This window comes from Silurus aristotelis (genome assembly GCF_946808225.1).
Source record: "Silurus aristotelis genome assembly, chromosome: 14".
Classification (NCBI taxonomy): domain Eukaryota; kingdom Metazoa; phylum Chordata; class Actinopteri; order Siluriformes; family Siluridae; genus Silurus; species Silurus aristotelis.
This window is the reverse complement of record NC_139587.1, coordinates 20,527,668-20,816,025: the sequence shown is the minus strand read 5'-3', so window position 1 is coordinate 20,816,025 and position 288,358 is coordinate 20,527,668. Positions and strand designations below refer to the sequence as shown.

Genomic DNA, 288,358 nt, shown 5'->3' with positions numbered 1-288,358 from the left:
TCAACCAGTGTTGATGCATAGAGGACTACAACTAGCTTACCACTACTTTGAACTGTGGAGTATTTATATTTTTTAAGCAAAAGATTATTGTGACAAAACACTACACTTCACTGCCTACCTCTCTCTATCTCTCTATTTTTCATTATTTAAAATCATTTTTAATTAAACAACCTGCAATATTTTCTTGAGGAAACCGGATCCACCCAGAACTACTAGGTCAACACTATAGTGTTTGATTTGCTCATTTACACATCAAATGCACATTTATTTGTCACTTTGTCAAACCAGGAATCAATATACTGTCCACATGCAAACTTGATACACCGAGGTAAAGCACACATTTAGATGGCTTGTTATCTTGTTAACTTTTTTTGTTCCGGTTGTTGAATACCTAACCTTAAAAAAGTCTTTTCTACCTACCAAATTGTTTTGATGAAGCATGACAACTGACATTATATATTTCACTTATCACCAACTAAAAAAGTTTACAATTTTTCTACAACAAGCATCCAAAACCAGCAGTTATTTTAGATTGCTGTATGCACATTAGTTTTAGCCAGATCTATATTTCTAAAATCAAATCAAACCAAGACTAGTGTGAGTCCTGTCTTTATTTCTTATATATTTTACACATAATATTTCACAGTCAACTCTTTCTTACTTAAAATATTTACATTTTTCCTAAAAGCTTCCAGAGTCATTTTTGCTTTCTTTTAATAACATCTATATTAACTTGTATTCTAGCTGCTTTATTAAAATGGTAGTTTTCTGTAATTTAGCTATTTTAAATTATGAGGTGCTTATAGATTGGAAAGCTACAACTACAAAGCTCTTGCCAAACGACCATTCTGAAATATTTGCTAGCTATACCATAAGCTACATTTTCTCAAAACTTAATTAAGAAAGGTATTGTTGCTGTAGTGTATCTATTTCATAAAACATTAGTAGTAGTAGTTTATAGTTTGACTTATAAAAAAAGAAAAAAGTATTCAAAAGGATTTAATTGCAATAGTTTGCCCAACGCTATGCCGTATCCTTCAGACAATGCCTTAAGTTTAGCACTTAGCAGTTGTCAGATTCTGATGTATGGACTCTTCAATTTTACTTTAATGATCTAGGATGGTCTGTTACAAGCACAGTTCAAGTCAAATCCTTTCACACTATAAGGTCTTGCACTAGTACCAGATCCTAATCTAGGTGTTTCTAGCGGTCTTCTGCTGAATTGGTGTCACAGGAATGAGAAAATTATTTTAAGAGCACCAAAGCAAGCTATTACCTGTCCACCAGCAGGAGCGGGGTAAGTTGTCTGAGGATGTTGTATTGACAGAATTTTTTTGGCTAACACTCATTTACTATAAATACATACCTTTAAAAAGTGTTCTTATTCAGTGTTTTAAATAATGTTGGATGTTGTGGGACAAATTCAATTCCACTGCAGTTTCTCCCTACTGAAGCTTCATTTGGCATACAGTAATTATCAATGATTTGACTGTTAACCATAGCTGAACATGTCAGGTTCTCTAGAAGTTATTTATGTGACTTTGCACAGTGCAATTAATGAAATTGTGCGGGTATTGTATTTCAGTATGCCTTTTAAAGTCTGCTGGTCATGTGTGAAATTTCACTTTATTAACAGAAGTACTCAACACTCTTTGTCTGCCTTGTGTTGGTGGGTTACAATACATTTATTAATAATAACCTCATAGCCTGTAGCATCTGCAGAAACAATTGTAAATGCTTGGCCCAGGAGTCACACAGAATTAGTGGATGCATGTAGGCCATCGATTAATACTACATTTGACATTTTAAGAATATTTTAATAATAAATGAATAAGCACATTTTTACATTTTGAATAAGGATACACATGATTGCAAACTACCCACTTTCAACAACTGTCCTGACTGTCTGCACTGTGTACATAAAAAAAATTAAATAAATGGCTAAGCAACAGACTTTTTAAGTGACTTTTATTGTGAAAGCCTAACTTGGTGTGTGTATATAGAATACAGTATACAGAATAAAGACATTATTTTATGTAACCAATGTAAATCAATCACTGTCAATGTCAAAAATGTATCAAAATTAAATAAAATTACATTTTAAAAAATTTAATTGGATTAAAAACCACTGTTGTAGTAGTCAAATGTGGTTTCTGAAGGTCTTCTTGCTTTTTTCTGACATGTCATTCATGTGGGTTCAGTGAACACAACAACTAATTGTGGATTATAGGAATAAAGGCCATCATTCATCTGACATCCACAAACAAAATAGAGTGATTGTAGAGCAAACAGACTTGCAGAAGCTTTGCTTCCTCTGATGTGGACATTGCAGATATCTTCATGAATGAATATGCGAAATTGCAAAACCTGTATTTCAAGTATTCATATGTGAACAAGAACCGCAGACCTACAGGGTTTCTCACAAGTTCAGACCTTGTAAATGTCATGTGCTGGTATTCAGCAAGGGTGTTTACCGTATGTGTAAACTGGTTGCATTTAGTTTTTCACGAAAAAGAAGTCTTGTAATTTGCTTTCAAAACAGTGTAAACCTCAAGCAAACGGTTGCAACAAAACATGCAAGTACACACATCCCTTTACTTCAGTGACTGATAAAGTATAATTTAATCAGCTGTTAGCTTCAGTAGTGATATACATTTGCTGCCCAACAGTAAATTAGAAGCTAACCAGGCATGTGATCTGGGCTATAGTAGGTACCAGTCAATCGAAAGTGGCTATAAAAGAGACTATTACTTGTTATTACTATTACATAGATCTGTACAGAATCTGGAACCATAGTTGACTGAAAGAAAACTTTGCATGATTTGGGTAATATTTTGGTGATCTGGTTTTGTTTTGCAGTCTACCTGCTCTGAACTTCATCTTCAAAATCTGTTGCGATATTTAATACATTTTTATCTACCAAAAATTATGTGCCTTATAGTTTTTTTTTCTATGCTGCTCTAATAATTGGCCACCTATCCTGCATATCATTATGACCACCTGCCTAATATTGTGTTGGTCCCCCTTTTCCTGACCTGTTGAACATTAACAGCCTTTATTTCCTCAAGAATTTGAGCTACAGGAGTTCGACCACATGGACCAGCCTCCGCTCCCTGCATGCATCATTGAGCCTTGGCCACCCATGAATCTGTTGCTGGTTCACCACTGTTCCTTCTTTGGACCACTTTTGATAGATATTGAACACCGCAGACTGGGAACATCACACAAGAATGCAGTTTTGGGGATGCTCTAACCCAGTTCTCTAGCCATCACAATTTGGCCCTCGTCAAACTCACTCAAATTGCCAATTTTTTTTTTTTTGCTTCTATCACAAACTTTGAGGACGAAATGTTCACTTGCCGACTAATCAAAACCCACCCACTAACAGGTGCCACGATGAAGAGATAATTAGTGTTATTCACTTCACCTGTCATAATGTTGGAATGTCATAATGTTATGCCTGGTCAGTGTCAGTACAATGCAATATAAATTCAGAGTTTGTGAAACTGACATTTGATCATATGGCAATAGATTGTGTCTGCTAAGTGTTTTTGTACAGGAGGAAAAAAAAGAACAACTTTCTCATGGATATGCTGAAAGACTAATTTGGCTTAGCTCTTAGCATTTATTTGCCAACCTTAACTTTTGCAACTCTGTGTTAATTGGCTGTATTTGGACATTATGTGTCTGGATGAAGCTAAAATAAAAAGTAAGCACTAATTAATGTCTTTATTTTATATAGACTCGTTAAGGCAGGTCAGCGGACACTTGAGGGAGAAGTCACTCTCCGTTAGTCCCATTATCTCCTATCTCTAATCTCTTCTTCTTCTTCTACTGTTCCATCAGGAAGTAAATGAATTTCAGTATGTCTCAACATCATTACTATAAGATGTACTATAGCTTTAGGGGGCCAGTACAACAATATCTTTAATAGTCTACAAATATCCACTTTACCAAGGGGGGGATACTATAAAAGATCTTTCTGTAGTTTGTAGATAGAACTTGGATGTACATGGAAATGAACAGATGTAGTTAGTCCATATATGGAATTGAGAGCATGGATTTTTTAATTCTGTTAGCCAGCTAGCTGATTTCAGCCTTCAGACAGTATTTCTGCAATTAACATTTAAGTGGTAGCAGTTATAAATTAAAAGTTAAAGATGTTTCAAAATGTTATGACATATTATGTCTAATCTTGTCAGGTAAGATAGCAAACAAAAACATTCTATGTAGCTCTGAAGAATCTGTGCCACATGCAGCATTTGAGTGTCTATTACTACCATGTTTTCTTTTATTGTCTGGGTACGTATCAATCTTGGCTGCACATGGGAAGGCATCTCCTCCTGAAAGGTCCCTAGATTGGTTGGACTTTGAAAGTGATCTACACCAAATTGCTGTATCCTCTGCAGTCAGCATCTCTGAAAAGCAACAGGGTTAGAAAGAAAATGTATATTTTTTCCTCATGAAATATCCTCCCTTGACACATTTTGTAATGCATTCCATTGACTTTTGATCCCTGCAGGTCCTCTCTAGCATGAGCAGTAAGTCTCTAAAGGATTGTACAGCAAAAATGTCCACCTATTTTTTTTTCAAGATATCTCAGATCTAATCCCATGCAAACTTGTGTTAAAAAAGATTAGCTGTTAGCTGTTTGCCCAGATTTAAATCTTATCCAAAAAAATTTTAATCAAATTTGAGACTGCTGTGCAAAAGAGATCTTGTAAGATTTAGGGTATTTTTGTGAAATATTAAAGTAAAATAAAATTTTTGAATAAAATAAAAATCCATCAGGATGTTTATGGGTCTTCAGGATGTTCCATCATTCTTTATTACAAGCAAACATCACTATTATTTCTTCCCCTAAAACAATTCAATTTGTTTTCCACTTGAATGTTATTGGTTGATTTGTTTCCCCACATTAAATATGGGAAAAGAAATCAGATTTGTTTAAACACATTTGTTTTACTTCACAAAAACCTTGAAATAAAGGTGTGTACACCTTTCTTTTTTTATCATTTCCCATTGATTACTTTGTTGCATTGAAGAGTGGTGACTGAATGGTCAGCCATTCTTGTGTGACCTTCTGCAGTTTACCATCCCCTTGAGTATGCCTATTACAAGAGGGAATGACAAGATTCTCTGAGGACTCAAGAATAATTTAGGAACAACAAGTTCTTTTTTAGGCGCCGATTATAAAGAGAAAGGATGACATTCAGGCAAATCTCTTGTGAACAGGTTGTACTCTACAGTAATGTTAGCTTTAATTTGACTGAAGCTTGCACAGAACTAGGTATTACTGCTTATCAAAAGTACCAATAGCAAACTGCAACTTCCTGTCTGCCCTTGAAAATGTTTCTCATATGCAATAATAATGACGGCTTGAAGTTCCTGAGAGGCGCCTCTTCTCCTTGAAGCTTTACTAGTGACAGCTTGGAATTAATGGGCTAAGCAAGTCAGACATTATTTTGTTCTCCTTGTGAGTACTTCAAACCAACTCCACTGGCACCGCCCTGTGCTTGTGTTCTGCATCATTCTGATGTTTTATCACTTTGAATTTTGGTGTCTGTCATTTAAACATACAGTATGTGCTACTGCTGTCACAGCACTTTTTTATTGTTTCTTGACTTCATTAACAAGCCAGGGATTATAGTTTTAAATTATTGCTCTTGCCAAGGCAGTGTAATGCTCATGTATAACTTTTCAAATGTCTCCAAACTCTTTTAACAGTGACAGTGCAAGACTGCAACTAGTCATCACATAGAAAATGATTGCATTCTTGATAGCATTTAGTGCCATTGATGGACTCTAATAAAGTTTGAATTATGGCTTGACATACTATTTAAGGATTGATCGATATGAGAGGACACAGTGATATTAAAAAGGTTGATAATAAAACAAGTAAGAGGCTTCATGTTGACTTGCACAAACTGGTCGAAACATGTAAACGCAGAGCAATTTTGAAATTTCATATACATTCATATAACAATTCATATACATTTCATATAAATTAAATCATATACAAATTTTCATAAAAATTAAACCATAGTTTTATCTCATAACTATATACACTATTTGGACAAAGTTTTGTGAAAACCTGGCATAAGACTGGTATGTGCATTTTGAGCATGTCATTCCACATTTTGTCCCCATTTGCTTTTATAATAACCTCCACTCTCCTGGGAAGATGTTCCACTAGATCTTGGATTGTAGGGTGTGGAAAATTATTCAGCCACAAGGATGTTAGTAAAGTCAGGTACTGACCCAAAGGTGTTCAGTAGGGTTGAGGTCAGAGCTCTGTAGCAGGGCATTCAAGATCTTTCACTCCAAAACATTTAAACCATATTTTTATGGAGCTCACTTTGTTATACAGGTTTGGGTCTCTGACTACAAAGAAAAGGAAAATAAAATGAAACTATAAAAGTGTGTGCCTCTAGCTTTCTGGAAACAGTTTGGGGAAGAACCACATATGCTGGAAAAGTTAGGTGACCCAATATCTTTGTCCATATAGTGCAGCTTCAGCATTGCAATACATAGAAAAAAAGAAACAGCTTTTTATTTTAATGGGAATACGGTGAAAGAAAAATGTATTTAGAATGAGACTCAGATGTCTGTTGTGCAGACACTTATCTTTGATTTTGTCTTTGCAGGTGGTTTGGCTCTTAAAGGAGTGACTCATGCTTCACCAACACACAAACAAAAACACACACACATACTCACAGATCATGGCATTTATTCACCAACGACATGTGCAATAAAAATAGCATACAAGGTGGGCACAAAAAGAAAATATGAAATCAAGCGTGTTCTAGTCAACACCATTGCAACTGATGTTTTAATGTCTTTAGCAATACTGACTGCAATTAATATAAGAATATTAAGACTATATTAGGCATGCAGAATTATAGTATTCAAATATGGATAATGTGATTGCATGATTTGTTTGATTTATTTATGTTTCATAAATCAGATGTATAAAATATATTGTACAACATATTGTAGAGTTTGTTCTTTTTACTGTAAGTAAATACTTGTGTACAAATACAACCCATATAATACCTGGATACAGGCTCTAATATATCAGCAAGCAGGGATAATTAAAGTAACAGAAAAACTGACTTCCAAAGTTGAGATGATTTAACTTTGTATCTTTTGTATCTTTGTATCATTGTGTAAAGTGAATTAATAGTTTGTTTAAAGGTATGCGTATCACTTGAGACCACTGCTGTAATTTAACAAACATTACCCTGGAATTCTGATGTGGAAATGTGTTGACTAGTGAGGAGAGTGTGTTGAGAAGATGGAGGCAATATTTTGAGCAGCTGATGAATGAGGAAAATAGAAGCATGGAGATGTTAAGGAGAGATGGCAGTGGGGTTTTTAGCCAGGTTGTTCACAACAAACATTTTGGAAGTTAAGAGGATGTCTGAGGAATGGAGAAGGAGTGTGCTGATACCGATATTTAAGAATAAGGGAGATGTGCAGACCTGCAGTAACTACAACGAAATAAAGATGGGAAAGAGTAGTGGAAGCCAGGCTGAGCGAAGAGGTAACTCTTTGTGAGCAACAGTATGGTTTCATGCTGAGAAAGAGCACTACAGATGCATTATTTGCTTTGAGAATGTTGATGAAGAAGTATAGAGAAGGTCAGAAGCAGTTGCATTGTGTGTTTGTGGATTTAGAAAACGTGCACGACAGGGTGTCGAGAGAGGAGTTGTGGTATTGTATGAGGAAGTCAGGTGTGGCAGAGAAGTATGTGAGGGTGGTGAAGTGTGCAGTAGGAACGAAAGACTGGTTTAAGGTGAAGGTTGGACTGCATTAACGATCGGCTCTGAGCCCTTTCTTGTTTACAGTGGTGATGGACATGTTGATGGATGAGGCCAGACAGGAGTCTCCGTGGACTTATTTGTTTGCTGATGATATTGTGATTGGTGGTGAGAGTAGGGAGCAGGTTGAGAAGAGCCTGGAGAGGTGGAGCTACCGGCTGGAGAGAAGGGGAATGAAAGTCAGTAGGAGTAAGACAGAGTACATGTGTGTGAATGAGAGGGAGGGAGGCCCGATTGAGATGGTTTGGACATGAGCAGAGGAGGGACATGGGGTAGGAGAATGCTGAGGATGGAGCCACCAGGAAGAAGGAAAAGTGGAAGACCAAGAAGGAAGTTTATGGATGTGGTGAGAGAAGACATGCAGGTAATTGGTTTAAAAGAGGCAGATAGAGAGGGCAGAGTAGTATGGAGATGGATGATCTGTGGATAATCTAAACTGTGGTGACCTCTAATTGGAGCACCCGAAAGAAGAAGAAAAATAAGAAGATTTTAACTCTTGAAATTCCTGGTCATTTTATTAACATATTTACTATATAATAAAAGTGTTATTTATTAATGTTCAAACTTCTTATAAAACAGTCCTGATAAAGGAATATCTAAAGATTCATGAATTAGTACATTACCAAGGTCCATTGAAAATTGGATACATTTTAGTTTACTTGACATTTAATGGTCAAGACAAAAATAAAATCTTTAAAAAATGAGTCTAGTTTCGATTAAGACCAGGTGATGGTTTTTGACTGATTATTTTTAGACTATATTGAACCCAGACTGATAATGTGATGTGTTTGGGGCAGGAATGTGTGATTTCCTGTCACTACAGCATGGTGTCAGTTACTGTGTTTGTCTATGCATGCATGTTCGGTTAAAACAGAATCTTTTCTATGAGATGGACAAGCTAAAAAAGAGCAGAAAAAAGAAAGCAGAAGAGCAGAAGAAACCAATGACATGCTTTTACTTAAACATCCTTATCTGTATCGGCCTGAGATTTTATGTGTGCTGTGTCTACAATTTAGGAGTGCATCACTTTTTGTTTCAAGCGGTTGTGAGCTATCACTTCAATGTGTCACTTTGTCATTGGCTCTGCGTCATGCCATTTTGGGCAATGATAGGTTGGCATGGTTTCCGTGACAACCAGGACTTCAGACAGTATAATAGGAACAAAAAAGCCTTTGCTGTGAGAGAAGTGGTGGTAAAAAAATAAACGAGATAAGATTGGTTCACAGGTGCTCAGCAGGCATGATGAAGCATTCTTCTTCCTGATGGCCTTTAATGTATCTGGGGGTATTTTGAAATTCCCCACCACTCAATCACAAATCCCAAGCCATTCATGGCTAAAGATATTATCCTTAATATGAGCACGGTAACTATGTACTTCGCAGGTGGTGATTAGTCTTGGCATTTAATTGGATGAATCATTGCCGAGGCTAATAACTGTTGATATTTGTCTCCTCCAGAAATGTAGTATTGACATGCAATCAGAGCTCTATTGTGGTGTTTGCAAAGCATTCAGGCCAGAAAATAGATTAATTCAGTTTAAAAAATAAAAAGCCCACAGGGTTTGTGACTCGAGAAGAGCAGGCGTGCATCCTGACTCCCACGCACTGATAAAGGGGCTGCATTGCTGCTAAATTTATCAGTTTTCTCTTGTCATGAATGGTAGGCGGAAGCAGATGTGAATGCAGTGTAGAATTATATTAGAAGAACTGTTAAACAGATCTAAAACGTGAGGCAAAGAGGTAAACAGGAAAAAGGCAAAAAGTCAGGCGATCAGCAAACCACAATATAAGTGCAAATCCCAAATTCATGTAGAGAAACAAACAAAAAAAAAACACTGAATAGATGCCTCAGTGAGATCAGGTAATGAAGTGTTTTTTTTATTTATTTTTTTTTTATCGAGTGAGTGTTTGTGAGTCCTTTTTATATTGCTTAGAATGATTGGCACAATGAGAAGTTCAGGGACAGCGTAAGCATGACTAAGCGTGGACATCTCAGTCAGCTCCCTTTTAGAATAGTCAGGGCACTGATCAACGACTCAGCTGGCTCAATATCAAAATCTTTCCAACGCACTGGAATATTTGCTTTCTAAACTATCCCACAATGCACCACAAAAAGCTAGGGCACACTGAAGCTTACTGTGTTTACTTACTGGAAATGAAATCATATTTAATGCAGTTAAATTCAAAATTCAAGAATTTATTGTCATATGCACAGGAAGCAGTCTTTTAAACCATACAATGACATTCATACTATGTGAATCCTCCCAACAGACTATGACAAAAGATAAAAGGACACAGCGGATGTGCAAATGTCTCACAGAAGTTCTCAAGTAGCCAAGTAGTTTCTTATTGTTGTTGTCGTTTTGAAACGATTACTTATATTAGTAATTCATTTGACATTACATATATTATTTGCTAATTAATTGGTTATGAGTTAACAAAAAATCTTCTAGATAGCCTACAATACTACATGTCTGAATAAATTTACAAATGTAGATTATATATCAATAGAGAGTGGTTCAGCTGTCGTAGATCTAAAATGGGATGCAGCCCCCCCATCCTTCTTGGGAATTATGAAATACCGGCTGTAGAACCCGGACTCTCTGTCAAACAAAGGGTCCACCTTGATGGCCTACTTGCTCAAGAGAGTTTCTACTTCTTGTTCCATAACCAGAGCCTGCTCAGGCCCCACCAGTGTGGGACACACCCCATGGAAACGGGGTGAACGATTCCTTGACTGAATCCTATAGTCTCTCTCTACAGTGCGCAAGACCCATTAAGACACATCCGGCAGGTGTTTCCAGGCTGCCAGATAGTCTCTTAGGGGAATCAGTCTCTCGAAACCTTGGCTCCAGGGGCCTCCTGAGAGGCGGCAAGCCGCCCCATCCGCTAAATTCTTGGGGGGAACAAGCTCCGTTAACAAGCCCATTCCCTCAGGGTGCAGTGGAGGGGTGGGTACCGTATGCTGAGGTGCACGTCGCTCCCCCTGGCTGTGAGCCCAAAAAACTGCTGGCCTCCTGGAATTTGTCGACAACCTTATTCACGGCATCGCTGAACAGGACAGTTGGCCCCACGGGGACGTCCAAAATGGCTCTATCCCTGGCAGACAGGGTTAGCCAGAGGTGTCTCCATGTAGATCTCTTTCGTGGTAGCCCTCAGAGGCTTGGTGGGCAGTACCGAGGCCTTAAGGGACGATGCAGCATGCAGGGAGAGATAGCTAACGTCTCGTCAACCCGGAGCATCAGTCCACAACCGCACTCCGTCAGCACAATTACATTAGCGTATAGTGAAACATTGGGGTTAAAGAGGCAAGCCGAATAAGAGTTATTTCATGACCTGGTGTGCAGGTCTGGGGAAAAAGGCAGTAACGTCGTTTGCAGGAAAACTTTGTCCAGCTTGTTAGGGGAAGACTACCTCCAACAGCTCCTCGAACTGAACTGGTTGTGGGAGCGTATCCTCTACAGGATCTCTGTTGTCCATACCCTCCCCCTGCTCGGAGGAACAAAGGTGTAGTGCAACACTTTTTGCACAGGTGAAAGAAACCGCTGAAAGGTGTACTTCTGAAACAGGGGATAAAGCGCTGAATCTTTGCTTGCCCAAAGACATGAATTGTCGCTTTGCCTCCTCAGAAGAGTGCTCTCCTGGAGTGGAACATCCACATGGACATATGCTCGCAAAGTGGAAAGCTGGCTCCCTCGAGAGCCGACCGAGCATGCTCTGCCCCTAAACACCCTGTAATGAGGCTGGGGCAAGAAGGAACACACAGCCTAAAACCCTGCTTGTTCTACCGACTTATCAATACTTACCTGCGGCAAAAACAGACACACACAGAGTGCTTCCTGAACAAACAGAAGCTAGCGCCGTCTCCACGGCATGTTCTTTTATGGCTTCATGGTCATGATGTCACCCCCCTGGTGATGCCATGCTTTTCAGTTGGAACGATTGCACACGTGATTCAGAGTGCGGAAACACGGAAGCGTTCCCAAAGCATTGTTGACGCAGCTCGAGTTCCTGAAAGGGAACAGGGTTGACCTCTAAATTATCCAGTGCTTTCAGGGGAGCAAGCAACAGGTTTTAGTACTTACAGCACAAAGGAAATTATGGACATCTATGTTAAAGCCTAAGAAGAATGTGGATTAAAATAATACTGTATTAAATAATAACCTTTAAATGAATGACTATGTAATCAAAAAATCTTTTTCCATGGTAACTAGTTGTTATCACATGTGGCATGTGCTCAGGCATAATCAATTTAGTCTTAAAAAAAAAGGGTAGCTGATGTAATAATTTATTAAAGAAGGAAGTAAAAGTGATAAGGCAAAAAAAAATAAACAAAGGAGGCATTGTTTCTGTTTCTGGATCTTTTTAAACTCCCACAGACAAGCAGAGCAAATCATGACTTTTGGATGACAGTGTAATTTAGGATGACTGTGTTGTAAGTATTTTTTATAATTAGAAAGGTAAGATTTTTTTTTTTTTTTTGTATTCATATCTTTGTGTTATGTCATTCAAAGAACAAAATGTATGCACTTTTCTGTGACTCATGCTCTTTTTGTTAGTCCTACAGTCTAGAGACAACGAGAAAATGCTCTGAGCTGTTAAGTTTACTTATTCATGAAGTTAGGATCAGCATGAAATCATCAAGTTCTTTTTAGGCGGTGGCACATCTAGTCCCTGTTCTTAGGTGTTCAACATTTTTTTTTTAAGTGCAGAGAAGACAAAGAACATTTTACATAATAAGAAGTCCCAAACACTCATATATCACAGTCAAGAGTAAGCAAAAGGCAATTTTTCTTTATATGCAGTAGGTGCACATGAATGAGCATGCCTCCCAACTTTCATGCTTTTTGCATCCAGTATTAAAGTTTTCAATATTTCTGAATATGTTTAAAACAGTAAGTGTAAAAAAAAAAAAAAAAAAAAGGTTGTCATTAAATAATTACCTACTTTACTCACAATCTGCTGAATGAAGCTAATAACTTATAGGTTATTAGCTTCATTCAGCAGATTGTGACACTTGAATCATGGATTACAATTACAAAATTACAGAAGTTCAGTAAAGAAGCTAATTGTAATCCATGATTCAAATGTATTAATTGTGGTCATTTGTGTCGAATGAATAGGAATTATACTGATCATCAGGTAGTACACAGCTGTGTGTCAGGAGATGTTAATAAGAGGCAATGGTGATAAAAGTGAACATCTGGGAAAAGGCACATTTACTTTGTCCTGTTTGGTCAAGGTGAAGTCTATTTTACCGAATGCGTAAAAATCTTTATGTGGCTCTATTTTCAGACCTCATCTCCATTTTCAGACAGCGAGGGCTCATTGAATGGTTTGATGAGTTGCAGAATGATATAAATCATATGCTTTGGCCTTCTCTGTCATCACATCTCACATAATTTAAAACCAATGAACAGTTTTAGACTGATATGTCGCAATGTTTGTCTTCCTCATCAAGCCACCAGCTGATTGGAAGATTTTTTGAAAAATCTTTGTTCATCTCTAAATACTTCCAGATACTTTGGCAAGAAACACTTAAGGTGTTGTGGTGGATCAGATCCTTAATTTGTTGCCTATGAGCTCTAGAAGCTCTATACGTTTTGCATTAACCAAGAAGAGCAGCTTTAATTTATAATCTCTAGGATCTAATGTTCCAGCTCTTTTCTATCTAATATATGCATAATGTATAATCTTCTAGTCAATATGCCTGTATTTGTAGTTGTTAAAAAATCCAGCATTCACTTTTCCTTATTTGTCACAGTCTCCAGATGCTAGCACAGATTTCCATCTACAGTATGATATATAAAGTAACCATCTGTTTTTGACTTTACCACAAAATTATAATTGAAATAAATCTTGATTTAATTGATTTACCTGCAAATCAGGCATTTTTATAGATGTGTGTTAGTAACATATCAGGGTCAAATGATGAAATCCGTCAATAAGGAAACTAGTAATAAAATATGCATGCACTTGTTGGTCACATTTGACAAATTACAGCTTCATTGACTAAAGGCCAAATGTTTTGTTGACATGACTGTAAATGTTCTGCTCTTAACATTTATTAATAAAGCTTTTTAAATGTGTCTGTCATTTAAGTCAATAAGCATCATCAGAATAATTAATATACCAGTTTGTTTTGTCAGATATCAGACTATATTGCTACAAGCTTTTTGTTCATTACACATATACAATATTGTTGTACAATTTATTTTTGTTTTAGTATTATGGCAGTAAATGTCATGTAAAAGTAACCCAAAGCATAATCAATCCACTAATCAATACTTCATTTCTCTTGCACTTGTTCATTGCATATGTTTTTTTAACTGATACACAATGACCAAATGTGCATTTGATCCTATTTAATCCATTAATCAGATACATACGAACGACAACTGGAAATCGACATTAATCTCTCTGCTAACAACCTATTGACTCAATTTGGCAACTCCAGCGATTGTGTTAGAACAAATAAGAGCATTTGTCTTTTACACTGATTGAAACTTTACCATTGTTCAAACTCAAGCACATCAATTCATTAAAAAATTTCAGCCAGTGAAACATATCCCACTTTCCCTTATTTTATATTGCACTAGAATTCTACTTCTTTAAATGAACTAACTACGTGGCATAAACCATCCTGTACATATCCTGTAACTAAGCTTACTAATTACCCATATTATTAACCGGATAAAATATTGATTCCCTCTGAGGCACTTATTGGATTTAATTCACTGGTTAAAAAAGCCCCAGAGTCTCAAGAGCCAAAAATAAAAGGATGTTACTTTGACCAGGTAGTTAATCCCATGAAGTGAAAGACATTCATCTGAGATATGAAGAGGACTTTGTACCATGGCAAACAGCCGTTTAATAAAACGATGAAAATGAAGTCAAAAATGGCTCCCAAAAATACTCATACATTATTTAAAGGGAAAAAAGTATTTATTTTTATTTATTATAAAGCAGCATTTTACCTTACAATTCCCTTAACTGATATTTAACAAATTAATTAACCATGTACTTTGATAACATAGTAATTAATTGATGTTGGCATACAGTTGATAAAGATAATAAGACAAATAACGCCTGCATTAAACAATGTTCATATATATATATATATATATATATATATATATATATATATATATATATATATATTAATATTAATCAGAGCTACTTAACATATAAAATATGGACAGTTGTTTATGGACACATGAGCAAAAGATTTTTATGTGCTTTGTAACAACAAGTAACCAACAAGTCCCCTATTTGCTGTTATATTAACCTCCAGTCTTCTGGGAAAATGTTCCACTAGATTTTGGAGTGTGCTTGTGCAGATTTGTGCTCATTCAGTCACAAGGGTGTTAGTAATGTCAGGTAATAATGTAGAGAAGAGGCCAGGAATGTACTCAGCGCTTCAATTCATCCCAAAGATGTTTGATAAGGTTAAGGTCAGAAGTGTATAGCAGGCCACTCAAGATCTCCTTGGAGCTGGCTTTGTGCAAGGGGCATTGTCATGCTGGAACAGGTTTGGGTCTCCTACTTTAAATGAAGGGAATATTTAATGCATCCACATCTGAAGACATTCTATACAATTGTGTGCCTCCAACTTTGTGGTACAGTTGTGAAAAGAACCATATACGGCTGGAAAAGACAGGAGTCCCATATAGGTGTCTATATGATATTTTTAAAGTTGTTTGCTGCCCAAATTCTAAATTCAGACTAAGAAATAATTACCATTGACACATGAACTCATCCACATTGAGAGACATTTGGCACTCGGAAAATGAGCTTGTTATTTTGATGTAAATGAATTTGCTAAAGTAGTCAATAAAATGTATTTTATTTTTTTTTTATATAATTTTTTTTGTTTGCAATTTGAGCATTTTTAATTTTTTTTTGCATTGCCAGTGACAATATTAACCTCATTTCAAATGTGTGGACTGAACAAGAGAACCTTAATTAATTGTGTTTGTTTAACTTAGATAAAAAAGATTTAATTCAATATATTTCAGTGCCATTACGCGATAAAGAAAATAACTCGTTAGCTGAAACGAAAGTGTTTTCATGCAAATAAACCGCTCCCGTTTTAAATTGATTCAGTTTTGTTGATCAATTTTAATTTAGTAATATTTACTAGACTTCATTTTCATTGACGGCATTTTCATTAACTTAATTGAAATTGGTTCGCTGAGCATAGACATGGCAGTGTTGGTATATTTCACATATACTATATGAATAAAAGTATTGGGACACTGGACTTTTCCAACAATACTGTATGCGATTCTTCTCCAAACTGTCAATGCAAAGCTGGAAGTACCCAAATTTATAGGATGTTCCAGGATATGGAAGCATTAAATTTTACCCTCGAATTACTTGAATTAGGACACCCAAACCTACATCAGTACCTGACTTTCCTAATGCCCTTGTGACTGAATGAGCATATATCTCCAAAACCACACAAAATCTAGTGGAACATCTTCCCAAAAGAGTGAAGTATAACAAAACAGCAAATATCTTATGTTTAGGTGTACTGATTAATTTATAAATTATCTACGATCTAAGATGCCAGCATTACAATTAAATTATGTAATACATTTACCGTATTTTTCCGACTATAAGCCGCTCCTTTTTTCCAACGTTTTGAACCCCGTGGCTTAAACAACGGAGCAGCTCATTTATGGATTTTTCCTGGGTTTTTCCTGGTTTCACAAACTTCAAGCCAAAAAACTGTGCGACATAACATAAGACCAATGAAATTTCCGAACAGAAACGAAAAAAACGCACCTCACCTGTGTTCTGAGCTCCACGGCATCTGGAGAAAAGCTTTACCGATGGAGATTTTTAAATGCACAACGATGTCAAAAGATAAACTCCCGAGAGAAATAGTTGTGAAAGGAAGGAGGAAGACAGTGAACAATGACTTTCTTGGTAGGCTACTGTTTAGATACAAGCCGAAGTAAGGCGTTGAGTCTGGGTCAAGGGGATAGCTTGCTAACTCCAGTTGCAACAGAAATCATATAAGCACAGACAGGTTTCCAAAACTCGTGCTTTTTTATTTTTCTTGGCAACAGCGTTACGGGTTAGTCAAAGAAACTTAGAAATGAGCATCAGAAAATAATGAGGACATATTCCTCGGCCTTCCACACCTGCAGTAATACCGGAAATTTATATGCTGGTTATGATAATAATTCCATTTAAAATTTCACAAACATTTATACACTTTTATGCCAGTGAGCATCAAAAACATATGCAGAAAGAGAAACAACCTGAAATCATCCAAAAATTCCAAACTAAATTTCCTTGTTTTACAGTGCAAATGCCAGGCACAAACAGCTCAATGACCCCAAATTCCAGATTTCACAACTTTCATTTGTGATTTCTTTCCATCTAGACTATTTTCTATCCTATTTACTATTTTCAAGCACTTCTAAAGATCATCATGGAGATCTTCTGGGGCGCTTCTAAATAGTTATGTTCCAGTGAATAGCTAAGGCTGAAGCATATATCAATCCGAGCAACATTCACACTGCAAATGCCACACTATCGAGTGCTCTTATCACTTAAAACCCCTCGAGGATTATTCTCATGTGTTCTGTGTCATCTCTGGTCAGTGAACCATCATGTTTTATAGCACAGGTGGCAATCACCATCTATAGCGTCTCTTTATTGAAATGTTCCATTTCCTGCAACAAAACAAAAACGAACTTCATCTCACCTCAGTGTTGAAAAATAGGGCTGCATTTCAAGTGCATATTAGGTGAGAAAGTGATCGTTTTAAAAGCTTTAAAAAATGGTTTGAGATTGACTGAGAAAATAATAACATCCATAAAGAAAGAAGAGAATGAGAAGCATGATGGCTACATGGTATGAGCGCAGAGAGGGATGTTTATTTGGATAAAGGGAAAGATGGATGTACATGTTTTTGAGCGAGTTGAAGAAAGGAGGAAGAGAGGATAAAATAAAAGGGGAAGAGTGAAAAGGGGTATGTTGAAATCAAGAATGGAATAGACAGGCATAGAGAAGGGAATAAATTATTAAGGAACGAACTAACACAGGCAAAGAGTGCATGAATATGTAGGCATGAGTGTGTGGTGTGTGTGGTGTGTGTGTGTGTGTGTGTGTGTGTGTGTGTGTGTGGTGTGTGTGAGTAAAAAAAAAAAGAAACTGAATAGTATTTGGGGATACAGACCATTTCTTCACCACTTTGCTTGGATGTTCTTTTAGGTACACACAAAAGCTTCATACTGTCATTCTTGTAAAGAGCATGTTGAACAATGGATATGGATTTTTTTGTTTCTAACTACACCCAAGTTGAAATCGTGAGGGATGTGTTTCCGGCTCCTGTAAGTGCAAAATAAACGATATATACACTATTTCTTTAAAAAACGACCGGTGGTGGATGAAGTACACAAAGCATGTTCTAAAAAAAAGTAAAAGTAGAGATACAGTAGGTGAAATATTTCTCCAGTAAAAGTAAAAGTAGTTCCTTTAAACTTTCAGTCGAGTAAAAGTAAAAAAACTTTTGCTTTTAAATGTACATAAGTATCCAAGTACTATGATTTATTATGGCTATAATGTTCCTGTTATCATTTTCTATCATAAAACGTTTGCTTAATCAACTTAGTTTATGTGAAAAGACTCTAATGTTACTCTTAGCATCTATTATTCACTCATTCACTAAGAAAGAGGAGCGGGGTATAAGTAAGAAGAGCTGAATTAAAATAAAAATTATGGATGATTTAAAAGGTCTAAACCCTCAGGAGCCCAATTCAGAAAAAAGAGGAAAGAAGTTAGGGGGGGAACGTCAAGTCAAGTCAAGTCAAGTTTATTTGTATAGCGCTTTTCACAACAGACATTGTCTCAAAGCAGCTTTACAGAAAACAACAGTGAAGGTGAATGGTGTGCGTTTGTCCCTGATGAGCAGCCGTGGCGACAGTGGCAAGGAAAAACTCCCTTAGATGATATGAGGAAGAAACCTTGAGAGGAACCAGACTCAAAGGGGAACCCATCCTCATATGGGTGACATCAAAAGTTTGGTCATAACGATTACGAACGTAGTAACGATTAAGGTGTGTATGCAGCTCTATCACTCATCTCGTTATGAGGATAGTAAAGACTAATGCATTTAATGAAATAGGCTAATAATTACATCTACTTCGTTACTGTCCACCACTGGACAGCCCTCAAACCTATAATTTACAGATTCTCTTTCTAATTTAAAAGGTGCATAAAAATCATCCCTTCACTTGAACTAAGCGACCAAAATCTGTTCCAGCATGACAATGCCCCTGTGCACAAAGTGAGCTCTGTGAACATATAGTTTACATGGGTCGGAGTGAAAGATATTGAGTGGCCTGCTAAAGACCTCTGACCTCAACCCAATTAAACACATTCGGGATGAATTGAAATGCTGACTGCATCCCATGTCTTAAAATCCTACATCAGTGACCGATTTTACTAACATCTTTGTGTCTGAAAAAGCACAAACCTACACAACCACACTTCAAAATCTAAGTGGAACATCTTCTCAGAAGAGTGGAGCTTATTATACCAGCAAATAAGGACCTAATGTGAAAGGGAATGTTTAAAAAGCACACACAAATCTTATAGTCAGATGTCCACAAACCTTTTTCAATATAGTATAGCCTAATAATAATGCCCTTGTTCTAATTTATTATTGTTTCTATAGCAACAGCTCAGACACAGGAACATGTATGGCAGGAGCTCCTATGTTTCTTGCAAGTAGACATTTCTTTAGCATTTATAATTTCTCATTAAAGTAGCAGACTGTGAAAAAAAAAATCTAAAAGTTCTTTCTTTAAATCTGAAACACATGTTTTCTAAATGTTACATTATAGTTATCGGTAGATTGATGTATTATTAATGGAATAACTCTGTGGAATGTCCCTATATAAGAATGATTTATTTTCATACAATGACATTCTGTTGTGTGGTGTTGTTGTTGTTGTTGTTGTAACCTTTACTTACTGTTGCTAGGCAACAAACATCAGACTTCAGCTTAGCTGAAATAACTAAAAGCGGTAAAGTCATGACTTTGACATAGTCATTTTGCTTACTCCTATGAGCACGATTGCAAAACCTGGATAACACACTCACAAATAGACACACAATTGATGCCTGGTCCACACAAACACTTGTAAATCTAAAGACATGCTAAGTCTTTTTTTTAAATGTACACAAGGGCTAACGCTCATCTTTGTAGTCTACAATTATATAAAAAAAAATGTAAACACCTGAAAAGGTAAGAAAAAAGTAGGAATTTGTTGAAAGCTGTGATTTAAAGACAAATACTTTTTTTTTTACCAATACATTTGTTCAAGGAAGCAGGCAAATCTTTTTAAAAACATCTGTCCACGACGTCTGGAGTGTGAAATTCCTCTGAGACGTTAGCACAACCCAGCCATGTTTATGTAGCCAAAGTGGTTTTGAAGTTAACGATTAGTTTGATTATGTTCTCTTGAATCATGTGTAAAAATTAATTCAACTGTTGATTATTTAGTTTTCTTATCATGAAGAAGGTGCTAATACTTCATGTCTGTAAAGTAATTTCTGCTCATTTATGTACGTGTGCAGTGGGAAGTGTTGCTGCCTCACAGCACCAGAGTGCATGGTGTGAATATAATTTCTATGCATTGTTGTTCGCATATCCGGGTTTTCCAGATTCCTCATACATTTCAAGACCTTGCTGGTTGGTGGATTGGCTATGCAAAAATGCCTTGGGGTGTAAATATTTGTGCATGGTGTGGTGTGATGGGATCTCAACTTTACACCCAGTGTTCCTGTAATAGACTCTGGATTCATTGTATGTTGAGAAATGTTGCTAGTTCGGTTTATAATATCATGATAATAAATATAATATACAATTTAAAGTTTAATAGTAAGGTTGGTTTATTGGTGAGTGGCAGGTGCATTGTGCATAGTGTTCAAAAAATCAGCCAGAGAATAGGCATGTGCATGTGCATCATGACATCTTGCATAATAGGGTGCATAAAGTTCACCCATGTAATTAAGCTTCAGTCAGCTTCAGCTATCAGTAGTAGAATATAGTAATAAATAATATTATTTATTACTATATTCTACTACTGATAGCTGAATATAGTAATAAATAATATTATTTATTACTATATTCTACTACTGATATAGTAATAAATAATATTATTTAGCAATACGCTTCAGGTAACATATAATGTTGCTTATATTAGTTTTAATCCAGAATTAATACATGTAACCATTATTCAGCATTAATATGGTATAGTACTCAGTTTAGCAGAGAACTCGGTGTATGAAGAGAGTTCCGAAAAATTCAATAGTCATGCTTCAGAGTACAGTTGAGCAAATATAAAATTAGCAAACATTATATGATCAAAATGCTTGTAAATGTAATACATTATAAAGGCCAGTGAGCAGATAAGGCTAATGGATTAGGTTAGGGATTAGAAAAACAACCAGTTGTAGAAAATAAGGGGAAAGTTCATAGTAAAAGAACAAAAGTGTTTCGTCCTGAGGTTTGACCAGAATGGTCTCCAGTTGCCATGGGAGAGGTTGGGGTATAGTCAGGAGGGATGGAGCGTGGAAAAAAGGCTTGATCAGTAGCTCGAGATCAGTAGAGGCGTCACAAATATAAAATCGGAAGAGTTATTCGCAGTGGAAACAGATATGAGCCATGGCCAGTAGAAAGTGGTGACCACGCACACCAGGCAAATTATGGAGACTGAGGAGACACAGATAGGAAACTCTATTGGGAAATGAAAATAAAATAAACAAGCAGCACGCAGGCAACATGCATTAACTATTCTTAAACAACACATATGCATAAATATTAAAAGCACAAGTAGAAACTTAAGTAAAAAATCATATAAAACAATTTATAAAGGTGTATATACAAGGATACTTATGACAGTATACAGTAAAACAGTAAAACTTGTGGTGGTTGATTGATGTGATAGTGAAGTGTTATTGATTCGTGTAAGTCCCACACTTTAAAACTAAAGCCCCGATTTGGTAACACTAGAAAAAAGAACATGTTTCTAGACAAGGTGCATACAAATCAAAGGATGATTTGCAGACAGAGAAAAAACCCAGATGAGATTTTTAAAAGGTGTGAAAATTGCAGCGGATGATCTGTTGCATTGCTATTTGCGAAAGTGCACGATCAGGGGATTTTTTTAAGAAAAGGTCACTATCAAGAGATATTGAGATATTTTTGGTACATGTAAATTAGAATTTTATAGAGGTAAACAAGACTTCTAAGAAAGAGGATCACATTACCAGAATGTGCGTTAGCCAATGGGTGGAGTATGCAAGCCCTCGTAAAATATTGGTGTATATAAATTGGAGGAGATATTTGAAAAATATGTACATTTCACTAGGTATGAGATATAAAAAGTGAGGATTTTTTTATATGGATTTCGCACTTACATGAATAAGCTGACAGGTGCCATTGCTGTCAAGATGGTTTTCTCCTGAGAGGTCTATGAGACAGGGATGAATTGAGTGCAATAAAGCTCCTTTTGCTCCTTTTCATTCATTACAAGAAGATGTCTTCATTTGGTTGGTTTAAGTATTATTTGAAGTTTTGAAACGTATTGATAATTGATAAGTGAATAGCTAAAACTAATTAATTAAAGCATTTCCTGAAGATGAATGAGCGAATTATTAATAAGTGTCACTTATTGTTCGTTAATGCATTAATGATGTACTTATTCATTATTTTAGCTTTCATTCACGTCCTTTTATTATTCACAAACTATTTCAAAAGTTAAATGAAGCATGTAAGCAGTCCACCGAGATCGATTGCTGGTATGCAATGTTCTGCCTGTTCATGCAATAATTTCTGGGAAAGTGTGAAATATCACTTCCCCTCATAAAAATTATCCCAAAAGGAATGTACACATAGATAAATTCACTTGATGAATGCAGATTTGGAAAGCAAGGCTATTTGTTGAGTGTTGTCTTGTATCTGTCAACACTAGATACAAGAACATGTTTCCAGGTTTGCCCATTAAAGAAAGGAAATTGTAGGCTATTCCCAAAACAAAATGTTTAGCAGTGATAAATGCTTGAAATATGTGCTTAGTGTATTTTGGTCATATGACTGATGGGGCCCCACTTGTGGGGCACTAAAATAGCAGGGTCAGTATTCTCAAGCATGGCTAATGCGTTCATTAACTCTAGCCATGGAACAACTCTGTAGGAAAAAAATCACATCCTTTCAAAGAGACGTCAAAGAATCACAGCATTCTGATTTCATTGCACTTCCTAGCAGGATATCATGTGCTGTTGTGGAAAGTGCAAAGTTTAATCATGCAGAGCAGAGCAAGAGAATGATCAGAAAAATGGAGGGTCATAGGTCTTATAATGGCATGATCCCACAAGCATCAAGGAGCGTAATGCGCATTATGATGTGAGCCTCTGTGGCGTAAATCAAAACCCACAGGCAGGTCAGAGTTCTCTTCCCTGTGGAGCTCAGAAACCTTTTAATAGGACACTGACCACTGTTCAGGCATCAGCAGACATCATGCCTACAGTAGAGTCTCATGCTTTTTTAAACTTAAGTAGCAGCACTAAGCTTTTGTGAATAAAAATTTTCTCCCTCAACTCACTGAGATTCCTGGTTGGCTGATATAAATGTACTGTCCCACTTTTCTTTCAGATCACTATCCCAATCCATCCTTTCTCAAAAAAGAGAAAAAGTCAGAAAGCAGATTTTTTTTTTCTTCTACATTTGTGAAACAGTGCACATTACTGGCAATTGAAGCAAAAATGGTGCAAAGGTGCAACCTATCGCTGATTTCTTTTCCAGTCAAGTTTGCACATTCATAAAGCCTATCCGTGACAGTCATGTCGAAATTTCATCTCTATTTTGCTGCTATTTTTTAGCCCATGTTCCTGACACTGTATTAACGTCATCAGCAGTGATTGAAAAGGCATGTGAGCAATACAGTTGCAGACATAACAAACATAAACAAGGCAGATTATTTACTCTATTGAGATTTTTTCTGCCCAAAAAAATGCTTTTGGAGGATAAACTACAATTTTATAAACACACATTGTCTGATCAAAGTAGAAATTAAACAAAGGGACAGAACACAGAACTATAAACATGACATGTGGAGCTGTGTGTATGATCGGTTGCTGCACAAAATTCTAACAATGCCATTGGTGAAGCCTTGCGATATCATGCATTGATCGAGTTTCATTGACTCATTGTCAAGAGACAGTATTAATAGATATCAGATTTTCAATTACTATTGTTTACCTATATGTCTCCGTGTCATTGCTATATTCCTCTGTACACTTTGTCTATATCATTTCCCTGCACACCTGCTTCACCCGGATGCCTTTGAGCCTCGTTCATTATACCCCTATCTCTCACTCTATTTAACTTCTGTCATTTGCATCTGATTATAATGCTCCTGCTTGTGCTTCTGATACTAATGTCTCGTTTCTGATTTCCTCCTATCCTAACCCCGAAGCCTGCCCCCGATGTCCAGACACGGAGAAGGGAAACACAACCTTCACTTTGCTATAATCTTGTGGGTCCTGAATTGAGTATATCCTGTCTGTCTGCCATCTGCCCATGTCTGACACTCACCTCTTGACCTCACATCTTCAATTAAACAAACTTACTCTGCATAAATGAAACATAATTAGTTGTTTCAAGTACAGATTTATTACCATTTAAAACCACATTCTGTTGTCTCATCAGCTCTGTTTACTTTATTAATAGTAATCATTATTAACAATCCCATCATCCTATGGATGCTGAACCACATCTTTTGAAAGATTTTGTTTTGTTGTTGAGGTTTAGCTTTTTAAAATGCTTTTATTCTGCCTATTTCATAGTACTGCAATAGGAAACACCCTGATTAGCTACAGTACAATGTTGCATGCCATTTGGACACAGGATTCAAAATCCGTGTGGCATTTTACTTGAGCTAATACATTTCTGATTGCAATTTCACAGGCATTGATTGAGTCTCCCGTATCCTGAACCAGATATATGGCTCTTTTTTCAGCTTGTTGGATTGTCTATTTAAATTCATTATAAACTTGTGCATTGATTTGGACTGTTTTTTATCAAAGCATCAGTATCTCCTGTACCTTCTGAATTTTGACATTGTATTACACTCACACACCTGATAAGTGACTTTAATTGCCGAATTGATGTTAATTGCTGATTAATAGGACTAATCATGTCCTGTTTACTAACCATAGAGTGTTTGTGATTAGGCAAGGTAAACAGACATCAGTGTTGGTACATTTGGGTTGTGGGATTTTGAAAAAAACACTGTATGTTTTAAATCTGTTAAACATGATAAACTGACCTTCTTGTAACGTGGTTGCCCAAGTGAGCACAACACTTTAATGTTTTTGCTTGTAATACAGCATTATTTTGGTTAATAATATACGCACTTACACATCATGTCTTGATTATGAACAAACATATCTTTAATTATGCCCAAAATACAATACCTTAGTCTCTGCAGACCATAACATACAGTATTTGCCTTACGTTTTGTGGTGATTTTTATATTTTATTTATTTATTTATTTATTTATTTATTTATTGTGCAGGTATACTTGTATGTATGTATGTATGTATGTATGTATGTATGTATGTATGTATGTATGTATGTAATGAATGATATTAAAATCACTATGGCAACGGAATGGCAACCAGTGCAATAACTGTGAAATAAGGGTGATGTGATCATGTTTGCAGCCACCCGTGAGCAGACAGGAAATCACATTTTGAACCACCTGTAGATGAGAGAATGTATAGATATTACTTAAGATATTACTTAAACTCCTGCAGATAAATGCTCAAGTTCAACAAAGCACAACCAATTGTTCCTTAGTAAGAGCGATCCTCAAGTGGTACATGTCGAAGGTCTAGGAAGCTTTCATATCTATTCATCTTTTTAGGTATCCCACAATAATACTTTTCTTTTGTTTGCTACTTTTGTGCTGACACTTTCTATCCTTCACTCATCAGAAATTCATTGACAGTAAAATCATGAGTACGTAGTTAAAAGCTTCTGTTTATTGCATCAACTGCTTAGTCTCCTTTTTTACATTCCAAATTTCCAGAGCGCCTTTTATTTCTGTATCACTAACTTGAACTTTCTGCAACCCCAAATATACAGCATTCTTGCTTTATTTCCTGCATTTGGGTCAATTCAGGGTCAAATCTTTCTCATTGTAATCAAAACAGTACTACAGTGAAATTGTTTCAGGATTCAATTCAAACTAAACACTGCATATATGAAAACATCCTTAAGTTTAATGGTGATTCAGGCCCAACTGCTAGGCTAAGCTTATATTTACTCCTTTGAAACACAAAGTCTAAGTACACACCCTTATTAAATACCATAGGTTTAATGATTGACAACAAGTTTCAGTGAAATAGACTTGATAATTTCTTATATATTCTCTTTCATAATTGGCTATTCAACATAAGCCTCAATTTTCACTTTCATTAAGATTCTTTGGATGCTGTTATATGTCACATATAGCCTGAGAGGAAACTCTGTGTGACCTGTATTTGACAATAAGTGAAAAAACAGGTATTACTGCCTGAGTACTTTCTGCTTGTATCATAAACCCTAAAATTATAACAGAGCATGTTAGGTTATGTAACATTTGAGCCACGTACACTGCCTTAGAAGCCTCCAATACTGCCTCCAGGAAAAAACAGGGAATTAGTCTACTAAAAGTGTCTGTTTTACTGTAATAAAAACAACACTCTGTACAAACTTTCTTTATTTTCCTTTCTAAAGTAATCTACTAACTAAAAGAACTTTCAAATGTTGACTCCAGATGGTCCTTAGGACTCCCCCATTTCCCAGGGTCAAAGTTCAAGGGTGAGTGGATTCTAAAAGTGAACTTGAATCGGAAGAAAATGCTGTGTCTCTTTCCTGTGCTTTCTTTTCCAAAACCATGATGGCTGTCTGGTCGGGCCAGTCTGATTGGAGTGTAATGTTGAGAGGCATGCTGCTGGCTGATGGTGACTGGTGGATGAGAGACCTAACACGTTGCTCTTTGTTCCAGCATGCATTTCAGGAGTCTCTCATCATATCCAATCAACACAAATGGGACTTGCTATGACTCCTGCTATCAGCAGAAATCAGCAGCTCAGCAATAATAATGCAATCAGAGATTGTCAATAACTTGGCACAGTGGGAAGACTTCAAGAGTCGACTGACAGAACATTTGCATATTGATAAGTGAGTGTGCAACTTTATCATTTCGCTTTACATACTGCTGCTTGTGCTAGGTATAGAAAAGGTATAGGAAGCACAATATGGCTTACATCTATGCTAAAGCAACATACAGTCCCATGTACTTGCTTCATCATGTATCGGATTCAGCTCTTTAGAAAATAAGGCTTACCCCTGTGCTGCTCTATGCCCTTTCTCTGTGTTTGAAAGATAGCATGAGTGAATGAGCTTGGATTTGCAGCATGGGTAAAAGTCTATGGGACCTTAAAATTTGGAGACATTCTTGGTTGCACTAATCCTTGTATTGAATTTTGGGGAAAAAAGTATTTGAGTAGGCCATAGGGTTGTAAAAGGTGCTCAGATTTATGGAGGCAGACAAGATACTTTGTGTTGCCACGTTGTTAAGAAAGGGTATGAAGAAATGCTGATGGCTGCCAGTAATCCACTATTTTATATGGTTATGACCGAGTTTGGCTAGCACCCAAACAGCTGCGTAAATTCCCGTTGAACGGAAAACAATGTTGGACTGTAGGACAAAATTAAATGAACCCCATAAATTTATCGTAATTCTGTCCTTTGCTTTCCTGTAGACTAGTATGTATCCGTCATTCAGAGATCGGGTTTGGAGCAGAGGTGCATCACGAGATACAAAAAAGTTTAATCTCCATTATACATGGGAAATATAGTAAATATCAGATTTAATGAACTGTGAAGCATGACCATGTTTAGTCCCTATGCACCATTCTATCCTGCTCACCAGTGTTTCTCACCAGTGTTCATGGAGTCCCCTGTGATGCCTGTGCATAAGCATTCCCACCCAGATGCTTTTTTTAATCTTGGATTTTTTTTTTGCTTAGGGTTTGCCTTTCCGTTGCTTTGCTGAAATAAAAAAAAAAATGTTTGTTTGCAGAAAAAGCTAAAAGGGTGGTTAAATACCAAGTGAGCTTTGTGATGTACAGTTCTGCGGTTCAGTAAATACTTGAACAAATAGCCTTGTTTGCGAAAATAAAGGTCAAGAAGGTCAAGATCAAGAAGCTTGCGTAAAAAGCGGAGCTGGTATTACTGGAAGAGCATGACGTGATCCATGAACTTGTTTGCTTCCTGATTTGAGTCATTAGCTTCCAAATATGCAGTGAAGTATCACTAAATGCTTTGAGTTCACCCAAAAAAAAAAAGGTCGCTGCTCCAGCAAGCGGTTGGATTTTACAGCCCGGTTGTTGAATAACTATTACACAGCATTACACTGCAACCGGAGTGTCAAAACTCATCCCCTCTTTATAATGCATGGAATTTGGCATTGTAAATATCTCTGTAATTATCTGGGGGTATCCTAAATGCATTCAAAACACAGCGAGATTTCTGTTCTCTGTGGATAGAAGTCTAACACCCTCACATCACACTATGTTGTTTAGCAGGTGTAGGAAGTGTACAAATTCCATGTTGTAAGGGAGATAACAGTGCAATAAATTATAGCCTTTCCATGCTGTTTAAAAGTATCCTGTGTTTTTTAACTAACACATTGTCAGGCTTCAACAGTGTTGCCCCTGATTTACTATTGCAAGGAAGTTGTTGTGCACACAACGTCAGTAACTAGTGAATGCCAAAACCAAAACATAACGCTGTACGTCATGCACAATCATAAACAAGTTATAGTGCCTAGAGCTAATGTGAGTGGTTTGCAGTAATGGCAAGTAAGATTCTTATTGCCCCATGTTGTCTACAGTACATGCAGTCAAATTGTCTAACTCAAAAAACCTGTACAACTGTGAAAAAAAAAAGTCCTACTTAGATTTTTTTTTATTTTGCGTATATAATATTAGGCAAACTAGAACAGTGGAAGTCTATTTACACAAATGTTCATGCTCCCAAGACTGCCTTGAATCCTGGTTGAATAAAATGATTTTCTGCCAGTTGGACTCAGTTTTGTGGTGTGATTGATCTGCTGCTTTTTATCTTACAAAGCAAGCAACATTTGCATTTAGATTTGCTTTAAAGTCCCGTTTGATCCAGTTGAGTTTTCTGATATTTAGGCGATGATATTACCTCTTCATAAGCTGCAGTAGTGATGTAAGTGAATATGAATACATTATCCGGATTGAACCGATAATGTTTTCTAAACCGATTTAGGCACAGATACTAATACAGTAGATGGGGCTTTATTGTATTCTTAGCCACAATGGTTCAACAGGGTATCTGGTTTCTGAGAGACTAGAAATGTGCAGGAGTTTGTGTTAGTGTGTGCTTGGTTACTTCCATAGGGCCATGAATAAGCATGCAGAATGAAGAAAGTCCACCTTTATGAACATGTGACTTTGTGCAATGCATTTGCAGTATCATTAGCAGTGGAGAATAAAGTACACTAATCCTGTACTTGAGTAAAAGTACACATACCCTGCTTTAGGATTATTTCAAAGTCCATAAGTACAGATGGTACCATAAGTAGATGGCCCCCGAGATACGATGGTTCGACTTAACAATTTTCCACCTCCCTTGGATACTGCCTGGTCAGGATCATGATGCCTTAAATTAAGTTAGCTATTTGTTTATATTTTAGGCAATAGAGCTAAATCTGTTTTAAAGAAAATATCGTTGGCAGATACATTTATAATGCACAAAAAGAATTTCACAAAACACTCATGACTTGTGCGCATCTCTAGTTAAGACCGATATGAAGAGAAATGTAGCTGAGGAAGTGTCAATACAATAAAATTCAAATTTAGGACACGTCTGCTTCAGTTTTATCTCTGAATACAGATAGTGTATTTGAAAAACTAAACAGATACCAATATAGACAAATTTGCATTACAATAAATACTTCATGAAAGATATAATTCATCTTTCCTCATCAGATCTTCAAGGTGACTCCAAGCTCATCTTCATTTCTTCTACTAAGCTAATTTATTCTCATAACTACACTGGAGCAGTAAATAAAAAAAATAAAATCCTGTACACATCCTGAAAGAATTTCCCTGAGATATGACTCATTTACTGCACTCGATCCACACTGGTTCAAAACCTATTTTTTAGCTTTAGCTTCAAAACTGCTGTTATAATATACATTCAGGGATGATCACTAAAGCAATGCATCTAATGGAATAATTGTAGTGAGATTATTATGATTTATTGATTGATCAATGTCTCCTTGGATGTATGTGAGAATTAGCCTTTATGTGATATTTTTTCCTACTTCATTGCCACTTTTTGGTGCTCATAAACCTTATAAAAAATATCCACGTTTCACAGATATTATAGCTATTGTGAAATTGCATTTTATACTTTTATGATCTCAAATTACACATGCTTTCGCATATAGTACATATGCGTCTATAAAATGGGAGTACATGTTGGAGGGAAATGGTGCTTTAAACTTGTCAAATATACATTACAGAACAATTTTTTCTTCGCATAGCCCAGCAATGTTAGAAGAGGGGTCAGAGCGCAGGGTCAGTAATGATACAGGGCCCTGGAGCTTGAGGGTTAAGGGCCTTTCTCAGGTGTCCCAAGAGTTGCAGTTTGGTGATACCAGGGATTGAACATCACCCTTCTTTTCAGTAACCCAGAGCCTTAACTATTGAGCTACCAAAGCTTCTAAAAAACCCTCAATCTTGGAAACCACTTGCCCAAAGAAATCATTAAATTATTATAAATGTACCCTATATGGACAACAATTTGAGGACACCTGACCATTAGATTGTGCTTTTTGAACATCGTATTACACATTTTGTCCCAATTTGCTCTTTTAATTACCTCCACTCTTTTGGGAATAAGTTTAAATAGATTTTGTAGTGTTTGGGTTTCCTAGTTCAAGTGAATGGAAATTTATTTCTACCACAACAAGACATCCTATACCATTGCGTACCTTCAAGTTTGTGGTAACAATTAATGGAAGAACCAGATGTGACTAAGAAAAAGTTAGGAATCCCAATACTTTTGTCCATATGGTGAAATCAAGTCATATAAAAATGACATGTGAAAGTAATCGATCACAAAGTCAGCCGAAGCGTGCATACATTTGCCTGTGCAAGGGAATAAGTACTGTGTGATTGAAAATCTGACTGATTCTTTGGTAAATCAGGCCCACTGATCAGCAGCTTCAAAGTTTTTGAGAAATTTCTAAATCTTCATCTTTAGTCTTTTTTTTTTTTTTTAGAGGTCACCCATTTGCTCCACTCTGTTGCTGTTTTCCTTATCCCATGTCAATTCACATTAATGCAGTCAGAGGCTTTCTAGGCAATTCTGGTTCAGCAGGAAACTTCAAAGTGCTCATTTGCACTGTCAGAGAGACCCAATGATCCCTGAGCGCCTTACTGGATTTGGGATCTGTTTTGAAGTCTGGTCATAGGGTTCTAGCAAATAAGTCATGTCATGCAAATGATAGAACAGTGGAAAACACAGTCACACACTCCTGCAACGTTAACACACACACACACACACACACACACACACACACACACACACACACACACACACACACACACACACACACACACACACACACAAAGTGCCATGTGAAGTTGTTCACTCTTTGTCATGCAGCAACACATTATTTATCACAAAAGAACAGCACTGTTTACTTACCTCATTTGGCTTTCCAAACTTTAGCATCTGAGTTTCTCAAACTGAATTTCAAAAAGGGCCATGTTTTAGCTTTTCATGTGTAAAAAAAAATTGAAATTATAAAATAGATTTATGGGAATCAAATTGGATTGATCATATGAGATGATCAAATGTTTAATATTTTATTTTGTTTAATGTTCGCACCTGCCTTAACATTTTCCATCATCCCCAGCTAGTCAATATGCTACACACATCACATGATCGATCACAATCAGCATACGACCAGTCAAAAGCAAGAATTTCTTCATTATTTCAGTGTCATGTTTCAATTAAGCACATTCCTGTTCCTGACTGTTGCTATTTTAGACACTCTTTGTAAATAACTCAAACATTTGCTTCTTTATTGTATCAGTGAACTTACAAAGCAATATATTTTTGTGTTCTGTCAACCATTATTTTCTTTTTCTCTACATATGGTATATGCCTTTGCTTACCTTAGCTTGTTGTAGTTCTTCTAACTATTCCATGTTTTATTTTGATTTGTTTGACTTTTTTGTTTTTTTTTCTAATAACCTTGCTTTTGCATCCAAAAAGAAAATACAGTTGCAGGTGCCTGCAGCACACTGTTTCCATGACCTTAGCAGATGTTCTCAGTTTTGTCAGCTATGCCTGGAATTCCATGGTGCGATTTAAATAAATATAATCTAATAAATAATAAATAAATAATAAATAAATCTAATATATGAAAAATCCTTAATTTTTAACCTGTACATTAAAAACAGTCAGCTACAAATAGAATGCATGAAAAGTACATCATTGTTTATATTACAGACAAGAATAGACCAAAATGATGGGTCCTTTGTTGTCTTTCCTGTAAAGGGAAGCATCAATGTAACACACTAAACATCTACAACAGATGAGTGATTGTTCGGAGCAGTAAACTTCATCATCATGTGGTCGTGAGCGACTGCCCTGTTCTTCACCCTAAAATGATCCAGACTACCAAAGTGAATAAATAAACCTCGTCCCGATACGCTTAGCTGTTAACATACCAACATGTTGCACGTGGCTCTGCCAAGTGATTAGTGTGTAACTGACCCTAACACAGTGTGTGGCGGATCTAAATTTAGGAAGAAGATTAGCTTTTCTGTTCCAATTACAATCCACTAAACAAGACAGCCAAAATAACACAAGAACCTCATGTAAATGATCAGTTGCTTGATTTTATAACACTTTACTCTAATACTACCCCTGGCACCATCATATTTTTGGACATTTTTGGACGTAGTTTAAGAGCACGTTTATAACTTGTAGAAGCATTTGCTTAATGAATGGCTTCCTTTTACACTCTAGTTTGCATTGCTACTATGAAAATATATCTCTAAACAGATATCTCACACATTATGTAATCCAAACAATGCAAGGTGGTCAGGTCTTGTTTATAAGGGGAGATAAGTGTGTATGTTCTGGGGATGAAAAGAAATGAGCTGCAAGCACTTTCTTTACTTAACTACAAAGTTTATTGTAATGGTCATTTGTGGGAGTATAATTCAATTATATATATATATATATATATATATATATATATATATATATATATATATATATATATATATATATATATATATATATATATATTTAAGATGATACAAATCTTTCTTTTTTTAAATTTCATTTCAAGAGCAAATCAAAATGTAAAATATACACTTAATTTTGCAAAAAAACAATCGAAATAGTGCTTGCTCTTTTTCCAGTTCCTCCCGGTGCTTAAGGATACCCAAGACTTTAGCTTGTGGCCAGATTATCTCACCAGCTTCCAAAGTCCCTGAGAATATTCTTGCCACCCTGCCTGCTCTGGTTCCTGTTCCTGTTCCTGTTCCTGTTCCTGCTCCTGCTCCTGCTCCTGCTCCTGTTCCTGCTCCTGTTCCTGCTCCTGTTCCTGCTCCTGCTCATGTTCCTGACCCCTCATCTGCCTCACTGGTACCCAGTTTGGACTTTGGTTTAGTTTTGGCATTTTTGTTTTTGCCCTACCTATATTTCTTTGGATTTTTTGGACTGTTTTTTGGCTTTGGTTTTGTCTTCCCTGCATCTCCTTGTTTGCCTGTGTTTTAGACTGTGTTTTGCCTTGCCCCATTGCTCACTTTGTGTCTTTATTAAAGCCTGTTTTCTTCTTAACCCTGTCGCATCCTGCATTCGGGTCCTCACTCACCTAGTCACCCGTGATTACTGACAGAATAATCTAGCCCTGCACCTGTTATCACTGACAGAATAATCTGGCCAAAAGATGTTGCTCCACCCCCGGGTTTCTCCAAGGTGTTCGCCTAGCCCCTGGGTTTTGCTGACGACGTGGTTCAGACCTCCGCCGAGGGCACCGCTCCGCCTCAGACCTCCACCGAGGGTTAGGGTCATCATTAGCCTCATCACATCGGCCAGAAAGTGCTTGGGGCAGCCACCTGGATGCTCGCTCCACACTTCATCCGACCCATACCCTTTTTCCTATACTGTTTACAGTTCACTTGGCTAGTTAGCATCATTGTATAAAATGTGTTTGTCATATAAAAAAACATTTTTATTCGTTTTGCCAAATGTTACTATGTAAACGAGTTATTCGTATAGTTGTATTTGAGTAGTAAAATTGCTGCAGTATGTTTACGCAAGCCATTGTTTTAAACTCTGTTCAAATTCAGATCATACTGTAAGGCTGCAACTGAGGACCCTCTGGAAAAATTTTTCCTCAACCTAGATAATGCAAATTCCATATCTAGCCAGTCATATTGGGCTGCAAAAGAAGTTTTTACATGAAACCCTTGACATTTATGTTCGTCTGCTAGTACTGATGCAACATGCGATAGACTGAAGAGAACAGATCCAGCATTTCTCCGAAATCTTGAAAATGTCAAGTCATAGTGATGCATCCATGGGTGTCTCTCCTGTGGCTCCTGCGAGTGGCAGAGATGACGTCATAATCAAGCAGGTGCACATACCTTCTGTGTTGCAGGATTCTCCCATTATCATGTCACATGCTATTCTACTAGAGTGTTTAGAGCCGATGGCTTTTATGATCACTCCAGCCTTCTGTAACAGACGCTTTGAAAGCCTGCTTTTGACAAACACAGTCCAAATTGCTCTTTTCACATTAGCAGCAATAAAAGGAGCTTGACGTTTACAGATGCACATAACCCAACATCACTGACATTTGGCTGAATGGACTAAGAATAGTGTCTCCTCCAGGGCCTGCATTACATTAGATGGGATCTTTTTTTTTGCCTGAGAGCTGTAGATGCTTGCTGCTTTTGACAGGAAATGGGCCAAGTGTTGTCGGCTCATACATTTTTGAATCTTTCGCTTCTTGCCACAACCTGGTTACAAGCTAGGTCATTTACATTCTGGCCACATCTAAATAAAGGCTCTAAATACATTTTAAGAGTGGACAATTGTGTAAGAAATTCATTGTCATTCATCTTTAAGGAGCTGTTTATTCTGGTTAGGGGCGTTTTGGATCCAGAGCCTGAAACAGGAACACTGAGTACAAGGAAAGAATAATAAGGGACACTACCACGGGGTTACATGCACATGTGCATACAGTATTTACACACTTACTCACACCTAGGGGTAAATTACCATACCCAATTCACATCCATACCAGGTTCTGAGAGAAGGAAAGTGGAGAACGTTGGAGAAATACAAAGAAACACCACACAAACAATAACACAAGCTCTCAGCGGATACTTTTTTTTTCTTCTAAGACCATGCTATATAGACGAGGCCAGATTTGCTTTGCTAGCCCACTTGAAACAAACCAAATGGCGAGTAGGAGAGATAGATAAATAGACGTGTATGAAGTGTGAAGACTGAATGTGTTCACCTCTGTGCAGTTGGCTTCATCGTTCTGTTTTGTTTGTAAATGAAAGAGAATAATAAGTTATGACATTTAATTTGGCTGTTACCACCTACACTACACAGATGGTATTTCAACAACAGTCCTCTGAGACAGGTCCTGGGACTACAGTGATCTTCAAGGATAATCATTTCTCTCCAGGCTATAACAACAGCCTAGTTAATTAAATCTGAAACAAGGATCTGCTTTTTTGTGGTCCTTGTCAAATTCCAGGAAGAATATAATGGATTTCTTATAAAAAAAAAAATCGCCCTAATAATAATAATTCCCTGGTAGGAAAGAGGAAGACAAAGTTTTGTAACACAAGGGTGGGTGGTTAAAAAAGTAAAGAACGTAAAGTTATGTACATACCAAAACAATCCACAGGGAACAAAAGGAGAAGCTTTTGTAAATGTGCACTAATGGAAAGTTTGTTCGACCCATTATAAAACATCATTTATATTCCCATCAGAGTTAACTGGCGACTGCTTCTCCTATTACGGCTTGGTGCATTAGAGCTAAGTATTAGCGAGCATAATGCATTAAATGGAAATCACTGATTATACACCCTTGGGGGGTTCCTATCCAGTCCATCATGTGGAATGAATGCCAGTGTACAATGCCAGCTGAGACCCTGTGTAGTTTGCAGAAGCCCCTGCTCACATGTGCTCAGATCAATTATTCAATGGTGTTTACATTTTGCCCCAGCTGGAATTGAATTTCTTTCTGCCATTTGCACTAAGCCTGGTCAAACAAATAAACTTCTGTATGTCTTTGGGCATTGCTGCAGTTTGCTCCCATTTTCCACATGGCTGCTCTCAGATGATCTGCAGGAGGTCTGGGTTTTTAGGGAGTCCTTTGTACCCCCCCTACCATTTAGGTCAAGGAGGCCTGGTCATTCCTGTCAGCATGTCCATTCTGATAAAGACAAACTCTATTTCCCACTTCTGCTTGGAACTCACAGTGATATTATGTGTGAGGGCTAAAGTCCATTATCTGTCAGTAGCTTGTTATTGAAACTTATAGGGTTGAGCAATGTTTTTTTTCAATTGGAGAATGCTCTACTGGATAATGTTTCCTCTGATTATTAAACACGTAATAATTCATGTTATAAAATCAAAAACACTAATAAAAGAATGAGAGAGTAATAATCTATCTTGCACATGTTTATAACACCCATGCCTGTATTGTAAAGTCATAGATGTGTCAGTGACAAGGGCTAAAAAACTCACTCTAAGTCGCATTTTGCACTGCACAAATCTACAGACTAGGCTAGGAAGAAATCAACTGAAGTTTTACTTCTTTAGATACATTTTAATGATCATATGCTTTAAGACCTTTGTTAACACCAAATAATGTGACACCCATTCAAGCCTTTGTTTGTTTTTGAAAAACAGAGGCGCTTAGCCTGCTAGCCCATTTATTCCAACTGCTCCCATTGTCACTATTTTAACTTCAGCTGCCATATATATTCTTTTGTCTGGAAAGAAAAAATAATTTTGGTTTTTAATTATTTTGCTGTAAACATTAGCTAATAAAGTAGGCTTTGGGTTAAACTGTCACATAATAGCAGCGATGGTGGACTCAAGTACAATCATTTATTTTAAGTGCAAATCTAAAACATCAAAAGACATGAAGACAAAACTGGAATTCACTAAGTAGATGAAACAACAAAAAACAAAAAAATATATAGCAAGCAGAGACATGAAACAACAGCAACCATAGAAAGTCAAAACGAGAGTTGAAAAATTATAGGATAGAACTGCAGTAAAATTACTTTTTTTCTCTTAACTTGAGCTAGGAGACCCAAACCTGTTCAAATACAGTATGACAACCCTGTGTGCACAAAGCCAGCGCCGTGATTTACATTGATTGAAGTGGAAGATCTTAAGTGACCTGCTATAGAGATCTCACCTCAAACCCTAATTGAAAACCGCTGAGATAAATTAGAGTGACGTACCCCAGGCCTCCACACCCAACATCAGTACCTGACTTTACTAACACCCATTTCGCTGAATGTGTGCAAATCTCCGCAACCACACTCACAACATCTTTCCAGAAAGTGAAGGTTATTAAAACAATAAATGACCAAAGTGTTATGGTCAGGTGTCCATAGAGTGTATGTGCTAATTAATTGTGATTTCAAGTACAGAAATATAGTGACAGTGTTTTATGCACTGCAAAATCTTATGTCCCTTAATGAAAACAATCAGGTCGGGTATGATATCACCTTCCTCTCCTGCAGTGCTAAATCGATGCACCAAGTCTTATCATTTGAGCACATTAGAAGATATTTCCAGCATTTAAAGCATTTGTCTGTTTTTTTTCTTATCACTTAATTAGCTGGCATAATATAATATTACTTTAGCATTGTGATTAATATTTACACATATTTACACAAGAAATTACTCCAGTAATTTGTGTTTTATCTAAACTAAAACTTTCTTTTGGCTTCTCCGGTTAGGGGTCGCCACAGCGGATCATCCGCATGTTTGATTTGGCACATGTTTTTACGCTGAATGCCATTCCTAACGCAACCCTCCACATTTATCCGGGCTTGGGACCAGCACTAAGGCTTGTGCAACCTTATTGGCTGGGGTTGGTTCCCTGACCAGGGATCGAACCCGGGCCGCAGTGGTGAGAGCGCCGCATCCTAACCGCTAGACCACCAGGGAACCTCATTGTGTTTTATCTCCATTTTGTAAAATATTTTTACAGTGTGTAAACATAGTCCAATGTCTCCTTTACATAAACCATTAAAAGATAGTGATTGTGGTGTAATACAACCTGTATCTGCTTAGCTAATTATTTGAAATCAAATATGATTTTCTCACCCTTACTAAATAGGGCTTAATTGAAAGTAAAAATATTACCCATCTTTATGACTTTTTGATTGCATTCTATGGGAGTTGAATATCAATGCACAAATCATATTTTAACCAAATGTCTTGTAAACCTTTCTAGCAAGCTTATATAAAAAAAATAGATAAATAAAATTTATTGTGAACTTAATATTAGTATCAGAATTTCTTTGTTTTATAATAATGTATTCATTTAAACCCCAGAGATACACTGAAAACATTTCTTATTGCTGTTTCTTAATTGTAAAAAAAAAAAAATACTTCATTTAACTTTAAATCTGAAATGCAGAGATTAAAAAAATGAGAAAACAAATGAGTATTGCCCTTGCACATGCTCCTGTGGAAGGAGAATCCAGGTCTGAACAACTTAAATCCTTCTTTATCGGTATCACTAGTGTTTCTCATCTAAAAGGACTATCTGGCAAACTTCAAAGCCAAACAAAGCATAAATAAGGAACTGAAACTTGTCGGTTTGGAGCATCAAAATATGTCAGCAGCATGTGTGGTCTAAAGTCACTTCACTGTGTTTTCAACCTAAAACGGTGATGGTGGAAAAAAAAAGCTTACCAAAGTTTAGGCTTGCACGCTGCCAAATGTTTATTTGTTTGTACGTTTGTTAGTGTGTTGTTAAGAGATTATAAGAAATACTGTTGTGCAGTATTTTATGAGGTCAGAATGGCAGATACGGTAACAGTATGACAAATATGCTAACAGATACTTGGAAGTAAGAGCTGGTGGTGGTGTATTGGTGGTCATGTAGATCACAAAAGAATAAATAAAGTATGCATTGTAATGTTGTCAGACGATAACAGTGTCTACATAGTTGGAAAAATTTAAGACATACTACATGCACTTAATTTCATTACTGTTTTGTTTAGCTTTTACACTTTATTATGAACATATTGTGATGTCTGTACATGTCTGTAGGCTGTACCTGTGCTAGAAACTAAATAATTTACGTCAAACGTCCAGGAGCTTCACTTCTCGGGCAAGGCTTTTTAAACTTTCTCTATAATTTATCCCCTTGTGTTGTACCTTCAACTTAATTCACCTTGGTTTTGACAGGTGTGAGTACTTCCTAGTGTCTTCAAATAGAAAAAAAATACATGAAACCTTTCTTCCACAGGATGTAAGGGTATGTTTATTGACATGTCAATATCCACTTGGGCAGGATAATAGTTTACTACCTAGGGTTATTTTTTACTAGTCATTTTATAGAAGGAAACACACACACTGTAATCTTTCCAGATGTGAGGGATTTTGATGAAAATCTCCGAGATTTTTAGGTAATAATTCAGTGGTGGAAAGAGTACAAGCCAACAATCTTGAGTAAAAGACTATAAACTGTAAGATCACAATATATTTACCACAAGAAACATTCATTACAAAACATTTTAAGTTTACTATATTTTTATTTAGCTAGTCCACCTGTATTTGCAGTTATCAAGACTTTAAATATCTCATCATCTAAAGTACATAATATCATCAAATATCTGGAGAAATGTCTGAGAAATGTGTGCAAGGGACAAGGGTGAAAATCAGTACTGGATGCTCATTATTTTTGATCCCTCAGGTGGCACTGCATTAAATGATTTTGTAATGGAAATCACTGTAGGGGGCTCAGGAACACCTTCAAAAATCATTGTCTGTGAACAGAGTTTGTTGTGTTATCCACAAATGCAGGTCGAAACGCTATCATGCAAAATAATAAGCTATATGTGAACATGATCCAGAAACCCTGCAGATTTTTCTTAACCAAAGTTCATTTTAACATGGCCTGAGGCAAAGTGGAAAACTTTTTTGTTGGTCAGACGAATTGAAATTGTTTGGTAAACTATGGATGCCACATACTCTGGCTTCATTTGGCTTTTTATCAGTGCTCAGTTCAAATGCCTGCATCTCTGATGGTATGGTGGTGAATAGACAGCTTTCACATCTGGAAATGCACTATCAATGCTGAAGGGTATATACAGGTATTGAGCAACATATACTTCCAACCAAATTGCATCCTTTTCTGAAAAAGCTTTGTATATTTCAACATCGCAGTGCAAATCCTCATAGTGTATCTATTACAAAGCCATTACTTTGTATTAGAAGAGTGTGCAGCTTTTAAAATTTTAAACATTTGCTGCTTTGTGAAGTGAAAAATATGACAAAAAAGACCCAGACCCAGACAAAAAAGACCCAGACCCAGAAAAAATATGACCAAAAAGATTCCAGACTAGCTAGAATCCTGTTTCAGACTCAGTGAAGGTCAATTCAGAATAATCCAATGTTTTGTTCTGAGTCATTAACTTGATGGATATTCATGAGCTTTAACTGAGACAAAGCTATCTGATGCTGAGAAGTATGTTTCACTTCAGAATGCATTAAGTTTATGGCTCTGCAGTTTCGAGGCACCCTGTGCCAAATACAGAAAAGCAGCCCCAAAATTTCATCAAGCCTTCATAGTACCTAGTTGAAAGCTTTACATATTTGAAAGCTTTACATACAGAGATGTGCCTCGCCAAAAAAGCTCCAGCTTTGTCTAATCTGTTAATAGTTAATTCTCCCTGAAGTGTTGTGGTTGTCAATATAATATTTTACACTATATATTTGCATTTTAGCAAATTTTAAAGGAAACCAATCATTTAAAAGGTTGATGTAATCTAGTTTTATATATTTATTTTCTAGGGCTAACACATTTGTCCACATCTGTATATGTGGTCATTAATATCAAAAATGCCAAATAACCATTTTTTTTTTTTTAACATGAGCACAAATAGTAGGTTGTTTGTTGTAGTTGTTGTTTGTCTGTTGTTTTTTTGTAATTCATACTTAATGCAAAATTATTTGATTTGCTGAATATTATATTATTGCATTGGATATTGTATTATATTGGTTCCCAGTAATTTCAATCCCAACACATAAATTTAACTGTTTCAAATTACCCTTCACTCACAGGCATAATTTATTTCACACCTTTTAAAGTGTTCATTCGTTCCAGTTCTGTCAATCATATTTCTTGTAACACACAAAAGCATTGCTGAACTGATAAACCATACTATTTTATGGTCGATGGCTGTACTTTGAACATTCTTTGATATCAATCTGCCACCTCTAAATAAGGAACTGGTTAGTTTGTTAATACTGCACTTTGCTATGTTAGCAAGTATTTATAATATACACAGCTGTACCAAAATAATTTATTTAAATTTGTCGGTCTGTTTTAAACATGCCGCCTTTTAATCCTTTAAGGCATTTTATTGCTCAGGCACAGGAATCTATTTCACCATGAGGCACTTTGCTGTTACTCGCCTAGCCAGACTGTGCTCACTGTTGTTTATCAGTCCTCACTACAGATGAATGACAATCAATTAACTCAGCAGAGCAAAGCACTTTGTCCCCCAGATCATCTCAAAGATAAGGATTTGTGACTGCCTTTCTGACCAAAACCTCCTACATTGTGAAGACCACATTGCTGTGTTTCACTTCATGGAAGCTTGTGCTTTTGAATAATGCAGACCAATGCTACAAAGGATTTTAGCCTTTCATAACAGATTGATCTTTTAAAAGTCAAGCATGATACGACATACTCTTTATACTTGCATTCATAAATTCTATTTGTTTAAAGCAATACAAATATTCAATTTACCACTTCAATTTAATCACAGATATTTGTAAATAAATAAATAAAATAAAAAGACAGCCTGGGCTATATAAAATCATATGCACATCTATATTATCCCAAATGGTCTCGCTAATAAAATTATCATATTGGAGTACGCAAACAGCTGGTGTTTTTACAGATGTCTTTCCTGTGATTCCAAATGTAATTAAGTTTCAGAGTCATTGCCAATTAAGCTAGGGAATACAATAATCTTTCTTTCAGACATTTCACTGACATTACAAGCATAAAGAAACTGAAACAGCAGGGCATTATGATTTATCTGGGGGGGGGGAGCTCATTGTAGAGATAAAATGATCTCTTTTTTAGTCATTTAACATACATCAATACACATTAAAACACGTCAGCATTAATTATTCAAAATGTTATACCACATAATACCGCACAAGGACACTTTACATCACACCATTGCACACACGGACACTTATGGACATTTTATAAGACACCATACCGCACACAGACACTTTATGGACAATCTAAACCACCTTAAATTGTCTATTGTTTACTGTTTACTGTTCATTGTTTACTGTTTCACTGTTTACTGCCATAAGCATTTCTTGTATATACATCTTTTCCCTTTATATACATACAGTGAGGAAAATATGTATTTGAACACCCTGCTATTTTGCAAGTTCTCCCACTTAGAAATCATGAAGGGGTCTGAAATTGTCATCGTAGGTGCATGTCCACTGTGAGAGACATAATCTAAAAAAAAAAAAAAATCCAGAAATCACAATATATGATTTTTAAACTATTTATTTGTATGATACAGCTGCAAATAAGTATTTGAACACCTGTCTATCAGCTAGAATTCTGACCCTCAAAGACCTGTTAGTCTGCCTTTAAAATGTCCACCTCCACTACATTTATTATCCTAAATTAGATGCACCTGTTTGAGGTCGTTAGCTGCATAAAGACACCTGTCCATCCCATACAATCAGTAAGAATCCAACTACTAACATGGCCAAGACCAAAGAGCTGTTCAAAGACACTAGAGACAAAATTGTACACCTCCACAAGGCTGGAAAGGGCTACGGGGAAACTGCCAAGCAGCTTGGTGAAAAAAGGTCCACTGTTGGAGCAATCATTAGAAAATGGAAGAAGCTAAACATGACTGTCAATCTCCCTCGGACTGGGGCTCCATGCAAGATCTCACCTCGTGGGGTCTCAATGATCCTAAGGAAGGTGAGAAATCAGCCCAAAACTACACGGGAGGAGCTGGTCAATGACCTGAAAAGAGCTGGGACCACCGTTTCCAAGGTTACTGTTGGTAATACACTAAGACGTCATGGTTTAAAATCATGCATGGCACGGAAGGTTCCCCTGTTAAAACCAGCACATGTCCAGGCACGTCTTAAGTTTGCCAATGACCATTTGGATGATCCAGAGGAGTCATGGGAGAAAGTCATGTGGTCAGATGAGACCAAAATAGAAATTTTGGGTAATAATTCCACTAAACGTGTTTGGAGGAAGAAGAATGATGAGTACCATCTCAAGAACATCATCCCTACTGTAAAGCATGGGGGTGGTAGCATCATGCTTTGGGGGTGTTTTTCTGCACATGGGACAGGGCGACTGCACTGTATTAAGGAGAGGATGACCGGGGCCATGTATTGCGAGATTTTGGGGAACAACCTCCTTCCCTCAGTTAGAGCAGTGAAGATGGGTCGAGGCTGGGTCTTCCAACATGACAATGACCCGAAGCACACAGCCAGGATAACCAAGGAGTGGCTCTGTAAGAAGCATATCAAGATTCTGGCGTGGCCAGAACCTGGCTCCAGACCTAAATCCTAATGAGAATTTTTGAAGGGAGCTCAAACTCCGTGTTTCCCAGCGACAGGCCAGAAACCTGACTGATCTAGAGAAGATCTGTGTGGAGGAGTGGGCCAAAATCCCTCCTGCAGTGTGTGCAAACCTGGTGAAAAACTACAGGAACCGTTTGATCTCTGTAATTGCAAACAAAGGCTACTGTACCAAATATTAACATTGACTTTCTCAGGTGTTCAAATACTTATTTGCAGCTGTATCATACAAATAAATAGTTACAAAATCATATATTGTGATTTCTGGATTTTTTTTTAGATTATGTCTCTCACAGTGGACATGCACCTACGATGACAATTTCAGACCCCTCCATGATTTCTAAGTGGGAGAACTTGCAAAATAGCAGGGTGTTCAAATACTTATTTTCCTCACTGTATATATATCTTTATATCTTTATATATTCTTATATTTTATTTTATATAGTTTTTATACTTTATTTATCTTCTTTTTCTTTGTATTATTTTTCTCCCCATCCTATTCCCTCATGCCGGGACCGTCGTAATAAGCATTTCACTGCATGTCGTACCCTGTATGTATGTGTATGTGACAAATAAAATTTGATTTGATTTGATTGATCTGATTATAATATAATGAGTGTCACTTATAGACAACTCCCCCCCCCCCCCCATACAATTTTGTAGTTTTGAGCACTTTTTGAGGACTATAAATGAGAAACCAAGAACAATCTTTAAAACATGAATCATCTGAAAACTTTTCGTGGGCTCAGACCAGTTTTTCTGTATTGATTAACACTTTTGAAATGTTCAGAATGTTTTGTTACATATACAGTAACACAGTACAGAGCTATAGTTAGTGTGTAGAATAGTGGATCATTCTTTTATTATCTTTTACTTTTATTTATTTAAAAAAAATCTCTCTTTCTGGCACCTGTTGTTACTAGACAGACACAACTGGACCAAAGACAGTCCCTGTAAGGTGGATCAAGCATTAGTGCTTGTAAAAGACTGCCAGAGTTCATAGTTTTGTGACCCTGGCCATCTGCCAGCTGTCTCACTATATCTACATTTGCTTCAAAAGACCAGAAAATGTATTTTAACTGCTAAGGATGGATATATAAATGATAAATGATCACTCTTGCATGGTAGACACATATTATGAATGTTTCTCTCAATGTATAGTGATGGAGATATTTCATTCATTCAGTTATTCAAACAATTCAAATAATGTAGCCTATTCATAGTCTTATTCAGAGTCTGGATATGGAGATCTTTGAATTTGTTATAAATATCACCAGTGTGAGGATCATACTTTAGAATTTTTTTTATTAATATAGATTTTCTTTATTATTGTCTATAAAACCACCTTTAAAGACAAGCAGTTAAAGCCGATAGCAAAAAACTAAAACAAACCTAATACCGCTCCCAATTCAAGCCAATATCCTGCTAGAACATTGGTTTAAGGTAATCTTAAGGTCAATATTGTTTGTAAATGAGACACACCTGTTTTTCAGCAACCTCCAAAACCTGCCCACTCAACAAACAACAAACCACAAACAACCACTGGCCAAGTGTCTGAGTAGTTCGATTTGGTATTACTGTAACTCCTCACTATATTCTAGTACCATCACTATACATTTGACAACAGTGTGGAAAGAACAGTTGGAATTTCTGTTTGTCCTTTCAATCAAAGTGCACAAGCTCAGAGTTGTGAACGAAGTGCATTAGTGCTTTCCTCTGACTGCAGTTCAAAACTAGGTACTGGCTAGTTCTAATGGCTAGTGGCTCCCCCTAAAAAAAGAAATGTCCCCACTTTATTGCTTCTATAACAGCAACTAGAATGTTATGTCCATCACTGTTGAAGGGTCTGACCACAAATCCCTGTTGATAAAGATAATCTTATACCATCCTATATAGATAGATATAACTTTAGATAGATACAACTTTATTGTCATTGCGTCGATAGGTGTATGTATATATGTGTGTATATATATATATATATATATATATATATATATATATATATATATATATATATATATATATATATATATATATATATATATATATATAAAAACGCACTCATTGTATACACATATATACATGAATGTGAAATATTATATGCCTTATATTAAGAAAAAAACATAAAGACTAATTAGCCAGACTGGGTTAACCTGCTAGAGACACACAAGCTACAGTAACTGCTCATGATTCTATACAATTGTGGTGAGTAGAAAAGCATCCCAAAATTCACAACATGCTGAACCTTGAAGGCAGATAAGCTACAACAGCAGAAAACCATGTAGGGTTTAATTTATATTCAGCCAAGAACAAAAAAGCTGAGGCTGCAATTTGCACAGACTCACCAAAACTGCACAGTTGAAGACTAAGAAAAACACAGCCTGGTCTAATGAATCTTGATTTCTGTTAAAGCAGACAGTTGGTAGGGGTAGGAATTTGGCCCCAAGAGGATGAATCTAGTAACCCAACCTGCCGTGTGTCAACCGTCCAGGCTGGAAGATGTGGTGTAATAAAAATGGAAACGAATTCCAAAGGTGTGTTTGAAACATCTTCTGGAATCTATATAATAAAGTATTGAGGCTGTTTGGAGACCTTACCCAGTAGTACTATGATGTTCCGAAATAAATTTCTCAGTGAGTATATTAAGACTTTCAAGTATATTATTTGTAAGATCTTTAAATATTATAACACAACAGGAGACTGTTGTATTTAAAGTATGTTTAATTTATTTATCAGCTTTATAGATATAAATTGTTCATTTACTATTAAATATTTTGTAATGATATCATCCGAGATTTAAATTTCATTTAATTTTATGTTTTTATTTATTATGAATTTTTTTTTAATTTTATAAACGATCTCGATTTATATTAGAAGCCAGTATTTTCCACTCAGTTGCTGTGACTCATTCTGCCTACTTAACAGGAGTCAAATGCAATAAAGAGTTAGAAACAGTTGGCCTGCCAGCTGGCTGAATTCTCTGAGTAACTTATTTTGAGAACTGCTTTAACAGGGATCTACCATTTATCCCACTGTCTTTAGTTCATCTACTGTCAAAGATTTGCATTCCAGTATCAGGAACAAACAGTTATTTGTGTACAAGTTAGAACACAAACGAGCTGAAAGCAATTTAATTAAATGCATTTTATTAATATAAGCATAAAAAACAATCAATGCTTTTTCCATGGTGTCCATTGAACTAATTGTAGAGTTGCTATTCTGGTAACATTTATGTTAATCATTATGCCTTTTACTTTAATTGCAGATAAACACCTCTCTTGGTATTAACAAAATGGCATGTATGGTATTTCCTCTTCCACATCCGAGGCTGTGCTGAAAGTGGACTGTGCCAAGCAAACCATGGAATAAACCTGTTAAATATGTCAAACACTGATTCTTGTTTTCTGTCTATCTTCAAGTCAACTGGGAGTCTAAATATCTACTAGGGAAGAGTTGTACAAGCAGAGAAATCAATTAAGATCCAGCAGCTTGGGAAAAAAGAAATAAAAACTCCTGCACGTGGGTGGGCTTAGAGATGCATGCGTGTTTTGTTTTGTGGACAGGCGTATGTTTCTGTCTTTTCCTTTTGATGCCAATCAGCTTGATCGAAATAGAGGCAGGGTTCAGCTGGGCTTTGTGTCAGTAGGGTGTAGCTTAAAGAACAAAATGCTAGACTGAAGCATAACTATAAGACTCGGGGTGGGGGAGGGAATGAATGATCAAAGCCCAACATGGGCAGACAGCAAACCATCAAAACACATGTGAAATCACAAAGTCTTTGAGGGTGACATCTGTGTACACTAGTGGAAAATGAGTGTTTACACCTTTTTTCCAAAAAAAAAAAAAAAAAAAAAAGGTACTACTACTTTTATGATGCATCTTCTATATACTTTCATATTTTCTATGAAATAGAAGGCCAACTGTATTTGCATGGTATATTGTCGATCAAATGTCTTATTTGGGGTCAGTTGTACCAGACGTTTCAAATTAATAAACAATCACACGATCTATAGGGGTAACACTCACTCTGCACATGCTCAGTAGCATCTATTGCCCACCCACCAAAGAATAGTAACTAAATTAAAGCTCTGCCACTATAAGCTCAATTGTCGACTAGTTTGGACGTAAATGAGCATCTGCTTGAGCTCATTAACCACTAAAAACTGCTGTAACAATCAACAATGCTTTAATCTAGCCTTAAGTTGTGATATAAAACTTACTCTCACCTTAATTCTGAAAACAACCTATAAGCCGCTACTTTTTCCCATGTTTTGAACCCCACGGTTTAAACAACGAAGCGGCTTATTTATGAATTTTTCCTGGGTTTCACAAACTTCAAGCCAAAAAACTGAAACCCATAACATTAGACCAATGAAATTTCTGAACAGAAACGGAAAAACGCACCTCACCTGTGTTTTGAGCTGCACGGCATCGGGGGAGAAAAAAAGTTTTTTTTAAACGCACGACGATGCCAAAAGAAAAACTCCCGAAAGAAATAGTTGTGAAAGGAAGGAGGAAGACAGTGAACAATGACTTTCTTGGTCGGCTTCTGTTTAGATACAAGCCGTTGTAACGCGTTGAGTCTGGGTGAAGGGAGAGCTCACTAACTCCAGTTGCAACAGAAATCATATAAGCACAGACAGGTTTCCAAAACTCGTGCTTTTTTATTTTTCTTGGCAACAGCGTTACGGTTTAGTCAAAGAAACTTAGAAATGAGCATCAGAAAATAATAGGGACATAATCCTCGGTCTTGCACACACGCAGTAATAGCGAAAAAATGCAGTGCCAGGCTATTCCCAAAATACTGCTATGCTCCTAAAGGAAGCACAACATATTTTACCCGTTACACCATGTGTAACGTGTCTTTCGTTAAAGCCTGTGTAAAGTTCATTAGTTTCAGTGTAGACACCTGCGGATTATAGACAGGTGCGGCTTATTTATGTTCAAAATAAAAATCTTTGTAAAATTCAGTGGGTGCGGCTTATATATGGGTGCGCTTAATAGTCCAGAAATTATGGTATACATCCATTTAGATTTCTTTATTATTTATTATAGAGATATCTTGATGTGTATAGTTATGATCTATGATAACTAGACATAGTAAAATGTAGCATGAAAACATCAAATTTTTAATAAGATTAATCTTTCACAGTAAAATTCTATACCCCAAAACTATGTTTTCGAACTATGTACGGTTTTGAATCAACTTTACACCACGAATTGGAACTGAACTTGTGTTTAACTTGTACAACTAACTCTAGATAATATATCAAAAATCAGACTTCTGAGGTATGAAGGTATATAAAATTGAATATAAAAGGGTTTGGCATTCTCTAAACAATGTTATAAATGACCGCAAAAGTATAGCATTTGATATTCCATAAACCTGCTAAAGGGTCAAGGCTTCAATTACAGTACAGCTTTACTGTACTGTGTGTGGAAGCAAAAAAATAATCATTTGTTTCCCAGGGGGTAAAACAGAAAAACTTTACACTATATGTTCATGACTTTGATCAATTCCTTGCATCCAAGGAATTTGCAACTCCCTCTATTTATAGTGTAGGCAGACCTGCTTTCTGTATTGTCCAAATAGACAGGAGCTGATAGTTTTGGTGCAAAACGGCTTCATTTCAGTTTTATATCTAGAGTCCATGTTAAGAATCTGACTTGCAAAATTAGTTATATCTTATTAAATAATTATTTATTAGAGTGGATTTAGGGTACATTTGGCAACATCAAATTGTAGCCTAATGTAGCTGCAAAAAAAAAAAAAAAAGCATATTAAATGTAATAAAATGTAATATAATCTCTTTATAGTATATAAGTGCAGTGGTGTTAATTTCACCTATGAAAAGTATGCCAACTGGTGACTGGCCTTTTCTGGATTTATTCCTTAAATTGTTTTTTGTAATGTATTCACTGAAAAATTTTATACCAAAGGAAGGTCTTGTGTAGAAAGAAATTTGAAGCAGGTTAAACTGCAGAGTAAAGCATACAAATCTAATTTCTTTGGATATATTCATCTACGAAGTAAGATCTACCACTCTGCATTCTGGCAGCTACACTGTATACTAAAAGGTGTGTAATAGAGATAGGAAACAAAAAGTGAAACATCATCCTATAGCAGCAGCAGCAGCAGCACTACTCCCAGCCTGCTTCTAACCTCCAAATCCTTTTTCACAATCCTGTGACTTCTCCTTTTTTCTCCCCAAGGGTCCACTAACTCTACTCAGATAAATCACAGGTCTCACTGTATTTGTACGGTGACTCGAGCATCAGAGCAGGTTCCTTCCAGACATGAAGTAAGAATTGAATTCAACAGATAGGAAATTTCTATTGTAAAAGAAGCATAAATATGCAGATGGCTACAATACATCAGTTTCGATCAAGATGAACATGTTAGAGGAATGTTTTTATGACAACCTCATGGACACAGGCTGTGAATCTAAATTAATTTAGGCCGGCAATGTGATCCAACCAGATAAAATAGGCTTGCAATGGAAAATGCTTCGGGTTTGCCTGATGGAATGTCAAAATGAAAGATCATTTGTCTCTGAGCTCTTCCAAAACCTAGCACATCACAGGAGTTTAACCGTGTAGGTTTTTGTGTCTGAGATTTGAGAAGCGACCTAACGAGCTCATTAATGACATTAATTAAACACACGCCTTTCCAACATAGAAGCGCTGCGCAATCATGAAAGATGCATGACTAACCTTAGTTGACGTCTCACCCACCCACAAGCCATAAGCACGTACACAAGGATGGCTATTTTCCAAAACGGGGCAATTTTCTCTAAGGAATGTCAGGAGAGTGTCTCAAGGGTGATCATTTTCAAATCTGCTGTCACGTCAGTGGTGCAGGGTGGGCGGGATTTTACACGGAGATGCTAAAGATGGCCTTAGAAATATGAGGCAGGCTACATCAGTTCAAAAGGTCAGACTTTCAGGAGAAGGACAGGGAGGTGGAGACTGAGACATTGCTTTAGTGAGAAGCAGCTAACAGCCTACTTTGGCTGTGGCACCTAATCAACTTTATCACCCAGAAGCAACGGCTCAACTGTCAGGCGTAGGGAGGTACTGGACATCTCCTGTTTTGCATGGTTTTCTAGTTTATTGTTTGCAGGAAACACCTTTCCCACTTTCCAATTTCCACATGACCAGTGACAGAGGAATGGAGAGCCTGTTGAAGCAAACTGTGACCTGGCAGACATTTTCACTATAGCCAACACCTGAGTGCGCACAAGAAAAAAGCGACATGTTGTATGACATGCTAAAAAGGAAGATCTTCAGAACAACAGTATATTTATACACATCCTTGTTGTCATATTACAACATCAAAGTGAACGTATTATTTTAAATTGCATGGTGGCTAGAGACAGGGTGGCAGAAGCCAGATTCTCGGTCACGTCACGTTCTTCCAGAGCTGGCAACTGATTGGTAATGACTTGTAGGTGTCAGACACAGGTCTCAGTGTCAAAGATCAGCCAGTGTGCATGAGACAAGAGCAGAACACACAATGAGATGCAGAAAAGCAAAACGTTAAGTTGTCTGCAACAGTGCTCGGGGCCGAGGAGCATACCGTTTTCCTGAAGAAGGAAAATATTTAAGCGAATGCGCGGGTGTTTCAGGGGCTTAATGGACCATTTAGGCTGTAATTGCTACTGCTACATCAGCTCTTGAGCATACTTATGCCTCCCTTAATGAACAACGTGTTTCATTCCAACAAATGGAAATAGTCTGGCTGGGGCAGAAGGGTTCAATCTGGAGCCCTATTGCTTTTCGTCTGGGGAGTATTGAAAGGTTAACGGCCATAAACTTGGGTGTGGAGGGTCATGATTTCAAACGTAATATCAGGTTTTATTTACAGTTGCAAGTTACGTTTTAGTGTAGGACCATAAAAAAGCTTACAGGTAATGCCTTCCTGTTTTTAGGTCATCGCAGCAGCGTTTGAGGACAACACAAATCTTTTGTCATGTGCCATTCTGCTGATTTACTTAAGATACAGGAAGTGAAAGTATTTCACCATTTATAGCAGTTTGACCACTTCTCTTGTTACTTACATTAGTCCACTTGCAAGACTAAATATACAGATATTTGAAGTGAATGACTTGGGAACGTTTAGGACTTCCTCTAAAAAAACATGACCCAGTTTGTGAGTAAATGAGGATATAGAAGAACACTTATGATTTATGAATACCTGTTGTCAAAAGAAGGAGGAAACAGGAATGCTCAGCAACAGTGGAGAATGTGTGAACAAGGAGTGTGTGCACACTTGATCTGTGTGTGTGTGTGTTTGTGTGTGTGTGTGTGTGTGTGTGTGTGTGTGTGTTGTAGAGCTGTAAAATCTCAGGATCATATGTAAAGTTTTAAAGAAAACAGTAAGGTTGAGTGACATTAGAAGGTGTGTAAATAAGGCGTGTGTGCTCATCTGATCTGTGTGTAGTGAAGCTTTAGTTAGGAAGGAAGCAGTAAGGTTGAATGACAGGAGATTTTTTTCTTTTTTTTTTTTTGGATAAAACGTGTTGTGTTACTTCGAATATAATAAATGTTTAGAGACAGGAATGCAGTCTGGTCCAGTCTGATTGCATTTGCTGTTGAGGCTTTGTATTAGTGTGCATCTTTTAAACTGACAGCCTTGCCTTGCAAACAAATAGAAAACAAATAGACTTGTAAAGTGGAGTGAAAGCGGCAGGACGCGGATGTGCATTGAAAAACCCACAGTTTGCACATACGCGCACACACACGCGCGCACACGCACACACACCAAAAAAAAAAAGAGGAAAAAAAAAGCGCGTGCATACAAAAGCATAGCGGTGCGTTACGCGGTATACAGTGTAGCGTGTGCACGCCGCGTGGAGATCACCGAGAGGAGGGGATTCGAACGACCCGCTCGACTTTCTCTCGCCCGTGGAAACAAACGCGTGAGCAAGCGCACGCGCGAGCGCGCCTCCGCCGTTCAACCAGCCGCGACGGTGCAAGCGCGCGGGATCTCACGCGCACTCCGCCGGAGAGACAGAGAGCGCGAGAGAAAGGGCGCGCGCACTTCTGCCACTTTCACCTTCTGAACGGGGGAAAAAAGCGCTTCGTGGAGAACTATTATTGTTATTATTATTACTATTATTATTTCATTATTATCTCTTTTTTTAGTTTTTTTTTTGTTCTTGCCTGTTGTACTTCGACTGACGCCGCTCGAGTTACCGGTAAAAGCACGACAACTTGTCCATTTCCGTGTGTTATACCGTATTCAGATGCGAGGATGTGCGTTCCCACATGAGGCTTTACAACCGTGCCATGCTACTGACCCGGGGTCTCCTCATGGAAATGGTAAGTCATTACTCTCTTATATATATATATATATATATATATATATATATATATATATATATATATATATATATATATATATATATATATATATATATATATCTTTTTATATATGCATGCGCGGTGACATCCCTCCCCATCATTTCTACTCTATGTCAGGGAATTTCTAGTTTACACTAAACGTGTAATATATGATCCTTTTGGGTATATTTACAAAAAAATTTTTGTACACAGATTGTTAAAATCGTGCCATTAGCTCAGGAAGTAATTCAAGTAGGCAAAAACTTGTTAGAAACGAGACACAAGGGGTATGTGCTTTGTTTGTGCTTTAAAAGTCACGTTCGATTTCGAGCAGCCACAAAGATTATCGCGATACATATCAAGATTTAGTAGAGGAAAATCGTGCCTGAGGCTTCTAGATGAAGGTAAAGGCCAGTAGGAATTTCTGTTCAGAAAATAAAATACTTGCAGATCGATCTATCGATCTATCTCTCTCTCTCTCTCTGACTATATATATATAGTCAATCACCTTGTCAGACTGTTGGCATGAGGTGTTTGACACAGCATTATGTAATCCACAGCAGTTTAATGGAAAGTACACTCTATCTCAGGGTAATTGACCTTATCCCAAGTTTCAAAAGCCACTGAAACCGTCTCAGATATAATCACCTGCACGAGCACTCTGCACTCTAATAATTTTTCCTATCATCTATTCTAAATGCATTTCCACTCTTAGTCCCCTTCAGTCACGTATGAGGAAACCTCCAAACACATTGTACTGGAGCGTTTCAAGCCATTGTTTGCTTTATGCTTGGCTCTGGAGTGCAGAACCAACAGAGGTTTTTGTGCGGAAGCTGTCTACACACGGGCATGTGGATGTCCTGATATAAAGGAGCTCACAGCAGGAGAAGTTTATCGCAGACACACAGGATCGCCAGGTCGGTTTGGACTTATGCAATAGAGGGTACATTGTTCGATAGGGTGTCAGATATTTGCTGATGGGTGGCACGGCACAGCTCAGAACGCCCATCGGGGGATCAATGCATACCCACTCTCACACCACATTATGGCCTTGTGTAAGTCTCACCAGTAGACAATGGTGAAACTTGAGAGCCAGCAGAAGAAAAATGTGTGCTTCTGCTACAGGTAGCAGTGTCTTAACTGTCAACAAACATCTCATTTTTGTGCGCTGTTCAACATCAGTGCAATATACCGTACAGTAGTGTGGATATAGTGCTGATATTTTAAATGTCTGGCTTTAAACTGGTTGATGTTGTGTATTGTGTTAACGCTGTTTACGTAACTACATTACCCACAATGCACCTTGTTCACGTTTTCCGGATGTACATGTTCCGGTGTTATGCTCTCTCGACATGTGAGTAAAAAAACAGTCACGCTAAGTCCGTGTGTGTGTCATCCTTAACTGAATGCCTTGTTATAATCTCACAAAAGACACAACAGTTGATGAGACAAAAGATTTTGGGGACCACTGAATTAACGAAAATAAATAATTAAATAATGTGAACTTAAAGGTCAGACATTCAGCATTAATGTGAGAGTATTTAAATCCAAACAGCTTTGAAAGTTTAGGAATAACGGCACATTACCCTACACCCTGCACTTTCTTATTATTTCGTAGGTCCAGAAATTGATTTCATATGTGGCATTTGCATTTAGAATCTGCTGCTGCTGCCTATGAATATGAGGTCTGAAGTGATATCACAAGCAATCATTAAGCGAACAAATCCAAAACCTACCCACCAAAGCATAGGAGTCAGGTGTAACCTGGGAACACCAAAAAACCAAAACAATACTGGTGTGTAACAGAAGAATTCTTCAGCTGGTAAACACATCATTAAGCAGGACTGCATGTTTAGCGAGCTAACTTTGGATTGAACATTGGTTTATCTCTACCATGAAGGCAGCTATCTTTTCAGTGGTTGGTTGATCACCATGGCAACTTATTCCACACGGTTAATTTACTCCAGGGCAAGTTAATTTGAAGCTTACCACACCGAGTGTGTATAAAGCCCACATCCTTTCCAATCAGAGCCCTATAAATTATAATTGCATCACCTTTTGTCAAGGATCCCGTGGAGCTTGCTGCTGATCTCTATGGCATGCCAGAGATTTTAAAGAGATATTTTTTTCCCACGTTTCCCAAATTTTTTGAGGTTTTTCAATCGATTAGAAGGGAATTGACTTGTCAATATTTTGAATTCTATTCAAAGGAAGTCATACATTTACACAATATCTAGTACAAAGTACTATAACAAAGCAGATGTGAATATAGAACCTTTTTTTTTTTTTGCCCAGTTCACATGACATTGATGGCCAGAGTCAGTCCATATTCTTGTATTCTCAGTGAGTGCACACTATTTAATCATTTAAAGCCTTGCTGCATGGATTTGCGTTAAAAAATATAGTTCCTCAATGCCCTTGGCCATTCTGCATTGTAGATTATTTTTAATGGGCTGCTTCGAGACAGAGGGTACACCTGCAGGAAATGCCTGATGACTCCATACTCACAGCTACTGCTTATAACTAAACAAAGTCTGTTTAGGCAGCTCATGCGAACCCTAGGGTCAGAATAGAAATGACCGCTGTCAAGTCGGACTTCAACTGTTTATATAGACCTACTGTAACATGAGCATGTGCCAAAAATGTTTGGCACTGCATAGCCAAGATTAGGAGAAAAAGATACTCCCAGGTTTGGTGTCATGGCTGTAAGCCAGACAGTTTTAGAACAATTCTCTGTTTCTGAATGAATTTATGTTACCAATGAAACACCACACATTAAATAGTGCACAGTCATTTTTATTTGGCCAATATATCATTTAGTAATTTTCTGCAATGAAGAAGAGAAGGGGCTTTGCTTTTACATTGCTAGGAATTACTATTATTTGAGCATTTTGTGGCATTTTCCTACAATTTCATTAGTTCTGTTTCATTCAGGTTAACTTATATATTTATCGCAGGAGTTTATTCTTCATGTGTCGTAAAACATTTTTTGTATAGCACTCTTTTCCACACCTGGCAGATGTAAAAATGCTTAATAATTCGCCCTGCTGTGCCTACAGGAGGAGAAATGTTGTTACCGTGTACGCATGGATTGAGCAGGAAATAAATATTCACAGTAGCAGTGTTTGAACCACACAGGCAACGTAATTAGTCAAAGTCTGAACGAATTTGTATAATATTTTTTGCACTTGTTGGTATATTTATAATATATTTATATAAAGGCTGATTGTGATTTCCAGCTGCACTTATTAATAACGATACATTTTGTTTGCAATTACAGTTAGTTCAGGTGTCATGTGAAATAAAATAAAATCATCAGTTATATGAGATATATTAGAAGATGAAAGCATTTCTTGCTTTCATCTTCTAATATATCTCATATAACTGATGGCAACAGGACAGTAAAACGCCTGGTTAGCGTAATAAATTGTGATCCCAGTTAAGTCAGCGTTTAATTCTTTGGTTAATTTAAAGCCGTACTTAAACCCAAAGGTTTGAGAACTTGATTGATGGTGTAGCATTCATATCAGACCCTGCAGAAGCCAGGCATATATGTGACAAGGTTGACAATCAGAGAAGAGTATACAAGAGTATCTTTACAAGGGCTCACAAATGTGCTGATTTTGGCCAGAGCATTATTTGACTTAGTAAAGTAGAGTACAGTACAATAGAGAACAGCTAAGTAAAATTGAGCAGAGAACAACAGAGTAGAGTTGAGTAACGTATGGTACAGTAGAACAGAGTAGAGTTAATTACTATACAAAAGAGTACAGAATAGTACAGTAAAGTTGAGTAGAGTACAGTATAATACAGTAGAGTTAAGTACAGTATAATACAGTAGAGTTGAGTACAGTATAATAAAGAAGAGTTGAGTGCAGGTCAGTAGATTACAGTATAATACAGTAGAGTTTAGTACAGTATAATACAGAAGTTAAGTACACTACAGTAGAGTACAGTATAATAGAGAGGAGTTAAGTACTATACTGTAGAGCTCAGAGTAGTGGAGTATCGTGTAATACAGTAGAGTTGAGTACAGTATGATACAGTATCATTAAGTACAGTTGAGTACAGTATAATACAGTACAGTTGAGTACAGTATAATACAGTACAGTTAAGTAAAGTATAATACAGTAGAGTTGAGTACAGTATAATAAAGAAGAGTTGAGTGCAGTTCAGTAGATTACAGTATAATACAGTAGAGTTGAGTACAGTAGAGTACAATATAATACAGTAGAGTTTAGTACAGCAGAATACAGTATAATACAGTAGAGTTGAGTGTAGTACAGTAGAGTCCAGTATAATAAAGAAGAGTTGAGTACAGTACAGTTGAGTACAGTATAATACAGTAGAGTTGAATGCAGTAGAGTACAGTATAATACAGTATAATACAGAAGAGTTAAGTACTATACAGTAGAGAAAAGAATAGTAGAGTATAGTACAGTATAGTTGAGTAGAGTACAGTATAATACAGTAGAGTTAAGTACAGTATTGAATACAGTACAGCTGAGTAGGGTATTATATTGATCCCTAAATGAAAACTCGAAATAACTTTTGCACTTACCATTGACATAGTTGCCTTTTCTTTTCTCTGCTTTTCTTTTCTTTTTTTAATTAATTACCTACAGTACTTAACTAATTAATTCTGATGCTGCACTTGTTTTTACACACCCATTATGATTTCTATTTTCTTTGTACAGAATATAAATAAATAAATAATACAATTCCAAAAACTCTAACCAGGATAAATTAGTTACTGAATACGTATTAATTAATCAATCGATTAATTTATCGATTAATTAATCGATTGCTAATTAGACAATTAATTGATTAATTTGTCCAACTTACACCAGAATCAATAAAACCAACATGAAACCCTGCACCCTGATACACTCCCATGTTACAGTTTGTTTTCTTTTTGTCTATTAATCTCAGTTAATCTGTACTGCATAACTGCATTTTTGTTATCATATCTGGGACAATATCTAGTTTTAAAGCCCACTGTCATTTTCCCAACCCTTTACTCTGATGTGAATTGCTGACAGCAGCCATTTTAGGATTATCTATAATTCCTTTTTAGGAGCTGTTGTAGGTTTAGGAGCCGGTTTGAGTGCTAAAATGCTTTGGGGATACTGCATAATACACCAATTTCAAAGACTTTATTCTAAACCAACCAGTTAAGAGCTATGTATAGTTAAATTGGATGATTACATCATCTGGATTTGATCAGACTTAATCTCACAATTAACTCATGTTATAGGCTGTTCATGTTAACACTGGTCTATAGACAAAAGTTTGTGGACCATAATATTACTATATGGTTTTTGAACATCCAATTGTGCACTATGTATAATTATTCCCATTTGCTATTAAACATAATCACTCTTTTGGGCATGGGTTTACACTACAATTTTGAGTGAGGTTGTAGATATTAATGCTCATTAATGCTCATGCAGGTTCTGGTGTAGGTTCAGGAGGCCTGGGGTACAGTGTTCCAATTTATCCCAAAGATGTTCATTAGGGTTGAGGTCAGGATCTTTAATTTAAACCATATGAATCATATCGTCATGCAACTCCCGTTATGCAAAAAAAAGCATTGTCATGCTGGGAAGATTTAATGCTGCTGTGTGAGTCTGGGCAGTTACTGAAGACTCATTGGTGAGTTTTCATTGGTTTCATCGGTTTCAGTTCACTAAAACAGAACTCCCTAATCCCTAATTTTTTTTGTCATATGTATGCTTAATTTGTTTGTTTTAAACGTAATTCGGTAACTTGCTTATTATTAAATGATGTTGTTTAAAATAGACTCTCATGGCTCTGTTTCTCAATTTGTATTCCCATGTGTAAATAAAGATTAATCATGGTGCCTCTTTCCATTTTAAAAATAGTTGTTTAAACAACGATGAAGCGGTAGGATTAAGGACTAATAGATTTGACTCAACTTTAAAGATTTAAAGGGGCTTTTAGTTTGTGTGTGTGTGTGTGTATTTTGATTTAACAGAGCTGCCTTAAATGCAACAGTTGTGGGAGGGAACTAAGCTCTTGTTCAGCCTCACTGTCGAAAAAATGGCCACTGAACCCATACACTAACATCATGATGAATACAGTTTGTACCATCACCCCTCCCACCTTATTTCAGCTAGGAAATTACTTTTTAGGGAGCAAATTTATTTTGTTTGTATGTGCTTATGGACTGATAACATGTAGTACAACAAGCTGGTGGCTGTTATTGTAATTACAACAAGGAGGTTATTAAGGTCAGGATGATGCCTTTTAAAATCACATTACCTTTAGGTCATTTCTACAAAAGCTTTGTAAATGTGATTCATCTTGTCATCACGATTAAAGTAGAAATTATGAAATAAAATTCGAAGATGCGTAATGTCGCTTTACAGCTTCAGTGCTCTGCTCAAAAATAAGCAGAATATGTGTTCAGCCAGGGATAAGAGAAGATTAGGTTATAGTTTGCATAACAATATTAGTTTTTTTATTATCAGATGATGATTTCATTGCTGATACTAAAGGTAATTTGCATAAACAGAGACAAATGTAATATTTAGATATTACATTGTCATTGTTTACAATACAACCAAATTTAGTGTGGCAATGTTTACATAAAGCAATTAAACAATTAAGCCTTTAAAAGAAATAAGAATACATTTCATAATTTAAATAAGTTATATACAAGAAGGCATCTGATTACTACATAAATTTTAGAGTTTGATTTTTACTTAATATTAATGTAGACCAGTTAAATTATATAATCTCGTGAGGACATTGGCACTGACGATAGCTGTAGTATTGAATTGGGAAGTGGAAGCTCAATCATTAAGACATTGAGCTTGGGATCGGAAGGTCGTGACTTCAAACGTCATCACGCTTAACTGCTCATTAAGATAATTAAGATGATTTTATGTATAAATTAGCGCAGGATAAACATATGAACCAGACCACAGCCCAGGTGAGAGCGTAAAGTTAGATTTATTTTTCGGTGCTTTAAAAATGCATAATCAAATTGTGCTGGATGTACAACAACAAATTGTGTTAAGGTAAACAAATTCAGCATGTGGATCTAATTTATACACATTTGCATTAAGTTCATTGAATGAGCTATTTTTAGTGCATGGATGTTTTTCAAGTGTCCATATGAGTTTCCTTGGGAGTTTTTTTTTTTTTTCCTCCCACCTCCTCATGAACTCCCTGGATTCACAGAGGGTGATGATGATCACTGAAAAGAAATTAAATATATATATATATATATATATATATATATATATATATATATATATATATATATATATATACAGTTTATTCCTAATTTGCTCTTATAATTTCTCCATTCTTGTGGAAAGATGTTCGACTAAATTTTAGTGTGCTTGTGGAGATTTGTGATCACTCAGACACAAGGGTGTTCGTAAAATCAGGTACTGATATAGAGTAAGGAGCCGTGGGGTGCAGGCAGCGTTCCAATTCATCCCAAAGGTGTTCAGTAGGGTTGAGTTCAGAGCTCTATAGCAGGAGATCTTCCACTCTAACCCATATCTTCATGAAGTTTGCTTTGTGCACAGGGGCATTGTCATGCTGATATACAGGTTTGGGTCTCAAAGTTTAAATGGAGGGGATATTTTATGCTACTGCATCCAAAGACACCCTATACAAGCGTGTGCCTTCAGCTTTGTGATAACAGCTTGGGAAAGAACCACATGGACTGGGAAACCAGATGTCCAGATACGTTTGTCCCACCAATGTGAAGTAGGTTTAAATGACAAACATATCAAACAGAAAAGTCATTGTAGAATAGAAACAGCTTTCTTATAATACTGTAGCAGTATGTAGCAGATTTCTGTAAAGCTGCTTTGAGACAATGTCTGTTGTGAAACACGCTATAGAAATAAGCTTGACTTGACTTGACTATGTTGTGCCAGGTTAAGCATCAGCAAGTGTGAACGCACCCCCACCCATTAAAATTATTTTAAAATTGTATTTCTTTCATTTTATGGGTTGAACAACACATCATAAATAGCAGAATATTAAAAAGATCTCTGAAATGTTTTTCGGGCATAAAAGCATCAGACATGGTTGGACTGAAGGTGAGAACCTCAGACAGCCTATTTCTCACTCATTAGTGTTGTCATGGCCTAGCAGCATTACAGTGCATCTGGGAAAAGATCAGAGCAATATGTTCGTCTGTGGAGCAGAGAAAGTGCTGCTATTAAGCTTGTGCCTACTGTTTATTTAGTCCAGCGCAATGACTCGAGGTGGTCTTTGCTGAGAATGTGTACTGTTCCAGTGGCAGAAATAAAAGCAGAATCTAAGCTGCCATTTTATTTCGAAACAGAGAATGCAAAGTGTTAATGCAAAGTGTAAATGCAAAGTGTAGTTCATTTTGTTATTGTAATCAGTCACGTCATGAAAGAAATTCATTAAAATGATCATTGCCTGCAGAACTTGGTGTAAGTGCTGTAGAACTTCAAAAGGCTTGTGTGTGTGTGTGCGTGTGTGTGTGCACAGAAAACTGCTGCAGAATGAAAAAAGCGTCTTCATAGTAAAGATTTTCCTGCAATTGTATAAAGTTTATTATAGTAGCAAGCTATCAGGTTACTGTGAATATCTACCAGGTAATGGTGTGTGCGTGTCAAATGCACCTGTTTTGTTCATTTAAGCTAAAGAACACACAGAACAGAAACTGAGGCATCTGCTTCGGTGCTGTTACACTCATTGTTGCAGTGCTGGTTTTCTAATCACTGTTTCAGCCTTGACTCTTTTTCACTGTAATAAACTCCAACATAGTTTTCTTAAATAAGCTCATGAAGCAGGTCTTGAAGATGTATTGCAGTTGTCTCACATCTTGCATGAAGGAAGTTACAATGCTCAGCTAGCCATATTAAAGTAAGATATTGTATGATTTCTGACATGAATGATGGATACAGAATTTTACGCTAAAACACACATGAATTAGTATTGATTACACTTTTTATTGACATCCTTATTCCAGCTTTTATTGAATAATCTCTGGATGAGGGGAAGCACCTGAGGTCGAGGGTTAGGCTTCCAGTTAACACTCGGTTGTATTAATGACCAGAGAGTTGGATTATGCGAAATCTACATTTAATGAAAAATCTATGCAAACCAACATGCTAAATCAATACATCGGGCTATTGATATCGATTTCACCTTGACTTGTTTGCTTTAAGTTAAGATCAAGAAAACGTCTGCATGCGCTGGGTGAAACGCTCGTTCATTTCTCCCACTTGGAAAGAGTTTTAAAACCCCTTTATCCAAAAAAAATCCATTTAGTTTAGCTTATAGCAAAAATAGTAATAATAAAAAAATAATACATTGTCATAAAGTGAGCTGTTCAGTTCTATCCCCCAGCGAGACAACAGGAGGTCGCTGTATTGCCTCATAATTTGAGTGCCTGCATGATGAAAAAAGAAAAAAAAAACAAACACACACTCCTGGTGCTGTCAGCACTCAGCTCTCCCTGTGGACAGAAAACAAACCCAGGAACAGAGTAGTTCTGCTCTCCAGGGACCGCATGAATCGTGGGGGACCTCGCCACTGATTTATACCTGTCTCCATTCCAAAGCTAGCCTGGCGAAATCTACAGTGTGTCCTGGAATGTTAAAACGTTCCTTATTTTACAGACCAGTTTGATTGCTGCTGGCCAATGTAAATGCAATTTTCACTTCTGGTGGGAGAGATGACTGGGTGATTCTGACTTGTTATTACCACAGATATTAATAAAAGAATTGTTTAAAGATCATCCAGTATGTCATCATGCTAAAAAAAAGTGCACTCAGTCCCCTTCAACTTGAATGTCTAATTTTCTCTACCATAATTTGGGCACCTGCCAATTCCCAGCCAGCTTTTCCAAATAATACATTACCAACCAGGAAGGGTGAAATCAAACACATGCTTCCTCTGACACATAAAGCCAGCCATTCTGATCTTTTTCGATTTGCTGTTCATTCTGCAACTCCTTTGCTGTAAATAAGCAGGTGTTGCGTTGATTGACAGGAAAGCCAGAGTATACCTTCTTACTCAACCAGTATTCCCACAAAGACTTCCTTTCAGGTGCTACACTTGTTTGAGAAATGTTTTGAATAATCAATTTTTTGGGGGGTGAGTAAATATCTTCAAACAGATATCTTTTTAGGTCTTGCATAATAATATCAATTTGATGCTTCCTTCAATGCTTTCTTTTTAAATCCAGGCTCCTGAATAACAAACATGGTCTGCCCCTGATAAATATAATGAATAATACATTCTTACATAAACATGCGCATGGTCTATTTAATCAGTCTCCAATACAAATCCAGTCGCTGAAAACTAAACAGCCACAGCAAGTCTATTACAGCCATTTATTTATTTATTTATTTATTTATTTTTATTTTTTTACGTCTTGCGTAACCCATTTTAATGGATGTTCATCTTTCTCTGATGTACCGCTAGGCTAAATGTCCTCACCACTCACCAATGGCATGACTAAACCTGTAAACCTCCTATTGTTTCAATAAATCAGCTACGTCTTCAGTTTCGCCTTTTTTCTCTTCCAGATTATTAACCATAGTTGCAACTAAATCTTCATATTTACTACATTTTCCATTCGTCTAAATCTTACACAATCAGAGATTTTGGCGATCTAGATCTCGTAGCTTCTACAACACAAACTCTGCATATTTATACCTGGCAAAAGCTCATTTATCGCTACAGATGTTGACATATTTGATTCCTGCTGAGCCAATAGGATCACCATCTAAGACATAAATCTTCTTTTGTTTGAGATTCCCTGCAGGCAGGCTGCCCACATGCTTGACAACCATCATGTCAGGTTCTTCTTTTTTCAGGCGTCTATCAGAGCAGACAGCAGTGCGCAACACTCAAAAGAGCACAATACCCACTTTTTTCTCTTTTTTTTTGCACAAGTAAAACGAATTACAGTAAACTTACTAACAGCTTTCATGTTTGTAATTCAGCCATTCGTTATTCATCATTAAAATGCCCGAAGCTACAATTTTGCAGCATGGTGTAAAGATCGTCTGCTGAGAGCCAGAAGGCAAAACTGCACTTCATAATTATCACCCAACCCTACCAACTTGTCCTTCATACGTTACCCCATTAAAACTTACTGATGAAAAAGTGTATAGAGAAATCTTTTTTTTTATCTCTTGCACTTTTTAAAAAATCATATGAATTAACTTTTATAGTTTGTGTCCATTGCATTTAATTTGTCTTCAGCTTGAGGGCAGAACATTAGCGCACCAGGTAGTGTTCACAGCTCGCAAAACAGCCAGGTGGGTTGCCTGATATAACCTGCCCCTAGGTGTAAGCGAGTGATATTTGTGCTCCGTGGCCTATAATGGATGTACACTAAGCATGAGGCAGAAATGCAGGGGAACATTGAGGATACGGTAAATTAGCTGCAGGATTTGTCTTTTAATCTGGCTAATTTAATTAACTTTAAAGTATTAATGCTTATGTGGCGCCTATATAACTTTTTCTTTAGAAAAACATAATAAGGTTCCAGAGAATAGTGTTTAGAATAGAACTATTAACATCTACTGTACTTCTTTCTGTACTGTACTGGGCATCCTTTCATATTTTTATACATTAATATTTCATTTCAAGACTTTTTATGGTCATGCAAGTAGGAACCAAAATCTGTTTTAAAATATTATTATTTTTTCCCCCCTTTTTTTTTCCCGGGTGCCAAAAACATTTTGTATTCTTGCATTTTTTATTAAAGCTAATAAATGCAACATACGCAGGCCTGTTTTTAATATTTTATGCTTTTCCTTTACTTGTGCAAGATGAACATAAAATAATAAGGTGCTAAGTATGTGCTTTCTTTTGTCTATGCATGGGACGAAATTTACAAAAAAGCCAGAGGGGCACAAATGATAAAATGCCACCTCTGTGGCAGTATAATTATGCAGTCGATAAAGTTTTTCATGTTTTATATTTTTTAATCTCTTTCGTATCTCAACGGTTTCCCTATCATTGTTATTGCAAATTGTGGAGCACTTTGTGAACTCAACTTTGCATAATTAAATTTCTGTTATATTAACAACGTTACTGGTGTACCTTCATGTCCCTTTAGAAGCAATCCATTGAAGACCCCTAGATTAAATTTTCAAATTACTGCCATCAAATCCGATTTGAGACTCAGATACAGTCCATACCTGCTTCTGAGCCTGAGAGCATTAGATTCTCTTGGCTCACTATTGTTTTCCTCTTCCTTCTGTCATTAAAGCAGATCCCAGTGATTCACTTAGTCTAATCTTTTGAGCTTGAGCGATCCGACGTGTTTGAAAAGATTCACCTGTTCACCCCAAGTACTGCATACCAATAGATACTTGTATGTCAAACCTAATTCTTTGATCCAGCTCTTTCTCCCATAGAAACCCACTGATTTTATTACCGCATTAGCTACATCCAGCAGGTTTCATGTATTCATCAGAGCAGAGAAACTTTTTTGTGCTGGTGTCACACTATAATTTTATATGCGAGCTTTGGAAAACCAACTTTGGGTTTGTTTACAAAAACTGCATAGCTGAAAATAAGTAGCCCGTTTTCCAGATTCACTTGAGAGTGGAATCATAGGCTCACTATAGAGTCAGATGCTTATGATAGACTCTTGTAGCCCATCCAGGCTCCAGGTTTGATGTGTTGATACTTTTCTACTCAGCACTGTGGTAAAGAGTGGTTATTTGAGTTACTTTAACTTTCTGTTCATCTTGAAGCCGTCTGACAGTCATTCTCCACTGCTCTCTCTCATCAGCAAGGTGTTTCCTCTTTTTTATTATATTGTATACGCTTTGTAGACTGTTGAGAAAGAAAATCCCTGGAAGTAAGTAATTTTAGAAATATTCAAACACACAATGTCATGGTCCCTATTCTCATGCTTGATGTAAATATCTAAAGGTGAAAGAGGAGAAGACAGTCTCTTGGCTGATAGATTACAACGTCTCGTCTCTTTTCACCGTTTTACTCTAGCAAATGCAGTATATACAAGACAGGTACAGTGATCCAACATGCTTAAGCACTAACAAAAGATGAAACTGTACTCCAAAAGCCATCTATCTAAGTCACTGAAGGCCTCTCCTTGTCTCTCCACACAACAGCTCGCCGTCTGAATTTCTCCGCCTGGCAAAATCCAAATGCTCCCCAAATGACACTTAGTCTAAGAGTGCCTGAAACCCAGACAGCAAACTGTGGACTATTTACTCTGTGGTTAGGCCAGTAAGAGATCAGCAACATTTATCCTGGCGTAGTAGTGTGAGCATATTATTGCTCTATTAAATGCCAGTCTGTCCTCTTCTCTAGCTCATAGCACAGCAGGTAAATAGAATTCTGGCATACCTGTAGAACGCACACAGAGTTCCCCCGCACGTTTATTTCCCCTCCTGAGAGATATTCATTTAGTACAGTCAGAGGCAACTATTTTCTCTTCTTTGTTACTAAAATCGTTCCATTTTTTTTTCTAATGATTGGCTGATTTGTGGACTAATTTAATTTGGCTTAATTACTCACTCAGATGAATTACAGTACATTTATAGCTTTTGTTTTCCTAATCACTGTTCATTCATTAATGCTGATTTCATCTTTAAAATGACATTCATATTAGTTGGTAATGAACCGAATGTTATGACGTATCATGATACGATGGTATCAAATGTTTTTTTGATAATAGCATCGAAATCTTAAGTTTACCCTTCATGGTTATCAGAGAGAGAGAATATTATACCCAGGGCAATAAAAGTAGGGGCATTGTGGGTGTTCCTGCTGTTGACTTTATATTTTTTATATTTTTTTTATGCGCCTTTTAGGATCAAGCATGTCATTCTTGTGCATTCCTCAGTTTACAGTACATAGATCATCTCTGAGTTAGGGGATCGAATGAGGGATAAAGGAAGCAGTGAAAATGTTGGTATCCACTTGTGCTGAGGCAAGCTTTTGAAAACCGACACCAAAACAACCTTAATTGTATATACCAAGGCTAACTGTGCTGTGAACCACCGCGCTGGTGTTTTAAAATCGAGTTTGTTCTGGGGATCAGTGTGAGGGATCGATGCTTTTTCCTCACTTCCCACACACTGAACTGCTCAGATATCAAGGACTATACTGGTAATGCTCAGTGTGATGGTTAATGTTTAATTATATAGGAAGGGTTTTTGTACATTAGAGAAACAACTGACACTTGTATATGTGTATATGGGACGGCGACATTCATACTCATGTTCAAAATACTTCATTTATTCAGAGTACAGCTGCAGCTAGTGATTGTTATGATAGATTCATATTTTGAATCAGTTTATATCACAGGTAATTTTCCACAAAGCTTTGAATGGTCTATTCATTTTCACTGCCTGTAATCTCTGAATTTCATAATAATGTTAACTGAAAGCAAGACGGTGGCTTAATGACTGAACACCCAGCATTTACTGCGATCACAATTTACTGTGTATGCACAGCAAACTAAACAATGCAGCGTCTTTCAACTGTAGAGAAAGTAGGATAGTCGCTTCACTACTTCACCAAACTGTAACACACAAGTTGCCATTAATAAAAAGTAGAGATTTTACTTCCATCCTGTATGTGTTTTTAGGCTAAGTAAACTGAAATAGTGACAAAGGTATTGCACGCTTCATAACGTAGTCTTTCTTTGCCATTTGTTTTATTTTAAATGATTAAAATTGGAAGTTAGTTGTAGCTCTCATTGACTATACTGTTATGGTTTTTGCATCTGTATAAAACAAAAGACATTTGTTTTTAAATGCTTTAAACAGTGGGTAAATATTGTAAACAGATTCACCGTATCTTAAAAGGAATAAAAACTAAAATGTTTTAATTCTTTTCTAAAATTGCATTGAAAAGTCAAAATCTCTGAAGTGAAAATGATTGGAGCATAATGAGCTTCTGAGCCATTTTTTTTTTTTACAGCAAATAGAGCTCCAGGGTTTCCCACCTTCTTCGCAGAATCGTTCTTGGCAGGTGTAGTTGTTAGAGGCATGGGTCTGGTGTCATTTAAAGTCTGTTAAAGAGCTCTTAGTGTTATAACGAGGGAAGTAATAAAGAAGAAAATGTCAATTATCATCTGCAACAATTAATTGGTAGAGGAATTATGTTAATTGTGCAGTCGAATTAAGCATAATATAAGAATCTTTTCGATTTTATTTTTATTTGTTAGTCAGATGCTCATGTTCACTTTATTACCAAAAAACACCTGCTCTTGTCATCTCGCATGCTAAGTAGAAATATGGGTGTTTATTATAATAATAATAATGCACATTAGGGCATATTTAACACTTCAGTAAGCATGTTATGATCAGTTAAAAATGACATGAGTTTAACTTAATAGTAATGCAAAATATAGAATGAAAGCTGGTGTGCCAGCTAGCAGGTGACTCCATATAAATTCTTTACTACTTCGGTATTTCCCTCTGTAGGCTTCTGACAGCAGGGACAGAGTCCTTTTCATTTGCGGCACGTCAAAGTGTCGAGTTTTCAAGATAACGCGCCTTTGTCAAAGATTAAAAATCCATCAGTCCAAGAAGACCCAAGAGAACTCTCTGTTGTGTTGTTTATTTCTCTCCAGGTTGTTATGTGCACATGACTGAGGCTTGGTGCAGTCAGGGAGTCAGTATTTGATTAGTCTTTTGGCTGAAGTGGAGTGAATGATCGAACGAGGCTTACCCAGTAACGCAGCAGGAAACACGTTTGGGTGTGAGAGTCCTTGGACTCTACTCTAAACGGTACATAGCGTAATATCCTTTAAAATCACAGAGGGGTGGAAAAATGCCATTTCGTTTATTGCATTGGTTTTGCTAACATGAAGCCAGGAAGTGGGTAAACTTTGGCACATGAAAGGGCGTGTAGAAAAGATGTAGAGATGTCGAAAGATTCTTAGCATGTTTGATTCCACAGCTCACTCGTGTGATCAGCGAGAGCGAAACCTGCGTGTCAGAGCAGCTCAGTGTGAGCTACGTGTGTCTATAGAGAATTGTTTGTATTTCCTCTCGCATCAGGGTGCTAGCTTTTGCTCATGACTTATGTATGATGTTTCCATCTTCTGTTTCACGTGCAAACATTAGCAGACATGCCTAAAAATTCCAGGTGTGTTCCAGATTACTGGAGCGTGTGTGTGTCTGTCTGTGTGTGGGGGGGCTTTTCTTTCTGGACGATAAAGATAAAGGGTAAATACTAAACTATTTTATCTTTCGGAGATATTTTATGTTCAAGAAACAACCAATTCTTTGTTCACATGCATGATATCTTCTGATGCCGTACCATCACATAAAAAAGAGGGATTGTTGCGTCTGTGCTTTTAAGAAAACTTTTTATTCTTTCTCTGGGCACTTGGCCATAAAACTACTACTTTCTCGTGCTCTATAATCACATGAATGATAATGTGTTATTCTTTTCCAAAAAGAGAGAGAGAGAGAGCGAGCAGCAGTACTGAAGTGCATTGTGTTTTTTTTTTTTTTAGACTTACTGCTACTTTATTTATTTCCTTGTCTTTTCCTTTTCCTTTCCACCACTACAAAGGTCAATGATGCATTATATAACCATATACTGAAGCAACATATGGCAGTTGAAGCCTTTCGCATTAAATCTTTGCAATGCGCATTTTATTTAAATATGTTTCAGGTAACGCATAGCATTATTTTATTGTCCATTAGACATATGTGATCTTAATTCTATAAGCCAAGTAATTCACTAATGGAGTATATTAATTCCTTGTTATGGTTTGTGCCTCCAAACTTATGAGTTGGCCTATAGCAGTGTATTCCTCGATGCCTTCTTGAGTGAAACATGTTTCATGATCTGCAATATTAATGGAGTGGTAAATTAGCATGGCACACTCAGCAGCCCTCATCTTCATAGCAGATGGAGAGAGAGAGAGAGAGAGAGAGAGAGAGAGAGAGAGAGATTCACAAGCATAGCCTCCCTCTAAATACCACCCAGTAAGTTAGCACCAGCTTCCCTGAGATAATTTTTAAAGCCAACATTTGCATTTAAATGAAATATAAAGGGCACTGGGGTGGTAGGAGATTTTTTGAATGGTATACGGCATGATGACGTTCATTTCTGTGTTTTGCGCTCCACATCGCTCTCTCTCTGTGCACAGCAGAAGACCGAGCTCATCCCTGCCTCATGCGTGTCACTTGACTATACATTAACAAGCAGTCTGCACTCTTAATTCAATCTGTCTTCTGGAAACTACTGACTCAACCAATTTTGTTTTATAGAGACACATGTTTTCCTCAGGTTTCAGTGCTTGCCTGCTGACCTTTTGCTCTAAGGGCGATGAAAAGTAACATAATAATGGACTCAGAGACGAAATAAAATTTCCCCTTCTCTTCTCATATTCATTAAGTACATCAGTTGCACGTGCATTATAAATAAAGCATTATGCCCCACATGCAGAGAATGCCTCTCACAATGCATGTTTGCAGTCAGTAAATAGTGTTGCTGCTCGGTTTGTTTGTTTTTTAAAAGCACGATAAAAGTGACCGATTTAAGCCTTTTAATGCAACACCTACCATGTGTAGGAACGACAGTATGCTTTTGCACTTAGTCGTTAGAAAGACTTTGAAAGGTCTTTAAAAGGATCGTTCTTTTTGTTTTCTCCGACACCAAGGCAGAAAGTCTGCTATAAAGCTAAGTGAACCTTCTGATCTCATAAAAGAGTCCAAAGCATCACAAACACGCAGTAAACATATAACTGCTGTATGTTTCATGTTGAGGTTTTTTTTTTTTATATCTTTTTTGGATTATACTTAATTTTCTCAACCTTGAATATTGTTTTAATTTTATGAAATTATTATTATATGATTATTACATACATTTGGATGGTTTTTTTTTTAGAATCTTTTGGGATTCCCTTGCACTCTTGACTCAGTGTTCTCAAAAGATTATTCCAGATACCTTGTCTATACTGAACAGTGTTTCTTAGCTCTGTTTACTCATTTGATTTGTATCTTTTAAACATAATTTTGCACTGAGGCTCATTACTTTATCAATGGAGTAAGCCAGTATGGCTAACACACAACACACCCACACACCCACACACCCACACACAGCTGACTTCTTCTCTCCAGTCAAACGGAAGATGAGTCAATAGATATCTGAACTTGGATTGATTTGCGCAGGTGTTCCACACTCTTCAGTGCTCAGTGCCTTCGCCCGGAAACTCCGCCCCCTCAATCTCACCTTGCATGCTTTCTGCACAGAGAAATGACTAAATATTTCAAGTTTGTTAATGCAAATGCAAAATTCTATTTATGTATGCTCGACATAGCTACAGTTAGATGAGAATATATTTAACATGTAATGTTAAATAGTAAATATAGATGTTGCCATGTGGACATTCGGCAGCAGAAAGTGTCCCATGACGTCAAAAAAGGGGCCGAGTTAAAGATACACGTCACTGCATACTTTATTTCCATTGGCTAAATCTTGACGTCAGAGGATAAGACAACCAATAAATAAGCAGTTTCTTGTAACGTTACTCATTTCGTATGATGAAATCTGGAGCATTTGCAAAACAAAATCTTTATGTGCCAAATTGAAAATCCCGATAAAGTGGGACCGCGAGATTCGAACCGCGATAAATCGACGGACGACTGTATTACTCCCTCCTCTACTTACTGTAGACCTGTATTGATGGATAAGCATATTTTCCTGTCTTCTGTTTTATTAAACTTTTATATCAGTTTTCAAGACATTTCTAAAGTTTAAAAGCATGTAAAACACAGTACACAGTTGCCAATATTAGTGGGGGACACTAGTTATACTATAACTATATACTATATATTTAATTAAACAGTTATATAATTAAATCAATAGTCAAGGTTATGGAAATATTAGCAGAATTAGAATCTTTCTATTTATATGAGATCTTTTAGGAGGGCTATCGATGAGAGAGAGAGAGAGAGAGAGAGAGAGAGAGAGAGAGAGAGAGAGAGAGAGAGAGAGAGAGAGAGAGAGAGAGAGAGAGAGAGAGAGAGCATTATGAGATTTTGTGTGATTTGCTGGTATGGAAATGGTACCATTAAAGAAGTTATATATACATATATAAATATAAACTGAACTGAACTGAAATGATATACATGTAAAATAGAGTTAGAGCTGGTGGTGATGAATTCCAGTGCACTGGATGATTAATGAAACAAGAAAGGAAGATTGTGTGTCACTCAGCTGCAATATTTACAAATCAGCAATTTTGTGTGAATTAGCTGGAATATGTACACATTACTGAATTAAACAATTAAAAAGCAGGGAAAGTACAGTACAGTACAAACTGAACACAAGCCTGCTTAAGTTATTTTAGGACCAGGACTGGGAAACACTTTCCTACGTCATGTAGTAATAATGTGGATGTTGTAGGCATCTAATGTATACATTACATTTAAAACTGTCTGGGGGCCATCTGGAGACTGAAAAATTCCTACTGGTGACTTTTTGCAGAATTTCTCTCCCCTAACTGGGTAGGGGACGATGAGCATCCTGCTGGGAAAGCAATGCAGGAAACTCTTTTTCTCTTAATCTCTCTCTCTCTCAATCTCCCTCTCTCTCTCTCTCTCTCTCTCTCTCTCTCTCTCAATCTCCCTCTCTCTCTCTATCTCTATCTCTGTCTGCTATGTCTGTGGGTGGAAGGCAGAACAGGAGGCAGGGGGTTAATTGAGATTTTGCTAGTTGTTGTTCTCCCCATGTGAATCTTTCAGTGATGACAAGATTCCTGGCAACTTAAAAAAAAAAAAAAAAAAAAAAAAAAAAAAAAAAAAAAAAAGCTTGAGGCACCCAGAATAAGATGTTTCAGTGTTTTTTGTTTTTTTTTACCACTGTGAATCAGGCAGGACGCCTGCTAAGTGCATACCTCAGGGCTTGGGTCAGAAAAACCCGATATGCATTTTAAAAATAGCAGCCTGTCAGTTGATTTCGGTGCATCGATTCGAACACTCAGTTAAAAAGATCAATTTCGACACATTAAATAACGGCTTTCGTTTGACAGAAGTTCCTTTCCAGTTCGTTTTAGTCCGAGCTGCTGCACATGTTTTAAATTAGCTGCTGGCATTCCATTCAGTGCAATTTGTAATAAACTTTGTCTGGCATCTAATTTCAGCACTCCAACACTACCCATAATTCTGTTGTATATATTGTATAAGATTTTATTCTTTTGAGTGACTTCAGTTGTGTGCTGTAATAATAGTCATTAGCCCCTTTTCAGGTATTAGTCATTATGTTTCCATTTTGTCTTTTTAAATGTGGCATTCATTTTTGCACAGGCAAGGAATTTTTTTCCCCTTCCGGACGCCCACAGTCCGTTTAATTTAATGCATGCATCATTTACATAATAGATGTATTTTCTCTATTCAGAGGTGCTAATGCAGATACAGTAATATGCAGTCATTTAGGTGATGATTAGGATTAATAAAACAGTTTCATTGATGCTTTATAGCTGTAGTCTGAATCAGTATCGGATTAACGTCCATCTCTGCTTTCTTTACAGAGACGCTGTTCTTCTATGGGTACATGAATCTGAGTTCCAGCGGCCAGATGCCTGTGATGGAGGAAGTCGATAGCAGTGAGAGGTCAGAAATCTATTCCTTCAGTGAATGTCTTAATATGTATTCTCTACCTTTGACCCGTTTAGAAATGATCCTCATTCATTTAAAGATTCAGTCATGTTTATACTCAATTGTGCATTATTGGTGCTTGAAGCTCACCTCAGTGACCTGCTTCGTTTGAAGGAGAAAAATCAATCCACTTCCTTTATAATGGCTGTAGGAGAGCGATTTTGAGCACGGGCTCATATTTCAGCGAAAAAGGAAACGTAGCCTTCCTCTCGCGGAATCGCCTTCTCCAGCTGCTCTATCTAATTACTGCTCACCCAAATTAACCTTAAGGATACCGTGACAAGTTTCATGCATCACTGCGCTGGAAGGAATTATAAAAAGCAGCAAACAGGCACAGAGGTGACCTTTAATGCTTATTAAACTCTAGACTTTTTAGGCATTTCTACGAAGTTCGGCTGCAGCTGGCATGGTGGATTGACCGTGGCTTTGGAACATCGTTGTGTGCGCGTCTTTCCGCGGACGCACAGCGAGGTTGAATAGTTCAGGCAGCAGTTTGGTTCCATGTGAAAGGCTATTCTAGTGTGTTTAACAAAGCTGTCAAAAAAACGCCATTGATAAAACGCAGGAAGCCTGGGCTGAGCTCATGATTATCATCTCCGTGCCGCGCTCGCGCCGCGATTGTGCCTTTCTTCCTCCTTCCTTACATTTCCATTTACATCTTTGAGCGTGGACTATAGTGTCACCGCATGATATCGCTCCAAACCACATGTTCTCCCGCTCGCTATAGTCCACGCTTATCAGGAGAGATTTGTTTTGCCGTCTCTCAACAATATTATACAGAGCAAGATTCAATGGATTAAGGAGAAACTGCTTAAGCACAGATCGGGGCAATGTTTTTTTACGCTTTAACACTTAAAATCATTCAGTGTCCTTCAGTAAAATTGGCACCATTGTTGAATATAAGAAGAAAAAATGGTCCCTATTGTTTAACCTTTTGATCTATTACAAAAATACTTTACTCTTATTGATACCAAACAATTTCAAAGCCAACTGTAAAATAATTTAACTGTACGTGTGGCACAATTATTTGCACCATTTAGCCAGTAACAGCTGTGAGTCTCTTATAATGAGATTGGAGAATAATTGGCAAGACCATTTCTTCATGCGGAATCCCTCCAGATCCAATAAATGTCTCTGCCGGTGGGTTTTCCACTTCAGTTTAAAAGTTTCTAATTACCAGCTTTTATTTACTGAGGGTGCATTAGTTACTATTAGGTGGAGTGTCTAAATATCTGGCAATAAAAGTGAGTAAATTTTATTTTTGTCTGCTAAAATTAGTTGCTTTGTGTTCAGTTCTCTCATACTGACCACTTCATGCTCAACATGGCACCTCATGGCAAAGAACTCATTGAGGAATTGTTCTGCTATACAAGCTGCATATCCATGTTTTCTTTCTAAATTATTGTCCCTTGAAAAGATTATAGATGGTTATAGAGATACTAGCGGAGTGAAAATCTTTCCGTCTTCCAGTGTAGTGTATGATACCTGATAACCATGACTGGTTAATGAAATGAGAATAAGAAAGGGAGAAACGGTTGATAATGGCTGATTTTGTTTCCTTCAGCTGGAATATGTGCTAGGGTTAGATTTAGATGTAGGATAACATTAATTCGATACATTACCATTCTATTTATTTATTTGGTAGATGCTTTTGCCCTACATTTGAAGAATACAAGTCGTCATTTAGCCTAAGATGGCAATAAGATGGCACGGGGAGCTATACAAGGCTTCAATCATCGATCAAATTAGTAAAAAGCTAGTACAAAATGCTAGCATGCTGTAACGCTCTGACCACAACCATATTAAACCCCTTTTGGATGAGTTGGAATGCTGACTGCACCACCGGCCTCCTCACTCTACATCAGTACCTGACTTTACTAACATCCTTGTGGCTGAATGAGAATATCCTCAACCACAGAGTAGAGGTAATTGTAACATCAAACAGGGATTAAACGTGGAATACGATGTTCATAAAACATGTACAAATCTTATGGTCAGGTGTCGGAAGACTTTTGTCCATTTAGTGGTCCATATCTGGATTAATGTCCTACAGACATAGAGTTTGTCTTGAAGACTTTGCGTTGGCAAAATAACATTATCTCATGTCTCCTAACAAAATTTTATGTATGTATATTTAAGGATATCCCATAATCATGTGTTACAACTCAGAGTCTTGCTGTAGATTTAATATGCTGTGGTATAATATGCGTTACCTTTGACCGGTTGAAAAGAAAGGATGCGAAGCATGTCGGAAATAAAGGAATTGTATTTATACTAATACGTTCTTATTAGCGCTCATCCTTTCGTAGAGAGTTCCTTAAGAAAACGTACTTGATGGGACATCCTGACAGCTGATTGGTGGAAGGGTTGGAGTGTCAGGGTAAAGAGACCTGGTGTGACGACGTTTGCAGGCAGGCCTGGCTTATCTCTGTCAGCAGCATATGCAGCAGCTGACAAATTGAATAGATTAATGCATGTTTTGTTTTTTTTCCTAGCATAATCTTCTGATGCTGCTATGTGCATACTTGTAAAAGTAAACACGATACATGTAATATGTAGGAAGGATTTATAGTATGCAATCGTCGCATGGCAGAGAAGATAAGGCTAACGTGCTGCACACACTCTGTTTTATTATATATGTAGCATACCCAGCTGAACAGATACACTTTACTCTCTTGAAACTGATGTTTATTAAGGATTTTAATGTCCAAAATAAAGCACCGTAAGAGCAGAATAAAAACACAAAACATACAAAGTGACTAAGTAAAACTCATATAGATACAAACAACACGTTTGAACTGAAAACACACATCAATCATAATGTTAACAAAATAATAATACACCTTATTATGCTTAAAACAACAATTACAATTAATGCTCCAATCTCTATATAGCAAAATCAGCACGTGAAATGCTAACCTGCATACATACATACATTAGCGACCTGCTAAGCATTAACCATTAGCTTCAATGGAGATGGCTAAAATAAACATTTCAAAACCACCAAATTTCCCACACAAATGAAATTCAAATGATACATTGTGCCCTTCATCAGCCAGGAGCGAAGAGGCAGGAAGAAACCCTTTTACGAACGCGTGTTTGTCACCAGTACAGCCAAAAGTCCACCTTTCCTTTCGTTAACAAATCAGACTGCCATTTCACGTAACCAAATTCACTAATGTCCCACAGCGCCATACATGACCACACTGCCCTCTATTGGACGGAGGTAAAGTGTCTGTGATTGGAAGATTTAATGGTCATGGTATATTTACAATATACCACATGCCCACGCATACACACACTGCTTTAGACTGATTTACGTGAATAATTTGAACCCAGACGTGCAAACAGTTTCAAACATTTCATCGAGGCTGAAATTTCCAGGACGGTTCGAGCAGATTTAACATAGGCAGCATGCTAATGAGGCACTCTAGTCCTGCAAAACAGTCAGCCATTTTGAATCGTTTAAACATACATTTAAATCCATGCCAGTCAGCCACGGAAGCCCCGCAGAGATTGCAGCATAAAAAAGACCTGTTTATTTAGTAGGACAGAAAGATGCCTCCGAATTCGGCATATACAGACAACCTGATCCCATCCCCAGGTGCGAGTTATTATCATATTTCCAAATTAATTGGCATCAATCCGTGTAGCGGGATGAGGCAAAAGCACAAATGATAATTGTCGCGGAATGGATTTAGGATCGCGCGAGTGTCTCACGAGCCTGAAAAAAAAAGGAATACAAATCGGTTGACGGACATATTCCGTGTCCTCAAGGCTGCCGAGCGTTCATACGCAAATAAAACAGGAGAACACGGAGAAGCCTCAGAAACGTGGGAGCATGTCGAAGTAGTTCTTTGCATTTTAGAGCGTGAACTTCACTTCCTGACTATTCTTTCTTCCACCTGACTTCTTTTCCTGATTTATTCTCTGGAACGTTTAGTAAACGGTTAGACTGCTGGGCGGAAGGAAATAACATCTCTCCGATATGCACACAAACAGACTGATTCATCCATGTAGTCATCAGATCTGAGCATTGCACGTGTTAATAGAATAAAGAGGGGTGACAAATTTAAGGAATAATGGCGGATCTTAGAACACATCACCTCATATCAGCGCAGAACATTTTTATCCTGAAATATCTGCTCAGTCAGTGAATTAGTTTTTATAATTGTGCAGGATTCAGGAAATTAAAGTGTTATGTTATAGAGGAATGCATGTAGCTGATATGGCCTTCCGTTAGTGTTCTGTGTGCCGTGATGTGCAGGGTCGAACTTCAACTGAAATTGCATTAAATCTGGTTGTTTTAATCAAAATAATCCTGCAACATGTATTTACTAATTTTTTTTACTACATTTAAGTTCCCTGTTATAGGCTAACCTGCAAACCTTGGGGGGAAAAAACACAGTTTATTCTCATGAATTGCTGTTAATTCCCATATATTCCTGTAAATTCCCATATTTTTCTGTTCATTCCCATGGTAAGTTTTCAGCTTTGAACATTTCTGGAATTTCGTAACCCTAGTGTTCAGTAATTACACAAGTTAATAATGTAAGAGTTTAATACGTCCTATGATAACAGCGATACCGGCTTCTTCTTTATGTTCCTGTTCTTCGATTTAGTGTAATGTCAAACAACTCGTTGTTTCATTTCATTGAGCCCATGTTAAAATCCGAATATGAATGCTGAAACAGTCTGTAGTAGCTACTGATCAACATTTTCACACAAATCGCTTCTGACAGGTCTGCCCCTGCATGCCATCCAACTGATCCGGAATACACAATAACGCTCTCCCCCTATTATTACACTCCCATCACTGGCCTTGCGTAGCTGCCTGAATCAGATTTAAAACCAAGATGGACTTGCATTTGCTTATAGCACTTATTACACCAGCGTCTAGCACCGGCTCAGCTAGACCCTCTGTCTCTCGATACACAAGGAAGACATGCATCAACGCTCTTCTCTGTAAAGGCATCCAGGTGATGGAATGAGCTTCCCCTGCATGCCCATTACTGGCTGTCTTTAAATAAAGATTAAACACCTACATACTTCTTTAAAATTAACATTATTTTTTATACTCTCTACCTGACCAGGGTTTTTGGACTGATGGTATTCTTACTCTCTGTCTTGCTCAACTTGGGTGGATAATAGTGTCTTCTCAATGCTAAGAATGTAAATGTTAAAAAAAAAGGTTGGTAACTTAATCTTTAAATGAAACGTTACCTATTACTATAAAGTTGAATAAAGTCTATTAGAACTACTTTTCATTCCAAATGCGGATTTCAGAGCCAAGGTTACTGCTGATACATCAATAAAATTTATGCAAAAAAAAAAAATAAAATAGAACATTATAGTACATTAAAGTCCTGCATGAGATCACAGAAATGCTGATGTGACCCAGGCAGGATTTGTGTTTTGATGCCCCTGGTTAAGTGAGTCGTTTTCTTCTTCCGTCTCCATACCCTCCTGTCCTCTACAAATGAGTCCTTTAAACCAACTACCTGCATGTCTTCTCTTACCACATCCATAAACCTCCTCTTTGGCCTTCCTCTTTTCCTCCTTCCTGGTGGCTCCATCCTCAGCATTCTCCAACCGATTTACCCCATGTCCCTCCTCTGCACATGTCCAAACCATCTCAATCTCACCTCCCTCACCTTGTCTCCAAAACGTCCTACAAGCGCTGTCCCTCTAGTAAGGGAGTCGTTTTAAAAGGCATTATTCATTCAAAGTGTAAATAATAAATGCAGTGAACAAGTCCATATTTAATAGACAGCTTCACATGACCAGTTCAGTGACACGGTTGACATTAAAATGATATAGAAGACAGTTTGCTCTACACTAATCAGCAAGTAGCACACTTATGAGCAGGGACATTATCAACAAGATAATGGACATATATATATATATATATATATATATATATATATATATATATATATATATATATATATATATATATATATATATATACAAGAATACATTATTATTCATCGATCATTTGTAAAAGCAAATAATGCCCTTTGCTCCCTAATCAACACATTTGTTCTTTATGGGTAGGTTGTTAAATTAGCAGTTCAGACGCAAAAAAAAAAAAAAAAAATTAACAGGAAAAGAACTGATGATAAATGGCCTCATTTTATGCCGAGATCATCACCAGACAGCGAGTGCGATGTTTTATGTGTAATTAAGGTCAAGTTTGCTCTCACCTTTTGCAGTCTAAGAGTGAAGTGTCAGATAATTAGTCTGAGCTCTAGTTTCCGTTTAAAACCCGAACGGTTTTGGGAGATTATTATTATTAATTTTTCCTTTTAGTGACTTGTAGGTTTTTTAGATTATTTTATGGATTTAAGAACAGCCTGCAGTCTAGTCAAAATCAGCACATATCTGATCCTCTCTTTCATTTCTTATTTTGCCTGTTTTTCACTATTTACATGCAGATGCAAGATTTTTTGTTTATTTAGTATGAATAAGACCAGTTTTCGTAAACATGCCACCCAGAAAAGCTTTAACTGCACATGCTGGATTTGCCAAGACAATTAAACCTTTTATGCTGCTCAGGTGCTGGCAAAGACAATTCAGTTTATTAAAAAACTTCATTTATCTAATTTATATATATATATATATATATAAAAAATATGTTTTTTTAAATCAAGGTTCTGTTCAATTTTGGTACGGTTAGAGGAAAGTTATTTTTTTATTAACCTTATTTATTATTATCAACAATTGTGAACATCAACAACTTTTAATGAAAACAATTTTAAATAAAATGTCAGCTTGTTTAAATAATATAAAAATATTTTAAATTTTATAAAAATAAAATACAATAAATATAAATCAATTAAATCAAATTAATGCAATACAATTTTTTATTATATTGATTCAATTGAGAAATCAATTATATTAGCACAAATTAAATTAATAAAATTAAATGAAATAAATAGATATAAAATGAAATAGTTTACATTTTGTTAGACCCCATTTGGGTCCACTTAACTGTTCCACTTATTGCAGCATACTTTAACAAATTCCTTCCATCCTTCATTCATTCACTCCCTCGATATGTGGAATTGTACGGACTAACTCTAATTTCTTTTTTTTTTTTTTTTTTTTTTTTTTTCTTTTTTTTTTTTTTTTACCAATGCCATTGTTTATGTTTTCACGTTGAATAATAATAATAATTATAAAAATGCACTCAAAGTGTGAGGCGGAGACTAAATAAACTTGCTGTCCGCCACTTAATACGTTCCTGCGGGACTACAGATTTGAACTATGGTCGTGTACCGTTTCACCCCTAATATATATATATATATATATATATATATATATATATATATATATATATATATATATATATATATATATATATACAGACAATCCCCGATAATTCGTGGCTCGGAAAATCGTTTGGAACCTATTTAACAGCACGTTGTGGATTATCTTATAATTGGCGGGAATCCGCAGCATGAATGAATGTTTAGGAACGTTAGGAATAACATTTTAAACTGTTTTAACAAATTTTTTTAAAAACAATTTATAACACATTATTGTATTAAAGTGACATAATATGTAGCTCAATTCACTAAGGTACCAAAGGGGCTGCAAGGGTGCATCCAAAATTCGCAGATTTTCTTAGATTGTAACCCTCATGAGTTCCAGGGGACCACTGCATAGACATAACATTATGACCCATGCAGCAAATGAACATTTTGTCCTTAAAGTTGATGTGTTGTTGATGTTTTAAATGGGGAAACGTGAGGATTTGAGTAAGTTTGGCGAGGTGAGTCAGAGTGAGTCAGAGCATCTCCAAAACTGCTGCTCTTGTGGCCTGCAGTGGTCAGTATCTATTACAAGTGGTCCAAGGTATGAACAGTGGTGAACCACATCCTGTACATTTGTGTTCCTCCAACTTTACAATTGTGTACTGTGATATTTTAGAAGGGAACTACAAACATGGCCGGAAAAGTATGGTATAATTTTGTCCATATAGTATGTGTACAAATTTAGAGGTTAATTTTAATAAAACTTGCTTAAATATTTTTTTGTCCTGTGTTGTATTTCTCTTAGAGCTGTTATCCCTTGTAACCTTTCCGGGTTCCGGCTTGTTGTTGTTGCAATGGCTCTAATGTGATTGGAACAAAGGCCACTAAATGTTTCAAATGCGACATTTGTTTTGAGCCTCCTGCACAGAGCTGAGCTGCTCCGTGGCCTATCTAACGCTGGAGCTTGTGCAGTAGCTGGCCTGAGGGCAGCTCACTTAAAGCTTTGATTACGCTGCTGTGTGGTGATTACACCATCAGCTCCGGAGCACACGAGGGGTGAGAGGTTTTAGCTGTCATCACAAATCACACACATGTGACCGTGTCTGCACACGTTGTTCCCATCACACACTCCAGTCTTACGCTCACAGCGAGGGAATGGAATTTGTAAGAAAGAATTTTGTTTGCTTAAAGTCATAGTGATGTGAAACGGGAAAAGATTATTATGTCAGAGGAGCATATTCTTTTTAATAATATGATGTTCCTGAGCAGCCAGCGGTTAAGGTGCTGGGTTGCCGATCGGAAGGTCTGGGGTTCAAGCCCCGGTATCGCCAGGCTGCCACTCTTGGGCCCTTGAGTAAGGCCCTTAACCCTCTATGCTCCGGTGGTCCCTTACGAGGGCATTATCAAGGCCCGTGACGTCAGAGTGACGTGGGGCCGCCTTTCCGTGGGCTCACCACCTGCAGGAGGGACCGTAAGGGACGGTGCTGTGAGGATTGGGCAGCAGTCGAAGGCGGGGGCCTGCTTAGACTGCTGCCCCCGCGACCCGAATTATGGATAAGCGGGAGAAAATGAATGAATGAATGTTCCTGAGCAGCTGTCAGGAATCTGATATTGATATTCTGACCCTCAAACTGACCCTGATATACTTTGTAGCAGCAATTAACAATTTGCATTTGTTCACGTGCAACAGGTCAGATACATCAAACATCACAGCTTGATAATGACAAAAGCTGTAACTATACAGGGACCAGTGGTGGACAGTAACAAAGTAAATGTAATTTGAACTGTACTCATGTAGTTTTTTTTGTTTATCTGTACTTTACTGAAGTATTTCCATTAGAGACACTTTCACTTTACTACATATTAAAAAGTCAAAAATCAGTATTATTTTTTTGCAAAATCAATCAAATATTGGTAGGTGGATAAAAACCTAACCGGTCAACCACACAGCAAGACACTAATCAGGGTCGAGCGCGCGCTCTGTTCCGAATTTGTTTTGAGCATCAGTTCAACAGCCAGCAGAACATTTTGAGAGGAATAAAAGCCACAACTTTATGGGACTTTATTTGCACGATTCTTTTAAAGCAGTTTTGGATTCATGACCCTTTTAATATATAAGAATCAGTGTTTGACTCGTTAATATCATTCTATTAAAACGATCGGCATGACATTAGAGTCTTTTCACATAAACTAAGTTGATTAAGAAAAGAGGGCATTATAGCCATAATAAATCATAGACATTCGAAGGAAAATTATTTTGTAATTTTACTCAAGTGAAAGTTTAAAGGCAGCACTTTTTTTTTTTTTTACTTGAGTAATATTTTACAGAGTGTATCTCTACTTTTACACAACTACATGGTTTGTGTACTTTGTCCACTACTGACAGTGACAGACTGGAGCTGCAACCAGTCATTACACATTCAGCTAGAAATCGCATAACAACCGTCTAGCGACTACCACAAGGTCTGTGATTCTCTGTATTTAGAGATTTCGAACTTTATATGAAAATGAAAATGTGTCATCCAGGGCTTATTGTTTAGATTTTTAACTGCCATACTTAAAATGTTTGTTCTGTGTTTCACAGGCTGGAGAACTGAGAACATTGATTCAATTGTAAATGACTCATCTGATGGGCCACTTCTAGACAATATTTATTTTGAAATCCCTTCCTTTTCCAATACACTCAGGCAATTACTTGGGCTATGTCATAAACTGCATTCTACCATATTTTATGTACTTAATCAGTACAAAGTCGGCTTCATTACTATTTAGGCACATGACCAAGTGCGATTTGAGCGCAGTAATCTAAGAGCAATCCATAATGTGCACATAACGTAGTTTGTATTGACACTTTCCTACCATATTTTACCCGAGTTTAATTGGGCTGAATGTGATTGCTCAGCATAACAGGAAAATGGTGACTTACTCTAACAGGATGAAATTATCTTTGGTAGAATTGTTGTGTATTTTTCAAAGATGTATCAGGGTGTGAGTAGAGGATGGTGTTGAGGGAGGGGCAGAGACTAGGCTTCCTGTTTTCATTCCTTGAGATCAGATTTTTTATTATTTGTCAGCACACTTAAGCTGCATCCTCATTATCTCTGACAGACGGCTTCTTAACTCTCTCACACACACACACACACACACACACACAAACACACACACACACACACACACACACACACACACACACACACACACCATGCTTTTCATGCTTATCTTTCTATCTAGTGCTTACATGATGGTATCGGCTTGTGGCAGAAATCTTTTATCAGGTCAATCTATCAAATGCAACCATTTACACTATCCATAGTTGCAAACAAGCTGAGCAATGTGCCTTAAATTTCTACAGTATAAGATAAGTATCACATATCGGGTTGCCATTTCATCATTGGACCATAAAACAAACCTTAAAATGTCAATCAGCAGATCCACACTGTTTTTAATCAGGCATTAGTAAGTGCCACACGATTGATTGCTGTCAAATAAGTCCTTATCATTTCTATGTTGCCACAGCAACGGCTTGCCGAAGAGAGTTGCTCTCATCAGCTTCCTGTCGCTGGTCATGCTTATGAGCGTCCTGGGAAACCTACTGGTCATGGTGGCCGTCTGCAAGGACCGGCAGCTCAGGTCAGAGTCCCTCATCTGATACTTTCTTTTTCTTCTTTTCATCTGTTAACCTTACAGGAATGCTTCAATTTTTATGATTAATATTTTTTGTACGTATATTACTGCATATGAATAGAAATTAGTTTTGTGAAAAAATGTAAATTAGGTTCAGAATAGAATTTAGATTCATCATAAAATATATACAAAACATGATTTATTTATTTATTTTTTTATGTGCACCAATCACCAGTTTGGTCCAAATTTTTTATTTATATATATATATATATATAAAACTGCATTTAAAATGAAATCTTTAACTGCTTTTTTTTCCCTTTTAAATCTCCATCCTACAAAAAAAACAAAAAACAAAAAACGTCAAAACAATCTAAAAGCGCTAGAATGAGCACGCTGGAGCAGTGATACAATGTCACAAACTGTTTTGTCAGTCGTGAAGAGCATGTGTATTGAGCGATAGACGAGGTGAACTACTGCCTACACTTGAATACAAAGTACCCAAAAATCTCCACTTGCAGTTGGATCTGTATCACGGGAGCAGTGGATATGAGAGTATAGTGTGTGTCATATTCATGAAGGTGTAATAAAATAATTAAGTGAAATTAGATTGCATGCATGAAAGGAAATAAGAAATGATAGGCCACGAAGTGATCAGCAGTCATTAAAAAAAAAAAAAAACAAAAAAAAAAAAAAACAGGCACTCAGCTCATTCGTAACAAACACAACCAGTACAATAGGGTTTTTGTGTACTCATAAAATGTTGGATGTTTGGTTGTAAAAACTTGTTGAAACAAACAAAAACAATCTACAAAAAAAACTTGTTTTCCTACACTACGGTGCATCCGGGAAGTTTTCACTGTCACTTTTTTTGTAATGTTAGAGTTTTATTCCAAAATGGATATAATTACTAATTTTCCTTAAAATTCGACTAACAATAGCCCGTAATGACAACGTGAAAGAAGTGTTTGAAATCTTTGCAAATTTATTAAAAATAAAAAATAAAAAATAAACCACAAGTATTCACAGCCTTTGCGCTGTGAATACTTTCCAGATGCACTGTATATAGACAAAAGTATTGGGACACCTGACCAGTTCTTCTCCAGACTGTTAGCACAAAGCTGGAGGCACACAATTGTACAGGACGTTTTTGGATGCGATATAATACAATTTTGCGTTCACTTGAACTTGGAAAACCAAACCTGTTCCAGCATAGCGATGCCCCTGTGCAGAAAAGCGAGCTCCATGAAGATATGATGTGAATGGTTTAAAGAGGGACATCTCCTGCTATAGAGCTCTGACCTCATCCTTATTGAACACCTTTGTGAGGAATTGAAACGCTAACTGCACCCCAGACTTCTTCACCTTACCTATATACTTTGCTAAAGCCTTTGTGGGTGATCTAGTGTAATATCTTCCCAGAAGAGTGGAGGGAATTATAAGAGCATATTGAGACTGAATGTCGAATGCGATGCTCAAAAAGCACTATAGCACTTTACGGCATATAGTGTATAAATGACAGATGAAACAACCACAAAAGATGCTCCATTTAGTCAGTCATGATAAGTGGTTCTTTTAATTATTATTGTTAGACGGATATATTTTTGGATGCGAATCTGTTCAACAAGGATGCGTCCAAATGAAACGTTTATGTAACCTATGAACGTCGTCCACACTTGTACATGTCATGTGGTGTGAGCAGTACAGGGCTTCTGGTATCTTTTGTCATGGAGTGTCTACTAGAACTTAGAGTACTATTGTGTATTTTGCTTGAATTCAAATGGCTGTTTGACCAGACTGGACAGGGTTAGAGAGTTTCTGAGCACCCAATCAAAAGCAAAAAAAACCTTTGCTTCAGCTAATACAGTATGATAATTATTTGACCCCATCTTTTCAGAGAAGGCCCCAAGTCCCTCACATCAGAGAATAGCACTGTGTCTAAAGTATCAACATTTTGGTTGTGTGGAGAACGCCATTATATGAACGATTTTCTCAGTCACCATCGCAAGCTACACATGTAATGTAAGGTCACCTCATTCTTTCATAGCCGGAGGAACCCGGAATTTTAGCCAGAGGGTAAAAGGTAGCGATTTCAGCATTCTCAGTAGTCGGCTCTTTAAAGTACACTCTTGGTGGCTTTTCAATGAGCTTCTTCAGCCTTGCATGTCATGTCTGTTGAAGTCAAGTCAAAGTTTTCCACTTTCGCTGTTCAATGCTTCCCCATTATATCCGACTATATGCTATTTCTTGTACATTCAAGTGTCTTCATTTGCTCTTTATTTTTTCGAACCATTCTAAACATAAGTATACAAAATAAATCAGTAAATAAATGTATCTTTCTGTAAAATCGTATGAATGCCATATTTGTTCAAAAGATTTAATAGATGGGCTAAGACGTGTCATCAAGCAGTATTTTTTTCAAAGGAAAAAAGTACATGAATTTCAAAAAGCGTAAGAAAATCCTTTCTTTTTCAAGCCTGCAGCATTTTCTGAAAGTACTTTAGTGTTATTTTTAGATCACACTTCATTTAAAAATCTTTTGTTAGCTCTCGAATTGGGCTCATTATCAGCCTAATGAACTGACTGAAAGTACCCATTTCCAGTCCTGAAGAGCCGCCACAGAGTTAAACATAGTGTTTACATTGCTATAGCACACCTGATTCAATCTGAGCTAATTATGTCATTATTCTAGCTTTTGATCAAATGAACTAGTCACAGTGATGCAGCGTGTAGCTTTGCTGCCTCATAGCTTTGTGGTACCTCTTTATCTGTTTATCGTCAGCTCTGGGTCTGGGAAAAACTGACAGGTTTTAAACAAACAAAACCCAGCTTTATTGTGCCACATCCAGGTTATTATTTTCATTTTACATTACATTATATATAATTATGATAGAAGTGTATCTCTGAGAGTGAAAGGAAAAGTTTATAGGACTGTGGTGAGAGCTGCGATGTTGTATGGTTTAGAGACAGTGGCATTGAGTAAAAGACAGGAGGTGAAGCTGGAGGTAGCAGAGCTGAACATTTTGAGGTTTCCGTTGCGTGTGACGAGGATGGACAAGATTAGAAACGAGTTTATTAGGGGGACAGCGCATGTAGGATGTTTTGGAGACAAGGTGAGGGAGGCGAGATTGCGATGGTTTGGACATGTTCAGAGGAGGGACATGGGGTATTTCGGTAGGAGAATGCTGAGGATGGAGCCCCCAGAAAGGAGGAAAAGAGGAAGGCCAAGGAGGAGGTTTATGGATGTGGTGAGGGAAGACATGCAGGTAGTTGGGGTGAAAGAGACAGATGTAGAGGACAGGGGGGTATAGAGACGGATGATCCGCTGTGGCGACCCGTAATGGGAGAAGCCAAAAGAAGAAGAAGATTACAGTATATATAATTGTACCAGCAAACTGTCTTGTGGCAGTGTCTTTTCCACTTTTATCCTATTTGTAGCTCACTGAAACAGAGAATGCTAATTAGTAGAAATTGCACACACGTTTGATCGTAACCACTCACTTCCTCTGGTTACACCCTCAGTTCACAAACCCTTGCTTAAACATGCCCATCCCCACGCCATAATATCCCTGTCTGTCTGTCTGTCTGTCCGTCCGTCCGTCCGTCCATCCATCCATCCATCCATCCATCCATCCATCCATCTATCCATGTGTCACATTTTTTTTAACTTAGCAAAAGGAACCAGTTAGTGAGCAATATATATTGCACTGATCACGTGATATATACTGAATAGGAAAATACTAAATATTCCTTTATATTAGATTTGTAAAAAAAATTTACTATTATATGTGTTCATAAATATTTCACTTATTTCAAGCTTGAAATAATATTATTCTATTGGCACATACATAAAAATGGTAAAATATTTGACTTATTGTAATCTAATAAAAGGAAATTTGATATAATGATATAAATACTATATATGTGTGACTAAATTATATACGACTAGAAAAAGGTATATACAGCAAATATTACTATATACATGTAGATATTTTCTTCTTTTGCCCACTTCAAATGGCATAATAATATTTGAATTGAGCAAAAAAAAAAAACAGTTCCACCTCAGTCTTTGAGGATCCATATTTATTCTGAATTGTTGGGAAAGGTTTCCAGCACACCTGAGCCAAGTGAACCACAATGTGCTCAGAAACAAAGTGGAATTAAAACGAATTGGATACAAGTATAATTAGGTGACTTTCTATAGCCAGTGATTGAACATCCACAAGCACATTATGTAATTTTTATATATACGAAGGCTACACACTTCTGTTCAACTTGCAAGTGTTGGGAGGTGAGAAAATGAAGATAAATCATGGCAGATCTTTATCCACCAAAAAACCCTACAATTACCTGGTTGCAAAATTGTTGCACACACCCTTATTTATAATGGTGCATGAGACTGGGCTCAGAGTGAATTAATCACGATTCAAAATCATGTCCATCAGCAATTATCATGCACCTGTCGTTAATGAAGTGAAACCGATTCGTTCAAAGTATAGATCAGCCTTTTTTCTGTTTATCATCTTTTTTTTTTCTTGGTTTTTTAATTTGCATCACAAAATCCTGTGTTTTTAACAGGTGTAGGTCTACTTTGATACCAACTGCACTAGGCTTGGAAAAAAAAGTGAGTATATCATGTGACAGTGGGCCAAACATTATACTGTAGGTAGATCCCAGAGACAGGAAACAGTCTTAGAGAATTGTTTTTAAACGAGCTTCATGGCTGTTAGTGCTGTAAAAGCCATCTGGCATCATTATGCTTTAACAATGGGCTTTTAATAATAGGGCTTCTGTAAACGCTGACATATCATCTGATGCCATAATTATCCGATGTCAAATAGTCATCAGATGTGCAGTGGTAAATGAAAACTGTCAATACACTTCATGTTTTCATTCTTGCACAGATGCATATTGTTAGCCGGCAGCTGGTAGTGCATTTTAATGCCGTGAGTACAAACAAACTACCGAGCGATTGGAATCTGTTTAGAGGTTTTCACGTGGCTATATATAGCAGCCACAGTCCACTCAGTCATTTTTAATAGTAATTAATGACGAGCCAAACTTTCTGGTCTTTCTCAAGCACTGTGTGAGAGGTTATGATATTCTATACAGAGATGCGCAGACTCACACCTCTTTTTATCATGCAGCTCATATTTCACTTCCTCACTTATATACATGTAAAGTGGCTTTAGGGAGGAAATGAATTTCTTTTTTATAAAAGAGTCACCCCTTCACTCCTCCAGGTAAGAAGCTTTTGTCTGGTATTGCTTAATATTATTTCTGTTTTTATGCTTTATGTCCATTATTCATTGCCTCGTATTGTTGATGAATGACTCGCGAACAGGTTTTTTATTAGTGCCATATTCCTTATTGAAAGAGAAATAAGTTAAATAAAATATTCCAGTTTTATATTATATCATGCTTGAGGTCAGGGGTGACTGAATTAGTTTGTGAAGTAGTGTCAAGGAGGATGTATCTGAGACATGATGTATAGTATGTCCCATCTAATCTTATGTCTGCATGGTCAAGTTGTTTCCTCTACTGTTTGTTTACCGCTTCCTACCCACAAAGCCAACTATCTGCTTGTGAGGTTAAAGGCTGATGCGCATCCTCTTCCTCTTTTTAAACCAGTGATCTTGCAGCGTAACAGGGCAGCATAACAGCCTACCTGCCCTCTTCCGCATACCTGACCTCACACGTGCCCTCAATTAGCTCATGTGGGAAAGCGAGAGTATATCATTCCTCCCACCCAGAGAGCAGGGCCAATTTTGCTGTCTTGACTCCTGGCCATGGATGTCATCTCCTGACAACAGGGCAAACGCTTTTAGGTTGCACCACCAAAATTATTGCTTTTTGAAACCTCCACCTTTTCCATGTTACGTTTTTTTTTACTGAGTTCATAAGCAGGTCAACATATTTTAACTTTGACTTTGGGATGCCTATTAGAGGTTTAAAGTAATCAAATAAATATAATGTCCAGCCTCTGTTTTCATTCTGATTATGCTGCTCTTAAACAAAAAAACAATATGCAAAGTAAATGGTTTAATCGGGCCTAGTCACGTTCAAACATTAATAGCGTGTTTACACTGGATTGCCTAAAGTTGTGTTTTCGAGCTGCGCACACCACATTTAGTCCCAATTTGCTCTTATATTTCCCTCCATCTCCCTCCATCTTCCTCTGGGAAGATGTTCCGCTAGATTTTGAAGTGTGCTTGTGGAAATTTGTGTTCATCAGCCACAAGGGTGTTAGTAAAATCAGTTTGTGATGTAGGTGAGGAGGCCTGGGGTGCAGTCAGTGTCCACATTCATCCCAAAGGTGTTCAGTAGGGTTGAGGTCAGAGCTCTATAGCAAGAGATTTTCCATTCCAAACCATGTACATCATATCTTCATGGAACTCACTTTGTGCACAGGGGCATCGCCATGCTGGACCAGGTTTGGGCTTCCAAGTTCAAGGGAACGTAAAATTGTATTATACCGAATCCAAGTGTCCCAATACTTTTTTTTAATATAGTGTATGTGTGCATGTGTTGCCATTTTTAGATGCCCATTAACTCTCTATGAGCTCAGCATAGAAGAGTTTTGCTTTGTAAAAATCAAGAGTTATAGTCTGATATATATTAAGATTGTAATCTAGCATACCAGTATAGATTTATTCATTGCTAGAGACTCTTTTTACGTCGCTCTGGACAAGGGCGTCTGCTAAATGCCACAAATGCAAATGTAAATGCAAATGCAAATGTTTTCTTTTATCTATTCTAATCGAATGTAAAATACTCATATAAAGCCTGTGTTTCTTTTTAGGAAAATTAAGACCAATTACTTCATAGTGTCGCTGGCCTTTGCCGACCTACTGGTATCAGTGCTTGTGATGCCGTTCGGGGCCATCGAGCTCATCCATCAGAACTGGATCTACGGCGAGACGTTCTGCCTCGTTCGCACCTCGCTGGACGTTCTACTCACCACTGCCTCCATCCTGCACCTGTGCTGTATATCTCTGGACAGGTGAGACACACATTCTCACACACCCACGCACACACGTCTCCACGACCTCCAAACACTCTTCGACTTTTTACCAGGCGAGCACGAAGAGACGGGCATAAAGATGCATAATAAGTCTCTCAGGTGCCTCCGACTGTTTCTCGCAGGACACAAGGAGAATTCCGTTATAAGCCGTTGTCATGGCAGTCGTGCAGCGTTTAGTCATAAAAGCGTTGGCAAATCAGGCTTAAATTTTGTGAAGATATGCGTAGGGCATGTTGTCACTGTTTCCATGGTGACTTTAGTGTGACTCAAGCTGACTGGTGTATTCAGCTGCTAAATCAGACCTAACACTGTGATTACGAAGCCAATTACAGTCCACAGGATACGTCGAGGGAAATCCAAAGGCGTATCGTTATCACAGCTCTCAATCTCTTTATAATCTTGGTAATGTCAAAGATTTATATATAAAATTTATTCAAATTAGATTTGATGTCTCCTGATATTTGCACTTAACTCAAAGACATGCCAATTGCAGTAAAATAGGGTACTAATAGAATAAATAATGGCTAATTGCCCATATAAACATGAGGTATATAGTTAAAGCATTATGTTTTTTTTTGTTTGTTTTTTTTTCCCCATAACAATGTGATGCAACACTGTGCAACTAAACAAAATGTAAGGTGGTGGTAAAAAATACATTATTAAAATAAATAGGTGGTAAATAAGAGTTAAATGCACCACTATAAGTCTATTACAGGGATCTAAAGACATACATAAAACATGAGCAAAGAATAAATTATAAATGAGAGAAATAAAAAGACCATTACATAAAGAACAATGCAGTGATTCAGATATGTGCATTAGTCACATAGTGTAGTTTTTGCTTGACATGCCAGTGTCAGTGGCATAACAACACTAATATTTATACTCTATTGTGCACTGTACTTTATTTTCATTCAAACATAAATTATATACATAAATTCCATCAAATAAAAAGCTAGTGATTAGTACATTTTCCAAGGTAAAGCATTCACATTGTCACTTCATCCTAAAAACCACTTTATTAGGAACCCTGTACACCTGCTGATTCCCACAAATCACAATTGAAGACTGAAAAAGGACCAGGGGGCTTTTTTTCCAATCTTTAACTTTGTAGTTTTAGTGAGCCTGTCCCTCATGTTGCCTCAGATTCCTGTTTTTGGCAGACAGGAGCGGATCTCAGTGTGATTGTCTGCTGCTGTGACCCATTCTTCTCAAGGTCTGACTGTGCTGTGCATTCTAAGCTGCTTTTCTGCTCACCACAGTTGTCACGAGTTGTTATTTAAGTTACTGTACACTTGTCGGCTCAAACCGGTCTGGGTATTCTCCTCTGACCTCTCTCATCAGCAGGACGTTTTCGCTGGCAGAACTGTGGCTTCATCACAGTCTCACTAGTAGAGATAAGGTCTAGAGAAGGTCTGTCGCGCGTGAAAAGATCAGCAAACACCTTTCAAGAATCAAGTTTCTGCACCAGTCTTTGAGTTTAGAGCTTTCTGCGTTTTAAGTATCTAAAAAAGTTCCAAAAAAGTTTTAGGCCTTAAAAAGTTTTACATTCTCTGTTCTAAGTTGTTCTAACTGAATCATTTTAAAAAGGTCTTAATTTTCCGATGTCGATGTTACACTACCTTTAATACTCATTGAAATGTTCCCACAGCACCTATTTTTTTGTTTTTATTTGTTAGTTTTTCATGGTGTTGTAGTTCTTTCTTTTGCTATCCCAAATATAATTAGCTGTATTACGAATGCAAATAAAACAACCTGCAATGGCCAATCAGCTTTCTGTTATTGGTGCAAATCTCTCTTGGATTGTACCACAGATTTATGTTTCAGCAATTGGGAAGTGCAAGTTTAGCGATACTTGGCTTAAAAAAAAATAAATAAATAAATAATTTAGGGCATGGTTAAGGCCAATAACACTGTATTTGTGAGTGCTTTTGATGTCATGATATAGGTCTTAAATTTCATTCTCAATGGTCTTAAAAAGGTCTTCTGACTTTGTGAAACCTGCAAAAATCCTGTATTGTTTCCTCTTGAATCCGATGGCTCAAATATTCCCTTTTTCAAAGTGTAGTTATATAATGTACAGTCATCCCTTAGCATCCCTTAGGCCGGATTTTTTCTTCTTTAATTAATCGATTAATCAGATTAAAATAGATATGTGCTTTTTTTTATTAGATGTTTTGCATATTATAATTATGGAAAAATCCTTACTCAGGGTATTTATGTAGAAAAATGTACTTAAAAAATGCAAAAGCCACAAATTTACTTTACCAATCTTTATTTAGACATTTTAAAGCATATAGTAGCTGCTTGTTAAGGAGTGCATGGGGGATTTCTTCTTTAAGCAAATTCACTCATGCTGGGTTGTTTCTTTCTGTAAAAAAAAAAAAAACAGCATTTAAGTATGCAAGCTAAAGCAATTTGTGTAAATGAACATGTGTATTGTATTTCACAGATGGCAAGTTGACAAACATACTTTAAAAAAATCTATATAAAATATCATTGTTTTGACAATTTTTGTTGAAAAAAAAATACACAGATATTTTGTTCATTAGTGAAGCTATGAGCATCTGGAATATATAATCAATGTATATATATATATATATATATATATATATATATATATATATATATATATATATATATATATATATATATATATATATATATATATAAAAATAATAATGAAATCATATATTCGTAAATATACAAACATTGAAAGCAAGTATTTAAACTAAGTAAAGCCGCAGTAAAACACGTTTGAAAACAGATGAGTTACTGTTTTAGTAGACAGATGCTATAAAACGAGAATGGAATGGAGAAACGCAACAAGTTAACAGGCTTGATACCAAAATAAAATAAATATTAAAAAAATATGCATTGGTGCACTAAATCATACCGTATTTTTCGGACTATAAGCCGCTACTTTTTTCCCATGTTTTGAACCCCGTGGCTTAAACAACAAAATGGCTAATTTATGAATTTTTCCTGAGTTTTTCCCGGTTTCACAAACTTCAAGCCAAAAAAACTGAGCGACATAACATTAGACCAATGAAATTTCCGAACGGAAACGAAAATACGCACCTCACCTGTGTTCTGAGCTGCACGGCATCGGGAGAAAAACTTTCACCAGTGTTGATTTTTAAACGCACGACAATGGCAAAAGATAAACTCCCCAGAGAAATACAGTAGTTGTGAAAGGAAGGAGGAAGACAGCGAACAATGACTTTCTTGGTAGGCTACTGTTTAGATACAAGCCGTTGTAACACGTTGAGTCTGGGTGAAGGGAGAGCTCGCTAACTCCAGTTGCAACAGAAATCATATAAGCACAGACAGGTTTCCAAAACTCGTGCTTTTTTATATATTTTTTTGGCAACAGCATTATGGGTTAGTCAAAGAAACTTAGAAATGAGCATCAGAAAATAATAAGGACATATTCCTCAGTCGCACACGCACACACACGCAGTAATACCGGGGGAATGCAGTGACGTGCTATTCCCAAAATGCCGCTCTGCTCTTAAGGGAGCCACAACATATTTCACCCATTACACCGTGTAACAGACACTCTTTTTCGGTAAAGCCTGTGTAATGTTCATTAGTTTCAGTGTAGACCTGCGGCTTACTTATGTTAAAAATAAAAATATTTGTAAAATTCAGTGTATTTCAGTGTCAATTACGGTAATCATTCACTGAAAAACACAACAGTGACTAAATTGTGATTGTTTATTACTGCTGTTATTTGCTGCTTTTAGATTTAGTGTTTGTTCGCACCATTTTAATTGAATCCATCACTATATCGTGAGCGAGCTAATTGCACAACCTGATGCTCGCCAGTCACGGCAGAACAGATCCGGTGTGACTGTCCTTAAGTTACAAACAAAATTTACACAATAGCACTTCATTTTACTATACCTTTTTCACATGATGAGGATTCTACTGTTTTTGCTTACAGTGCTGATGTTTCGCCTTCATCCGTGACACCAGTGTTTTCTTTTCACGTGCTCGTGCATCACTGTGTTACTTCTATGCCACACAAGCTTTGCTTTGCATAAATTCCAGGTACAGTTTTGCCAGTTCACCCTGTACTCTCCTCCATTTTCGCAAGTGGCTGTGGTGTCTTGCCATCACGCTAAACCATAACTTGAGCAGCCCAACTAATTGATAACGGCATTCGCTGACAACGAATTTGATTATCGATTGTATCGGCTAGTTGTTGCAGCCCTACACACATCCCCAAACAGCCACACACACCAACCCACCAAACAGAGAATCATTGTGTGTTACTCATTAAGATGTTCAGACAAGTGAAGAACATTCTTCATGTCAAATCTCTAATGGCTTTAAAAACCACAATCTAAATGATTACAGGTTTCTTTCCTCACTGCAAGACATTGCGGTACTTTTCCAAGAAGGTAGACAGTATAATGGCCTAGTAATCAATTACACTAAATGAATAGACGATGCTTTTAAAGAATTAAATAAAATCGAAAAAAACATGAACACCAGCAGGCCAAGGTGCTGTTTTTGTCCAAATGTGCACTGCTCTTTACTGCTTTTCCTATTAAAGTGCCTTTTTTTATCCTTTGAACCAATTTGTCCAAGTGCATTCATCTGTTATCCATTATATGCTAGAACATTTAATCTAGCAGTCTTTTTTTTTTCTGTAGAAATAAACATTCTGGCTTGAATGATAGAGGATGAAGGATTAAGTTTTAATACACTTCTGGAATGTAAGCTTCTTATCTGACTCAGGTATGCTGTAAAGCACCACTACATTCGAACAACACTGACCTTTTTACACTCACCATTACAGTTACCAGTACCAGTTTAATTGTGACTGGTGTTCAAGAGAGCTCACAATCGAGCTTTCTAGCACACAGCTCTTTTGGCTGGCCTTTGTCACTTCCTGCAATTACAGAGATCTTTTCAAAATCTGGCTTGTTACTCAGGTCACAAAGGCAGAAAAATAAATTAAATAAGTTTGATGTTAATAATATTTTAAGTGGCTGATCCCATTTCTGGTTTTCTTTCTCCTCGTTGCCCTTTTTCCCTGTATTAAAATTTTTTTGTCTCTCTCATCCACACAGATGTTTGTAAGATACTTGAATGAGTGACAAAGCAGCAAATGGTTTATTATAGTCTTTTAGTCAGAGTGGCAGTGTTAGAAGGAAAATAAACGCTCTCTAAATTAAGGATCTGCGCCAGCGTATGTCCTCTGCTCAGTGTGTATGACTGTGCCCAATTTTGTTCATTTTGTACAACAAACATTCTTGCAGTTTTTGCAATCGGAGTTGTGTTCGCTAGAATAAGAGGGTCCGGGAGGTTTTTTTCTGACTGGCTGGTTATTGCTTTAATGAATCTTGTATCAGACATTTTTGCCCATTTTGCAATTCATTTCCTAAAGTGATAGAAGGCACTATGGGATTAGAGTGTCTTCTGTTTCTTGCACTGGACACATATTATATCAGACATCTTTGACCATTGTGCATCCCTCTACCAAAGTGAGTGTACACAGCAAGAGATTGGAACAATATGCCCTCTGATTATCTGTCCTTCAGACAGTCATTCAACCCTAAATCTCTTATTAACCGTACCGTGTCATTTTATTCCTAGTGCGTGAAACTCGTGTGAAATTCTTAGCAGCAGCTTATTCTCTAATTGACCTGTGGAGCTCAGGTTGTTATCTGCCTCCTTTCATGTCTCACAAGAGACATAAACACGATACCAAATGTGCTTTAAAGTGTCTCACTTGACCTCCCTTTCCAAAGACAAAGACTATTTTTAGAATTTGATGACTACTGATATGGAAAGCTGATTCAGAATATTCACTGCCGCAGTGATATTCAGACCCTCCAACATGGCAAAATCCATCACTGACTCTAGCATATAATTCACAGAAAAAGATTGGAGTGTAGGTAAACAATGGTTTTCTCATTGAGTAAACTCTCAAAGAGTCCAAATAAATGTAATTTTTTTACATCTCACTGTTCATGTAATCATGTAAGTTTTTTTTTATTTCGTTTACTTTTAACTCAATAACTTCAGCAATAAATACGATCATTTATTTATGTATTTGTTCTCAGGTATTTTTGTGACTAAAACCGAAACTTGTTAAATGTAATGGCACTGAAAATGTCCTTGATTTTAATTGATTTCAAATGAATTTATGCTTTTCTACAAATTTCTACGGTGAAATCCAGTGACTGCTAGGCAGTTCATTTTACGTATTTTGGTCCATTGGCACACAGGCTGCTGCTGGGCAAAGTATAAACACAATAAAGTCTTTTCAGGAAACAGGAATTTGTAGGAAGCAAAAAAAAACTTTTTTCAGGTCATATAATAAAGGTAATATACTTATTCATTGACAGACATCCCTAATTGGCTTTCCTTCTTCTTTCAAACTGCAATTTTGTGCAGCATTGCTTAAAGTTTTCTGACAACCACATGGTTTAAATAACTGTAGATTTTTAATAGCATTGCCACACTAACTCCATTAAAACTTTATTAGAATAAAGTAGTATGAAACACTAATGGCCTTGTTATTGATGTTCAGACTAATTCTGTGTACACAGGAAGCGGATTTCTAGCAGGTTTCTGGCACTTGTGTATGTGCAGATTTAGTATGTTATGTATGTAACTGTCATGCTACAGTAGGTAATGAAAAGAAGACTAGTCAGTCATGCATCAAGGTTTTTTTTGTTGTACTACTGAAAATCCGCATCTAAAAAACAATGTAATACATCATATCAAATTTGTGTTTAATCATCACACATTTACATCCAAATACCTGCTATTGAGCATCTTTACCACAGCAGACGTCTGTGCAGAGCTCACAACATCATCAAGGACTCCTCACATACCAAACTGTTTAACCTCAAGAAGGAGATACAGGAACATACTCACCTGAACCAGCAGGTTCAAAGCCAACTTTTTTCCATCCACCATCACCCTACTGAACTCTACACTACTTTACACTACACTGTTAGGACACTGTATAAACACTGTGTATAACTTTTGTGCAGTTGTGTATATATATATATGTGTGTGTGTGTGTGTGTGTGTGTGTGTGTGTGTGTGTGTGTGTGTGTGTGTGTGTGTGTGTGTGTGTAAATTGTTTAGAACCAGGTGAGTAGAATTCCTGAAATTTTGCGATCATCCCTATAGACTTTATCATGATTGCGTTTATAATTGAGGTACCTACATTACTTTAGGTATTTTTACTTTAGCCAGGTGTGGGAGCAACTAAATGAACATTAGCACTTTGCTGCACTTAAAGACTAACTCACTCACTTGAAATAGCTGCACTTAAAAATGTTTAAAATGGCAGCGATCAGTGTCTAATGGAGTTGCCTCCTGAATCTGCTGCTGCGCATTGCCCTAAAGGCAGGTGAGCAGGTGAACAGAGACATTCTTGTGAGTTTTATTTTTAGAAGTACCACAAAGACAGCAGACATGCATTAGAGCTCTCTGCTTGTGTTCTCCTGTAGAGCTCAACGGAATAGGCATTATTGCTCACTTCACTCCCACGACTTGGACGAATGCTTTTTATTTGAGTGCAGGAATTCTCTTCACTTGTTCTTTGCCCAGCAAGCTGAGTGCTGCTTGTTTAAGCAACCATTTGTGATTGTATTTCCAGCCTTTACTGATGCACAACAAATGCACAACCAATTGCACCTACATAAAACCACATGTAACAATTTCTGTACAGCGTTCAGTAAAATATTAAAACTCCAGACAGGAGACAGGAGTAACATTGATTTCCAGGTAAAATTGGACAAAGGGGTGTGGTTATATTACACACCAAGTGAACTATTAGTTTGCAAAGTTGATGTGTTGGAAGCAGGATGAATGGGCAAACTTTGACAAGGGCCAAATTACAATGGCGAGCCAACTGGGTCAGAGCAACTTCAAAGCAGCAGGACTACAGTGAGCTCAGAGATCACGTTTTCTTTTACATCATGTAGGTGCCTGGGGACCTATAAATCATGGTGCTGCAAAAGGGATGGCCTCAGGATGCATTATGGGAAGAAAGCAAGCTGACAGACGATTTAATTTAAGCCGTAAATGTTTCTTTGCCACGTACCACTTAACTTGCAGACCAAGCACTCGTCTTCATGGCAACTGTGTTCCCTAATGGCAGTGGCTGCTTTCAGCAGGATAATGCACCCTGTTGCAATGCAAAAAGTGGTTTGAAAATGGTTTGAGGAGCATGACAACAAATCAGATCCCCGGAGGCCTCATTCCACAACTTACAAATTTGCTAATGTTTTGGTGCCCGATACCACAACAGAAGTCTCGTGTAGTAAATGTCTTGACAGGTCAGAACTGTTTCGCTGTCACAAAGGGGCTGATATAGGGGCTGGGTTTATAAATCTTGCTCAGGCACTGATTCACATATACTACGGTCCATAATTTTTTGCTGGTTGTAGTCAGTCCTGGAAACTAAAAGCAAACCTCATATATTACCAACACTTCAATCTGACTGCTGTGTTTGTGCTCAGTTTGATAATTGTACTACAATTATAATAAAATTAGCCAGGTGGGTCTTTGACAGCTGTCCTCCAGCGGTCCAGCTTTTGTTATGAGATCTTCAGCAGGCTCCAAGTTACACAATGCAGTCCACGATGCCTTAGTACATGCAGAGAGACTAATGTGTGGGTCATGTTTGACCTGCTGTTAAAAATTCACCCCTGTTGAACTTGCTCACATTGCCAATCACACAAGTTTTTACAAAGGGAACAATGCATGTTTTTTGGTCTTTTTAATTATCGGCGTATTCTGCGATTTAAAACTGAACGGCAACAAAAAATACAGACTCTGAATGTAAAATGATTGAAAGTTTTGCAGGTGTTTTAAAGAACCCAGTAACAGCCAATACCCTGGAAGCCTCGCTCACCCTCTCGGCTCCTCTAAGCTTTTCTGCCCCTGCTTTGTTTTTTTTCAGGATAAGTAAAAAATGGTGTAAGTTCTTTCATGTGAAATGTACATGTTTAAATTGGATACCACTATATAATTATATAGTTAACATTCATTAACTACATATAATAGAAGAGAAATGTGTACGTCTGTGGGATACAAATGTTAATTGTGAATGACTGACTGTAACTGAAGAAATCGAGAACATCACAACGACTGTGTTATGTGAGAGATTTTATAAAAAGACTATATTTGTATGGCATTGAAAAGTTAAAAAATGTAATCATCTTACCGTTGCAGAAATTTCAAAGCCGGGTTCAGCTTAACCGTGTTAAATGTGTTGTAACGAGTATGTGTATATGTCAGGGGTAGACAAACAGGAACTCACACACATACACACACACACACACACACACACACATTGGCGAAAGCGTTGAAAGAACTGGGACAGAGAGAGGAAAAATATCAGGATAGGGATAGATGGACAATCATCATTTCTAACTGAAGGTCCACTGGGGAAAATGACACCAGGCTCCGCTCATTTCCTTTTTTAATTGTAAGCCAGGCTGACCACCGATACAGTCTCAACCACCTGAACTTGCTCATCATTGTGTAGCCCAAGAGCAGCTCTGAGCAGAACGTGCATAGGTATCTAAAGATCTTGACTGTACAGCAGTGGACAGATCAACAATTCATTAGCCAGAACAACGGCTCCAATGTGATGCATGTGCGTTTGTATTGATACTGCTGGTCTCTGAGAGCTACCAAACTGCTGGTCTCTGAGATTTACCAAACTGCTGGTCTCTGAGAGCTACCAAACTGCTGGTCTCTGAGATTTACCAAACTGCTGGTCTCTGAGATTTACCAAACTGCTGGTCTCAGAGAGCTACCAAACTGCTGGTCTCTGAGATTTACCAAACTGCTGGTCTCTGAGATTTACCAAACTGCTGGTCTCTGAGATTTACCAAACTGCTGGTCTCTGAGAGCTACCAAACTGCTGGTCTCTGAGATTTACCAAACTGCTGGTCTCTGAGATTTACCAAACTGCTGGTCTCTGAGATTTACCAAACTGCTGGTCTCTGAGAGCTACCAAACTGCTGGTCTCTGAGAGCTACCAAATTTTGTGTGTGTTCTCACCAAAACAGCAAAACCTTAAACATTTCAGCTATGAGCTGATGGCATGTAAAGATGTTTCTGGCCAGCATTAAAAGTGCAGGTGACTGTGTTGTGTTAGTTTTATTATTCACACTTAAAACACTGATTTCACCCAAATGAGGATGGGTTCCCCTTTTGAGTCTGGTTCCTCTTAGGGTTTCTTCCTAATAACAGCTAAGAGAGTTTTTCCTTGCCACAGTCGCCCAGGCTGCTTATCAGGGATAAACACACATCATTCACCTTAACTCTTAAATTCTGTAAAGCTGTTCTAAAACAATGTCCGTTGTGAAAAGCGCTATTAAAATAAACTTGATTTGACTTGACTTGACTATTAGAGATACATGGCTTATATTTTCTGACTTTTCTTATTTGTTATTATGGAAAGATTGTCTAATTGCATGCCTAGTCAAATTAGTTCCTATTAGCAACCTGTCCAGTTCCTCAGTTCTCATACAAAGTGCAGCAGGTGAAAGCATAATTAAGTATTGAGTTCAGCAGAACTGGGAAACTCCATGTTATTCCCCACATACAAATATCTAACACTTGATTAAAAATGTTTCGTTATGCATCAGTCTAGTAGTTTTATCCATTTGCATACAGCATTTAAAAAAAAAATAATTATACTGGCTGTACTAAGTGGGAAAAAAAGAGAAGCAGCAACCGTTTTCTGTGTTCCATCTCTGATTCAGCGATAAATCTCATCTCCAGGTTATTTTTACTGACGGTCGTGCGGATAGTACGACCCATCATAGACATCTGTGCTATTATATCAACACCATATCTCCACTCGCACAGTCATCTCCCTTTGTTCATTCAAAATAGCAGCGCTATACATTCATCAACAACTTCCTCCACACCATACTTACTTTTCTCAGATTCGTGTGGGCATTTTTCCCCCTGTTTGTTTCGTAGAAAAGATCGCATTTAACCTCGCCTAGAGCCTATCATTATTCTCACTCGTGGTATTCACCATTTCGGAAATCTGGCAGCTTTAAAATCATGATTTGGGGCACGGTATCGACTTCTCTCAAAGGGTAAATCAATTCAAAATGAGATTTTATAATAATAATGTAAACTCATTAGTATACAGGATTCGTGTATTGTGCTGTAGAAGTATGTGAAATTATTTCTCTAATATGGTCATTATGGCAAGCTGAATGTCACACAAAAAAAGTTCTTTTTCTTTTGTACTGCTTGTGCTGTAGAGTTTTTTAAAGGAAGCAACTGGAGATATTGCAGATCACCAAGCGTGTGGGTGAAAATATATATTTATTTAGTCTAGACACTTTTTTTTTTATTTATATTCAGTAGAATATAAATCTTAATCTTAATGAATTTGAATCTATAGTGCAGCATAACTTTGATAATGCTGTACATACAGATTAGAATAACTTACATTATTTGAAAAATGTACAGAATCAACTTCAGCATAAAACAATGTGTCATATTAATAAATTAACAAAGCAAAGTACCACATATTAATGATCTCTGTGTAAATGTTAAACAAATAATAGCTTAATTAGTCCAGTACATGTCAAGTTGTTGGTTGACATTATTAGACATTGAGAGTACACATTTACTCATTGTTGGTTAAGGCAATGATGGTGTTGAATTTCTGGTATATTTGGTCGGTTATTTGACAAAAATATACTGATATATTACTATATTGATTAATTCTCAAATCTTATAACTCAGAAGGTGGGTTTTAATGTTTCCAGCCACAGCTCTGATAATAATGCAGCAATGTCACTATAACTGTGGACTAGCACAGTGTCACTTTAATACTAGCACATGGACACTTTAATCTGTACTTCTGTCTATATCTGGCATACACACACACACACACACACACACACACACACACACACACACACACACACACACACATACAAACCCGATTCCAAAAAAGTTTGGACACTGTATAAATTGGGAATGAAAAAGGAATGCAATAATTTACAAATCTCATAAACATATTTTATTTACAATAGAATATAGATAAAATATCAAATGTTGAAAGTGAGACATTTTGAAATGTCATGCCAAATATTGGCTCATTTTGGATTTCATGAGATCTACATATTCCAAAAAATGTTGGGACAGGTAGCAATAAGAGGCCGTTACATGTTAAATGTACATATAAGGAACAGCTGGAGGACCAATTTGCAACTTATTAGGTCAATTGGCAAAATGATTGAGCATTAAAAAGAGACTCTCAAAGTGGCAGTATCTCTCAAGATGGACAGAGGATCACCTAGTGGAGCAATATCAGAAAGGGGTTTCTTGGAGAAAAATTGGAAAGAGTTTGAGGTTATTATCATCTACAGTGCATAATATCATCCAAAGATTTGGAGAATCTGGAACAATCTCTGTGCGTAAGGGTCAAGGCCGGAAAACCATACTGGATGCCCGCGATCTTCAGGCCCTTAGATGGCACTGCACCACATACAGGAATGCTACTGTAAAGGAAATTACAACATGGGCTCAGGGATACTTCCAGAAAACTTTGTCGGTGAACACAATCCACTATGCCATTCCCTGTTGCTGGCTAAAACTCTAAAGGTCAAAAAAGAAGCCATATCTAAACATCCAGATCCAGAAGCGCAGGCGTTTTGGACTGTGGCAAAGTGGAAAACTGTTCTGTCGTCAGACGAATCAAAATTTGAAGTTCTTTTTGGAAAACTGGGATGCCATGTCATCCAGACCAGAGAGGATAAGGACAACCCAAGTGTTATCAGTGCTCAGTTCAGAAGCCTGCATCTCTGATGGTATGGGGTTGCATGAGTACGTGTGGCATGGGCGGCTTACACATCTGAAAAGGCACCATCAATGCTGAAAGGTATATCCAAGTTCTAGAACAACATATGCTTCCATCCAGACCTCGCCCTTTTTCAGGGAAGACCTTGCACTTTCCTACATGACAATGCCAGACCACATACTGCATCAATTACAACATCATGGCTGCGTAGAAGAAGGATCCGGGTACTGAAACGGTCAGCCTGCAGTCCAGATCTTTCACCCATAGAAAACATTTGATGCATCATAAAAAGGAAGATGCGACAAAGAAGACCTAAGACAGTTGAGCAACTAGAAACCTGTATTAGACAAGAATGGAACAACATTCCTATTCCTAAACTTAAGCAAATTGTCTCCTCAGTCCCCAGACATTTGCATACTGTTATAAAAGGATAGGGGATGCCACACGGTGGTAAACATGGCCTTGTCCCAACTTTTTTGAGATGTATTGATGACATGAAATTTAAAATTTATTCTGAATAAAATATTAAAATTTGAAACTTCCATATCATTGCATTCCTTTTTTATTCACAATTTGTACAGTGTTCCAACTTGTTTGGAATCGGGTTTGTATATATATATATATATATATTATTCTTATCCTTATTTTCATACATTATTGTTATACTTATATTTTTAATATACTTTTCCTTCATACTTTACTTTTTTAAATTTTATTTCTATATTCTATTTGGACAGTCGTAAAAAGCATTTCACTACATGTCGTACACTGTATGAATGTATATGTGAAATAAAATTCTAATTTTATATTAATATGCTCTCATTCAAATACGTTATCACTTCTCATTCACATAATCATAGTGGATAGTTTTGAAGTATTAATGTTTAAAATAGGCATTAAATTGTTAAAATGGTGAAGTTTTCTTTAAGACTGTGTTCATTTACCATTTATAGAAGGTGTCAAGTGTCTGTACTTTGTCACCTTTAGTTTTTAGAACACATGATGACATGACACATGGTTTCATTCACACAATAATGCTAGCTGTATGTTTTTTATTAGTTAGTTACTTAGTTAGTTGTATTTTTTATACTTTTTTTATTTGAATATTTGTAAGAAAATTTTTAGAAACAGTTATCACATTGCTATTTATTTTAAATAGGCCACTTATGCACTTCTGGTTAGATGATAGCAGTACCTTGCACACTGACAATTAAGTTGAATCTAATCTAATCTAATGTAATAAACAGTTAATAGAACGTTGTGTTTTTTACAAAAATTTATGTAATCATTCATGCATTACTGTGATAAATGAGGATTGAAATATTTCAGGAGGTGCTGTCAGAGAAAGAATCACAGCATGACAGCAGTCTATCAGTTACCTCATACAGTGTCCACAGTCATCCCCTTTATGACTAATGATGATTTCTGTAATTAACGCTGAAACACATGCTTTTGTCATGTTAAATGTTCATTTTTATTTGAGTAAATGTTATGGTTGAGTGTTCCCATAATCGTATGAGTATTAGTATTTATCTAAATGCTTTTGTTCCAGGTACTATGCCATCTGTTGTCAGCCCCTGGTCTACAGGAACAAGATGACACCACTGCGAGTTGCTCTTATGATCGGAGGATGTTGGATTATCCCCACGGTGATATCCTTCTTACCAATTATGCAAGGCTGGAACAGTATTGGAATAAATGATTTGGTGAGTCACGTCCGTCGGCTGTCAAAGCTAGTCCAGCGCTTGAAAATGTATTTTGCTGCGGAATGTTCTAAATATCATTTTCCTTCTTTTGCCCGCCTCACGACGAGTACGTGAACAAACTCACTTTAGGGAAAATCATGAGACGTTCCATGAATAATCAACTCAGTATACACAGTACTTTTCACTAGAGTGTTTCGGATATTTCTATAGTTCTGTATAGGTTCACACAAGACTAGGTATTCTTAATGAATATTATATATTGCAGATGCTTACAGCAAGCTTTCTTCTGATGTAGCTCCACTATTCAGGAAATGCAATGAGGAAGAGCTTAATTAATAACTTCCACTCACAAGTACGATGTAAAAGAAGCCACATGTCACATCACTCTATTAGAGCCTATAATTTGTGAATAAACATCCTTCACATGGGCCTGGATGTAGCGTGATTTGCTTTAGGAAACACTGTCACAAGCCATTTTTAGAATCTGGAGATGTTTAGACATTTCTTGAACATTGTTCTCTGACGGTTACTATAGTATATACACTGACCAGTCATAATTTTATAGCTACCCATCAGGCATAACATTATGAGCACCTAACTAATATTGTGTTGGTCCCCCTTTTGATGCCAAAACAGTCCTGAGCCATCAAACGTTAACAGCATTAACTTCCTCAGCAGTTTGAGATACAGTAGATCGTCTGTTAAATCGGACCACATGGTTCAGCCTTCGCTCCCCACTGGACTCACATATGACCCTGTCGCCGGTTCACCACTGTTCCTTCCTTGGACCACTTCTGATAGATACTGACCACTGCAGACCAGGAACATCCCACAAGAGCTGCAGTTTTGGAGATGCTCTGACCCACTTGTCTAGACATTACAGTTTGGCCCTCATCAAACTCACTCAAATCCTTACACTTGCCCATTTTATCGGTTTCCAACACATCAATTTTGAGGACAAAATGTTCACTTGCTGCCTAATAAATCCCACCCACTAACAGGTCACATGAGATAATCAATGTTCTTCACTGCACCATTCATATTGGTATATGGTCCTGATGTTATGCCTGGTCAGTGTATATGGCAAAACTCTCATTACACTATGCTCGACAAGTTCTTTTACAGTAGTATGTTAGCAGCATGTGTGTACATGTTTGTATTTTTTCAGTTTAAATGTGAGATAGGTCTATAAAACATATAGACCTCACACATCCAGTGATTCTGGAGTTCAAACATGGTGGTTTCCTAAACTTTGGCCTTGTTTATTCTGCATCAGATTATCCATTCCATTAATAGCCCACTTAGTACACAGTACTTTGCATTTCACACTCTACAAATAACGATCAAAAGCGTGGTGAGGGGAAACATGAAAATGTTTGATTTCGTGTTTGGCTTCCTCAGTAATATTCACAAAGCATGAGTATTATCCTCATAACTGTTTATTTTGGACAGGAATTTAGCTGCATGCTTTAAAGTCAGAACATCAGAAACATTGGCAGATTTTTTCTCAAAGGAGCTGATTAGCATTTGTAGCTCATGAAGGCTTGGGTCATATTCTAAGAGAAATATATATTTTGAACATCTAACGGTTATAAAACGGCATTCCTCTCTTTTTCTGGAGATAACTAAATGAACGAATATTTAGTGATGTGCTGCAGTGATGTTTTTGCTAATGACCCGGTATTTAATTACCGTTCTCCAGGCGATCATGTGCAGGTTGTTTAGCAGTACAGATTTACTGTCCTCTGAAAATAACTCAACATACAGCCAATAGTGTCAAAATATCTGGCAACAAAAGTGAGTACACCCTGAGTGATAACAGCTGTATGCCACTTAACCATGCAAAGCCACATGTATTATTCACCATGTTCATGTTATTATCTGCTTGACAGGACCATACAAATGTATGTATCTTGTATTAGAGCAGTTGATATTTGGTCCTTTGTGTACAATTCTCTCATACTGACCACTGGATTTTCAACATGGCACCTCATGGAAAAGAACTCGCTGGGGATTTGAGAATTAGAATTGTTGCTCTCCACAAAGACGGCCGAGGCTATAAGAAGATCTGTAACAACCTGAAACTGAGTTACAGTACAGTGGCCAGGATTATACAGAGGTTTTCCAAGACGGGTTCCACTTAGGACAGGCCTCGCAAGGGTCCATCAAAGACGCCGAGTCCTCGTGCTGTGCGACAGGTGCAGAAGCTGTTTAAAAAAACCGACCCATGAGTGCTGCCAGCATTGCTTTAGAGGTTGCAGAAGTGGAAGGTCCGCTCGTCAGTGCTCAGACCATAGAGCACACACTGCAACAAGCCGGTCTGCATGGCAGTCTTTGAAAGAAGCCTTTGAGTTTGCTGAAGACAACCTGTCCAAGACCATGAATTACTGGAACCATGTATTGTGTAAGATAAACTTGTTTGGCTCAGATTGTGTCCAGCATGTGTTAAAAGTACCAAAAAAGAATTGTGTCTTGACTACAGTCACGCCTGGTGGTGGTAGCGTTATGGTCTGGGGCTGCATGAGTGCTGCTGGTACTGATTAGCTGTGTTTCATTGAGGAAAACATGGATTTCAAAATGTACTGTGACATTCTGAAGCAGAACATGATGCCCTCTCTTCAGATAAACTGCAGTTTTAGAAACATAATAATGACTCCAAACACACCACCAAGATGACAACTGCCTTGCTGAGGAACGTAAAGCTGATGGTGTGGCCAAGTATGTCTCCAGACCTGAACCCTATTGAGCACATGTGGTGCATGATCAAGCGGAAGGTGGAGAAGCGGCATGTGCGGCTCCGTGATGTCATTATGGAGGAGTGGAAATCTATGCCCATGTGGATTAAAGCAGTGCTAAATAAAAATGGTGATCACACAAAATATCGACACAAAGTTTTGATGCTCACGGGTGTATTTTGATTTATTTTCAGAGGACAGTGAATTTGTACTGCTGCAGTATACAAGGTGCAGATTGACTACTCTAAATGTAATTAAATTTAGCTTCATTTCTATAGTTTTGTCCCTGGAGAACATCTAATAAAGTGGTTGCTGAAACGTGAGGGGTGTACTCACTTTTGCGTGATACTGTATACGTATTGTTATGTGTGCTAATTGTTTTGATTTTGGATACAGACCACTTGAAAACACTTTACAAAAGATTTCCTTCTGGTAGCTTCCAATTACTCTGCATTTTAACCATGTGAAATGAAGCTAAAATGATTTCTTTAAATGGTATTTTCTATTTTATTCTGATGATTTTTTTCAAACGTTCATCAGCAAAACGTAATTCAAGGTTTTGAGGCCTAATCGAAGCCCTGCATCAAGTCTGAGAAATTAGAGGTGATTTGATTCTTATTTATGAATATTCAGGATGTTTTGTAAAGTGCTGACTTTTTGAAAGCGGCTGATTTTAAAACGAATGCCATTGAGGTTCAGCTCTGGCTGGTTTCGAATATAAATGCTAAGAAAGATTTCTTCTGCTGACCGCTGACAAATTGACAGTTGCCCCAGGCCTAGGACCTACAGATTGGAATAGCAATGAGCTGTAAGAAAGAAAAAAAAAAGAAACCCTAGAATAAAATGGTGTGACATTTTCTTTTTTTCTTTTTGCTGAACGTGCTAAATGTGCGGTTTGTGTGCACATAAATACCTCCACAGATAGAGGCGCGGAAGTTCAGTGGCAACTCTACGGTGTGCGTGTTTATGGTGAACAAGCCATATGCACTTACCTGCTCTGTGGTGGCCTTCTACATCCCGCTGGGTCTGATGGTTCTCGCCTACCAGCGCATCTACGTAACGGCACGCGAGCACGCCCGTCAGATCAGCATGCTGCAAAGGGCGGGCGGCGCTGCCTCGGGCCCCGAGAGCGCCGAACACCAGCGCAACCACCGCATGCGCACCGAGACCAAGGCGGCAAAGACTCTGTGCATCATCATGGGCTGCTTTTGCCTGTGCTGGGCTCCGTTCTTTATCACCAACGTGGTGGACCCTTTCATAGACTACACAGTGCCCGAGCAGCTGTGGGCTGCATGCCTGTGGCTGGGCTACATCAACTCCATGCTCAACCCGATCCTCTATGCCTTCCTCAACAAGTCCTTCCGCCGTGCCTTCCTCATCATCCTCTGCTGCGGCCACCAGCGCTACCGACGGCCCTCCATCCTCGCATCTAGGACACCCTGCACAGCGACACAGATCAACGGCTCCACACACGTACTCAAGTAAGTGAAATCATTCGAAGCCTTCTGTGTCTGTCAATACAATACATTTCAATTTGTATAAAGCGCTTTTTACAACACGGTAATAAGAAAAAGAAAAGCTTAAAAGAACATGTAAGTCCATTGCCTATTGGTTTGTTCTTTATAATTGTTTATCCCTAATGAGTGAGCCACTGGTGACTGTTGCAAGGAAAAACTCCCTGAGATGGCATGATTAAAAAAACCTTGAGAAGAACCAGACTCAAAAGGAAATCCATCCTTATCTGGGTGGCGCCGAATGTCCGTTCATTACAGTTCCAGTGTTGAGGTGTGCTGTAAAAAGATGCTTATATACAGAACTGTTCATGCAAACCTGTGCGCCATTGTTGTAGACCGTTCATATTAATTACAGTCCAAATCCATCTTCAAGTTCTTAAGTTGATCATTTATGGTCATTCTTGGGTTACATTTGTTTATTCTTATGGGTTACATTTGTTTATACATGTGTTCATCCTGGTGTGTGTCATGCTGAGAAACGAGTAGATCTTCATCATTCTGATTGAAGTGAAAGGGCTACAAAACAAATAACCTGCGGGAACAGGCGTTTGTCGCTACAGACTCATCAAACCCGGACAGAAAATAAAAGAAAAAAAAATGTCTCATTTGATGTGAAAATCAAACTCCTTATGTGTATCTGTGGGAATTTATGCATTGCGCTGCTGCTACACAATTGTCTGATTGGATAATTGCATGAAGGATGGTGAGCGTATTTATCTATTTAATATATTCCCATCTCATAATTTTTAATATGCAGAGGATTTTTTTTTTTTTTTTTTTGGGGGGGGGGGGGGGGGGTCATTTTTGTGGCTTAGCATGGACTTTCCCATGAGAATCTAAAAAAAAGAGAGAGAGAGAGAGAGAGAGAGAGAGAGAGAGAGAGAGATCATCCCCGAACCGTCAAGTTACTCTCCCACACTTGTCTCTCCTAAGATGATAAATGCACTCTCTTCATGCTAATAGCACTGTATCACTGCTCTCAAACAATTTACAGATTAACTGTTGTAAATTTGTTAAGAAACGAGCAGTAATATTGTGAACTGAGAAATGGGAGGACCTTTCTGTCTCCAAAGGTTAGGTCTAAGGTCTATGCTCCCTTAGGCTTTTTCCAAAGACTAGCGTACTCTTCCATACGAAATATAAAGTGTAGCCAGCTGGTATTTTTGAACAAAAAAATCTCTCCAGGGAAATCACAAGTATTTTCATGCATTTGGTTTTATTCCTCTGTGAAAATGTAAGCACTTTCAAATCTTTCAGATACGGTTTTCAACTTTCAAGTATTTCCAAAGTGTATGTGAGGTTCTTAAAAAAAAAAAAATCAATACAGAATTTATTGAATTTCTGTTATTTAATGTAAATTTTGGACCCTCATCAGTCAGTCTAGATGACAAACCAAATCTCTATTTTGATTGATGAATGTTGATGGATTCATTGTCGGGGCTAAACGATGACTCTGTTTGTTTTTCAATACCGATTGCTTTATACAGGATTGTCTTTGTAAAAGCAGTCCCTAGTCAGAAGAGGAAGGATGCTTCTACATATATAAATAATGTAGCGCTGCTACTTATTATAGTTCATTCGCGTGCCTTCCTCTTCTTAAACTTTTCTCAGGTCACCGAATTAGAAGCATCAAAACATTTGAAAAAACGTAGCTACTCAGGACCAAAGCCTTTCTCTCATTTTTGAGTTACAGTGAAGCAGACAATGTTGATGAGTTGCGAGTAATACTAGAAAGAGTTGTTTATATACTGTACTATAGTGCCTGGGGTAAAAGTGTTTCGAAGAATTTGGCAAATTTGAGAGTTCTAATGCATGTCATATGTTAGAGGGCTTATTCTCAGAGGGCAACAACCATGAATGTAGTGCATTAGCACCAGTGTGGCAGTTTATTTTTTTTTTAACAGCCCATGTGTAGCCATGGGAACACAGCATGAGCTTAACACTAGGGTCATTGTCACTTGGACACTGGCTTTCTCTATAGGGTTTTTTCAGACTGCAGAACAAGTCGTCATAAACTGATTAGCTCGAAACATGAATTGGTGTTTGATAACAAAGGCTGTATGCCTCTAAAGTGGTGATGTCTTTGCCAAAATCAAGAGAGTCGGTATGTTAGTAATCAAACGCGTTCTGACATGCTGTGATTGTGTGGTCAGTGTCAGATTGGGCTTTTGCTATGTGCTCTGTAATCATTTAAATGAAAGAAAAAATCAGTGTTAAAGTTTCAGTGCAGCTGTAATGATTACAGATAATACAGGACTTTATATTGCTACTTACACCTGCCTCTAGTAAAGACCACCAGAACTTGTTGTTGACCAGGTCTATATTATTTCAAGATGTAGCAAGCTGTGTAAACAGTGGATCCGCTGCATTAATTGGTTCCATGCTGCACTGGGAACAGGGGTTTTAGAGGGCAGGCAGACAGGAGGTGTCTGTTTGGAGATTTGAACCTGACTGGATCAATGAGATATAAAATCGGCATTATGACTCCAATGTCCTGGGAGCAAATGGGCCAGCTTGCAGCTCAGAGAGTATGTCTTGATAATAACCCCAGTTTCAAGCCAAGCATGTCTAACACCTATATATCTTCTTCCCCTAAACCACCATCAATCAATAACATAACATTCCTCTCACCTTACAGAGCAATATTCAATCTATAAATATCCTTACACACAGGTTATTATGTGTAGTATTTTTTTTTTATATCATAGGATATGGATGTTTATGAGAGGATACATATGATTATCCAGTATATTTGTGGAGACATAATTCTTAAAATTTTATTTTATTTTTGTGGGAAAAAGGTCTTGAACACATAATAATAGAACTAATAATAGATAATGCAGAATACATACACCGCTCAGGCATAACATTACGGTGAAGTGAACAACACTGATTATCTCTTCATTATGGCACCTGTTATTGGGTGGAATTTATTAGGCAGCGAACATTTTGTCCTCAAACTTGATGTGTTAGAAGAAGGAAACTGTGCAAGCGTAAGGATTTAAATGAGTTTGACGAGGGCCAAACTGTGATGTCTAGACGACTGGGTCAAAGCATCTCCAAAACTGCAGCTCTTGTGGGATGTTCCTGGTCTACAGTGATCAGTATTTATCAAAAGTGGTCCAAGGAAGGAACAGTGGTGAACCGGCGACAGGGTCATGGGGGGGCCAAGGTTTAGTGATGCACGTGGGGAGCGAAGGCTTAACATATCCAACAGAAGATTTACTGAAGCTCAAACTGCTGAAGAAGTTAATGCTGCTAATGCTCGATGAGTCAGGACTGTTTTGGCCGCAAAAGGGGGACAAACACAATATTAGGGAGGTGCTTGTAATGTTATACCTGATGGTTAGCTATAAAGTTATGCCTGATCAGTGTATATTTAAATATATACAGGCTTTGAATTATTATGGATCTAAGACCACTGCTGTATAGCTTTAAATTAGATTTCACAAATGTGGAATTGTGGTACTTCATAATATTTACACATAATGATTTACAGCTTGTTCCATAGGCTGCTTTCATAGCCAGGAACTTATATATGTTGCAGGAATTAAACTATATATATATATATATATATATATATATATATATATATATATATATATATATATATATATATATATATATATATATAATTATTATAATGTAGCCTACTACTGTCTTCCTATGACACTAACTTCACTGAAATGAAATAGAGGCATCTTTGGGGGTGCTTGTGAACCATTCTTTTAGCTCATTAAAACATATGCAGATGCGCCTGCAGCCGTTTTCCATTAAATAAGCTTTCAGTTTTCAACAAATTGATTGGTGCAACTGAAACCAAAACCTAGGGAATTTTCGTAACCCTTTGATTGCCCGGGGTGCCGTCTTCTTGGAAACTGCATGCTGCATATGTTGCCCAGGAAAGTAGTGTAGTGGGTTTGTGAAGTTTGCACTTAATTGACATTGAGATTATCAAGAGATGCTTGAGTACCAGGCTTGAAGGGGCGCCATGTTCCACTTCTGATGAGGAATAAATTAAACCTCATTAACAAAAGTGAAGGGCATTTACAAGTCCATTAGACCTCAAGTGAGTGAATCTGGTAATAAATGCTATTTTGCCCTTATATACTTATTTGGATGTGAAAATGTAATACTTGTTGATGACATATACTACATTACCAAAAGTTTGCAGACACCTGGTCATAAGGACAGTATGTTCTTTTTGAGCATGGAATTCCACATTTAGTCCCAATTTGCTCTTATAATTCCCTCCACTCTTTTGGCAAGGTGTGCTTGTGGGCATTTGTGTTCATCAGCCATAAGGGTGTTAGTAAAGTCAGGTACTGATGTAGGTGATGTGAGGAGGCCTGGGGTGCAGTCAGCGTTCCAATTCATCTCAAAGGTGTTCATTAGGATTGAGATCAGTGCTCTGTAGCAGGAGATGTTCCTCTCCAAACCATGTACATCATATCATCATGGAGCTCGCTTTGTGCATGGGGGCATCGCCATGCTGAAACAGGTTTGGGTTTCCAAGTTCAAGTGAACGCAAATTTAGTACAATTGTGTGCCTCCAGTACAATTGTGTGCCTCCACTCCAATTGTGTGCCTCCTATTCTACAAAACTTAGCATTTATCTCAAAAGCTAAATGCTAAGTTTTGTAGAATAGGAAGGCAGGCGTGAGGTGCCTGGGTTCCACATAAACACTGGAATACTGCAAAATAACCATAACTCTTCCCTAACATAGGTTTATGCTTCTCTCAAATCTTAATTGATGACATGAAGCACAACAAAACATCGTGATTGCTGGACAGAATGAAAAATTTGCACACAGATTTAAAACTTTACGCTTGAAGCTTATTTGATTAAACTGGTATGAAATATTAAAGTATAGTAACGCCTACGTTAACAAACCACATCAGGGTCTTACAGACATTTCAAACCAGAAATCCGTATGAATCCATATGTGTGTTGCATTAATTTGTAAAAAAAAAAAGCTAATTACCTAATTCCCACAGTCTGATACATACAGTGTCCATGCACTTCATCCCCCACCTTGTCTGTTCACTTAAACAAATAGGTCCACACAATTATTTTTCATGAGACATGAGGAACTGACATATCAAGTTTCTAATCTTTATTGTTGATTTTTCTGTCATTAAGCCCGCCATTCCAAAGAGTGCCATAGAAGCATAACAGAGTGCTCTTTCAGTCAGGACGGCGACAAATTGAACTTTTCTCTGGTGTGGAAATGTAAAAACCCCTTAGTGGTTCCTGGTGAGCTGCCATATTTTCAACAAGGCCCTTCTGGGACTGCTCACCCTTAATGTAGTGTTGGAGGAGATGGAGCTCTAAGTGGCTTTGCCATCATGCCTGAAGTGTAGATGCACTAGATGGCTAAGACATTAGGATTCAGCAAGTATTAACGTAGCCACGTGCAGAGATTTGAGTGAATTATAAGATTTTAGGCAAAAAAGCAATGAGAGGTTCAGTCAGTTGTACAGAGATACACCAACCAGGCATAACATAATGATTTTATAACATGGGGATTTATTAGGCAGCAAGTGAACATTTTGTCCTCAAAGTTGATGTGTCAGAAGAAAAAAAATGGGCAAGCGTAAGGATTTGAGTTTGACGAGGGCCAAACTGTGATGTCTAGACGACTGGGTCGGATCTCTCTCGCATCTCCAAAACTGCAGCTCTTGTGGGATGTTCCCGGTCTGCAGTGGTCAGTACCTATCAAAAGTAGTCCAAGGAAGGAACAGTGGTAAACCGGCGACAGCTTAACAGGCAGCCAAGGCTCATTGATGCACGTGGGAAGCGAAGGATGAACCGTGTGGTCCGATCCAACAGACGGGCTGCTGTAGCAAAAAAAACTGCTGAATAAGTTACTGCTGTTAACGCTCGACGAGTCAGGACTGTTTCGGCAGCAAAAGGGGGACCAACACAATATTAGGCAGGTGCTTGTAATGTCTATCACAGATTTATGATTTATTACAAATGTAATAAGAAACACCTATCATATATAAAGTCACGTTCATTTCCATGACAACAGAATAAAAAATCCAGCGGAATCTGGAGGTTGAGCTATTATTGGAATGAATAGACATCAGAGTAGATAATAAATATGAATAACTGCTGTTTTATGTCACAATGACTGTGCTTGGGAAAAAAAATACGATCCAAAGAACAAAGCAAAAATCCACTTTAAATATCTACCCCAGTGTTCCGACCTTTTACACAAACAAGACAGGCACATTTGTTGCAGTGATTTAGATTAGCCTGAAATAGAATAGTGTAATGAGGCATAAAATTAATAGTGAACATTGGAGCAAGAACACCTCAATCCCTGGCCTCGAAGTGCACAAAGTGGTTTGACATCGAACGCATATTATGTTAGCGTCGCTTCTTATTGCGTGTGACTCAGACTAGTAGAAGTGCTAATAAATTGCTGTCAGAAAGAGGACATTTCAACGTCTTTTAACTCTTGATGATTGTTTGCTAAAAACAAAGTGTGGAAAAACATGGCAACAACGCCCTGCCACTCTTCGTTTTTTCTGCTTCACCTGGAACTGTGCTGTGGACATAAATCATGGAACTGTTTCTATATAGTGAGGCGGTCAGCATGTAAATGTGGCTGATAAACAATGGAGTAAAACAGCTTCCTTTCAAAGTCTCAGCTCTGTTGAGATCCAGAAACTGCTAAACGTTTTTGGAGACACTGACCATAAGACAGTCCTGATGCTGCTGTGATTCTTAGTTACTGTTTTCCTATAGTTTAAGACCTCCTTTTTTTATAAGATTTACCTCTGAAAAATAGAGCATGCTGAAACAAGCAACATTATACAGAATGTGTTGTAATGTATAAGGTCATAGCGCATCTCTTAAGGTAACGATATCGTCTCTAAAGTCCGCCCCCTTTTTTTTGTTATATTACCTAACGCAAGATTCGATCGCTTTTAATTTAAGGACTGTTTAATCACACAAAGTGCTTTTTTTTTTGCGTGTGTATTTCCCGACAGTGGCTTTTTATAGACCTTGGCTTGCGAACGTAATGACGTAAAAAAGTTCCATCTGGCCTAGTGCATCAGTCTCTCCTTCGAGAGCAACTCGAACCGCTTTGAAATAGCAACGGCTTTTAATTTTCCGAACGCGCATGACGAACACTCATCGTTACCCACGTCGCACCTTTTGAATCCGAGCCCAGTCGAGGCTGCACAACAGCGCACCGTCGAAAGCATTTTCATCTCGTGCGTTGTGCGAGCTGCAATCTGGTATAAGTACACTTATCAGGAGTCATTCTCCATCTGATACTACCTCTGCTCTTTCCCCCAACAGCTCCTTTATCTCCCCTCTTTCTTAGGGCTATCAATAAGATTGCTTTAAGGCTGTCTGAGTCTAGGAGCCGCAGCCCTTATAATTTAATGAACACTGTCAACAGATGTGTCTATAGATGTCTGGGCGATCTCAAAGGCTCTTACAGGAAAAGTCCGCTCAGGATCGCTTTTCATTCTTTTCTTTGACATCTGTAATTACACCCTCCTCCACCACAGCATCCGATAATCATCGTGTGAGGATATGTAAGGTTTTTTTTTGTTTTTTTTGACATCCTATGTTATGCATCACAGTGAGTGACAACAAAGCCGTAAAAATACGTACGATTAACAGAGCACCTCTGTACTGAAATAAACAGATGTTTACTAGAACATAGTAGAATTTATCTCTTTTTTTAAATATGTTCCATCGTTAATAAAAGGACTGCAGGCTCTATCTAATATCAAGTGTCCTCAAGTAGTCCTGATTAAAAAATCTTTTAAAGCAGCATGACAAACCCGTCGGAGGTACATGCCATCAGCTTGCGTGCGATAGAAAAAACAATTGCAGATTAATAAAACAGCAGCGACTCCTCTAGAATGGGTTCATTTATCAGCATGTACACTATATGGACAGCACAATACATTAGCCTTTACTCTTCTTCGAAGATGTCTGCAAGATTATGGAGCGTGCCTCATTCAGCCATAGGGGTGTTAATATATTCAGGAACTGATGTAGGGTTAGGAGGCCTGGGTGTTCAGTAAGGTTGAGGTCGAAACTGTATATCAGGCTGCTTAAGATCTTGTTAAAGCATATCTTTCGTCTACTTAGGCGATGTTTTAACCGCTGTGTTCTAGACAGTCCCTCACCATAATGCAGTCCTGGCACTGTAAACGACCATAGTGTATCAGGTTGCTTCAGTCCAGGGAAGTCGTTTACCCGTATTTGGCGCCACCTATTTTTTTTACAGGTATTGACAATAGACTAGAGCTCGAATACAAGACATAATTTATTGAGATGCTTTTCCATTTAAAAATAGCATATCATATTTGGGATTATATGGCCTATAGCATTACATTTGCATAATAAATTATGTAGAAAGTATTTAAGGATGCTTCATAGAAAGTCATAGAAAGTAGGACCCTGTTGTGTATCACTGAGGATCGCGTTCTCATCTCTGCACTTTAACCTTTTGATTTATTAATTTTTTCTTCAAAGCCTAACACCCATCAGTTCTCTCACAGCCGTATCATTGAGCTTCATTTCGGCATGTCGTATTCCCTAAGAATTACATGTAGACCACTACCTGTGTGTTCAGATAAAAAATCTCTGAGTTTCTGAAGCCAGACAGAAGTCTCAGGACTCGGGGTAATGTCTGCCAACCAAGAAAATACTGTTTGTGTTGGACTCCCGTCTTTCTGGCTCTTACACACACCACTCCATAAATTGCAGATTTATACGTGAAAGTTTGCGTTTTGTTTAATGAAGAGACTTAATCATTTCTGTCAGCCTGAATCGTACGAGTGTAAGCGAACTCTAGTTCACATAAACGCTTCGGGAGATTAGAATCTGTGTGATTATATAAACACGAGACATTTATCACAGAACCCATAGCCCATTTGAAATCCCGAATCCTCTGAGGTATAAAACGCCGACACTGCACAGGAGACTCGGTTGCAGCAGATGATGTATTCCACTGACAGGTTCACATTCATAAACGTCTGGTTGTATAGCAGGGAAATGAGAGGCACACTAGAGCGATCAGATAACATTCGAGGTTCGTCAAAAAACGCTAGAAGGAGTTTGCGCTTGAAGACATGTCTCGGAGTCATAAAATGCAGGCACTAATTACGTAAGAGCAATGGAATTTATGAGAGTGAAGTCTTCTCTCTCTCTCTCTTTCTCTCTCTCTCTCTCTCTCTCTCTCTCTCTCTCTATCTCTATCTCTCTCTTCTCTCTGCCTCTCTTTTTCTCTTTCTCGGGAAGTGTTAGTGATTAGATGTGCTTCGGCTACTGAGATTTATGCGTTTGACTGGTTGTTTAAGTGCACACACACACACACATACACACACACACACACACACACACACACACAGAGGAATGACAGTATGGCGTCTATATCGCAGTAGTATCTTGTGTAAGGTTTGTAATTATTAGGTGGTGGCTTCAGAGGTCAGGGACCTTGCTTTTTTGCTTTGTAGAAATCTTCTAGCTTGCAGATACACAGCCTATAAAACCCATGCTATAAACACTCAAATACTCCACACATTTTACTAGGAAATTCCACCCACAATTTTCATCATTTGCTAATCCCACATGTTGCTGAGGGTTAAAAAGGGAGCCGCTTAACTTCAGGGCGTTGCAGTGGTTTTTCAGCGAGGAAGTGTGTTTTTTCTCTGTAAACCGTTTAAACCCTCTAAACGCCGGAAGAATTAGTTAAGACGCGCATGTAATACGAACCAGGCTTTATGGGTCTCCTCGATCACCCATCGTCAGATGTTTGCTTGGTGCAGCCCTGGCATGAGCAAACGCACATGTTGGAGCTTACCAGTGAACGGAGCGAAGCCGCATCCCTATCGTTCTGCTCTTCGATATACCGTCCACATATGACTTGCATTATGCACTTAGTTTGGGTAGAGTTATCACACATGATCAAACACATGATCAAATATCAGAGACGTGGATGATAGATATCATGATGCTAGGGCTCTCTGGTCATGTGAGGACTTCATGATAGCTCAGCTCAGCTTTATTATAGACAAGTCATGTCATTCAAGCATTTTCTATTAGAGCAAAACTATTCAGGAAGGAAGTTGTAGATGTATAGAAATATAAATGCACCCTCATGGATACCGCAGTAAATCGCAAAACAATGCTCTCCGCCCAGAGAATAGTGAGTCATTGCTTTGTGTTTGGGGAGTATTTTCGAGGCATTTCAGCATGGCTATTAGTCGACCTTTACAAGCAATTTACGTGCCGAGTCTTTTATGAAATCAACAAACGAGGTGCTTTAGGCAAAGCGTATTTTAAGTGACTCTCCTCATTGCCTGGAAAAGACCCTGTGTTTGCTCAGCAAATAAAAGCTGCAGCCATTTGTTAATATTAAAAGCATTAAAATATCATTGATGATTAATAGAGCTGTCAACAAAGCATTCCCATGGTAAAATATCTCAAATTTGTCAATTATTAAGAAATTAAATTAAGATTTTTAATTATATATATATATATATATATATATATATATATATATATATATATATATATATATATATATATATATATATATATATATTACATAGCTACATTATAGGCTTTGTTGTCTAATTATTACTACAATATATTTGCCTGATGATTGAATAATGAACTGATTGCTGTAGTCAGCATTTTTTTAGAGTAAGTAATAAAACATGACTGGGCATGCCGATGTGTGTTATTCCTCTTATCCCACAGCAGTTTGCAAATAATTATAATAATTGCCTATCCTTCTCTTTTTGTCCCTCTATGGTTACATGCAATGTTATATAAAATTCACGAGACAAGCCAGTTTCAAACAGTTGTTCCTTTGCAAGTGTCTCTTTTCTTATAGTCTTTACTTAACGTTCTTAAAGTTAAGAGAAGAAAAAAGTCACACAATCTTCTTTGATCTTCAAGACTCCTTCCATAAATGTTAAATAAATGTCTCTAAACGGGAAAAACTATTATATATTTTTCATTTCTCGAATCGGTTTATTTTCGGTCTTGGATTATTTTGCCTTAGATAAGGTACCATGGGAGTCAGAATGAATGAGTGAATCGAAACAATAACATCTCAGATCATTAACGTGCTTTTCCCTTCTCTCTTTTCTCTTTTACTCTCCCTTCTTTGCCGTTTCTCCTTTTTGTTTCCTTCACCATGTCTGCGCGTCTCTGCTGCCCTCTGTCCCGCCTGCTCTCTACTCCAGCGGCTGCTCCTCTGCTTCTAAACTCCTACTCTGGTTCTGCAACACTAAGCCTGTTCCTGTCTAGTGCTGTGTGAGGAGCTCGCAAGTGAGTCACACACAGCTCACACACGCACACGCACACGCACACACACACACACACACACACACACACACACACACACACACACACACACACACATGCCCTCTCTCTCCCACTCTATCTCTCTTTAATCATCCTGGAATCTGATTATATTTCTGCATCATTTTTAACTACACTGTGTGTGTTGTGTGTGTGTAGGTGCCATTTCTTTATGCAGCTGTGTTTTCTTTTTCTATGTTCTGTGTTGTGGATGATAAGGAACCTAAAGTACATAATTACTAAGCTCATGTTAATGGAAATAGGTTTTGCGCATCTGTGCAGGAGTGAAAATGAGGAATGAGTGTAATTTTAATGTATATATAAGGGCTGTCAAAATCGAGTCCTTAATAACGTGTTAACGCAAATTCATTTCAACGGCACTAGTGCACATTTCCGTTTGACTTTTTTTTTTTTTTACAAATATAAATTGATAAATATAAAAGAGGAGAAACCAAAGCCTTAAGCGCAACACACATTTATTCACGACGTCCTTTCTTTACTCAGATATTTATTTAAAAAATGTATATGTATATATACATACCGATCAGACATAACATTCTGTGCACCTGCATAATAGTGTGTTTGTCCCCTTTTTTTGCTGCCAAAACAGTCCTAAACCGTAGAGCATTAGCAGCAGTAACTTCTTTAGCAATTTGACAACAGTAGATCATCTGTTGATTCGAAACACACGTTTCGGCCTTCACAGTCATTCAGCAGCCTTGGCCACCCATGACCCTGTCGCCAGTTCACCACTGTTTCTTGCTTGGACCACGTTTAATAGATACTGACCACTGCGTCCCCGGGAACATCCCACAAGAGCTGCAGTATTGGAGATGCTGTAACTGTGTCGGTTTCGCCCTTGTCAAACTCAAGGGCGAAACCCTTGAGTTTGTGTGTGGTGTGTCTGCTTAAATCCTTACGCTTGCCCATTTTTCCTGCTTCTAACACATCAACTTAGTGGAGAAAAGGTTCATTTGTTGCCTAATATATCCCACTCACTAACAGGTGCTATGATGAAGAGATAATCAGTGTTTTTCACTTTACCACTCATAATGTTATGATGTCGTAATCTTATGCCTGGTTGGTTTATACAGTACATAGTCCTTAGATTTCAATGGTCACTATTCAGCATTGACTTATTATGGACAATTTTACACATAGTTGATCTGGAATACCAGAATACAAGTTATGCACTATATATACATTTACATACCTACATGTATACATATATAATACTGTAATACCCCAAACAAATCAGTACAGCACTAGCAGTCATCTTTCAGGACTTGCTACTCTCAACACTCTGGTACAACTGTGGAAAATCAAGCAAATCAAGGCCAGAATAAAAATAATAATACTATTTAACATACACTTATGAGAGTTTATCAGATTCCTACCGTGGGATCTGTTGATTGGCAGGACGAGGGTCACTATATCCTCAAACACTGTAATTAAGAGTATCTCACTGGTGCTTTCTAAAGTTTAAGGTCATTGGATTGTCTGTTTTACCAATCTGTTCAAATCTAATCTGCAGTCAGAACACATCAGAGCTTTGGGCAGTGCTGGCACTTACTCCAATCGGTAGCCACTTGACTGCCTTCCTCATCCCCAATCTGCTTGTGCAATTCATAAGAATTCGACTAAGTGTGAAGAGACTAAAAGGTATTTGAATATATATATATTAAGTATTAAGTATATATATATATATATATATATATATATATATATATATATATATATATATATATATATATATATATATATGGTGTCATTTGTAACAATCTATGACAATCAACTCCCCCACAACAATTTTTCTTTAGTTTTTTTTGTCATAGTTGCTTTTATGTCTGTAGTTACTTTTGCATAAACTCGACGTTGACCCCTGACTAAAGGTTTCACCAAGTTAAAGAGAAGTGGAAACAGGAAAATATTGCTATAATATATGATTAGATTTCGTGTATCTGAGGGATGCCATCTTGGCATCCACACAAGTATGCTCAAGTCAAGTATCCTTGGAAACATATATAATGGACTCGTTGATCAGGAGCACAAACATGTAACATAAACAGAGCCTTATGAAGGGCCATGCTAATCAGAGTACATTTAAATTGGTGCATTACATCAGTTTGTTTTCATCTTAGAAATCACATGATTTTAATGCTCATTTTCAGAGTGTTTTCGAGTGTAAACAAGTGCAAACTAAATAAAAAAAAGAATCCGATTATTGAAGATTAAGACACGTTATGCTGTTCCAGGTGCTGCTTTTTATATAAGGATTCTGTTAAGGATTATTCAGGATTATACAGGATTTATACAAGATTATCTTTATTAGATGTTTTGAGTTTTTTTTCCACAGTGCTGTCTCGGGCATTTTTAAATTAAAATACAATTCATAATAATAAGATATGATTAATTAATAGAGGAAAAGGGTGCAAAAATACATCAGTTCGAAGGAACGGTATGCCATGATGAAGAAGCGCAAATGGATAGACTGGTTTAAGATAACATGAACGCCACGGTAACTTGGAGCAGTAACCTCGGAAGGGGAAAAAGCATCTCAGTTGCACATGTACACTGCAGAAGACCACATCTGATATATCTTCTGTAGGCAACAGTGGGCATAGGCTTTCCAAAACTGGACCCCACCCCGTCATGAGGAATCTTGATTCTATTTCAGATGGTCAGAATTTGCCATCAGCAACATGAATCCTTGTGTTAACATTTCAGGGAGGTGGTGTTGGTATAATAGTATGGGGAATCTTTTTTTCACACACCTTGGGCTCTTAAATGTCAGTGAAGCATAATTTTAACGCTACAGCCTGTCGGAGTCTTGTTACCAAACACAAGCATCCATTTATGGCTAAAAGTTACCCTTTCCAGCAAAATGAGACACCACGTCACAATCATAAACTGTCAAAAGTAACGGTGTACTTTACTGGCCTTCCCGGTCAGCAGATAGTAATAGAGCTTTTTAAGCATCTTTCGAATGCGCTAGAATGGAAAGATTGGAAGAATAAGAAAAATGAAAGTGCAGCTGACAATTCTGCGGACGTTGTTTCATCTTAACATGTGTACAGAATGTTAAAGGAATTTTGCAAGCAGTTTGGTGATTCCATGAATTGAGGTTGTTTTGAAAGCATAGTGATTCCAACCCAGTATTTGTGTAATATGGGTTTGAGAATAAAAGGGCTGGGAAATCTGTATTAACAGATTCTCTAGATTCTTGTTTGGTGAGGGATTCTTGTGGGTTTGGTAAATGGATGTGGATATTGTATAAGGGGTTCTTATTGATAATATACTGATGAAAATGTGAAAATACTGAACTTCTAATGATGCGTATTGAATGAACGGGCTTCACTTCGTATTGTTTGCGTGTTCGAGTCGTCTGGTGGGATAATGAGTCAAAGCAGGAGCTCTTCTCCCTGCGTTTATATCTCAGATGGATATTAGATTGCCCTTTGAGCTTGAAGTAAAGGTCTGACTTGATGCAATTATTATGATGTCAAGCAAGGATAAAGTGACCTTTCATAAATGATTCTTCGATTAGGTATTTCAAGATGAAGTTCTACTGGATTTACCAGAAAAGGTTGACTTGACCTGAGACTGTCAAATCAGGACAGGCCAATTAGTGGATCTATTTTCAAACCCGATGAGCACACGGTCACTGATAGAGGGCTGCGATATCAGATTTGAACATTCCCATTTTAATATCTATCCACAAACTATAAAGATTGGCCTAATAAGAAAGGTGTAGCGCAAAGACAGATATGCATTCACGATGTCATTTTTTTAAAGCTTTCCTGGCTTCCTGCCATGTTTCCTCTGAATAATAAATACGGTAAACAGAAACTGTAGATTTTTTTTAGTTTTTAAGGCACATTCATCACTGCTGATCATGTTGTTACAGATGTCAGTGAATTGGCTTGAAAGAAGAACCCAAATAAAAATCAAGGGGGTGGTTACATCTGTCTGACATAGCCATCACTGGTCTACTAGGACATAAATCTACAGTCTGGACTAGAAAGGAATCAGAACCAGTCTACTTCTGCATAATGCTTTAATACATATTTATTCCAATGCGGATGACAAAAGAAAATACTGCTGTCCTGCTAGTCTGTTGTTGTTATTTTTTTTTTTTTTATCATCTACAACTACATATACTATGGATACTCACAGCTGCATAATCTTCTATGTATAGATAATAAAATTCAGCCACTCATCCTATTGTTTTTCTTAATATTAAAAAAATTATCATGAACTGCTCCAAAACAAAAATAATTTTGTTTCTTTGCATCATCAGTGTGTAACTGCAGTCAATTTTCACTTTATCCATGGTGGAAATAACAAGGGGACTGAAATTGCCTAAAGCACCCCAGATTGCTGTCTCGGTTACATTTAGCAGTGCAGATGACATCCTGGCGTCGTCGCTTTTACAGACCTAATACTGACATTACTGGGGACAGATGTGTTTAGTTTTTTTCATTTTTGAAGGGGAGCCACATTATCGATTCCAATCAGTTCCACAAATGCAGGAAAGGTCGATGTCATGATCTTATCTATGACTCTGTGACTTGCCTCTCCCTTAATGTGTGATGGTAGACGTGGTGTGCTTTGTTGACTGGATTAGTTTTATTTTTAAAGGCTGTAGACATTTGACTCAATTGAAGTTTGTTTTTAAAAAATTTAGAGGCAGAAAATTGTCTAGAATGTGGCTGTAACATAGTTTCTCTTCACTGGAACAAAATCTGTTTCAGCATGATAATGAACCTGTACATATAGTGAGGTCCATGAATACTTAGTTCTTCAAGGTTGGACCTAAGAACTTGAATGTTTTCTGCAAAAAGTTCCAGGCTTCCTCGCTCAACATCAGTCAACATCAGTGTCTGACCTCATAAATGCTCTAGTGATTGAATGACCACATTCTGAAGGCCACACTAGTCAAAAATTGAGTCCAACGTCTTTATACAGTGGAGCTCATCATAACAGCTTATGGGGATTTTCAGCAAGTGTGTTATAGGTCTGGTGTCCACATAATTCTGGCCATAAAGGGTACATACATTGACCATGAAATAGGAGAATTAATTTGGATATCAGAAATCTCATTCTGTCCTTTAAAGATGTTTAAAATATAGATAAAATAATATTGTGTATTGGAAATGTGTGTATCTTTTGGGGTATTCGGTTTTTGTGAGTAACACAGTGCTGATTTTTTAGTATGAGCTGTATAGATATAATTTACCCTTCCAAGTAAAAGACATGATTGTAAATATGGTCCATTTTTTCCCACAAAGAGAACATTTTTCCATTAGAGTCTTAAAACAGCAGACCGTGGTCAGCTCTGTCCCTGGAGTGAAAGTGCCTTATTATTAGGGTCCTCTATTCTTTTCACTCATTGCCCTTTTTTTAGATTCAGTAAGAACTCAGGAACTTGAAAGTGTTTAGGCCTGCAGAGAAGGCTTTGCCGGACCTGAACGCCCGCCACTGCTCTATATTATTCCTAAACATGTTTGGTTTTCTTGTTTTATTCATACTTTTGAGTCATGAACAGCTTATATGTGTTTTTTTTGTTTGTTTGTTTGTTTGGTTGGTTGGTTTTTTTACTCTTGTTTTAAAAAAGCAGTCATGTATTTATAACGTCTTTCCTCACAGCTCCACGTACAAGGCAGGAGAATCCAGCAAAGACCCCCGAAGCACTTGATATGTGTGGTGCAGATAGCAGCGCCATTTACAGAGCTATAAGCATTCTGGTTGTCATAGCTCTTTGAATGGTACTGCCATATGTACTGGAAAACCACCCCTAATGATCCGAACGCATGATGTTTAAATGTATGCAAATTACTTTTGCAAATTGATTTTATTTTCCTCGACCTCTCGTTTATATGCCTGCCGCTCAGCATGCCAAGTAAGTATTGATCAAGGAGAGGTTTCAGGACACAGGATTTTCTTTGCTTATTGCAGAAGTTTACTTTGTGCTCCTCGATGCAAATAAATGAGGAGTTATGAATAATGGATCAATATGTTGGGAAGGAATGTTGGGAGCGGTTTACATACGCCCTTGTCCAGAGTGACGTACTGTACAAAAAAAAAAACCTCAAGCAGTTGATCGGAAATTATCTTTGGAATGCTTTTCTGAAAACTGTGCCTAGGTTGGTAAATACACTTTGAAGACTTTATCATATGACTGGAATATCCCTCAAGTTATTATATATACTATTGACAAAGGTTTGCGGATACCTGGTCATAAGTGTGGTATGTGCTTTTTGAGCATTGCATTCCACATTTAGTCCCAATTTGCTATTATACTTGCCTCCACTTATCTGGGAAAATGTGCTTGTGGAAATGTGTGTTTATCAGCCACAAGAGTGTTAGTAAAGTCATGTACTGATATAGGTGGGGTGAGGAGGCCTGGGGTGCAGTCAGCCTTCCAATTCATCTCAAAGGTGTTCAGTAGGGTTGGTGATCAGAGCCAAACCATGTAAAAGCATTTCTTCATGGAGCTCGCTTTGTGCACAGAGGCATCGCCATGTTGGAACAGGTTTGGGTTTCCATGTTTAAGTGAACGCAAACTTTTATTATACCGCATCCAAAGGCGTCCTGTACAATTGTGTGCTTCCAGTTTGGAGAAGAACCACATATGGCAGGAAGGGTCAGGTGTCCCAATACTTTTGTCCACATAGAGCAGTGTATGATGTTCTGGGAGTGTCTATATGTCCATTGCCTGCTAATGTTATGTTTTCTTGATTTTTTTATTTCTGATGTAGCATATGGCAAACTTTTAGATTTAAACTTTTAGTTACTGTAATGAATCATTTAATAGCATATGATTTCTGCCATTATTAGAATGACTATATGTGCTTCCCAAGAACACGGTGCTGCTTTAGTGCGCTGATGCCCGCAGTCTCGTCGTGTTGTCACGTGCGGTCTTGTGGTTGCACAGCGGTGTGTGTGTGTGCTCTTTCTACACTGCCACTGCTGTGCTGAGTCTAAATAAGGCTTATTATAAAAGACTCGACAGGATATGAAGCAAAATGAGCAGCCAGTTGACACGGCATACATGATAATAATGATATTTCTTATCGTTTTCTGACAGCGTTATTTCTTACAGTAAACTGTCAGATTATCCCACAAGCTGTCCTAGTGTGTAATACACAATAATGAAAAATATAAACAAGCACAGTGTACTATAAATATATAATTTAATATAATAATATTAATATATTGTGTGGGTTTTTTTTTTTTATATTTCTTTCAATAAATTGTCTGTAATTGTCTAATGTTGAATCAACACAATGTCACAAGAGCAAATTAATAGCGACAATGTGCACCGCTTAAATTGTATGAAAAACTGCAAATTGGAGGCAGGGAAAAAATTTTGTTTATGCTGAAAGAAATTACATCTAATCATGTAGTCTTTCATCACTGCATGAATTTCTCCTGATATTACACATGTTAATATCCGTAGAAAATGAACATAATTGTTTTTTTCCTAATATGCACAACTTAGTACATGTGCAGTGGGGTAATAGGCAATAGGTGCGTTTTTCTCTTTTAATGAAATGTGCATGTGAGAGTGTGTGTGTGTGTGTGTGTGTGTGTGTGTGTGTGTGTGTGTGTGTGTGTGTGTGTGTGTGTGTGTGTGTGTGTGTGTGTACATTTCTCCAGCTTCATGCATAGTGCGTTTTGATGCTGCTTGTTTAAATGCTGCTCTTCTATGCCCCATCATTGAAAATAAATCTTCCCTATAACAGTGCATCAGATATGGCATGCTATCATCACAGATGTTCTTATTAGCCTGGAAAATGCCATCAATAGGTTCTGAAAAGATTTTTGAAACCTGACATAAGGATCATATAAAAATGCCCTTCTTTTTCAATCAGATGGAAATTGCGTGATTGTTTTCAGCTGCGGTCTTTCACAAAAAAAAAAACAAAAAAAAACAAAACACAGCAAACAAACACCTCGGTTTCATAGGAGACGACAGCAGACTTTAAAAGACGTTCAAATAAGTGTGTTTCGAGTAAAAAGTAAGTCTGTGTCACATATCGGATTCTGACTGTTCTCACTTGTGCCTTGTAATAAAAGAAAAAGAAACCAAACAGCAGTGCGGCATGAAAATAAGCCTGTATCCCAGCGGTCCAAGAAAAGCAGCAGGTCGAAGAAACAGCAGCACCCTGATGGTTGTGTGTGTCAGGCCTTTTATGGATGTAATCTCACGTTCTTAAATGTGTTCAATTACTTAAATCAAAAATATATTTTATTTAGTCAGATGGGTTTTTTTTCCTCCCCTGGGTCCGTGTGCTTTGTGTATCTGACAAGAATTTTTCCAAAATAAATGCAAAAAAACATCTTTTGTATTCAGTATTAAAGCAAAAGCTAGTTGACTGGTTTTAGATGTAATGGAGGTTTGTTGCAGTGCTGTTGTTAGACAATATTTTATACTCACTGGCCAGTTTATTCGCTCATTCATGCAATTATGCAGTCTTATTAAGAGTTGATGCTCAAGTAAAACATCTCACAATCATTGAGGTAATGTGATCTCAGTAGCTTTGACCTTGCCTTAGTTTAAGTAATTGAGAAATTTCAGATTTCCTAGGATAATACCAACCAGTCATTAACAACCATGTCACTGTCATTAATGTGCTGCTAATGAGTAGATGAACTTTATGTTCTTATTAAAGTGGACAGTGAGTGTAGTGTATTTATAATACACTTACTGTAATACTTTTATTTATTTTTTTCATGCACAGGCAGCAGAAAAACTCAACAAATCATTGACAGAGTCGAAATGCTGTGAAAATATCTGCAGATACGGATCTATAAGCAGACGGTCTGCCGAGATCGATTTCCAGGAATGACATTAAAGTTCATATTCTGCCTCCTGCAGTATTTATTTCCGTGAAAGGTTTTTTCCAGCTCTGATGCTATAAAGCAAAAACCAGGGGTGCTGGCAGCCTTAATCATGTAGCAATGTCTTCTCTACCTGCTGGTGTTTGTTGTCATGGTAAACACGAGTGTGGCCAGACATCAGCTTTCTGCTATGTGTTGGGCTATTTGTGGCATGTTAAGGACCGCTGTCCGTGTATAAACATTTATTACGATATTAGACCCGGTTTATGCTCTGACTTAAATCAAAAAGATGAATCGAACATGAGACAGACCTCCTTGTCCTGCTTGCAGTCTCTCATGATGAGTGAAGTGTGTACTCCTTATGTAAACACTAACACTCTCCTTTTTCTCCGTGGGCCTCCTTGTACTTTTTCACTCCCGCGTTGCTCTCTCCTGAAATTCCCTTCTTCCACTCCAACTCTACTCTTCATTTCAGATAAGAGGACACTTCATTTGTGCTTAAATAATCAATCCTTTTATCTTCGAACATCCAGAAAATGTTAGATCGCAGATTTATCGAGACCTTGAGGTAAAGATCCGCAACACGCCACTTTACGGACATCTATTTGTAGCTCCACGCCGGCTGTCAAAGAGACAGAGAGCAGAGTGTTTACGTCTGCCATATCTCTGCCAGCTGGCCTCATGGAAAGAGGTTGTATTAGATACAGCAGTGTGGTATGAAGTGGACAGGCTGGGAAACGCAACGTTAAATGCGATTCCACTCCGACAGTGTGGAAAGGGCTGAGCCGTAGCAGTTAGTCTCTGTATGAAGGAAACAATGTGCTGTTTCGAAATAATCCCAATCAATTAGAATCTAATAAAATCCTTGCAAACAGTTCCATGGGGAGGTGGTGAGGAAGTGTGAAGTGTTTACTTACAGTTGAAAATGATTACATCTGTGTCTGACCTGTGGCATCGCTGCATATCCTAAGCCTATTACCATAAGCACATAACACTCAGATTTAAATTTTATACCGGCAAAGTATTTGTGTGATTCATTCAGAATCTTGGCAGCGTTTGACCAAACAAAATCTGTGCATTAGAAATCTAGCAGAATTAAATATTGTTAATTAAACAATAGCTTTCTGGCCAGGCTTTCGGGCATCTTTGAAGCTTTTTATTTGCCATGTGCTGTCAGTCATACAAGCATGCTTATTTTTTTATCCTTCTGCATTCGGGATAATCAAGTCTCAACCCTGCCAGTATGAATTTCCCGATTCCTGCAGTGATTTCTGCAGTGAGGAAATTCTTCATGCGTATATGTGTGACTTCTAATTTTAGAGAGTGGTGTTTTAGTCCACTACTCACCAGCCGTGTAATTTATAGTACAATGAAAGTGCTCCCATACACAAAGCCTAAAATTATTGGTGATGAATTACCAGTTCCTGCATGTCGCTGATCATAGCCAAGCCGTTTTCCTAAGCATGGACAAGTGACCCTAAGATTGGTATGTGCTATTTTCGAACAAACCGTTCCACTTTTAGTCCCAATTTGCTTCTGTAATAACCTCCATTCTTCAGAGAAGATGTTTCACTTGATTTTAAAATGGTACTCATTCAGCCACAAGAGCATTAGTAAAGTCAGGTATTGATGTAGGTGAGGTGAGGAGGCCTGGAGTGCAGTCAGTGTTTCAGTCCATCCCAAAGGTGTTCAATAGTGTTAGATGTAGACGTTCTATATCTTCATTGAGCTCACTTTGTGCACAGGACCATTGTCCTGCTAGAACAGGTTTGCGTCTTGTAGTTTAAGTGAAGGGAAGATGCAATTGTTTGCCTGCAACTCCAACAGTTTGGGGACAAACCACATTTAGTCAGGTGTCCTAATACTTTTGTTCATATAGTGTAAAGAGAAAGCTACTTTTTTTCAGAAGTTACTTTGAAGTCTTTCACCCTAAATAAATACCTCACATTCATTTTTATAACATTGTATAACATATTTGATCAGTTTTTATAGATTTTATTATATACAAACACCACAATTCCTGACTCAGACTTTGCTCAAATGAGTCTGAAGCCCTGATTCCAGCTGCGATGAGTTTCAAATAGATCGCCCCCTCTCACTAATAAGCTCGAAATTGCAGATCGTATCATATTATGGAGTAAGTTATCTCAGGCTGCCTTGTCTTGCTTAATCCCAAACCCCTCAGAATTGCACTCACTTTCTGCAGTTTAGATTGCACGTCTTCTCTCTCGCTGACGTCAGCGGGCGAGTATCACCCACAGGATCAAGAGTCAATCCTCTGAAAAGATAAAAAAAAAAAACCATTATAAATTAGGTTTTACGGACCACACAATGCCTTTTGTCACCGTTTCACCTCGTGATTTATGTGTTAACAGTATAACGTAGATAACGTAAAGCAGGAAAATCAAGTGATTTTTGATTCCGATATAAACTTATATAAAAGATTCTAAAGGAATAGATGAGATATGGATGCCTGCTTTTTGTATTTGTGTGTGAGTATGGAAGAGGTAGTGATCATCCATCAGCAAGTTAAGCTCTTATAAAAACGATTTCCTCGGTTTCGCATATGTTTCTTGTGAAAAAGCCAACAATATGTGCATCATGGAGATCAAATCCTGCTGGTTTCTTTTTCCATCAGTGATAGCTCATTTTTAAAATGGTTTTTTAATTTGCCTACCTTAATTACACTACTAATAATACACTTTTTTCTGTTATTTCTAATTGCAATTATGTAAGGATTATTATTAGTGCATTATACAGACCAGCCATTGGATTTGTATGTGCTTTTTGAACATCCCATTCTACATTTAGTCCCCATTTGTTGTTATAATAACCTCCACTCCTCTGTTGTGTGGTTGTGGAGATTTAGGATCATTTAGCCACAATGCTGTTAGTAAAGTCAGGTACTGATTTAGGTGATGTGAGGAGGCCTGGGGTGCAGCCAGCGTTCCAATTCATCCCAAAGGTGTTCAATAGGGTTGAGGTCGGAGCTTTGTAGCAGGCCGATTAAGATAAACCATTTCTTCATGGAGCACGCATTTTGCAAAGGGCATTGGCATTCTGAAACAGGTTTGGGTCTTCTAATTTAAATGAAGGGAAATTTAATGCTTCTGCATCCAAACACCTTCTATACAATAGTGTACCTCCAACTTTGTGGTAACAGTTTGTGGAGGAACCACCTGTGGCTGGAAAAGTCAGATGTCCATTTAGTTTATATATGTATTATATATATATATATATATATATATATATATATATATATATATATATATATATATATATATATATATATATATATATAAACTAAATGTATATATATATATGTATATGTGTGTGTATGCATGTGTTGAGTTCTATATGTTTGTATATGTTGTGTATTATTTACTATAATTCTTCGAAATGAGGATTCATCCTTCGAATAAACCGCCATTATTGTCAATATTCAGTCAATATAGTCAATCATCTTGACTGAACCATGCCGGTATGCCTTACCTTAAAAATCTTTTTTATTTTTTATTTTTTTATTTTACTAAATTCATCCAGGAAAGCACTCCAAATTGTGCAATAGGACATCAATTTAGAGAAAAGGTCAGTTTTGCATTGTAGTTGTACTGTATTGTATAATTCTTTACTATGAACCAAGTGCTCAGCTTTCAGAAGTTAATTTTTTTGTTGTTTTCATTTTAACCTTTGTTTTTATTTCGCTCCCTCTTCTGATTGTAGTTTGTATACACAGAGGATCTGTAAAAGTTGTCAGTCTACTGAGAAAGAGTTTTTAGGAGACCGTGCCTGAAATGAATGTAATCTTGTGTGTACAAAACTGAGGCAAATCCCTTGAAAGCTTTTCGCATTTTTCCATAGAAAAAGGTCCCTGGAGCAAGATAAATGCACTTCTTACACTTTTGCTCCATTGTACGTAAAGCCAACAGTGGATTGTTCAAAGCAGGTTTCAAGTAATGTTAGGGGGAATTCTGAGAGGCAGAAGTGCAAATAAACTGGTATCAATTTTCTTTTTCATCCTCATATTTTTTGCTTTCTTTCTCTCTATATATTTTATATCTGTCTCCTTTCGTCCCTATCTCTCTCTCTCTCTCTCTCTCTCTCTCTCTCTCTCTCTCTCTCTCTCTCTCTCTCTCTTTCTCTCTCTCTCTCTGATTTTAAATCAGGTGTTGGATTTGGAGACACACAGCAGCTAACACAATCCACTGCTCAATCCTTAACCCTATTTATATTTCAGCCACCGAAGACTCTTGGTGTTTACTTTTTTTAGTAAGTGTAATGTATTTGATTACAATTTATTGTGTTGCTGGCACGCAGTCTCCCTCAGCAAATCTGAGAAAAAAACTGCCTGATGTTGAGACTGGAAAGAACAGCATATTTATAACAGTTCTGCATTGTATTGGAAAATTTGACATCTCAGGTAACATACAATTATGAGCGAACTTTGAACAGAGTTTCCTCAGACTGATGTTTGTTGGTGTAGGATGGAGGCACTACAAACAGTGTCTAGTTTAGAGTCTAGAGAGCAGCAATGTGGCAACAATTCCGCTTTTTGCTCGCTCCACTGAAAAGCTCTCGCACATTTCCTTTTGGGAATCCTGGAACATCAGCGATTTTGGAGTGGATCGAGTGTTTTATGACAGACTTCATGTCTATTTCATGTCAAGAATCTCTGCTTTGGAATAGTGCTTCAGAGGAAATTGAGTGTGTATTGAATTCAAGTGTCTATCGATCAGCCTAATGTTGTGCTGCCAAAACAGCTCTGTTGTCCTTCATTGGACCACTTTTGGTTCCTAACTACTGCATACCAGGACACTTGTCAAAGTTCTCAGATCTTATGCTTGCACTTTTTTTTAACACATAAACCGCTTACTGTTCACCATCATATCAGGAGCTACAGTAGTATGTTTCTAAATAATTAGTCTATTACTAAAGATTTTCTTTAGAGCAGGGGTAAAATAGCACTGAACTTTATTACAAAAAAAAAAACAACAGTACTGAATCATCAGAATGGTCTAAAGGAACTCAATATGTATACATTCATAATTATAAATATGTAATTAATCAATTATAAATAATACGTATACTATAATATATATAGTTCTCCATGCGGTGTGAATGTGTAAAAACAATCAACCTTTTATTATTATTATATACCTATAACCTTTATTATTAAAAGCTGATATGATATGAGTAAAACTTTTATTTTAAATGACATTTTTAAAACATGCCTGTAACATTGTTCAGAGGGATGTTTAAAATGTGGGAGCGGGCAGTATTCAGCCTGTGGGCCGTAGTTTAGGGACCCCTGCTTTAGAGTCTAATTACAGAAAATTACAGTTAAATGATCAAATTATATATCAGATGTTTGCACCAAAATTTCTCAGCATACAGTATATTTGATATCCAGTGAGTGCACTATAATAGTTCATAATCCTAATAGAAGCAACAATGAAATAAAAAAACCTTTCAGAAGTCAGATTTATTGGGTTTCCTGTATTCCTCATCATTTCCCCAGAATGCACATATTTCCACATGCCACCCTGCATTCAATTTCTATGCAGTTTTATAAATACGTTATATCCAATGAAGCACTGACAGAAGTCACGGGTGGCTCTTGGAATTGGCCACAGATTATGAAGAATTGTTTCAGACCTTTAAGACAGTAGTTTTTGAAGTACTAGTGTCAGAAGGTGGCCGTTGTGTGCTGCACTGATGTAACAGGAGGACATTGCTTGTACAGCCACAGGGGTGTTTAATAGATAAGAAACATTTTTAACAATCTCAACCTTAATTACGGTCATTAAAAGCAAAAAGAGCAACAGATTTATTTCTGAGCATTTTCACTGATGATTAGCATCACACTAATGAGAAATCCAGTGCAGAAAGAGCGGAGAGAAGGCAATTCAGACATTGAACACAGTTGCACCGAGATTGGCTCAGCTAGTATAAGCGTATAAGATGAGGCAGTATTAGCATGAGGTTGAAGTTTTGGAGTGTACGGATGTGGTAAGAGAGCTTGATGGTCTAAAGTGCTGTTGCATAGGTCTCTTTAGATAGAGATGAAGCCATTAGATTATTCAATGTACTCTAAAAGTCGACTTTGTTGATGAACGATATTTAAATAAGCATTTTAATTTAGAACTTATTTATACAAGTAAATTAGGTGTCTTTTTTGTGTTTAAGAAGCATTTGGAGACTGGTGACAACTACAGGGCTATCCCACATTTATACTGTGGGATTAAACATGCAGTGTGCAGTAGGAATTTTTAAAGGTGGTTGTAGACTTGCAGTAATCTTAGAAATTCAACGATACCTTAGAAAAACTGTGATTGGCCATACAGTGAATGTCTGATTCTATTTTAGATGCCTGGCCGGCACAGACCTGCTCCGCTCAGCTCTTTTTCATCAAAAAGCAACTCACGAGGCATGCATGTACTGTGTCTGAAACTATACCTCATGCTTTTTTCTATCACACATTCTGTTCTCTGCAATATAATAGCCCTTAGATGTAGGGCTCCCAATTTTCCTGTGCTGGAAATAGTGATTATGGTGGCGTTTCGAACACAGCGGTAGAGGGTCGGCCATGGGATGTGGGGGAAGTCAATGTTTTGAATGCACTTGCAATTCACCTCATATACTGCTCCATTACAGTGTCATTACTCTCGCTGCAGTGTTTCATAGTAAAACGCCAGAGCCGCACACTCGACTTTTAGAGAGGAGCTGGTGCAGGCCCAAAACATATTTTATATATATATATATATATATATATATATATACAGTGAGGAAAATAAGTATTTGAACACCCTGCTATTTTGCAAGTTCTCCCACTTAGAAATCATGAAGTGGTCTGAAATTGTCATCGTAGGTGCATGTCCACTGTGAGAGACATAATCTAAAAAAAAAAATCCAGAAATCACAATATATGATTTTTAAACTATTTATTTGTATGATACAGCTGCAAATAAGTATTTGAACACCTGAGAAAGTCAATGTTAATATTTGGTACAGGAGCCTTTGTTTGCAATTACAGAGGTCAAACGTTTCCTGTAGTTTTTCACCAGGTTTGCACACACTGCAGGAGGGATTTTGGCCCACTCCTCCACACAGATCTTCTCTAGATCAGTCAGGTTTCTGGCCTGTCGCTGAGAAACACGGAGTTTGAGCTCCCTCCAAAGATTCTCTATTGGGTTTAGGTCTGGAGACTGGCTAGGCCACGCCAGAACCTTGATATGCTTCCTACAGAGCCACTCCTTGGTTATCCTGGCTGTGTGCTTCGGGTCATTGTCACGTTGGAAGACCCAGCCTTGACCCATCTTCAATGCTCTAACTGAGGGAAGGAGGTTGTTCCCCAAAATCTCGCAATACATGGCCCCGGTCATCCTCTCCTTAATACAGTGCAGTCGCCCTGTCCCATGTGCATAAAAACACCCCCAAAGCATGATGCTACCACCCCCATGCTTCACAGTAGGGATGGTGTTCTTGGGATGGTACTCATCATTCTTCTTCCTCCAAACACGTTTAGTGAAATTATGACCCAAAAGTTCTATTTTGGTCACATCTGACCACATGACTTTTTCCCATGACTCCTCTGGATCATCCAAATGGTCATTGGCAAACTTAAGACGTGCCTGGACATATGCTGGTTTAAGCAGGGGAACCTTCTATGCCATGCATGATTTCAAACCATGACGTCTTAGTGTATTACCAACAGTAACCTTGGAAACGGTGGTCTCAGCTCTTTTCAGGTCATTGACCAGCTCCTACCGTGTAGTTCTGGGTTGATTTCTCACCTTCCTTAGGATCATTGAGACCCCACGAGGTGAGATCTTGCATGGAGCCCCAGTCCGAGGGAGATTGACAGTCATGTTTAGCTTCTTCCATTTCCTAATGATTGCTCCAACAGTGGACCTTTTTTCACCGAGCTGCTTGTCAATTTCCCCGTAGCCCTTTCCAGCCTTGTGGAGGTGTACAATTTTGTCTCTAGTGTCTTTGGACAGCTCTTTGGTCTTGGCCATGTTAGTAGTTGGATTCTTACTGATTGTATGGGGTGGACAGGTGTCTTTATGCAGCTAACGACCTCAAACAGGTGCATCTAATTTAGGATAATAAATGTAGTGGAGGTGGACATTTTAAAGGCAGACTAACAGGTCTTTGAGGGTCAGAATTCTAGCTGATAGACAGATGTTCAAATACTTATTTGTAGCTGTATCATACAAATAAATAGTTTAAAAATCATATATTGTGATTTCTGGATTTTTTTTTTAGATTATGTCTCTCACAGTGGACATGCACCTACCATGACAATTTCAGACCCCTCCATGATTTCTAAGTGGGAGAACTTGCAAAATAGAAGGGTGTTCAAATACTTATTTTCCTCACTGTATATATATATATATATATATATATATATATATATATATAAATTATTATTAATGTTTTTTTTTTTTTTTTACTTCCAGATACTCAGTTCTACACAATGGAAACAACAGCGAACAGGAGAAACTGTCAGTGCAGAATGACACAGAGTCACAGGAATCCTGCTTCTGACTTCATCAGGGCGGAAACTGGAAAGTGCCATCGCTCGCCATCAGCCCCCTCACACCTGCGGCGCAAAAACTCACACCGGGGAGTCCAGGAACAAATTACTGAGTGGTGGACTGAGCTGAGTTCTATGCTCCAAGAATATTGTGAACAATGTTGCCAAAGGTATTCGATTTATATTTAAGGACGTAATGATTTCTAATGTTCGACGACCAGATCCGTTAAAGAATTCCACTCGTTCCCCATGCCAAAAAACACGATTTCACTGATACTGTTGGAATATTTAAGCAGAATTAATCAGGAGAATGTTTCTACTGCCCAGACGTTGCATAACAAACATCACACTGTGTTTAATTGTCTCATGTTTAACGATGCATTCAGACTTGTTTATTATTATTTCTTTTTTTTTTTTATACAGTAAGCATAAAAAATCTTAAATATAATGAGAACACAATATCACACAATATTCTGCAAAGAGTTTGTACAACAGAATATTCTGATCCAGTTTCTGATCAACTCTGACAAGGAGGTGACAACAGGTAGAACAGAAAACGTGCCTTTGGGTGAATTACGTGCAGGAAAATGAATTTGTGTCCCCTTTTTTTTGGCATTTTTTAAAGATTTTCACTACACTATATAGAAAAAAAAAAGGTTTGTGGACAGCTGACCATAAAATTAGTGTGCGCTTTTGGAACATCTCATTTCACATTTGCTGTTATAATAATCTCCACTCTTCTATGATTGAGGTCAGAGCTTTATAGCAGGCCACTCGTGATCTTCCTCTCTAACCCATGCAAATCATACTTCCATGAAGCTCGATTTTTGCACAGGGGCATTTGGGTCTAGTTCAAGTAAAGGGAATTGAATGCTACCACACCCTTGTTAAATTGTGTGCCTCTGACTTTGTGGTAACTGTTTGAGGAGGAACCACGTATGGCTGGAAAAGTCAGATGTCCCAATACTTTTGTCCATCTAGTGGAGATAAAGTTCAGGCTTATGATGGATCCATTACTTGGTTGTTCATTTTCTGGTACAGGAATAATGGAACTTCTGGGTTTCCTTTCATCTGCATTTAGTTATAGTTCAGTCCATGTGTTTTTCGGATTCATGGGTGAAACAGTCCTGCTCAGAAATGTCAGTTTATATGCCTCTCTATGTATTAGCATAAAAACAATGTTAATTTAGACAAAGGTTCTGCTTTGCATACCTCATCAAATGGTTATTTCTATTCAGTGCATTATCAAGGTTAATTCAGGACGCTTCTAATACACAATAGAGACAAAAGTATTGGGACAACTGACTTTTTCTTGCCATATGTGGTTCTTCTCCAAACTGTTAGCACAAATTGTACATACACAATAGTACAGGAGGTCTTTGGAGGCGGTATAATAAAAAAAATTGCGTTCACTCGAACTTGGAAACCCAAAACTGTTTCAGCATGGCGATGCCCCTGTGCACAAATCGAGCTCCGTGAAGATATGGTGTGCATTATTCAGTAAAGAAGGTCTCGAGTAACCTGAGTAACCCCTCACAGCACCCACATCAGTACCCGACTTTACTAACACCCTTGAGACTGATGAACACATATGTCCACAAGCACACTCCAAAATCTAGTGGAACCCTTTCCCAGAAGAGTGGAAGGAAATCGGGACCGAATGTGGAATGCGATTCTCAAAAAAAATCACATACCGTACTTATGACCAGGTGTCCCAATACTTTTGCCAATATTGTCTAAATGCATCCTTTCTTCAGAACAAAGACACATTCATGTGTTTTAAACAGTTAGTATTTTTGTAAATTAGTTTCAGTTCATTCGTGTTTAATCATTCTTTTTGAATCTATCAAAAAATCTGCCTCAACTGAGCCTCGTATTTAATAACGAGATTTGAATTCATGTCAAGAACAGTAAACCTTTCAGTGCTAATCTCAGAGGAGAAAGTACGAATCAGAGTGTTGACAGAGCCCGTTGCCGATTTTCATTCAGCAGCCCCGAGCGCAACTGGCAGACCCCTTAGAAATAAGCATAGCTTTGGATTTTATTTCAACATAATGACCTGTCCTGCAATGAAAGCACTTATAGCACTTTTTAAAAGGTATCGATTGCAGTTTTCGTAAATAATACAGTATTCTGGTTGCCAATATTTTGTCAAAGACCAAATTTATAAGAGAAGAATGAGGAAAGATTCCTTAAATGTGACCATTTGTTAAAGTGTTATGTGTGATGCTGTGTTGTTTTACAGAAGAAAAAAAAGAGAGAGGGAAGCTTGTGAACAAATAGCTCCATGTGCACTGCAAATGCTCTGTACAGCTAAATGTGCTCTGATAGAGGGGGAACCTCACAGTATGTTTTCTCCTTTTGCCAACAAAAAGCTGATACCATTCACAGGTGGACAGCAAAAGGTATAATTTTCTGTTTTTAGCAGGTGGTCTTTATATGCTGAAGGTCAGAGCTTGGCATGTGAGCGTGTTTTTTTATTTTTGCTGTAAATAGGAGTATTTTTTATGCAAGGAAAATGACAGTGGCCCACGTGAAGCCCTCACTTCACTCTGAGGCATCATTCTCGCAGGAGAGCGTAACAGTTAACTTCACCGCTGGATCGCACAGTGTCGTACAGTGCAACATCCCGCAGAGATATTCACATGATCACGTACGTGGCCGCAAGCACCACAACCTTTTTTTTTTTTTTTTTTTTTATGTAAAGGCTTTAGAAAATGCTGGCAGAACATCAGACAGAATTTCATATTGACTGTGAAGCTTGGAAATGAGCTGCAAAAAAATTTGTTCCTATGATTTTTAATGGGAACATAGTCATAAGTTTTTTCGTTTAATTTTATAATTTTATTTTATTTTTTCCTGGGCATTCAGATACAGAATACAAAATTTTCCCGAAATGTCATAGGAATCAAGTTTTAAAGTTTTACACTCTTCAGGTATGAGTAGGCGAAACGGCGAAAGCTCAGAATTACCCAGGCAGCCTTGACAGCTGTGTATTAAAAATGATTTTGGGGGATGTTAATTAACAACAAGCAGTCTGGAAAATTATTTTAATGCTCCTGTTCCACTCTGATACGTCAGGCTTTTTTAATTATGTAGCACCCATTGACCATGAGTCACTGAGCACTCAGCAATTTTAGTAGCAGATGCAATCACAAAAAGGGGGGGTGAGGGGGTATCAATAAATCACTCGCATAATTTTACTAGTGTCAGTGTGAAGTTTGCCGATGAGAATGCGACGTCAGGCCCTGCCGTGAAGACACACATCCGGAAAGCTTTCCCACAATGGCTGCCGAAATACCTACAGCAATGCAGTTTTACCGATTCGTGCTTCGTGATTCTCCGACTCTCTTATCTTGTTAACAGTGATGTATTACAGCGATGTAGAAATGTGACATAAAAGCCGGAGTAGGCATGAGGAATGAGCGAGGATACATCTGCAATGTATTCTCATCCTAAAGAGCCATTTACTTGTATTGCTATATAGGTCCTTCTCGCTCACACACACACACACACACACACACACACACACATATACTCGCATAGACACACACACACAAACACCACTGTGTCACTGTGTATGAAGTCCTGAAGGCAGAAGTTCTAAACATGAATGTGTTGTAAATCTCTCCATAAATTGTACAAGAACTTTTGTAAACTCAGTATTTATTTTGGTGGATATAAAGATTGATATTTTTCATGTACGGCTTCTCTTTCAGGGAGCTATGTGGATTAATTTTTCTGTTGCTATGTGACAGCTCTAATACATGATGATAATTAAAGATGATGGGATATAATGTAAATTGTGTCTGTCGCCTGCTTCATCTTGATGTTATTTACAGCCATTACCCTCAGTCATATAGCTCTCACCACGCAGCAACAAGAGGATGTTGTATATACAGATGTGCTCGTGGTCAGCCGATCATTGAGCGTTCGCAGATTTTTTTTGTCAAACAATGTTTGTTTGTTTTTATTTCTGGGATTATCCGAGAATGCAGGACGGCAGGGTGGCGAGCGCAGGAAGAGCAGCCGACTTGCCCATATGGCTCCACTTTGTGTTTGAAGGCACTGACGAATGTGGACACAACTCGCTTCCTAAACATGTGCTCATCAGACTAAATAGAAAGCCACAAGCAAGATGGAGTCAAAACAACATGCAGCTAAAATAGCTGGAAGTTTTTCCTTTTGTTCGCATTTATCCTTATTATTATACTTTCCCTCACCTGTTCTTCTTCCAGGTCGCTCTCGAGTCACCGGTTTTACTGTCATTTTTTTTTTTTACCCTGGTCTAGCATACAGTTTGTCTGCTAGTCCATGCAGGTGTATTACACTAAAATTGGCTCATTAATTCAAAACATTTTCAGTGGCGCTGAACATGACTGAGACCCGGACCCATCAGACCTACGCGTCCTAATGCACCAGTCCTCATCATGAATTTGTGTAAGTGTGATGAGTGTGTGTGAGTGAACCTACTTGTGTTTAACCCACTTTGTGTGTGGTTTTAAAGTATGATCATCTTTCTGTACTTCTCACTAAATGCATGTTTTACTTATTTCCAATTTCCTTTTTAAATATATTTGGCATTCTAAATAGAGATAAATGACTAAGGATTTCATTAAACAATCAGAAGCTACAATAAAAATAAAAGATTGAGTGATTTATTTCATGAAATTGTATGAATGAATCTGGTTTGTGCTTTGTATTTATTACAGCTCTCTCAGGTGCTGCTCACTCTTTTGTCTCGGCTCTCCCTCTCTACACACCCTGCTCACCCCCAAAACTTTAACTATTACTCATTACTAAACACTACAGAACTTAAATTTGTGTCCTTAAGCACCTGTAATGACATTACAATACTTTTGACATGTATGTTTTAAAAGGAAATGCTACTGTGTAAAGAAAATAGATGCTTTTGTCATTTAAAATTTTAAATTTTTATGTTAAATGTTGAAGAGTGTAAAATACACTATATGAACAAACGTTTGTGGACTCCTGACCATAAGATTCGTATGATTTTTCGAACATACCTTTGCACATTTGCTCTAATACTCCACACTTCTGAGAAGATCTTAAAGTGTGTAATCTCTACAGCAGGCCACTCAAGATCTTCCACTCCAATCCAGGTAAAGCATTTCTTCATGAAGCTTCACGATTCTTATACAATTGTCTGCCTCCAACTCTCAGTTTTGTGGAGGAACCACATCTATCTGGAAAAGGCAGTTGTCCTAATACTTTTGTCCATATTGTATAAAAAGGAAGCTATTCTTGCACATTTTCTAGCATAATTAATTCCATTATATAATCAGGAGTACCATAATATTATCAAATATAATATTGTAACCAATTTTGGACAGAACCACATATAGCTCTAAAAAGTCAGGTGTCCCAGTACTTTTGTCCATAAAGAGTATATTCTGATGTTCTAATATTGAACATGTCTAATCACCTCAGGCCTTACAGGTTACTATATGAGACTGCACTTTTATTGAAGTGAGTGATTATATCACTTATATTAGAATGTCACTTTGCCAGCTGTCATTTCTTCTTTCACCTTCATCATTTTATTTATTTCTCGAGTGTAAAAGAGAGAACACGGTGGACAAATGACTGCGTGCTTTAATTGCAAGACGAACAAAGATCCCTGATGAGTGGTTTGGGTACAGCCTAGATAATTGCATGCGCCAATGCACACATAGAATCTTTCTAGTAATGAAACACTGCAAACCACTATGAGATGTAACTAACAAGTAAATTGATTTATATGAATTATACGAAGTGGAATAGAATACAGTAAGAGGATGTGATATATATTTTGAATCTATGCCAAGCCCATAGCTGAGCAGTTGGCAATTACGGCTTTGTTTGTGGATTATTGGTGACTCTTTGGCAACCCCTGAGATTTTTATCCTTGTAGCAGTATGGACATAAAATTAAATGCAGTTACCTCTGACCACAGATGTGCTGTATCTGAGCATATGCTCTTTATCTCTATCTATTTATTATATAGCATTTTTCTTTTAGATCTTTCTCCAATACAAGTCTTTAATGTGATACATTAGTATTACCTGCTTCTTATGTATGTAAATTTTCAGGTCCTGCCAGTTGATGGCTTAGGGCTTCAGTTCATCCCAGGTGCTGAGTAGCAGTAGAGATGCCGTTATATGAACGAGCTGAGAAATGCCTTTCCTCCTGATTGCTATTTGGATTGCCTTGCTGAGTTAAGTGCTCGCTCATCAGCCTTTCTCTGAAAGCGTCTGGCCTTTTTTCTTTTGACATGAACCCCCCCTCCCGAAATTCTTTCTCTGAAATGTCAAGTGTTATAACAGGGTTTGTGCTTAGCGCGAATACTTCTAATTACGACACTGAGCAGACCCCCTTTTTTTTTAGTCATGAGCGAGACAATTCACAGTCGCGATTATTAGCACCTCCTTGTCGTTCTGCTCTAGAATTACTGACTCTTTTATTTTCTGGTGCAAGTCCGGAGATGTTATTCACACCTGTTGAGATTTTCACAGTTCTTCAGCTCGATTCTCCTCCTGCTTTTGTTGTGCAAACCACCCATTACCTGTGAGGCCTGGCACATTTGCATTTGTTTACTAAGAGTATCTCAGATCGAAGGCAGGCCTTTCACTTTCATTGGCCATTACTAAGGGTTCATTGGCCATCACTCTCCAGCTTTGCAAGGTGTGATTCTGTCCATTGTGACTGTGTATGTAAGGGAGTGGCAATGCATGACTACAGCACATTGCTGTGCATAAAAGCAGACCGACCCAGGCGGGAAAATCATTTCTTCTTCGCATTTTTGAGAACGCACATCAGGATGGCCTCCGTATCACTGCCACGCAGGAATAACCTCTCCACGCAACAGGCTTTGGCCTTGCTTCAAGAAATGGACAAAGCAGACTCTGATGGAGGAGCGATTTCATTTGTCCAGCAGGGCACTGATACCTCCTCAGAAGAATCCGAAAAGGAGACGGAACAAGAACCCAACATGCCTCCACAGAAGATGCACCGTGGTACTGGGAAGCCCTGTCTGAGCCAGACGGCAAAAGACGGCACTGTGTGGGTAGAGGAGGACATTGGAAAGCCCAGTGCAGTAGCAAATCACTCGTGCTTCACTGCGCAAGCTGGACCCACAGAGTCAGCTAAGGTTTGTTATTGCCATTGTACATATGATATTTATATAAACTCATTTAGAGTGAGGTTCATGTAAATTTACTATTTTCTATTTGTTTATCTTCCGACAGTGTAAAATTACAAGCGTGCTCCGAAGCTTCCTTTGCCTGATAGACGTGGGAATGCTGCAGACCATTAGGGAGTGCACGGTCCATCAAGCCCGCAGAACAGAGCCGGACTGGAATTTGGCAATTCATGAACTGATGGCATTCATTTCAATTCTGTTTGTAAGAGCAATCATGTGTCCCGTTGGTGCCATTGTGGATTGCTGGTCAGAAAGCTTTCTGGTGCCAGTAATCAAAGAGACAATGCCCCGAGATAGATTCATTTCAATTATGAAACACCTTCGATTTGATGACAAGGACACACGGGCAGAACGGGTGAAAACAGAAAAATTTGCTGCGATCTCCGACATCTGGACACGCTTCAACAAGAACTGTGCTAAGAGTTTCACTCCAGGAGAACACATGACCATAGATGAACAGCTGTTCCCTACCAAGGTTCGTTGTCCATTCACACAGTATAACGCAACCAAGCCAGACAAATTTGGGATCAAGTTCTGGATGGCCACGGATTTGGAGACCAAATATGTCTGCAATACATCTCCTTACTTGGGAAAGGACCCCAGTGGTCAGAAGGGAGAGAGGCTGGCAGAGAACGTGGTCATGAATCTGATGGAGCCATTTTTGTATGATGGGAGAAATGTCATGACGGACGATTTCTTTACTTCACTGTCACTGTCGCACAGACTGCTGCAGCGCAAAACAACGCTACTGGGCACTGTGAATAAAGTCCGGCGTGAACTTCCTCAACTTGCAAAAAACACTGCACAGCGAGAGGTATTCTCCACTTCAGTGCTTAGAAGTGGCAGTGTCTCCTTGACAATTTATGCACCTAAAAAAACAAGACTGTGTGTGTTCCATGCACCAAGACTTGACGATCGGTGACGGCAGAAAGAGGAAACCCAACACGATAACAGACTATAACCACATGAAGGTATGTGAGTGCTACAATGTTTTCTGATGTGTACTATACAGGCCTATAGAAAAAAAACACATATACACATGACTCTCTCTCTCTCTCTCTCTCTCTCTCTCTCTCTCTCTCTCTCTGTCTCTCTCTCTCTCTCTCTCTCTCTCTCTCTCTCTCTCTCTCTCTCTCTCTCTCTCTCTGTTTTTACAGTGTGGTCCGGATGTATTCCGTAAGGGCAGCAACAAGCAGGTGGCCAGTAGCGGTTTTTTACAATATGCTGGACCTGGCGGCGGTGAATGCCTACATTTTGTACAAGGCATGTACAGGGTGGACATTCAAAAGAAGATTGTTTCTGAGGATTCTAGCTAAGGAACTTTGTTGCCAATTCATGCAGCACAAGGAAATATTGGCAAAGAGGCAGGCTGCTGAAGCTGCTGCAGCTGCTATGCCAGGGACTGTACGGACAACGCAGTGCCAGGTGCAAGAGAACTGCAACAGGAATCGCAGCAGGTTTACCTGTGCAACATGTCAGAAATTCACCTGTGCCAAATGCAGGGACGATGGACACTGGGTCTGCAAACGCTGTAAAGTTTGAAACACTTTAAAATAAAAGAGACTTGTGTATCCATATATTGTAAATGTGTATCTTTTGTATAAATACAGCAGGCATTACTGAAGGTTTCCATGTCACACACAAAGGTTCGCCCTGCCTTGGTTTAATCTAACAAATGCAAATGTGCCAGGCCTCACACCATGGACCATAACTTCACTCAGCTTATGACATTTGTGTACAAACATACATCGGAGACTGAAGTGTTAGCAAGTTTTCATTTTATTCATGTCATTGTATTAGCAACTTTTCATTCTGTTTTCACACAATTTTGTATAAATAAAACAGACTTGTGTTTCCATAAAATGTGAATGTGTGTCTTAAAATTTGCAGGTCAGTCAGTGTGTGGGATATTTTGTATAGATACGGCAGGCATTTCTCTAGGTTTTCATGTCAAACACAGAGGTTTGGCCTTGGATCTGAGCTACTCTGAGTAAACAAATGCAAATGTGCCAGGCCTCACAGGTAATGGGTGTGTTTGCACAACAAAAACAGGAGAACAATGGAGCTGAAGACCTGTGAAATCTCAGCAGGGGTGCTAGTAGGTGTTAGGTCCAGGGAATTTACGCAAATTTGCGCAGGGTTAGTAAACCTTAAGATGTGTCAGTCTTTTGGGCTGCACTTAAAGCACTGTTTTTTCACATGAGGTTTCTTTGTTTACTTGCACTTTTTCCCCTCAGTTATTATGACACATTTGTCCCCCAAAGTAAAATCGGTGCTCTCAAAGCAATAAATAGACACAACGTTCACAGAATAGACCACAGCAAAATAAATAAAATTTGTTTGGAAAAAAAAAAAAATGTATTCCAAATCAATCTTTTTTGTAAAATTATTTATTAAAGCTGTAACCACGCAGCTGAATCAATGCTAAAACATTTCCACATACAGCACTAACATTTCAATTAGGTTTTCATTACTGTGTATATAAATGAGGAATTGGAAAGGAAGTGGTAATATTCTTTTTGCATTTGAATTGTTTATGTTACTGTGATTAAAGAAATTTCTCATTTCTCATTTCAGGTCAAAGAATATTATCTACATTCTATAATATATTTCCTGTACATGGGAATAAATTGCCTGCCTTGCTCTTGCCACAAAAAATCCTCAGTGTCTTACTCTGCTATATGGCTTTTGCATTCCTCCGATTCAGAAGCAACTTGTGACTAGATTCATTACTTCAAATAAGAGCGACGAACACATGAAATATGCTGTAGGCTACCGTTGAGTGAATTTTTTGAGTAAGCAGCATGTAAAATAGGCAGCATGCAGATATCTAACAGCTTGTTTTGTTTGCTCAACTGTGTTTGAGGCAATTTCATTCATCAAATGTTGCCAGGTTTAAGCAAAATGCCCCTTCATGACAAAAAAAAATCTATATCTCAAAAAACACAAAATTAGTTTAGACAATTTCTGCATGGGCAGATGTTATGCACAACATTATAAGACTTTCTTTTCCCAATCTTTTTGAGGCACAAATCATTTTGCACATCATAACCACACTGCCGGAACTGTTACTTTGATTTGTTGAATGTCGAATTTCTTAGACATTTCTAATCATTTGCTATAAAACAACCCTCTCATTAACCGTCTTCTCAAACAGTGCAAGCAAGGGGCAGTATAAATCCTGTCCCAGTGGGCCTCAATGAGCTCTTATTACACTTGTGTTTGATTAACATCTGCAGCTGCTTTTGCCACTATGAAGCAAATGGCATTTATGAATACTCCTCAAGTCTACCTGCTCGACAGTGTCAGACTCCATACTGAAATTAAACAGACGTGGAGAGAAACATTATGCCCTAAGTGCACTTCTCTTTCTCTCCGGAACGTTCAGACGATTGAAGCAGCTGTGGATCTGCTTACAAAAGGAGGAACTTTCTCTCCACTCTCTCATGAGCAATTAGAGTGACCCTCTTCTCTGTCTTTTTCTTCTCCTTCCTCTCTAGTTTTCTCTTCCTGCTGCCTGGCCTCCCCCTACCTATTCCACTCTTCTTCTCTGTTCCGCTACGCATCCTTCATTCTTTTTTGACTGCTCTACTCTAATAATTTTGTTTAGGGATCAGGTAAAAAAAAAAAAAACATAGATTAACCTTGTCAGATCCTTTTTCCATCACTCGTGTCCTTATAGCAAGTGAAAAACAAATCAGGAGGTTGAGGAAGGGGGTGCATAAGTGATCCCACTCTTTTATAACGGGTCAGACTATAGACTGTATTTCACAAATATCTTGCAAAGCATCTCATGGTCAAAGGGTATTGATCCAGAGAGGGGTACAAAAGAGTTTCATTAACATTAGATGTACCATGGAACACTATGAAGGCCATCATCAGTAAGTGGAGAAAATTGTGATTGTCACTATGATAAAATGACTAAGAACAAGATGTGAGAACTTAGAGATATTTTAGGAATTTCTGGCAAGATGGCCAGATAGCAATGAGAAGACTACGTGACAACAATCTCACATAGTCTCCACATGCCAGGCTAGAGGGAAGTGGTAGTTAAGTGAATAAGACATTGTACCCCCTGATTGGAAAGTCTTGAGTTCAAATCCCAGTACTGCCAAACTGCTGGGCTCTCTACTGTAAGCAGGGTCTTTAACCTTTAACTGATCTGTTGTATAAATTAGTTGCTCTGAATAAAGGTGTCTGCTTTAAATGTAAGCCCGTTCTCAACCCAGAGCCTCCTGAGGTACCAGGGTTCCTATTCCTTTTCTTCTTCAGATCTAACTGATTCATCGTCCTAACTCTAGATGGATTTCTTTTCAATTGGAGACCAGCTGAGGATGGTTTCACACCAACAACCTAAAGTTCCATCAAGTTATTGAACAACTCAAGAACTTTGTGGATAGATTTGGACTGCAATTAATATTAACAGTATACTACAATGGCTCAAGACCTCATTATCTTGGCTCACACAGTGGTGGACGAAGTTCACAAACCATGTACTGGAGTAAAAGTAGAGATACACATTGTGAAATATTTGCCTTCAAATGTAATTGCGTATCCAAAGTACTATGACTTATTATGACTATAATGTCCTATTATTATTTTTGTTACAAGACAATCAACTCAGTTTATATGAAAATATGTTACTCTTAGCTCACCAATCTATTAATAGAATGATATTAATGAGTCAAACACTGATATTTATTAAAATTATCATAAACCCAAAACCTTTGTTTCAACTACTTAAAAAAAATTTAACAAATAAGACCACTGGTGTTGTGGCGAGTTTGAGTCCGGAGTTTCTTCCATCATTTCTTCCTTTAAAAATGTTCTGCTTGGTGTTGAACTGATGCTGAACTGTATGTTTGTGATAACTACCAGCAAGCTGCAATCAAAACAAGTTCAAAACAGAGCGCATGCTTTCCCCTGATTTTATCCGCTCATGGATAAAAAAGGAACAACTCTTTTCAAAAAATGTAGTTGAGAAAAAAAGGAAGATATTTGACTTTGAAATGTAGTGTTGTGAAGTTCAAAGAATTACTTAAGTTATTAATTTAGTTAAAAACGTGAAAAAGCTACCAAATTACATTTACTTTGTCCACCACTGGTCTTTAGGGCTAAATTTACAAACTTATAAGGAACAAACTTCATACCTTCTTTTATTCTTTATAACCTTTTTATCTCTGTAAAGCTGATTTAAGACACTGTCCAGTTAAAAGTGCTATACAATTAAAAATCAATTCAATTAAATAAAAAATAAAAAAAATATTTAATATAGTCAATTTTACAACGAGTTTTGATTCTTTTTGTTTATACAACTGAGCAGTTGAGTGGAAACAGCCTTGCTCAAGGGCCCAGCTGTGGCAGCATGGTGCTACTGGAATTGAAACTTACAAGCTTCTGGTCAGCTCACCGTCTCCACCACTTATGTTCTGATAAGGTCTATGTAGAACAAACTAATGTAGAAAATGCTGGACATAATGCAAAACATTTTTGGTTTAAAAAATGCAAGGCAGCTCCTCACTCAAAGAACACCATACCCTCAGTGAAGCATGGTGGTGGTGGCATGCTATGCAGTTGCTTCTATTCAGCTGGGATCTAGATGAGATAATTCTAGTGGGAATCACCGATAGCACCAAATACCTATCTATTTTGGCACAAAGCTTACAGGTCTCTGTTAGACAGCAACTTTCAGCATGATTATAACAACCCAAAGCAAAGAACAACCCAAAGTGCTTTATAACAGGCAAAGGTTGTTTTTTTTTTTAGTGGTAGCGCAGTCGTTAAGGTGCTGGGTTACTGATCAGAAGGTCGGGGGTTCAACCCCCGGTATCGCAAAGCTGCCACTCTTGGGCCCTTGAGCAAGGCACTTAACCCCCTATGCTCCAAGGGCGCCGTGTCATGGCCGACACAAATAAAGGCTATTCTATTATACAGGCTATTTTACTTTGTTTTACTTATTTTTGTCCCCGTTAAAAGCTCAAAAACGATCTGACACTATTCGTCTTGGTTTCTGTTTTTACCTCACAAAATCCTACCATTTTAACAGGGAGGTGTGTGTGGATTAATATTTATTTTGTCACTTTTGTCAATCAAATCGAACAAAACGATTCATCAAAAACATGGACACAACACATTTTCTGAATGTTGATTTTTTTCACATCGTTTTCAAGTATATTTGTTTGAGGAGAGCAGTGAGAATTGACACCCCTAGTAATATTGTGCAGTTTAATAATAGGTGACGACTCTCTTCGAGTCCATCAGGGGGAAATGAATTCAAAGATGAGCATTCTGAAGACTGTATACTGTGTAATCTGCTGTCTTGGCTTACAAGCATCCGATCTAAAACCCTATTATCTTCATATAGTTTTAGAGTGTGGATACTCCTGTAACACATCTGTGAACACATAAATATGATTCTCTGTTATTTCCGCATCTTACAGTATTTCCACCGTTGTAAAGTCTGCTGTTGAATCAATGAAAAGAGACACTAATTTCTAACTGCCTTGTAGAATAGACACACCATATGGGCGAAAGTTTGTACCTGACTTTAAGATTCGTATCTGCTTCTTTGAACATCCCATTCCACATTTAGCTCCTACTTGTTATAACAACCTCCACTCTTCCAGTAAGATGTTCCACTAAATTTTGGACTGTGTAATGGAGATTTGTGGTCATTCAGCCACAAGGGCGTTAGTAAAGTCAGGTAGTGATGTACTGTAGATGAGGTGAGTAGGCGTGGAGTGCAGTCAGTGTTTTAATCAATCTCAAAGGGCTTCAGTAGGGTTGAGGTCGGAGCTCTAATGCAGGAGATCTTCCACTCCAACTTATGTAAAGCATATCTTCATAAAGTCGGCTTTGGGCACAGGGGCATTGTGATGCTGTGATACAGTTTTGGATCTTTCATTTTCAATGAAGGGGAAAATGTAATGGTACCACATCCAAAGACCGCAGGTTAAGGAAGAATCACAAATGGTTAAAAACAAAGTGTGGTGTCCCAGTAGTTTTGTCTATATAATGTACATTGATTTGAAAACATTTAAGAAGTTGCATTCTTAATATCTTGAAATGTTTGGGGCCTCTATAGCACCAACTGAGCTTAAGTTATTCATGGTAAACCTGCCTCATCTGAGCAAAGTGCTCCAGATTGGTTCTTCCCTAAATCAGTAAGAAATGCCTGAGATAAGCCATGTAGTGCCGCCGTATAAAACTAGAGCACAATGATGCGTCCTTCTTCTTTTCCTTCTCCTACTCCCCTTTCTTATTTTTCTATGCATTATTATGACTATTAGTAGTATTTAATTATCAGTATATACATTATTGCAGTAAAGGTAAATACAATTTTATTACTATTTGATGTGATGATGTGTTGTGGGCAAAAGCCCTCGTTTGCCCTCTGCTGTTTGATTCTGTAATTACACCTTTGAAAATGTAACCCATCAAACTCATTTGAAATGAGATATTCGTCTCGTATATCCATAAGAAGGACATGTATGTAATATATTGTAGGAAAGCTGTAATGGTTGTGTAAGATGTGTTAGATGAGCCTGAGATGGCTGGCATGATTGTTCTGATCGATTGGTTGTGAATGAATTAAAAAGCACTACATACCAAAAGTGATCCTGGAAGCCTGGCCTAAATATCAAATGGTAGTTTGCAACTAATGCAATAAAACATGAATATGTTGAATAAATAGGTTGGATATAAGGTCTGGTTAGTTAAAGTGTTGCATTTTCAATAGAACAAAACATTCCACCAGGGGTATACAGTAATTTCCCCGTTTATCACGGTTGCAAAACCACCAGCGATAAACGGATGCCACCCCAAAAAATGCTTTTTATTTAATTTTTTTTAACGTCCTCCCACATATTTAAAACACACCGAAAACATTTGCAAGAATTTTATTGCAAGAACATTTTTCTTTTATTTTTTATTATATTTTTATTAATAAATTTCATTATTTCAACATAAAACTCCATAAAAACTATTTCTAATAAGAGACACCGGGAAAATCAGCTAAACAAATTAGTTATGTCGTAAATGCAATTCTGCGATAAACCGGGGACACGAGATTCGAACCACTGTCTCCTGTATCCCTACCTCACACCTTATTCTTAGATAGGCCTCTGATCTGCAGTGACCCTGACCAGAATAAAACAATTCTAACGATGAAATGAAATGAAATGAAATGAAATGAATAGAATAGAATAGAATAGAATAGAATAGAATAGAATAGAATAGAATAGAATAGAACCCAGCCATCAGGGTTACCCAAGCAAATATGCGGATCACAAACCAAAAATTTCATACCGAATCGGTCGAGGCCCATGTTACCAACGACCTCCACAAGTATTGGTGGAGACTGAAGGAAGAAGACTGTAGTGTAAGACAGGGGTTCGGTGGTGGTAAGAAGGTGCTGGTTAATTGGGCAACTACTGCAGAAGTGAGACAGCTGGAAAGACACCAGACATCTGGAAATAAAAAGGAAGACAAAGAGCCGTGGTGGTGGGATGAGTAAGTGAGAAAGAGGTTGGCAAAACAGAATTTGGATCGACAGAGTGATGAGAAAAGTAGGCAGGAGTACAAGGAGATGCGGCAGCAGGTGAAGAGGGATGTGGTGAAAGCCAAGGAAAAGGCATAGGAGGAGATGTATGAGAAGTTGGACACTAAGGAAGGAGAAAAGAAATTGTAGAGATTGTACAGGTTGAGGGACAGAGCTGGGAAGGATGTGCTGCAAGTTAGAGCAATGAAGGATGGAGATGGAAATGTGTTGACTAGTGAGGAGAGTGACGAATGAGGAAAATGAGAAAGAGAGAAGGTTGGATGATGTGGAGATGGTGAAGCAGGAAGTGGGTAGGATTAGTAAGGAGGAAGTAAGAGCAGCGATTAAGAGGATGAAGAGTGGAAAGTCGGTTGGACCAGACGACATACCGGTAGAAGCATGGAGATGTTTAGGAGAGATGGCAATGTAGTTTTAAACCAGAAGGTGGATATGTACAAGTTCTTGTGATCAAAAGTGCAAAATAATGGAGAATATGTTAGAGGAGTGAAGAAAAGGGTGCAGGCAGTGTTAGGAAGTTTTCCTATCCGGCTCGAAGGACCAAATGTTAGGAAGTTTAAGGCATCTCGTAACTCTCTCTCTCCACCCTGGAAGTTAGTGCATTGGTCAGATATCAGTTCTGAGGGGGTGCCCCTACATGCTATAAATCTCTTCAGAGCCATGAGGAAGGAATCAGTGTCTATAGCTGTGGGAAGCTCAATGTGTACAGATCGTGTTGTAAGACCTTTAAAGATAATTCCCCATCTTTTCTACAGACGTCTGCCTATTTTGATAGGGAAAGGTCCAAAACAATCCATTCCAGTACTGTAGAAGGGTGGTTTGTGAAGTCTCCAGCGTGCTGGAGAAAGATCAGCCATTTTAGGGTCCTCAGGTTTAGCCTTCAGCACGACGTAGGCGTCCTCCCACCTGTATAAGCTGACTGGCTTTATCGAATTCTGGGGCTAAAGTGAGCAATCTATTTGTAGAGGATACGGGCTTACCAGAGCTTAGTTGCTCGTATTCTTCTGAACTACTTTGTTGAATATTACGGAAGAGGAGATGTTCTGCTGTCACATAGTCCTTAGCTGTAGGTATACTAGATTAATCTAAATCACTTTGACGTTGCTGAACTGTGGCTTCAACAAGGTCTTTCCAAGAATTGTACTCACTGGGATCTAAGGGCTTTGATGTTCGCGTGACACCACAGAATATACTGGCTCTCCTCTCCACTTTATCTTCAGGGGTTTTAAGGGATGGCAGGATTGGCCAATCTGATTAATCTTGAAGTAAAAAGGGTGGGCCTTGACTCCACCTGTTAGGTGTAACAAGCTCTAGTCTTTTAATCTTTTCATTATATGCAACTGCCTTCATGGAATCCTTCGCCAACCGCCGCTCTATGCTGTTGTGGCATATTAGCTTTCCTCAAAGGGGGAGTTGCGAAGCGATTCACTCCATCTACCATCACCCTGGTTGTTCTGGTTTGTAATTAATCAATTGCCACTTGATCCTGCTTTGATCACGTAACTAATTTCTAATTTCTGTGTGGAGTCTCTCTGCATTCCGGGATAGTTCTTCCATTTGAGGAGTAATAGAGATATGTAAACATCGTTGAGGCTGTAGCTGTTGCTGCAGAAAGTGTGTTGGGCCTTGTAATGTCCAGCCTAGTCTAGTTGTTATAGCTGAAGGACCTGTTATAAGGTGAGGATGGTCTGCTCCTATCAAAAGGAGGGGTTGTACTTTATCAATGGGCTGTAAAGGAATGTCCTTTAGGTGTTGGTATCTCTGCTGGAGTGTTGCAATGGGATAAGAGTGCTCTGCCATACCTAAGTGCTCAGAGGTAAAGGCATTCTGGATCCAGTAACTCTGTTGGGGCTGCGATATAGAGTGTACTCTAAAGGAAACTGCTGCCCCATTGAGTTTCTTGAAATCTTGTTGAATAGTTCCTAATGTTAAATCTTCCTTCTGTCCTTGTAGCCCTAGTTTTTTAGCTGCAGCTGGGAGTAACATAGTCCTTTCGGACCTGTCATCGAGTACTGCATAAGTGTTCAGGGCTCGATTGTTGTGTTGTAATACAACGGGGATCACTTTTAGCAGAACACGCTTGGAACCTTCTGGCCTGTCCAGATACAGGGTTTGTTCGTGGAACTCACTAGACAGGTACTCTCCCTTTGAGGTAGGCTATTAACCTCATGAAGGATTTGAAGATGTTTCCCACTGCACAGATGACAGGGCTTCTTTAGGGTACAATCTTTAGCCAAGTGTGATCGTCCACATTTCCAACAACGCTTGTTGTCTTTGATCCACTTAATCATCTGATTTGTACTGAATGCCTGGAAAGTGGTACACTGGCTTTAATAATGTTCGGTACTATAGCAGTATGGGCACAGAGGTCTGCTCTGTTCAGGTCCCCGTCCTGGCTCGGACTGATGCGAGGGCGTCAGCACTCGAGTAACTGTTTCTGGGGGGCGGTCAGCTCCATGCAGGACAGAAGCGAGTTTATGTTTCGCCACTGGGCCTGGTTTGGGTCGCACCATCCTACTTATCTGATCCTTTCTCTGATTCGAGTTCACAGAGTCTTGACACCGGGATTCAAGCTTGAGCCACTCTGCCAGATCCGGTAGAGTGTAGGAATTCTGATGAAGAAGGTGTCGTTTGAATGAAGCACGCAAATCAGGGGGTAACTTAGTGAGTAAGCATGCTGCATGTGAGGCGCACCGTAGTTCACCATATCCCTCTGAGCCTAATGAGTTTAGGAGACCCACGAGAGCTTGAATTTGGAGAGCGAACAGATCGAAACTGGCTATATCTCCAGGCTCTACATTAGGAGCATCCATGACTTCTGTTATCTTAGTTAGGGCTAACTGAAAAGGTAGTCCATATCTGTCATTAAGCATAGTCATGGTGTCTGTGTATGGCCGAGAGGAATTCAGGAATGAGTCTGCTATTAGGCAAGCCTCTGTAAACTTGTAGGAGAATCTGATACTTAAAGAGTTCAGTTGCATCGGGAGGGAGGATGTTATTGAGGGCTAACTTTAGATGAGTAAACTCTCTAGGGTCTGGACTGGTGAAATCTGAAATTGTTGGATGCGAGCCCCTACAAACATATCCGAAGATACGGCACTCTGAAGCTGCCCCATCAAGGGAGGATATTGTGAATTAGGTAGATGGGCATATGTATCTACTTCTGACTTTAAGGGACTCTTACTAGGGGGCACTTGATGTTTGCGGGGGCTAGTTTGTAGAGTATAAGGCACTGGCTTAGGCGCTGATCCTGCAGGTGGTTTATTGATAGTCGAGGGCAATAAAACCGATGTCTATCTGAATCGATGTCGCCGAGGAGCCAGCAGCTTTACTGTTAACTTCTGCATATTCTTGTAAAGGACCTTAAGTTCTCGGAGTTCCTCCAGAATGGCCGCCTTATCTTCACGGAGTTGCCTATTTTCCCTCTCTATGTCATGACTCTTTGAGTGGCTCTTTGTCTTTGACTTATGTCTAATGGGTGTGAGGGCAGCCTATTCCTCCTGTGAAGAAGGCTCCTCCTCTTCATCACTTTTGAAAGGCTGTGTGGTGAGCCACGGTCTATCATGTTGTATGTCGGCATCCGAATGCGGAGCGCTAGTAGCTCCCGTAATTGCGTCAATGTCCTCAGCATGTGAACTTAGAGGCAGGGAATCAGTATAATCAGGGGGTAGCACACTAGATTCATCTTTCATCGTGCTTAACTGTGTTTCCTCTTCTTGTTCATGTGAACGCTGTGCATAGTATTTCACGTCATAGTCTTTAAGGTGGGATGGGGGCTGAGTTCTGCGGCTTATCTGGCTCGAAGGACCAATGTTAGGAATTTTTCCTATCCGGCTCGAAGGACCAAATGTTAGGAAGTTTTCCTATCTAGCTCAAAGGACCATATAAGGATTCTCACTATCTGGTATGCGCTGATCAGGGGATTGTACTCGCCCCAGCACATCAGTAAAAACACGATACAGGATTCAGAACACTCTACTTTACTGGGTATAGAATTTATTGTATATGAGGTGAGCTCCGTGTTCTGGCCTTTTATACTCTTGTTGAAGGACGGTGCACTGTGATGTCACGGGTAGCTTGTCATTGCTTGGTAAACTGTATGTCTGCCTCTAGTGGTAAAGCGTGGAAATACAACTAAATAGGAATCCTTTCTTACAGGCAGGGTGGAGTGGGTGGAGAAGAGTGGCAGGAGTGATTTGTGATAGAAGAGTGAAAGGGAAAGTTTATAGGACTGTGGTGAGACCTGCGATGTCTGGTTTAGAGACAGTGGCATTGACTAAAAGACAGGAGGTGAAGCTAGAGGTAGCAGAGCTGAAGATGTTCAGATTTTCATAGGGAGTGACGACGATGGACAGGATTAGAAATAAGTTTATTAGAGGCACTTTTAATATGAATACAATTTGCATTTGAATTTGGACTGCGCATGTAGCACGTTTTGGGGCAAAGTAAGGGGGGTGAGATTGAGATGGTTTGGACATGTGCAGAGGAGGGACATGGGGTATTTCGGTAGGAGACTGCTAAACAGAGGGGCCGATACGCTAGAGGGCAGTGTGCACCATTGATCGGTACAAGAGTCTCGACGACGGAAGACACGTGACCGGAAAAGCGTCAGTCAGGTGATCTTTTCAAGCCAGACTAAAACGTTTTCGCTTTTGCAGCTTTGACGGTGGAATTAAAACAGTAAGTACTTCGAGTTTATTACACTTTATGTAATAGATAAGTACATTAAAATGTGCATAAGGGCGCAAATATGATTTGCATTCGGAAATTTTGTTTCTCGGTTTGCCATTTTCTTGCCGCTATTAGCATGCTAGGTTTAATTAGCCAGTAGAAGTCGTAGGCATTGTGGCAGTGCTGCAGACTGGACTGGACTGGACTGGACTGTACTATACTGTACTATACTACTGTACACCAGGCCACACTGACTGACTAATGCAGGGGGGGAAGAAGTGTGCAGTTAAATAAGCGCTAAGCTTTTATTTTATATTCTCAGTCTGTTACACTCCATTATCCTTCTGCAGTTCTACAGCACATGCGGTGTGACTTTAGCCCAGGCCTTTTTCTCCTTCTCGGCTTTGAAAGTTTGCGTTTTCACTGTTAGATTGGTTCTTTATTTTAATCTCCGAACATGTTGGCCATTTCTACATATGTACAAGTTTATTCAGCTTTCCTCACATTCAGCAGCTCTCCTTGGCTTAAGTCGGGAATGTCTTAACATCCTACAGCTTTGCACCTAAACACATTTCTCCCACACAGGAATCCCCATTAACCTCCTCTGTCTTTTTTTACTTCCATCCCACATCCCTATCCATCAGATTTTTATTTTCTCTAGTGATTTTCTTTCCTAATCTTTATAATAATAATAATAATAATAAAGCTCCTGTTGGTTACATACAGATGTCTGAACTCTCATTTGCATGTATTTATATCTCCAGGAATAAAATTAACAAATAATTTTTTTTTATCCACCCAGGATAATTTGTTATATTTAGGGAAATGAATACACGACCCCCAAGCCTGAATGCTCTATATCTCAAATTGACCACATTTGCGAGCTGAATTTCTTGGAATTCTGGAAGTCCTGGGATGTGACCCCACAACCTGCTGTGGGGAAACCTGGATAGCTTTTTTCAGCCTCTATACATATAGGATAATAGAGAATTTGTTTAAGTCTATAGCACAAATGAAGGCAAAATGCTGTTTAGGCCATTGTTTTTAAAGTGTGTTTATTCCCTAACTGCAAAATTCACCCTCAAATCTGGTATTATTTTGCATAAAGACGGCCTCTTGTCTATTGGTCTATATGTCGGCACCTTCACATCGTTCTAAATTATTAAATTGAGCATGTTTATAGATGCTATTCCCGTTCTGATGTTATGCATCTAATATCTGTCATTGCATAGTACAGGTACACAGCAACGAAATGCCAAAATTTACTTGTTTAGGCCCTCGAGTGCAGATTAATATGTAACAGGGCTACACGATTTGGGGAAAAATGTCATGCTGCGATTATTGCGGTCAATTTTGTGATCGAGATAGAATAAATGGTATCAGGAGTCCACTTGATTGGATATCAAGGAAATTGCGCACACATTAGCGATAATGCTAAAATGTGTGTTTGTAAAACTTTTACCAAATGAAATAGAGAGAGAGAGAGAGAGAGAGAGAGAGAGAGAGAGAGAGAGAGAGAGAGAAAGAGAAAGAGAATGAGAATGAGAGATATTGGGAAGCGCTGACTTAATACTGAAGACATCCAAACTATGAAAATACCACATATGGTAATATGTAGTAAACAAAAACCTGTTATTACCCTATTTATTTATTTATTTATTTATTTATTTATTATTTTTTTTTTTTATATAGCTTTTCAAAGGTGCCAACTGAAATCTTTGCACACTCTTTACATTCTTTTTCGTTCTCCATATGGTAGTCTCATGGAAGAGTTTTCTAACAATCTTGAAGAAGTACCCAGAGGTGTTTAGTGCTTGTTGGCTGCTTTTTCTTTACCCTTCAGTCTCACTCATCCCAAACAATCTCAATTAGATTTAGATCAGGTAATTGTAAAAGGCCAGGTCACTCTCCTTCTTGAACAAATAGCTCTTATATAACATAGAGCTGAGTTTGGGAGTCATTGTCCTTTTGGAAAACAAATGTTGGTCCTATTAATTGCAAACCAGATGGGATTGCATGTCACTGCAAAACGGTGTGGTAGGCATGCTGGTTAAATGGGCCACAAGCATGTCACTCTCACAACTCCTCCTCCATGCTTACAGTGGGAACCATAATTGCATAAATCCCATGTAGAAATATAAAGGGCCCCACTGTTAAACCAAAAACCTCACATTTGCATTTACCAGACCAAAAGACACTTTTCCACCAATCTAATGACCAATTCATTGTTTTTATTGGTTCTTATTGTTTTTACTAAGTGATTAATTTTATTTCCCTGACACAATTTGACCATGAATCCGCTGTTTCCGAGGCTGGTAATTCTAATAAACGTATCCTCTGCAGCAGAGGTAGCTCTTGGTCTTCCTTATCTGGCACTGTCCTCCTGCACTTGGGAATACATTTTAAGTTCTTTAATTTTTTTGGATTGAGTGACCTTCAAGTAATTATGGACTAGCTTTTCTGTTTAATCTTTACTTTACTGATTGTTTTTCGCCATAATATGAATTTCTACAGTGGTTGTAGTAGCACTAATATGGCTATTGACTGTACCCAGCCTTCCTCTGTACAAGACAACTGATGATTTAAAGCACGTTAAGAAGGCAAGATGGCCACAAATGAACTGTGGATGAGGCATACCTGTTCCAGGTGAAAATCTTGTGAATCTGATGAGAGAATGCCATGAGTGTGCCAAGCTGTTAACAAAGCTAAATGTAGTTACTTTGGACAATCTTAAATATAAAACATATTCTGGGTTATTTCACAGGTTTTTGTTTACTTGATAATTTCCATACAATTCTTTAAAAAGTTTGGATGTCTTCATTAGTAATATACAATTTTGTAAAGAAAAAACACTAAGAAGATTAAGGTGTCTATGTATTTGACTGCTAATTTACATTATGAACAGAACATTTTTGTGCAGTTTCCTGTCAGTGTGCTGACTCCAGGCGTAAACGGCATAAAATCTTATGTTGTGTTACGGTGTTAGTGAGCGTACATCGGAAGTACCCTCCAAATCGAAAGGCATTGTGTGTCAAGAGTGTGAGAGACTGTATGAATTTAAGTTCACACAGAATTAAAACACCACAACAAACTGGCCTTTACTAACTCGTATTCACTGATTGTACAATATGGTTTTTACTGATGTTTTGTGGTGATTTATTTATTTTTGGCTTGTAGATATTTCGGAAAGCATTTTAACTTCCCACTTCCTTGAAAGCCTCTTGTCACAATTACGTCTGTGCAGTGAAATTTGCATTTAGCCAGTAACATGCATATTCACACGTTCACGTGTTGTGGAAAACACGCAACACTCGCTTCAGTTAATAAACACCATTACATTTCCCAGTTGGTCAGCCAAAGAAGCTGAAACCTATGGCTTGTGTTCTTGCCATTTATTCTGTTCAGTTCCGACTTAGGTAAAGGAGTTCATAAGAATTCGGGAAAAGCATTCGTTCAAAATAAATAGCCGTCCTTTTCATTGGTGCATTTAAAGCATGCATTAGTAAAATTTTTCTCTGGGAGAAGAAACCCAATTGGATTTTGACCCTGTGAGGTAATTCCTTGTGTTTCTTTCACATGTTGTTTCTAAATCACCTATTTAGGGAAAATGTTCGATATTATAGGCTCACTTGTTTAAAAAACAAAACAAAGGACCTCCATCCTGGAGCCATAACAAATAAACGCTTTACATTGTTCTGTCTTTTTCTGAATTTCTACCCATTTGAAGTCAATTGTCTATTGTCTGATTCTAATTCTAAAATATATATGTATAAGCTGGTTCATGCCTCCATGGTTTTCCTTCCTGGCTGTGATATACAATGCTTTCTTTCATTCCTCGTCATTTTAAACATGTACATATTTCTATCCTTTAACCGTTCTCTCCGATGATCTTTACTCGAATCTGTCATAAAATCCATATAGTCTTTTCTGTAACTCCTGATGTTTTGGGTCATGTTGCAATGTATTGTCATGTTTTACTTCTTTTCACTGTCTAAATATCACTGACTTGCTTAGCTATGGCACTGCTAACAATTCGAATAGATTAGAAATCATTGCTCCGTTGTCTTTCTGCAGACCCGTTTCATTCAGTCATAGAAGAGGATTTGTCCGTTCTCACCGTTGGCTTATCTTTGACTTTTGGAATTTTGTCCACGGACCGTCCTCTTTTGGGACCAATCGATCAGCTCCATCGTTCTTTACTTTTATCGCCTGTCTGAGGTCGTGTCGCCTCTCCCTGTCATTTTTTGAAGCAATGTCTCAGAAGCTGACGCCGGACAACTCTCAGAAAGGCTTCGCCGTAGGCCGGGGGCTCTTGGCCGCCGCCGAGACTCTAAACTTTAGCATGAACGAGTCTCGGCCCGATCCGTACAGTTCCTCGTCCCAGCAGCACGGAGGATTGATGGGATTGGGTGGAGTAGAAAGCCAGGATTCCTCAACCATAGCCCCTCGTCGTGTGGGCAACCATCTCAGCAATACCATGAAGCTTTTCGCCAGCCTCGGTCTCTCCCCCAATGACTTGGACGCGCTGGCCCAGGTGCCTGAGGAGAACATCAGTGTGGATACGCTACCGCATCTTATCATGCAGCTGAAAAACCGGAAAGCAGAAACCAGTCGACTTGAACTGCTCTCTCAATCGCTTTCCCCAGACCCCTCATACAGAGGCGGTCGTGATGAGTGGGGAGACGTGCAGGGAAGACGTTCCTCGACTTCTACTAGCCAGAGCCGCACTTCTCAGGCTGATTTTGGCTACAGTTCTACTCAAGATTTATCCTCCCGCAGCTACGATATGCTTGATTACGGGAGCGGTGGCAGCAATCGAGATCGCCAGTATTCTGAGCTTTCCACTGACCGCTATGGTGGTTTAGGCACGACCTCATCTTCATCGTCCAGCGATCTCTTTATGCAGAGGCGGATGGGATCCCCATCTCAGGGCAAAATTCAGGATTTCTTGGGTGTCATGCCGCACATGTTTCCCCATGTGTGCTCCCTTTGTGACTTTGACGTGCATTCTTCCATGGTGAGTAGTTCAGAACAGTTTCTTTCACACTTCAGCTTTTTTTTTTTATCCCCCTAAACATATCAGCCACATGGTGAAGAACACCTGTGTCCAAAGCTGTTGGTTCAATTCAGTGCATCTTGGTTCTCGTCCAGTGTGTTTAATATGTGGTTCTTAAAGTAGTCCGTAGTCTTCTACAGATTTTTGCTACAGTGATCAAATTCAATTATAAATATTGTAGTTGAATATCCTCTTTAATTCCAATTTGTTGTCTTGTTTGAGAGGTCAGCTTATATTGGGGCACATTTGTAAGAATTTTCTTATTATTGAATTAAATGTTTTTAATCAGCTGGACAGTGTTACGGTAACTTTTGTTAATGTAAAAAAAAAAAAAAAGTGTGTTTGATCTTTGCAGGAATGGACTCAGCACACAACTGGGATGCGGCATGCCGAAAACCGGAGGGTCCTTCTGCAGCTGTATGTCCACCATGACATCCATACGGTTTCATTTGCTTTTAGGTTTAATTTATTTTTATAGCTTAAGCGATCAGCTATTAATGAAAATCCTTACTGAGGTCCACTGTCATTGCAAGAGCGGCCTCTAGAGGCAAATTACTGACGCCACATCCTGTTTGTTTTACACATGATGCTGCACGAAGAGTGTTATATTGTATTTATTAATATAATTAATGCATTCATATTTATTTCACCTAACATATATTTACACCTACTGTTGACCCATGTTATATATTTTTCTTTTCTCTTGTTTGTAGGTATCCAGAGTGGGACCCTCAAATGCCCTCTGGCCGAATGTATGTAAATCCTACCTTTTTGTAAATATGTATTGCAATGATTGACAAATTAATGGTGAAAAATAAAATTGTGGCTTTGCTCTGGTTTGGATATTTATGTAAAGGGGAAAATAACTTGTGGGCCAACACCTTACCAAGATACTTTTCGTTTGTGAATGTGGTATTGATAGGAATGGATACAGCAGGTCATGTCTACTGATCTCTGCCTTTCAGCTTTTCATAGCATAAATATTTTCTTTTAACAGCAAGATTATTTCTGATGTTCAGAGTATTTCCATTGTCTGTTTCAGGTCAGATTCTCTCTCTCTGAGCTCAAAGAACCGATCAGATGGACTACTGGGTGCTGCTCCATCATCTGCATCATCTATGAGGCAGCGAACTAGCATGGGTTCAAACTGGGGTAATTAGTCTGTGTACAGTTTTGGTTTTGTTGTTTGTTACTGTTGTTTAAGGTCTAACTATAATTTTTTTTTTTTAAGGATCTACATCAAGCATGAATATCTCAAACAAATCATCATATTCTGTAACACCCAAGGTAATAATGCCATTAAGACAAAATTATGGTGTTACATAATTCTAACTATTTTGTGCTACTTGTTATCAAAATGTCATTTGATATACAACTTTTTTGTTTTTGTATTTTGTCATTATGTTGCAGATCAGAAGCAGGGTAGTTGTGGTAAAATATGACGAGAAGCCAAAGTTATCTGCTCTGTTTGCTTTAGCCAGTCGTTTCGGGGCCATTCGGGAACACCTCGTACTCAAGAATAAGGTAACGCACCCCATAGAATTTCTCCCCGTTTTTACACTTCACGAAATTTCATCTACATACTTTGTATGTAAAGGTTCCCTAGAATTTTGGTTTATGAACTTAAAATGAACATACAGAGCAAACAGTCTCATACATGCCGAGCACTATTTTGCATCCAGTAGATTATCCTGTGGGTTGACGTTGTAGATCTTATGAGCTTTACAGTAAGAGCATGGTGAAAAAATAACCTGGACAGATAGCACCATATATATATATATATATTTATATGGCATTATCTACTTTAGTCATTTTTAACTTGAAGTTCAGATGTATTTTGTATCCATGAAGGAATCATTCTATATTTCTAAAATTCGTGCAGGGTTTTTGTCATTAACCGATTAAACGGAGTATGCAGTCATGAGATTTATGAATCTTTTATTTTTGCTTCAGCGTTTTTACTCCTGTTTATTCGCTAGGCCTTTCTGGAGCTTATGACACACGAGGAAGCTGTCGCAATGACCAACCACTACCAGAACAAGCCTGCTATTTTACATGGGAGAGAAGTGAAGATTTACTTGTCCAAGGAGCTGCTGGTGATTGAGGTTAGACCACAATGTAAAGACTTTAAATAATATAATTTTGCATTTCATACAGTTATTCTTCAATAACTGCTCCCAAACATTGTATTTTAGCAGCTGTACTGTAGGTATGCAGTCTATTATATGTTTGATTGTTTAGTTTAGGTTTAAAAATATTTTTTCATCTAATTTTAGATATTTCAGATTATATGAAAAAAAGAAACAAAACAATGTGAAGGCTTCATGATGCTTTTTATTAATTAGTTAATTCATTTATTTATTTTTACTGTAAAAAAAATAGTTCATGCAAATACGTTTTACTGCAGAAAAACGACAGGCCAGAGAGGGAGAACAGACCTCGAGATTCCGGGCCAGTGGTGTTCTTTTCCAATTTGCCACGAGAGACTGAGAAGAAAGCAGAGCTGCTCACAATAGCCCGCAGATTCGGCACCGTAGTGAATCACCTGTTTTTGAATGATCAGGTAAATCTACCATTAACCCGGTTTTCTAATGGTCAGTCTTTCAGTTTAATGCAGGGGCCTGTAAATGCATATTGCTAGTTTAAAAAAATTTTTATTTCCTTTTTCCAGGCATTTGTGCAGATGAGTAACTCTGAGGATGCAGAGATGTTAGTGAAGTACTACACTATCCATCCACTGACCATAAGTCGTAGGACCATACATATGAATATCTGCACCAAATACAAGACCTTAACGTGAGTAACCGGTGTGTATATAAAGTAGCCGTGTTTGGGACTAACCGCCTGAGAAATCTAATAAGACTATTATCAAAATGTGTTTTAGGGTCAAACCTGGTAAAGGAGAGCAGTTAAAAGAGGACTTGGAAGAATGTGGTCCGAAGAACAGCAGCAGTAGAACAAGTTCCAAAAGTTCATCCAAGCCCCAGAGAAGCTCAAGCTCCAGAACTAAAGAAAGCTTGTACGAGAAGGCACAGGAGTCAAAGCCTAAGGAAGAGGACGAGGAGGCCCTGGCCGGAGCAGGCTCTGGCGATGAAGGGGAAGGTGTTGTGGAAGCTCATGATGAAGAGGAAGAGACCATTGCTGAAGACCCGGTGACGGAGGAATCTGCGACTGCACAGCCAGATCAGCAAAGTGCCATGGAGTTTGAGAATTCAGCCATGGAGCCAGAAAAAGAAAATCTTCAAGAAGGTGATAAGACGGGGATTCCTGAAGAGGAAACAATTGAAGAGACCCATCAAACAGAGCAACCATTGGAGCATCACGAAGATCAGGAGCAGGAGGACAACACGGAAATCAAAGAATCAGAGGGTCAGGATGATGCGGAGCAGGACGAAGGTGCTGCTGATGATTCTCTTGAGCAGGTGAGTGAAAAGAGCAGTTAAGTTGTGTATTATTAAGAAATCTACATTTTACAATATCTGGCTAGAATCTGATGTTCCAGGACCTGCAACTGTACACCTTAACACAGTCATTGCGTCATTTGGTTAAAAATTCACCTCATGGGCAGAAATGTAGGGCTTAGACACACTGCCCTGCACCCATCACTGTTCACACAGCACATTGTTCAGCTTTCCTGTTGGTCATTAGATGATTATAATGTTTTGTCCTTCTGTGTGGTAATAGGAGGTACCTGAAGAATGTGATTTCCCTGAAGACTTTGATGAGTTTGTTACTCTGGATGAGCTGGCGGAAGATGATGAGGCTGAACGGGTCGACTCACGATCTAGAGATCGAACTTCTTCAGGTTCTGCTTTTTAATGCTTTTTCATATTCAACACCAATAGATTATTCTGGCTAGTACTTCTTACCAGCTGCCTGTCCTTGCAGTCCTATGTTTGAGATGATTATGTATCACTAGCTAACCAGACTTGGTTTATGAATATATAAAATATTGTAATACTGATTAGAGCTGTATCCAAATGTTATTTATTTACATTTTTTAAACTCTATTTTTTAGGTAGATCCAGGGACAGTGGTGTAAGTATTTCACTTTATTTTAAATTTATATATATAAAAAAAAATAAAATATATATATTTTATTTTTTTAATTTTTTTAAACCTCCTCCTTTTATCTTTGTGATAAGATCTGGTATTAAGTTTTGCCTTTTAGTTATACTAAACTATTAAAGGCTTGTAGGTAGTATGCAAAGGTAGCAGTTAAAGGAAAGCTAAGAATTGTTCCGGGTTCCTAATTTTCAGCTTGACTTTCTCCACCCCCAGATTGAAACGGTTCTTTAATGGTGCTGTAAATTACAGTGGATATTACATTTGAGACTATTTAGCAGTAGCAGTTTAATTTCACTCAATTGTAGTTGAAATAGTGCATAAATTAATTTATGTACGGAAGTTTGTCTTATTTTTGCAAAACACCAATTAGATTACACTTAAATTTATGGGGAAATTTGTATTAAAGTTTAATTCTAAACCCTTAATCAGAACCTTTGGACAGCCTCTGAAAACCCACCAAGTTCTGAATGTTATGCAGTGATTGAGTGTCAAGGCTTCTGGTCTGCATGCAAATTTCATGGAATTTCCAGAGGAAACTGTTATAATAAGCCTCGTGTTTTTACAGGGCTTGAGAGTCGTCAATGTGGTTGGATTCAAACGCAGCTATGGTTATCTGGATGAGATTCTATCTTTGGCAAAGCCTTTCGGGAAAGTTGTACGACACTTGGTTTTGCATTCCAGGCCTGAGGTGAACTTTTTAATTAGAAATAATATTAATCTAAGTAATATCCTGCAGGGTTTACATTTTTTGCTTTATACTCGTTGGTTCCTACATCTACCATTCATTATTTTCTTGATTCGGTCTGGGTATATACAGATGGTCCCCGGGTTACGATCTTAGGATGATGATGGCGATATGACAAAATTAAAAAAATATAAAAAAATGTACGCATCAGGTGATGGACGATACGTCAGACACGCAGCTGGGATCTCTCATATATCTCGCCATATGAGATGACCTACGCGCTGGGACAAGTTGTCTTAGTGTGTAGTTTTTTCTGTTTCAAACAGCAATTTTAATTATAAAATGTCTTCCAAGCGCCCAAGTATGTCGCCTGCTGGTAGTGTAAAAAACGAAGAGGAAAGCCATTAGTTTGGAGCAGAAAATTACGATTGTAAATCAGCATGAAGCAGGAAAGACAGTTATAGCAGCATCTTCGGCTTCAGATATTTTACATTTACGGTGAGGTTATCGTAACGTATCTCCATCGTAATTAGAGAACTACCTGTATTAAAGTTTCAGTAGTAGACATTTCGAGAGAAAAGACCTGCATGTCAATCAATAGCAGGCAAAGTTTGAGCCATTGAGCCACTGGCATCGAGTTTACTGAAAGTTGATAACTGAATAATCTCGAAATCAGAAATCATACAATATTATGTATGAATTCACTGTATAGGGGTTGATGCAGTAGCTAATAATTTACAGAAAATATGGTGTTCATATTATCCTATGTTAAAAGAAATACAAGTATAAAACATTTCTATTTTAATGTCAATTTTAAAAACTAATCAAAATGGGCCCTTTTTCAAATCTGTTTTTGTTTTCCATCAATTTACTAATAAATGCCTTGGTCATTGCTTCAAAGAACTTTTTGAGAACCATAATTTCTCAGAATATATAAAAGTTTGCTTATGTCATTTGTATCATGTTTTGTTGTTAAGGCTTTTCTGGAGTTTAGCACTGAACAGGAAGCCAGATCAATGGTTCGTTTCTACAACGGAAATGTCATCCCATCTGTGTGTGGAAAAACAGTCAAAATTTACCATTCGATGACCTACGCAACCATCCAGGTGAGCCCCATTATTCTTCTGCACAACGAAACAGTGGATCTGATTTGAAGAGAAATGTCTGACATGTTTGTCCTTAAACACTACAGAGCGGCAAAGTCGTCTATATTGGACACATCCCTGCATTTAAAGCATCAGACTCGTCCTTTTTGAAGGTTGCAGAGCCGTTTGGGAAAGTCAGACGATACTATCTGAATCGGTCACGCAATGAGGTAACTAATTAACCGCTTTAGTGCAGTTCTCTACCTTATTATTCCTGTCTCATGTATTCGAGTGTAATAATGGCTTCATGTTTTTGCTCACAGTGCTTTATTGAAATGGAAAGGGGTGAGGACGCGGAGAAGTTTGTGGAGTCTGCTCGGCTGAATCCAATCAAATTCGAAGGCAAACGCTTGCTTGTCTACATCAGCAGGAAGTACAAACAACTCAAACATGGGTTAGTGCTTACTTTCTATTGTTTCAATTAATTTTCTGAATAAACACCCAGTATAACACTCTCTATTTGCAGTCATATTGGGGGGGAAAGTAAATTTTTACATAATAAAAATCATCTGGTCCTTAGCAGGTCTTAAAATGTGTTAATCATCAGCAAGTATTATAACCTTTGTTCTTTTAAGAAGCAATTGTTTCTGCTCATCAATCTGGGAAGGGTTATAAGGCCATTTCAAAACATTGTAACGCTCATTATTCTACTGTGTGAAAGATTAATTGAACAACATTCAAAACAGATTCCAATCTTCCCAGGAGTGGCTGTCTAAGTAAATTCATGCCAAGGTCAGATATTCAGAGAAATAAAAAAAATAAATAAATTGAGTTACAGCTCAGACTTTACAGGCCTCAGTTGACATTAAATATGACTGTATAATTAGGGGGAAAAAACTATGGCAGATGAGACCAAAGTTTAGATATTTGTCTGTAATGCACAGCGCCACATCTGGCAAAAACAAAACAGCATATCAGTACAAACACCTCATGCTATCTGTTGAGCATGATGGCGGTGAAGGGGCTTGTTTTGCAGCCACTAGTCCGGGGTACCTTGAAGTCATGAACTTGGCCATGAACTCTGTATACCAAGGTGTTTTAAAATCAAACGGGAGGCCATCCGTCCAGCAGATAAAACTAGACCAGAATTGGTTAATACAACAGGACGAGTGATTCCAGCACACCAGAAAATCTACAATAGAATGGCTGAAAAACATCAGTCAAGGTGTTGCAATGGCCAAAAATCCAGGTCCCAACTTGAAATGAATTAAACTGTTGCGACAGGACTGCTATGAATAAACAAATACCCACAAACCTCAATGAAATGAAGCCAAAATTGTAAACATAATGTGAGACTGATATTTCCTGTGAATATATTTCATGCTGTTTGACACTTTCATATAACAGACACAGGCCTCCAACCTCAGACGACAAACGGGCAGCCAAAAGAGAGCACTCTGAGGAGACAGAGGAAAACGAGAGCGGGTCCCCATCGAAAACTACCACGGTGCTAGAAGAGGAACCTCCAACCAAAAAAGCTAAAGAGGAGAAGCCTAGTGAAGAGACAACCATGATTGTACCAGAGGAAGAGGGTCAGGTGGAGGAGAAGGAGGAAAAAGAAGAGAAGGAGGAAAAAGATGAAGAGGAGGAGGAGCAAAGGGAACAGGAGAAGGAGGAAAAGGAAGAGAAGGAGGAGGATGTCAAAGCTGAGCCTTGTGAGAGTATTGCTGAAGTGAGCAATGAGCACACCGAGGAACAAAACTCTGATGGAACAGAATCTCAGAATGAAGAGCTCAAACCAACGGTCAGTATTTTGTATTTTTTTTTTCTTTCTTTTTTTCTTCATTCTCCGTGCCTGCACTAGTTGGAAAAAAGTCAGCCTTTATCTTTGCTTTTAACTTTTTATCTCTGCATGGAACAGAAGGTTGACAGTGACATTGATGTTCCTCCTATGGAGTCTTCATCCATTGCATCCTCTGCTGCTGTGTCTGAGAAGAGCCAAGAGCAGACTGAAGCCCCCACGCCTCCAACGGAGTCTGTTAAAAAGCCTCAAACCACTATAGATGCTCTCGGTCCATATGAGCCAAACGTCCCTGTGGGTAAGATATCGTTTTAGTCAAAGTCAAAATTTAATTCATATACCTATACTTGGGTGATGGTGTAAGTTTATTCCCAGAACTCTTACCAATTGGCAGTGATGGATGAAGTACACAAAGCATGTACTTGAGTAAAAGTAGAGATACAGTAGGTAAGATATTCCTCCAGTAAAAGTAGTTCCTTTAAACTTTCAGTTTAGTCAAAGTACAAAAGTATTTGCTCTTTAATGTACTTAAGTATCCAAAGTACTATAATTTATTATGGCTATAATGTTCCTATTATCTTTTTTTTTTTATCACTATACTCTTTGCTTAGTCAACTTAGTGTTTGTGAAAAGACTCTGTTACTCTTAGCACACTAATCTATTATTAGAATGATATTAATGAGTTAAACACTGATTAATATCTAATAAATGATCATGAGCCCAAAACCTTCTTTTAAACGACTTAAAAAAAAAATTAATAAAAAAATGTCATGCAAATAAGGCCACAGGTGCTGTGGCAAGTTAGTCATGTGTTTCTTCCATCATTTCTTCCTCTCAAAATGTTCTGCTTGATGTTGAACTGATGCTGAACTGTATGTTCGTGATAACTAGATACCAGCAAGTGGCAATAGCGGATCGAGGTTGAATGATGCCCCCTGGGTGAACTACGCCATGACCTAACATCTCCCCATTGATTAGTTTCAGCTATGTGGATGAATAAGAACATATTCTCAGAGTAGTCCACAAATTTGGATGCATTGGAGATTCCCCCTTACTGGACTCAGTACAATCACAATAAAACCTGTATGACATCAACTCAATTATAGTTTCCCAAATCAATACGTGCTGTTTAACTACAATCCAACTATCCAAAATGTGTAATTTTGTTGCTTTACACATTATGATCAACTACATGTTATGCAGCTAAAATAAATGTTCTCGCTCTGTGTGAAACACAGAATTACCCAAGTGCTATATAGTTATTTGCCTATTTCATTAAATGCATAAGTCTTTACTATCCTCATAACGAGATGAGTGATGTTATGAGGACAGATGTCGCACCAAGTACCTTTCTAGCTGTCTCCCTTATCACTTCTGCAGTAGTTGCCCAATCGTCCAGCACCTTCTCACCACCACCGAGCCCCTGTCTGACCTCTTCCCTGAATTTTACACTACAGTCTTCCTCCTTCAGTTTCCACCATCTTATTCTTCTTTTAGTCCTCACTCTCATTCACTTCATCTCCTCCAAAACCATCCTACAGATCACCATCGAATGCTGTTAAGCTACACTGTCCCCTAATTTAAAACACAATTTCTTGAAAACTTTTACAAGAATATTGTCTTCATGCTTTGTTAAGTTTGCTTTCATTAATAATATATACATTTGTATAAAGCATCCATATTCGTCCTTGTCCATGTTGATTAGTGTATAAAAAAAACTTGTCATGTATTATTTTTGAACAGATTAAAATGTGATTAATCGTGAGTTAACTTATGACAAACATTTGAACCGATTAACAGCCCTAGTAAATATATAATGAGAAAATGTTCTTGAAGTAAAGTTTTTCTTCTGTTTATGTGTAAAGTGGTGCTGATTGTTAACTAATTTCGCACTGTTCTTTCAGGTGTGGAGTTTGTGAAGATGGGCTACTACTGTCGAGTGTGTTTCCTTTTTTACTCCAATGAAGACACTGCTAAAAAGGTGCACTGCAGTAGTCAGGCACACTATGAGAAACTCAAGGTAATTTCATGTTTATCATGTAATTAGTCTGAATATCTAAAATCTGTATAAACTGATGGAGGAAATATAAATTAAAACGACGTGTTTTTTTTCTGCTTTCTAGAAACACTTGGAAAAGGAGAAGGCCAAAGCACAGAGCAATCGTCAGAAGAACTGAATAAGGGGGAGTGTAATTGGTGCTGTACAGTATTTGGATGTGAATTAGCTTCAGTTTGCGTGGTCTTTATCATTGGAGGGTTGATTTTTAGTGAAATTTTTTAGGTTGATTCTATAATTTACTGACTTTCTTACATGTGTATTTGAGATAAATAGAAGAACCAGAGCCCTTTTATGGCTGATTTGCTTGTAATATTTAATTTTTTTTTCTCCCCGTCAATTGGTTAGTTTTCAACCTCTTAAGATTAAAGGCATTCCTCACACTGGCTTTCTTGATTGTGACCACATCTTTGTCATTTATTCATTTTAATTAATTTTTTTTTTGCCCAGCGGAGAGCAGATAATTCCCTTGCTCTCATTTTTTCAATTTCTACTTTTCTTTTGAAAATCTATAAAAATACAGCAAAAGCTTACAGTAACTAAGCCTAATACACATTTATTTATTCGATAATGCCAATTGTTTGCCATTCTTTATTAGCATTATACATTATTTACCATGATCATTTTTCGAAGAAATAAAAGGGCTCTTGCAGAACTGAAGCATTGTCAGAACTGTCTGGTAATTAATTAAATTACTATTAATTCTTTCAATTCTGGAACACCACATTTCAATATATGGGTGTTTGCACATTTTTGGCAAAAACACTTTTGATTCTAGTTCATGCATCAAAAGTGTTTCCTGTGTCAAAAAGCTTATTTTTTGGGTTCCTCAGTCTGTCACTTGTTTTAGTGTACACATTTGGGTAGTTTATTTACAAGTGCAATAACAGATGGGGTGTTTCTGTTTATAATAAAATGAACTCGAAGCATTTTTACTAAAACAAAAACATTTAACTCTGCAACTTTACTCTGGATGTCTATGTGCAAACATCCCATCAGGTAAAGGAGCCAATTTTACAAACTAAGTGGTGAAAACATTCAGTTTGCCTAAAGATATATATTTTTTTTTTGCTGGCTACATAAATATCAATAATTTGGTGAGTAAACCTTTTATTTTTTTTATTTTGTAAAAATAAACTTTGTTTAGCTGGAGATTCAGATACTCAGACTGAACTATTACTGAGAGTGTAATTAGGGCCAAGCGCTGAAGGTGCATAGGCAATTCACTTGTCAGTTAAATTTTTTTTTTTTTTTTTTTTTTTAAGTCTTTCTATAGGAGCTCATAGACTCATAGGCTGTGAAGGAACATTTTCACCAAATTTGGTCAAAGGCATCTCCACGGCGAGATGAGCCCAATGCAGAATGCGTGATTTGAGAATACATTATATTGAAACGAGTAGGATTGATCTTGTTCTTGATCTTCAGAGTAAACCTCAACCATTTGTCTTGCTACTTCTTAAGTTATCATCATGTTTGTCTCACATTAAGTGGAATCCTTGCTTCTTGTTTGTTTATCTTTATGCATTATACCAATAAGATGGTACCCTGATGAGGACTACGAGCATGCAGATGAGCTTATCTGAGATGCTTTTTGACAGTTTGAGCAGAAATTCTTTGGTTATGCAAAACAATTGGTGCAGCAGCTGTCCGGGTGGCTGACGATCTCAGACAATCTTGGAGGTGAAGATGCTGGATGTGGAGGTCCTGGGCTGGTGTGGTTACACGTTATCTGCGGTTGTGAGGCCGGTTGGATGTACTGCCAAATTCTCTGAAACGCCTTTGGAGACGAATTATGGTAGAGAAATAAACATTCAGTTTACGAGGAACGGCTCTGGTGGACATTCCTGCAGTCAACGTGTCAATTGCACGGGCCTTCAAAACCATTGTGCTGTGTGCTAAAACTGCATATTTTAGAATGGTATTTTATTGTGGCCAGCCTGAGGCACACCTGTGCAATAATCATACTGTCTATAATCAGCATGTTGATATGCCACACCTGTGAGGTGGATGTGCTCACTAACACAGATTTGTGAACAATATTCGAGAGAAATAGGCCTTTTGTGTACATAGAAAAACTCCGATCTTGAAAAATGAGGGCAAAAACAAGTGTTGCGTTTATAATTTTGTTCAGTATATTTACACACATTTCTATAAAAAAAAAAATATATATCTTTGCTCTGCAACATTGTAATACCCCTTTTAGTGAACAACATATGAAATATACAACTTTTCCCCACCAAATATAAAATTGCAAGTGATGTAGTTTTATCTCTAGTCATAGGGAGGCTTTTACTTTGCCTCATTTCCGGTTCCCTTCTGTATCCGGAATTTCCATTAGTTATTTTGCTTCGCCGAATTCTTTATATTTTCACCAAACGGTATGTCATATCTGTTTAATAGTTTTGTAAATATTTTCTCTATAACAAGTTTGGTTTTAGTATTTATTTTTAAAAAAAGGTGAAAACCCGAACGGCTATCTGTTGTTGGCTGTTTAGCTAGCTAGCTGTGTAGTGCACTAAAGAGAAAAGCTAATACATATAGCTCGTATAGACGCAACATTTTATTTTGATGATCATCTCTTTTATAAATAGTTTCCCGAAACATGTATATTTAGGGGAAATAAAAAATATAAAACATTTCTAATCTCTAATATAAAACATCTTATTCTTGGCACTTCTCAGTGCATTATGTCTTAGGCATCTGTGCAAACACTCCACACAAAATTGCTGCATCTGCTTTAGGTTATGATCTCCATCTTCCCCGGTGTCGCTCTAAGGAAATGCTTTGAAAAACGACGTTGTATGTAATTTTGTTACTTTGTATGACCTTGTTAAGGAGATTGTTGATTATATAGATTCGATATGGAATATCTAATATTCTAATTCTAATATCATATAGGAATATATGATAACCAGTATTATTTTGAAGATTTTATTATGATTTTAAATGTTTATTATGCCTCCTAATTCTAGATTCGTGCATTATTTTGTTATGCATTGTACAGACAAATGAGCATTACTTAAAAAAAAAAAAAGATCTTCTTTTTGTTCCGGCTTCTCCCATTAGGGGTCGCCAAAGCGGATCATTCGTCTCCATTCCCATTTTCTTCTACATCTGCCTTTTCCAATCTTTTAAAGAGATATATAGCCAATTAAAAGAGCATTATTACTTTCATATTTTTCCCCATATTTATTGGTACCAAAATCAAAACATTTACTTGCTGATGCATCTAGTTTGTGGGTGAAATGTAACAAATATTTAGGCTAACTTGAGGTCTACTGATTCCTTTTTTTTTTTTTTTTTTTTTTCGATACTGATCAGGTTGGATCGTATATACAGATAACCGATTAATCAACTGTTCCTGGATCCTGGATAAAAACAAAACATAACACTCCATGTAAAAAAAACAAACAATAAAAACAGATAGATCAATAGATATATTCATTAATAAATATAATTATACAATTAATAAATGATAAGTAATAAATATAGGGGACTCTCTGCAGCACGCAGTTTCATGTGTAAAAACAAACAGCACGTGGTGTCAGTGATTCGCCTCTAGAGGCCGCTCTCGTATTGACAGCTGACAAGAAGCCGGAAAAACTACCTGTATAAATTTTTGTGGATTGTTTAAGCCTATTAACTATCTGCGCCTCGACCTCTTTGGAAATTTAAGCTCGAAAGCCAACCTTTATTTTTAAAAGCAGATATGATATGAGTAAAATACATTTAAAATTAAATTTTCTAAATATCTCTGACATTGTTCAGAGTGCCTTAACAAATGTGGGGGTGGGCCGTAGTTTCGGGGACCTCTGCATTACACTGATCACACACATCTACAGTATAGATCAATTTATATAATTACTGCCATGACCAGCTGATATGCAGCTGTTCCATTCCCCTGTCCTTTATATAGTCATTGTAAAAGTATGACCCAAGAGTAACCATGGTACTGCTACAGTGCTGTTAAATCCTCCAATCTAATTCTGGTGGTAGTTCAAATCCACAGTATATTTTCTTTACATATAATTATTGATTTGTTGAAGATTGCTTTAAGAAGTAGTACCATTTGTGGAATGAGTGGCAGGGGTCAGTGCTTTATAGTGACCGTATGTTTTCCATAATGGAAGAGTCCTCGGGACTGAAGAGTTTCCGCTTTGTTGCTTCTCTATAAAATAGCAATATAGATTTTTTTGGGCTGAATCTATTTGACTAAATAACTTGTGTGGGTGTTTCAATTGAAGAGATAAAGAAACTCGTCTAGTTGTCGTTATATGACAATAAATGTAACTAAAACAGTTTGAGGGATTTGTACAGTCCTAACGGCAATGTGATTTTACATTCATACGACTCTAGATAGGAACCACCTGACTACTAGATCTAGCCAGCTAGGGAGTCGCAATTGTTAGGATAGCCTTGTTAGAAAATCTGTAACTGTTTTCTTTTTCTAGTTGTTAATTCATTGTATTTAAGAGGTGACTATATTTCCATTTGGTGGACTTATTCAGCAACAACAGGGGTCTAGTCTTTACCACACTCTTAAATTCTATTCATCTTTAAACATACCAGTGAAGAGACCTTGATTTTTGAAGATCTTTACTAAATACATGCCTGACATTTCTTCCAGAACAGAAACCAGCATCTAGTTAGCCTTGCAAATATCAGCACACCCATTTCAGAATCTGTGTGATGGTATGTCAGACATGATTGCGTTGTTCACCAGCACCTGAATCGCACTCTGATGCTCGGAGGTAAGTCCGAGTTTGTTGGCTCGTTACTTGGCTACGAGAAGGACCATGAGTGCATGATTTTATTTTCTTATTGACAACATTTATCGACAGGTGAATAATAATCTGCAATTCGACCAGCATCAACTCCTCTTCCTTGACAGCATAATGTCTCATAAAAAATACCCCTATACGAGCACAGGGGACGACTTTCTGTCTCATCAAGACATGTATCCAGATTCATATCAGAGGCAGTACAGTTCGCATCAACCAAGTTCTAGATCCATGTCTCAGGAGCAAAAATGCTCTACATCATATTCTGACATAACTGAGGACTCCCCTTTCCATGTACCCGGGATGGCTTTGTCATTTCTTCACAGCTGTGGACTGGACTCAAGTGACATTGCCCATCTTGCTGAAATTCCGGCGCATCAATTCACCGGTGAGACACTCTCCAAACTGCTTTCACAGATCAAAGAACGCAAACTGTCCAGCAGTTCATCATCTAGGCCCAGCACAAGTCAGCCTCTTGATGGCACCTCGCCTTACTCCTGGGAGGGGAGCAGCCTCACCAAACCTGTTGAGTATCCCATCGAACTTCCTGCGCAACCGGTGTACCCTCTTCCTCCAGAGCAAGTTCAAACTTGGCAAGACCGATGGGGGAATCCGCGACAAGTTAATTCTTTACCCACAAATACCAGGAGTTCCAGAAGTAAAAGCAGCAGTGTTTCAGACTACAGTGTGTCTAAGGACAGTGGCCCATATTGTGATATCAAATCACCAGAAACCTCATCACGCCCTATTGTTGATTCTGGACCGAGGCCTTTGCTTTCTCTGAAATTAGAGCCACTTTTTCCCGTGCCTCCAAGAAGGGAGACCTCAGACTTCAATTGCAAAATTCCCACAGCTTTTCCTCACGTGTGTTCTCTCTGTGACTTCTCTGTGCGTTCTACAAAGGTAAGTAGTTTCCTGACTTTTCATACAGCTATCAATTCCAACTCATCAGCAAACCAGCTAAAGATGTAAATTAATATCAGCTTTGGACACTCTGGTAAGTTTATTGGAGAAACACTGTTGCTATAATGTTTGTACTGCAGCCCTTGAATTGAAATGTAACTTTTTTTTTTTTTTTTACTTTTGTTTAAATATATACAGTGAGGAAAATAAGTATTTGAACACCCCGCTATTTTTGCAAGTTCTCCCACTTAGAAATCATGGAGGGGTCTGAAATTGTCATCGTAGGTGCATGTTCACTGTGAGAGACATAAGGGAGACACAAAATCATAAGGTATTTGGCCCACTCCTCCACACAGATCTTCTCTAGATCAGTCAGGTTTCTGGCCTGTCGCTGAGAAACACGGAGTTTGAGGTCCCTCCAAAGATTCTCTATTGGGTTTAGGTCTGGAGACTGGCTAGGCCACGCCAGACCCTTGATATGCTTCTTACAGAGCCACTCCTTGGTTATCCTGGCTGTGTGCTTCGGGTCATTGTCATGTTGGAAGACCCAGCCTCGACCCATCTTCAATGCTCTACCTGAGGGAAGGAGGTTGTTCCCCAAAATCTCGCAATACATGGCCCCGGTCATCCTCTCCTTAATACAGTGCAGTCACCCTGTCCCATGTGCAGAAAAACACCCCCAAAGCATGATGCTACCACCCCCATGCTTCACAGTAGGGATGGTGTTCTTGGGATGGTACTCATCATTCTTCTTCCTCCAAACACGTTTAGAGGAATTATGACCCAAAAGTTCTATTTTGGTCTCATCTGACCACATGACTTTCTCCCATGACTCCTCTGGATCATCCAAATGGTCATTGGCAAACTGAAGGCATGCCTGGACATGTGCTGGTTTAAGCAGGGGAACCTTCCGTGCCATGCATGATTTCAAACCATGATGTCTTAGTGTATTACCAACAGTAACCTTGGTAACAGTGGTCCCAGCTCTTTTCAGGTCATTGACCAGCTTCTCCCGTGTAGTTCTGGGCTGATTTCTCACCTTCCTTATGATCATTGAGACCCCATGAGGTGAGATCTTGCATGGAGCCCCAGTCCGAGGGAGATTGACAGTCATGTTTAGCTTCTTCCATTTTCTAATGATTGCTCCAACAGTGGACTTTTTTCACCAAGCTGCTTGGCAATTTCCCTGTAGCCCTTTCCAGCCTTGTGGAGGTGTACAATTTTGTCTCTAGTGTCTTTGGACCGCTCTTTGGTCTTGGCCATGTTAGTAGTTGGATTCTTACTGATTGTATGTGGTGGACAGGTGTCTTTATGCAGCTAACGACCTCAAACAGGTGCATCTAATTTAGGATAATAAATGTAGTAGAGGTGGACATTTTAATGGCAGACTAAAAGGTCTTTGAGGGTCAGAATTCTAGCTGATAGACAGGTGTTCAAATACTTATTTGCAGCTGTATCATACAAATAAATAGTTTAAAAATCATATATTGTGATTTCTGGATTTTTTATTTTTTAGATTGTCTCACAGTTGACATGCACCTACAATGACAATTTCAGACCCCTCCATGATTTCTAAGTGGGAGAACTTGCAAAATAGCAGTGTGTTCAAATACTTATTTTCCTGACTGTATATATATATATATATATATATATATATATATATATATATATATATATATATATATATATATATTCTTTTATTTATTTATTTATTTATTTATTTATTTATTTATTTATTTATCTATCTATTTATTTTTTGGAGTTTCAAGTTAATATTGATATTTTAGTAGTTGATATTGTAGTTTAAGTTTGGGAGTATGAGGTAGTCAGTCATGTGTAAAGCTGGTAACCTCTTCAGATTTAAGTGGAGAGCACTTAATTTCACTTTATATGATTCTGTGTGAATGGGGATTTTTGTTTCCCCCTTTTTATTTGTAGGACTGGAGTTTTCATGTCCAAGGTAGTGAGCATACAAAAAATCAGCTTAAATTAATGAAAAGGTAAAGTGCATTCAAGCTGTGTGGCTTTTATATCATATACCATATCAAATCATATCATATATCATATTTTAATGGTCAGCCATATTGAACACTTCTAATTATTTCGTATAGGTACCCAAAGTGGGCACATTCTGTTGAATCTGCAATAAGGTAAATACTACCTTAAAAATCTAATATAAACAGCTTTTACCATTGTTTTTGCTGATATGAATTAAATCAGACCACACTTCACTGTTTAAAATAAAATCATACTGATGTAACACTGTGTATCTGACAAACCTTAAGACATGATCCTGAATTATCGCAGGCATCTGCTTCATCAGTCCATTTAATTTTACTATTATACTGTAAAATATTAGCGTATTCATTTCCTTTAGCACAGTGCATTTCTTTTTTTCTCTTCTACCTTTGCTGTTTCCCACTACACTGCACTATTACAAAACAAATTCAAAACATGTCATACTGTTACAGAAGGAGAGGTACATAACTCAAACGTTATATTCTTGTCGTTTCAGGACTGAAAACGCTGAAGGTAAAAGTCGTTAGCACTCGACGCTCAACTACATACACACAAGATGACTCAGCATAACTTTTGCAGTGTGTTGTGTGAAGAATTAACATAACTAATGCAAGTTCTGTAATACTAGAACAAATAGCAGGGTTACTATAGTGCAATACCTTTGAAAAATTTTTTTGTTACAGAATAGTTTTGAAATATTTATAACCATTTTCTTATTACACTTTGTGTCTAGTTTACAAGGTACCAACCAATACAGAGGCTTCAGACTTTAATGGCGTCGTTCCCCCAGTTTTTCCAAACTTGTGCTCTCTCTGCAACATCACTGTCTTTTCCGAAAAGGCAAGTAGTCTCCGTAGAAACATTTCTTCAGATTTCATTCAGCTCTTGTATTCTGCGCAATGACAATAAAGTTGTCTAATCTGGAGGCATTACTATATTATCTCATCTTTATATATGTGGCGTGTCAGACATTAAAAATCTCAATCTTAGGCTGAATAACGAGATCATGTTTTAAATACTATATATACATACTTGCATACATTGAACTGCATTTTTATTCACACTGTATGTGACTGATGAACACTACAGTAATTCAGTGCAGTAAACAATGTCTTGCTTTTTTTTTTTGTAGGATTGGTCTGGACATATTATTAGTGGCCAGCATGCTAAGAGTCAACTTGACCTTATGGGAAAGTAAGTCAAACCAGTTTAGATAACCGGTTCAGCAGCCTTATTACTGAAATAAAAATTTCAACTTTAATTATGGATTTTAAATGTTTACATTAGAAAATATACACCTTTAGTAGTTATTGTTAATGCATTGTAGATTCTACCTACTTTTCTAACTACTAAAATGTAATTACTGATGGCCGAACTCAAAAGAGTCAAATTACTGGCTTATAACCTGAATAACAACAGGGAATTCAGTTGTCACAGCAACACAGTTGTATAAACTGTGCAGATTATAAATAAAACTAGAACAATAGTCCCAGGTGTATTTAAAATGTTTTATGCATTTAAAACATGTATTTAAAAAAAAAAATTATGTTTCTGTAGGTACCCAGAGTGGGATGGCACTGTCAAATCTTCTAGAAGGTAAACAAATAGTAAAAATGAAATAAATAAAAATGTAAAAACTTTAGAATGCACTTAATTTGTAGACTAACTCTTGAATTTGTTTTTTTATTATAGAAATGATGGTCACACCTCCACTCACATAAGAGGTGCAGGAGCTTCTCCTGAGAATGTAAAAAATGTTAGTAAATATCATTATATATCATCTAGTAATTGTGTTGTTTCTTGTTCAAGATGGAGCCTTAAAACAAAGTACTTCAGACATGAAGATGTCACAAGTAAAAGTTTCTGCTATTTATAGTTATATAATTTAATGCAGCAGTTAATTGGTTGTTTTTGTTTGTGTGTGTGTGTGTGTATGTGTGTGTATGTTTTTTTTTTTTAGCATTCTCGAGTTGGGAGCTTCTCTCACACCCATGGAAGATCCAGCTCAGAGAGGCAGAGGGACTCTCCAAGTCCAAGGAGATGTTCGTCAGAGAGGACTCATTATAGCACAAAGAGACAACACTCATCAGAAAGGACTCGCTCCAGCCCCAAAAGAAGATGCTTGCCACAGATGACTTGTTCGAGCCCCGAAAGAAGACTTTCGTCAGAGAGGACCCACTCATCTAAAAGTCATCAGCAAGAAGTTCCTCAAAAATCCAAGACAAGCTCTAGACCTTTCTCACATTCATACCTTTCCTCAAGCTCTCCTGCAGAAGTTAAAGCTACAAAGCCAAGCACATTTAAAGAGATAAAGAGAAGCGCAAGCAACGACTGTGTTAAAAATATGCATTCAGACGGTGACCTTGAACTGCTAGAAGCTAAAGCAGATGATGGTGAAGAATCGGCACATGATATTAAAGATAATAAGCCTACAACATGCGACAAGGAGAATGTGCCATCAGAACCAATTGGCAAAACAGGCGCTCATACACAGGAACAAGAAAAGACTGGAGAAGAATCTCCAAATGCTGGTAGATCAGAAGCAACAAAGAATTTGAAGAAGGGCCAAACGTTTAAAGAGCAAGAAATACAGGTACTTTTAAAGAAACTATTATACAGCATAAACACTGACCGCCAATGTTTGAGAAACATCTTATCTAATCATGTATTTCCATTTATGGCATTTGCTCGATGCCCTTATCCATAGAGTCTTCTTTCAATCAATTCTTTCAATCAATTCATCCTGCTACTGGTTCTATAGGTCAAGAATGCCATCAAAACAAAACAAAAAAATTTAATTGAAATTATTAAATAAACTAAGTACATCAAGAAGAGACAGGTCTTTAGAGGTTGTTTCAAGACTGCCAGTGATTTAGTTGTTAGAGGGAAATGACAAGCTACTGAGGGGCCTGCGTGGACCGAAATGAAGGAGTATTCGGCATGATGGTGTGAGATGAGTTTTGTGAGAGGAAAAGGACAGTTGGTTGTCCAATGAATAGACCATACTTGTGTGCATCGACTAAAGCTGAGATCTGTGAGTTCTTCAGGGAGATCATATGATCCAGAAGAGAGGAATAAAATGAATAGCAGTGATATTATAAACCCATGTGAGGATATGTAGACTTGTTGCAGTGTGTGCTGTGTGCTCTGAGCACTGACGAGTCAACTCAACTTCTTTGATGGACCCTTGCGAGGTCTGTTCTAAGTGGAACCCCGTCTTGGAAAACCTCTGTTTGATCCTGGCCACTGTATTGTAACTCTAAGTGTCAGGGTGTTACAGATCTTCTTATTGCTTAGAAAATTTTTGTGGAGAGCAACAATTCTAATTCTGAAATCCTCAGAGAGTCCTTTTCCATGAGGTGCCATGTTGAACATCCAGTGGTCAGTATGAGAGAATTGTACACAAATTTAAACTGCTTTAATAGAAGATACACTTTCAAGCAAACAAAAACATGAACATGATGAAGAGGACGTGTAGCATTGCATGGTTAAGCAGCATACAGCTGTTATCACATAGGTTGTACCCATCTTTGTTGCCAGTTATTTATTTTATTTTTTTTAACAGTAATGGCTGTATGAGTTATTTTCAGAGGACAGTAAATCTGTACTGCTAAACAACCTGCACATTGACTCCTTTAAAATATATCCAAGTTTTATTTATATAGTATTGTCCCTTGAGAAGATATACTGAAATGGTTGCTGAATTGTGAGGGGTGCACTGTAGGTGTTGGTGTCAGACAAGCAGGTTTAAGGTTTAAGTCACAGAATCTCCTGGTCACCTGGAATTTTCACAAACAGCAAAATGGTGTGAAAGAACAAACCAAACCAAAAAACATGCCACAATCAATTGTACATGGATAGATAAATACGTGACTGAGCAGGTGTACAATTGTTCAACCCTATAATTTTCTAAATTGTAAACAATTCAGGTTTTAAATTTCTCTCTCTGCATGGAACAGAAGGTTGAGAGTGATATCGATGTTCCTCCTACGGAGTCTTCATCCGTTGCATCCTCTGCTGCTGTGTCTGAGAAGAACCAAGAGCAGACTGAAGCCCCCACGCCTCCAACGGAGTCTGTTAAAAAGCCTCAAACCACTATAGATGCTCTCGGTCCATATGAGCCAAACGTCCCTGTGGGTAAGCTATCGTTTTAGAGTAAAAGTCGAAATCTAAACGCAGGCCTGATACTGATTGTGAATTAATTATAGTCTTGCATGTGTATTTACTGCCTTGAACGTCTCTACAAGTATTACACCTTGGAATTGAAAATGTACTTAATATTCAAAATTTCAAATGGCATGATATTTAAGAATCAGAATAAGCCAAAAAGAATATGAATATGTGCCAGAGGTACAGTTTTTTCTCTGTTTATGGAGAAAGTGGTGCAGATAAACAGTGGTTCTGTTTTTTCAGGTGTGGAGTTTGTGAAGACGGGCTACTACTGTAGAGTATGCTTCGTTTTTTACTCCAGTGAAGACACGGCTAAAACGATGCACTGCAGTAGTCAGGCACACTACGAGAAACTCAAGGTGATTTCATACAGGATCATTCTGAAATAAAAACTGAAATAATGCAACAAATGAAAGCTGTATTCATTCAAATGCAAACTTGTTTTTTTTCTGCTTTCTAGAAACACTTGGAGAAAAATAAGGCCAAAGCACAGAGTCATCGGGTGAAGAATTGAAAAGTGAAAAATGATTGGTGATATCTTTGATTTTGCATGAGCTTTGGTTTGCTTAGTTCTCTCGTATTGAAGGGCAGTTTTGTCTATTAATCAAGCATCGTTTTTCCTACATGTGTCATTTAAAAAATTGGCCCCGTTTCAAATAAAAGAGCCGAGCCCTATTGTTTGTTGCTTGTTATTTTTTTTTTGTTTGTGTTTACTTCAACTCATGTTAACGTTAAAAACATTCCTGATGTAAAGACTTCATGAATACATATTTAAAATCATAATCATTTAAAATATTTTTGCTTTGTACTTTTTTTCTTTTGAAATATTCCCTTTCTCATAAAGCATTAACTGAAATGTGAACATTTGGTTTTCAAGTCAGATTAAATGTTTTTTTAGTGCTCTCAGAAATTCTCACATTTTCCTACAAATATTTACATACAAATATTTATAGCCCTCTAACCAATCATTTGGAATACTTTGTGCTGCCACAACCCTTATAATGACAAATGATAAAAGTACATACAAAAGAAACAAAAGGTAAATTGTTTCTGCCTGTAATGAAATGTAATATGTATTTTATTATTTTACAAAAAATAGGCAAAACTTTATATTAACTTAATGTAATTGTGGCCACGCAATGAAGTTTTATTGTATGTTTACTCATTATTTGGGGGCCAAGTAACAAAGGTGCATAATTCTATTATTCTATCTCTTCTTATTTTGGTGTTCATGAAACCTAGAACACTCTGGTAAGAAGTTGTGAAGTTTTGCATAGTGATTAGTGAGGGCCTATGGAACATTCCTAATAGCTTTGGAAAGTCTAAGGCTGGGGTTAACTGCTACCAATGATCTTGTGGCATTGTCGGTTCAATTTTGGGCCTAATTTGCGTAGACCCAAGCTTCCCTGGGTCAAAACGAGTTTAGCACACTGTCGTCGTCTTCTTCTTTCGGCTGCTCCCATTAGGGATTGCCACAGCGGATCATCCGTCTCCATACCACCCTGTCCTCTACATCTGCCTCTTTCACACCAACTACCTGCATGTCTTCCCTCACCACATCCATAAACCTCCTCCTTGGCCTTCCTCTTTTCCTCCTTCTTGGTGGCTCCATCCTCAGCATTCTCCTACCAATATAACTCATGTCCCTCTTCTGCACATGTCCAAACCATCTCAATCTCACCTCCCTCACCTTGTCTCCAAAACGTCCTACATGGGCTGTCCCGCTAATAAACTGTACGATGCCAATTTCTGCCTAATAAGATTTTCTGCTATCTTGTATTTTTTTCCAGTCGTGTCCAAATTCTGGCATGTTATTTTCAGAGTAAGGATCACAAACGTTATGTTAATGATCCAAATATTTTGCCTATTCTAAACCCAACAAATCTGACAGCAAAGCCTCCAAACTGGAAGCGAGGCAACAACTTTGCACACTGTTATTAAACTCGGTATGTATGTTCAGGACCATGACTTGAAGCTATGGAAACTTTTCACCTACCAGAGATGGGAAGTAATGAAGTACAAATACTTTTTGTAATTTGTAACTTTTCTGGTATCAGTACTTCAATATTTTTCTCACAACCTTTTACTTTCACATTTTAAACAAATATTTGTAGAAAGTTCAAACAGTTTGTGTTGTCTATGTCTGAAACGCTTAAAACTTATTATGCTAATTATAACAAATTAGGCTGCCATTCTTATCCAAAATCACTCGGACTCCTTGCTTGTTTTGTTGTGGTTTATATATAGTTAGTGTGGTAATGTGACACTAACACTGTATGTAACTGTATGTGTTTACAAATAGAATCCCTACCTCAAATTAACAGTATTAATGTTTCAAAAAGTGAACCTATACAATAATATGTGCAACTTTCAGGCAATTGTATTTCTCCATTTGAATGCTTCAGGGTGACATTTCGGGTGTGTTGTGTTGTAGCATATTGAGACTTTTACTTTGCCTCGTGTTCCTTTTTTATCCTGCGAACGGAGCTTCCATTAGCTGTCCTGCTCTGCTACATTCAATAAATTCAAGGCTAAATTCAAGAAAAGGTATGTTATATGTGTATATAATAAATATGTTAATCTAAAGCTAAAACCACAGTGGCTTTCGGTCAAAAACAAGCTAGTCAGCTAGCTAGCTTTAAACTAAAGCGTATGTAGGCTTGTAGAAAATGTCGTTATTGCACTCTTTCGGGAAGATTTCACACTTAGGTTTCATTATAGAAACAATATAATATGTATAAAATCCCCAAACACTTTATTAAATCACTGTAATGTAATATAAAACATTATTCTGCTCGCTGTTGCTCTTTACGACAGCTTTCCTCTGTGTAGCATATCTCTGTCCCTGAAGTCTAAATAAAGTAAATATGTGTAAAATAACCTCTAATGCCTATTAATGTTTTTATAGTTTATCATTTCTACCGTCAGCTACGTTATGTTGTAAACTGCATATATGTATATTACTATATATATTATTTCTTCTCTTGGACATTTCCTCATATCTTTGGAAACACAGGCATATTTATAGGACATTCCACTATGAGTACGTATTGAAATGAGTTATTAAAAACATCATGTCTGTTTTTAAATAACATAATATCTGTATGATGAATAGGTTATAACCATGTTTGAAGTCTCTCTACTTTTGATAAAAAAAAACCCTGCAAAAGTCCAATCACTTTGTAGGGCATTTGAAAACATATGATGCCTTTGTTGCCATCCTTCATTGTTGTCCTTCAGTTGTTTAATATATTTAACATAATTACGTTTGTGTTAGGGTTTTGGTCATTAAGTTCAAAGGACATCCGTTGGATGGCGCTATAGCGTGCAGTACGGAATTGCGATCATGTGTACTTTACTGTCTTCGCCTCGAGTTAATGGCTGCTGCACCTTTTCGCTCCATATTTGCATTCAATTTCCTTGAATTTGTTGCTTTGCCAGACATGCCTACTCTCCCACCCACTCTCCCAAGGTCGGCGTTGTTTGTGCTGCTGGAAGTCACCATCTCTCATCTCACCATCTCTGGTTACTGTACTTCCACTCAGAGATATCAAATTCTTATGCCCGATATACATTGGGGGATTTGGGGCTGTCTTAGATGAAAGATGAAGCAATCGTGAGGATTTCTTTTGGCTCCTAAACGGTGGTCCTACATCATGCTGTGAGAGCGGTTCAGAAACGGCTGTTGTCATGGTCCTATGAAGCCTGTGTGAAAAATTCTACCACCTACATCTACTGTCTAGCCATGACCTGCGTCATAGGCTCCGATTCAATAGGTGGCGTCGTCTGGTCTGCTTACGTGTTGTACCCATGTTAATTGTATATATGTCGCACAGCGTGATCGCACGGTCTGTGGAAGGCATTAGATAACCAGATATCTAACGTCTGTGACACGAATAAAGAAAAAACGAGTGGGTAAAAAAGAAACATGGACTCTAAAAAAGTAAACTTTGTGTCCATGTAAACCTATAGTACAGTAGCTAAAGTAGTTAAGGACAAGGTACATTGTGAGCAGAGTATAAGTAGGGACTACTACAAGACTAACAATGACTGCATAGCTAAAAGGGAGAGCCAGAAGATAATGCATCCAACACCAGAGTGAACCCATGGGGTTTTTAAAATACCAGTTCACCAAAGCACTCTGTGCTTGTTGATGCTTCAAATCTGCTCCTTGACCTTTTCCATAACTATGTGTCTTTTGTAAAAAAAATAAATAAAAAAAAAGGTCTTCCACCTGCTATAGGTTTCACTATTAAGGGTGCCAACAAATAGCCTGCACCTACTGATTGAAGTAGACATGATGAATCATAATAGATCCAATGAAGTGTGAAAATGATAGGGCTGATGTGGTCATATCTTCTGGTTCTATAAGGACTGCATTCGGGATTGACTGGAACATGTTTGTGCACTTGCTGGAACATCCAGACAGTAACACAGTACAGAGGTAACCTAGAGGTAACAAACATTAACGATTTGCGATATTTATTTCGATATTATAGCTGGTGTCTCTCATCTGGCTTTGCCCAAATGTACATCTTGTGTGTCATCGGCATAACAGAGAAAGCTTATATAATAATCAGGTTAGTGTAAGTGAGTTATTAAAGCAGTCCTGGCAATGATGTGTCAAAGTCTTGCCACTGTGCTAGAACCCTCCTGATGTAGATCTCAGTTAGCTAGCTAGCTAGAGAGTTTTCGAAATCGGGATGGGCTTGTGTGTAATACAATACCTGCTATTCTTATTCTGGCTGCTAGTTCTTTGTTTCAGTGTAAGAATGTGTTCCAAATTTGGTTAACTAGAACTTCGAGTGGCAGCCAGAGTGTAATCCGTGATGCGCATTTTTATTGTGAAAATTTCATTAATCCTTAAACAGACTAGCTATGAGAACATCTTGGTATACAGATTTTTATTGACAGATGTATGTCTGTCTTGAAGATTTCTTCAAGAACAGGAAGCAGCATTTAGCTAGTCTTGCAATTATCAACACACCCATTTCAGAATTCCCTTGTGATGGTGGTGTGTCAGAAAGACTCACTGGTGCTTGGAGGTAAGTCAAGGTTAATTGCCTTGTTACTTGACTACAGGAAGGACCTTAAATGCATGATTTCCTTCTTCTCTACAACCTTTATCGACAGGTGATTGATAGTCTGCAACTCAACCAGCATCAACTCAACTTCCATAAAAAAAACAAAACCAAAAAAAACGCTTTTGTAGATCAACCACTTTCTCTGCTGTTTACACATCTGGAAATCTCCGGACCTGCAACATGTCTCAAAAATACCCCTACACGAACGCAGGGGATGACTTTTTGTCCCATCAGGACATGTATGCAGATTCCTACCAGAGACAGTCTCATACACACCAGCCAAGCGCTAGATCCACGTCACATGAGCAGAAATGCTCCACGGCATCCTCCAGCCGACCTGTAGACTGTCCCGTCCACTTACCCGGGATGGCTTTGTCATTTCTTCAGAGCTGTGGACTGGAACCAAGTGACCTCGCCCACCTCGCAGAACTTCCGGAGCATCTCATCACGGTCGAGACACTTCCGAAACTGCTTTTACAGGTCAAAGAACGCAAACTGTCCAGCAGTTCATCATCTAGGCCCAAAACAAGTCAGCCTCTTGGTGACACCTCGACTTACGCCTGGGAGGAAAGCAGCCACAGCAAACCAATTGAGTATCCCATTGAACTGCCTGAGCAACCGGTGTACCCCCTTCCTCCAGAGCAAGTTCAGAGTTGGCAAGACCGATGGGGGAATCCTCGACAATTTAATTCTTTAGACACCAGTACCAGGAGTTCCAGAAGTAAAAGCCGCAGCGTTTCAGACTACAGCATCCCCAAGGACAGTGACCTTTACTGCAATATCACAGAATCAACAGAGTCCTCATCACACTCTTTTGTTGAGTTGGGACCGAGGCCTTTGCTTTCTCTGAGATTAGATCCACCTGATACTGTGCCTAAAAGGAAGGAGGCCTCCGATTACAACTGCAAAGTTCCCCCAGTTTTTCCTCATGTGTGTTCCCTCTGTGATCTCTCTATACCCTCTACAAAGGTAAGTAGTTTCTTGAGTTTACTTACAGCTATCATTACATCACCTCGCCAACAAACCAGCTCGCCGGTAAGTTTATTGGAAAACACTGCTGCTATAATGTCTGTAATGCACAGTGTTATCATTTTTCTATTTCAGCTGGATTTATTTGTTAGTTTATCTTCATTCATTTCTGCTAGGTTTAATTTTTTTATTGATATATTTGTCCTCTCTAGCCATTTTATTATAAATAGACATGTATTTTAATTGATCATTTTAGTTAGAGTTCATTTTTGCCAGATCACTAACGACTAAAATGCACTATTTTATTTTTTTACTTAAAAATCTTTTACAATTTATTTGGTTTGGTTGTATGAGGATATAAAAAAATCAAAAAAGGTTATTGTGATGTAAAAAAAAATTAAATAAATAAAAATTAAGCGATATAAATCACGTCACATTTGAAAAAAATCCGAATTATTTATAAAAATAACCTGGTTGTATAAATGCACACGCCATTTTAATTGATGCTGCGGTTTTGTTCAAAATGAACCAATCACATTCGATCTTGTTTTTAGCATTAGTTATTCTGATTAACTAATGGGAAGGAATAGCTTAACCAAAAGGGGTCAATGCAACCTTCTTTTCTGATTGGTTCTCACTTTCTTTTTTATTTTATTTTATAATTTTATATTGAGGGTGAAAAAACTTCTTACAGAATTTACCTTAGTTGAATTTTCTTCTGACATTTTTACAGTAGTAGTGTACTTTATAACCATTGTGGTCTGTTAGGATCACAGCTTTGGAAAGCTGGTATGCTTAATCAACAATTTAGTTATAAAACATAAGTATGTCTTACGTTTTTAATTAATCTTCAGGAGCATTTTGAGTTTTGTTTCATTGTTTTTAATGTATTTTTTCTTATTTTAAATATCAAATATCTTAACATCGTTTAGAAATAAACTAATCAACTTACTTGTATGATGCAAAGGAAAAATCCTGTCAGTGGTGGGACTAACAATCTTGAATACAAATGCACGACATATTTATTGTACTGTCTTTAGTGAAGGATTTCATTCTGTGCAATGTGCATGTATTTTTGTTTTTCCCCCCAATATTTGTAGGACTGGTTTTTACATGTTCGAGGTAGTGAGCATGCAAAAAGGCAGCTTAAACTAGTGAAAAAGTAAGTGCGTGCTTCAGCCATAAACATAGTGTATTTTACGTTATATTATTGTTGTTATATGATTTGATTAAATAGATTATTGTTGATATATTTTGTGTATTGATAGTAAAATAAAAATCAGAAATCCTCAGGCAGAGTTTACACTGTTAATGATTTTATCATGAAATATTTTCTGTAGGTACCCAAAGTGGGATCAGACTATCGAATCTGCGAGAAGGTAAATAAATAAATAATGGGGAAAAAAACAAATTTTTAATCTCAATTCAGTTGTTTTTTACCGATTTGGATAGAACCAGTGTTTACAATAAAATCGCACCGACGTAAAACTGTGTCGGACAAACCTGCGGATTATGAATTTATATAGATTTACGTTATAGAAGATGCATCAACCCATTTATTTGTAATCATAATTATACTGTTAAAAATCATTTTTGCGCTGCATTTTTCATTTCACTCCTTTTATTCTTTTCCTATTAGGATGTGTTATATTGTTATACTAAATTCTAATGTTAAATTTTTGTCATTTCAGGACTAAAAGCACTGAAGGTAAAAGTCCTCACCTCTTCTTGAACATCCTATGTCTCATGCTGTATCACTCAGTCTGGGGTTGTATTTAGTTTTAATAATTGGCACTCTGACTGCACGCCAGGCCTTTTCACCCCTATAAGACTAATTATCTTTACTAACTTGTGGTTGAATGACCAAAATGATCACAACCACACTCCAACAAGACCTTCCCAAGAGGAAGGAGGAAATTATAACAGCAGATGGGGATGATTCTTATGGTCAGGGTTCCACAAACTTTTCCCCCTATAGACTGTGTACAAAGCTGCTAGACCACAGCGGCAAATACACAGTGAAAAAAATACACATTGTTTAAATCATTCTTTCTTGATCTAGATTTTTTTTTGAGAAACGTCTGTGTAAAATTTGGCATTATCTGCATACCTGCACAGAGAATACACAATTTTTCGACTATCGGTTAAAATTATTTGGTTGCTTAATGTATTAAAAATATTTCAATGTCCTGTAAGTTTACAAGGTCCCAACCAGGAAGGAGGCGTCAGACTTCAATGGCACCAGTCCCCCAGTTTTTCCTTACCTGTGTGTTCTCTGCAATGTTACTGTCTTTTCTGAAAAGGTAAGTAGTCTTCATAGAGGCAGCAAAAAAACATTCACAGGTTGAATAACTAGATCATGTTGCTAGACACCTATGTGCATAATTACATGCATACATTAAACTGCATTGTTAAGCTTTTATTTTATTTTTTTATTTATTTGTGCAATATCAATTATCAAATACATATTGCACAAATTATTGCCTGATCTAATAGAACCGAATATTCAATTTTATTCTTTATTACCACAACAGTAATTCTCTGCTATCTTCTGTCTGCTTATTTAACAAAAACAAAGTATTTATATATAATTATTTTGTAAATAGAGCTGGTCTGGACATATTATTAGTGGACAGCATGCTAAGAGTCAGCTTGACCTTATGGGAAAGTAAGTCCATCCTCACCCAGTTTTCACTTAATGTACTAATACGACATTGAAATACATGGATAGTGTTTATAAAGCGTATATAAATGCAATAACGTTTCTGTAGGTACCCGGAGTGGGATGGGACTGTTCAGTCTTCTAGAAGGTAAAGAAATGGTCAAGAATTGAAAATGTTCTTGTTTAAAATGTAATTAATTTGCAGACTAACTCTTTGTGATTTTATTAGAAATGATGGTAGCACCTCCACTGACTTAAAAGGTAAAAATTCTCAACTTCAGATAATGTTAAAAATGTTAGTTCAAATATCATCATATAGTAATTGTGCTGTTTCTTGTTGAAGATGGAGCCTCGAAAGAAAGTACTAAAGACATGAAGATGTTACAGGGAAAAGAAGTAGGTTATTTTTTAGTATTTATTATTACCATATATTTCAATTCAATGGTTAATGGGTCGTTTTTGTTTCTGTTTTAGCCGAGTTCTCGAGTTGTGAGCTTTACACCGCTACCTGTTGGCGATGGTATCACTTCAGAGTTGACTGCCATTGCTAAACGCTTCGGATCTGTCAGGAAATCCTTGTTTCTGCCAAACCAGGTACCGAGTGGAAATTTTGTATTTAAGGTTCAAGTATAAATATGAACGAAAAGACCATTCCTTTAGTGCGTACTGCTGAAACTCTCCTTACATTATGATAATGTTTCTCTGCTCGTTTGAATGTGTCATGTATTTCACTTAAAATCACACACATGACTGAAAGTCATCTGAACCCTAAAAAAGAAAATGTCAAAACTAAATATCTGAGGCAATAAATTCGTAAGGTGCACTTTCGAAGCAAAATGTCAGGTGGACCTTTTTTCTAAGTTGTGTTTTCTGATACATCACTTCCTCTCTTTTACAGGGTTATGTGGAAATGACTTGTTTAGCAGATGCCAAGAAATTGGTTGAACACTATTCAGCCAAGCAACTGAAACTAAAAGGCAAATTCATTAAAGTCACCTTCTCTTGTGACTATAAAACACTAAGGCAAGTAATGTTTATGCGTTATACGGTATCTCACAAAAGTAAATGCACCCCTCACAATTCAGCAAACATTTCAGCATATCTTCTCAAGGGAAAATACTATAGAAATAAAACTTGGATATCTTTTAGAGTAGTCAATGTGCAGGTTGTTTAGCAGTACAGATTTACAGTCCTCTGGAAAATAACTCAACATACAGCCATTACTGTCAAAATATCAGTACACCCTAAGTGATGACAGCTGTATGCCTCTTAACCAGGCAAACCCACACATCCTATTCATCATGTACATGTTTTTATCTGCTTGACAGCACCATAGAAATTTGTGTATCTTGCATTAGAGCAGTTAAAATTCTGTGCTTTGAGTACAATTCTCTCATACTGACCACTGGATGTTCAACATGGTACCTCATGAACACTCTGAGTATTTAAAAATAAGAATTTTTGCTGTTCACAAAGACGGCCGAGGTTGTAAGAAGATCAGTAACACCCTGAAACTGAGTTACAGTACAGTGGCCAGGATCATACAGAGGTTTTCCAAGACTGGGTCCATCAAAAAAAGTTGAGTTCAGGTGGCTTAAAAAAACAGACACAAGTGCTGCCATCATTGCTTTAGAGGTTGCAGAAGCGGAAGATCTTCAGTGAGGAAAATAAGTATTTAAACACCCTGCTATTTTGCAAGTTCTCCCACTTAGAAATCATGGAGGGGTCTGAAATTGTCATCGTAGGTGCATGTCCACTGTGAGAGACATAATCTAAAAGAAAAAATCCAGAAATCACAATGTATGATTTTTTTAACTATTTATTTGTATGACAGCTGCAAATAAGTATTTGAACACCTGAGAAAGTCAATGTTAATATTTGGTACAGTAGCCTTTGTTTTCAATTACAGAGGTCAAACATTTCCTGTAGTTTTTCATCAGGTTTGCACACACTGCAGGAGGGATTTTGGCCCACTCCTCCACACAGATCTTCTGTAGATCAGTCAGGTTTCTGGCCTGTCGCTGAGAAACACAGAGTTTGAGCTCCCTCCAAAGATTCTCTATTGGGTTTAGGTCTGGAGACTGGCTAGGCCACGCCAGAACCTTGAGATGCTTCTTACAGAGCCACTCCTTGGTTATCCTGGCTGTGTGCTTCGGGTCATTGTCATGTTGGAAGACCCAGCCTCGACCCATCTTCAATGCTCTAACTGAGGGAAGGAGGTTGTTCCCCAAAATCTCGCAATACATGGCCCCGGTCATCCTCTCCTTAATACAGTGCAGTCGCCCTGTCCCATGTGCAGAAAAACACCCCCAAAGCATGATGCTACCACCCCCATGCTTCACAGTAGGGATGGTGTTCTTGGGATGGTACTCATCATTCTTTTTCCTCCAAACACGTTTAGTGGAATTATGACCCAAAAGTTGTATTTTGGTCTCATCTGATCACATGACTTTCTCCCATGACTCCTCTGGATCATCCAAATGGTCATTGGCAAACTTAAGACGTGCCTGGACATGTGCTGGTTTAAGCAGGGGAACCTTCCGTGCCATGCATGATTTCAAACCATGACGTCTTAGTGTATTACCAACAGTAACCTTGGAAACGGTGGTCCCAGCTCTTTTCAGGTCATTGACCAGCTCCTCCAGTGTAGTTCTGGGCTGATTTCTCACCTTCCTTAGGATCATTGAGATCCCACAAGGTGAGATCTTTAATGGAGCCCCAGTCCGAGGGAGATTGACAGTCATGTTTAGCTTCTTCCATTTTCTAATGTTTGCTCCAACAGTGGACCTTTTTTTACCAAGCTGCTTGGCAATTTCCCCGTAGCCCTTTCCAGCCTTGTGGAGGTGTACAATTTTGTCTCTAGTGTCTTTGGACCGCTCTTTGGTCTTGGCCATGTTAGTAGTTGGATTCTTACTGATTGTATGGGGTGGACAGGTGTCTTTATGCAGCTAACAACCTCAAACAGGTGCATCTAATTTAGGATAATAAATGTAGTGGAGGTGGACATTTTAAAGGCAGACTAACAGGTCTTTGAGGGTCAGAATTCTAGCTGATAGACAGGTGTTCAAATACTTATTTGCAGCTGTATCATAGAAATAAATAGTTTAAAAATCATATATTGTGATTTCTGGATTTTCTTTTTTTAGATTATGTCTCTCACAGTGGACATGCACCTACGATGACAATTTCAGACCCCTCCATGATTTCTAAGTGGGAGAACTTGCAAAATAGCAGGGTGTTCAAATACTTATTTTCCTCACTGTATTTGTCAGCGCTCAGACCACACAGCACACACTGCAACAAGTTAGTCTGGATGGCAGTCGTCCCAGAAGAAAGCCTCTTCTCAAGAAAACCTGCAAGCAGTTTGCTGAAGACAACCTGTCCAAGATCATAAATTACTAAAACCATGTCCTGTGGTCTGATGAAACTAAGATAAACTTGTTTGGCTCAGATGTTTTCCAGCATGTGTGGCGATGCCCTGGTGAGGAGTACCAAGAAAACTGTGTCTTGCCTACAGTTAAGCATGGTGGTGGTAGCTTCATGGCCTGTGGCTGCATGACTGAAGAGGGTACTGGTGAGCTGCGATTCATTAAGGAAAACATGGATTACAACATGTACTGTGACATTCTGAAGCAGAACATGATGCCCTTCCTACAGAAACTGGGCCAAAGGCAGTTTCCCAACATCATAACAACCCCAGACACACACTGAGGAAGGTGAAGGTGATGAAGTGGCCAAGTATGTCTCCAGACCTGAACCCTGTTGAGCACCTGTTTTGCATCCGCAAGCGGAAGGTGGAAAAGCGCTATGTTTATAACATTTAGCAACTCCGTGATGTCAATGTCGGGAAGTGGAAGAGGATCCCAGCAACAACCAGTGCAGCTCCGGTGAATTCCATGCCCATGAGCATTAAGGCAGTGCTAAATAATAATAGCGGTCACGCAAAATATTGACGCTTTGGACACAGTTTTGACATCTTCACTTAGGGTGTAATTACTTCTGTTGCCTGTTATTTTGATAGTAATGGCTGCATGTTGAGGACAGTAAATCTGTACCTCTATACAAGGTGCACTTTTATTTCTATTGTATTGTCCCTTGAGAAGGTATACTGAAATGGTTGCTAAAATGTGAGGAATGTACTAGCTTTTGTGAGATACTGTACATTTAGTTTTTATTATCGAATGTTATTGGACTCATTGCAGACTGAACAATGCACAGTGAAATGCTTTTTAGGACTGTAATATCAAACCACGATGTAAATATAATGGATAAAAAAGATAGATGGCAGCACCAGTATAACTATATTTGTAATAAAATGCAGATATGTGCAGATGTATTTGCAGTACAATGCCGTGCATAATCAAGCTTGTATTTTAAATGGTATTCTTTCCTTGTTTATCCCCCAGAGATGCAGAGGGTAATGACAAAACACAATCCTGCAGTTCTTACACCCATAGAAGATCTAGCCCATGCAGTCGCTATCAGAGGGACTCCACTAGTCCCGGGAGAAGACCTTCATCAGAGAGGACTCATTCTAGCCCTAAGAGACGACACTCATCAGACAGGTCTCAATCTAGCCCCGATAGGAAACGTTCATCAGAGAGGACTCAATCTGGCTCAAATAGGAAACGTTCATCAGAGAGGACTCAATCTAGCTCAAATAGGAAACGTTCATCAGAGAGGACCCAGTCTAGCCTCAAGAGAAAGAGTTCGTCAGAGCGGACTCAATCCAGCCCCAAAAGAAAATGTTCATCGGTGACGAAACATTCATCAGAGAGGAAACACTCATCATCAGAGAGGACTCATTTTAGCCCCAAAACAAGTTATTCATCATCCAAGAGTGATCATGAAAAAGAACGAAAAGATTCTCAAAAATCCAAGGAGAACCCTAGTACTTCTACACATTCATGCCATTCCTCAAGCTCTACTCTTAATGATCTGGAAAAAGCAAGCATAGATACAGAAGAACAGAGAAGTATGAGCAACAACTATGATGAAAGCATGGATTCAGACAGTGACCTTGAAGGGCTAGAAGTGATAGCAGATGATGGTGAGGAATTGGCACATGACATTGATGATCCTGAGAATAAAACAAGAGACCAGCTGAATTTACCATCAGAAACAATGGATACAACAGACATTTATACAGACGAACAAGAAAAGACTGGAGGAGATGCTGAGGACTTAGAAGCATCAAACGGTTTGATTAAGGGCCAGGACTTTGAAGAGCATGCAGACCAAGAAGTAAGGACTTACACTGACTGGCCTTGTTATTAAGAACATCAGTACACCTGCTTATTCATGCACTCATTCATGCACAGAATAGTAGTTCTAGTCAGTGTTGACATCATGGGTTGACCTAAAAAATGTGATCACAGTGACTTTGACCGGGGCATGTTTGTTGGTGTAAGACAGGCTGGTTTAAGTTTTTCAGCGAATTCTTTGATCTCTTGGAATTTTTCACACAGCAAACTCTAGAGTTTACACAGAATGGTAAAAAAACAATTCTGTGAGTTGCGGTTCTGTTGGCAGAATCACCTGAGTTGTCAGAGGATATTTGCCAGACTGGACTTTTAAAATTCATCTGCCTTAAGGTGTGAACAACCATCCATTCAGTTCAAACCTTTACGGTGATTCTTCTCTGACTGTTCTCACTAACAAGGTGCTTCCACCTGCAGATCTGCTACCCATCAGATTTGTTTTTATTGATTTTATGTAACATCTGTGGACTGTTATGTGCAAAAATCCAAATGTAAAAATATAAAATATAAATCATGGTAAGGTCACTAAGATCATATTTTTTCTTTATTTTGATGTTTGATTTGAACATTAACCGTACCTCTGGACCTGCAAGCAAGTGTACAGTTGTTCCAAAAGCTGGTCAATTAATGTTTTAAACTTTTTTTTCTCCACAGTACGATCATGACTTCCCCATGATCCTTGCAAATTGTGTGACCTTAGATGAATTCACTGAAGAAAACTTTTCAGACAGTCAAGGTAACTTTTCATAATGCCAGAGCACTGCAGCTTTGTTTTGTTTCTGTTTTTAGTTTAACTCTTGCACAGCAGATCTATAGAATTGAAATAATCTGTACTCTATATGCTTTTTAGAATCAGAAGAACCAAAGGCCTCAAGCCCGAATATTGAGGTTAGTTTTCTTTTTTTGGCGTTTTATTTTCGGTGAACGTCTGAAGGAGTCTGAGGACACAGTAGATCTTGTTTCATACACATTCATAAAATTGAACATTTTAGGGTTGATTTTATTTATATATTTTTTCTATTATTTAAGGAAACATCAGACAAAACAACCACATCCACAAATACAGTTTGCAACGTGAAGCAAAATGATGATGAATCTGATTCGCCTAAAGAAGAAACTGAGGTTAGTCTTCTTATAATTATTTTTTTTTTTATTATTATTATTTGTTTTTCAGTGAACATCTGAAGGACAGTGAGGACATAGATCTCGTCCTATGTTTGATCACATAGAATTGCCATATCTGTGACAAAATTGAATGTTAGGGTTGATTATTTATATTCTTCTTTTTATTATTTAAGGAAACATCAGACAAAATACCCACATCCACAAATACTGTTTGCGAAATGAAGCAAAATAATGAAGAATCTGAATCGCCTAAAGAAGAAAGTCCCAGCAAAACAACTGAAGAACTCGGTGCCTCCCAGAATCTGGACAATGCTGTAAGTCAGCCGAAAGAGGAACAGGACACTGAGGGAGCAAAAGACAAGGTAAATAAATCTGTTGCACTGATTTTAATGCACATTGTATTTGTATGTTATTATTATTGTTGTTATTATTATTATTACATCTGATAATTTTATTACTCTGAAATTTTTTAGGAAAACTTTGGCAAAGTCCTTGAGGTCAGGAATCTACCAAGCACTGAAAACTATACAGACTCAGATTTTATGAACATCATAAAGCGATATGGAGACGTTACCCACTATGTGCTATTTCACAGTTGCAAAATGGTAAATAAGAGTAAACATTTTCCTCATTTCCTCATAGACAAGCTGTCAACTTGTTCTGCATTTAAAATGATGTATTTATAACAGCTGCAGAATTTGGATACGTCTACAATTTTTGTCTGTGTTTTCCTGCACCAAGGGCTTGTCTGAATAAGCTATAAATCAAAATTTTAAAACCTTATTTTCAAATAACAGCACATACAAACAGGTGCTATAGGTTTTTAAACTTAAACTTTTAAGTTGTTATAGTGTTCCTGAGAAATTGTCTCTTTACATGTTATAGAGAGTAAATCAACACCTTCTGGCCAAATCAAATGAGTGAATTCGGCTGCACTGTTTTTTTTTTTTTTTCAGCACTGTAAATTGTTCTTGAATTTTTCTTAGGGGTTTGTTGAGATGGCACTTGCATCCGACGCTGAGAGAGTTGCAGCTGATTCTAAAAATCGAGATATTGTACTACGCGGTAACATCCTGAAGATCACAGTGACTGAGAAATACTGCTGTCTACCTGAAAGGTAATTCTTTTAATCCATATCAGTCTCATCTAACAGTTCGGAGTACAGTAATCCCCACTTTAACGCGGTTAAAATCTCGTGCCCCCGCTTTACCGCGGATTTGCATTTGCCACATAAATAGTTCTTTGACTGATTTTCCCGGTCTCTCGCGGATAGCATGATAGACCAAAAAACTTATAGGGAATTGTTTTTATTGAGTTTTATTTTAAAATTATTAAAGTTATTAATAAAAATATAATAATTACTTATAAATTCAAGTAAAATGTTAATATAGTACTGTATGCATAAAATAGCATTTTTTGGGTGGCATCCGTTTATCCTGGTTATCGAGGGATTACTGTATATATTTAAATGAGAGGGATGACAAAGGAATGTAATGTAAAGATGTATTGAGTGACTGTTATAAGGGAGAGGAATTATTAAATATTAGTAAATCAACAGTTCGTTGATAAATGTTAAATACCTCCACCTGTTTAACTAATATTCTGTTAATATATACAAACACACATACTATATATACAGACAGTATGGTAATGTGACAGTCCTTACTTTATAATTAACAATATTAATGTTCTTTGGCGTAAACCTATACAATATAAAATTTCTGCCCGTCTGGGTGACATTTGGGTGCATTTTCTTGTATCACTTTTATTTTGCCGCATCCCTCTCTCTTTATTTATTTATATATATATAATATATATATATATATATATATATATATATATATATATATATATATATATATATATATATATATATATATAAATTAAATTTATATTTTGTTATATTCTGTTTTCAATCTTTTATTTCTTAATTTGTTTTATGTTACAGTAAACAGTTGTAATAAGCATTTCAGTCCATGTCCTACTGTGTATGGTTGCCATATATGACAACATTTCAATTTCACCCTTGCTTGCTCTTATCTTTAGATTTACTATAGAGTCTGATGAGGATGATGATGACGAGGAGGAGATCGGTAAAGGAGATATATCTAAGGTAAGTACAAATCATAGTCAAGGTCGCATGGTGTAGACTTAACTAAAAAAAAAAAAACCTGCAGTGTTTTTTGGAAAGGATTCAGACACTTTAGGGTCTCATTGATTCTGTTTAAATCAGAATCAATAGGGTCCCTCTTAGATTTTAACATTCGTCACAAACTCTATTTTATATTTATTTAGTTATTGAAATAGTAATTCCATTATCTTCTTTTATTTCCTTCCCAATAAACATATTGCTACTCGTATATAAATATTATTACATATTGTGTTTTATTGTAGGAGTCCAGTGATAAGCAGCGGAGTAATGAATTAAACGGTAACACAAAGTTTTCAAATGAATCTCTTGATAGAGATGGGCCAATAGGTATGTATTTTAAATTATTATTTTTTCTTTATTGTTGTTACATATTACACTGTATAATAGATAAAGTATGTGCTACTGCTTCACAGAACCAAATTCTGGTGTTTTGTTCACAGGAACTGAGTTTGTCCGGCCTGTAGTGGGATACTTTTGTAGCCTGTGTAATGTCATTTATGCCACTGAAGAGGAAGCAAAAGACGAGCACTGCAGAAGTCCATTACATTATCAGAAAGTGAAGGTAAACCGTCAGCTGAGCTTGCTCTGAATTGTAATTTTCTTGTTATTCATATCAAATTATACTTCTTTGTGCTGATCTTTTTCTTGTACTTTTGTTTAGGAACAAAAGGAAAAAAGTGGCACTGTGAAAAATAAAAAGTAATTTGTATAGAATTGAAAGGCTTTAAGAGACATAGGACTCATTTTAAGTTTGCAGAGTGGAGTAGGACCCCCTCTGATCGTCCACCTTCTCCCCAGGAGCCTGACTGAAACGGCTTCCGGTTTGTCCCAATTAGCACAGAAAACGTAGAAATCGACTGAATCGTTGAATAATTATTTTTTTCCTGTCATCATATAAAGTCCTGTACTATAACTGTTTCATGTGTTTTAATAATAAAACTATTTTGCTGGTACATTTTATTCAATGAACACTAAGGAAAATGTTTTAATTTTTTTTGCTGTTGAAATCTTTTTCTTTTCTTTTTTTTAAATGTGTATTAACCTTTTTTTGTGTCTGTTTTATCAGTGTGCACTATTATTATTATTTTTTTAATAAAAAACATAAATGCAGAACTGATGTGAGAAATGTTGCCTATATAGTATAGTATTCTAAATAATGGCATGCTGATCTACAGGGACGTGTTACAGCCTCACAGTTCCAGGTTCAATAGTTTAATCCTGAGCTTGGATCAACCAGTGGATCAACCAGTGTTCAAGATGCCTCTTTTGAGCTCTTTTTAGGTATCCTCATACCTCCTGTGCAATGGGAATATGTACATTGATAAATAAATAGGTTGGCCATGCGAAAATGTGCATCCTACACTGAAGCGAATGTTTGTGTTGAAGATCGAGAACGAGTTTGGAAATTGTCTTAGCAAAAAAAATAATATTTAGATATTTTCACTGACATACATTAACACATTAGTGCATTGAATTAATGTTCATTGGGAATGAATGGAGAGTTTTACATAAAGAGTTGACAATACTGTGTAAAATAAAAAAAGGCAGGAACTCGTGAATAAGAAAAAAAAACATCTAGCAATGAAAACAAAAATAAAATTGTAAATAGTTAATGAATCAAAATCAAACACGTAGTTTTGCTCAAATTGGTTCTTGACTTTGCTGAGACTGAGATTAAGGGAACTGCTTTCTGCGAGCAGAGCCGCTATTTTACAGCGCATGCCCGTCACTTGACTTCTGATTGGATCGCAGTCACATGGCTTCTCAACAGATTTTCATTGGTGAAGGTGTAACGGTCGCTCCTATAATGCGACGCCGTCTCCATGGTATTCCAATATGGCTGCCCACGGTAAGACACTTACAAAGATTTTATGCGTTGATTGTGGATATCAAGTGAAACCTATAGAAGAATGCATTTGTGCCTGCTATCCAAATTTTCTTGAATATGTGTACTTGTCTTTAATATCGTACTGCTTTGCTCAAACACTTTTAGGGCTTTTTCATTTGTATTTTACTCTAATAAGTGTGTATGCTTTACTCCTGCAGTGTTTGTATATATGGATTATGAAATTTGTTTACCGATTTTATCGTCCTATTTTATACACGCTGCCCAAACTATCAATCGGCACAAACTCTTTCCCCTAAGTTCAATGTATAAACTATCAGTTAATGTGATTCAGGATTGTAACCATTTTTTCTCTCTTTGTAGGACGGCACCCCATTGTATCCTTTAAATATAAAACTAACTCACACTCCTCTTTCTGTGCTCATGCTTAATTAAAGTAACATCTCGAGCAGAGGTGCTCACACTTTTATTTTTCTATGAAGGACCAATAATCAAACTTGATTGAGGGCCATGGGCTGACAGTAAATTCTGCATTTGCCACAAACTGTAATGTATTTAAAACTAAAGTTGCCATGGTTCCCTTCATTTATGATTTTATTTTATGTGGAAAACATACACAGATCAGGCATAACATTATGATCACCTGCCTAATATTGTGTTGGTCACCACTGTTTCTTACTTGGACCACTTTTGATAGATTCTGACCGCAGCAGACCGGGAACATCCCACAAAAGCTGCAGTTTTGGAGATGCTCTGACCCAATTGTCTAGACATCACAATTTGGCCCTCGTCAAACTCACTCAAATCCTTACGCTTGCCAATTTTCCTGCTTCTAACACAACTTTGAGGACAAAATGTTCCCTTCTTGCCTAATATATCCCACCCACTAACAGGTGCCATGAGGAAGAGATATATAATATATGTAGATGTGTGTAGAGGTGTAGATAGACAGGTTACTCTGTAATCTACTTAACTAATGCAGTTTTATTTTTAGTCTTTAGTTTTTATATGCTTTATTATTGTTTAATAAAGTGCAATGCCTAATACAGCTTTTCAAGCTGTAAGCATTACAGTCATATCCTTGTCATTTTAGTGCTCTCTTATGAGAAACATGAAGCTGTTTCTGATTTTTTTAAAGGTTTAAAAATTGGGCTGCATCTGACTTACTGACACTCAGGATATTATGCAGGTGAGAGTTAGGTTGCTTCTCGGTTAACACTTGTTCAAGTTCTTGGAAAGCCAAATCATAGGTTGCCCTGTGGGCTCTGGTTTGGGCATCTCTGGTCTAGAGTGTTACAGCAAAATGATTTGATATAAGCCTTCTTAACAAAATGCCAGTTGTCCTCTATGCCCCTGCAGGTCCTGTTTTATTTGAACAGTTGGTATTTTGCTGCCTTTTTTATTGCTGAAATTCTGATGTTTGTCTATAAAGGTAAATTATCATAATTTTTTTTTCTGTTGCACATTTCTTTCTTTTTTTAATTTGTGAAAGCACTCAGTTGGGTATTTGATTGTGTATCCTTACCTTATTTACATTTACTGGCTCTTAATATATTTCTTTTATAAGCCCTGATATGAGTAATGTCACTCATTTTCTCAGAATAGTAGTAAAGCCTGATATGTTATGATGAGGTTGTCAGAAGCAGCAATATTGCTACAGTTATTGACAGTGTCAGACAGTAACAAAGTAAATGCAATTTGTTACTGTAATTAAGTAGTTTTTCGGGTATTTTCACTTCACTCACGGAAAATTATGATCACGTCAATGATTATATCATGTCACGGTGAATGAACCTGGTCGAGAAGTTCCCTCACTCATACACTTAGAAAGAAATGTATAGGTGACGTCACCTCAGCCTTCAGGGTTTCCAGTGGGAGAACTGAGAAGAATTGGAGTGATGTCACGACAGTAAGGAGAGCTGAATCCAAATAAAAATGTTAAATGACCAAAAAAGGTCTAAACCCTCAGGATCATAATTCAGAAAAAAAAAAGAACCATGAAAAAGATAAAGGTGTGTATGCAGCTCTATCACTCATCTCGTTATGAGGATAGTAAAGACTAATGTATTTAATGAAATAGGCTAATAACTATATAGCACTTGTGCTGTGTTTCCTGCTATGCTTTTATGCATAGAGCAAGAACATTTATTTAAGCTGCATAACATGTAGTTTATCATAATGTGTGAAGCAACAAAATTACAGCCTAACTAGTCTAGTTGGATTGTAGTTAAACAGCATGTTTTTATTTGGGTAACTATAATTAAGGTGATGTCATACAGGTTTTCTGTGATTGTACTGAGTTCAGTAAGGGGGAATCTCCAGTGCATCCAAATTTGTGGACTACTCTGAGAGTATGTTCTTATTCATCCACATAGCTGAAGCAGAGAAAAGCTTTTCTGAGCTGAAACTAATCAATGGGGAGATGTTGGGTCATGGCGTGGTTCACCCAGGGGGCATCATTCAACCTAGAACCGCTATTGCCACTTGCTGGTATTTAGTTATCACGAACATACAGTTCAGCATCAGTTCAACATCAAGCAGAACATTTTGAGAGGAAGAAATGATGGAAGAAACATGTGACTAACATGCCACAGCACCGGTGGCCTTATTTGCGCGATTTAAAAGAAGGTTTTGGGCTCATGATAATTTATTAGATATCAGTGTTCAACTTGGTATTTGATTGGTCTGCTAAGAGTAACATTAGAGCCTTTTCACATGAACTAAGTAGGTTAAGCAAAAGTTTTGAGATAAAATGATAAGACATTATAGCCATAAGTACATTTTAAGGCAAGTACTTTTAATCAAGTTCTTTTACTTGTACTGTAGTAATATTTTACCTACTGTATCTCTACTTTTACTCAAGTACATGCTTTGTGTACTTCATCCACCACTGCTTATTAAAACCCTCAGTGTCACTATTGCCCTGCTAAAATACTAAAGAACAGTTCACCAAATCTGCGCATAAGCGACAGTCTCTAATTCTGCATGTACAAGGTGGAAGTGTGTAATAAAGTAGGATGTGTTAATGCACAGTGTTTGAAAAAGAGCCAGCAACTCTTCATGTTTTACTACAACACATAACAATAGCATGCACTTTAGGAACAACAGATACGGTAAGAAATATATCAATAAATAATACATAGTACTGGGAAGAAAAATGAGCTCAAAATGGCAATATATGAAATGTATGAAGCTTTTTAATGGTCTTAACAATAAATTGTTAATAATCAGAAAATTAGCAAAAATGTGCAAATCCGACCCGTTAAACCTTGTTCAATTTATGAGCTTACTGTCAGCTTATTATCAAATAATGAATTACCTTTTAATAAAATCCAAACTTCCCAGAAGAGTTTGGAAATGGGGATTGAGGTAGATTTTGTGTATTAATTTTACATCAAATGTTTTAATCATCATTTACTTATTGTGCACAAAAACATTACAATAATTGTGAATTTCCATGCTTCTATATTTTATCCCAAAGTGTTCAGTCGGAATTTTCCAAACAATGATTTTTTTTGGGTTAACACTCTTAAACGTTTAATATTTTGCTGTTTTGGGTCCAGAAGTGTATAGAAATAGCCAGTGAATGTATCCATAAAATGTGACTTCATAATAAACTGTAAAGCAGAAGTGTACTTTTGTGAAGCTAATTTGATATATTATTGACTGTGTTTTCATTGTGTGAATAGACTCAAATTTAATTATTTTAATGATGCAGATTGTGAAGTGATGAATATTGATAATATTTATGATTTTTCACCTCTTCAGGAATCTTGCTGCCATACCCACAGGCTAATCTTATACTGGATATTGTTCTGTTGCTTCTCTATGTCGGTCTGGAAACCCTGCGATTGTTTTATGGTCAGTGTAATATAATGCTGGGATTTATGAAAACGTAGCTAAGCATTTCACATGTCACACTTCAAAGCAATTCTTTTCGATTAATTTAAATCATTTTAACTTTTAACAATAGACACTGTCTCAAATCAGCTTTAGAATATTTAATAAAGTTGTGTAAAAGATTGTATAAGTTTAGTGCCTACAAGTTTGTTCCTTATAATTTTAAATTTGAGTTTATGATTTTTACTTGATGACTTGTTGATTAAAATCATGTTTATTTCAGGCTGGAAAGGAAACCTGTGTGAGCGCTCTCTGATGCTCATTGTTAGTGTCGGTATCTTGGTGCCCTGCACGGTACTAAGCGTCTACTATCTGCTCCTGCAGACATTTATACTTCGCCTTGAATTTATCCTCAATGCTATCTTACTCTGTTTCTATGCTCTGGAGCTGGTTCTGGCCGTAATAACCATTGCATCTTTTTCCAGGTAGAATGTATAATGTTTAGCATCTATTTTTAATTAATAGACAATAGCATTTTTGCACAATATTAAAGCTTAACTAGGTAAAGTACCATATCATTTAAAAAATGTTGGATCAGTATCTATGCAATATCTGGCCCATGTGTGTTCTAATTATTGTTGCCATATTTGTAGTCTGATTCTCTTCCTTTTCATTCTTTCAGGGTCAGTGTTTATTAAGGATGTTTATGAACAGAAGAAAATAGTTGTTGAATGAGAATATCCTGTACTCATGTCTGATCTACTCAACATAGTAACGCATCTGCACCGCTTGCTGCATTTCTCATCCTCTTTTAGCAGCAACTGAGATCAATATCACACATATTTCATCTTTTTTATTATTGCACCTCCTTGACTGTTTTGTATTTGATTGGAGTTTTTGATTGTATTTTGATAGTACCATATATGTTTTTCAATAAATGGAAAATATTTTTTATTAAAACTTCATTTGCTTACCACATTGCTTTTACTCTATTCATCTCTACTTCATGTTTGCTTCATGAGAAAGTTTTGTTTTATTTTACTAAAACTTTTTTTTTTTGTACAGAAAATTATTGGCTCTTACCTAATAAACTAAATACTTAGAAAGAGTTGAATTTCCCTGTGGGATGAATAAAGGGGGGGGGGGGGGGGGTTAGATAGGGAATAAAGTGACTGATTGACTTTGACAAGTATATGGCTTAATGTTCACAGTTATCAATATTACTTTTAGGTAATATTCAATAACAATAAAAAGTGGTTGACTTAAACATTGGTTTAAATGTCCATTTGCAGAAATGCATTTAATATAGGCTTTTTGTGAATATACAAAATAATATTGTTTCTGTAATTTTCAATGTATTTTTCAAAAAATATTAAAAGTTTATGAAGTTTGGTGAAATGATCGATTCCTTACAATGAAACAAATGGAAATTTTTTTTTTATAAAAGCAAAACTTTATTTCCCTTTGAATAATTTCCCTTTTTTTGCTGTCAATAAATCACTAAATTCGTGTATAGGACGTTTCTGAAACACGGTAAAGTGTAGTATTTCTAGTATTAATAAATCGCACCATTTTGGATAAGATGGAAAAGGCATCAATGTTATGACTGTGGGCAGAGCTACGTCTGGCTGAGCTCGGTCACGTGATTGTCTAAATAAAGAGGCAATTCAATATCTTCACCAAAACTAATTCAATGTTGTATTTAGTTTGTGTTCATATATAATTACATTTGTTAAATAACCGTATAACCTGCGGGTTGATGAAGCAGGGGCTTTGCATAAGTAGTATTTGAAAATTGGCACGCGCGACCCGCCGTTGCGCGAGGACGCACGCGCGCGCTCCCGTCTCGAAAGGCTGGCTGCGCGCGCACGCCGTGAGACCAGAGCGAGGGGGTCTCTGATGCTCCATTCCGGGTGGGACCGCTCACAGTCTGCCGAAGGTCTATGGATGCGAGGGGGGTGTCTGCTAACGGTAATATCATTCGGACACGTTTTATTTCGAATTATTGTAAATTTTATTGGAGTCGGGTCACGTGCTTTTTAAACGACAATTGTAGTGTTTCTGCGCTCTATTGTGCGCGCGCGCGCTTACCTTGTTCATTATTGCAGAAGCGATGGAGGCCGGTGGAGGAGGAGGAGAGCAGGGAGAGTCAAGCAGAGTCAAGACCGAGGTAAGGGATGCTCCAGCTGCAAACCGAAATAAAACACGTTAGGGATTACCCTGTTAGAGGAGAGTACAGTTCGTGGAGGAAGCGTAAATTCCGAGTTCTCTGCAGCTCTCAGAGCCTGATAACCGGCGTTTTGATTTATTCAGGCCACACCAGCACACACCCATCTGCAGAAGAATTGGTTCTACCTCGTGCCATTTTATGCACAGAGGGTTACATTTCGGTGCACATAATGACATAGTGATAACACTTCGAGCTACATATATGCACACAGACCTTTTAAGGTTCTTAAATGGGCTGGTCATGTATAAAAAGCTATTCCATGTGCACTATCTCCAGGTAAAAGTATAATAGGATCGTCCTGAAATGGATGTTCTTAAGAGCATCAACACTGCCGAGGTGTCACCCTTTTTCCAGGATACTGTAATCTTAAGAAGTCTTGCTGTAATCATAACCGAACATATGTGCACTGATAAGACCTTTTAATTACACGATTGTGGAGTCATAATTTACAATCCCACTGTCCGATGTGACCTCTTGTCATCTCATGGAGTTGACCATATCTCTATAAAATCAATTAAATTTGATTTGTATAGCTCTTTTAACGATGGGCATCGTTCCAAAGCAGCTTCGCAGAAATAAACAGATTACAGATATACATTTTACAGTTATAAATTAGACTCTAATGAGAGAACCAGTGGTGTAAGTGGCAAGAAAATCTCCCTGAAGAAAACCTTGAGAGGAAACAGACTCAAAAAGGAAACCTATTCTCGTCTGGGTAACACTGAACATCCTTGTTGAGGTTATCAATTGACAGAGACTTAGTCGAATTAAATCTATGGTTGCACTTGAACTACACAATCTATGGTTCACTATGGTTTCCATTTATTTGTGGAGAATGTGGGCACAGATTAGAGCTTGATAACATTCAATTAGTTTAAATCACAGCAGACTGTTCATTCTCAGAGACCAAGGTATCCTGATACATCTTATCACTTATATTTAAAGCGTTTTGATTATTTGTAATGGCAAAGTTGTCTTAATATGTTCATGTACAAGTGATTGTCATACCCTTTAATACATGTTTCAGTGCCTGAGACTGACTGAAGAGAGAGATGAAGCTGAAAGACAGCTTAAGCACATTAAGAGAGGTAAGTTCACCTGAAAGTTGTTGGAGGTGAGTTTATGTTATAATGCTAATATTTTAAGTATCTGATGGATTTCATTGCTATAATAAAAAAAAATATTACAGAAATATTTTTTATCCAAATTGCCACTGAGGCAGAATCCAATTTATGTTTTGTGCTGAATAATGGAATAAATACTAAAATAATGAACAGCAACTCCTGGGGTCTTAACTCATTATATAATATCCCCTAATTTATCCCAAAACAAATCTGCATAAAATATAATGTGTGGACAAAGTATCAGAACACCTGACTTTTCTAGCCATATGCAATTCCTCCCCAAAATTTCCCTTCTTCAAACTAAAAGACCCAAACTTGCTCCAAAATGTATATCCTCCAGTGCACAGCTCAAATCCAGCTCCAAATAAGGGTTTACATTTCCAGTGGCCTGCTGCAGAGCTCTAAACTCAACCCTACTGAACCCCTTTAGGTTGAATCCAGTGCTCCACTTCACCCTACATCAGTACCTGACTTTATTAACACCCGTGTGGCTGAATGAGTACAATATCTCCACAAGCACACTCAAATCTAGTGGAACATCTTTTTTAAAAGAGTGCAGGTTATTAAAACAGCTAATGAGACTAAATGTTCAAAAAACAGATATGAATCTTATGTCAGGTGTCGACAAATATTTGTCCTTATATTGTACCTTCACGTCATCCATTTTTTTCATCCATTTAATCAAATGTATATTTTATATGTAGAACCTCAGAGCAGGTGAGTTCCCTTTGCTAAATGTAAACCCTATTTAGAAACCTGGACACACCAATCATCCAAAGAGCCTATTAGAAACTAATCTTTTAACTTCCTAATTTCCTGGGTTTTCCAGTCTGTGTATTTTTTTTTAAACAGGTCAAAGAAACGGTTTATAGAAATTGTAAAGTAATTTATCTTCAGCATTCACGCTTAGCCAGCTTTATTTGGAAGATGCTGGGTGAGACTTATATTGTGCAGAGTTGGCATTTCCTCCTTTAAATTTATTTATTTATTATTGTGAAATTTCGACTTTTTCCACTGTGTGTAGTGCAGATTTTCCAGAAATTAAATACACGAGGTAGCTTCAATCACAGGTTACTGTATTTCACTGCATCATTTTTTAAATCCACTTGCCTTCAAAAGTTCAATTGTAATGTTCTTTACCATAGTGTAGAAGGTCAGCATCCTGGACATTTTGACAACCGGTTTCCGATTATTAATTGTAAATATTAAATCACTATTCAGTTTCAGGTTTTAGGAATCCAAAGGACAGAAGTTAACTCCCTTTTTACGGTACAAGTTCCACATCTTTTAGTTCGGCTGATCCAATGTCTGTGCTGAAGTGTTACAAGAACATTAACTCCATGTTTGGCTTGTTACAGCACACCTCTACAAGCTTCTAGACCTGATTTTAGTCACAAATGGCTGCCGACAAGTGACTTTTGTGACACTGGCGTATAGAGAACTGAGGAAAATATCCATCAATAGTCATTTTTCTATGCTTCTATGATATGTATCACCATAGTGCACACTCCTACCATTTATTAAACCAGCACCAGACTCAACTTAAGCTTTCCAGAAGGCCATTATATAAAAAAAAAGTCATTTTTAAAACAGTGAGGTGTCTAAGATTTTGGTTGGTTGACAGAATTCAGCCACAGGAGCATTCATTTAATTTTCTCAGGCAAATTTTTTATTAAATTACAAACTACCACTGGGTGTCCACTTTCCCTTAAGAGCGCTGTAGGGGACAGTGACTTCATTTTGCTATTAATCTGACACTTGAGTGTCTCAGATGCGTGTTTGATGTCATCTCCTGCCTAACCCATTTCATTAGCATACTGTCTCCAAGCAGTTTTCTGAATGAGAGGCTTTTCCCAGGTATGGTACCCCAAACCCTCAGTTGAAACCAAACCTAGAGATGGTTCTCATTTGATGCAGTTTCTTAGCCATCAGAACAACTAAGCCGTAACTTTAAAACCACGAGAGGTCAAATGAATATCATAGATTATCTCATTACAATGACAATTATCAAAGGTAGGATATATTAGGCAGCAAGTAAAGTTAAATAATTGGTCATTGTATGAATGTGAGCAACACTAGCTCTGATGGCTATGTCAGAGCGTCTCCAAATGACTGGTCTTGTGGGAGGTGTTTGGTAATGGTTAGTACCTAGCAAATGTGATCCATGAAGGGAGATTCTTAGAACCAGCTACAAGTGCAAGCCTATTGGTTCATTGATATTAAATCTGATTAGTCTGTGTGGTCTGATTCCACAAAGGTTAAAACATTTTATGCTGGTACTTGGATGCACTGTGGGAAGAAGGTAAGCCGGAAAAGCCATTTAAATGCTCTGACGAGTGTTCTCTTGGGAAACCTCGGGTTCTGGTATTTATGTGGATGTTCCTTTTGCCTCATAGCACCTAACAATATAACAATACATGACAGTGGTACTTCCTAATGGCACATGCAACCTGCCATTTTGAATTAGATTTAAAATGCAAAAATAAAAAGAGGTCAGTTTTTACCCTGCTTCTACATTTCCTAGAAACTTCATTGTGTTTCTTTATTACATGTATGTAGTACATGGCTCATCAGGACATGCTGTCCGGATCAATAGAGCTTAGTCAGATGAAGCCCCAGACTCTTTCTGAAACAATCAAAGCTTACCCCTAGAGCTACCATCATTCCCAGTGGAGGGTCAATAGACTCTGACAAGTACTGTACTCATCTCTGCCAGGCTCTTTTCTTTTGAATCATTTAAGACTATACTTATGAATTATTTACTAAATTAAAGTGCTTCTGTTGTTTCTATGATTGTATTTTCCTGCAGTCTATGTGGAAGGTACATTTTAATTGTTTTACATGTACAAAATGTAAATGTGTATAATTAAGGTGTTTGAGAGCCAGTGTGCAGTAGGTTACATGAAGCCACACGCTCTGCTAACAGTTTTCTGGTGTACCTAACATGACTCTGCGAATGTCAGGGTAATTTGGCCTAGTTGCTGACATGCAGTGGGTCTGTGCTGATTGGCTGGGATTGGTCTAAATACTATTTAATCATTCGCTATGCTTGAGAGTCACTGAAGTAGACAAAAGGCAGCGGTTGACTATTAGATTATTGTTCCCTTACCATCTACTGGGTTAAAAGAAGCCACTAAATACAGTATTATTATATAAGCAAAGCAAATGTATTATTTTATGTTATTAAATATACAAATATTTTAGAAAAAGGTGTTCCTAAATTGCTGTGGGTTGCCTTGATTTTATATTAATTCACAGTCAACATTGTGTCAGTAAGGGTGTCGGTTTAGAATTTATCTAGGTATTGGTACAGTGATTAAACTGCTATTGGCTAAGAGCTGCATTCAACCAGGAGAAATTTGTTGCGTGATGTGCTGTTTATTATACTTTTGTTTTAATTATACAACTCATACTGCAAAATGTTCTCATGCAAATATGCTGAAACAGCATTTTTCTACCAGAGGGTGAAATTCAAAAAAGCTACATTGCGTAGCTTTAAAATAAATTACATTCAGAAAGGAGTCTTTTTTTTATGCATTCTCGACTGATTAAAGAAGAGAGATGGCTTAAAAAAGATGTAAGGCTGTAATCTTGTGTGCAATTAAGGCTCAAGTTGCAAACAAAATTGCAGACTTACTAATGGTTAACGTTTATCAGCAACTTAATCACTGTAATCAAAAGGAGTACTTGATGTTAATTTAAACTAATATTAGCTTAACACAAACAGACTGTGTCAATATGGCTGATAGAATGAATCTTGAGCCATATTGTCTTCACAGCACAAACAGTTGCTGACCTAGAATCTGCACAGCAGAGCACAGTCAGTCATTAGAAAGCTAAAAGAGAGGAGCTAATGTCCAGAGGGCTTTGTTAGAATGGAGTGCCTTGACCTTTTTGTGAGCGAGCGAAACCATAGTCCTGCTGTATGTTCATTACCAGCAGCCTGTACATCCTATCTCATTCTGATGAATAAATTAGATGGTATGAATGAACCATTCTCAGCTCAATGTTTTTGCACAATATCGAGTCACGTTATATAAGGTTACAACAGCATTTTGCATTTAAACAGCTCTAAATCATATCATAATGAGTTACTGATTGCATTGAATGTCGGTTTCAATAACACAGACTGTTGGAAAAATGAAGAGATGATTGAAACAGTTATAAAAAAAAAAAAAAAGAAGAAACAGGGGGAAAAAAAGAAAAAATAAGCTGAGCTACCTAAATAAGTAAGGGGTGTCTGGAAAGCTCTGCTTAAAAGCCAGCGATGATTGCAGAGATGATGTCCTAACAGGGAAAAGTGCAAAATAATAAACATTGCCAAGATAAGCTCGAGGTGATATTTTTCCATTATCATACTTTTAGTGAAATATTATGACTTTAGTGATGCAATACGGGACTGCATTACTGTTTGGCACAATTGACTAAAGCTGTTTTTAATACCTGTGTCAACATTTTGAAATTACTTGCATCAGTAAATACACACTCACCATCCACTGTAATAAAAACACCTGTGCCCTTGTTCGTTCATGTAGTCAATTATGTGACAGAAGAACAGCGCATAAAAGCATGGAGATACACTTACCAGGCATTAGATTATGACCGTATAACATTATGACCGGTGAAGTGAATAACACTATTTCTTCATCATGGCACGTGTTAGTGAGTGGGATATATTAGGCAGAAAGTAAATATTTTGTTCTCAAAGTTAATGTGTTAGAAGCAGGAAAAATAGGCAAGCGTAAGGATTTGAGCGAGTTTGACAAGGACCAAATTTTCATGGTTAGATGGCTGAGTTAGAGCATTGTCAAAACTGCAGCTATTGTGGGATGTTCTCACTCTGCTGAAAAGTGGTCCAAGGAAGGAACAGTAGTGATCCAGCGACAGGGTCAGTGATGAACATGTGGAGCGAAGGACGGCCCATGTGGTCCGATTCAACAGATGATCTACTAAAGCTCAAACTGATAAAGAAGTTAATGCTGTTAATGCTCGACAGGTCAGGACTGTTTTGGCAGCAAAAGGGCGGACCAACACAATATTAGGCAGGTGGTCATAATGTTAAGACTGATTGGTGGTCATCATTTTATGTGTGGTCGTTGAACAGCATCAGTTAATGTTTATATCAAACACCAGAAAAGGGAAAAGTGTGATCTCTGTAACTTTAATAGCTGGTAATGTCCTGGGGAGGAAAAAAAATCAGAGGAGAATGACCAGACTGGTCTAACAGGAAGTCTATAGTAACTCAAATAATCACTCTTTACCACTATGATAAGTAGAGAAGCAACTACAGATTACATGAGGTTCCGCTTGTGTAAGAAAATGAGTATGAATCTAAGGCTGTGATGGGAACTCTGCTTTACAGTCTCATGGTGTGCCCAATTGGCTACAGTGTGAAAAATGTTTGTCGAAAGCTGAAATAATAAAATGTTTTGGCAGCCTTTAAGAGGGTGGTGATATATTCCAGGCTGTCTTCTTGGTTCATGCATTATTCACTAGCTGCTTTGTAAAAGAACAAATGCATTAAAGGAAATCTCTACTCGACCCCACAGAGTCAGATATGAGTCATATGGACAATTTGGTTACTTGATTATCATGTTGCATTTGCGAGGTTATGCTCATGCATTGTTAAATTTTTTTACTGTTTCACTGTGATGAAGAAATAAAAAAACAACTAGAGGCATGAATGGTACACATACAGTGCTATCTTACTGCGCATGCATTTCACTGTGAACCTGCTCCGTTTTACGATGAAGCTATGACATCTGATCTGGCATCGTAACGCTTCCGCAGGGTGTAGAGTTACTCTAGTAGGGTTCGGTGACACCAGGGGGTTTTAGCGTTGTCAAAACTGTTGAGAGGCTCCCCATTGTGAACATGTCACAGACAACAATTTGTTGGTTTCTCTTACATGCTAGAAAAAAGATAAAGGCATGCTTTCTTTTCCTATTACAATGTTAAGGTAAATACACAGATCTTTTCATTCTGAAAGTGTGGTATGTCCGATTTATATTTTGTGGTATTTTTGTGCTGTTGTTGTTTTACGTAGTTTCCCAAATGGTAATTGAGGAGGTGAATGTGCTGCAGACTCAGCTTGAGATTGAGAAGTCCTGTAGGGAAAATGCTGAAGCACTGGCCACCAAGGTAAAGTAACCACCTTTTATTCCATCTTCAGCCTAAATACATGCTTATAAACAGCAATTATATCCACCGATAATGACATGAATATTTTTTATGCAAGTTTGGTTTCTCTGACAGAAATCATATTTTTACAGCTGAACTGTGAGAACAAGAAGCTTAAGTATCTGAGCCTGTCCTCTCGACCGTGTCTGGATGAGCTTCTGCCCAGCATATCAGACTGCATCACTCTGGAGGAGGAAAGTGATCCACACGAGCACAGCCCAGACCCCTACACCCAGTATCAACAGCAGGTCAAAGGTACACATCACAAAAGCCTCTTTCTAGAAAATGTATCTTTAAGATAATGTTAGCAGGTAATATTTCTTATATAAAATATAATATATTAACTACGAAAATATATATTTTTTATTTTCATAAAGAATTCAGAGAATTTAGGAGATTTAAATGACCACTGCTTTATATAAATACACTGCTTTTTGTAGAGCTTCAGGAAACAGTGAACACTTTACTGGAGGAAAAAAAACAGTTATCCTGTCAGGTACAGGAGCAGCAACGACAGATTGAGGAGCTCACAGCACTTGTAAGTACCTAAAGGTTTTGCTACAGTCTTTTGTGGACAACTAAGCAGTGCACAACATACATGAACCTTTGAAATAATATATGAATTAGCTACGACGCCTGAAAGTAACCTCTAGTATCTGTCCTTAAGCATTATGGAAAGAATATTACGATGAATTTCCTAACTTCGCATTTTTTTTTAAATATACTTTTTCTTTTATATTCGACCTGTGACTTGTATGGTATGTTGTTGTTTTTTTTTTTTTTACACTTTTAACTGTTTTCTAGACTGAAAAAGAGCAAGCAGAGATGAAGGAGCTTTACAAGACCATTGAGCAGCAAAACAAGACCATCAAGAGATTCAACAGAGGTGAGTGTTAATCTGGTGTGCTTCGGTCTTGGAATACAGTGGCTTCTGATTTCCAATAATATTCTAAATGAAAAAAAAAAAAACTTGTTATTTGGCCTTTTGTTTTGTGGAGTCAAGAGTTCTCTGCATGACATCACCTCGATTGAGTGGTTGTGCATCCAGCATCTTTTACTCCCAGCCTTCTTAGTCAGGGCTTCTAATTAACACCATGTTGGAATTAACAGGAAACCCCTTAGCTTTGGCTTGGAAAATGTAATTTACCCTGATATCTTCTAAACTCACTCCCTTTCTGTTTGTATTCACCTTAACTTTGTTAATTTAGCTACTTTGTTGGTAAAGTGCTCAAAGCAAAACAAGTTTATATAATGTCTCTCTTCTCAGTGTCCATGATGGCTGCTAATGAATATGAGGGACTGAAGGAACACCTGAATCTGGAGCAGAACTTGAGGCAGAAAGCAGAGACCTATGCACATGAGGTATGATAAATGTGATAGTTCTGTCTGTTAATCCATAACTAGTACTGCTAACACTATGGTACTACCATTTAATAGAAAATGTTTTAATGTTTGAATGTATTTATTTTTATTCATGTCATGGTTCCAACTATTTTATTATTAATTGTAGCTGATTTGCTATGAATGTCTCTGTAAACACACTTTTGTTTTGTTCTTCAGTTGGAACTGGAGCTGAAATGCTTAGAAAGGAAAATTGAAGGTCTTGTTATTTTCTCCTTTAGATGTTGGTGAAGCAAAAAGAAGCTAACAGGCAAAGCATGATTCTTCTGCAACAGGTAGACCCTAGTGTTCAACTGCTCAAAGCACTGGAGGATGTAGCTACTGTAACCAAAACACTAGAGCAGGAACGACTGCAGCACCAAGAAAAGGTAGACCATCTTACTGTCTTCACAAATGCAAAACATTTCACACCAATGAGGACTCGCTGTAGAAGTGGAATAAAATAGTGTCAACTTTCGAATAATGGACTTTCTGCCTGTGCTTTCCAGCACTGCAGTCTTTTCAACTGAAGAAAGCTTAAGCCTAACAAGTTTTTTGTTTTGCTAACAAGTCTAATCAAATATCAGTGCAGCATCTTAAAAGCTCTCTATTATTTTAAAAAATGAAATAAGTAATGAAAATGGAAAGCTAATCAGCTGACCTAAAAATAGAAACAGATAAACAGTTACTTGTTACTAAACATTGCAACAGAGACGGACAGAGCTGCAAAAACACTGATGATACAATGCATAAAAAAAAAAGCACACTGTAAAGACATTTCTGGTAATTTCACTATTGTATTGTCATAATAAAATACCATTCCATAAATGATATATAAATAAAAAGGGATATATATATATATATATATATATATATATATATATATATATATATATATATATATATATATATATATATATATATATATAATAAGCACTTTTTTTGCTAAAGCTGAAGCACAACAAGAAACACGTGAACAAAGGACTGAACAAACATAATAAAAAGGCAGTGTTCCAGATGTGCAGTAAGCCTTGTAGGTGCTGTTATGAGCACATTATGCTCAGTAAACTAACAATACAGCAGTGTTATTTTATTTCTGAGTATTGCACCCTGGTTGCTCGGTGTTTGCAGGCTCAGCAAATTGATCATTTCCCTGAGGAGCAATAACAAACTGAAAGTGAGAGGCTTGACTTGCTTTTACATCTGCATTGCATTAACATATCAGAAAGCAAATCCTGCAGCTCTAAATTAATATAGAACATCACAGAAAGTCCATGGGGAATTTTACAGGTGCAAATCATAACCTGCCCACGTACACTTAGGGAACAGGAAATTAAGGGAATGGCTAATTATGTGTATAAAATGTTATTTCTAAAGCATTGTGGTCCAGGTGACAGGCATGAATGAGAAAAAATATCAGCTGCTCCCAGGTTAATGACAGACTGTAGGTCTGCTGACAGAACTGCTGTTCTAAGCAGACAGGTACAGGTGAAGTACTGCTAGTGGGATATCAATAAGTCTGCAGCCGCCCAGGGATTTCATGCAAATTTTGGGCAAGGTTAAATCAATATTCCGCAACGATGACAGACCGCCTACAATGTTATACCACAGAACTGCAAGTGCACAACTAAATAAAGTCTTTTTAAGTATTTGCTTTATAGTAAATGTAAAACAAGCAACAAAAGTGTTTTGCTGTTGACGTTAAGATTTGTTTGCTGTAAGTCACTTAGCTGTCAAATCTGACCATGTTGATTGAAACTGTTCTATGCAGCTCCAACACATTTCTGTCTCCTCTCTCTCTATGTAGGTAAAAGCTTTGGAGATTGAGCTTGATCAGAGTGCTTTGCGAAAGCAGATAGAACAGCTTCAGAAGCAGCTGGAGCTAATGGACGAGGAGAAAAAAGACACAGAAGAACGTCTCCAGCAGGAGGTGAAAAAGTGCAGCGATTTGGAGAGCAGAGGTAAGCTCACATCCGGTATAAGTATAGAATATACATTTTTGTTATTTTTCTATTCTAGACCCACCAAGGTGTCACCAATGCAGCCAATCAGAGTTTAGTATTTATTAAGCAGTGAGAGTTTATTTAGTAGTGTGAGTGAGAGTTATTAGGTTAAAGTATAAAATTATTATTTGTATTAATATTTTAAGAAACTGGCTGACAGGAGGATCATTGCATTTTATTGGTTTTAATATGTGCTTAACTTCTCTCCACTTGCTCTTTAAGTCAGACATCTATTCAGACATTAAGTCTGAATCGTTTAGAAGGTCCCTGGGAAGTACAAAACATTATTTTAACAACCTGCTGCAGTAACACCCCCCCGTTTTCTGCAGTGAAAGAGCTGCAGGAGTCTCAGAGGGAAAGTGAATCAACACCAGCTGCATCTCCTGGGACTGCACCTCCCCCTGCTCCTCCTCCTCAGCCCCCTCCACCTCCTCCACCGCCACCTCCCCCTCCTCCACCACCACCTCCCTCCCGCTGCAACCCGCTCAGGTACAGCATGTTTCATCCAGGCAGTATAGACTGTAGATTTCACCCTCTGTTGGTCCACAAAAAAGCTTTTAACTACACTGTAAATGATATGCATACATATATAGATACGTACACACACATTGTATATTTTTACATGTTAGAAATAAGCATATAGTTTAATGCTGGTTTGATAAAAGACACACGACTTAAGTTATTTTTCTCATTTTATACATTTTTATACAACTTTGTAACAGCTCCCTCATTGCAATCATGAGGAAATCTTCCAAGGCTGGAAAAGGCTCTCCAAAAATAGAACAGGCTCCAGGTAACTTTGCCTTTGGCTACACTTAGTCCTATGTTGGCCTGGCTTATATGTTCTGAATTAACCTGCCTAATGCTGGCTTAATATGCCTAATAAAAAGCCTATGTGCGCAGTGCCCGAAGCTGTGGATGATGTCAAAGTAAAGGCTGTCAATGAAATGATGGAAAGGATCAAACATGGGGTGGTTCTTCGACCTGTGAAAGGACAAGACACAAAGGTGATGCTCAGTGTCTTTATTGAGTGAACTGTTACTGTCATGAATTTTACTGCATGTTCTGATACATGATTTGCAATTTTATGTTTGTTCTGCATGTGACCTGCTGAATTGATTGGCACATCAGCAGAGATTTGTTTCAAAGGTAAGTGGTAAGTCTGATGAATGATGCTCTTTTAGAAAAGGATTATTTGGTCATGCTCCCAGAGGAATAGTTTAGTTATTACGTTTGTGTTGTAGGTGGACATCTGACATGGAGAGAGTAAATTATCTGTGTTTAAAATTGACTGGTTAATTTGACGGACCATGACATCACACTTTCTCTATAGGGCTGTAGGGGTTAAAATCAATAAGTTGGACCCATGGTCAGGATTTTAATATATACCATTTTTTAAGTGATATGCCATATGTCGAAAAATGTAAGTATAATATTTTGCAGCTAGTAGAGTTTTAGCTTAACAGCAGTGGTGGATGAAGTACACAAAGCATGTATTTGAGTAAAAGTAGAGATTCATTAGGTAAAATATTACCTAAATACAAGTAAACGTGCTCTGTTTAAAAGTAAAAGTACAAAAGTATTTGCCTTCAAATCTACTCAAGTATCCAATTACTATGATTTATTATGATTGTAATCAACTCAGTTTATGTGAAAAGACTTTAATGTTACTCTTAGCACATCAATCTATTAATAGAATTATATTAGAATCAAACACTGATTGATATAAAATTCCCCAAAATAACCCAAAACCTTCTTTCAAGCAACTTGGTCGGCTGTCCATGTCACCTATGCCTAAATACGCCACTGCCAAGCGGCAATCAAAACAAGTTTAAAACACAGTGATCTCTACCCTAATTGGTGGCTTGCTGCGCGCTTGACCGGTTAAGTTTTTATCAGCTCATAAATAAAAAGGAACGATTTATTTTGCGAAATGTAGTGAAGTTAAAGTAAAAGTCTCCCCAAACGGCAGTAAAGTACAGTAACAAATTACATTTACTTCATTACTGTCCACCACTGCTTAATAGTGTATTGTCTCTTAAAATGTGCCAGTACTGAATATGTTTTCTGTTAAACAGCAAAGTCCACCTACTGAGGAGAAACACCAGGAGAGTGCTATGGAGGAGCTAAAAGGCATTCTGGTACTTAACTTTCCATTGTACATACTGTGTCTAAGATCATTCTATGTATTTTATGACAGTATACATGTATTTTTATATATATTGCAGTATATGAGATTTATTGGTTCTCATTTGATTTCAAAGGATTCAGTAAAAAAAAGCCCCAGTCGTGGCCTCCAGGAAACATTGCCTGTTAAGAAGGACAGTGAACTGGAAGTGATCCTCAGGAGGAGACGTAAGCAGGCCTGTGAACCAGCTACAGCAGGTTAGTCTAATGTTAAAACCTTATATAAGGGTACATGTTGGTGTGCGTGAGCAAACAATTTGATCAGTAATGTTTCAGATGATGTCAACTCAGTACTGCATTTGATCCATGCACGTTTTTCTGTGGATTGTATTATAATTTTTTACTAATGATATTTAGTTATTTATATGATGACCATATACAGTGGGTACGGAAAGTATTCAGACACCCTTAAATGTTTCACTCTTTTTTATTTTGCAGCCATTTGCTAAAATCATTTAGGTTCATTTCTTTTCCTCATGAATGTACACATAGCACCCTATATTGACAGAAAAACACAGAATTGTTGACATTGTTGCAGATTTATTAAAAAAGAAAAACTGAAATATCACATGGTCCTAAGTATTCAGACCCTTTGCTCAGTATTTAGTAGAAGCCGCCTTTTGATCTAATACAGCCAGGAGTCTTTTTGGGAAAGATGCAACAAGTTTTTCACACCTGGATTCAGGGATCCTCTGCCATTCCTCCTTGCAGATCCTCTCCAGTTCTGTCAGGTTGGACGGTAAACGTTGGTGGACAGCTATTTTTAGGTCTCTCCAGAGATGCTCAATTGGGTTTAAGTCATTGCTCTGGCTGGGCCATTCAAGAACAGTCACGGAGTTGTTGTGAAGCCACTCCATCGTTATTTTAGCTGTGTGCTTAGGGTCATTGTCTTGTTGGAAGGTAAACCTTCAGCCCAGTCTGAGGTCCAAAGCACTCTGGAGAAGGTTTTCGTCCAGGATATCCCTGTGCTTGGCCGCATTCATCTTTCCCTTGATTGCAACCAGTCGTCCTGTCCCTGCAGCTGAAAAACGCCCCCACAGCATGATGCTGCCATCACCATGCTTCATTGTTGAGACTGTACTGGACAGGTGATGAGCAGTGCCTGGTTTTCTCCACACATACCGCTTAGAATTAAGGCCAAAAAGTTCTATCTTGGTCTCATCAGACCAGAGAATCTTATTTCTCACCATCTTGGAGAACTCCATGCGGGTTTTCATGTGTCCTGCACTGAGGAGAGGCTTCCGTCGGGACACTCTGCTATAAAGCCCCACTGGTGAAGGGCTGCAGTGATGGTTGACTTTCTACAACTTTCTCCCATCTCCCGACTGCATCTCTGGAGCTCAGCCACAGTGATCTTTGGGTTCTTCTTTACCTCTCTCACCAAGGCTCTTCTCCCCCGATAGCTCAGTTTGGCCGGTCGGCCAGCTCTAGGAATGGTTCTGGTCATCCCAAACGTCTTCCATTTGAGGATTATGGAGGCCACTGTGCTCTTAGGAACCTTAAGTGCAGCAGAAATTTTTTTGGAACCTTGGCCAGATCTGTGCCTTGCCACAATTCTGTCTCTGAGCTCTTCAGGCAGTTCCTTTGACCTTAATGATTCTCATTTGCTCTGACATGCATTGTGATCTGTAAGGTCTTATATAAACAGGTGTGTGGCTTTCCTAATCAAGTCCAATCAGTATAATAAAAAATTTCTGGACTCAAATGAAGGTGTAGAACCATCTCAAGGATGATCAGAAGAAATGGAAAGCACCTGAGTTAAATATATGAGTGTCACAGCAAAGGGTCTGAATACTTAGGACCATGTGATATTTCAGTTTTTCTTTTTTAATAAATCTGCAAAAAGGTCAACAATTCTTTGTTTTTCTGTCAGTATGGGGAGCTGTGTGTACATTCATGAGGAAGAAGAATGAACTTAAATGATTTTAGCAAATGGCTGCAATATAACAAAGAGTGAAAAATTTAAGGGGGTCTGAATACTTTCCGTACCCACTGTATATCATGATATATGTTTAAGTTAAAACAGATTGTAATTAAATGTGATTGGACTGTTCCCATACCTTTGTAGATGAGATGGAAGGTCAGATCAGCAAAGTGTCTTCATTTGATAGTCTGAATGGCCGGCACAGTTCAGACTCAGGAAAAGACACGGACGGACCAAGCAGCAGCTCTCTTTCAGGGAGTGATTCCAGCCCCAGGAACAGCTCTGATTTAGGCACCGAACCAAATGGAAGCAAGCAAAATGCTGCTATGCGTACATCTCTTTCAGAAAAAGAGCCAGATGAACTGGTCGTCAACTGTTCTTCTGCACGGTAAAATTACTTCAACAGTTTCACAATACAGAGGAAAATAAAAAATGCCATTTTAAGATATATTAAGATATTATAAATACTATACTACAACAGGATATTAAAAAGGTGATATATATATATATATATATATATATATATATATATATATATATATATATATATATATATATATATATATAATAATAATGTTATACATATATAGATGTGTGTGTGTGTGTGTGTGTGTGTGTGTGCGTGTGTGTGCGTGTGTGTGCGTGTGTGTGCGTGTGTATAAATACTGTTATAACTTGCGACAATTGTTTCCATTCAGAGTTGCACTAATTACTTGTATTGATAATGGGAGTGTAATGGCACTGCGGCGTCTGCTGAGCCACTGCTTAAAGTCTTGTCAAGCGAGAGAGAGAGAGAGAGAGAGAGAGAGAGAGAGAGAGAGAGAGAGAGAGAGAGAGAGAGAGAGAGAGAGAGAGAGAGAGAGAGAGAGAGAGAGAGAGAGAGAGAGAGAGAGAGAGAGAGAGAGAGAGAGAGAGAGAGATTTTTAAAGTGTAAAAACTGGTATACAGAATTCTCCAAATTGCCTATATGGTACAGTATGTCAAAGTAACATAATGAACATAAAAATAATATTTATGATTTTTATATTTAATGAAAATTTAGAGGACACAAATGAAAACTTTTCACAGTGCACAAAACCTGTACATACAGACCATGTTTGCCCCAAATTCTATCAAACAGGTTTCCCCCTGAATTTGGGTCCAAACTGAACTCTTCCATAACAACTATAAAGCTCAAAGATCTCTCGTGGTGTGTTTCAGAGAACTTAAGAATGAAGAGCAGGAGAAAAGTAAAGAGCAAAGTGGCCTTAGTCACCCGGCGCAGCACAAGGACCCACACGTGACTATCAGCTCCTCAGCAGACAGTACCAACGTAACAAACAGCAGCACAGATGCTGAGTGTTAACAACAATGAACGGCACTAGCAGGACAGCTTCAACATTTGCACAGAATCTTGTTTGGATTTTTCATTTATTTAGTCCAAAGTCCAGATATATGCCTCGGTTCCAGTTACTTACTGTCCAATTATGGAATGCAACAGTATTTACATTTCCTTTACAAATGTATTCTGACACTTTCAAAGAGTAAAGGCTCAATTTCTGTTTTGATAATTATAATTTGATTCTGTGGTAATTATTTGCAAATTAGCTGTGGCTACAATAAGTACAATAAACGAAGAGATTTGAAAAGACACATTTTAAATGCATTCCTAACCAATGTGTATTTTAGGAAGCATTAAATCCCTTGAGATATATTGTTCCATCTCCATCAATTTGGCATGGGGATATTTAAGCAATTTCGATGCTTGCTTTCTTATAGGTTACAGTTATATGGCTTTTAAGCCAAAAAAATCTCTGCTTTCAGTCACCCGGATATATTTGATTAGTGCTGAACAATATGTCCTATTAAAATGTTATGATTTTGACTTTAATGATATTTTGTACTAATATTACCCATTTACACAGTGGAAAATGACATCAGACAACACCTGCAAAGTGAACAATGAGCAACCTATATTCTGAACCTCTCTGAGACAATACTGCACATCAAGGCACTTTTGTTGTCCTTTTTGAGGTTTTTTATTTTTAATTTATTTTGGTCACTCTGTGTACTAGCCTCTTGAGATGCAAACACAAGCCATGTATGAGCTCGCACAGATATGGAAAAGCATGAAGGAGAGAAGTGAAGGTCTATTCACTCTACCTCCTATAAGACAAACTCACCTCCTAGCTATTTGTAATTGTACAGCTTCTCTACATCATAAAATGTGAACACCCTCAAGGATTTAAGCGTTTTTCTCTGATGTCTTCCATCTGTGTTGCCCTACTTCTTGCACTGCAATGGACGCACTGTTCAAGGGTACTTGGATATGCTTTAATACAATTTGAGGGTAGAGCTAGTGGTGTTGAGGTTTGCAGCCTTGATAGACAATGCAATAACATCAGCAAATTGTAATGGTGTGCACTGCACCAATGCACGTCGAGGCACTTTTATTCCATCTGAGGCACTGTGGTTCGGTCTCTGACCCATCCTCATAAGATAACGATTATTGCAAATTGTTTGCGTATCAGCTGTAAAATTATTTGACTGCTGGACTATTTTTTCGTTCCTACACCCATTAAGAATTAATCCTTACATGTATATATGTGCTATATATATATATATATATATATATATATATATATATATATATATATATATATATATATATATATATATATATATATATATAGCACATTAGAACAATATTCTCTAACAATTTTAGGATACATTCTTCTGAAAAAACGTACTGATCCATTCATTAGTCAGCGCCTTTGGAATGTTTACTGGCCTTATTATAAACACCATTTGTTCCTTTTCAGCCTTACTGGCTTTACTTTGTAGGCTACAATGAATTTAGATGATGTCACTGTTGTGATCACATTGTGTGTATGTGTGCGTGTGTGTTTTTAAAATGAGTGCACCTTTTCATCTGAAACCATGTTATTCTGCTGCACTGTACTTTCTAAACTGGACTGAATAAAAAATAAATAAATAAATGAACATTGGGAAGGCTTTTTTTGATATGTGATGATTAGCATAATGATCATCGATGGTCAAGCACATTTTTGACCGGTGAGTGAATAACACTGCTTATCTATTGATCTTGGCACCTGTTAGTGGTTGGGATATATTATGCAGCAAGTGTAACAGCAAATAGATATTAGAAAAACAGACTGCTGGTATGTACAGTCCCTATAGGCTACATATTGAGACTACAGCTCTTTCCAGCAACAGGTTACATTTCATATTTGAGCTGTCCAGGCTGCTTTAGTATAAGTTAGGGTACATTGATCAGGCATAACTTTATGACCACCTGCCTAATATTATATATAAATAACTTTATCAGCAGTTTGAGCTACAATAGATCGTCTGTTGGGTTGGACCACACGGTTCACCAATGTTCCTTGGACCACTATTGATAGATACTGACCACTGCGGACATCCCACAAGAGCTGCAGATTTGGAGATGCCATGACCCAGTTGTCTAAACATCACAATTTGGCCCTTGTCAAACTCACTCAAATCCTTACGCTTGCCCATTTTACCTGCTTCTAACACATCAACCTTAAGGACAAAATGTTTACCTGCTGCCTAATAAACCACACCCACCTACAGGTGCCATTATGTGGGGTTAGGGTTTGGTCATAATGTTATAATGTTATGTCTGGTCGGTGTTTTTAGGATATTTCCACTTGGTAGGACGAGGCTTTTTCCCTTTAGAGTGTTTGCTGTGTTATAGAAGCAGGTTAAATAGTCCTCCTGTGCGCTAGGCGGCGCCGTCATTTTTACTAAAGCTGGGTTTAACAGTCGGCGCAGTGAGTGCGTGAGTAAGGAAGGAGTGGATGGCGGCAATGGCGTCCTCCTATTATCATGAAATGCACGAGAATTTCAAGAACAACAGCAAAAGTCGGGAGTTTCCGGCTCATAGCGCGAAAGTTCACTCTGTTGCTTGGAGCTGTGATGGAAGACGACTAGCTTCGGGTTCATTCGACAAAACGGCCAGTGTTTTTGTCCTCGAGAAAGACCGTCTGGTAGGTGCAGTTGGTTTTACTCCTGTACTGGACACTGTCAGATAGGACACTTTCATCCTGTAGTTTATTATAATACAGTAAATATCAAAGTCTCTATAAACTGCCTAATTAGAATCAAAACAATTTCTCCATTAACACCTTCTGAAACTACATTTGCAATTACAGCATTTGGCAGACGCCTGTATTCAGAGCGACTTACAATGTTTTCATTCATACACCTGAGCACTTGAGGGTTAAGGACCTTGCACAAGGGCCCAGCAACTTACTGGTGGGATTTTAACCCACGATCTTCTGATCAGAAGTCCAACATCTTAACCACTAAGCTACTACCTTTCTGCTAGGATTTGTTTGCTAGTAATTGATGCCTTGACAGTTGTTAACATAGGCCCAAACCTATAAATGATTTATTCATATAGTATAGTTTCTTTTTCCTAAAGTTAACAGTCATCGTGTCTGCTTTAATGTTTCTCATTGGTTTAAGACTTGACATGTTCTTCTGCTCAACACAGGTGAAGGAGAATAACTACAGAGGACATGGAGACAGTGTTGATCAGCTGTGCTGGCATCCAACCAACCCAGATCTGTTTGTTACTGCATCGGGAGACAAAACCATCCGGATCTGGGACGTCCGGACTACTAAATGCATGGCTACGGTCAGCACGAAAGGTAAAGCTCTGAATAAAAATATAAACCCAGCAAGGTATGTCTGTTTAGGAAAACAGTTAATGAAGTGGGGTGATGGATTGATACTTTGAAGTTTCACAGCTGACGGATAATATTTGTATTATTTAAGAAAAGCAAATCATCCCTTTACTGGTTTAATGTTGTGAATACTTTGCGAAGGTTCTACAAGTTGGTTCCCAGTGTCACTGTTGTTCGAGCCATGTCTATGGAGAAGAAGAATGCAGATGCAGAAAATGAATGCAAATACAGATAATTAATGCATTAAAAAAATATATATATATTTTGGTCATTTTCACATTTCTGAATGTTTTTCCACATTTTCAGCATTTTGGCTACAGTAGTTTTGTGGCCCAGCTCATGTTCCTAACTGTTTCCATGTTCTTGTTTTTTTCAGTTTGTTTGTTTTTTTGTTTTTTAACTGAGTACTATATCTGTACATTAACTAAGGAAGACAGTGTGGGCCACCTAGTTTTAGCTAAAAACTGAATTTAGAAAAAAAAAATATGTGCTGTAATTTTCAGGAGAGAACATCAACATATGTTGGAGTCCTGATGGTCAGACCATCGCTGTTGGGAATAAGGATGATGTGGTGACGTTCATTGATGCAAAGACTCACCGTCCTCGTGCTGAAGAGCAGTTCAAGTTTGAGGTCAACGAGATTTCTTGGAACAACGACAACGATATGTTCTTTTTGACCAACGGCAATGGCTGCATCAACATTTTGAGGTAACACCTGAGTTTTCCGTTGAATAAATAATAGAAGAGAGCATTTGGATGCAGGTATAAATTTGTCAGCTGCAGTCAGATATAAACCTGCTATTGTATAGTATTGTATTGTATTGTATTTTATATTGTATTGTATTATATCATATTATATTGAATTGTATTATTATCTACAATTCTTATGAGAACATAAGACTGCAATCTGTTAAGGGTGTTTATTTATATACATATTATTATTTATTTATTTATTTATGTATTTTTTGCAAGCTAAACAAAAGAATAGTGTTTCTCTTTGAATGCAGTTTCTGTCAATGAATTATATATATATAAAATTTATTTATTTCTCATCAGAGACCCGTCGTATCTCTGAAATGTCGTAAGTTGAGTGGCCTTTAGATTCAGACTAATAGGACAGAAAGCCCTCTGATACAGATTTTAATGATTGCATGAATCTCTGTTCGCATAACATTGAGCTTGTATGTAAATGAGTATAAGGATTAGTGTATTTGTCTCCATTTATCAGATTTTTCATTGCCAGTTTTTCTGCATGTACTTACATCTTTCCCAACTTTGTGATTAATTTCTGTTGCAGCTATCCTGAACTAAAGCTTATCCAGTCCATTAACGCCCATCCATCTAACTGTATATGCATTAAATTTGATCCCACTGGAAAATATTTTGCTACTGGAAGTGCTGATGCTCTGGTCAGTCTGTGGGATGTTGAGGAGCTGGTGTGTGTTCGCTGTTTCTCTAGGTAAAGACTTTAAAGCACTTATTCATTTTGTTGATATAACAAGTGTCTGTTAAAGCCGAAAAAAAGATGCACGTAAATGTATTCATATATTGATTGGATGTGTGACAGGTTAGACTGGCCAGTGAGGACCCTGAGTTTTAGTCACGATGGCAAAATGTTGGCTTCAGCCTCTGAAGATCACTTTATTGACATTGCTGAAGTAGAGACAGGTAAAGTATCTCCAGGTTTCTTCATTACTGATTTGTTTTGAGCACACGGATGATTTTTACCATTCAAACTCTTATCTGATTTTTTTGTTTTGATCTATTTGTGTGCAGGGGAGAAGCTTTGGGAAGTGCAGTGCGAGTCACCAACCTTCACTGTAGCCTGGCACCCGAAAAGGCCTCTGCTGGCATACGCCTGTGACGATAAGGAGGGCAAATACGACAGCAATCGGGAGGCAGGGACCGTAAAGCTCTTTGGCCTTCCTAATGACTCTTAATGAGCAAAATGAAACATGGACATGACTTTTAACTCTCAAACAATCTACTTTGTGTTGCTCTACATGCCCATAACTCTTTCAAGAGGAGAAGATAATCCTTCTTTTCTAATATGTTTTCTCAATTTGAAAACCACAGGTGCGTTCTCCTATAGCATATGTCTGACAACTTGGAAGGTCTGTAAATATAAAATGTTGTTGTTTATATATAAACTGATGTCCGTAATGGGATTTATTTTTACAGGCCTGGATAAGAGTTTTGTCATTTTTTCACATAGAATTCTGAGACGTCTGTTGCCGATTAGAGCCTTCTGTGCATTTTATTTTAGTACATAGACACTAGAGGGCACTGTGGCTATTTCCACTGTAGCGCACACTGCTGTATGTTTCCCATTGCAGGTATTTTTTTTGTATCGTGTTTTATTAAAATATTTTCACAATATTGTTTCTTTATCACAAGGAAGATATGTATTCATTATTAATGAATAAAATAATCGATGGACAGGTAGCTGTAAACATTTGAATGCAGCTGTTTTCTTGTCAACAAAAAAAAAGGGTTGTATATGTTGATTTAGCATCTAATGTACAAAAAAATATGCACTGTGAATACAAAAAGGTAATCAATACTCAGGGTACACTTTGGGATAAAGATGCAAACCAAGCATCTTGAAGGTTTTTTCTGCCTGTGCTTATGGATGAATTTTGCAGTTTTTATTTCATCAACAGTTCCAAGTAAAAAAAAAAAAAAACTCAAGACCAAACTGTTGATCCTAAATGAAAGAACCTTGTATATGTTAGTCATTCTCTTAGATGTATCCTATTCTGTGAATTATGTAAACCCCCATAGGTTAGGTCTCAATATACCAGTATATGCTTTATAGGCATCTCGAAAAACTGCCTATATGATAGAGATTATGTAAGCAAAGGAGTGGGAGAAGGACATGCTCTGGCTCTAAGCTGGTATATCTTGTATATGTTAGTGGTTACATGTTCAAGTGATATTGTGGCAAAATAAAATGAACATGTTAAACCATGAGTTGTGCCCAAGGTCATATCACCCAAATTAGTAAATTAAATTGATGACCATTAATAAGGCACACCTGAGATGTATTGTTTGTGTCCAATATTATTTAGAGTTGATCAAATCAGCATAAACAGAACTCGGCCCACTTGTGATGGACATCATCCAAGTATCCTATTTTATGATTGGACACTTAGGACCTTATTGTGACCAGCAGCTTTAAGGGCATTCGCTGTTCTTTATTGGAATTTTGCTGCCCGAGGAAGTCTGTCCTTCTTCTGCCTTGGAATCGCCATGCTCTTGCTACTGATTCCACACGATTAACATCTCTCCTTTTAGTGGGTGTCTGTAAACACGCTTTCAGTTAGTTCTGTGTAGGTTTCTCATGACATGGTCTAATGCTTTTTCCAGTTAATTTTCACCACTTCAAGCAATAAGGGGAAGTGAAACAGAATGCAGGATTCCTTGGCATCATTGCTAACTATTTTTCAGGAAAGATGACTTTCTGGTGAGATGAAAGCTTTATGACACCCCCATCAAACATCAATTTTAAGGATAAAATGTTTACTTGCTGCCTAATGTATCCCACCCACTAACAGGTGCCATGATGAAGATATAAACAGTGCTGTTCACTTCACCAGTCAATTTTTAAATGTCATAATATTATGGCAGGTCAGTGTATCAGTAGTGTCCAGCAAACTTGTGATTCTGTGATGAAGTGCTGCGATTAAAAATGTGTTTGTGTTTCCCATCCAGTGCACCTCTTCCTTGCACTTAGTGTACCCATGTTCTCCTTGAACACATTTGAGATGAGCGCTGACTACCTCAGACCTTTGACCTTACTACTCATACTCATACTTGTCCGTGAATTAACAAATCTTCACACTCAAAAACATAGTTGCTAGATGAGTGGAAGTCTAGCAAAGAGCGACAATATCTGGAATAGGATGTTTCAAAGCACATATGGGTTTGATGGTTTGCTGTCCACAAATCTTGATCACTAAGAAGCATTATACTCAAAATGAAAAAATTTAACTCACTGTTTCCCTACACTGGGGAACACATTTACATTCATTGGGGAGCACAAGAATTAAAATCAGTTTTCATGTTTGGTCTCACTGGCTGAGTGCATAAGAGAGTGCACCAAGACAGACAAAAAAAACAGTGTGCTGTTAGATGGGCTACTAATTTGGTGTTATTATTACAGTTGGACTTGTGTGTTTGAATGGGTTGTTTGGGCCTGCTGGAAAATTTAAAGCCATTTGGCAGCTGCACCACTTATGTAGTACTAGGAAACTGCTGCTACTGCAAGTTCTCGTCCACTCATTGCCTCTTATTACATGCTGAGGTCAACAGTCACAGTGCTCAAGTTGTGCCATGCATTAACTAAAAGTGCAGGTAGAGCAAGTGGGCTACCAATGATTAAGTAAACACTGGCTGCCTGTAGACTTTGAGTCTCTGGTCACTTGTGAATGAATCCGAAAGTGAGATTAGACATAGGTGTGTAGTTAATCTTCTTTACTGCTGACAGACTTTCCCAGCATGAACGCCATGTGTCCACGTGAGCTGGTAGCAGCTGTCCTCACCCCGTTCTCCAGTGACTCAGCCCTGCAGGCTTCAGGATGTCTCATGTCTTCACTTCCTACACATTGCAGGGAGCTACAAGCACCTTCTGAATACACCTTAATTACGCTTAATTTAGCAAAAGCCATCTCTCTTGTCTTGCCCAGGTGAGCATAGGAGGGATGGGGAAAATGCTTTTTTGTTCTTCCTGTTCAATCAATTGCGTATTTATATATAACCATACAGCACCTTTTTTTTCTTCTTTTTTTTCATTTATATAGCAGATTTATATAAAATCGCATGAATTATATTTAGAGACATTGTAAAAGAAGAAGATAATCCTCCACTTAATCACAAAATTATTATGATTTATATAGTGTTGGATCAAATCTAGGCCGGCGCTTCAAGCTTGGCAGTGTGCAAGTATGGCGTATGGAGAAAATGAGATGGAATTGTCTCTTAGAGAAATGGATGTAAATATAGACCAGTGCTTAGAGCTTGTCAGTGTACAAGGGTAGCACAAACAGAAGAAAATGTCTTTGAGAAATTCAAGGCCATTTAAGTGTAACCATAGCTCCATACACAGTGTTCTTCATGTGACAGCCTCGGTTTCCCCCGTCAGCCCCAGATTGATGTTGCAGTCATGCACTGGGGACTGGCAATGCTTTTGTAAGTGATATGATTTTGCAGAGCTATTTCATTATCTTTTTATACAATCTCAGTTCAGTGTGATCTCATATCTGATGTAAATGCTTCTGTCAGGGTCATCCAGAAGGCCAGCTTGTCCAACTGGTTTGTTGTATGTGTCTCTGTGTGTGTGTCCTTGTGTCTCATAGACAAATGCATTATTTCTATTGTTTATTTGAATGATTATTTGTGAATCACTAAATGGCTAAAGGCTATTGTAAGATTGACGATTTATTTTGCACACCTTTGCCTCATCGACTCTCCAACAGATGAATGGTAATGTTTCCTACAAATTAAAATGAAACAGAAAAATGGCAACAAATAATAAGGAATCTTTTTTCCTTAACATTTCCCCTCATTTCCTACCAAACATTCTGCATCGCTTTTCTTTTCACTGATGAAATCTGATCACTGCTAAGGCCCGGTCTCATATCCAAATAAAACGAGATTAGAACAGCCTGGATACCCGTAACAGAATTCATAAAGGTCTGATGTTGCTAATCTAAATGGAATCTCTGGGTAGGGGAAGACACATCGTGGAGTGTTTTAAATCATGTTGCTTTCCAGGCACCAGTCAGCTACAAGACGAGCAGTAAATCCACTTACTGACAGTTTAGGATACAGAACAGAACGACAACCTGTATATGGTAAATATGTTATGTACTAACAAATCAATATTCAGGGAGACCTTTGTAAAATAGACTTAGAAAATAGAAACTGAATCTTCTAGTTTCTCATATCATTTTACATTTAACCCCCTTAAAAAAAAAAAATTGATTTGATGGCAATGTACATCATCAGGTATAAGTGTTTTATACAGTGTTCAATTGTTCATTTCTTTATTTGTCACCTGCTACATCTGAACATCATATTTTTTCTTTCAATATTTTTGCCTTCAAACAGTCTGTCAGTTTTTATTAAGCTTTGATGTTATACCTTAACCGGTAACCATTTGTTCTTTTGCTTTACTCTGGCTGGAATTGAAACAAACCACTTTTGACATTTAATTTCTTTACTTAATTTCTGTCTAGAGAACTCGACTATTTGTAAAGATTTTCCCCCCAAATCCAGGATCGTAATTTCATTATCTTTGTGTTCACTAGCAAAATGAATGAATAAACAAATAAATCAATCAATAAATGTATAAAAAATATAATAATCTCACTTTTAGTTACTTCCATTTAAGATTTCTCCTGTGCAGATGTTTGAACTGCAATGGCCTTTAATAAATTAATAAATAAAAGTAAATATTAAAAAGCATATTAAACAAGATACCACTCCCTGTTCTAAAAATAGTTTTTTATTGTAATATATTATAAAACGCATAGTAAAACAAAGCGCAAAAGTACAAATTATTCAAACTCCCTCCGAAATAAAATAAATAAATAAAATGCTCATCACAGAACTGTTTTTAAAAAACAATTTTATTTGTTCATGATCTTTCCAAAAAGGCTAAATTCAACTCTTAAATTTTGTTAATGACAATTTTACAGTGATTTGGTTTTGATGGATGTGTACTGTGACATGCAATCAAATAAATATGTCATATGTTTAGTATACATTGGCAATACACACACACACACACACACACACACACACACACACACACACACACACACACACACACACACACACGCACGCACTCAGACACACGCACACACACATGCACACACACCCTGCAAAAATGTATTTTTATCCTTTTGTTTTATTTGTAAATCAGTACCTTTCAACTTTATCATTATCTCCATTACAATAAAAAATACAAAATATACAGAAGCAGACCAAGATAGGATTTAACAGAAATGAAAGAAAATGACATCATTGCAGTTATTAGGCTTTTTGGCAGATCATCTTGTTTGAAAAAGGACATCGAAATTTATATATTTATTAACAAATATATTTCTTTGTTAATATCATTATCAGGAAAACTACTTCACCCTGTTTTGTGTTTTTGTACAGGTTTAAAGATGGAATTATTAATGCAGAATAAATAATAATTAAAAAAAGGTTCTACATGCAAGAAAGAATTTCTGTTTCACAAATAAATCCATTCTTTTTTTTGTAAATAGAAATACACAACATTTTAAGGTACACAAAAATATTTTTTTCCATGATAAAGTTGAAAGTTTAGCTATATTATATAGAATAATATTGATTAGATTACTAACCCCGGCAGTTTCACCCTTTTAAGTGCAAGACTAAATCATCAAGCAGTAAACATTAATACATGAAGGCTATTCACACATCACATGTCCAGTTACATTTTGTGTAATTGCTTTTTCCAGAAAGAACATTCCGAACTTTAAATACAGTCTATGTAAAACTTTTTTACTGTTTTATAAGAAATACAGTATGTCATTACAGATTTTGAGAAATAATAGTATTTCCCTGATTGGAGTTTTTTAGGTCCCTGGAACAGAAACTGAATAAATTTTTCGAAAAGCTGAATTTCTTCACTCCTTAACTCAGATATACCAGAAACAAGCAGCAACACAAACATCTGGGTAAGATAATGAGCACATTATGAATAATAGTGCTAATCTCACTCAAACCAATTCGGTAATTTATTGTTTTCTGAGCTTCTAGCTTCTACCTGAAATAATGCAATTCAAACATTCAGAAGGGTTTTTTCTTCCCTTTAAATTTACATCTACAATAATTTTACACACAAGAAAATGTACTAATGAACAAAATAATGCAGAATGCAGAGTCATGAAACTGAGACAAACCCTTGTATAAACACAGGCAAATTTTCCTCTTTAAAATCAGTTTGTCTGCAAGAAAGTAGCTGGCAACAAAAACATTAAAAAATGGAACATGTGTAAGTGTTGGAATTGATAGCCCTTAGCACAGACAGTTTCTATGTGGTTTGCCTTAGACAAACAGAAACGAAGAGCCAACAGACACTCACAAACAGCATTTCCACATGATCGTATATAGTAAGCATGGTAAAGCTTTAATGTGAAATGAAGACAAATGATGCTGAGAAACTGCTTATCTCAGATATGAAACGATGAAGAAACAAAACACAAAAAATCAGTACGAGAAAACCTTTAAAAGACAAAGATTAGAGATCAAACACTATTCAGGATGTCGAAAATAGAAAGTAGAAGCACAAATGTACATTTCCAGCCCTTTACCCAGTAGGTTGAATGCGGTGTTTTCTACATGAAAAAAAATCAGGTGCAAATATATAGTACAAACATATTAAACCGGTTAGCTGTCTTCTGTGTGGAAGAAGCTTCAGAATAATTTATAAATAATACAAAAAAATTGAAGTCAAATGTAGTATGCCGTAATACACTCGTAGAAAAAAAGAGTACTAAACTGTATATAGTTGCTGAGCTGGTACGCTCAGGGGGACACTTCCTGTACCATCATTTACCTAAAAAGTTGTATACCTTGAAACATGTTTCTCAAAAATAAAAACTATTTACGCTGATTTTATGTATATTAAAGAATCAATTAAAGGTACATCATATCCACATTTCCATGGGAAGATCTAATTGGACCCCAGTAACAAGACAAAGTACAGTTCTACATGTACAGAACTGTTTTTCAAAGGGTAATTTGTATGATCGTATGATATAAAAAAAAGTGGAAGTATATTTTACTCTGAACATGTACAGAGCTCAATGGATGTAAATAATCACTGGAAATCTCATGCACAGGCCTTAATACCAGATTAATTTCCGTTCGAACAGAAGAACAACATTACTCTTTGATCTAACGAGCAGCTTCTGTTGCAGGGACATTTGTACATTAAACAGCACTGAACCTAGTGTTTTGGTATCAGACAGCATGCGAGTCGGACATTTTGCTCTCTCTGAAACAATGAGACTTGTGCACATTCAAGTTATGAAACACCCACAGCATCAACAGTACATGAACTAAGAACATGTCATACGTTACAGACGAGCACAGACACATATACACATTCACATAGAGAACTCGTAGTACGTACAATAGACGTAAACAATGGCTTTGAGTATGTTTATCCTTTTAGAAATGTTTGCATATATACCTAGGTATATACACAGTTTCACATACATGATGTCAGAGATTACAGTTATACGATCGGAGGATGCGTGAAAGCATCCACAAAACTTCTACATTTTTACAGGAAGTGAATGCATGACAGAAAATTGTTTACCTACGTATTATTTTCAATAATTATTGCAGTCTAAACAATATGGCTTTAACTAGTGAAAAAACGCTCAGCATTAGAAAAAAAGGTCACCCTTTATCATTCCTAGCTATTCAAAATAGAAAACTTGCCTTCTGGATTAGACCTAAAAACTACTGTCAATATTTACTTCGAATCTTTTTTTAAGCCAATTTGCCAATTCCACAAGAGTGGCTCAGGGACTTTTGTGAATTGGGTTTAAACACTCTAAATCTAGAAACAGCTGCTAAATAGAACTACCGTCCTTCCTTACTAAGAATAGTTAAAGGTTTTTATATTACCCTACATCACCCATTGCTCAGATCAAGCTTTGACATGCCGAGTATTTTTATTTTTCAGTATCAGACTGGCACATGTGTATGTAAACCCCTTGATATTGTCTGCTTATAAAATTCTGTAATTTTTAAACAGTATGAAATGTAAAGGAAATCAAATCAAAATGTTCAAATTATGCAACTTTTGACCCTTTAACCGATTTACCAAAAACTTTTTGCCATCTCTGTAATATTTTATCTTAAAAATGCCACAGTGGTTAAATGTTTAAAAAATCTTGTTAGATAGATTGGCTATAACCAGCAGATATATAGCCACAGCTATAAATAAATAGATAGCATTCTATTTATCTATGAATATGAAAAGGTTACGTAGCATAAGATCTTGGCAGTATTAGACAGTATAGTTGTCAGGGAACTAGAATGTAGAATTATTGTATATTTAATTTTTATTGGCTTGTTTCATTAATTCTTTCATTGAATACTTGCTTAGAAGCCAGAAAGTCAAAAACAGCTCATTCTAGACTTCGATTTGATTATAGGAATGAAGATTTTGTTGCTCTTTATATGGTCTATTGATTTTGGGTGCAAATCAAATTAATTCCTTGACACCTCCAATCAGGATTTTTGTTTCTTGTTAATATTTCTCAAAATTGATTCACATTAACTTGCTAGCCAATTTCATACTTTCATAACTTTTAATATCAGTATCTTTTTACTGCACTACAGTGGTGGCGTTTGATTGTCTTTCTGGGCAAAAGTGATACCTCCAAATAAAAATCACTTGCTCATTTTTCATTGAATCTAGCTCCCATCAGTGCAGTGTTTTCCAGGCTGGATTACAAGTACAAGTTTTCCTTCACAGAAAAGATTTGGTCACTGAAATAATTAGTTAGCTAAAATATGGCAGTGTTTTATTTTATTTATTTATTTATTTATTTATTTATTTATTTATTTATTTATTTATTTATTGTTAATCCAGTACAAACCTATACATACTTTCCTTTCCTAAAAATCATGCTGGCAGGACTGAAGTGCATATTACTTCTCTTCCAAATGTTAAACAAATGACTTCTCTTATTTATTCATACTCTTGCACTCTAAAAGACAAATATGGAAATAAGGGGAAAAAGTGTATCCAAGAAATGACAACTAGACATTGAGCATTCAGGATGTCTAGAACAGCATTGTAGACACACTCATGTTTTCTCGCAAGTCAATAATTAAGTCGAGATCCATTATTCAAGAGAGAAAACTTTTTCAGTCATATCTAAAAAATAACATAAAATCATCACAAACAATCAAATTCAACTCAAATATGTAGAAAGTAATCAGAAGGCATCATGCTTAAATTGGGGGACACTATCTGCACACACATAGACACCTCATCCCAGTGCCAGAGTTCTCTAGTGTCAACTGCATGGAATGCATTCCTGTTGTTTCCTTTATAATGAATCCCAATGGCCCACTATTTGCAGAGTATGAGGCCATGGTTGTGCATATAAGTTAACCAATAGAAAAATCTTCAACATATAAACAATCTGAACCTGAATGGCAGTGACAAGACCAACTTTGTAGGGGAATGGATCGTTTTTATCAGTAGAAATAACAACTAAGACTTTTTTTAGGCAGTGAAAAGCCTTCCACAGTTTGGCAAGATTCCCACTATACCCAGTCTCAAACTACATCACTTCCTCGCAAAAGTAAACCTCCCAGCAGCCCCCAAATACAGACTCATGTCCATTACTTTTTAAACATGTCCTGAAGAGGTCCCGGCAAAAATTTCAGAACTGTGTCCAAAATGCTCTCCTCGTCTTCATCGTCGTCATCCCCGCACCCTGCAGGAATGGCCTTTTTTGGGCGAGTTAGTGAGCCTTCGCAGGCTTGCTCCATGGCCGCTTTCTCCTCAGCCTCCTTCTCCTCTTTCTTCTTCAGTCCGTACTATATAATAAATGATTCAGACCACAAGCAGGATGAAGCATTTCAATTATCAAAACTTGCTTAAGTTTCTAGTGAATTGCTTTTAAATTGTATTAGAGTATTGTGGATTTCAAAAAAGACCAATGGCACATTTTATTATTTAAATATAAGGTAAATGTAATTTTCTTTTTAATTGTGCTATAATATACTTCTTAAATCATGTAAAATGCATACACCGGAAAAAACTCAACGGCATAACAGGTTCTTCCTTTTGTTCTGAGTTACAGTCATTCCCAGCATGGCACAGAGCCACAGGTGAGTCCTTGAGGAATCCCCTAGTGGCAGGCGGTCAGGGCCAGCAAAGTCTTCTCTGCTGGCCTAAACACTATCAGAAGCACTGACCTACATTTACAACCTAAATTCTAATATTTGCTCCATGAAATTGTATTAATTTATTCCCAACAGTTTATTCTCTTCATTTCATAGCGTTTCTCTTTGCTGCACTGCTTCAAGTACGTGTATGTGGAGGTTAGATTATTTGTCTAATCAGATTTCAGCCTCTATGTGCTGCCATGTCAATCTAATCTGCCCAGGGCCTTCAGAGTCAGTACTGCTGGCTCTTTGTCCATAGAGAATATTAGCAACGGGTCTGTTTCTTTAACCAATCAGATTTCATATTCGCATCAACGAGCCAGCTAGCTGACCCAGAATAGCGTCAGCATTTTTCCATCCACTGATGGGTTGGTCAGAGGGAAACTGTTACAGCCAAGTTTGACTGGCACAACTCGGCTGTAGCGCTCATACACATTAATACATCCATACATTTTTTACGCGTACGGAGGAAAAGAAATTGATTTGGTCTCAGACATACTTAAAAATAAATTTTCCAGAAAAGCTAGACTTTTGAGGAGAGGTCAGCCAACCTCGAAGCTAGCTAGCTTGTCTCAGCCCGGGAAAGGGTTTGTTCACCACTTCCAGACCAGTGAATACGAGCGGTACCACTGGATTACAGACTCTAAGGAGCGGTCCAAGTCTTCATCTCTGGAGAGTATGTTGGATTTTATTTACATTTTTTATATTTTTTGTCATGTTATTAGAAAAATATTGATTCTGAACTTCTACAGATAATGTAGGTGGCACAGTTGCGGTTGTAGTGTGTAGTTTGTGAAATGCCTCTCTCTCTCTCTCTGTAATGCCACGTGTTGTTGTATTGCATTTTTTAAATTCTTTTTATATAGTATTGATGGTTTCTATAATCGCGATGTGATAGTGGTGGTATTAAGAGGTAGATTAAGTTGCATAACTCCTCACTGAAGGCCCAGGTACTAAATGCATGCTCCACCCCTTAACCCTCAACTGCTCAATTATACACTTGGGCTTTAATTTACATCACTAGTCAGCTACTTGGGTTAAAAAAAGGTCTACAATCTACAAATTGTCATCTTCTTAAGAGACTGATAAAAAAGTAATTCTATTCTACATAAAAAAATGCATCCTGTTCAGTCAGACCCTAATCTTATACAAACTTAACATGATTTACTTCAGATTTATTATGAACTATAATATAAATGGACACTCAAAACTGCTTCAATAACCATAAATTCTTTGATGCCCAAGACAAACATCATTTGAACACACTTTAGTACTAGTTTTTAGTTTTCAGGTGTACCACAATAAAAATGTGCAATCAGCTGTTACCAAGAAGATAATGGATTTCCTTCTGAGTGGGTTCCTCATGTCTTTCCAGGGAGTTTGATTTCTTATGCCATCACCTTTGGCTTGTTCATTAGGGAAATGAATATAAATCTACATTCAGATCTCTGTAAAGCTGCACTGGTCTATTGTTAATAGTGCTATGCAAATTGAATTGAATTGAAATGAATTGAACAATTTTTTTGTCAGCACTTAGAAATCTGAATCTTTTCATCAAGGGCATACATGAGGTGACACCATCTCTAATGTTTTTTTAATTTTAGAACACAGTAACTGGATGTCATTGAAGAGTTATTGACATCCATATTGGGCTTGAAATACGTATATAAACAGAGTAATAGGCTTTTGCACAAAATCAGAGATAGAAAATACTTTTGTAACTATCTAAGAAAATCTTATACAAAAACACATATTCAAACATAGCAAAATTATAAATGTGCAACACAATAAGTCAATCTGTGCTTAATTTGTGGTGTTGGATCAGTTTCCACAGGCGTTTGGAGAATACAGGAAGCTTACCTTATCTCTGATGCTCTGTCTGACCTTTTCTCTCTCTGCCTCCATGCGAGCATGCTTAGCCTTCCTCTCCTCCTCTTGTTGCCGCAGTGCCTCCTGCCTCTCCTCTTCTTTCTTCTGGGCATCTGGGTCTTTTTCCTCTTCTCCACCTAACATTTTCCCCATGTCTTTGGTGGCCCCTGTAGAGGGCAGCCAGTATCTGTGTTAGTAAGCAATGCTGTACATAGTAGACCAGTGAAATGTTGATCCTAATACAGGATTGCTCTTCACATGCAAATTTGTTTTTAAACCCCTTACAATGCTTGTCACAATATTCAGCTATCTAAAATTATTATATAATTCACAAGTGGTATTTGTTTATTAGTTTGTATAATAATTGTGACTACAGAGAAACTAAGCAATGTATTTACAATTATAAGAGTAGAAACCTTGTGCATTGTACATCTACTAACTGTTGTCTTCGTACAATTCTCATTGAAGACATAAAAATTATTCTCATTAAGAATATATATATATGTGTGTGTGTGTGTGTGTGTGTGTGTGTGTGTGTGTGTGTGTGTGTGTGTGTGTGTGTGTGAAGAGATATATTCTAAATCTATTTGTCTGCATTATTGTAAAAAAAAATAAATAAAAATTTTTTTATTAATTAATAAATAAATAGCAAAGCAACCAGAAATTCTTGGGATATCCAAAGTAATCCTTAACTCTATGCTTTACAAGGCTTATTTTAGGTTTGATCTCACTATTTTGTGTCCTCTGCTTGCCTGTGAAAAGACTCTTTCACTGTGTGTGATGCTGCGGTGTTCTCAGCGTGACACGCTGCCTAAATGGATATTTCTGAGCCAAAATAAAGAAGCCAAACAGGGCCCCTAGAGAGATACATGCTTCTCCTCCCGCATAGCCATCTGTTTTACTTGTCTAAGTCTGCATTTGAGAGATAGACTTCTTAGAGAGAGCCACTGTGTAATTCCTATCTCTCGCTGTTTTTTTTCAGCTATTGGTAAGGAGTTTGCTTTAGTAACTCATACATTCATTTTAACCATATAACACTGAATGAACCAATCTCTAGATACATGTTTTAATGATTGGGAGTCCTACATTGACATTATTTGAATTTAAATGATAATAATGTTTTACTAAATCACACTGTTTCTGCCTTTGTGAAAGGTATGCTGCTATATGTGTTTACTCCATATTCTCTGTATATTCGAATTTTATTGTATTTCACTGCAATTCTATTTCATTTATATTATATTGTAAATTCTATATTATTTCTATACTCTTATATTCTATTCTATTCTATTTCATCTTTTATTACATTCTTAAATATTACACTGCACCAAAATGCGACGTACTGTAATACTTCTGACATGACACTTGACGTTCGCTTTAAATATTAATGTGGCTAATGATCCTCTCTGTCACAGTGTTTTATAGTTAAAAAAAAAAAGGAAACTGCAGAACAGCCATTAGGAACAATTGAGTGATGTTGATTGTATTAGCTGGTGTATTATTCAGCTGTAATCCATTATATTACATATCTTAGATTAACATTTTTCTCAAGTTTCATGGAAATGACTGAGAAAGCATTCTGTATTTCCTACAGTTACAGGAACTAATATATGGCATATAAAACTATATGCGCTTTATACAGTAAATGTATATCTAAATAAATGTTTTGTGTAAATCCATATGAACCTAATCAGCAAAGGTAGAGCGTGACAGAATCTAATTAAGTGCTTCTTGCACTCATTGACTTAATCTGTTGAATCAATGCATAGCTTTGGAGCGATTGTGCTTTTGAAAACGGAATGCTCACTGTGTGCTACGTGCAAAAGCCTCGTTTCAAATCAACTCTAAATGATAATGCACGGACCTCTCCTGCCTTTAATTATGTCCACAGGCTTCCCAGGGCATTCACTGCCAAAAGGACTACCAATGGAGGATTTAATTGGCGAAAGTGTGTGATTAGGACACCTTGGGCTGACAGATTAGCGTTCAGCCACGGTCTAGCTGCGTGTACAGTCTCTAGAGTGTAGAAAGTAAAAGGTCGCTCTTAATTTCCAAACTAGTCTGCCCACTCCCACTCCTTATCACCTCCACACTCACACACACACACACACACACACACACACACACACACACACACACACACACACACACACACACACACAAACACACACACAGCTTCTTAAAAGATAATTGACTCTACACCCCAGTGGTCACCTTTTGGCTAACCGAATTTGAATGCATGAGCGTTCTGACGTTCCATATGTACTCAAGGTCATTGCTGGTTTATTCACAAATAAATAGTGTAACCGAATAGAATACACAGGTCCGACCTCTATAATGGGCCATCGATATAAAGCTTTACTACAAATTCGTAAAAATGTTTTTTTGGTAATGGTTCAATGATTACCATACATTTTATGTAAGTTGAAATTTTTCTTATGAGGAATTTCTTCATTTGTACACTGCTACACATACAATAAAACATGTAAGCCATTTAATATAGTCATACCACACAGTTTGTTGTTACCATTACAAAAAAACAAGAGCTCCTTTTCTATTACATGCTGCATGGCTTTACATCAAAGAACTGAATGAATGAAAGACCGTGATGATGGAGGATGGGCGAGCAATTCTGATGATTTATCACAGCATTGGTTGAAAACTCATATATCAGAGGAAATCTCTTGTTCTCAATTATATGATTTTTTTGTAAAGTGAAACACAGAGAAACAGAGTTATAAAATGGATCATAAAATCTAATTGTTCCTATAATGGATAGTGTCTCTGTCATTGTCTTTGTGCTCCTTTTTTGCTGTCATTGAACTCGGTGCTTTCGCAAAAAGCTCCCGTGGGAGCCAAATGGACCTTGGCAACAAGAAGACATGTAAAGAGTGTTTTAAATTCAAATTATGTTTTTATGTGCACATTGATGTTCAGAATAATCTTAAGATGTTTAGTCCAAACAATTTCTAAGATGTGTTTTAAAAAAGAAAAAAGGTCAGGTCCATGTCTAAACCAGTATGGGTGCATAAGTTAAATGTAAAAAAAAAAAAAAAAAAAGTTCCTAAAACGCTATATATATTCCTGAATAATTTGTACAGGATGTGAAAGTTTGATGAGTGAAAGTGTTCTGAATAATAGATGACCTTCATGGATTAATCATGTCCTGATACTGTTACTACAGAACTGCACACAGATTAGCTCAAAGGAACAAACATCAAACACAGTGAAAAGAGCTGTATATTTGATAAATGTGTTCTGAATTATGGTACGTGTGAGATGTCATGTTTGTTTTCATTTAAAACTATTAATATACTACATAAATAACACTGACTTTCTGTAAAGCATCGTTACTTAGGTTCGTTTCTCCTATTCCTACATTGAAAGCAACAGCGAATGCCAATGATTTGATCTAAACCTGACTGCAAGCCACAATGCAGTTACTCAGAACATGTTTAGGGGAGCAATTACTATTTGAAATGCTAAAACAATGGAAAAACACAAACAGACAAAAAAATAACCATTCAAGGCAGTAATTCAAGCTTAGTGCTTTTGCACCTGAGACACAATACATAAAAGGTCATCATCCGATTACAATGGCTCTCAAGTGCCTGACACATCTGGACCCATCTGAGGCAATAGGGAAATACATTATCTATAGTTGTTTCGCTGATGAAACCAATGCACGGAATTGATTTGAAGAGTTGACCTTTAAACAAAACCGGTCCTCTTAAATTAGAAAATCTATATCTCATCCAAACAAACGCCTGAAATCACGACCTGTTTACACCGTAGCCTTGTGTAAAATGAGATCCAATAAACTGTCATTTTACTCTCATGCTCTTATTTGTAAGCAAGACCTAAAAATAGCTTTATGACCTTAAGGTAAACAAACAAACACCTAATTTTGTCTTTCTGTGATGGCCAAAAAAATGTTGCAAAGATAGCATCAATGCATTTTAGTTGGGAAACTTTAAGACTCTATTAGTGGTTAAAAATGTGATTTACCTCCCAGTGCTTGCTTCATTACAAAATCCATGGTGCACTTTATCTGGTCTTGACAAAGTTAGAGAAAAGGGTGCATGTATTCTATTTGTAGTCCCTGTTGTATTTAGCCACTACAGCATGTATTCTTCTGTGCTTGATGTTGGTGCTTTCACGCCTCTGGAAAAAAATCACACAAAACATTGGTAAATGGTCTATTCATAAGTGGAAAAAAAAATGTGAACATTACATTTACAGCAGCAACAGAGTTTAAATCAATATTACAATGATAAAACTAGATTAATAAAAATGCACATATATTAAGATATGATACAATGGTTTTGCATCTGACCCATGCAGTAAAATGATCTCTTTCATAACTAATTCGAGCTTAAAGTCAGTGTAAATGAACTCGAAACACTCGTGAACACTCCCACTTTGCGAATCAGTAGGGATTTATATAATATGACTTAATATAACTGAGAATGAGAAAAGTACCTTCATATTATGAGAAGATTTAAAGGTGTAAAAATCATTTGTTTTTAAAGCTGTTTTTGAATCAAGATCACACTCATCACAATTCTGACACTGCACATTACTTATATCAGGGTGATAGCTGCAATGTAAATCAAGAATATACTGGATTTTGTCTAAAATGCATCAGGTGCTGCCCTTTGGGTAAATTGAGCATGGCATTTTGTTAGATCATGTTAATGGAGCGAAATGCAAACAGATGGCTGATATAGAGCATGTTAGTGGGAATCAAATCCATTAGAGTGTTTTTTTTTTGTGGTGGTGCTGAGCTTAGCACACCATTATGAATAGGTTATGAAACAAATCAATCAAATGGCCTGTATTAATCATGTCCTTGGCACCATGATTTTCCTAAAAGCACACAAAATTACTTAGAAAAGCAAAGAAAAAAATGTATTTAGTAAAGAAGAAACTGCAGCAAGTCATGCTTTTGTTCCCTCCAAACAAAATTGTTCATGTACAGTATGCAGCATCTTTGAAATGGTTCACATTTAATAAACATGAACAGAAAAGAACTGTTTTGTAATACGGACCACGCTGACCAGCGTAAAGCAGACTGAACCTGACAGCAGTCATATATCTCACATAAAAACATGTAAATAAGCTTTTGCAACATTTCTCAAGCAATGAGCTCTTTTTTTTTTGTATGATAGCTTTCTAGTAGATAAACCACTAAGTTTGCATCAACAATGTCTGATAAACCAACCAGTCTTCTTTATATTTTTAGATTATTTAAGACAACATAATAATATTAAAATAATTATATAATATTAGATCCAAAGCTCATTTTCCAACACAGCTCTAATATCCTGTTCAAAAGTAAATTAAGTTCTTATTGATTGTAACTACAGTATAATGGGTGTCAGAAACCATTCCCATTGGGACACAGGGTTGTAGATTGGAATATTACTTGATTTGGCACTGATTTATTAGGTTGAATTCGGGAATGGATAAAAAAATGTTGTGGTCCTCTGCAACTTGATCCTGACACCCTTTGACTTACATTTACAGACCAAATGAGGATCCAAACACAAGTCCTATAAAGAGTGTAAAGTCTTGCTGGAAATACAGTGTAAATTACATTTTAGTTTCCAGCCCTGAGCACTGCAATATACAATAGAGTAAACTTGCAAAGTAAACAGCCTCATGCCATCCATCTTGCTGGACTAACAGGTAATTGTAAAGACTTTTATTAGATTGGACTGCATGAAGTCACTGACCAGAAATCTGTTGATACCTGTGGAATATTATGATAAAGCTATAACATTTGTAATTGACCCAAAATGTAGAAAAGATTGCTGACGTGATAGTGAATTAAAAAACATACATTCAGGTACATGGGGCAAAAGTACAAAAGAAAATTTCATAGTGTTGAGAAATAGTAAAAGTCCAGGTGAATTTGTTTAGTCATTTTTTCTTTTTGCAGCTATAAGTGAAGTCTGAATTGGTACGCCTTGAGAACTTGTGGCAAATTCTCAAATTCTCTAATGCTTATACCATGCATAGCATTTTGTATATAATCTTATATTTTGTATATCATATTTATATAAAATATAAGATTATATAAGAAAAAAAGAACATTAATTACATATAACAAGCATTTCATCAAGAGTCAAGTTAAATCAAAAACTTATCCTAGGAAAATTAGGTTTAAAGCAGGGACAAAATTAACCACCAGTCCCTTTTTGGGCACCATACATTTATTTACCCATTCATATCTAGGGGAAAGTGAAAATCCAGCTTTTGAGAGAAAAAACAAAGGAAACCCACATGGGCACAGGGGAAAACTTGCAAATCTGCACAGACAGTACCTGAGTTCAAAATGTACAGTAAAGATAATGTACAAATACAGTACACTCAGACTCTTTTCTCTGCATATCCCAACTTGTTAAGAAGCTGGAGTGGGAACACAGATTTATCTGCAATATCGTGGTCCTGGAGCAGAAAAAGTTCAGATCTTTATCTATAAGGTGTGCTCGGATTTAAGCTCACACGTTAATTTTGAATAAAATAGCCAAATCACTGAGCATCGCTGCTAATCTCCCACTGCCAAAAATGAGAAACGCTTGTACTAAACTGCATAATACACATCATTTTTATGTTTGTTGAATGTACCTCTAGGTTATAGTGGTAAAGGTTAATATTATTCAATATTTCAGGTGCGAAATTTGTCAAGAGTAGATATATAAGGTGTATATACATGCAGTCAATGGGTCCTAGCATTCCCAGCAAAAACCTAATGACCTTGGGGACTCAGACCACATGATAGGAAAATCAATGAATCGGGGCACCTTGAAGCATTCAGAGAAACACATAAAGGATTGCTCTTTGTTTTGTTTTATTATATAGAACAAATCTATGATAAATAAAACAGCATAAATAAGGAAACACTGACATCTATTTCTCTAGTCATTCTGGCATCTCAGATTGTTTTATATTTATTGAAAAATAAAACCATAAATAAAAAAAAATGCCTTCATCTATAATATATAATTTGTCTTTACCTCTCAATTTAATAGACTGAAATCATTTATTTAATTCCTGTGACTGGATGGTAATAATTTATAGCAGGAGGTCATGCTAGAGGTAAAGGTGGCCTGGTTTCATTAATTTTTTACTACAGTATCATACACCAAGCCTGTCGTTTTAGAAGTCTGTTACAAATTAGTGGGAACTCAACTCATTTTTACCCCATAGCCTGAGAATAGATTCTAAAAAAGGCCATCTCATTTACCATTGCTTGAAGGGCAAAGTCATTACGAAATAGATATCTCACAGTATAAACGAGCCCTTGTCATAGAAAGACACTGGGGATTATTTATTAGAAATTCTTTATGAAAAGGACTTGAGGAACTACACTGCAATTGTGATGTAAATGCATTTAAAAAAATAAATATTAGTTTGCCATTGTATTAGGGCAGTTATAATAAACAAAAGATGGTTTTATTCTGGATTAACTACCATCTGTTAAAATTGTAACACACTTCTATTTCCTAATTATATTCCATATCTATTTTCTTGTAAATCAGTTAATGGTAGAAATGTTTACAAACATGCAGTTTAACTTGAAAAAAACGAGATTCTTTTAAATGCATGGCAACCTGAAAAAAGTACACCCACCCTACTGTAATGTCAAAGATAATATCGACAAAATCCTGTGTAACTCCTAAATTTTTAAGACCTTCAATTTGTAGTTTCAAAATGTGATACAGACCTTACACGAATTGAATGCAAATATTTAACATTTGAAAAATTAAAACATGCCAGCTAATCACACAGAGGGGGCTTGCTATGTAATTAAAACCACCAATTTGTGTGTGACTGGTCACGGTTGGAACTGGATAAATTGCAATTTTATCACTAAATCAAAGAAAGTCTCTGTGCAAATGAAGTGTCAAATTTCCTCATAAAAATCACTTGAATGCTTGATCCTTGATGTGATTCACTTTACTGGACTTTCCTTATTTTCCTTGTTGGAACACCTACAGGTTTTGTACACAATTTATCATTCATTCATTCATTCATTCATTCATCCATTTTCTCCTGCTTATCCGTAATTCGGGTCGCGGGGGCAGCAGTCTAAGCAGGCCCGCCTTCGACTGCTGCCCAATCCTCACAGCACCGTCCCTTACGGTCCCTCCTGCAGGTGGTGAGCCCACGGGAAGGCGGCCCCACGTCACTCCGACGTCACGGACCTTGATATTTCCCTCGTAAGGGACCCCCGAAGCATAGAGGGTTAAGGGCCTTGCTCAAGGGCCCAAGAGTGGCAGCTTGGCGATACCAGGGCTTGAACCCCAGACCTTCCGATCGGCAACCCAGCGCCTTAACCGCTGGAGCCACCACTCCCCCTAAACAAGAAATCAATGAATGTTAAAATAAACAGCTCATTTTTGTGGTGATGTGTTTTTTTCTTGCTTGTTATCTAGCTAAATGAGCAGCATTTGTGCATGGTCATTATTATTAAGCATATTAACTAGTGGTTAACTGGCTAACTGAAACATTTACAGCTCCCGTTACAATATGAGCAATAAAACTAGGAACATTTTAATGCAAATATAAATATAATTATGGAATATGTTTATGCATAAAGGAAACAATCAGCATGTTCCTCTGTTTGAAACACTGCACTTTGACAAACCTGACAAAAGTTGATATTTTTTATACAATTCTTAAATTTTAAATGCCACTTTGGCTTCGGAGATGATTCTTGAAACAAGAGCACTTTATTTATAACACTTGTTCATAACTGCAACTATCTAATCAGCCAATCACGTGGCAAGACTGCAATATCTAAAGTGCCTTGTAGATAATGGCCAACAGCTTAGGGTAATGTTCGCATCAACCATCAGAATAGGGGAAAAATGTGATCTCAGTGATTCTGACTGTGGCATGATTGTTGGTCAAGAATAGGTGAACGTGAATATTTCGATAAAGGCTGATTTCCTAGGATTTTCGCATACAACAGTCTCTAGAGTTTATTCAGAATCGGGCAATGACCACTTAGATAAACAATCATCAACTGTGTTAGCAACTGTGGTGAGCAGAACTGCATGCCAGAATACACAACATGACAAACTACAACAGCAGAGGACCACAACAGGTTCCACTCCTGTCATCCAAGAACAGAAAGCAGTGTGCACAAGCTGAACAAAACTGCACAGTTGATGATTAGAAAAACATGGCCTGGTCTGATGTATCTCGATTACTACTGAGACACACAGATGGTAAGCGCAGAATTTGCCACCAACAGCATACATCAATAAACCTAACCTTCTTGTGCCAACAGTCCTGGCTGGTGGAGGTGGTGTAATGGCGAGGGGAATCCCAAACTGTTTTCACGAAAATTACAACAAGACCATGTTCTTCAGTAGGCTTTTTCAGACACCGATTCTAAATACTATACTTTTGGAATGGGGTAGACCACGAGATTCAAGGCAGGAAACTACATCAGAACAATATGCAAGATTGCATGATGTAATCATATCAAAATCATTTTCTTAAATCATGTGCAATCCACGGCATGGCAAGCTGGGGACAGAGCACAGGGTCAGCCATTATACAGCACCCACTTTACAAAGAGGGTTAGGGGCCTCGCTTAAGGGGTCCAGAGCAACAGCTTGGTAAATACTGGGGCTGAAACCCCTGACCTTCAAATCAGTAATCCATAGCCCCTGAATTTTTATTCTGCCATCTGACATTTTGTACACAATTTGGCAAATGCAGTCCTTAATCACTTTGAATTGATAAATATGTACTAAGGTGTTTCTTCGTATTGATTTTTTGTCAAGAATCAGTCAGAAGTGCACAAATGAGTTGTCCAAAAAAGAACATACAAATGCAGTCATATGGCGGCATACTCAAAGTCAGGGTATAGTAGATAATTAAATTACACTGCATGATCCCAAGCTTGGTTTACTAAATGATTCTGACAGCAAAGGACCATAGATGGTAAGATTAAATGTAGGGCATAAAGCCAAGAAAGAATGTTGTGCAGACCCATCACTCCCAAACATTACACTTTTTAATTATTATTTGTTTTTTACTGTACATGAGCATATTTCGAACAAGGATAATGGTCCAGTATAAATTTTAGACTACATACTAAACAAAATACATGGACTGCTCATTAAAGTATTTCAAAAGTCTTTTTTGGAAAGATTTTACACATACCTGACAAAATCCTTTTTCTTTTTTCTTTTTTAAGTAAAAACAAAAATTAACAAATAAATTGGTAAGTAACTGAAGACTTGGCTTTGCATTTGGGAAATTAAAGTCTTAGTAAGTCTCTTGAGGATGTATTTGCTCTTATCAAAAACTTTACATATTTGTGTGAGGTCTGACTTTATGTGATTCTTCACCCATTCCTGCTGTGTCATTAATTAACTGTGGCCCCTGCTTTTCCTGCATGCTTGACTGAACAATAATTTGTGGTTTTAATGATGAGTGACGGTGTTCCAAGTGCTGCAGAGATGGCGTGAATAGAGTTTGTGGGGGACTTTGCTTTGCATTTCACACATGGTACAGCATGAATATTTCATTTTGTAGTGTTTCTTGGTTGCACAAAAACACACTTTTATTATTATTATTATTATTATTATTATTATTATTATTATTATTATTATTAGTATTTACTTTCCCACTGTCTGATGTAAAGGTCACTTTTATTAAATAACATATGAGACAGGTTTTTAACATAAAACTGCATTATTTATATATTTAATGATTTTTTGTTTAACAATTTAAATTAAAAATTTGAAATTCATAATGTAACATTTTTTTCTTTCTTTTAAACTTTAAGGTTGAGAACCTACTTTATGAAAACTAGTCCTCTGAAATGGGAGATGACAAGACGTAATATAAGACGAGGTCCTGTGCTTTGAAACCTTGTAGTGGTAAAAATATTATTTACAATGATAATACATAATATGAATAAAGAAAGCGCTGGAAATCCAGCTGAAGTGTACATCTAAATAACCTCTTAGGTCCCACCTGAGTGTATCTCATAAATTGGCAGGGGCAAATAAGGTGACGTTTAGGAATCAGTTGGGAAGAGTTGTTGCCAAGGCAACGGCTTCCCATGTAAAACACAGGGTGCCAGGACGAGATGATGAGGCCTAGTGAAGCGCAGGATACTCCAGGACATCAACTCTTCATTTCCCATCACACTTTCCACACTTCAACACACAGTGAGTTGTTGCTGGGACTGAATAAAGCATGCATTGGCTGGAATAAGTTTGAGCTCATTTTTGCCATGGTTTTGCATCATCTTTCTTAGACACCTGTACTTGCCTGTCAAGGTTTTCAATATCCCTGGTCAACTGGAGATGTCATATACACTTTTCATGGCTCATGAAATGGTGACTCCAGATGAATAATGAAATTTTCATATAATATGTCAATCTCCTTACTTTGTACCAGAGTGTACATCTGGACATCATCTCAAAAATGTTCTGCAAAAAAGTATTTTTGGCTTGTTAAGTCCAGGTAACACAGGTTCTACCTACTCCTTTTTCTTTATTTAAATCAGAATAAATTCTTAGGTGAAATTTATTTTTTTAACACAATTTTTTTGTGTATATTTGTTTAATTGTGATAACACTATAAACAGTCAGATTAGGGGTACAATGCAATTACACTAACTGCATCTGTAATTGATTATGTTTATGGAGCTGGATTAATATCCAAATTTGTATTCAGATTTAAACCCAAAAATGAATTTAGCCGAAACAGGTAGTAAAAGCGGCTAAATTGGCTTTACCTAGAGATTTATGCAGGGAAGAAATTTCATCCTGCTCATGCAGTTTTTATTTTTGTTTAACATTTCTAACAAATGTAATTTGTTCTATTGTTACCACAAAGTTTAGCCCAATTTAAACCACCATAAAACTAACCAGACAGTTACTAATAACACTGTAAATATATTGTGCCTTGCTTACAAAACTTTTTGTCTTGTGAACTTTATAGCACAGAAGTTTACACTTTGGGACTTTTTCGCTGCCTGTTGTGGGATCCGAGTTTTTATCCATATCTTTACTCTAAACAGCACAAATCATACACATTTTTCTTACAAGCATTTTTTTTCTTAAAAAATACTAATTTGTAGCTCCTTATTTATATTTATTTTTACATACATTAAGAAAACATTATTGTTTTATTTTGAATAATAGTATTTGTTATCATTTCAATAATATATTTTCACATAAATCTATTTATTATTAACAATCACTATTCTGTAGGCCAAACTTTGTTGAAAAGCTATGACTCATGCCTCCAATTGTGGAGTCACACTTCTTTTGTGCCTAAACTTGGTTGGTGTTATAATGTTTAAAATATCGAAGCTGAAATATGACCTGCCATAATCCCGATCTGATCCCTCTGACACTATGCTGACTGTGAATTACTATACCAGGAGGGTCAGGGTGACTCATGGTATCTCATGAGCATCTTATAATACAATATTTTTCAGTCCCCTGCCTTAATTTTTTTGCCATTTTTATCCAAAGAAACCATGCATACTGTAGCTTTAATATATAATCATTATAATATGAAATATTTCAGGTTATTTGTTTTGTCTATTTTTTTCTATACTATATTATTAGCCTCAGTCTCAACTCACATAGACCAACATATGAATATTTATACTACAGCAGCATATGAATATTTATTTCACGATCAGTTGTGTCTACTTGCTTTCAGGGAAGGTTTCTGCACTCACTTTTTCCTGACCACCTGCTAAGTAGGTGTCAAAGTATATCAGTGTGTGCTAATAGCAGGGAGGCCACCGAAGCTCCATTCTCATATGGGGGGCCAATTAGCCTCTGTCATAACACCATATCTGTGTCTGCCACATATTTGCTGACTTCAGTAGTTACAACAGAATTCATATAGAAAACTGCAGGGTTTATGCAAAAGTACTGACATATAAGATCTATAGAAGAGATTATTGGATTCCAAAATAGAGTTCTCTATGCTCTTTTTGACATTTTGCGATATTACTCATCACTGCTGTCAATGATAAAACAAACATATAAACATATAAAAGAAACACATACAATTAAAGTTTTATAAATAACTGGATAGAATCTTTTTTTAACAATATTTAGTATTTGATTAACTATGAATAGCAGGAGAGAAAAATAATTGTAAGTTGTTAGCATCATTTATTAGTAGCATAATGTTTATTATTTTACAGCTAATAGATTTTGCTATGACTATGGCCATAGCTTTGTTTAGCAACAGCTACAGCCAATAATTGTATATAACCAATTTTTCAGCAAAAAATTAAAACACAATCACTGTTAATGCCCAAGCAGAGATTTACCTTACTATTTAAAGGTAAATACAGAAAAAAAAACCAATCATCACTTCAAGTTCAATCATCACTTAGCATTTATCATTTTATAGATATTCTTTCATTATATCAGTCTCCCATTTTGTTAATTTATTTATCTCCTTCTATTTTGATGCTTGTTTTATTTACTAATAATTTGTAACGTGTGATACATTGACTCTATGGCCTGAAGAAAGGATAATTATTATCTGGTGTTTTGTCATTATCGCAGTATAAACAGCAGGTAGTTATTGCAGACCTTATAAAGTAAACAATCCGAAAAAAAACAGGCATGCAACATCTGGCATGTTAGACTTTCACATTAAAATGAGCTTCAATTTTCATACACCACATGTAGATTTTAGGATTAGCAAACGATATTAGCAGTTATATCCCTGTGGAACATATATTAGTCCATCTGTGCCACAGAAACCGGCCTGCTGTGCTTTCTGAAGTATGATAGAGCAGTTTATTTATTTAATTATTAAAAAGATTCTCTGGGTTTTTAGAAAAAAAATAAAATATTGTATAATGCAACTATAATGTATAATATAATATATGCTATGATATTGTATAAAAACAAATAAAAACACACAAGCTCACAAGCAAATAAAAAAAACAAGGTCCAGAACAATTATTAAGACATGAACTCTTTTCAATGCTTCCATCAGGAAAGCATTACAGGATCGTGAGGACAAACAATGAGAATTGCGTGGTGTTTTTATTTTCCCTTTCAGGAAATCCAGCTACTAAATCTAGGGCCTATATATTCTGACCTCACACATAGACACACATAAACATTTGCATTATTACAAAAAAGCATTAGGAATCTTTTTATAATACACTGGTTTCTGTATATAAGGCAAAGTTTATTTTCTTTCAATATAACACTGACTTACATTCTGGTGTATGCTTATTATATCTTGTTTACTATTTGTTTGTTTATTTTTTGTTCTATTTTATTATGTGATTACGCTGTCTGTTTGCACTGTGGGATGAGTTTAACTTTACACTACATTACATCATGTCAGGTATGTGATATGTATGAGCCAAATAAACAACCTTGAACCTTGAATCAATATTAAAAATTCTCAGTTCAAATAAATATTCAATCAATTGTAATATTCAATACAAAAATAAAACAAAAAAACTTTAACCTGGAAAGCAATTTTTGGCTACCTCATGCATGTTTTGTTAGTTGGAGAAGTGCTCAGTATCTGTGTGTCTGCCCAGAAGTGCACCACTTAAAAAGTACAAAGAATGTGGGCAAGAAAGATAAGCTGTTATTTTAAAAAGCTTGCTGTGAGCAGGCATCCAAAAGAAAATGATTTTGCACAATTTACCTTAATTAAAGGACTTTTCAGTTCACAGCCAGCTTTCCAAACATCCGACAATGGCAATAGTTTTCAAAAATTACATTCTGTTCATGTTGTGTTTGGGGTCAAAATAATAAATTTGAGGTTTTGAATGAAACTGAAACCTTACAGTATGTGCTTGGATCACATTTCTCTAGACATTTTCTAAAAGCCATAAACCATATTTATATTACAGAGATTCTTACAGAGGTTATTTTGGTGTTGGGGTAACAAGGTAAAATATATTTTTAAAAATTAAATACAAATAAAAAATGTAAATCTGAAACAGAAAAAGTCAATGCGGTTGTTCGATTCTCTATGTCTATCATTTACACTCCCAGCTGTGCACACACACCTGCCATCATTAGCATCTCCAAGGCCATCATCAGTATCTCCATAAGAGCTTTTGTGTGTATTCAAATAATATGGTATAGACTGTCACTTACTGCCATAAAATGATATGCATTACAGGGAAATGTTTTATGTGTATCACTAAACTCTAAGTAGGGATGCTTCAATACCTAGATAAGTACTGTATGGGTCTATCCAATATCTTGCATATTTATTCATATTCATGGACATATTCTAAAACTACATGTTACTAACCAAGTAAATGTACTCACACTACTGACTCCACGACAAAAAATGACCAGGTATGGACGTATTTTACAATTAAATATAACATAAATGAAAAGTGGAGAAACTACATTATCTTTCTACAATACAAGCAACCTAACAAAACATCTTAAATGTAAAATTCATCACACAAACATTCATGACAAGAAGCACACAGAGGCAATGAATGTGGCAGCAATTACTAACATAGCAAAACAAAATGAGTGAAGGCTGAGTGAAATTAACATCCCTTACTCAGTATTTCGTTCTTGACAATCAGCCAAAATCAGACATTTCCAATTACAACGGAACATTTTTGACATTCAGTAAGACAAAAGCTTTCCTAAATGAAACAAAACTGTCCCCACTGCAACCCTATTGATTCAGTTAGTAATGTTATTATTATTATTATTATTATTATTATTATTATTATTATTATTACTATTATTATTATTATAAAAAAGCAGGCCTAATATTGTGATCATATAGTGATTTTCATGGTCACTATATAAATCCCAGAAAATTCAACAAAACCAAAAATATTTCCTGATTGCTTAAAACTAAATAGCTTACTAATTTTTGTATGTGTATTTGTACTCTTATTGACCAGTACCAACAAATATGTACCTACCATTATGTTTTTTTTTTTTTTCAATTGAGCTTTACTTTTTTTGCCCTCTGGCTGTTTCATGTTCAGTGTTTTCCTATGGGAAAAATGCCATTATAACCTAGCAAGATGAATGCGAATCACAGAAAGACTACATCCTGCATTGGCTATTTCTTTGGTGCTGATATGAATAATTTAGCACTTGATATCTATCCCTGCTGCTGAGACTTTGCTGATGATTTTTCGGTAAAAGAATGCAAGAAATAGATTAAGAATATGCCATTCATCAACTGTCATGCATAGTATATTAGTACTATGCAGATCACATTTTTTAGTTTTTTTCTTCTGGTCAGCTTAATAGACATATAATTAAGTAATAGCACAGGTGTATGTGAGTGTGTGCGGGTTCTGAGATCATTATGTTTGTTTGCCTCTCAATGTGTCACCGGGATGTCAAAGAAAAATAAAACCTCCAAACAGTTTTGACCTCCCAAGACTAGATGAATAGATCAAAACAAATATTTGAGCAATGAATATGATAAGGGCACTTCTTATCTCATGTATCAGCGGACGGTAATTCAAATAGTACTTTGAAATTCCACAGCATTTTGATTGATATATAATTAAAAAAATGATTAAAGTAACATTTTAAACTTCAGTCACTGTACATCACACATGAGCAATTTACAGTACATAATCACAGCTTTGGTGTCTGACAATGTTACAGAAATGAGAGCACTTGAAGAATGTTCTGGGGTTGCACATTATTAAACCTTCGCCTCGGGAACAATGGTTTAAAACAGCAGTGTGCACTTAGGGACATGGGGTGTGCAAAGTCCCATTGGCATTAGTATCCCTGCAGCATTATGCATCAACCTGACCTGTGTTTTCTGTCAAACAAAGATCTCATGTTGTGTCTATCGTCATGCTCTGTAGCTTATGCCGTCGTTCTTGCACATCACTACTAATTTACTTTTTTTTATTTTGGACATCTTTAACATATGTTCACATCTATTGTGCTTCTGATTGAAGTGTGCACACCATCGTATCTCCGAATGCCGGGTGCAATAGCTGCAAAGAGGCATCATACATATAGGGTACGACTTATTACTTCATAAAGCGTTACTGTATACACATAAGCACGCACGAACGAACGCACGCGAGCGCGCACACACGAACACGAACGTGAAGCAACAGGGAAGAGCAGTTCAGCTTCAGATGAATTATTTACGCTGTGTATGCATGTGAAAGCCCGTTGAAAGCACTGCGCATCTGTTCAGGCCCGCGTGTGTTATTGATTTCACTATAAAGGAAGTGAAACGTGAGAAGAGGCAACGTGTGATTCCGGGTTTAGGACACACCGGCAGCCTCCACGACGAACCGACACAGCAGAAGCATCGGCATCCTCTTCCTCCTCCTCCGACGTCGTCTCCTCCATCTCATTTTCTCTCAATGCACATAAAAGCAGACACAAATGCACGCACGAATGCACCTGAAAAAAAAAAACATTATTGCATGTGTGCGCGCGCGTGAGTCCCGCACTTCCCAGTGCAACGTGAAGCCGAAGCGGTTCATCCCGTCTTGCTCCGCGCGCCCTGCACCCTCACGCGCTCGACGCTAAACCCTGCGGCCGCGAGCCGAACGCTGCGCAAGATGGGAGAGCTACTTTAACACTGCGCAAAAGATCCATGCATGCAACGACCGTGAGGCATACAGACCTTGCGCCGACAGTGAGGGACAGAAGGGCTGCAGTCTCCGGTTTTAGTCCGCCTTATCTGTTTGAAGGGAACAGCGTCTGCTCGCCTGCGCTCTTACGAGTCTCCCTCCTACCCTCCGTCCCTCCCTTCATCCGCAGAGCTCCACTCCTCCCTCATTCTCTCCGTCCCTCCCTCCATGGTGCATCTATCCCCCTCCTCTTCACTTCTTTCTCCCCTTCTCTATCCCCTTACTTTATTCTTTTGCTACACATCATACTTTCATTTCAAAATTTGGTGCAAAACAACAACTTCATACCTAAACGAAAGCAATGCATTTCCAATATTCCATACCACTAGAGATGCAGTAACACTTACTACAGTTACACTTACTGTACTGATGAAAATCTGTTGCTCAGAAAGCATTCTTCTTGTTACCAATAACATGGTTCTTAGTATTGAAATGTAATGGACAGGACTGAATATACACTGTGGATGAACAGCTACAGTGCTGAAACACTTACATCCATTCATCCTTGTGAACTGAACCCAGGGCCATATGTACATGCACATGCACATGCACACACACACACACACACACACACACACACACACACACACACACACACACACACACACACACACACACACACACATATGTAGCTGCAATATAAAGAGCCAATTCACCTCCAATCCACTGTTTTTGAATGTGGAGGTAAATGAAAAGCATTGAGGAATCAGATGTGGAAAAGGGAAAGAAAATGTGAAACATTTCACAGACAACAACCCAAGTTCAAGCTCCAACCCAGAGACCCTGAAGCTGTGTCTGCCTCACACTACCAACTGTACCACCATGCATCCCTGCAGTGTACTCTTTGTTAAGCTCTCCTCCATTCTGGCAGCTGTCGATAAAAATATGCTCAAATGAATAAACTTCCAACATGCAACCAACCATGACCAGGAGACGTCTTTACTTGCCTGTCATTCATCTTGACTTCTCTTCTTGCACTTGCATTCTCAACCTACGCATGTGTTTTTTGTTAGGGAGGATCACGGATGGAAGACTGTGGAGTTGAATTTGTGTCTCAGAATAGCTCAATTCTGCTTTTCATACACTGTTGGTGTACACCAAAATCCATGTAAATGTACTCTTATGTTCATGAAATCAACAAAAATATTAGGTAATTCCAGTGAGATTTTTAGTCATAAAAAAAACATTATTCAGCTTATTTTATATTCCGTTTTCTTTTCAGTAACTTATAAAGGATGTATACGCCATATCAACCGTAACATTAAAACCACCTGCCTACATTTGTGTAGGCAACCTTGTGAGGTCAAATCATCACTGACCTGTTAAGGCTTGGACTTTGAGGTCTTTGAAAGTGTTCTGGGATATCTGACTCCAATACGTTAGCAACAGTTCTTTTAAATCTCGTGACTTACAAGACGTGGCCTCTATAGATCAGACTTATTTTTCCAGACATCCCACAAATGTCTCCATGGGATACCTCCACCAAATTGCCTTCTTCCTTCAGTTCATCCTGGTGCCATCTCTTTTCCAGATAAGCATCTCGCACAGACACCTGACCATCCACGTGATGTAAAACAAAAAGCGATTCCTCAAAAACGCTATGTTCTTCCAATGCTTCATGGTCCAGCTCTGATACTCATGAGCCACTTGCAGCAAAGGACAAAAGGGTCAGCATGGACACTCTGATAGATCTGTAGCCACAATTTGCCCTTTTCCTTACCCCTCCCCATTTTTTTGCCTTCAAACACAACAAATTTAATAACCAATGACCATGAAATTGTAGAAAACATTCTTAAGCAGTGAAATGCATGGTCATTTCCAAGATTTCCGCTTTCAAAAGATTTGAACTGTTTTTCACTAACCGTAATCACTTCACATGCCATATATTTTCACACCTGTGCTGAAGGACACGTCGGTGCTGAATTGCTTTCATTTCTTTTTAGATACTGGCACCATCAATCAACAGCTTAGCATTACATGTGCTCAGTAACTTTAGTTTGTTTATAAGAGTGGTTTTATAGGGTTTTTTTTGGTGATGCTGAAGGTGCTCATCTGTCATTATCTCTCCTATTCATCAAAGCCAAACAAACACTACTGACAGCTGTGCAGTGTGTGCTGTGGGTAAAGCCAGGGTAGAACATTATATTGAGTTTAGAAGGTGACAAAAGCATTTGAATATGAATGTCATATGTGGGGTGTTCCCGTGGGCTCACCACCTGCAGGAGGGACCGTAAGGGACGGTGCTGTAAGGATTGGGCAGCAGTCGAAGGCGGGGGCCTGCTTAGACTGCTGCCCCCGCGACCCGAATTACGGATGAGCGGGAGAAAATGGATGAATGAATGAATATGTGGGGTGAATCACATTAAATAATATTGCTGTTTTAAATATAGAACATTACATCTGCATTTACAGGTAATAAATTTGATTTAATGCATACAGAATATATATATATATATATATATATATATATATATATATATATATATATATATATATATATATATATATATATATATATATATAAATCAAATCCAACAGTACAGATTTTATGTAATTTAGGTTTATAAAATAGGAAAATAGATACTTTCTATAATAATAATAATAATAATAATAATAATAATAATAATAATAATAATAATAATAATAATATTAATAATAATATTAATAATAATAAAAAATTAAAATAATTTTTATTACAAAGTTTTTTTTACAGACATAAAACTCTCAAAGTCCAGTCTTACTTTATTATCATGTTTAAGATAGTTAGCTAATCTAACAGTAGCTTGCTGAAAATTATTAGTTGCCAACAACCAAAGTTAGCTTAATTTGGCTATTAAAATAAAAGGTAAGCATTTTAGAAGCACTTACCTCATCATGATTTATATTTTCCTTTTTTTCCTATTTACCTCTAATCTAAATGCTTTCACATTATTTCATAGATGTAAATGTGGAAAAATAAATGTAATTACTAAAGCAAGAAACCCAATGAACACAATTCAACAAGTCTTCTTTTACCGCAGTCACAGCTGCACCACCTGTGTACATAATCTCTAGCACCAATAATAACCTCATAAATTGACCCTGGGTGTTCTGTGTATTTGTATGCGTTTTTTTCTGGTGCATTTTGGTTTTCCTAGGGATTTAAAACAAAGCAAGATTTTAGGTTTTAGTGCAAATTTGACAGAAAAGAGCATGCGAGAGTATAAATGGTTCATGAGAGAGCTAAACAACTGTTTTTAACTGTTTTGCCTAATCTTTTCCCACAAAATGTAAGTGTATCTGCAACCAAATCAATTTCTTCTGCTCTTTCAGTCATTGTGGGGAAAAAAAAAATCAGCTACTAAATCCACTCAAGTAAATTTGATCTTGCCTCTTGCATCTTACAGAGGCAGTTTGCAAGTCTGACTAGTGTGCTCTTTGACCATCCAAGCAAAGGACGTCAAAATACCTGACGTGATTGGACGCCAGCTAGGGGGCCTTGGAGAGACCAGTTTGCAATTTGATTGGTTAAAGCAACTTTCAACTTTAACTTCATTTCTGCTGGCCTCACAGCAATATGTGATGTTACAGCTTAAATCTAATTGGATACTCCAACGTATCGTCACAATCGGATGCGCTGCTGCAAGGAGAGAAATTATGAAATGAAGCAATAGAATATTGGGCATAATTGCTATACATTTTCATGGACAAATATATATTTAAACATAAGTCTCTGTTTCTGATAGACCTGCAAAGAAGGCTTTGCTGACCCTGACGGCCCACCAATGGTGAGATTTAATAATTTGAGATTTTAATCTACAATATTTTTTTTAAAACTTGAGTCATAATATTCATTTATTATTTACTGTATTCTTTTCTAGTAATGTAATTACAAATTCCTAAGATTAAAATCACATAAAAAAAAATTAAAATCTGTTTCACTTCTTCTTAAGCTTTCTGTGTAGATCACACAAAAATAGAAAACTCGGTATATTCATGTGTGGGTTGTGTATGCTGTGACCAGAGCAAGAGAACAATGAGGCTAAAGACACCACTGACTTTTAGGTCATGAAAATGTATAATATATGTAGTCCTTAAATAATTGTGAAAAGTTGGATTCTGCATTTATGAGCTTTTATGACAAAATAATATAAATGTATTAAATTATATAAATATCGATAAAAGCAAAGTGACATTTATTTGTGAAAATCTTTTTCCATACTGTTTATGACTATAGTTGTGGCATTTCTTCTTGTTACTTGGTACTCTAAAGAACCAGTGGTTCGCAGTCAGTTTAGTTTAGTTTATGGAACAAATATTAAAATTTATGTTGTAAATATAGTTTAGTGCTTCTGATATTTTTTAGGCCAGCAAAGTCTTTCTTTGCTGGCCTAAAAAATATCAGTATTTATTTATTTTCCAACAGTCTATTCAAAGTCATTAATGCTGGCCTTTTTACCATAGTCTCCTTAAGAATTAGTTCTGTTTCTTTAACCAATCAGATTTCAGATTCGCCTCACAGGGCAGCTAGCTGACCCAGAATAGCATCAGCATTTTTCCATCCTCTGATTAGTTGGTCAGAGGGAAACTGTTACAGCCAAGCTCGACTGGCTAAAAAACATGTCTATATTGCTCATACACATTAATACATCTGAGTTACACTTTTTTATGCTTACGGAGCAAGAGAAATTTATTTGGTCTCGGACATACTTAAAAATAAATTTTTCCAGAAAAGCACTTTTGAGGAGGGTTCAGCCAACCCCGATGCTAGCTAGCTCGTCTCAGCCCGGGAAAGGGTTTGATCACCACTTCCAGACCAGTGAATACAATATAATTTTGATTCTGAACTGCTCCAGATGATGTAGGTGGCACAGTTGTGGTTGTAGTGTAGATGGTGTAGTGATGATGGTTTCTATAATTGCGATGTGATAGTGGTGGTATTAAGAGGTGGATTTAGTCGGGTAAGTCCCTGAAGGCCCAGGTACCGAATGCACGGCCTGCCACTGTTAGGAACATCCTTGTTATAATACAGTATTTAAAAATGTAAGAGGCCAGATCACCTGTCATTGGTTTTCTGTTTTAAATCCTGCTGTCCAGTTCGCTGAATCTATCTAAAATCATTAGACATCGACAGGGAAGTGATCTCTTGACTTACATTTGTGACCAAATGGACAGCTGTTTTATGACCTTGCAGCTCAACAATAGACTCAACAGATCTGTTTTGAGCTAATGCAGTCTTTTATAAAGTATGCTTTACGCTGTTCACTATCCTGCCTAATGTATGCTTGATTAAATAAATAAAGGTGTACAGAAAGTTCATGTTATATCGTTGCATAAGGCTTAATGTTATATTATATGCATTATTATATAACTATGCAGTGTTTTTACATAACACCAAATAACTCTTATTCTAAATACTTAGAAAAAAAAGCCTTATTTACATACCAAGCATCTAGCACCAAATAATAAATAATAATTCCAAAAGATCATTTTGTTAATATGGTTCATTTAAGCCACCCTGCTGTCTAAAACATGCAGCAGCCCGTGGAGCCTCCTCATGTCCTATATTCATGTTCCAACTGCTGCTATAATAATTTAAATATGCACTTTGTAGCAAAATACATAATACACACTATATATATATATATAGTGTGTGTGTGTGTGTGTGTGTGTGAGAGAGAGAGAGACAGAGAGAGAGAGAGAGAGAGAGAGAGAGAGAGAGAGAGAGAGAGAGAGAGAGAGAGAGAGCTACTGCACCTCAACACATGTGAGTAAGGTTAAGTGAAAATAAGCTTGATTGTCCATAGGGAGAACAAAATGTCTTTTTTAGGCAGATTAGTGTCATTTACCTGTCAAGAAAAAAAAAACCATTTGTCCACTGTTTCATCTAAAAGGCCATTGATGAAGACGTTTAATTTCACCCTAAAAGCATCACAGCGTTATAACTGAAGCTAGCTGCAATGATTCTTGTGTTACTTTTAAGAATTGAATTTTTATCACAAAAAGCAGAATTGTAGCATGCATAAAAAACATTGTGACACTTTTCATATTTGCACGTCACCACTACTGTTCATTTGAACTTTAGTTGGATTTGTGTGGGTTTTATAACCTGATTTCTAATCATTTATGGTGTCTGATGCATCAAGTCATTAATGTCACTGCTACAAAATAATGTCCCGACAAACTGATCTAACGTATGTAAAGTTGGGTTAGTAAAGAGAGATCCTCAGGTAGTGCAGCGGCTGGTCATTATGTTTCTCTTGTCTCATGTTTGCTTTTTTGTAGGGAGGTGCACTCTGGGGATTTATACCAGCCAGGAGCAGCAGCTGGCATGCGAACCTTCTCTGTCCCAACAATAAAAGAGCAATAAAACCTTATTCATGACATCCACGGACACGCTGAGGTAACCCAATCACAACGTCTCTGCCAAGAAACAGTCACTGATGCACAATGAATGATAGCATGTGGATTGCAAGAGGTGATCAAGCATTAAAAATGCAACTGCCACTGAATTTAGTTGAATATTGTAATTGTTGCCCGAATGTAACCATTTGTCTAAAATGAATACTTAGATCAACAGATCCCCCTTTTTTTTTACAATTTCAAATGAATTTTACAATAAAGCTTAATTAAAGTATTATTTTGCTTTATTTGTGTTATTGTGTTATTAACAACAGAGTCTGATTTTAGTTTGTGATTTCTTTCCCCTTTTAAAACAATCCCGTGGCTGACAGACAATGAGTAGGGACAATAACCCATTTCTGTTAGAAGCATACATGTCTTTATGTGGCTCAGGAGGTTTCAACCCCAAAGATTCCATTTTAATCCCCTTAAAGAAATCAATAACCGAAGAGCCTTCTCTCATTTTCTTACTGTGGGCCTTTCACTGGATATTCTGAGATGAATTGCATTCAGTATGTTCAGAATCAACGCTGATGATGGAGACAGGACCTTTTAGATACTGGCTGTAAATAAGGTTATCTAGAAATAATTTATGACCAGTCAGCAATAACCTCATCGCTAAAGAAACATTGCTATCTGCTGACATTTAACTTTTCCACAACAGATTTAAAAATAGAAGTTTTCGGTCAAAAAATACAAATCAGGTAGATTTTAGTAAGACTATAGTTATTACTTACTTTTACTTTTAGTTATTAATATAAGATTAAAAACAATTCCTATACCTGTGCATTTAGCTAATTTTCCATTATATTACATGCTATTTCATTTATACAAATACATTTAAATTCAAAGAAATATATATATATATATATATATATATATATATATATATATATATATATATATATATATATATATATATATATAAAGTTTATAATATAAATTTATAATAAACCATCATTATAATTGAGTGTTATAAAATAACATAGTTGTTTATTCTACTTTATGTTATTCCTATCTTAAAATCGACAGTAGTAGCAGTAAATACAGATCCAATAATTAGGTACACTGCTGACCCCTAGCGTTAGAAAACCCAAAACACAACTCACTGCACAAACTATTATAATTTTATGCAATATCGCCACCTGGTGGAAATATTTATCACATTTAAATATAAAAATAAAAAAACTGTCATGTATGTTATTTAGAGTTGTAGATTTATTATATTAGCTTTACTACACATACATTTTTGGAGAAATCAGTAATGACAAACCATTAATCTTGTTACACTCTTGTTAAAAGTCAAACTATATTTCTTGCTCTGTACTTTGCACAATGACAAAAAAGCTGAATTAAATCTAATCGGCTCCTTTTTTTCTTTTTCTTTTTTTTTTTTACATATTATACTAGTTTAGTATACCTCATAATGCTAAATATTTAATCTTGTTATATTACACACACACACACAAACACACACATATATTTATATTTTTCTTATCTCTAGTTGGAATTCTGCTATTGTATTTGTAAATAATTATATGATGGTAAAAATAATAAAAAAAAAAAATACATTCTTAGGACACAAACCATTGCCCACTTTTTTTTTTTTTTTTTACAAAATATTATAATTCTTTATAGAGAAACCATGCTAACAAATGCAATGTTATTAAATATACATATATTAAAATGCTCTGGTAAAAGAATTTCTAAAATCATGTGCAATTTTTATACTATATTTCTTCTCTTAATATAAGAAGTAAGTAAAAATGTCATTGATAACCAAACAAGGTATCGACAACCAAGTTACCCATATTTAGTCCATTAAACTTAATAGTTGCACAATGAAATCTTAATCAAACTCTTTCAACATTCAAAAAAAAATCTGTTGTGTTAGGTGGAATCTTGGACACTTCACAGGCTTCGGAAAAACTTGAGAGACAATTCATAACCCAGGAACATTGTAGCGCTCATTGGAAATCCTCTGATGGCACTTACTGATGCCCCACGGAAAAAGACCTAAATTGGAGGTTGAAAACATTTCAGATGGTTTTATGCATCTATTTGTATTAGTTGACATGGTTTATAATATGCATAATAAATAATAAACAATAATAAGCCACTTATTAAGGGAAAAACCAGGCATATTATCATGGTAAAAGTTAGGAAAGTGGTAGGGTTTTTGATGTAATTGGTGCCTATTTAAATGCTTCAATCTTTGAAAGTAGACAAAACAACCTTTTTGCATATGTTACTAAGGCAATACTTTTTTATTTCCGGAGGAAATCGAAGGGAACTATTATTATTTACAAATAGGCTATGCTATGAACATTGAAATGTATACCAGTCTGTGATGTAGATAACTGACCAGAAGTTACCCTTCCTAACTTCTGTGGGCAGTGAGAATCACATTATCACCTTCTTGTCCAGGTGTGCATGCTGAGACCTTTGACAAAATTATGAAGTGACCATAGGATATGTTTCATGTAAATAGCATCAATATCCAACAGTTCACATTGCCATTCTTATGCTTGGCTCATAACTAGCAGAGGCTCAAGTGTAGTTGGCACAGTCCTCACTGCCAGACAGATGTAAATCAACCAAAGAAACAAACTCTGTGCCGAGGATGGTCTTTTGGACTGCAGCCCAAAAAGCCCTTGAGAGAAAATTACAGGTCTCAGAAACAGCTAAATTAAGCATTCGTCTACCGATATACCGCATGTGCAAACTATTTCAATCCTCCTACATGCACTGTCCCTCTAATAAACTTGTTTCTAATCCTGTCCATCATCGTCACTCCCAATGAAAATCTCAGCAAGGTGGCATATGTGTATACACCCATTTATGTAATACTGTGTTAAGCACTTTGAATCTATTTACTTGCCTTATTTCACTCCAAAAAATCCATAGATATTACATTTCAATAGGCTGTCCTGTGCACTGCCCTTTTTCAATCATACCACAGGTTTTGGATGGGATTTAGATCCAGCATTTCCTAAATATTGTCATTCTTCTTCTGATGCCATTTATTTGTTGACTTTAATTCAAATTGTTCTTCATTATTAGAGGTCTGCAATTTTTTGCCAAAAATATTACTTTTTTGAGCCGTTCATTATTCATCTTAATTAAAGCCCCAATACCAGTTAAAGAAAGGTAGCCCCAAAGCATAATACCAACACCATCATACTTTAACTTAGACACTGTGTTCTTTTTGGCTGATAAGCTGCCTTGTTTTGTGCCAAGTACATCTTTATATCTTTTTGTATTTGGCAGAAAAAATTGCTTTCATCAGATCAGAACATATTGAGCAATATTTGCAACTTAGTTTTTTTTTTTTTTTTTGCAAAAGCAGTTCAGTCTAACCATGGGAACATGTTAAGAATACAAGAGATTGCTTTCACATGTAACTAGTGACCATTATGCCTGATACCTGAGAAGAAAATCCTGTATAAACTTTGTAAGCTCTCTTTGCAGACCCTGGTTTTAGCAGTCCAAAGAAACCAAGAAGGTTTCGAAAAAATTCTACAAAATAATCTGATCTTTGTTTAGGGTTCATCAGAATCACTTTGTTCATGACAGGTATATAATCATTTCATTTGCACATGGGCTTGAATGTGATTGAGATTATTAATTTTTTTTACACCAAATATATTAGTTTTTTCACTAATTTTTGTTGTTTGCTATATCACATGAAAGGTGTATAAAAATCCGGTAGCACTGATTTTAGATAAACTTTTACACCACAAAACCCTGTGATCCGTAGGTGGGTCTGTCTAGTCCTTAAACTCTACTTTTCAGTTATGAGACACCGATACATGCTGGTCCATTCAGATAATGTCATGACATAGATAGATCTCTTTACTAATAACAAAGGGACCCCTGTCAACTGTGATTATCCCCAGCAGAGCTAGAGAGCCCACTATGTCTTGACACACTGGCCAAATAGTGGCTTAATTTTCTAGTGTCAAACAAGCAAATCTAACTAGTGGCCCTAAATTAGCTTGGTTTCCACTGCTCCTCTCAATAGTGAATGCAATGCATTGACACCTTCTTCCCTAATTCAATATCTGAATTGAGCTGTATGTCAGTGCATACAGTTAAATTTTTTTTCTATATTCAAATATGTACAAAATCAAAAGACATCTTGTGTATGTATATATATATATATATATATATATATATATATATATATATATATATATATATATATATATACATACACATGCATACACATATACATAAGTATTTGAACACACTGCTATTTTGCAAGTTCTCCCATTAAAAAATCATGCAGGGGTCTGAAATTGTCATCGTAGGTGCATGTCCACTGTGAGACATAATCTAAAAAAAAAAAATCCAGAAATCACAATGTATGATTTTTTTACTATTTATTTGTATGATACAGCTGCAAATAAGTATTTGAACACCTGAGAAAGTCAATGTTAATATTTGTTTGTTTGCAATTACAGAGGTCAAACGTATCCTGTAGTTTTTCACCAGGTTTGCACACACTGCAGGAGGGATTTTAGCCCACTCCTCCACACAGATCTTCTCTAGATCAGTCAGGTTTCTGGCCTGTTGCTGAGAAACACGGAGTTTGAGCTCCCTCTAAAGATTCTCTATTGGGTTTAGGTCTGGAGACTGGCTAGGCCACGCCAGAATCTTGATATGCTTCTTACAGAGCCACTCCTTGGTTATCCTGGCTGTGTGCTTCGGGTCATTGTCATGTTGGAAGACCCAGCCTCGACCCATCTTTAATGCTCTAACTGAAGGAAGGTGGTTGTTCCCCAAAATCTCGCAATACATGGCCCCGGTCATCCTCTCCTTAATACAGTGCAGTCGCCCTGTCCCATGTGCAGAAAAACACCCCCAAAGCATGATGCTACCACCCCCATGCTTCACAGTAGGGATGGTGTTCTTGGGATGGTACTCATCAGTCTTCTTCCTTCAAACACGTTTAGTGGAATTATGACCCAAAAGTTCTATTTTGGTCTCATCTGACCACATGACTTTCTCCCATGACTTCTCTGGATCATCCAAATGGTCATTGGCAAACTTAAGACGTGCCTGGACATGTGCTGGTTTTAACAGGGGAACCTTCCGTGCCATGCATGATTTTAAACCATGACGTCTTAGTGTATTACCAACAGTAACCTTGGAAACGGTGGTCCCAGCTCTTTTCAGGTCATTGACCAGCTCCTCCCGTGTAGTTCTGGCCTGATTTCTCACCTTCCTTAGGATCAATGAGACCCCACGAGGTGAGATCTTGCATGGAGCCCCAGTCCGAGGGAGATTGACAGTCATGTTTAGCTTCTTTCATTTTCTAATGATTGTTCCACCAAGCTGCTTGGCAATTTCCCCGTAGCCCTTTCCAGCCTTGTGGAGGTGTACAATTTTGTCTCTAGTGTCTTTGAACAGCTCTTTGGTCTTGGCCATGTTAGTAGTTGGATTCTTACTGATTGTATGGGGTGGACAGGTGTCTTTATGCAGCTAACGACCTCAAACAGGTGCATCTAATTTAGGATAATAAATGTAGTGGAGGTGGACATTTTAATGGCAGACTAACAGGTCTTTGAGGTTCAGAATTTTAGCTGATAGACAGGTGTTCAAATACTTATTTGCAGCTGTATCATACAAATAAATAGTTTAAAAATCATATATTGTGATTTCTGGATTTTTTTTTAGATTATGTCTCTCACAGTGGACATGCACCTACGATGACATTTTCAGAGCCCTCCATGATTTCTAAGTGGGAGAACTTGCAAAAAAGCAGGGTGTTCAAATACTTATTTTCCTCACTGTATATATATATATATATATATATATATATATATATATATATATATATATATATATATATATATATATAAAACAAGTATGAATATAATATATATATAATATATATGAATATAATATATATATATATATAAAACAAGTATGAAGTCTGAATGTTAATTTACTCTACATGCCTCTACAGGAACTACATGCCTTAACCATAAGTGTATCAGTGACTGGATGGGTGCCAGACTTATGATTGAATACTTGAGCATCTGCTCAAAACACTCACTAAAACAAGCAACCGTTGGTGAAAACCTGCTGAGTGTTCTTTGTAATAGACAGTATACACCCTGTAATACTATTTGGACTATTAGTTGTGGCATAGGAGCTTACTCATATGATTCTCACTATTAATGTCGGTTAGGAGGGCTAAACTAGAAGGCTGGTTATTATGTTACTATGATTCTGTATATAACTGTGGATCCTAGGTGGTTATCTGGGGAAGCACTAAACTACAGTTACATCCATAAATATTATGGTATAGTATAGCAAACTTACATGTATTCCTTCTGTCCTGTAACTTTGCATGATGCAATGAATGACTCCTTTATACTTTCTTTGGTGCAGTGTGTCAGCTTGCAGTCGACTCTTAACCACATCAGCTGGCGTTGCTGTGACCCAGGAAATAGATCCTGTGAAACAAGAACAAGAACAAATTCAAGAACTGAGACACACGCTTCAGTGAGAAGCATTTCAAAGAAGGAATTTTATTGATTCATCCATAATTTACCACAAGATCAAATCTATACTACAGGTGTTTCTATGATTTAATAATGCCAGCTGAACAAACACACACGCACGCGCACGCACACGCACACACACACACACACACACACACACACACACACACACACACACACACACACACACACATATGTTTTACCCAAATGGGGTCTAACAAATGTAAACTATTTAATTAATTGTTTTAGAAATTTTAACTGTCGATGTTCACAAATGTTAATAATAATATATATATTATAATATGTTCAAAGTTGTTTGTCAAAATATGCCTACTCTTGCTGTTAAATTATGAAGTTTTCAGGGTATATCTACAGGTACATGGATTGCCATGGTTTTATTTACCTGCTAATCCACCAGCAATCCATATGGAGCAGGGGTGAGGGGAGCTGTTACTGTTAGGGTTTAACCAGCCACAAATGATTGTGTATGGAATAAAGTAGAGGGCATAACCAGGTACATCACGGAGTACCATGGCTCCTGCTCCTCTGTAGAGCCCATGGATTCCCTCAGTCTGCAGGATGCTGCTGATGCAGTGAAGAGGTCCTCTGTAAACTGTGCACTCTGTTCGATGATTCTGAAGATGAACACTTCCATTGCCAGCAAGTGTTACATTTTCTAAAAATATGAAATGAAATGTTTTACATAAATTGGCAATGTCCCTATTCTGCTAACTTTGCAGATTAAGAAGTTATCATAAATGACTGCATTGCATCAACATTCGCCAGGTAGAATACAATGTGTAGTTGGAAATGGCATTTATTTGAAAATCTTCAGAAGAAATTACATCAGGGATATGTTTTAATTTCAGACTTACGTGTGAGGATGGTTTGCGTTTGCATTTGAAGTCTAATTTTGACCAGGTCCACTGGTGCTCCCAGGCTCACTGATACCAAGCCTGTCATCGTGCTGGCCACAGTAAGATCAAGCATATCGCACGGGAGCCTTTTGTCACCATAACGAAAACTGCTAATAAATCTCTGAGCATTGCTGAAGAAGCCAAACACCAGCGAGTTATACACTGTGATGCTTGCCAGTGGGAAAGATAGACCTTTGAAGAAGCCAGTAAGCTGCAAGTAAAAAACAAAAAACTAAAAGGTCAGTTGTTTACAAACTGGAATTTTTTTTTAGGATATATATTTTTAAAACAGAGATGGCCAAATTGGGCCCAATGGGACAAAGTAAGGCCATGGTGACCTTGGCTAGCCATACCATATTTGATAAAAAAAAAAGGGAAAACACATATTTAATTTTATTATATTATATTTTATTTATTATATTATATTTATATTATATACATATTTTATTTACACATATTTAATTTTATATTTACCATACCATTTCCTTTTTAAGCTGCAAAAACCTTAGTAGTGCCTTCTTCTGTAAACAGACTTCAGTCTAATAATTTCAACAATTATAAACTGATTCAACAAGCAAACTTACTGACTCTCCCCTACTTAATATTATTCTGAGCGTGTCAGTAAATTGATCAGATTAGATCACAGTCATGTTTCCTTTTTATTAATTTATTTGTTTGTTTATAAAAAATAATGAAAATATAAATGAGAGGGGCCATAGCAACTTTAATTTTAATATAATACATGCTATAATGCAATATTACTTTCGGCCCTCGATCAAGTTTGTATTTCGGCCCTTCATGAGGCACTTTTGCTTCAGACAGACAACCATATTTGGATACCAACAAGCTAACACAGTGAATTAGATTTCGATTTTTCTTTTATATACCCCATAATGCATATTGAACGTTTTATATCACTTACAGTTTCTTTTTTGTAGATGGTAACAATACAGTGGAAAGCGTTTTTGTAGTCCTTGCCGGCTTGTAACCGTGTCTGTTAAATGAAGATCACATTGTAAGCATATTGAGTTCTCATAAACAGTTTCCAAATAAAACATGAATGCAAGAGTGAAAGAAAACGTTTAAATAACAGGATTGCCTTTTATAGCTACAGTATGGTTTTTCTTTTTTGTTTTGTTTTCTATTTTTTTATTTATTGAAGATTTAAGATACCTTCACGGTGTCAAGTGGATGTCCTACAATCACACTGGAGGCACCTGGTGGAAAATAATAATAATAATAACAATAATCCATTAAGCCTGTTCTAATTAAAACCGTAGTCTAGAGAGGATGAGCTGTTGAGTTTGTGGGTTCAGTCTGTTGCTGATGATTTAATAACAAGTTATCATCTCTAGTGAATACCACACAATGTCAGTAAGTAAACACCCAACTAAACTCAGGGACTTTGTAAAAGAGTGTTTTTTCGGGTATATCCGGTTCAAAACAACTTGCATTTGAACTTTAAATCCTGTGAGACTTTTCAGCCCCACTACAGCAAACCCCTACTGCATAATAAACAGGTTTTACTGAACAACGGTGTGCACTTTTTCTTGGAAGTAAAGCGAAGTTACTACATGCCAAATTTGCCCTGTAAGGATTCCTGCGTTTCGTTTCCCCCTGTTTTTTACTAGTCATATGTGAGCCCCTGTTTGGATGACATTTGGCTGAAACAGCAGTGAAGTAGCGATAATCGGAGATTCAGTACCGATTCAGGGCACGCGCTCCAAACCAGCGCGTTATCGACCCTTACTTTGATTTGACTTTGAACAGTAATAATCGAGCACACCCAAACGACCCCCCCCCCCCGCGCCCCCCAACACACACACAACCACCACCACCACCACCACCAATATATTTAACCTAGGACCAGTACATGACAAGATGATAAATAAATAAATAAATACACACAACCACCGCTTACCTCCTATCCATCCTGCCAAAAAATCATCCAGCCGAAAGAAAGTCATTTTTTTTATGTTTTAGTGGGGGAAAAGTTGTTTTTTTTGCGCATTCAGCTCGAACAAGGGTCTTCTTCAAACTGCACACGGGATTCCAGATAACAGGCTTTTCACTGCGCACGGCGCTTTGCAGGGAAGAAAACAGAACACCTTACAGCAAAAACAACTTTCCTTTCGATCTGTACGTTTGAGGGGCGAGGCTTTGAGGGATCCAGCTCTCTGGACCAATAATATCTCAAGTGATTCCCAGAGCTGTGTGGAAAAAAAGGTGTTGTACGAGTTGTATTATAAAGTATACGTTGAAAGGGCATGTCATAGGAGCGACATGCATGTAGCAAAGCCAGTTTTTAAAACACATTTCTGAAATATCATTTAACTTAAATCTTGATTTACATTCTTATATCGTCTATAAATAATATGTATTATCTATCTATCTATCTATCTATCTATCTATCTATCTATCTATCTATCTATCTATCTATCTATCTATCTATCTATCTATCTATCTATCTATCTATCTATCTTGCATTATACGTTCATGATACTGTAGATACAGTTGCTCCTACATTTGCAGCTGCTACAGTAATTAAGCTCTGGATGTGGGTTTCATGTAGACATTTACAGTACAACACAGACACTTGATAATGTATCTTGAATCCAAAAGCTATATGATGATACTGTTACAAGGATGGTAACCTTTTAAGGTCTCATAAAATATAAACATGATTGGTTATAAAGTAAACCAACAACATTCTTTTTATTGATGAAGACAGGCAATATATAAGCTCCATTCACATTCCTACATGGCATCTTATGACCATAACTGACTTCACTATATATAGCTTTGCCTGTGGTTTCACTAACATGTTACAGCACTTCTGATTCTCAAGTCTGAATGTGTCATGCATATGGCAGAATCTAAAACGGAGGGAAAACACACATGGAAGAAGTAATAGAAATAAAATTCTATATCCCGAATATATATTTAAATTAAGGCACTGTGACATAACCCAGCCATTAGGGTTGCACAAGCCAGTGCACTCTTAGAGGGAGGGCAGTGAAGTGGTGCAGCTGCAGGGAGAAGAGGTGGTGAATGTGGAAGAGTTTAGGTACCTGGGGTCAACAGTGCAAAGTAATGGAGAGTGTGTTAGAGAAGTGAAGAAAAGAGTGCGGGCAGGGTGGAGTGGTGGAGAAGAGTGGCAGGAGTGATTTGTGATAGAAGAGTATCTGCAAGAGTGAAAGGTGAAGTTTATAGGACTGTGGTGAGACCTGCGATGCTGTATAGTTCAGAGACAGTGGCATTGACCAAAAAACAGGAGGTGAAGCTGGAGGTAGCAGAGCTGAAAATGCTGATATTTTCATTGGCAGTGCCGACGATGGATAGGATTAGAAACGAGTTTATTAGATGGACAGCGCATGTAGGAAATTTTGGGGACAAGGTGAGGAAGGCGAGATTGAGACGGTTTGGACATGTGCAGAGGAGGGACATGGAGTATATCGGTAGGAGACTGCTGAGGATGGAGCACTTAGGAAGGAGCAAAAGAGGAAGGCCAAGGAGGAGGTTTATGGATGTGGTGAAGGAAGACATACAGGTAGTTGGGTTTGAAAGAGGCAGATGTAGAGGACAGGGGGGAGTGGAGACGGATGATCCGCTGTGGTGACCCCTAATGGGAGCAGCCAAAAGACGAAGAAGAACATAAAGCAATCGTGACATGTCCTTAGTATAGTATAGCGATATTAAAAGCAGACAAACCCTTAATACCAATTGTTAAAGATTGACTTGCTTTATTTTGATTACAATGGCTTAGAATATATCAACTCCAAGAATCATGTACATGTCTAAGCAGACACTAATCCCTATATTGAAAGATTGGTTAGGATGGACTGAAAATATTGCTGTTGTGCAGACAAACATTTGTCCTGCACTTAAACAGCCACTTATATACATCCATGCTTTTCATACATTAGGGTTTATTTGGATGATAAAAATATAAAGTCCACTTTGTGTATTAATATGTTTTTCGTGCTGTTTGTTAGTAAGCAAAGAGCTATTCCTGGGAAATAATCCTGTTTCATTGACCCCTACTTTCAACATTTCTTTTAAACAGTAACTCTTGACTATTTTGTTTTATGATTAACTCAACACCTGTATATGACCTCATGGCTTGTCCTTTAATAACCTTGCCTAGGTTATGGCAGGTAACAGAAAGCTAAACTGTGAAATCAGTTTGCAACCTGACAGTATTACAGTCATATGACTTTTAAAAACCTTTGGCATTAAGGTGTCATGTATATGTTGATTGTAAATATAAATGAATATTTATCAATCTATTAAAAATTTTTTTATATATATATATATATATATATATATATATATATATATATATATATATATATATATATATATACTGTATATGTATACATGTATGTGAAATATTAGGAGGGTGTACAGTAAGGTATATAAAGATAAACATAAATAAAAATAGTAGTGCAGATGTATGTAGGTCACAATATGTGTAGAGAAAGAGGAATATAAAAAAATACAATATGTAATACTTTCTTTTCGGCTTCTCCCGTTAGGGGTCGCCACAGCGGATCCTCCGCACGTTTGATTTGGTACATGTTTCACGCTGGATGCCCTTCCTAACGCAACCCTCCCCAATTTATCCGGGCTTGGGACCGGCACTAAGAGTGGCTGGGGATGGTTCCCTGACCGGGAATCGAACCCGGGTCGCAGCGGTGGGAGCGCTGCATCTTAACCACTAGACCACCAGGGGACCTGAATTAGTAATATGTACATATTACTAATTCTAATTCTAATATGTACTAATGTACATATTACTGAATTAGTAATATGTACATTGTATGAATAATTGTACAGAAGTTATAAACAGTGTTTATACACTAACGTTGTCTTGTACAGTTCAGTAGTGTGATGGTGGATGGAAGGAGGTTAAACAGTTTGTGACTGGGATGTGAATAGTTCTTCTTCAAACTGCACAAAAGTAGAGGCACACAGTTGTATAGGTTGTCTTTGGATGCGGTATATTTAAATTTTGAGTTCACTTGAACTTGGAATCCCAAACCAAGCAAGCTTCATGAATAAATGGTTTACATGGTTTGGAAAGAAGAGAAAGCTCTTGAGTAGCCTGCTATACAGCTTTGATTTCAACATTACTGAAAATCTTGGGATGAATTACAACAATGTCTGCACCCCAGGCCCCTTCACCCTATTGTATTTTTTTACCTGACTTTACTAACAGACTTTACTAACAGCCTACCTCTCCAAAATCTATTGGAACATCTTCCCAGAAGTGTGAAAAGAGCAAATTGGAATTAAATGTGGAATGCAATGCTTAAAAAGCACATACCATACAGTGTATATATCTAATATATTACCCTCTGCACCAACATGCCTGGATTTAGTTCAGGCATGTTGGTGCAGAGGAAAGTGTAACTGCATATAGATCATGGTTTATGTGTCTACATGGGTATCCTCTGCAATTTTTTGAATAAAGGGGTCCTGCTAGCATTCTTTATATTAAGAATTTAAACTCTTAATATGTTTGCATTAGACAACTCACTGATAGTCATCTGACTAAGATAGAAACAGTGTTCGTTCGGTCATATCAGCTTTATCAGGCCAAACGACCAATTTGATGAGTACAAATTGGCATATTGTGTTGTGTATATACTATATACTGTATTATGTTTCTACTTTTTTTCATACATATTTGCACATTTATTTTTCTTTTCTGCTGTAACAAAGAAATTTCCCCACTGTGGGATGAATAAACGTATATATTATCTTATATCTTATCTAATATGATGACCACAAACACCAAATTCCAAGACATCTGTGAATATGTCTTTATGTACAACAATACTAGAATTCCATTCTTATTTTATGTACTTGCATTGATGATTACAACACTATGCCATTTGGCCCTGTTAATATATGGTTATATGATCCATAAAACATTTCAATACATCATAAAATCATAAAAAATCATTCAATTCAATTCAATTGATCTTTATTTGTATAGCACTTTTACCAATGGACATAATTCCATAGACATTTCAAAGTATCTTTACACAAAAATTGCAGTAATAAAGAATGAATAAGAATGTTCTTTATAATTGTACGTTCGTCCCTAGTGAGCAAGCCGGTGGTGACTGTGGCAAGGAAAAGGTTCCTCAGATAGCATAAGGAAGAAACCTTGAGAGGAACCAGACTCACCTGGGTGGCACCGAATGTCCGTTTATTACAGTTAAACATTGTTGAGGTGTGCAGTGCAGTGTGCAGTGTGTTGTGCAGTGTGCAGTGAAATACTCCAAACTTTTAGTCTCCTTTTTTATAGATCTGAACCAAGCATCCTTCTAATGTTCAACTAAGTAAGAGATCAACACACTTGCTTATGTATTTCAAATAAGCCATCCAACCAGAAACAATAAAAAAATAAACATTTGTATCTGGCATTAAACAGGTGCTGTTACAACTTCAGACTATAGGAGGTGCTATACGTGTTTCAGAGTCATACTATATGTAGTCTAAGTATACTTCAGGAGAACATTTTGTATAATCCACTTTTACTTGCCAGTGTATTGTATGATTTGCAAACCAGCATGTCAACTATTTTATATCTGAATTAAACCATCACTACTAATGAGGTGACTGGATTTTGTACCGGAGGCTATGGTTTTCTGCACCTGTCATTTGCTAGCGATTTTAAATATGCATTAGAGATAATTATCAAAATCGTTTAAATATGGAATATCTATGGAATTAAATTTATAACAAAAACATTGAGAGAAAAAAATCAAGGGATTGCTTTGCTGTAATACAAGAATGGGAAAAAGAATGAATGTGACTTAGTGGAGACCTCATATCAGAACATTGTCATGAAATGTGAAGCGGAAAGCTCTACTAAACAAGTAGGAACCACCCTGGTTAAACTATGATAAGGTTATGACCAATAAGAATCTAAAAAACATTCCTCACAAACACCACTAGCCCAAAAGTATTTGTTTCGGTCATCTAAGCTTTTTAACTAGTGTCGTTTCAATGTAAACATTACAATATTTAGTCAGCTGCATCATTATATTAAATCATATAATTTTTGCAGCAAGTCAATACTTTTTTAAAATAGACAAGTATATACTTGCAGCAAGCCTCAAGTACCCAAGCAAATCATTACAGTGAAGAACTGCTGTGAGTCTAACATTTACTACCCTAGTGTCTCGCAGACACCAGGAAATTCCAGCTGATTTCATTTCAGAGAGATATTGTTTTTATTTGACTAAAGGCACTACAGTTCAAGGCTAATGACGTCTGATGGTTTTGACTAATCAAAGTTGGGTTGAGTTGTGATAGTTTAGTTTGTTTCTAAATCCAATGCAAAGATCAAAACAGGTCAACAAACTTTTAACTGGGTAAATAGAAGTTTATTTACAAATTTGCTGCTTTTTATTGAGGTATAAATTGTGAAGAACTAATTAAATGTTTATACACACTAGGTTGATTATTTTTATTGTCTTAAATACTGATAAATACTTTTGACAAATTGAGTTATATTGAAAACTGTAATGTTTTCCAAAACAAATCAACATCTTCCCCATGAAGCTGACTGAGAAGATGTCAAGGGATTTATCAAGAATAATGTTGGTAATTAAAACAGAAAAGATAATATCTAATTTCATAATGTCCACTTCTTTATTATGTTTGCAACTGAGAAGAAAAGCATTTTTGGATCACTCCATTATAAAAAGTCAAAGTTAGATTTTTTATTTTAGGTTTTGGTGCCTTTCCACTGATTTCTGTGCACATTTTTGTTATCCATCTGAACATAACATGGATTATAGCATCAGAGATTTGCAGATTTTTGTGAATGGTTGGATAATCAGAAAAAAAATTCTATACAAACAGTTCTAGTATAAATGGTGCTCATGATTAAATAAGTGAAATAACAAATGAATGTAATAAGAAGACAATACCAAAAAAAGAATTTTCTTTAGACAAATATTATTAACTATTTAAGTTTCTGATCTATAAGTATTTATTTTTGTTTTATCATCACATACACACACACACACACACACACACACACACACACACACACACACACACACACACACACACACAAAACAAAATTACAGCGAATAAAACAACAATAACAAATCGCTAAGGTACAAAAACCAAACCCCCCACAAAACCTTGCAAAATCATTGACATACACTGCCTAGGCATAACATTATGACCTCATTACATTAAGATTGGGGAAGTGAATTACACTGATTATCTCTTCATCGTGGCACCTGAAAAGGGTGGGATATATTAGGCAGCAAGTGAAAATATTGTCCTCAAAGTTAATGCTTTAGCAGTGGGGAAAATGGGCAAGTGTAAGGATTTAAACGGGTTTGAAAAGGGCCAAAAACTGGGTCAGAGCATCTCCAAAACTGCAGCTCTTGCAGGATATTCCCAGTCTGCAGTGGTCAGTATCTATTAAAAGGTGCCCATAAAAAGGAACGGTGGTGAACCGGCAAGAAGCTAATGGCCAAGGCTTATTGCACATGTGGAGTGAAAGCTGGCCCATGTGGTCCTATCCAACAGAAGATCTACTGTAGCTCAAATTGCTGAAGAAGCTAATGCTGTTAAAGCTCGACGGGTCAGGACTGTTTTGGCAGCTAAAAGGGGTCCAACACAATATTAGGCAGGTGGTCATAATGTTATGCCTGGTCAGTGTAAGTGTGTGCACAGTTGTTGAAGAACACTTTAAATCACTTTTTGCTTGTAATACAATGTTTAGTTAAATCTATTATCTTCAAATGTAACAATTTTTGTGCACAGGGAACTGAACAGGTTTTAGATTTCTTAGCTAAGGGAAAATGTTATGCTACTTATACAATTGTGTGCCCTCAACTTTGTAGTAACAGTTTAGGGAAGAACCACATACGGTATGAATGGAAAAGTCAAGAGTTTGTGTTTAATAGAGACTTTATACTCTTTATCTTGCTTACAACCACTGTTACAACTGAGCAAAACCAGTTGTATAGCATGATACAATCATAGCTATGTTTTACTGTGGGTATTACATTTTTGGGATCAGATTACTTGTTACACACACACACACACACATGTTTTACAATTATGCCCAGAATGTTCTATCTTGGTCTAATCAAACCAAATATCTTGTTCTTTTAAAAGTGCAATTGATCTCTTAGCAACCTTAGTGACAGTGATTATCTTCTTGTCCTTTCATCAATTTTGGAGGGACATCATGTTCTTAGTAATTTCACTGTGATGCTCCTTTTCTCTATTTGTTGATGAAAGTTTAGGACATTCTTTTGTAACAGCTACCGGATTTATACATTCAAAAATGGGATTCAGTACTTGCTCTGTAAGCTTTTTGAGCACCATGGTAACAGCAGTCGAATGAAACCAACAAGTTGTCAAGAAAATCCTACAGAAACAGACAGTCTGTATTTGGGATTAAACAGAACCACTTTACTGCTAACATGCATAAGATAAATCCTTTTAAATATAATTTTGAATATGATTGTTTCATTCTGCATACAGTCACAAGGCTAATAATAAAAAAAGGTCCAAACAGGTTATTATGACTTTTTTCTTTTTCTATTTGTTTTGTCTTTTACTTGAAGGTTGCTATACCACATATAAGGTGAGAAAACGATCTAACACTATTTACCTTTTTTTTTTATTATTTTATTTTAATTTTTAAATTTTTTGTAACTTACAAATACCTGCAACTTGAATAGTGTGTCCAAATATTAATATCATTTAAATGGGTTCCTGAACTAGGTCAATATGTCCAAATAACCACCAGAGAAAATCTATGCCACTGACATTTTTATATCTGTGTGTGACCTAATGCATGAGTGCAAGTTGCTTAACGTGTCTAAAGATCAAAGTTGCTTTAAAGTTAAACCTGAATTCAGTACACCAGCAGCATTATCAGATCAAATGGTGCAATAGAAAAAACCTAAATCCATAGTCAAATTTAACATAGACTGGCACAAAATTCCTTGCCAAATATACTTTGGCAATTCAAAAGGGCATTTCATTTAGCAGTGCAAAAGTCATGTTCTTTTTGTGTTATGAAATTATAATATGTTTTGCAGACTAAATAAAAAAGAGAATTGTGCAAAAAAAAAAAATCACAGCAGAAAATACAAACAAACATAAACAACAAAACATTTATTTCCAAAATCGTCTGTTTTTTAAATCACATAAAATGTAACATATGTAAAATAACATTTTAAATGCAAGATTTTTTATTATATTTATATTTTTATTTATTATTGTATTTAATTTACCTTGTTCTTTACATATCCTGCAGGTGGCAGAAGAGCCCAATATATGTGTTTCTTTGTTGTTTATTTTTACTCTGATTTAGTTTTTTATTTATTTAATTTTTTTGGTGGTCCCTGGTTAAAAGAAGTCTTTTCATAGATGAGATTACCACTGACCTTTCCTCTACTGCTAGTCCTGTTACACAGCATAAAAGTCTAGAACAGTTCTCTTACTTCTGTCGAACTGTGGAAATTTCCTATAAATTATTTGAACGTTTTTTTTTCTTTTACTAATTGTAGTTGCCTTGACCGAGAAGGTGTGCACTGCCATTCATAGGGCATTTTTTTGGAGAAACAGCAAATGAACAAATGTGGTAGCGAAGTGGTAGCGAAGTGGTAGCTCAGTGTTTGAGGCTCTGGGCTACTGATTGGAAGGTCGGGGGTGCAAGCCCCAGTATTGCTCAGATACCACACATAGGCCCTTGAGTAAGCCCCTTAACCCCTCTGTGCTCCAGGGGCACTGTGTCATGGCTGACCCTGCGCTCAGACCAGAGCTTCCTAACACTGCTGCGATATGTGAAGAAACAATTTCCATGTGCTGTAATGAGAAGTATTAAGCACCTTTATGTTTTTTCCCCTTATTTCACTCATTTGTTATTAAAAATTTACTTAAGATTTAGCCATTTCAAGGGATTCTATAGAATAAATTTAAGCATGTACCATGTCTGGATTTGCATCATCACTTACATTTTTGCCACATGACTCACAGGCTTACACTGCACTCATCTCAACATGCATAGGACTTTACTAAATGACAGCAGGCAAAAATGTATCCTTATCATCAAGGTGCTATAGTATTGAAACCAGCCATGTTGTATGTAGAATTGCTATGGTAGATACTACAGGTTGATGATTACTGCTTTTTTATCTGACTGTAAAAAAAAAAAGAAGTACAAGTTTTAAATGTTGCATTAAAGATAGCAACTTTAGACTTTGAGTGGCTGAATTATGATTTGACAGAAAATACAAAACACTTACGATTGTGTTCATAACACTAAAAAATGTGAACCATTACTCTCACTATTTTTGCTGCAAATGAGCTAAATCTGGAGTAAATATTATTTCCATAGGGATGTTGCTTTTATTAGCTAGGGCACAGTCTCATTTGTAAAACTTGTCTTTACAGTCATTTTGTATGCATACAGACTGTAACCACATGGCAATGCTTAGTGCGATGACTTGCGAGCAGATGTACAGAGGTAATTTGCATTCGAGGAACTGTTCCTTTTAAAAGTCAAGGGCAACAGAGAGCTTGAAAGGAGGAATACAAATGTGCCAAGCTACCAAAAGTTGGAGTTGCTAAGACAAAAACAGTGTTACAATAACAGCAAAAAAATCCTTCCAAATGACCACTCATTGGTTGGTTCATGCAAAATGTGGATACAAACCAAAGGTTTTAATATGTTACTAAAATTCGTTATTGTTTTTGCTTTTCCTTGTACTGCAGCCTATGAAGTCTGATATATACAGAGTCACTGTGAGGTAATTTAAATGCTTTAGTCACAGGAGTGATTTGTGTACATTTGTGCTTATGTAAAAGCTGTTCTTTATCCTACAGCTAAATATTGAGAAGAGGCACTGACTAATGCTGAGTGATGTTCTTAAAAATCAAATTGGCTGCAAGTAACTTAAAATGATCAGGCAATGGATGACTAGCCTGGCTGATGATTTGCTGGGGCTTCTGCAAGTTTTAGCCCAGTAGCTGTGGAAGTATTGGAACTTTGTAAAAAAAAAAAAAAATATATATATATATATATATATA

The 288,358-nt window shown here is 37.2% G+C and overlaps 10 protein-coding genes across 21 annotated transcripts; 8 read left to right on the top strand and 2 right to left on the bottom strand.

The window, feature by feature from the left end:
- Window positions 1-52,395: 52,395 nt before the first annotated feature.
- On the top strand, window positions 52,396-143,046 carry htr4 (5-hydroxytryptamine receptor 4). 4 transcript variants are annotated; one of them, XM_083560747.1, is made up of 8 exons: window positions 52,396-53,159; window positions 73,696-73,777; window positions 84,598-84,711; window positions 91,505-91,705; window positions 106,102-106,255; window positions 109,912-110,471; window positions 121,740-121,824; window positions 139,167-143,046. In XM_083560747.1, exons 1-7 carry the CDS (start codon window positions 53,084-53,086, stop codon window positions 121,801-121,803), a joined length of 1,251 nt encoding a protein of 416 aa, XP_083416873.1. In that variant the 5' UTR covers window positions 52,396-53,083; the 3' UTR covers window positions 121,804-121,824; window positions 139,167-143,046. The 4 variants fall into 4 exon arrangements, 2 of the variants coding, with proteins under 2 accessions (XP_083416873.1, XP_083416872.1); XR_014536695.1 differs by lacking the exon at window positions 121,740-121,824 and having other exon boundaries at window positions 52,399-53,159; window positions 139,167-140,137; window positions 140,225-143,046; XR_014536696.1 differs by lacking the exon at window positions 121,740-121,824 and having other exon boundaries at window positions 52,399-53,159; window positions 139,167-141,648; window positions 141,740-143,046.
- A 2,674-nt stretch (window positions 143,047-145,720) lies between these two features.
- LOC310737384 (uncharacterized protein) lies at window positions 145,721-147,393 on the top strand. The gene is made up of 2 exons (XM_083561689.1): window positions 145,721-146,393; window positions 146,491-147,393. Exons 1-2 carry the CDS (start codon window positions 145,971-145,973, stop codon window positions 147,364-147,366), a joined length of 1,299 nt encoding a protein of 432 aa, XP_083417815.1. The 5' UTR covers window positions 145,721-145,970; the 3' UTR covers window positions 147,367-147,393.
- Window positions 147,394-154,648: 7,255 nt separating this feature from the next.
- On the top strand, window positions 154,649-187,074 carry matr3l1.2 (matrin 3-like 1.2). Of its 3 annotated transcripts, XM_083560687.1 has the most exons (22): window positions 154,649-154,707; window positions 159,512-159,681; window positions 163,747-164,689; window positions 165,084-165,145; window positions 165,442-165,480; window positions 165,771-165,880; window positions 165,960-166,015; window positions 166,139-166,252; window positions 166,708-166,833; window positions 167,136-167,291; window positions 167,400-167,524; window positions 167,613-168,150; window positions 168,413-168,533; window positions 168,747-168,766; window positions 169,362-169,484; window positions 170,459-170,587; window positions 170,674-170,796; window positions 170,890-171,020; window positions 171,974-172,370; window positions 172,488-172,665; window positions 174,272-174,387; window positions 174,491-174,811. In XM_083560687.1, the coding sequence occupies exons 3-22, from the start codon at window positions 163,925-163,927 to the stop codon at window positions 174,542-174,544; spliced, it is 3,483 nt and encodes a 1,160-aa protein (XP_083416813.1). In that variant the 5' UTR covers window positions 154,649-154,707; window positions 159,512-159,681; window positions 163,747-163,924; the 3' UTR covers window positions 174,545-174,811. The 3 variants fall into 3 exon arrangements, with proteins under 3 accessions (XP_083416813.1, XP_083416814.1, XP_083416815.1); XM_083560688.1 differs by lacking the exons at window positions 154,649-154,707; window positions 172,488-172,665; window positions 174,272-174,387; window positions 174,491-174,811 and adding exons at window positions 186,086-186,263; window positions 186,540-186,655; window positions 186,757-187,074 and having other exon boundaries at window positions 159,544-159,681; XM_083560689.1 differs by lacking the exons at window positions 154,649-154,707; window positions 174,491-174,811 and adding an exon at window positions 186,757-187,074 and having other exon boundaries at window positions 159,544-159,681.
- Window positions 177,942-184,036, top strand: LOC310736853 (matrin-3-like). 2 transcript variants are annotated; one of them, XM_083560745.1, is made up of 9 exons: window positions 177,942-180,107; window positions 182,046-182,107; window positions 182,219-182,257; window positions 182,623-182,639; window positions 182,860-182,966; window positions 183,259-183,320; window positions 183,684-183,722; window positions 183,819-183,850; window positions 183,936-184,036. In XM_083560745.1, exons 1-9 carry the CDS (start codon window positions 179,319-179,321, stop codon window positions 184,013-184,015), a joined length of 1,227 nt encoding a protein of 408 aa, XP_083416871.1. In that variant the 5' UTR covers window positions 177,942-179,318; the 3' UTR covers window positions 184,016-184,036. The 2 variants fall into 2 exon arrangements, with proteins under 2 accessions (XP_083416871.1, XP_083416870.1); XM_083560744.1 differs by having other exon boundaries at window positions 177,943-180,107; window positions 183,819-184,017.
- Window positions 187,075-187,769: 695 nt separating the features above from the next.
- matr3l1.1 (matrin 3-like 1.1) lies at window positions 187,770-204,659 on the top strand. Of its 4 annotated transcripts, none has more exons than XM_083560691.1 (23): window positions 187,770-188,843; window positions 191,430-192,349; window positions 193,450-193,511; window positions 193,690-193,728; window positions 194,041-194,057; window positions 194,546-194,652; window positions 194,956-195,017; window positions 195,121-195,159; window positions 195,241-195,272; window positions 195,355-195,407; window positions 195,486-195,605; window positions 195,910-196,034; window positions 199,418-200,255; window positions 200,927-201,008; window positions 201,123-201,160; window positions 201,302-201,394; window positions 201,571-201,759; window positions 201,871-202,002; window positions 202,384-202,514; window positions 203,444-203,510; window positions 203,792-203,876; window positions 203,990-204,111; window positions 204,211-204,659. In XM_083560691.1, the coding sequence occupies exons 2-23, from the start codon at window positions 191,561-191,563 to the stop codon at window positions 204,250-204,252; spliced, it is 3,264 nt and encodes a 1,087-aa protein (XP_083416817.1). In that variant the 5' UTR covers window positions 187,770-188,843; window positions 191,430-191,560; the 3' UTR covers window positions 204,253-204,659. The 4 variants fall into 4 exon arrangements, with proteins under 4 accessions (XP_083416817.1, XP_083416818.1, XP_083416819.1 ...); XM_083560692.1 differs by having other exon boundaries at window positions 191,230-192,349; XM_083560693.1 differs by lacking the exon at window positions 187,770-188,843 and adding an exon at window positions 188,871-191,341.
- A 437-nt stretch (window positions 204,660-205,096) lies between these two features.
- Window positions 205,097-210,200, top strand: tmem216 (transmembrane protein 216; the record flags this gene model as incomplete). 2 transcript variants are annotated; one of them, XM_083560765.1, is made up of 6 exons in its annotated part: window positions 205,108-205,398; window positions 205,759-205,772; window positions 206,734-206,827; window positions 209,164-209,256; window positions 209,519-209,720; window positions 209,918-210,200. In XM_083560765.1, the coding sequence occupies exons 1-6, from the start codon at window positions 205,386-205,388 to the stop codon at window positions 209,931-209,933; spliced, it is 432 nt and encodes a 143-aa protein (XP_083416891.1). In that variant the 5' UTR covers window positions 205,108-205,385. The 2 variants fall into 2 exon arrangements, with proteins under 2 accessions (XP_083416892.1, XP_083416891.1); XM_083560766.1 differs by lacking the exon at window positions 209,918-210,200 and having other exon boundaries at window positions 205,097-205,398; window positions 209,519-209,724.
- A 797-nt stretch (window positions 210,201-210,997) lies between these two features.
- shtn3 (shootin 3) lies at window positions 210,998-228,845 on the top strand. Of its 2 annotated transcripts, none has more exons than XM_083560736.1 (18): window positions 210,998-211,206; window positions 211,344-211,405; window positions 212,493-212,553; window positions 218,636-218,730; window positions 218,862-219,024; window positions 219,210-219,307; window positions 219,574-219,655; window positions 220,037-220,131; window positions 220,392-220,538; window positions 221,957-222,110; window positions 222,482-222,641; window positions 222,875-222,945; window positions 223,056-223,159; window positions 223,287-223,301; window positions 224,231-224,293; window positions 224,417-224,537; window positions 226,408-226,651; window positions 227,464-228,845. In XM_083560736.1, the coding sequence occupies exons 1-18, from the start codon at window positions 211,179-211,181 to the stop codon at window positions 227,606-227,608; spliced, it is 1,908 nt and encodes a 635-aa protein (XP_083416862.1). In that variant the 5' UTR covers window positions 210,998-211,178; the 3' UTR covers window positions 227,609-228,845. The 2 variants fall into 2 exon arrangements, with proteins under 2 accessions (XP_083416862.1, XP_083416861.1); XM_083560735.1 differs by having other exon boundaries at window positions 210,999-211,206; window positions 223,284-223,301.
- Window positions 228,846-230,031: 1,186 nt separating this feature from the next.
- Window positions 230,032-233,355, top strand: thoc3 (THO complex 3). The gene is made up of 6 exons (XM_083560755.1): window positions 230,032-230,276; window positions 230,786-230,942; window positions 231,482-231,686; window positions 232,276-232,437; window positions 232,546-232,646; window positions 232,755-233,355. Exons 1-6 carry the CDS (start codon window positions 230,088-230,090, stop codon window positions 232,916-232,918), a joined length of 978 nt encoding a protein of 325 aa, XP_083416881.1. The 5' UTR covers window positions 230,032-230,087; the 3' UTR covers window positions 232,919-233,355.
- Window positions 233,356-237,873: 4,518 nt separating this feature from the next.
- cplx2b (complexin 2b) lies at window positions 237,874-262,602 on the bottom strand. The gene is made up of 4 exons (XM_083560767.1): window positions 262,449-262,602; window positions 248,814-248,969; window positions 244,797-244,972; window positions 237,874-242,585 (listed from the first exon to the last, which is right to left on the bottom strand). Exons 2-4 carry the CDS (start codon window positions 248,842-248,844, stop codon window positions 242,388-242,390), a joined length of 405 nt encoding a protein of 134 aa, XP_083416893.1. The 5' UTR covers window positions 248,845-248,969; window positions 262,449-262,602; the 3' UTR covers window positions 237,874-242,387.
- A 7,434-nt stretch (window positions 262,603-270,036) lies between these two features.
- On the bottom strand, window positions 270,037-278,451 carry slc25a48 (solute carrier family 25 member 48). The gene is made up of 7 exons (XM_083560756.1): window positions 278,190-278,451; window positions 277,442-277,485; window positions 277,191-277,262; window positions 276,227-276,479; window positions 275,755-276,027; window positions 275,170-275,303; window positions 270,037-270,852 (listed from the first exon to the last, which is right to left on the bottom strand). The coding sequence occupies exons 1-7, from the start codon at window positions 278,233-278,235 to the stop codon at window positions 270,748-270,750; spliced, it is 927 nt and encodes a 308-aa protein (XP_083416882.1). The 5' UTR covers window positions 278,236-278,451; the 3' UTR covers window positions 270,037-270,747.
- Window positions 278,452-288,358: the final 9,907 nt, after the last annotated feature.

Excerpts from the sequence above, each read along its gene's own strand:
- htr4 (XM_083560746.1), top strand. The coding sequence starts at position 53,084 with ATGCGAGGATGTGCGTTCCCACATGAGGCTTTACAACCGTGCCATGCT. Across the intron at positions 53,160-73,695 it reads GGGGTCTCCTCATGGAAATG|AGACGCTGTTCTTCTATGGG; the intron begins GTAAGTCATTAC and ends CTTTCTTTACAG. Across the intron at positions 73,778-84,597 it reads GAAGTCGATAGCAGTGAGAG|CAACGGCTTGCCGAAGAGAG; the intron begins GTCAGAAATCTA and ends ATGTTGCCACAG.
- slc25a48 (XM_083560756.1), bottom strand. The coding sequence starts at position 278,235 with ATGACTTTCTTTCGGCTGGATGATTTTTTGGCAGGATGGATAGGAG. Across the intron at positions 277,486-278,189 it reads TTTGGCAGGATGGATAGGAG|GTGCCTCCAGTGTGATTGTA; the intron begins GTAAGCGGTGGT and ends ATTTTCCACCAG. Across the intron at positions 270,853-275,169 it reads ACAGGACAGAAGGAATACAT|GTCTTTTTCCGTGGGGCATC; the intron begins GTAAGTTTGCTA and ends CCTCCAATTTAG.
- LOC310737384 (XM_083561689.1), top strand. The coding sequence starts at position 145,971 with ATGCATGACTACAGCACATTGCTGTGCATAAAAGCAGACCGACCCAGG. Across the intron at positions 146,394-146,490 it reads GACCCACAGAGTCAGCTAAG|TGTAAAATTACAAGCGTGCT; the intron begins GTTTGTTATTGC and ends ATCTTCCGACAG.
- matr3l1.1 (XM_083560691.1), top strand. The coding sequence starts at position 191,561 with ATGTCTCAAAAATACCCCTACACGAACGCAGGGGATGACTTTTTGTCC. Across the intron at positions 194,653-194,955 it reads TTACTGTCTTTTCTGAAAAG|AGCTGGTCTGGACATATTAT; the intron begins GTAAGTAGTCTT and ends TTTTGTAAATAG. Across the intron at positions 201,760-201,870 it reads CTGAGGGAGCAAAAGACAAG|GAAAACTTTGGCAAAGTCCT; the intron begins GTAAATAAATCT and ends GAAATTTTTTAG.
- shtn3 (XM_083560735.1), top strand. The coding sequence starts at position 211,179 with ATGGATGCGAGGGGGGTGTCTGCTAACG. Across the intron at positions 218,731-218,861 it reads CTGAAGCACTGGCCACCAAG|CTGAACTGTGAGAACAAGAA; the intron begins GTAAAGTAACCA and ends ATATTTTTACAG. Across the intron at positions 224,538-226,407 it reads CTGTGAACCAGCTACAGCAG|ATGAGATGGAAGGTCAGATC; the intron begins GTTAGTCTAATG and ends ATACCTTTGTAG.
- matr3l1.2 (XM_083560688.1), top strand. The coding sequence starts at position 163,925 with ATGTCTCAGAAGCTGACGCCGGACAACTCTCAGAAAGGCTTCGCCGTA. Across the intron at positions 165,881-165,959 it reads TAGCATGGGTTCAAACTGGG|GATCTACATCAAGCATGAAT; the intron begins GTAATTAGTCTG and ends TTTTTTTTTAAG. Across the intron at positions 186,656-186,756 it reads CACACTACGAGAAACTCAAG|AAACACTTGGAGAAAAATAA; the intron begins GTGATTTCATAC and ends TCTGCTTTCTAG.
- thoc3 (XM_083560755.1), top strand. The coding sequence starts at position 230,088 with ATGGCGGCAATGGCGTCCTCCTATTATCATGAAATGCACGAGAATTTC. Across the intron at positions 230,277-230,785 it reads TCCTCGAGAAAGACCGTCTG|GTGAAGGAGAATAACTACAG; the intron begins GTAGGTGCAGTT and ends TGCTCAACACAG. Across the intron at positions 232,438-232,545 it reads TGTGTTCGCTGTTTCTCTAG|GTTAGACTGGCCAGTGAGGA; the intron begins GTAAAGACTTTA and ends GATGTGTGACAG.
- cplx2b (XM_083560767.1), bottom strand. The coding sequence starts at position 248,844 with ATGGATTTTGTAATGAAGCAAGCACTGGGAG. Across the intron at positions 244,973-248,813 it reads AATGAAGCAAGCACTGGGAG|GGGCCACCAAAGACATGGGG; the intron begins GTAAATCACATT and ends TGCCCTCTACAG. Across the intron at positions 242,586-244,796 it reads GACAGAGCATCAGAGATAAG|TACGGACTGAAGAAGAAAGA; the intron begins GTAAGCTTCCTG and ends TTTATTATATAG.
- LOC310736853 (XM_083560744.1), top strand. The coding sequence starts at position 179,319 with ATGTCTCATAAAAAATACCCCTATACGAGCACAGGGGACGACTTTCTG. Across the intron at positions 180,108-182,045 it reads TCTCTGTGCGTTCTACAAAG|GACTGGAGTTTTCATGTCCA; the intron begins GTAAGTAGTTTC and ends TTTTATTTGTAG. Across the intron at positions 183,723-183,818 it reads ACTGTCAAATCTTCTAGAAG|AAATGATGGTCACACCTCCA; the intron begins GTAAACAAATAG and ends TTTTTATTATAG.